At 53.2% G+C, this 286,750-nt stretch overlaps 1 protein-coding gene across 10 annotated transcripts; it reads right to left on the bottom strand.

The window, feature by feature from the left end:
* Positions 1–78,609: 78,609 nt before the first annotated feature.
* TNS1 (tensin 1) lies at positions 78,610–258,307 on the bottom strand. Of its 10 annotated transcripts, XM_059168079.1 has the most exons (35): positions 258,193–258,307; positions 247,197–247,234; positions 189,110–189,151; positions 176,140–176,181; positions 175,075–175,125; positions 169,051–169,100; positions 166,634–166,805; positions 164,434–164,484; positions 163,190–163,312; positions 162,699–162,763; positions 161,641–161,724; positions 158,092–158,204; positions 157,447–157,507; positions 157,138–157,213; positions 156,438–156,567; positions 154,907–154,972; positions 153,433–153,549; positions 121,960–123,567; positions 115,794–115,877; positions 111,183–111,379; positions 110,134–110,209; positions 106,524–106,616; positions 105,919–105,942; positions 105,439–105,477; positions 98,582–98,780; positions 94,593–95,659; positions 91,485–91,571; positions 90,661–90,792; positions 90,201–90,293; positions 89,458–89,535; positions 87,572–87,643; positions 87,151–87,319; positions 86,057–86,125; positions 85,559–85,591; positions 78,610–83,361 (listed from the first exon to the last, which is right to left on the bottom strand). In XM_059168079.1, the coding sequence occupies exons 7-35, from the start codon at positions 166,799–166,801 to the stop codon at positions 83,217–83,219; spliced, it is 5,319 nt and encodes a 1,772-aa protein (XP_059024062.1). In that variant the 5' UTR covers positions 166,802–166,805; positions 169,051–169,100; positions 175,075–175,125; positions 176,140–176,181; positions 189,110–189,151; positions 247,197–247,234; positions 258,193–258,307; the 3' UTR covers positions 78,610–83,216. The 10 variants fall into 10 exon arrangements, with proteins under 10 accessions (XP_059024062.1, XP_059024061.1, XP_059024060.1 ...); XM_059168078.1 differs by lacking the exon at positions 105,439–105,477 and having other exon boundaries at positions 258,193–258,292; XM_059168077.1 differs by lacking the exon at positions 105,919–105,942 and having other exon boundaries at positions 258,193–258,292.
* Between the last annotated feature and the right edge of the window lie 28,443 nt (positions 258,308–286,750).

Here is a 286,750-nt window from a genome sequence, read left to right as displayed (position 1 = left end):
AATCAAAAACGGCCAGTCATGCAAAGACCAGGGAAGTGAGATCTTGAGGCAGGAGAAAGCTGGGTATATTCTAGGAATGTCAGAAGATTGAGATGGCAACAGAGAAGAAAAAGAACATATTCTTCATGCTATTAACCCCACTATTAAACCCCACTATTAAAGCCCAGAGGCTCAGACTGCAGCCACTTTATCGCCTGTGAGATGAGTCACACAAAGAGGTGGTTTAGTTCCCTCCAGTGGGAAAGGCCCTCAGTAATAGAGGAGCCCCATACAGCATTGCCTTTTCTACAAAACATTTCAAAGTCCTAAGGCCCTGGCTTACAAGCTCAAATTCCAATGCAGTGAAGTGAAACTTGTCTTATTTAAAATGTTCCATATGCTAAAATCAATTAATAACTAGTAAAGAAAGAGGAATGAGATTGTTAGTGGTCCCTTTTTTCCTTGATGGGGAAAGAAGAGGATGGGCAGAAGATAAGACTTCTGGTGTCCTTCCAACCATCACATCAGGATTATCTCTTTGAGAAGTTGGGCTCTGAAGGTATCACTGGGATGAGCAGACCTCTTTCTAAGGATTAAGAGTAGGGACTTCCCTTATGGGCATGACATTTCCCAGCCACACCCACTTTATTCCAAGGTTGCTAATGCACACTAGATCTGGAATGTGACCTGACATCTTCTCCTGGGCTGGTTCCACCCTTTCCATGCCCCAGAACAATATCCATGATAGACTGAGTAACTGTGGATAATAACAAGGACACTGGAGCCAAGAACTATTTACATATCCTTCTGGACAACCTGTTCTCTTAACCCACTATCAGAATCAGAGCTCCCTCCCTACATTCGTCTGCTCCTTCAGCCCTCGGAGAGGGTACACATTCCTAGCTTAGGCAATGCATTCTTGCTGTCCTGACACATACTACCAGAGTAGGCCAGGCAGGTCATTGAGAGAGCCAAGCTACCCACCCAACACTTGACTTTGGCCAAGGGCATCAAGCCAGGCCATGGTATCATAGCCGCTAAGGTCCCTTGATAAGCCACATTAACTCAACTCTTAAAATTGTTCATGGTATTGTTGATGGAGTTCACGAAGATTACATCAGACTGTATCCCTCCAAAGCCCAGATTGAATGGTGTCTGGTGGTTAATTAGGACAAGTCTGGTGGTTAACTCTTCCCTCACTATGGAGGCAGCTGCTAGATCCAGATCTGGGGTGGGTTTCAGTAGGGACAATATTTTTTATTGTAGGATGCACCATAACATAATGGAAACTTCTGGGTATGCATAGATGTCTACAAAAGCTCTTAGATCCAAATCCATCACTATGAAACCACCACTGACTTTGGATTATTTTGGACAAATGTTCAATATCAATGCCTTCCATGAATAGGTTTCATTCATTCATTCATTCATAAATTGTATTTAGCAGTTCCTGCATGTCATTAGCTGTGCTAGATATGTGGGTAATGAGATAAATAGGACATGTTCCCATCTTTCAGGGATCTCCATAAACTGTGATATATTTATTTACTTTTATTTATAGAATAATAAATACATTTATTTCTCTTGAGAAGGTAGCTGAAATACCTCTACATGAAACTTCCAAAGCTACAAAAACTACCAAAAACGTCATCATGAACTATAATGAGCACCCCATCTACAGGGACAGTGATGCTGCTGCCTGCCAGCCACCCACCACACATGGGTATCTGAATCCTTCCAGCTGCCTTAGAGACCTGGGTCATTACTTTCTTTGGGCCAATAATTCTGATGTTCCTACAGCTCTGTCCCAGCCTCTGTCCCAGTTTCTGTCTCTGAGGCTGTATTAGTCATGCTAATGCTTTTTTCTTTTCCACAAGGCCTCATGTGTCATAGACGATTAATAGTTAACAAACAGAATGAAATAGAGCTGCAATCTCTACAGCAAAGAAGGCATTCCCCTTTTTTGGTGATTACTAATGTAACATTAATATTAATAATGACATTTGAATGCTTGCTTAGTCCCAGGAAAGTTCTAAATGTTTTCTGTAATTATATCATTGAATCCTAACAGTGTTACCAAGAGGTAAACACTATCGTTCCCCTATTTTCAACGTGACTTTGTAGAAGCAACACCAGAGGCTAAGATTGACTTATGTACTTGATTCTCTGAAAGGATTTCCAGAGGTTCCAGCTGAGATCTGCTGACCTGGTTCAGGCTTCTCACTTGATGAAGCCCATTCATTCAGGCTTTATCACTGCCAGTCAGTGGCTACAGTGCTCTTCCAAGTGGTGGTCACAAACCCACAGGTTCCAAATTATGAGGTTATTTAGTCATTCAAGGAATACCTATTCTAAATTTCCATGTGATGAGAATTCAGTGATAAAACAAACACAGTCTCTGTCTTCAGGAGGCTTTCAATCTGGGAAAGTAGATAAAAGATAGAAAAGCAAGAGCAGGCCTTGAACTGACTGGACTTCCTGGCACCAGCCTAGAAACCAGTCTGAACCTGGCCCTTCAGCTCCCCTACTTCGAGCTCCCACAACTGGACTCTTGTGCTCCAGGCCCTTAGTATGGCTCACACCTTGGAACTGTGCCTTCCTATGTCTCAGAACCCTACCCTATGATCAACCTCACTCCACCAGCACCCATGTCATCAGCATCATGGGCAAGACAATGCCAAAAATCTACTTTATGCCTCTTAATGGAACTAAAGACAGAGAGAAAGCATCCAAAGAAAGTCGTTGGACAGACTGCCTCATGACTTCAGGAATTGGAAATCAGAAGACATCCATAGCTACTGAGATGAGCACTTCACTTGTATTGTGGCAGGAGAAGTCACTTGACCAGCATCTTTTTCTTCATTATGACGTGTCTGTGAACTACAGCCTGGACTCCACCATCTTCTTCATTGACATCATTGTGGCCCATGAACCTGATGGCCTCCTGGTCATTGTTACTGCCACCTTGCTAATGACAGAAAAGTGGATGGCCAAGAAGAACTTCCCAGTGAAGAACCTGGATGAGGTGGAGACCCTCATTCCACTTCTATCATTTGCTCTAACAAAACTGACACTGAGACTCACAATGGGCCCCACATGCAGTTTGACACTCAGATCTACATGGCTGACACACATGAAGAAGAGACAAACCAACTCTCTGGCTGAAGCTCTGGAATCTGGGCCTCCTTATTTAAGATAATAACACTGGATAAGCAAGTTGGGTTCAGCAAGGATAGGAAAATATTCCCATCATCAAGAAAGTTTTGCTTGGAGATGCCTCAGAAATTGCCCTTGGACGTTCTCAGAGGTCACTGTGGGGTGCTTGGGTAGAAATTAGGAAATAAAACTGCAAAAAGCCTGTAATCTCTTTTGATTCTACCAACAAATTTCAGCTCCTCATATATGAGAGTGATGGCTCCAGTGATAAATGCCCCCCTGCGATGGTGAAACCTTCTCTCTACGAAGGCCTCAGAGAGCATAGCATCATCACTATCAATGTCCTAGATTCACCCCTGGACAAAGGCACAGCTGAGGTCTTCCTCACAGTGTATACGGAGCTAGATGGCCTAGGAGAGACACATCTTTGTCTTCTACCTCCTCTACCTTCCAGCAAACAAGTTATCAGAAACCTACTCAGTTGACAGATACCATGATCTTTCCCACCTCCAACTTCTGCTTTGTACACTCTTGTCAACAAAAAATACATCCCCTTCAGTCTGTGCACTGTGCCTGATGCACTCAGTGAATGCCAAAGTGCTGGTATCAAGATCATTATAACTACAGGTAACTGTCCTTCATAGCCAAAACACTCCCAAGGGTGTGTAGGTACCATTTCAGCCAACAGTAGGATGGTAGAAGATATCAAAAAATGCCCATTGCTCATGGGGAGCAAGTTAGCGAATAGGCTGCTAAGGCCACTGTAGTGGCCAGTATGGAACCAAAGGACATAAATCATGAGCACCTGTATGAGTTCTTAACCAACCACTTTGGGGATCATCTTTGCAAACACTGACCATTGTGTTAGGCTTTGAGAGATCAGACACAGTTGTTGCCATGACCAATGAGGTGGTGAATGATTTTCCAGTCTAAAGAAGGCAGATATTGGGATTGTCATGGAGGTGGCAGGTTCTGATGCTGCCAAAAAATAGGTCACACCATCTTACTGAATGACAATGACATCTCCTCCCCTAGTCACAGAGTGGAGGAAGGCTGCCTAATCTTTGATAATCTGAAGATCATTGCTTTTACCCTGGCCTAGAACACTGCTGAACTTTGCCCCCATTTTTAATTTAACTTTAATTAATCAACATAAAGTGTATTATCAGTTTGGGAAGTAGAATTCAGTGATTCATCAGTTACATATAACACCCAGTGCTCATTACATCAAGTGCCCTTTTTAATGCCCATCATCCAGTGACCCCAACCCCCTGCCCTCCAGCAACCCTGTTTCCTATAGTTAAGTCTCTTATAGTTTGTCTCCATCTCTGATTTCATCTGCCCTTTTTAATTTATATTACTGTTGAGTTTTCCCTGCCCACCAGCATCATTACTATCTTGTCCATCAATTTGGACAAAGACATAATTCCCTCATCACTTTATCTTACGAAAAAGCTGAAAATGATATTATGAACCAGAAGCCTCACCATAGGCAAATGGAGGGGCTGGTGAACAAGCCAGCTGCCATATACTGCTGCCCACACACTGGCCTCATGCAAGGCTCTGGAGCTTTGGTAGTTCATGTCACTATGTATGCAGGGGGAGATTTAGACCCAGTACTCTCATTAACTCTGGGACAATGAGAAAGGACAGCATGAATGACTGGGAAGACAACTATGCACAAGAATGGGAGAGGTATCAGAGAAAATACCTGGCATGAACAGGCTACACAGCTGCTCTCATTGGCATTATTAAGGTCCAGCACAGAGTACATCTGATCATGAAGAAGATCCAGAGTAATTTCATCTTCTAGAAAGATCTTTCCAGAAATAAAGCCATCAAGGCAGGGATTGCTTCCTGATTTGTCATAGCATTATTCCTTTCCTATGGCCTTAAAAGTACTACAGTTCTGAATTTCACTGTGTTCCTGGCACAGGGTTGGTCTGAGGATAGGCCACTTGCCATTCTTCTTCGGATGTATAATCACGTTTGAAAACTTTTCATCAGACTTTACTGTGGAAGCTGTTAGGATAATATATCACTAAGACATCCTTTTCCCCATGTCTCCCAATTTCACACTGGTGATCTCTTCAGATCTCTTGTGCTATGATCACAGCATCAAAATCCACACTAGAGAACAACAAAAATTACATGAAAGACATTCGATGGATGTTTTGTACTTTACAGCTGAGATCTGACTGTTCATGCATGACTTTCATCTCTACCACTATCTCCTGTTATCAAACATGATAATGTCAAGGTGATGCTGTAGGGAACAAAAACACATTTTCATGTACACAGGTTTCCATGGTAATAAATAGTCTTGTATAACCCAGATGTGAGCTGGGCTTTCCCTGCTCTTAAGCTCTAAATAGGATTCCCCAAATCTCCATTCTGCAAACTGTTGAAGATCCAATGCCCTCCCCAATATCTCTGTGAATTTCTGAGGAAACTTTCTTCAAAAATTCAGCTCCAGGTTTGCAGGAAATGGAGGTGGAGGCAGGGTCACATCATAAGAACATGGGCTTCCACATTCATTACTCTCAGATATTGCCAGCATGCTTTCCCTGCACGTCACCCTTCACCCCCACCCCTCGCTGTCTCACTAGACCATTTTTGTATTATCTACTCCCATTCACCTCCTCTCCTGCCTCCCAGATTGCCCTTGACCCCTACCACTAGAACACCAATTTGGCTTCCCCCGACTCATACTCTAAAACTGAGCTCCAAGTGTACTTTGCATATCCTAACTCAAGGGGCTCAACTGAACAAAAAGGTCTTTCAGTTACCAGGAAGCCATTATGGTTTGAAAGAGTAAAATCTATTTCTTGTAAAACATTTGCAAAGCACTTTCCAGCACTGACATTTTGCCAATCCTGTTTCACAATTTTGACTTGCGTTTATTCATGTAGAACACATATTATATTGACAGGCGCGGAGACAACTCATTTTAAAGTAAAAGACATTTTCTAAAACAAATAAAGATAGAAAATATTAAGTGACATAAGAAAGAAAGAAAGAACGAAAGAACGAGACTATCAGTAACTGACCTCTCACATCCCTTCTTAATTCCAATTTTCCATGATTCTGGGTCATGTACCGTGATGCCCAGTTAAAGGAATAAAAGAGGCTTCAAGGAGCAGGTGCATCTGGGCCAGACCTAAAGAAGATATAGTGTCAAGATAAGGGATCCAATGTTTAGAGAAAAAAATTAACTGATTCCATTTTCCTTTGAATGAATCAGAAGTCTTTACCCAAAAAATCAATATTGGGACTTTGACATTTCTGGGACATTCTCATTTATCTCTTAGGTTTTATTACTTGTAAAATGAGGAGATACCACTGCCTCTATTTCCATATTTATTTCCTTTAAGGAACATTTCTTGGGCGCCTTCTATGTTTTGGGCTGTGCACCAGGCACTGAAAATACAAAGATGCAGCCCCCAGAGGAAGGAATTCAAGTCAAATGGGAGAACGGAAAGACAACAAATGTAACTCAGGTTCAGACCTTCCACCCCCGCAATCCTGACAGTCTCTAGTTTCTTTCACTCAAATTTAGGCACAATACCCAGGGTCCCGCCCCCAAGTTCATTCCCACCTGCCATTTTGATGACTTTAATAATTTGCAATAAACCTTCAAAGGGAATCAGGATCACTTCCTTCCCTTCACTCCCACAGTCTCTCCCATCCCCTGGCTTCCCCCTTCCCCCTTTTTCCTTTATTCTATCCTCACCCCCCTCTCAACAACAATACAAATTTTCTTCCTTGCCCTACGCATGTGGTTCCAAAGTCATCTTTTGCTACTTGAACACAGCCTTGGGTGTCACCCTCCACCCATAGTGACTCAAAATATTTCTTCCAAAAAATACAGGCCCCTTCAAAGGGGGTCTCCATCTATGCTCAGAAAACATAGCCATGCTCAGACTAGGGTGGGTCTTGTCCAGTACAAGGCAGAAGAGGCAGCCTGTGTGGGAAAAACTAAAGCGAATTCTGGTTGATAAAACATTATTTCTAATTCTCAGGAAGACCTTTCCAGAAATGTAGGGAGTTGACCCACATACTCGCCAATGTTTGGGTTATGTTTCAACCTTGCTTGAACACTATGAATGCACACAGTGCCAACTCCCATGTGCTTTGAGGAGGGCTGGGTACATTACGCTTCTCTGGTTTTGTTTTTGGGTCCTTTCCCCATGTGTCTGCAGTGTTTCTTCCATTAAAACCAGGACTTTTCCTCCCTCTGAGCTTCCACACAAACTCTGGCCCAAGCCAATACTCCCAAGGGATGCTAAATCCACTTTTGGAGTCAAAAAATAGGGATAATTTATTCAAAAAAACATGCCAATAACTCTACAAAGAACTTTTACAGGTGGTATCATTTTGCTCCAGATTTCCAGACAGGAAGGAGTTATTTTGCTCATTAATGCATAGCAATGACAGGTTGTTCTCCGGACATTTCTGTGATGGAAAGAAAGGCAAGTCTAGAGCATGAAATAGGGCCCGAGAGCCCCTGCAGCCTGGTGTGGGAATTTCTGCTTATTCACCTCTGAGTTCCCTCTTTTATCTAGGTCCTTCTTATGTGCAGAAATCACATCTCAAATCAGGATTCCAGATGCAGTCTCCCAGCAGACATGATGTTCTTATTAAGGCAGCTTGGAGAGAAGATTTCAGAAAGACATGATCACTGTCCTCAAATAGTTAAAGGCATGTCACATAGAAGAGGCATTATATTTACCCAGCTTGGTGACAGAGAGGAATGGAGATAGTAGAAGCCACTAGAAGGCAAACACATCTTCATTATGGAAAAGGGGGCTTTAGACCAACATAGAATTGAGCTATTTCAAACATCTGAAGTTACAAACTCCCCCAGATTCCCCAATACCCAATTTATTTGTAGCACTGACTAGCATGTGGTGTGAGGATGTCCTGGGGAAATAACTTGAACTTAAACCATGGCCAAACTGGGGTTTCAGACATAGAAAGGGACATGGTGAATTTGGGGTGCGTGAGCAAAACTTGATAAGAGAAGCCAGACTTCAAAGGGAGAAACAAAGCAGAATCTGCAAGGAGGAGGCAGAAAAACATCAAAGTGTGGGGTCTGAACTTCAGGAGTGATAGTGGGGACTTTGGGAAGAGTCAGACGGCAGCCTTGCTTTAATCGTGCCAGCCCCAGGCACCATGGTGACATGTGCATCAAGATAACCATGGTATCTAAGGACTCAAGCAATTTTTCAGAGGGAACCACAAAGTAGACAACCAAGACAAAGAAACCATTTCTGTCTTGGCAAAGAAAAAACTCTTAGGTAGCTTGGAACAGTAAGGTATCAGTCAGTAGCCTGGGGAAAAGTCCGGAAAGGCCTTACCACAGGCTACAGACCAAGTGCAGCCTCAGAGACAGAAACTGGGACAGAGGCTGGGACAGAGCTGTAGGAACATCAGAATTATTGGCCCAGAGAGAGTAATGGCCCAGGTCTCCAAGGCAGCTAGAAGGATTCAGACACCCATGTAAGGCAGCTCGTGTAGACTGCCAGAGACAGGATGGTTCTTCTCATGACTGTCATTACACAAGGACCAAAACTTTGCAGCTACATAGATGGAGAACATCCAACTATTGAATTTTATGTCTGCATTATTTTTTTTTAATTCAATTTACTTAACATATAGTGTATTATTAGTTTCAGGGGTAGAATTTAGTGATTCATCGGGGCATATAACACCCAGTGCTCATTACATCAAGTGCCCTCCTTACTTCCCATCACACAGTTACCCCATTCCCCCACCCACCTCCCCTCCAGCAACTCTCAGTTTGTTTCTTATAGTTAAGGGTATCTTACGGTTTGCCTCCCTCTCTGTTTTCATCTTGTTTTATTTTTCCTTCCCTTCACCTATGTTCTTCTGTTTTGTTTCTTAAATTCCATATATGAGTGAAATCATATGGTATTTGTCTTTCTCTGATTGACTTGTTTTGCTTAGCATAATACCCTCTAGTTCTATCCACATTATTGCAAATGGCAAGAGTTCATTCTTTTTGATGGCCAAGTAATATTCCCCTATGTATATACACACCACATCTTCTTTATCCATTCATCTGTCAATGAACATCTGGGATTTCTCATCTTCTTTTATATTTCTATAAGGTCAGAGTTATATATATAATTTGCTTAAAGTAAAATCTACCCTTTTAAGTGTATAATTTAATAAATTTTCACAAGTGCATACAATGTAAAATCATTCCCACAATCAAGATACAGAACATTTCCATCACCCCAAAATGTGCCCTCATGACTTTTTGTAGTCAATACCTTTTTATAGTCATACGCCAGCTTCTAGCAACCATCAACCTGTTTTGTTCTTTCATTTGGTTTTGTTTTTAATATATACAACTGACCCTTGACCAATGAGAGGGTTAAGGACCCTGACTCCCACACAGTCAAAAATCCATATATAACTTTGCCCAAAACTTAGCTACTAGTAGCCTGCTGTTGACTGGGAACCTTAGCAATAACATAAATGTTTGATTAACACAAATTTTTTATGTTTATGTACTACATACTGCATTCTTACAATAAAGGAATTTAGGGAAAAGAAAATGGTATTAGGAAAAGGGCTGATATCCAAGATCTATAAAGAAATCCTCAAACTCAACACTCAAAAATGGATAATCATGTCAAAAAATGGGCAGAAGATATGAAAAGACACTTCTCCAATGAAGACAAACAAATGACTAACAGACACATGAAAAAAATATTCATCACCATTAGCCATCAGGGAGATTCAAATTAAAACCAAACAAACTGAGGGTTGCTGGGGGGAGGGGGGTTGGGAGAAGGGGGGTGGGGTTATGGACATTGGGGAGGGTATGTGCTTTGGTGAGTGCTGTGAAGTGTGTAAACCTGGCAATTCACAGACCTGTACCCCTGGGAATAAAAATATATGTTTATAAAAAATAAAAAATATTTTTAAAAAAACCACATTGAGGTACCACCTTATACCAGTTAGAATGGCCAAAATTAACAAAACAAGAAACAAGTGTTGGAGAGGAGTGGAGAAGGGGGAACCCTCTTACACTGTTGGTGGAAATGCAAGTTGGTGCAGCCACTTTGGAAAACAGTGTGGAGATTCTTCAAGAAATTAAAAATAGAGCTACCCTATGACCTTGCAATTGCACTACTGGGTATTTAACCCAAAGATACAGATGTAGTGAAAAGAAGAGCCATCTCTGCCCCAGTGTTCATAGCAGCAATGGCCACAATCATCAAACAATGTAAAGAGCCAAGATGTCCTTCAACAGATGAATGGATAAAGAAGATATAGTCCATATATACAATGGAATATTATAACCTTCATCAGAAAGGATGAATACCCAACTTTTGTATAAACAGGGACAGGACTGGAGGAGATTATGCTGAGTGAAATAAGTCAAGCAGAGAGAGCCAATTATCATATGGTTTCACTTACTTGTGGAGCATAAGGAATAACATGGAGGACACTAGGAGAAGGAGAGGAAAAGTGAATTGGGGGAAATTGGAGGGGAAGACAAACAAAGAGAGACTATGGACTCCAAGAAACAAGCTGAGGGTTTGGGAAGGGAGGGGAGTGGGGAGATAGATGAACTGGGTGGTGGGTATTAAGGAGGGCATGTATTGCATGGAGCACAGGGTGTGATATGTAAACAATGAATCTTGAAACACTGAAAAAATAAAATTAAATTTAAAAAAAAAAAGAAAATCATTAGATTTCTAGAGGTGCCTAGGTGGCTCAATCAGTTAAGCAACCCACTCCTAATTTTGGCTCAGGTCATGATCTCAGGGTCATGGGATGAGGCCTGTATGGCCCCATCCTGGGTGTGGAGCCTCCTTAAGATTCTCTCTCTCTCCCCCTCCCTCTCTCTCTTAAGAAGTTCCTCTTATATGACATTCTGGAAGAAGCAACAAATAATATATTTGAGTGGATCCATGTAACTGAAGATTTTTTCCCCCCAGTAAATGCAGAGAAGAGAAGAGAAGAGAAGAGAAGAGGATTATGGGGTGCCTAGGTGGCTCCATTGGTTAAGCATCTGCCTTTAGCTCATAATCCCAGGGTCTTGGGATGGAGTCCCACATCAGGCTCCCTGCTTACTGGCAAGACTGCTTCTCCTTTTTCTTCTGTTGCTCCCTCTGCTTGTGCTCTCTTGCTCTCTCTCTCTCTGTCAAATAAATAATAAAATAAAAGATTTTTTAAAAAGAAAAATAAAATCGTAAGAAAAAAAATATTGACACTAACACACTGCATTTACTGGGGGGAAAAAATCTTCAGTTACATGGATCCACTCAAATATATTATTTGTTGCTTCTTCCAGAATGTCATATAAGAGGAACTGTAAACTTACACAGCCTTATGAGTCTGGTTTCTGTAGATAAGGCATTGAAATTGATCCATGGTCCATGATGTTGCACATTTCAGCCCTGGGTCCTGGTTTCCTAGTAGTAGAGCTCCAGGTACAGGTACACCATGGTTTATCATCTACCAGTTGACAGACTGTTGGTGATGTTTCAGTTGTTTCTAGTTTTTGATGACTACAAATGAAGCATTTGCATCCAGCTTTTAGTGTGGACATATGTTGTCATTGGGTAAATAGCTAAGAGTGAATCGCTGGACCCAACACTAACTATATGTTTAACTTCTTAAGAAACCATCAAACTATTTTCCAAAATTGCTGGACACTTTGGCATCCCCACTGTCTCTAACTCTTATTGGGCAGGACCTTATTTAAACTCATCAAATCTCAGGCTGAAAATACTGATATTCTATGTCTGCTGGTTCAATATCTAGGAAGTCAGACATGTCCTGAAGAAGTGGAAGAAACAGAATTTGCAGTTTCTGGGAAAGGGACTTTTGTGACAATGTGGGTATCCTGCAGGGGCTAGGTAACCACTTGTCATGGATGCAGAGGAGGGCTAGATGACCTCACCTTCCAGCACCCTCCCCACTCTGCTTTCTGTGAGACCATGAAATGACTGTCACCCTGGCAAGCATTCTCAGACACCACGCACCATTTCTTACCACTTGGCTCACAGGCAAACATGCATTTTGATGTTTGACATCTTTATCAGTTTGACTGATGTATTTCCCTGAGTTGATATCTTTTATGCAATCAATTGGATCTCTTGGCAGTTTTTGCAAAAGAGGTAATAAATTAATGGACCATCCACCTTCTGTTTCGGGTTCATCTGCTGACCTGTTTGAGACTGTAGATACCTCATTCAGCTTCTGTATGCTTTAGCTTCCCCATCTCTGCCTGACAGCACCTAGTGCTGAGAATTCTGTGGAGCACACTGAGAATAGGAATGGCTGAGAAATGGTGTTAGTATTTATGACTAGAAATACTGCTTTTACTCCGTCCTCTTTACTGTGAGTTTTGGAGTCCAACAAGCCTGAATCTGGATCCTGACTGTGTGACAAGCTGTGTGATCCTGAGCCAGTCGCTTAACCTCTTTGAGTCTTGGTAAAATGAACATATTCTTCAGATGATTAGTTAATGTAGGCAAAGCACCTTGCATATTATCTGGTAGAGTCACCTTCTGGGAAACATGATTCTCGTATTTACTGTCACTGAATCTACTCTCTCGATCACCATTACCTAAGGGCACTGTGGTCATCTCAAGTTAATGTAGTGGGAAACCTGGGGCCAGGACATAGTACTAGCTACAGAGTGGAATGTGGAGATGGCAGGAAGGGCTGGATGGGTAGTGACTGAGGTGACTCAGAAGTGACCCATCTGCAAGCACTGAGGAGCTGCCTCCTTGTGGTAAAGCTCCCCTGTTTCTGGGTTTGGAACCATTTTCTATCACTGTCTATGAGCTCTTGGCTTGTGATATCTTTCTGTTTAATGGCTTGCATTTCTGTGTCTCCCAAGGCTCTTGACTCCTCCCAGCCATACTGGGCCTACAGGAGCAGAATTACCCCCAAATTACTTGAAAGGACCGCAGGACCACAAGTATTCAGCAGAAGGGTGGCCAAACAGCTCTGAAATGTTTTTCTTCTATAACCAAGGTAGTGGGTGGATCTTAATGGACCCTGACAATCAGTCTTGGCCAGAGAAATCAGAAACTTTTAATACCTGTGAACTTTGTTTTTAAAGGGATTTCCCTAAACCAGGCCATTGTCATCTCCAAGAACATGGGAATAATGAAGGGAATATGTCCTTCACCTTGAGAAATGTCTGTAAACACTTCTCAAAACCAACTCAGCTGACTTCTCACCTCCCATCTCCACCCAGGTTCCTCCTGTGTATGTCACCCCTCATCCCAACCAACCTACCTCTCTTAGGTTGGGGATGCAAATTAATCCCTTCCCTCTCCCAGCCATGTAGTAAACCAGGACAATGGGTTCCAGCCAAGAACTGTGCAATGAAGGAGCCAAGAGCTGGGTGGGCAGTGGTCACCCCTCTTCCCCAGTCCTGACCTATCCTGGATCTAGGGGAGGATGGGAGAGCGGGAGTCTGCACAGAGCACCACGGGGAGAGAACACTTGACTTGGAGGGAGAGCGCACCATGTAGATCCCGAAATTTCTGAGTCATGCAAATTTGGGCAAGTGACAACTTCTCCTAGACTCCCTGTTCAGATTCTGAGCCTATAAAATGGGGGTGACAACACTGCTCTTGCAAGATTATTTTTGGGGATTTGAGATTACACATATACAGCATCTGGCACATAGTAGGCACTTATTAAACCATAGATACTCTTGCTATTGTTGTCTTTCTTCTTAAGACAATTATTTCGAAATTCTAGTACCGATTCTCAGCAGGTCCTCCGATGTATGAATGGGAAGGAGGGGAAGGAGCAGGTTCATGAGCATAGGCTCTCCCGTCTCCGTTACTTGTGGCCTGAATAGGGGCATAAACAGGTTCTTTGTTTTTCATCAACTCAAGCCTTGGAGGGAAATCTTAGAGTGATGGAGGAGCTGAAAATGAAATCGTTCAAATGTCACTTTTCAGCTACTTAGCTTTAGAAACATCTTCTGAAAGGGGGAGTTAATTTAGATGGCTGCCTTTTTTTAAATCATTATCAATTTGGGGTTCTAGACATCATTTCTCTGGGCTCTCCAAATGCTCCCTCACCCTCCCACGCCCACACCAAACCATGGAAAATCCAGAGTTGGCCTTGGACAGCGTGTTCTGCCTCCTCGCAGGTGATACCTATTTTGGGGACAAACAGAGGGGTCTGGTTTCCAAGGCTGTGGAACTGGAAGCCAATCCACTTGCTAAAAAGATTGGAAACCGCGTCTCAGCAGCTTACAGCTAAGCATGAAGGCCTCAGCCCCCAGGGAAGCTCTCACATTACAAAACTTGACAGAAACCACTTGGAGAGACAAGACCCAGGTCACTTTGTTCCTGCTGCAGGAATCTGGGTGGGAGACAGAATTGTGACCGGATCCTGGCCCCAAATGCCATCCCAGCCATGCAAGCTAGCTCAGCAAAATAAATTGCTTCTCCCAAGTCAGCCACCTCAGCCTTTCCGATCTCCCCACTCTGTCTTTATGTCCACTTATTACGCAACAGTGTGGGACCAGGACTGCTGGAGGGGCAAGATCTATTCTCACCAACCCGGAAACCCCACACCAGCATTCCTGTTTTCAGTATGATACCTCTGCCTGCTCTGGAGAATATGCTTAACCAAGCCAGAAACCAAAAATGCCCCATCCTAGGCCTTGAGATTTCACCCGCCAAAAACATGTCTTTCTAAACTGTCCAGGAGATTCCAGATCTCAGAACAGAAGTATCTCACGGCTCCTGTCTCTACATGCTGACTCATTTCTCATGGACAAGTTAAACCCCTTTTGGGATACAGAACTAAGCTACAGGTGCCCCAAACCCTGTTCCAAAAGCCCTCCAGGAGGGGGGTGCTCAGACAGAGCCAGAAGAAGTGGAGGCGGGTGGCAGGGCTGGGAAGGCGCCAGAGGACGGGAAATGAGCTTCTGCCCCACGGTCAGTTTCCAAGAGCGGTTCCTTCCAGCCAGACTGATTGGGACGCATACAGCTGTCTCCCTGGTGGGGTTTCAGTGTGTTTCCTCTCCAAAACTGCAGCTGGAAAGGACAGTTGTGCACAAATGAAAACAGGACTACAAATCCCTTTTCAGCTTCCTTTCAACACAAACGAAGTAAAAATGCGGTCAGTGAAAAATAGGAGAGAATAACATCCTGGTGAATTAGTACTTCAGCATAAGATTAATTGGAAAAATTGCTTAAGAACTAATTGTTTCTGTTTTGCATCTCTAGAATCCTGGGAAGCTAATCTAGTCTAAAGAGGAGGAAAGATAGGGACTTCGAGATTCTGATGGAAGTGTCAGCTGACCTCTATTTATGTCTGTGTTCATTGTCTCAATTCCATTTAAATTATTGTGATTTCTTTATTAAAGAAGCAATCTCAGTTTGTTGGAGCAAAAAATCAAAATTCAGTTAACTAGAAAAGCTTTTTTAAGTCCCCCTTCATTTCTTTCCCATCCCATATGATGTACATAAGTGCCAGATTTTTTCTATGCTCTTATTAAGGTTTTGTTTTTATAAAAGTGGAAACACACATATTTTGTAATTCTTTATCCTCTCAATTTTATCAATATGTAACCTCTAACCCAGGTTACCATTCTTTTTAATGTATTTATTTGTGAGAGAGAGAGTGAGTGAGTGAAAGAGAAAGCACAAGCCGGGAGGAGAGGCAGAGGGAGAGGCAGGAGAAGCAGACTCCCCACCGAACAGGGACCCAGATGTGGAGCTCAATCCCAGGACCCTAGGACAGGACCTGAGCCGAAGGCAGATGCTTAACAAACTGAGACACACAGGTGCCCCAGGTCACCATTTTAAATAGCTCTGTATCATAGCCTCATATTCCATAGTCTACTCAACAAATCCTTATTATTGAATATTTACAATCTTTCCAATTTTTTGTTAATAAACGTTATAATTAAACCCCCCATCTTGCATATATAGCTATATGAATTTGCCTGGTTGTTTAATATATTCCTAGATGTTACATTACCATGTAATATTTTGTTTATTTTTGATACATATGCCAAATTGTCTTCCAGCACGGTTGAATCCAGTTATATTCGCATTGAGTCATGAGTCATGAGTGCTCACCCCCTCCACACACACACTGTCACTATTATGAGTATTGTCATTCTTTTCTTTATTTCTTAGCCATGTCCAAGTTTACTTGATAACTGCTTTCATTTGCTTTGATGAGCATATCATGAATATTTTGTCTTTTCTTTTGATTACATTTGTGAGATCAGATCAACCTGGTCATTGTCTATTAATAGGGGGAAAAAGAGAGAGAGAGAGAAAGAGTACGGAGGAGACAAAGGAAAGTCCAATCAGGTAAAAGAGCAAGAACTGGATGTAACATGGAAAGACTAAAAATCTTCCCAGGAAGGAGGCAGTGGAAGGGACTTGATGCAGACAATTTCCTGGGTCTTTGCCAGTTGGCACCAGTTGGCACCTGAGACAGAGAACTCTCTCGGTGCCATTCAAAATGGTAGGACACCTTGTGCCACCGTTTAGTTTCTTCACAACCATTTTTAAGTTGATTCAAGTGAGTGTGTATCCAACTCACAGATAGTGCACATTTGAGCAGAGTTGCATTTGCTTGGTCTTCTGCAGAAGACCACTGCACAACAAAAAAGTGAGGCATTCTCAGAGGAATGGAACTGGCTGGGTTGCCTCCCAGTATGGACTCCCCAAGCCATTCTGTTCATTAGCAACCCTGTCAACAGCACCACTACCAACCCCTAACCCCAAAATACCAGAGACTCGTTGGAACACAAGTGAGAGAAATGATGACATTTTCCAAGTGCTTCTCCTATGCTTATGACTTCCTTTCCTTTATGTTCCACACACATCATCTCTTTAATTCTCTCAATTTGAGGTACATGTCATGGTTTTTCCCTCTCTCTGTGGAGGTGGAAAGGACAAGTTGAAGCACAAACCATGGCAACAAAGCCAGAACTTGAGTCCAGATGCTCTAATTTCCAGCTTAGGCCCTTTCCACTCCCATGGCCTGGTAGGGCTTGCAGGAACGCTCCCCACTTCTAGTTCAGTTTGAGGGGAGCCTCAGATGAGAGCCCAAAGATAGCCAAACCTCTTGTTGTTGCACCAGATAAGAAAGGAAACAGTAGTCAGGCAACAATGCCCAAAGTCCCTTTCAAGTTCTGGACACAGGGCAAGGTATCACTCTTCATAGAGGAGTGGACTCCAGTGCCTTCAGGACTGAGAGGTGTTAAGAAATCAACCCCTTTTAGACAAGCTACATGTAAATGAATGACACCTATTCTGTTTCTCCCTGGAAAAGCTCCTACCAGACCCATGTGGCTTAGTCTGAGCTGCTTAGAAATCACAGGGATCACGCAGGGACACAGGATATGAATGCAAGACACCAATCATGTGTCTTCCTCCTCTCCGTGGCAGCTTTCCTCCAGGAGGCGGAGAAGATCATGGCCACCAGATGTTGCTGAGGGAACAAAAGTTGGCGCCTGGGCTTTGCCAGAAGCCTACCCCCCCATCCTGCCACAACCATGGGGCTCCCTCCAACGATCATCATGGGGCTTACATCGGAGAAGCTTCTCCAGCCTTTCCAAATGCTCATCTGCCTGGGCACCAGGGCTCAGACGAGGCACCACAGGGAGACCAGATCATCTGGTGTTAAGTATTTGTCAAGACCAAGTTGAGTCTGGTAGGCTGGTTTGAGGGTTGCTGTCAGGAACATCAAAGCAATGAAAATATTAAACAAATAAGCTACTTTAAGATATCCTCCAAGGTTGGGGGACCTCTTATAAGCAAAGGCTGGTAGAATTCTGTCATCCCTCCCCCTGTCACCAACCCCCATACTTTGCTGGATTCTCTGCAGAGAATCCAAAACTTTTCACCTAAATTAGATCTTCTACTGATGGAGCTTCAAAGCACTCCATCTCCTGGTCTCTCCCGGCCTCTCCCACCTTCTTCAATGTCTTTTAAAGGACCCTAAATCTACCCCTTTGGACCCCCTCTAAAGACAAATGCCATACAACTCCATTCTCCAGCTTTCCAGTCCTTTCTCAGACCATCCCACGTAGCAGAGTCCTCCAGCGTCCTATTTCCTAAGATGCTTGAATCATACCAAATCCCTGACTCCAGGGAAGCTTCTTTTGTCCCACACACCCACACTAGTGGCCATCATCACCTTGCACTCAGGCTTGCATTCCAGGGCAGGCGTTGACCACAAATGCCCCAAAGCACATCTGCTAATCCACACATTCACACGTCACATTGCAGGAACGCAATTACCTTGTGACTGAAATCAACCTCAGAAAACTTGCTTTCCATGCCTTCAGTGCATTCTCTCTTCCTCGCTCGCCGGACTGCCTCATTCCAGCAGACACCGAGAGCTTCTGGTTGTTAAGAACTCATAGGTCCCCCTCAGATCCCCAAAACAACTAGATGAGTTAGATAGCATGATCCTCATTTTACAGGGGGAGGGACCAGGGTTCAGAAAGATGGAGTGATTTGCTCAGATTCACACAACTGGCTGGAGCCTGTCTACTGAGATTCGAACTCCGATCCATTGAAAGGACAACGCATGCTCTAACAACAGCCTGCCACATGAGAGACCTCCGCCAGGTCACACTGTTGTTTAGTGGGGCTAGAAAAATAGAACTAAGAGGAAGATCGAGGCTTAAGGAAGGGAGTAGCAGGGATAAGCAAAGAAGGTAGCCTGTTGTCAAGGCAAATAAGTGAACTTTTATAGGCATTTGACTATGGCAGTTTTTAAGCAGAAAAGCAAAAGTAGGCAGAGGAAGAAAAAGTATGTAAATAGAAGAAAAATCTCTGAAAATCATTATGTCTAGGCTCCTGCCTCCAGAAAAGACTTCCCTTAAGCCACACAGACCAGGTGGAATCATTTCTCAGGAATATAAGATCTCTATGCCTATATGGTATGAAATCTCAAGCAAATGTAACCTGAGCCTTCCCCAGAAAGCCCCCCTCCCATGCCACGCCCTGTCTTCAGCTGCCCCGGGACAACCAGGCTGCTGCAATGGCTTGGGGTTCAGCCGTGGTTTGAAGCACCAGCTCAACACTCCCGCTTGATTCTCAGCCTTGATACGGTTCATGAGAAAGCCCAGACTTCCCCGTATCAGGCCCGAAGGGCAGGATGAATTCTGCAAGACCTCCCACCCAAACCAGCATCAGAACTAAGATCCCATGCCTGTGTTGCCTGGGCTGTCCCCAGCAGGGGCACAATGGGATCTCTGGGCACAGATTTTCATGGTGACTCCCAGGAACCAAGACCCTTATGGATGGGAAGCCAGACTCCCAGTCCCATTGGCCAACCCAGCACTCTCTTCCCTCATTGGGTTCAACAAGACACCACCATCACGAGTCAGGAGAACAGGGTTCTTATTCCAGGTTAATGACCAACCAGCTGTGGAGCCTTGACAAGTCTCTGACCTCTGACAGGATCAGACCCGTCATCTCAAGACTCTCAAAAGACTGAGCTTCCAACCCATCATAGAGAAGATTTGATCCAATGCCCTCATTTCCCTGGTGGGCAAGACAAACCTTGAGGCTGGAAGTGACTTTGCCAAGACAGTGGAGTTGACCAGAGTCACACAAGACTTTAGGAGAGGAGCAGAGGCACTTTCACACCTCTCACTTGGAAGACAAATACCCCCACAAAAAAGGGGATGGCCCCTGGGAGGTGGAGGGTGGAGGACTGAATTTCAGGGATCCTATAGAAGAATAGAATGAGCACTGGACCAGTGGTTAGAAGACCCATGTCCCCACTTGCCTCTGTCTCTTACCAGGTGAGCCACCTTGCCCTGTCCCTCCACCTCTTCTTGGCACTCAGTTCTCATTTATAAAATGAAGCCCCCTATGCACGGCTCATACCTGCTATGAGAGGTAGATGAGACGTGTGTCTCGAAAACCATAAAGGTCTATATGGGCACAAGTGACTTCTGCTTGTCTACACAGCCACCTTTAGGATTTGGGTTTTGGACCAGGAAACAGACAGAGACAAGGGTGAGCTATGCTGTCTGAGCAGATCTACGGCCAGGGGCTCTCTCAGCAAAGGGGTCCCAGAGCACAAGCCTAAATCCATGTCATTAGAGTAGGACTCAGGTTGTGTGTGTCTAAGCAGCTTTGGTTGGAAAAGATTAGGAGGCCAGTAGAGCGAGAAGAAAATTTGATGAGACAGCAGAATCCTGCCCACAGTACCACACTGCCCTCTTCAGGTCAGCAAGGAGAAGGCACCCCGCGGGGCCTGGTCTGGCAAAGTTAGAACACCCAGGGTCATTGGATCCATTCCTCTGCCTGAGAGCAGAGCAATCAATCCCTCTGCAAGCTGAAACGGGGTTGGGGGACAGTCCTCACTCCCAGAAAATCTGTTCTGCCTAGCCCAAATCTTCCTCCTGTCTTGACGCTCCCCACTCTCCAACCTGCCTTCTGAAGAGCCTGCAGGCAGCCTTAGCATCTCTCTCGCTCAAGTTGGGACTTCGATGGTTCTGGAAACAGAGTAGCAGCCCCAGCTTCCACCCCACTCACTGTATCCTCTTTGCCCCAGAACAGGGTGGTTTCTCCATATTCTGGGCATCTTCCTGTCCTTGGGGAAAACCCCCTGAGCCGAGGGAATCGTGACTTGCCTAAATAAAGGGACAAGCCAAGGCCCTGCAGTTTTTGAGAACGAACCAGAAATTCTGTGACTCAAAGAACCTCCGGCACAGAAACCACAACTGCTCCTCGATTTGGAAGGTGGCATCCGGAGCCCATAGCCTGCCCCCTGGGCCCATGAGAATGTCCTTCTTCAGTGGCCCTGGCTGGGCCAGACCTTCCCCCACCCCCACCCCATTTGCTGTCCTTTCTCAGCTGGTATAGTTCAGAGCCCAGCCCTCTGCAGCTGGCTGACCAGCCTCCAGGCGTGGGCTCGGGCCATGCTCCTGTGTGCCCCTGTGCAGACCCGGGCAGCCGCTGCAGCCGGCCCCGCCATGTGACAGCAGTGATTCACACCCGCAGACGCCCAAACCAGCTTCTCCATTCTTCCTCTCCAGGATATCACAAAAGGCACAGTCTCGGCTGTTCAGGCTGGAAAGCCTTCAGGACAGAGCTGCATTGTTCCCAGGGTCAGGAGGGGCTAGAGGCTGAAGGGAATTAAGAAGACAGGGAGCCCAGGCACAGGGTGGCTTTCTAGGCAGCAAGCATATCCCTTGTGCAGGCCAAGCCCACTTCCTGTCCTGGCTCAGATTCTGGGGCTCGAGTTTACATCTCCTCCTTTAGAGCTGATATCAGGTTGGATCGTGGGTTTTTCTTATTTTCCACTCTCTGCACATGTGCATTTCTTCAAAAAATACACATGTATTGTTTCTTTGGTCCTTTAGGAGAGTGGTAGAGGCACTTTCACAACTCTCACTTAGAAGACAAATACCCTCACAAAAAAGGGGACATCTTTTTTTTTTTTTTTTTTTGAGACAATACCATAAACGTGGGGCCTGGCAACCTTTGCCTTTGGGGCATGCTTTATCTTTTCTCTTCTGCTCCCTATCTCTAACTAAACAGGGTCCCAGCAGGTGGATCAGGTCTTTCAAGGATCTGGGAAATTATTAGTCCAGTCCTTCTGATTCTCAGATTAAGAAAATCTTCAATTCTGGGTGGTTAAAAATAAGTTCCTAATAAATAAATATTTGGAACTGAAAGGGCTTCTGGAGGCTACAGGGTCCCATTCTGATCACTGGGGAGGTGGACCTTCCTCTAGCCCGTGGCAGGCTAGTCGGTCCGCCCCACCTCTAAGCAGCTCCAACTCATCAGGAAGTGTTTTTGAATATCAAGCCAAAAAATCTGCCTTCCCTGCCCCACCCCCGTGGTAGACTGGAAAATGGACCACCATTCATTCCACTCCTCCTCATTCCCACACTGTTTGCATGTGACTTTACAGGACAGATCTATGACTTGCTTTGACCAACAGAAGGCAACCAAGGTAGTATCATGCCATTTTGGAGTCTAGGCTTCAAGCGTCTTGCATCTTTTCACGCTCTTGGAACCCCGTCACTGCCATGAGAACAAGATCAGGGTCGCCTGGATGAGGACGAACAAAAACAGACACAAAAGCTGAGTCATACCAGCTTGAACGCCCCAAGAGCAGCCAGGCCTCAGCCGGTCTGCCAGCCGACCACAGATGCACCAGTGAGCCCCGGCTGAGGTCCGCCCAACTGGCCCCGATCGGCAGAACTGCCCTTCTGAGCCCAGCCCAAATTGCATGCCCTCTGAATTATGAGCTGAAGAAATGTTTGTTTTCTAAGTCACTAAGATTTGGGATGCTTTGCTATGCGGAAAATGTAAGCTGATGTACCCCTAATAACCCTCCGGAACCATACCAAAAAATTCTGATTCCTTGTCTGGGGCGGAGGGGTGGTAGACAGGGCTTTAAAGATTGAAATAGCTGATTCTCATTGACTCTACACTCCAAAATGGCTTTGGGGGGCGGTGCCACCCTCCAAACCCTGCCTTAGAGGGAAAGCACAGCCCAGGCATCTTCCCCCTCCCCCACCCCCAACGCCAGCCCCTGGAGCTGCAACAGAGTCTCCTTTACCCTCCATATCTGCATCCATCAGTAGCGTCCTGTCCACTCAGGAACCCCAAAAGCCCCAGTGCTCAAATATTCTAGTCTTTCTTGTATATTCTATGATCAATTAAGAAAAAACTGAAAGATTGAGGCAAAGAAGGCGCTAAAAGTTCAATGAAAATACTTAAGTCAATTAGGCTTCTTGAAGCCACTTCTGACCCAAATCTAAACTGCCAAAAGCCCTCCAAACCCATGTCCTTGGTAGGTTTCCAGTGGAGCCCTGGCTCCATGGGCCGCAATAGTGGGGAGGTGGTCAGAGGCTGCTGGCTTCCAGAATTTGCCACGTGGAGCCAACAACAAATGCACTGAATTTGGTCTTGGGGTCTAATAGGGAAGGTCACCATCCCCACCACAGGAGACAGATCCAGCCAACGGCAGCCCCCATTCTTAACCAGACACAGAGGGAAGTGGCATTGTGGGAAACAGCGGCCATCTGTGGATCCTCTGGCTGAAAACTTCGCTGCAAAGTTGGCCAGTTCCAAACGAGCCCTTGCAGCTTGGCTTCCTGTTTTCCATTTGCACTCCCCATGTGTCACGGCACAATTATTCTGGGAGACGTTCTCAAAATGGACGTGGTCTCCAATTTTCTTTCCCTAATAACAGTGCGGGAAATAGGGGTGAGGGAAGCAGAGAAAGAGAGAGAGAAACCCCAAACCTCAGAAAAGGATGAAAACACTCCTAAACTCTATTTTGAAAATGAGAAAGTCACAGTACACAGCCCTCTACTCATTCAATCCAGTCCCCTGCTCTGGCCAGGCTACGAGTGAGGACACAAAGATTTGGGGAAGTGAGGCAGGTGAACCCTACTTTCATGGCACATGAAATGAATCAGTCCCGGAGGCGGAGAGAGGTACAGCACAGGGAACAAAGTCAATGCTATTGTAATGACCTTGTGGGGTGACTGTGCTTACCACAGGGAGCATGGAGTGACATATAAAATTGTTGATCCACTATGTTGGATACCTGAACTTAACAGAACATTGTGTATTAATTACACTTCAATTTAAAAAAAAAAAATTTTTTTTTGAAATATCCTTCCCTGAGATCCTAAATCTCATCAGCGTAGCATCGATGACAACAGCAGCAAGTAGCTGGTGGCAAGCTCCTAGGAAGATGGCGGCCACCAGCAGTTGTTCTTCAGCCTCCGAAAGGACACGGAAAGTGGCTCAGAGCAGAACAAAGAAACGGCAGCTCTCTTGCAACTCTCTGCTCTCTTCCGTCAGACAAATGCACCAGTTCCCAAATCCATTCTTCCTCATGGCTGTGAAAACAGTCTGAAGTCTAGAGCATGCATATTTTAAAAGTCTTGGAGCGGACTTGCTTGTGGATTTTAGATTAAAAGGTTAGAATATGTGAGTGTGAATGTGTCTGTGTGCCTCAGTTTACCTGTTTTTTATCCATGTGCATACACATACACACTTGTTTTTGTGAGAGCTGCTGCCCATGAGTGAGGGTTTACATAAATAACGCTGAAAGTCAGTGCAGATGTCTGTGTAAGCCCATGCATTTGTGCACTTGTTGGCCGATACGTGCATGAAATTGTGCATGTGTGTGTACGTGTGCAAGCGTGTGTGTTCTCCGCACATACTTCACCCCAACATGTCTTCAGGACTGAGTTTGAGGTGCCTGTACCTGCCAGTGGACGCCGGCGTCTGAGAGGTGTGTCTGTATGTGCACGTGTCCTTCGCACACGTGAGGCCCCATGCCCGCCCCATCTCCTCCTTCCTTCCCATGAGCCTGCAACAACTTTTGTTCACCTCCCTTTGGGATCTGCCAGCTAATGGCAGGGGTCCCTCTCCTGGGAAACAACACTCCTCCCCTGCTCATTTGTGTCTCATCAGAGGGCTCCAGGCTCCAGCCCTTAAATGGCAGCCCACGATTGCAACGGACGACTTTCTTAATTGCCCGTGATGCTTGCGGGCACAGTGCAAACACCGCAGTAGCTACTAGGCAGCGTGAGCTCAAGAAGGCTGCATTTTGCGCCTGTGTGAATTGAGTGTTCCTGGGAGCTGAGAGGCCAAAGCGGGTTGGAGCCACCGAGAGGCTGTTATTATGGCCTGGCACAGGCCCACTGGAAGCTTCTTGGGACCCTGAGGCGATTTCACCACACTCTCCATCGGCAACACCCCTAGAATTTCCAAACCAGGACACCACCCCTGCCCTGGCTGCCTCCTCCCCCATCCCCTAGTCCCGCTTTCTCTTTCTCTTTCTCTGTCTTGTTCTTTCTCCCACTTTCCTTCTCTGTGTCTCTCCTCTACCCCTTTTCTCAGTTTGTCCCTCTCTCTTCTCCCCTTCTGTCCTCTCTCTTGGCCTCTCCACCCATCCTTAGCTCACAACAGCACACTTAAAGCTGGAGAGTGGCCTGAGAATCAGGCCCCCAACGGCCTGGCTCCCGCTCCCAGTCTCTCCCCCCAGGTCCTCATCCAGCCCATTCCTTCCAAGCTATGGGTGCCCAGGGGGGATTTGTTCTTTATATTTATCTCCAGGGCTTTGGAGAGACCAGGGTGGCCTCTCGCCCCTAGCAAAGGGGCGGTCTTGTTTCCCTATTTCCATCTGTTCACCCCCTCCTAGGTGCCTGAGATAGCCGTGCCCAGCTCCTTGATTTTGGCTTCAGTGGCTTTCACTCACATGAGGGGAAGTGAGGATCCAGAAACAGGGAGAGGACACAGAGAACCCCAGCAGGACAGAGGTAAGGTAGGGCCACATTGCCTGAACCCCAGGCTCTTGGGTCCATAACTTAAGGCACAAAACTTCTCCCTAGGCACAGGTTGAAGAGAGATTTGAAGAATTTTGAAGCAATGACAGCAGACCACCTGATTTCCTCCTGAAATCTGGGAGAAGAGGTTTGGGGAAGAGCGGGAAGATTCTGTTTTATAAAGGGCTCAAAGTACCCCCAACCAAACAGTTCTTCAGAACATTTTGCTTGGTTCCATAAATGTTTATAACTCAGTGAATGAATGAATGAATGAACAGACTACTAGATTCTCCTCCCCAGGGATGCCAGGAGATTTCAATAATGCTAAATCTAGATCTCTCCTCCAAGCACAGATGTGCAAGGCAACATCAGCAAGGCTTTCCAACAAAAGGAGACAGCAACCCTTGGGTCAGTACCCTCCCGTGGCTGCACTCCAGATTCCTTGGCTATGAAATGAGCCTCCTGTGAGAGTCTCAACTGATCTTCCCACCAATAAGGTTGGGGACGAGGAAGCTGAAGCATCTGGAGAAAGGAGTTGCAGATTCTTTCATGGTTTTGACGCCATGCGCCCAGCAACCTCTCTGGTCCCCATCCCACCAGGATCCCTGGAGACCCACCTTGTGGCCCTTACACAGACTCCTCAGCACCACTGGAAGGACATAGAACCAGAAATGTGGATGCTAGCCATATTACCCTCCCCATTTTGCCCACCTTGCCAGGTATAGGGCACAAATCGCACTAAATGGTGAGGAAGTATGAGAGTTTGGGTCCCCTACTCTAGTCGAGATGTAACTCTCACTTTCTCATCCCTTGGCGGGATTAAACTAAAGTCTCCTCCATGTGTCTTTGCCTGAAAGAGTTTGTTTGACCCCCTCCCCTCCGCTGTCCTGCACGTCCCACCCCCTCTCAAGGTTCTCCCAGAAGTCCTTCATTAACAAATCACCTATACACTAATCCTCAGCTCTGGTCTGCTTCTGGAAAGCTGATCTTAGACAACAGGTACTCCAACAAAAATGCTTTCAGTTGGGGTGTGTAGGCAAGAAAAGCCATAGAAATTTCCCGTCCATCTAAAGAGAATGGCCACTTTCCAGATGTTTGTTCCTAGAGGGAATGGAAGCCATGCAGCAACATACCCTGATTTTTTTTTTTTTTTAATTCTTAAAGGAATTCATGGTTTTCATGAGATCTCTTGATTTTTAAGTGTGAGAAACATCTGAGAGCATGTTTAAAGCCCTGCTCACAAACAAAACAAATACACAGACTGTATTCAACATTCTGGCAACCAGATGCCGATATGTGATCTTCTGGTTCAAAGACTCCAGTTAGGAAATGATTGAGAATGACTTCTCTATTCAACTAAGATGGTATCCAACCCCAAATCACCATGCACTCAAAAAAGCAGGAAAATAGGACCCATAATGAAAAGATCAACCATTCTGTGAAAACCAACCTGGAATTGACACGTGGTAGAATTTACAGCCAAGGAAATTGAAACAGTTATAAGAGCTGTGTCCTACATACCCAAAAAGTTTAGCAGAAATATGCAGCATATCTTAAAAGACGCAAATCAAACTTCTAAAAATGAAAACTAAAATGTCTAAGATGAAAAATACATGTGTTAGAATGAATGGGAAATCAGGCTTTGCAGAAGGAAAGATTAGTAAAGTTGAAGGCATAGCAATAGGAACTATCCAGGACACAGAGAGAGAAAAGATAATTTGGGGGAGGGGGGGAGGAACCCAGAGCATCAGGGATCTAGGGGATGACTTTGAGCTGCCTAATACATGTATAATTGGAGTAATTGAATGAGGAGACAGAGAAGACAGAAGAAATATTTAAGAAATACTGACAAAAAATTCTCCCAGTTTAATGAAAACCATATATCAACAAAGGAATGAATGCCAGGCAAGAGAAATATGAAGAAAATCACACCGTATAATTAAATTGCTCAAAACCAGTGATAAGTAAAGAGATCCTCTTAAAAGTAGTCAGAGGAAAAAGATAGATTACAAGGGAACAAAGATCAATATCTGAGTAGATGTCTCATCCCAAACAGTTCATCTGAGAAGGGCACTAGAACCACATCTTTAAAGGAGGGAAAGAAGAAACTGGAATTCTACACCCAGTGAAAATCTTTCTTTTAAAAAGGTGAAATAAAGATGTTTTCAAACATGAGAAACTGGAATAATCCATCAGCAGCAGACTCAGACTAAAAGAAATGTTAAAGTCCATCAGATAGGAGGAAAATGAAGCCAGATGGAAAATGAATCTCATAAGGGAATGAAAAGCACCAGAAATAGTACTTTGCAGCATATTAAAAAAAAAAAAAAAAAAAAAACTGAGGGTACCTGGGTTGCTCAGTCAGTTACATGTCTACTTTGGCTCAGGTCATGATCCCAGGGTCCTGGGATTGAGACCCGAGTCAGACTCCCTGCTCAGTGGAGAATCTGCTTGTTGATTCTCTCTTTCCTTCTCCCTCTGCCCCTCCCTTCCCACTCATGCTCTCTCTCTCTCTCTCTCTCTCCCTCTCTCTCTCCTTCTCCCTCCCTCTCAAATAAATAAATAAAATGTTTTTCAAAAATAAAAAAATAAAATAAATTAACTCAAAACAAATCAGAGACCTAAATGTAAAACTGTAAAATCATGTATAGAGAGAATATCAAGGAAAAGTTTTATGATTTCGTAAATACAGTACCAAAAGTACAGGTGATAAAAGAACAAATTGTTTAACTGGTCTTTGTCAAAATTAAAAACATCTGCTCTTCAAAACGAGAATGAAAAGGTCAGCCACACACTAAATATTTATGAGTCATAAGGCTGATAAAAAGGATTTCAATACAGATTTATGTAGAGAACTCTCAAAACTCAATAATAAGAAAATGAGCAACCAGTAAATAAGACAACCAAAAGACTTGAATAATGGACACTTCCCCAGGAGAAGAGACACAGGCGACAAATAAGCACATGAAAAAGAAGGTCAGCATCCTTACTCACTAGGGGAGTGCAAATTAAAACCCTAAGCACATACCACTTGTGAAGCTAATTAAACAAGGAGGCCATTAGACTGAGGTGGCTCTAATGCTCTGGTGTCTATATAAACAAATCAAACTTACAGGAGGCCTGTAAATGCCTCCAGGTTACAAAATCAAAAACCCCAAGGACAGCCAATCACCAACAGCCAACTAGCCTTTCAGTCAATTGATTGGTCAATCAATAATCTCCCTACTTTGCTTCTGCATTTTCTCTATAAAATCTCTCCCTGAGCTCCTCCTGCTCCCGGAGCCCTCCTAACCACTTCCAGCTTGGTGCTACCCAGGCTCAAATCAGTGTTTGCTCAGATAAACTCTTAAAGTTTGTAATGTGCCCCAGTGTATTTTTTTAACACCCTAAACAACTATTAGAATGGCTAACATTTTTATATAATTTTTTATTATGTTATGTTAGTCACCATACAGTCCATCATTAGTTTTTGATGCAATGTTCCATGATTCAGTTTGCATATAACACCAGTGCTCCATGCAATATGTGCCCTCCTTGATACCCATTACTGGGCTAAACCATTCCCCATCCCCCTCCCCTCTAAAACCTTCAGTTTGATTCTTGGAGTCTATAATCTCTCATGCTTCATCTACCCCTCTGATTTCCCCCCCCCCTTCATTTTTCCTTTCCTTCTCCTAAAGTCCTCCATGCTATTCCTTATGTTCCACAAATAAGTGAAACCATACAATAATTGTCTTTCTCTGTTTGACTCATTTCACTCAGCATAATCTCCTCCAGTCCTATCCATGTTGATGCAAAAGTTGGGTATTCATCCTTTCTGATGGCTGAGTAATATTCCATTGTATATATGGACCACATCTTTATCCATTCTATTGAAGGGCATCTCAGCTCTTTCCACAGTTTGGCTATTGTGGACATGCTGCCATGAACACTGGGGTGCATACAGCCTTTTTTTTCACTACATCTGTATCTTTGGGGTAAATACCCAGTAGTGCAATTGCTGGGTCATAGAGCAGCTCTATTTTTAATCTATTGAGGAACCCACACACTGCTTTTACAAGGTGGCTGCACCAGCTTGCATTCCCACCAACAGTGTAAGAGGGTTCCCTTTTCTCCACAAACTCTGCAACATTTGTTTTTTCTTGTCTTGTCAATTTTTGCCAGAAAGGCTAAATTTAAGAGATTGACTCTATCAAGTGTTGGTGAGGAGGTGGAGGAACTGGAACTTCCCTAAACTGCCAGTAGGATTTTAAAATAGGACAAGCACTTTGGAAAGCAGTTTGGCAATTTCTTAAAAAATTAAATACACACCTACTGTATGACCTACTCTACCGTATGACTTACCCTAGAGAAATAAAAGCATATGTTCATACAAAGACCTGTACATGGATTTTCATAGCAGCTTTATTTGAAACAGCCAGAAACTTGAAACAACCCTTCAACAAGTGAATGAATAAACCATGGTATGTCTATACAGTGGTCCATTACACCACAGTTACAAGGAGTGAACTACTGCTATGCACTAGGACACAGAGGAATCCCAAAATAAGTACACCGGTGAAAGAGTACAGACAAGATGATCTGATCTAAAACAGATTTTCCATTTGTAGAAAATTCTAGGAAATTCAAACCAACCTGTGGAGACATGAATCAAATCAGTGATCTTATGGGGAGAGAAGCAAAATACGACCCTGAAGGGCCACAAAGAAACTTTGGGGGATTATGGACATGTTCATAACTTGATTGTGGTGGTGGTTTCACAGGCATATACATACGTTGACACTTGCCAGATTGTACGTCTTGAATACATGTGGTTCTGGTGTGTCCATTGTACTTCCATAAATCTGTTTTTAAGAACAGGGTCTAGCAGTTAATGAGTGCCCAATAAATAGTTGTTAAATTAAAAAGAAAATTAATGGTTACAAAGAGGAAATGTCCCCGACCTGGGCATCTTGGTGGGGGCCAGGGGCAGGGGGCTCCACTGCCCATAGGATTTGGGACACTTGGCCCCCCATAGAGGTCCAGCCCCATGGTGGTCCCAGGGTCCATTCATTCCCTCTCCACGTGCCTCCACAGGGGTTGAGTTGACAATACATTTACTCCAAGGTCATGTTGTTAATATCCATGGGGAAATGAGAATGGATACAAATCTCCACCAGGGACCAGAGCTGCCTCAGATCTTTATTTTACATAATCCATATAAAAGTTTGCCTTTTATCCAGGCAGAATACCTGACTTAAGCTAAAATAAAAGAGTTTACCCTCTACCCTAGAACCATAAATGCAGTATAGGCCAAAAGATCCATGAGCAGGCCATTTGTTTGTAACTACTCTGCACCATGGTCTTCCTGGTGTTTACTAAAAACCTAATAAAGATTTTTCAATATGTTTCTATGAAACTGCCTTTTACTCTGGATAGGAATTCTCAAATGACCACCGAAGGGTCTAATTTATGACCCCTGAGCCCACAGCTACCTCATTTATGTTCATTTATATTTAAAACAGTTCTTACTCATTGACATGTGTTTCTTATCTCACAAGGATTTTCATAGCGCCCCGTGGGAGTCAGGGGAGCAGACACATGATCCCCTCCTCACAGATGAGAAACCCCAGGCATGAATGTGAAGAGATGTGCTCCATATGACACAGCAGTGAAGCCACGGCTCACAGGCCACATGACTACCCACGCGGTCTCCGCCGACGTGGGGAGAAGGAAGCACTGTCGCCAGTCAGGGCCTCTCAGAGACCGTGACCTTCCCCAGCTCTCTGGGGTCAGAAGGAGCTGTGCTGTGAGGTCATCCATGGGAGCCCCACTGCCCTAGTGTCCCAAGTCCTATCTGCCACAAAGACTCACCCTCCTGCCTTTACTCATTCATCAGCTGGGAAAGGATATGAATCTGATTACTGAAGGGGCTGGAGGAATCCATGGGACTGGAAGCCAAAGCGGATGCCTTTTGTCCAACTCAGCTCTGTCCCTAGAGCCAGCAGGCAGTTTAAATAGATCTCAGACAGCAACTGTGCTGGGAACCCAAGGTCAGAGAAGAACACATAGCTCCTACATTCCACCACCACGAGACCCACTGCATGGGGCCAGGATCTCAGATGCAGAAAGTAGGATGGGTAGGGCTTCTCCAAGGAGAAAAGCAGGAGAATGCAGAGCTGGTCTTGCAGCATAAGCCCGGGGAACCTCTGGTCCAGCCTGACATTCCTGTTTGACCACAAGCCCCAGAGGTCCATTAAAAGTTCAAAGGACAGCACATGAGGTTCCCGACCCCTTATCTCCAAATGGCTTTACAATCAACCAGCCATACAGCTGCAGGGATCTGCCACTGGAGATGGGGAAGCAACTCAAGATGCTGGTAGAGAAGATCACCAACCAGTAGGTCAGAGAAACCTACTTTCAGACCCAACTCTCCAATTTCTTAGCTGTGCGACCTCAGGCAGGTTACTTCGCCTCTCTGAGCCTCAAATTCCTCAGAGAACAGGCATGATGGAAGTGCCTACCTCATTGGGTTGCCATGAGGATGAAATGGATTAATGCACAGAAAGAGTTTAGTGAAACGCAGGGTACACAGGAAGTGTTATTGTTATAATTCTGCTTGGAGACAGAGGAAAGGAAGGGGACACTGTGGCCTACTCGAGGTTTGCTGGATGGGTCCCTGTGGACGAGGGGGGTAAAACAGGGCAAAGGGAGCCAAGACAGAGCACACAGATGCTAAAAGTGGGCACAGGAGGCTACCAGATCCTCCACATCCTTCTGTCATCTAATTATTGTTCTCACTTGGCAGATGACAAAATGAGACTCAGGGGGCTGCATGGTAAGACACCCCCAGCCAGCAGCTCCAGTTCCACCATGAGCCCCGATTCTGTGGTCTGTCCTTCACTCTTTATCGAGACTGGGTCCCTTCCCATCTCGAGAGCCACTGGGGACAGGATGTACCTTTCAGCAAGCCTCTTCCAGCACCATGCAGAGAACAGCTGACCTGCTTGGCATCGTCCTGCCTCCCCGCTGTGGCTGCACCATTATCCTCTGATGCCTGTCACCCTCCCCGAGCAGAGCCCCCCAAACCCAGCCCAGCAGCCCACCTGCCCTGCATTAGAAGCTCAGGACACAGACCTTCCGGCCTTCCTCCCACTTACTGTGTCACAAGCCAGGCCCAGGCAGCTCGGTGCTAAATCAGTACTTGGGGCGGGGAGTGTGGAAAGGTGCACGGGAATAAATCACTCGGGCCCTACTCAGGGGGAGATCACGCACCAACCAAGTCACAAGGTTGGCTGCAACAAGTGTCTTAGAGGCAGAGGCACAGATAAAAGGCGCTGGGAGTTCTAAGAAGGGAAGAGAGCCTTCCAGCTAGAGGGCAGGGAGCAGGCATTTGACCCAGGTGGCATTTCTGTGCCCCAGACAGCCAAATCCGTGGGGATTTAGCTCCTGACTTTCCCTGATGAAATGTGGGAACAGGTGATGGAGGCAGCTGGTAGCACTTCTCTGGAGACCTTGAAGGGGAGCCAGAGCCGAAATATGTCCTCAGCATTGGACTTCCCATGCCTACACAAACACACACACACACACACACACACACACACACACACACACACACACACCTGAGAGCTCCCCAAAAGAGCCTGGCTGGATTTGAATGCAGAAGGGGTCTCACTCAGGGCCCACGGGGGGACTTCAGAGCCCAAGTGACTAGGAGAGAGCTCTGAGATCTCACCCCTCTGCCCTCAACTTGCTGCGAGTCCTTTGGCTCTGGGGGACCCCTCATGGACCTCACTGGGGAACCCCTCATGGACCACAGCCATTCAACAAGCAGGAACGGTGTCCCTCTACTCCCAGCCCTGGCATTAAGTACTGGGAACTCATTCAAAAGGTAGGAAGGATTGGGATACACAGGACTAGATGGGAAGCTCACACCTCACCTGTCCCGAACACCTCTAGGCTTCTCTGATCCTCTTTCTTTCTTGACTTCATTCTTTTATCCATTTACTTAACAAATGTTTGTTGAGCCCAAGTTCTCCGAGAGGCCCATGGTCTCTCCCTCCTTTCAAAGTTTGCTTTCTTAGGAAGAGTGCATCTCGAATTCAGGCAGGGTCACCCTCTGTCACAGAAACATGACATGGTTGTTAAGGACTTCCAACGCTTCCTATCATTCCCATCCCAAACTGCATCAGAACCTCAGCCGTAAATCTGGGACGCAAGCACAAGTCATGGTGCCTCCAAGTCCAGCTCTTGTGTGTGCAACCGATGCACATGTGTGGGGTCTCTGAACTCAGAAGCACCCCATGGTGGCTTTGCGACTCTGCTGTCACCGTCTTGAAGTTCTTAGTATTTTTATGTTTGGGTTCTATAGGTGAAGCCCAGTGGGACACGGACATGCTTGTGAGCAGAGCGGAGACGAGCATCAGCTTGCCCACCATCTGCAGTCAGCATTTGCAATTCCTGTGAGCAGAGTTCCAATGGGCTCGTGGTGCGTGGCAGTTCCACACGACTCAAAGCAAGTACAAGATAAGTGTGTCATGCTTGTGGTCAAAGCCACGTGGGAGCTGACCATCTCAAGAAGCTACATTGCCCATTCAAACCAAAGGTGGTTTGAACTCAGAAAGAAGGAAAGAACTTCTAGGAAACACGCACAACCATGGGAAGGGGAAAAGAGAGCAATGCATGGATCTTATCCCTTTCGGGTCTTTGATTCCCAGTCAGGAAGGTAGAAAGAGCTACAGAATGTGCACTCATCAAGAGACAAATTGAAACTGTAGAGCTGGGATGCCTGGGTGGCTCCGTCGGGTAAGTGTCTGCCTGCCAGCTCAGGTCAGGGTCCCAGGGTCCTGGGATTGAGTCCTGCGGTGGGCTCCCTGAATCTGCTTCTCCCTCTGCCCCCACGCTGCTTGTGCTCTCTCTCAAATAAATAAATAAAATCTTTTTTTAAAAAGGGGAGGGGGGTTGTTCATTAGAACTGTAACTTAAAAAAAAAAAAGTGGAGTTTGTTTTGTGAGAGTTCCCACTTCTCATATGTGAACTATGATATGTGATTATGTCATCCCAGTGGTCCTGCTAGTTAAATGCTCCTCTATTTTTTTCATCTAAAACTGGCATTGCATAAAATAACAATAAAATTCATGCCTACCGCTTGATTTCTAAATTTCCACTTACTTAGAACTACATTTAACAGCAAATTAAAAACACCTTGACAGACCAGGCAGGAAAAGAAAAAAGTTTCATGTTTTAGGAGCTCTAAAGGCACTTTTCCCCTTGCTGTTGGAACAAGGGGCCCATGTTCTCATCTTGCACTGGGGTCTGCGAATTCTGCAGCCAGCCCTGTGGATACCTGCTCATATGCATAGCAGATGAATATTGGAGAACAGTCGACTGGGTCACGGGGAAATCCGGGGTCCGAAGCCGCAGTGTGCCCGGCTGGCCCTCACAGCTCATGGCAGCTCTCGAGCATCGGCAAGCATCTCCCTCGAGTCTGCAGTCAAGACATCGAATCATAACTTGAAATCTGCCACGGCGGGAGTATTTACACCCCAGAAGGGATCTCACACTACAGATCAGGCCTTTCTTCCAGACAGCTACTGTTAAACAGAGACTCGCTCTCTCCTCGGGACACCAAAAACCAGGCGGGTGTGATTATTCAAGGTCCCATTGTTCCCAATCAGAGACCTGTCGGATTTGGTTTCCAAGGTCTTAATGTGGAAAAGGGTGGTCCCCGAGAGGCTATTGAAAACCAAAGGCCAGCAGCCCAGCAGATCCCCGTGCCGGCGATGATCAGGCTCTCCCTAGATAATGCAGGGGTTAACTGCAGGGAGTGTGTCCTCCCCGTGTTGTCCTGTCACCAGGCAGGAAGCGTAACCTTTGCTTACAAATGCTCACTCCAGAACATGCCTCCCAGCCCATAATTGCTTTCAGAACATGCTGTTTCCAGTTAGGGAAACCTGAGCTTCCTTCCAAATGGCACCGGGCATGACCTGAAATTGCATGTTTGCCTTCCGAAATGGATGCCCCCAGTCAAGCCGTGGCCCTGGAGTCCCCAAAGCCTGGGATGCAGGAGGCTCTGGCCGGAGCTCACTGAAGCATGGACAGCCATGGCACCTGGTGAAGCCCAGCCGGACGTCAGGCTCCCGCAGCTTCCGCCACAATGCAGAAGCTGGCACTGGTCCCTTCTCTACCGGTGCCAGGACCCACCCAGGGCCCAGCGCTGCGGCTTGAGCCACCATGGGTTCCTCAGTACCCCCAGACTGCCTAAAGTCTCCATTCATTAATGCACAGCACATTTGCCAATTACCCACCTCGTGGCAGGCACTGAAGACACAAGCCTGAATGAAGCGTTTAGCAAAACAGATGTGGAGGCAAGACCTTATCATTTAAAGGAGACTCTGATGTGCTCCTGGAGAGAAGAAGGAAAAAGAAAGTGATTATGTCTGGCCTGGCAGGGAAGGACGGGGTCTAGGGTGTGTGATGGAGGCCATGATTCTCCATCTTGACACTAAAGAATGAGTAGACTGGAACACTTTATGGTTTCCAAGTACTTGTGCAAGCATCAGTTGACTTGAGTCTAAGAACCATGATATCATAGAGTAAGAAAAACAGCGTTAGCTCCACTTTCAAGAGGTGGATTAGGGTCAAGGTGATTTGACCATGATCATGTAATTAGAAAAGGAAGAAAACAGCTGAATATCAAAGAGATGAGAGAAGAAGTAAGACCTTAGCATCTTCCATCCAACAGGAGGAGAAGCTTATCTTAGAAACTGAAGTGGGAGAGGGCTGGTTCTTGTTTCCCCAGATCCTGATACAAGGGTGTCCTCCATCTTCTTCCTACTGGGAGATACTCTCTCTGACCTCTGTGTCCCTCTGGTTTCTCTCTTCTCCACAAATGCTCACCCAACATCTGGCCACCTGCAGCCCCTGATTCCTGAGCCCCTTAACTCCAGTTGCCCCCCTCTGCCCCACCTGGTCTCCTGACCCACCCACCCCCCACTCACCATCACCAGTGTGTGCTGGCCAGTGAGGTGTGTGGAGCTTGCTCCTGGAAAGAGAATCTGGAGGCTCCTGGGCATAATCCCTGCAGCTTCATTGGCTCCAGCCATAAGTATGCCCCATCCCTCCAGCTGCAAAGAACCACGTGGAGAACCTGGGAAATACTGGAGTCCTGGACCCCACCTCTGATGGCTCTGGTTTAGTGTCTGTAGTAGGGCTGGGAAGTATGACTTCTGAAGTTCCCAAGTGAAAAATGAAAAGCAGACACAGGTGCTTTTTCTTCTATCTGTACAGTTTAATCTCAGCAATACTTGGAAATACATGGATATTCATGGTAGTATTTTGCGTTTTCATTAACATCAAAGGGGGGGGGGTGAAAAACTTTAAAGCTCTCCAAATAATCTGACGTACCCAGATTTGGGATGAGTCTTCAAGGCCCTTGGGAGTCATTTCACTGGCCACCTCTGGTCTTCAAGAAGTGCCTTTTAGTCTAGTCTCTGAAAGCATGGCCCACTTCCCATCCAGGTCACTGGGGAGGCAGTAGTGATGGCCTCCCTTCCACCTGTCCCCATGGTCTCACCTCCCTCCCTGACAGATGGCCCTCCCAACTGCCTCCCTCTTTGTTGACTCCAACAAAGAGATATTTTCCCTTTGTATTGGAAGAGGACAGGCCCTTGCAGAGTTGAAGGCATAGGGGTGACGATAAATTTTTTGGATGGAAAAAATAGAGCTTTGAAGTGAACTTACAGTGATACAGGAGTGAGTTGGGGGGCAGAGATGCATAGGACAAGGGGGTCAGGGATTCTCCTGACACAGCCACACTGAGAAGAGACAAGAGGCATTCGTGTGCTTGGGCTGAGGCTACAAATCTAAAATCAAGGAGTTGGCTTGGTTGGTCCCTTCTGAGAGCTGTGAGGGAAGAATCTGGCTTACAGATGGTCATCCTCACGTCATCTTTCCTCCTCTGTGCTCCAATTTTTATAAAGACACCAATGATATTGGCTTAGGACCTACCCTAATGACCTCACCCTAAGTTCCTCACCTCTGAAAAGACCCTGTCTCCACATGAGGTCATACTCTGAGGTTCCAGGGGCAAAGACTTCAGCATATTAATTTGGGGGAGACACAAGTCAACCCATGAAAGTGACCTAAAATTTCATCTGTTTTCACACCATGCGATGCCCCAGCCCCTCCGCCTGTTTCACAGAAAGGCAAACCGAGGCGAGGCGCAGCAAGCCGCCCATCCACCAGAACTGCCATGACTCGTTGGAAGGAGCCAGAAGTTGACCCAGCAACAGGACTCCCAGCCCAGAGCGGTCACCACAGGTTCCTGTGAAGCCAGAAGGCAGAGGTCTCAGAACTGGAATCTAAGTCCATCCAATACCGTGTGGTTTGCTCAGAGAGCCTTTTATTTACTTTAAAATATAGACATATAGAGAGCTGCGTGCCCTCCAACACATGTGAAACAACCTCTATTCAGATGATCTACAAAACCCCAAATTGTTCCTATTAGGTTCCCAGGAGCCTCTCAGTGAGCGCAGCTGGACCTCAAACCCCACTGCGTGGACAAGCACTAGCTAGTCATTCCGGTCACTGTGGAGTCTGAAAATCCCTCACATGACCCCATCCCTGCCCAGCGCCCCCACCCCTCACCACATCATCAGAGTTCACTAAGTCCGTCCTTAGTTCAGATTAAAAAAAGAATGTTTTTCCCTTTTTTCTAACGTCCTCAATGTCATCGTGTGGATGACAAGGGGAAATGGTGTCCCAGGCCTCCCAAGGGTGATCTGACAATTCGGGGGAAGGGATATAGACTGGACCCTGGCGAGAACTTCCCGATACCCACGGCCCAGCTCAGACAGCTCTGGTCAGCCTCCAAGCCAGAGCTCAGTGGACCCTGACTGTGGCCCTCCGTACTGGGAGATTATTCTGAGGCTGGATCCAGTTCTCTCTGCGGCTCAGCTGAGTCCCTAAATCATGGGCTCAGCCTCCCGTGGGTTCCACATGTGAGTGTAAAGGCATTCAAACGTGTACAGGGAGAACCAATCCGTTTTTCCAAGGAAGCATGACCTCTCAGGGATGCTCCCCGCCAATTGCTATCATGCCCAGTCCATTGTGAGGAGCTTCTGGGGGATGGCACAGGGTTTGACCAGCACACAAGGATGTTCTGGGGTTCACAGAGTCAGACAGTAGAATAAACTGACTCTTGGACCACAGTGTGTCCATCATGTATCTGCCTGTTTTCTCCCCAGTCTCGGGTCCATGCAGCACTGCAGAGAACCACACAACCCAGGCTCCCTTTCCTCTGACGTGGGGACACGACGGGAGGCTAAGAGCAGAAAGACCACACTCTTTCTGCCCTCTCTTTCTGCTTTGAGCAGCATCTCAAGCAGTGGCCGCTCCCCTACCCCCACAGGCTGCCTGTGGTCTCAGCCTCCGCCAGGTGGTCCCCATCCTGGACACCAATAACACCACCCCCCTTATCCCTCCAGCCCCAAAGGAGTTTGGATCTTCCTGATATGATGAATTCCTATTTGCCGTCTCAGCCCTGCCATCTCTGTATTCGACTCTCTGCACAGAAAATATTCCACGTGGCTTCTGTTTTCTGTCTGGACCCTGACTAATACTGCGAATGACAGAGATCCAGTTAAAACCTGGCAGGAAAAAGGAAGGACGCATTGCCTCGCAGAAGACGACTGCGGGCAGGACAGGGAAGCAGCTGGGTGTGAGGAGCAGCCGGACCCGGAATTCTCTGCTTGCTTGTGTCTACTTCTCTCGGCAGGCCAGTTTCCTTCCCCCAGACAGGTGTCCTCCACGCTCTTAGGCAGTGGCCCCCCCACAGCTCCCGGACACACGTGCAGGTCCAACGCCAGGAGGAAATAACTGTTGTTCCTTCAGTTCTGATTAAAAAGCCAGCAGGTGAAGACGAGCTGCAGACACGTGCCCACCTCCCTGGCCGGACGCCGGGAGCTGGCAGGCAGAGTCCACTAGAATCACGTGAAGGGGGCCCCCCTTCAGTTATCAGGCTTGTTAGGGGGCTCAGTCCCAAGGCAGAGAGAGCAGGGGAAAGGGTGGTTTGGCAGGAGGAAAGGGCAGCAAATGCAAGCAGAGCCTCATTGCCTGTCGCGGCTTCCAGAAAGGCCGCGGCCCTGACGTTCCTGTGGGCAGTCACTGCTCCTGACCCCATCTCATCAGGCAGAGGAAGGGAGAAGAACTGATCTGTTGGACCCCTCCCCTCTGCCGTCTATCCTAGGTCAAATTGTCCATACGAGGCATTAACGCTCCCCCCGCCCATACTTCTCGGTTATGGCAACACTTGGCATCTTGAAGGAACCCCCTCTCCATCAGAAACCAGGATGGGGGCAGGGGGCAGGAATGAGGGCCTCTGTGCACCAGGTCAGGTCAGGCCCACCATGGCGGGGGCAACGCAAGCCATGCTGTGGCCCAGATTCATCCTGGGGGAGGACAGCCCTGGCAGGAGCCATCGCCATGGCAACAACAGATGCATCTCCCTAAGCAAGGGGTGAGGACCCAGGAGAGAGAAAAGGCCGCGCATGTCAGAGATGATGCAGACATTGCTGTGATGGGAGTGAGGGGACCAGGGCCCGGAAGAAGGAATCACTGTCCCAAAAGGAAGGGGTCCTATGGGGACAGAACCGGAGCTTCAGGACTGGGCGCCGCCAAGTTGAACAAGAGGTTGAGCTGACAAAGGCTATCCCTGTGGCTTACACAGCAGGGGCACACAAAGACATGCGGGGAACAGCAAGAGACACTCAGAGTCAGGCTTTCTGGAACTCTGCTGTGTTCTCTCGCATCTCCTTTCCCTTTTCTGGGCACCCGCTCGTACCGGATACCATTTCGGGGGCTACTACATGGTCTGTGCTCACACTCACATGCCCTGACTGCAAGCACTCCTCACAGCCTCTACGCTGGCCAGCCCCGGTCCTCCCCACCCCGGGGCTCCCAGGCTCGGCTCCTAATGAGTTGGCCTGCTTCTCCAGCCTTCCTTTGCTTCAGGCTCTTCCACACGCAGCAGCAAGACGGCCCTTATAAACCCCAAATCAGATCTGATTTCTTCTTTCCCCTTCTTCAAGCCCCTCAAGGCTTCCTTCCCCTCACACTTTGGACAAAAGCCATACTCGTCTGTTCTTAGAAGCTCTGGCATCTAGACCTCTAGCTTCCTACCCTCCGCTCTCCCCTCACATACCAGTCTCAGCCATACCGGCCGTTTTGCTGTTCCTGGACCTCAGCCTACGTGCTCTTACCACAGGGCCTTTGTTTTTGCTGTTTCTCTCCATGAACCCCAATTCCCCTGGATATCAGCATGGCCCATGCCCTCCCTTCTTTCAGGTCTCCGCACTGAGTCACACTCTCAGAAAGTCCCCCAGTCCATCACCCAAGCCACAATAGCACTTCCATTTCACATCCTACCCCCTTCAATTGTTTTCTATTCCTCATGTATTTACCATGCACTGACATCCCTCTGTGTGTGTGTGTGTGTGTGTGTGTGTGTGTGTGTCCCTCTTCTCCTTCTCCATTGGAATGCATGCCCCATGCACTTAGGGGCTGGTTCCCTGACACAGCTAAAACAATGCCTGGCATGAGAGATGCTCAATAAATATTTGCCTAATGAGCAGATTAGTCTGGTTCAGGATAGATGGACCTCCTGTGGCAAAATGATGCTCAAGAGGTGTGAGAACATGTGATCGTCACGAATGCCTTGGGCTGCATTCTGCAGCCACAATGGTCTGGGAAGCCGCAGAGGCCCGCAGCAGCTGGGACTGACCCCACCTGCTCTCTCCAGAGCAGGGCAAGGAGGATGGCAGGCCAGGATCAGAGGCCAGGCTACCTGTGGTAGGGGGCAGGTCAAGGTGGGCGCCAGGGGGAACACGGTGCCATCCCTCAGGGCCCATGCTTACAACAGTCTACTGTCTGTTCAAAAACATTTGTCTTGGAATGTCAGGGGAAAGGGGAGACGGGCTCAGCTCCCCCTGCAGTACAGCCTAGGAAATGGAGTCTCAGAGAAAGCAAATGACTTTTTCCAACCTGACACAATAAGTGGGTAGCCAAGCCCACTGTGGCATACACTCTTGGCCTCTCCATGGTGTGAAGGATTTGGTCCTAGGAACATACCTTCCTTCAGACAAAGACCCTGAGAAACCTTCCCACCACTCGTGGCTAAGGGGAAATTCAGCCCTTAAAGAAGTTCGTTGATGTGACAATCACTGGGTGTTGCATTCAACTAATGAATCATTGAACATTATATCGAGAATAATGATGTACTATATCTTGGGTAACTAAATTTAAATTTAAAAAAAAAGAAAAAAGAAAGATGCTTCATTGTATTTAAAGTTAAAGCAGTAGAGTGATTTGTCAGGAGACAGAGGATTTTCTTACTCATTTAAAAAAAAAAAATAGGTTTTGCAAACATCATGAGGGTTGGGAAGACACTTACATGATTCCCACTGCTTTCTGAGTGCCAACCAGGGGCTGTGCACCTGGCCGGCTCTCATTAATCAGGGCTGACCTAACCGGGTAAGGAGAAGGGAGAGTTATTCCTCTGGAGGAAAGGGGCCTGGCAACAAGGTTGGTATTATCTCCATTTTGAGTCCTTCTTTTGTATCCATATGGGGGGAAGACGCCTGTCCATACAGGAGGCAGTTGAGATTGGTCATGGCAGTGTTAGGATGAGAAACCAAGGAATGTCCCTGATTCAAATAATTCAGTCATGGATTAAAACAGGACAACGTACACTACTCACCACTCACAAGGCCTTTCTTGATTTAGAGAGTAAGACAAGCTGCTGTGAAGCCTGGGAGTTATTCATACCCTTGTAGAGCTGGACTGAAGTGGGCACACCACAAGAAATGCCCCCACAAAGGCTTTAATTATGAAATTGCCGACATTTTCCCGCTGCCAATCGTATGAGGGAGAACGCTACCTTCTTGCTCCTAACGGTTGGCCTCTTTGCAAACTTGCTTCTTAAGACTTCATTTGACTAAAAAATGGTTTCAATAAAGAGATCTGCTCGCTCCCTGATCCCCACCTGCGGGCATCAGGTCTGTGTGATGAGAGGCCACCACTGCCCCAGGTCCCAAGAGCAGCCCACTTCTCTGAGGACATGAACACATTTCTGACAAGTGGAGTCAGCAAATCCAAATACACAGTCAGACAGTGAATGTCCCAGCAGAAGCTGAAGACTGCACCACCCCCAGAGCCAGGCCTCATGGACCCCGCTCAAAGGCCCTAACCGGCTCTTCCTCTGGCCTCGATGCCCTCCACAGGGCAAGGACTTGGGGGGCAAAGGGAATATGCCAGCCCAAAGCTCAGCTCTCCTTTGCACATCAGGCTGTGGGCACCTGCGTGGGCCGCTGCCCGGGGGTCCTCCTACCAAGACCAGACCAACCCCCTCTCCTGGCACACACATACCTGGCTTGAGGGGTGACCCAGCTGGGCTGCAGGGTGTGCTGTCACCACCTGCATGCACACAGGATCTCCAGGTTCAGGGGACAGACGGGGGAAGGGAGAGCCGACGGGTGGGGATGGTAGGTAGGGACCAAGGACAGTTCTCCCTGCTGTGATTTACTGCCATCTTCCAGGTTGTTAAAAAGGAGTTTTGGGTCAAGGAAGGAGGAAAGAACACACAATCTGGAGCTGTTTATAACTGTTGAAAACTTAGCCATATACTAGATGGACCTCCCTCCCACCCTGGAACCCAGTGATCGTAGGGCTGGGTCTGGATGGGAAGTCACTTCTCCCCATCAAGGCCTCGGGGGCCGCTGCTCAGGGATACTAAGCCTGCCAAGGGGCTTGTGGGGGCTGGGGTTGGATTCCCCAAATCCCAGAGCAGCAACCCCTTTTCCACAGGATTCACCCCAGCAGGGGCTTCCCCGAATTCGAGCTTCCAGCATTTCTCTGTCAGAAGGAAGAAGAGCTTCCTAGGGATACCGTGAGTTGCCGACATCACTGAGCTTACTGTAGCTGTTCCCAAAGGTGGGGGAAGGGGGGTGGAGAGGAGACTAGATCAAAGAACTTGTGTGGGGAGAAGGGAGGATATCTATAGGGACTGAAGGAAGGCCCAGAGAGGTTACTTTCTTTAGGAGCGTGATTCTCTGCAAGGCTTGCAAGACTTTCGAGAGATAGGGAAAGAAGCAGAGATGGTCCTGGTTTTCCTGAACCTTGGGGCCAGTGCCTGAAGGCATGGGGTTTAGCTCCATGTCAGGTGGCAGCAGAGGCAGCTGGGTCCAGGGGAGTCCTCAGAGCCCTAGAGACAGACAAGGAGGCATGGCCATCCTGTCACGGACAGCACACACGGCCGGTTTGGAGGACCCCTCGAAAATGCCTTTATTTTAGCTTCTTTAAAAATTGTAAAGCAAAAATCAGTAGAGAAAAATGAATATGGGACACCTGGGTGGCTCAGTCAGTGTCTGCCTTTGACCCAGGTCATGATCCCAGAATCCTGAGATTGAGTCCCGCCTACATCGGGCTCCTTACTCAGCAGAAAGCCTCTTCTCCCTCTCCCTCTGTCTGCAGCTCCCTCTGCATGTTCTTGTTCTCTCTATCAAATAAATAAATAAAATCTTTAAAAAAAAGAAGAAGAAGAAGAAGAAGAAGAAGAAGAAGAAGTAGAAGAAGGAATATGTAATCATGAATTTAGCCTGACTTGTGTTTGTCTTTATACCAGTGCTGTCATATGACGTTGAACAGTTTTCTAGAGATGAAGGGGCCCACAAGGGCGAGGTGCCTCAGACCCATAGAAATCAGACTGGGTCCGCCAACAGCAAGAGGTCCTGATGGGGCTGCAGTCCCTTGGGGAGACACGGCCCCAGTCCTCAGACTGTCAGCGTCAGTCAGCTCCGCCGAAACTGGGAGTGGAGCAGCGGAGGATGGAAGGTGGGGATAGAAAGTACTTGGCAGCGGGCAGACCCCAGCGGGCAACGCCAATTACTGGGAATTATTGGCGATGGCCAAGTCCACTGGATCCCAGAGATGGCTGCCTCAGCTGCTTACGACCCTAGGCTCGCAAGGACAAATCTAGGTGCCAATCCCTACTTTACATCTCACCAAAGGTGTGACTGTGGGCGAGAACCTGCGTTTCTCAAGCTGTCGAATGCAAATTATGCATTTGCTCAGAGAGGAACGCAAAGCCCCACACATGGTTGCTGCTCCTGGATGCTGACGTTTTCCCGGTAAGATAAGGGCAGGTGCCCGCAGGGTAACTGAGAGGTTACCCAAAATATCTCTCCACCAGCACCCCCTTTCTCATATCTTCAAATCGGCCATTCAAAGTCGTCTCGTTTGTGAACATGTAGACAATCTCTAGGGCCAAGTAAGAGAGTGGGCTTAGAGGGAAGAACAAGCAATGACGGAGTGGGGCAGGCATGGCACCCACAAGGCGGGAAAAGCACAGCATGAGGTGTATTAAATCAACACATTGTACGCCTTAAACTAACACATTGTTGCATGTCCACTGTATCTCAATGTTTTAAAAGTGCTTTTAAAAGCGCTTGTGTTTTAAAAACACAAGTAAGGGTTGCTGGAATAATCTAGACAGATTCCCAGCCCAGGACAGGAGCAGAAAGAGAAGGAAAGAGCCGAGAGCCCGCTCAGGGAGACAATGTGTGAAAGTGTCCCCTCCAGCAAGCTGGGGGGCCGTAATCCTGCGCGCTCCTCCTGATAGCTGAGTTCCTGTCCCTATTTGCCCTACGGAGGGCATTTCATCCACCACCCCCACCTCCAGGCAAGACTCCTAAGAAACCCCAGGGATACCAGGAGACCTTAGTCTTGCTGTTACAGTCTCTGGGGAACAGGGACTTTGCAACCCCTTCTTCTCTGCCTGAACATTTTAGACAAATTACAGATATGTCCCAGAAATGCTGTCAGAGCCACATAACTTTCTGGGACTCTGAAAATCCCACATTGGCCTCTGTCCCCCTAGTTCTTTCCAGCCACTCCCCAATCATCTGATTCGTACCGCAGCATTCCCACCTACAGAAGAACCTCTTAGCAGGAAATTAACTGACAGACCACTTTTCAAACCTTTTTTTTTTAAAAGGCTGATTTTTTTTTTTTTTTTTACCTTTTTACATTAGGGTAAAAAAAGAAAAGAAAAAATCAGCTGTGTCCAGACCAACAACCTGTCTTTCTTTAAAAAAACAAACAAACAAAAAATTACTTTCTTGGACTAAAATCAACCCAATGTTTTGTTTTTAATTTCCCAAACCAAACAACATGTGCGGATCTAGGATCTAAGTTTCATATCCTTCTCTCCACCAGCTCATCCCTGACGCAGAACACAAGGAAAACCAAACAAACAGGAGGGAAGGGTGGGCAGAAGAAGGCTCATTCCTTCCGGGCCATCTGCCTGATTTCCATCAGGCCAAGTCTGAGATTTCTGTGGTCCATCCATGGTTGGTTAGGATTTGGAGAATGACAAAGCTACACGGGCATCTGCAGAAGCTAAAAACTTCTGATGGTTGCCCCAAATCATTTCAAAGAAAAATCCCACCATGAGGTTAAAGCAGCCATGAGCTAGCATCATGGCTGTGTGCAAAGAACCTTCATGCAAAAAAATCCCAGCCTTAGAAATCAGCAAATCGGTTTGAAAAGTTAAAGCACCTAGACCAGCAGATAGGCAGGGCAAGACCCTCATCTAGGGGTGCAATCAATGGGTCCAGGTCCCCTGCCCTGAACTGTTTCCTTTACATTCCTTTCTTCCATCACCCCAGCTGAGATCCCGAGCATCCAAGGAGAAAGTTCCAGGTCTTGCTGTGCAAGCATTTGAATGATCAGAAATGAACAGAACCGGTCTGGCTCTCCCACCCACCGTCTCCCACCCCACGATGGCTAAATGAACTCAGCTGAAAATTTCCAAAAGTATTCCACTTTGGGGCCAAGCCCAGAGATGGAAACTTTTAGCCTGGGAAGGGAATTTAGCAGGAAGCAGAGCAAGTGAAAACAGAAGGGCTGAACAAGGAGGTAATGAGAAGGGCATCTCTGTCTCTGTGCAGGCAGCCCATGGAGCCGGGCACCATGCTTGGTCCACCCTGCGACTGTCTCCCGAATGGGGCATCCAGCCACTGAGTTACCGTCGTGGGAATGGGGCACTGGCAGGCAGGCACTGGCCTCCTTTCCCTAGGGCCTGTATAAGGAGGAGTCTCTAGTCTTTGTCCTCTGTACCTGGACAACTCACCAGAGCTAGCCCTGTGAGCTCTGAGCTGGGCTTGATCTGGGGGCTGACCACTCCTGACCAAGTGTAGAGGTCACTGGAGGCTGCACGAGAGGGTGGCTGTGGGGTCTACGTGGCCTCTCGCTGGCCCCAGAGGAGTCTCTCAAATGACCAAAAAGTCTTGAAGGCAAGAAGCCCCTATCTAATGGGGAAGATGGAGATAGGAGGGCAATCTATCATTCCTAGGGCCCCCGAACTTCCCATTCCCATCCCTAAGTAGGTTTAGGCATCTCCCCACCACAAAAACCCTTCTCTGAAGGTGAGAGCCCAACACCACCTACCTGGTCGAGTTTAAAGCAAGAAAGTAAGTGAAGCTCTGGGCCAGGTCCTGTCACTCAGAACTTTACCACTGACCTTTTGAATGAAAGCCCCTCAAAGGTATGGCACCACCTGGCTCTGCACCCCTAGTGTCCGGCACATTACCAGGCATACAGTGGTGCCTCATTAATACTAGATGAATATGCAGTCACACACACACTCCAAGTGGAGAGCTAGGGGAATCTGGAGGGACACACACATACACACACACACACACACACACACACACACATACACACACACATCACCAGACGCCAGGCTCCTGGTTCCCCAAAGGCGTAGGAGACACTGCATCTCTGTGAAAAAGAGGCTGCACCCTACAAAAGCCATACAGCCCGGGGAACTGAGGGATCCCCCAGAGGCTGGCCAGGGGAGCAGGTTAAAGCAAGAAGGCAGGCCAGTGAAGAATTCACAGTCACGGCCAGTTCCAGAAGCCAGGCTGGAGTCAGGAGCCCCCCCCCCCTTCCAGGCACACTCTGATTTGCATCACATGGACAAGCTTAGAAATACCCCAGTGGGAGAGTCCTCCCTCTCCTGGGATCACTGCAGACATACAACCCATTCTGTGGTCAGGAAGCGGCAGCATGAGCACAAGGCTTGTTGGCATCTGTATGGCTGGCAGACACAAGTATGATCTCCATTTTACATATAAGGAAACTGAGGCACCCAAGTTCAGTCACTTACTCAAGTTCACAGAGCTACTGAGTAGCAGTTTGGATTGAAGCCTACCCCACCCCTTTGGCCCCAGAGTTTAGGCCCCTCAATACCGCACTCTCCTCCCTTAAGAGGAAGAGAGCTTAGTTTGACTCCAATTAGATGGATTCCATTGGGTGTCGTTGCTTTAGCCCAGGAGGGCATCCTGGAGCAGGCAGGCTCTGAGAAATCCTGAGAAAGCAGAGGCAGGGGCACTAAGGAACTCGGGAAGGAACGGGGTTCCCAGAGCACGACTTATGGAGACAATAGCAAAATGGGGATCAGGCAGCCTATGACCACCTTTGGGGTGAGAGGTAACAAACACTTGGACATCTGCCAAATATCACCTAAAAGCTTGCCCTGGTGCCTGGAATTGTCCCTCTTAAAAACAAAAAGAAAAAGAAATTGGCATTCCTTTAGTGGCATCCTGGGGTCTTAGAAGAGAGGTTGGCCATTCCAGTCCACAGATCTTCAAAGGGGTCAGCTGCCCTGACAAGACCCCCAGAGGCCACACACTCTGGCCCCGATCTTCCTGTCCTGTGTCATATGCTCCATCTCTCCCACTGGCCACCCAGATAATCCCCTGTGCCTCCACCTCATGCTCCCCAGCCTTACTCGTCTCTCCCATCAGCCTAAGCCTGCAAAGCCCAGCTCACGTGTCGCCATCCTGCTTCAGGCAGACTTTCTTTCTTTCTTTCTTTCTTTCTTTCTTTTAAATTTAATTTCTTTTCAGTGTAACAGAATTCATTGTGTATGCACCACACCCAGTGCTCCGTGAAGTTCGTGCCCTCCATCATACCCACCACCAGGCTCCCCCAACCTCCCACTCCCCGCCCCTTCAAAACCCTCAGATTGGGGGCGCCTGGGTTAGGCCTGGCTCAGTGGCTTAAGCCTCTGCCTTTGGCTCTGGTCATGATCTCAGGGTCCTGGGATCAAGCCCCACATCAGGGTCTCTGCTCAGCAGGGACCTTGCTTCCCCACCCTTCTCTCTCTGTCTCTGCCTGCTGCTCTGCCTACTTGTGATCTCTGTCTGTCAAATAGGAATCCATCAAAATCCTTGAGGAGAACACAGGCAGCAACCTCTTCGACCTCAACCGCAGCAACATCTTCCTAGGAACATCGACAAAGGCAAGGGAAGCAAGGGCAAAAATGAACTATTGGGATTTCATCAAGATCAAAAGCTTTTGCACAGCAAAGGAAACAGTTAACAAAATCAAAAGACAACTGAGAGAATGGGAGAAGATATTTGCAAACGACATATCAGATAAAGGACTAGTATCCAAAATCTATAAAGAACTTAGCAAACTCAACACCCAAAGAACAAATAATCCAATCAAGAAATGGGCAGAGGACATGAACAGACATTTCTGCAAAGAAGACATCCAGATGGCCAACAGACACATGAAAAAGTGCTCCATATCACTCGGCATCAGGGAAATACAAATCAAAACCACAATGAGATATCGCCTCACACCAGTCAGAATGGCTAAAATCAACAAGTCAGGAAATGACAGATGCTGGCGAAGATGCGGAGAAAGGGGAACGCTCCTACACTGTTGGTGGGAATGCAAGCTGGTGCAGCCACTCTGGAAAACAGCATGGAGGTTCCTCAAAATGTTGAAAATAGAACTGCCCTATGACCCAGCAATTGTACTACTGGGTATTTACCCTAAAGATACAAAAGTAGTGATCCAAAGGGGCACATGCATCTGAATGTTTATAGCAGCAATGTCCACAATAGCCAAACTATGGAAAGAACCTAGATGTCCATCAACAGATGAATGGATCAAGAAGATGTGGTATATATACACAATGGAATACTATGCAGCCATCAAAAGAAATGAAATCTTGCCATTTGCGACAACATGGATGGAACTAGAGTGTATCATGCTTAGCGAAATAAGTCAAGCAGAGAAAGACAACTATCATATGATCTCCCTGATATGAGGAAGTGGTGATGCAACATCGGGGCTTAAGTGGGTAGGAGAAGAATCAATGAAACAAGATGGGATTGGTAGGGAGACAAACCATAAGTGACTCTTAATCTTACAAAACAAACTGAGGGTTGCTGGGGGGAGGGAGGTTGGGAGAAGGGGGGGTGGGGTTATGGACATTGGGGAGGATATGTGCTTTGGTGAGTGCTGATTCACAGACCTGTACCCCTGGGGATAAAAATACATGTTTATAAAAAATAAAAAATTTTTTAAAAATCTTAAAAATAAATAAAAATAAATAAATAAAAACACCACGACTATAAATGTGAAGAAAAGGGACAGAATTTAAGTTTTAACAACAACAACAAAAAAAACCCTCAGATTGTTTTTCAGAGTCCACAGTCTCTCATGGTTTGTCTCCCTCTCCAATTTCCCTCAACTGCCCCCCAGAACTCAGCTCTCAGGCTAGAACAACTCCCTAAAGGGATGCACTCTGGTCACTATGTATCCATCCCCTGCCCCAAAGCCCCTCCAGGAGGACTCATCCACCTCCGTGCCCCCCACAGAGTGGGAGCACCCCTGTGTGGCCCCTCTCAGAAGGTCCCAACAGGCAAATCTATTATTATCAGTGATGTATGCATTTTTATTTCTGACTTTTTGACTGTGGTAGAATATACAAAACATAAAACTGACCATTTTAACAGTGTGTAAGCGAACCGTGGGCATCAAGTACCTTCACTCTGTCATGCCACCATGACCACGATGCATCTCCAGAACATTCTCATCATCCCAAATTAAAACTCTCTACACATTAAACAACAAACCCCACACCCTAGCCCCCAAGCTCCCAATAACCACCATTCTACTTTCTGTCTATGGATTTGACTACTCCAGGGACCTCCTAGAAATGGGACCACACACTAAGTCCGGTTATGCCTGGCTCACCTCTCTAGCCAAATGTCTTCAAGGTTCCTCTGTATTGTAGCCTGTGTCAAAATTTCACTCTTTTTCAGGCTGAATAATTTTCTGTTCTTATGGAATATTACATGAATATTGTTCCATGTAATACTTATAAATATTACATATCAAAGATACCATTTCACCTCTCCACTGACAACCCATGTTTTGCTCCCACTTCTGGATATGGTGAGCATGGGTGTGCACACAGAAGGGTGACTTTGGATGTGGATGAGAAAGGGCTCTGGGTCAGGGAGCCCAGCCTGGGAGAGGAGCCCTGAACCTGGGGGGCTGGGGAGAAGCCACACCTGGAAGCCTCCCTTTGTCGGCCAGGAGGAAGGGGCTGGGAGCACAGCACGGGTCGGACAGAGACAAGGGAGAAAACATGCCCTGCCCACTCCTGCTGGGTCTGTGCTCACTGCCCAACACACACCCTCTCCCCAACCCTCAGGGGAGCCTCCGACACAAGTACTGGCAACTCCCCCATTTACAGGACAGAAACCCATGGCACAGAGAGGGGTGAAGTGCTCTGCCCTCATCACCAGCACACAGGAGGCAGAGCCAGGATTAGAACCTGGAAATTCTGGCTTTGGGTCTGTGCTGGAGATCCAGACAGAAACCTCTCCCTACCTTGATAGGCCTCAACATCTCCCCCGGAGAGGAAGAGGAGCTGGAGTCCAGACATCTGGGAGAATCTGATGGGAAGATGTCTAGCCCACCGGGGCAGAGGCCTTGGACTTCAGAAGATGAAGGTTCCAAGAGGGGGCCCAAGGCGGGGGGTGGGGGGGTTAGTCTAGAGGAACAAGGATGTAATCCTGAGGCCAACAGGACTCCTGGATAGGGAGCCCTCTTGGCAGCCTAGGCTTCCGTAGGCCCCACTTGCCTTGGGAACCACAAAGCCAAAATGTAAAGGAATCTATTTTCTAAGGAAAACACATACTTATACATTCTGAGTAATTTCCCGTGGAACTAGGGAAAAACAAACACGACACCCCAAATGGTTTTTTGCTTACAAATGGTTTCAAGTAAAGAGAAGTGGCAGAAGAAAATACAGGGTCAGGGGAAACTCTGTGCTGGCTCCAAACCTCAGAAACAGCCTGGAGGCTTGAGGGGCTGGAGGGGTGAGGAGGGATGAGGAGGGATAGGGAGGGGCGGGAAGGGATAGAGAGGGACGGGGTGGTGAGAAGAGATGAAAAGAGATGAGGAGGGATGGGGAGGGATGAAGAGGGCTGAGGAGGGTTGGGGAGGGTGGGGGAGGGGATGAGAAGGGCTGGGGAAGGATGAGGAAGGATGAAGAAGACTGGAAGTGATGAGGAGGGCTGGGGAGTGATGGGGAGGGTTGAGGAGGGCTGAGGAGGGATAAGGAGAAATGGGGAGGCTGGGGGCGTCGAGAAAGAGACAGGGAAGGGTGAGTAGGGGTCGAGAGTGTTGAGGAGGAATGGGGAGTGATGGGAAGGGGTGGGGAGGGCTGGGGGTGCTGGGGTGCTGGGGAGGGCTGAAGAAGACTGGGAATGATGGGGAGGGGTGAAGAGGGCTGGGGAGAGATGGGGAGGAAGAGAGAAGAATAAGAAGGGAGGAGGAGGTGTGGAGAGGGCTGGGAAGGACTGGGGATGGGTGAGGAGGGATGAGGGGGGATGGGGAAGGACAAGAAGGGCTGGGAAAGGCTGAGGAGGGTTGGAGAAGGCTGGAGAGAAATGGGGAGCAATGAGGAGTGGTGGAAAGGGATGAGGAAGGATGGGGGTGGGGAGAGATGAGGACAGCCAGACACGGGGCTGAGGCGCCCAGACCCAGAGGCCTGCTGGCTCCTCTTCTAGGAGCTCCTCATCCACCCTGGGAGGACTCAAGTGTTGCATGTCCCACATGGAAGGGGATTCGGCAGCTAGAGGGGAGATCATGGAGCCACAGAGCACAAGTTCAGACTAGGTTCAAGAGCCCAGTGCAGTGGGTACCAATAGTGGTGCAGCAAGGTAAAGGAGAAAGCTATGTCACATGGCCATAGACTGGATGGTCTGGGAAAAACAGGCTAGAGTAGGCCTGGGGGCCAAGGAAGGACAGCTACGTGGGAGGCTTCAGAGGACAAGCATCACTCCAAGAAAGCTATGAAGAAGGACACGAATAGGGAGAGGACAGTGTAATGGTGGACAAGCATTTTGTTTTCCCAGGCCTAAGGGTACAATGCCAAGGGCAGAGACCCATCCGTCCTCTGCTCTCGGCCAGCTCTCTCCCCCAGGACCCACCAGAAGGTGCTGGAGACAGTGGGCTCCACGGCAAGAAAACCTGATGGAAACCCAGACCTCCTTCCGAGGCTACCCGCCCTTGACCAAGTCACTTTGCCAGCCTGAGCCTCAGCTTCCTCGTCTATAAAACCAGAAATTGCCTCGGGTTAGCCATTTGTGATATTTTAGAGTCAAATCCTGGCTTCCTCCCAAAATGAACCTTACCCTAAACCCCAACCAGAAACAGAAAAGGCAGGACCATGAATCAGACCAGAGGCCTAGCAGGGCTAGGTCTTCCATCCGTCCACATAGTCCCCTCCACCAAACCAGAAACAACACAGAACATGATTTGAAACTCTCTTCACCCTTCTCCACAGAGCCCAGAAAGGATACAACTTCTCATGGCTCAATCTGGGTCTCCTCTTCCTTCTTATGTTTTCCTAAATGTCTCAACCACCATCAAAATGCTGTCAACTTCCAAATTTTAACTTCAAGTCACAACAATGGCTACCCAACATCTACTCCTGGCCCTCTGTATTAGTTGTCTATTTCTGTTTTATCTCACACAGTTTCTGCTAGAAGGTTCTGGCTCACAGTCTCTCATGAAGCAGAAGGCAAGAGGTCGGCTGGGGCTTCTGTCCTCTGAAGCCTTGAGTGGAGCTGGGGGATCTATTTCCAATATGGCGCACCCAAACAACTGTTGGCTAGAGGCCAGGGAGAATAACAAGATGGAAGCTCCAACGCTTGTTATGACCTAGTCTTGGAAGTCAGAGAACATCACAGTATTCTGTTTATTGTAAACAGGTTACTAAATCTGGCCCAGATTTAGTTGAGGGTGTTCCGGTGGCTTGCTCAGTGGGCACCTGTTGCTCTAATAGGCACCAGGGGGGTGGGATCAGGTTTGGGGAAGGAGGAGTTCACACAAGTCTGGTTTGGGATGGTGTAGTGGTTTTAAATAGGTCCACAAATCCTCTGATAGTCCTTTCTTCAAGTGTTGGAGCTGGATGCCCCTTAGAACACACTCCTCAGTCTGTGTTACTTAACCAAGTCTTTTCTTCCCCTTGACACTAAGCTCCATGCAGGAAGGACCACACCTGCCTTTCCTTGCCACTGTTTAAAAGACTCCTGAGCCAGTGCCCTGCACAGGGTCAGTTTTCAGTGTTTGTAGAATCAGCACCTGAAATGTTCTCTCAGGTACTTGTGGCCAAGATTCTAAGATGCAGCAACTAGCTGACAAAAAAGGTCTGCCCTCCACAGCTTCCTCCATCCTTCCTCACCCACCCAGAAGGGGCTGACTCGTCAAGTCACCCCCTGAGCGGGACCACCCCTCACATCCTGCAGCCTGTGTAAGTGTAAACAGAAACTGGACCCCTTTGTGGGAACACTGGGGAGGGGGCCTGCCTGCCTTGCTCTGGGGCTGGCTGGGGCTCTCCTGTCCTCTAAGGAAGTGATAGATGGATTTCACCCATGGCTTCCCCATGCCTGGGAAAGGCACACATTTGCCCGTCTTGCTCAGGGCCGAAGATCCTGGTGGTCCAAATCCCTGGCCCTCTCTTCAATTACTTTCGCTGAAATTGGGGTCAACCTTCAATATTCTCACTGATTTCTCCCCCAGTTATAGGCCTCAATTTGTTCCCTACAGTGGGATGACCCAAATATTCCCTAAGATACCCCTCACAAGCATTTCTAGGACCCCTGAGTAGATTTGGAAGAGACTTTCAGCTCTTTCCCTAAAATATAATGTTCTTTCACATATATCCCTGCCCTCAAGTTACTTAGTCATTCAACAACCCTTCCATTTATTTTCTTTTTTTGAGAACCTAATCAGTACTTGCCTCTATTTGTCTAATGAACAAAACAGACAGCAACACCTGCCTTCCGGAGTTTGTGTTCTAGTGAAAGCCCCGCAGAGACAAAGCCAAAGTCCAGAGATTTCCTCTGCCTGAGTCAACCTCTCTAGTGCCGCCATCTTGAATAGCAGAGCATCTTGAGGATTACTGTCTCCTTTCAAGTTCAGTTCATGTTTCAGCTGTAGCTCTCCATGGCTTCCCTTCCAGAAAGGGGCAACTGTGCCCTCTTGGGCTTCTCTAATATCTCCAACATTTTTCCTTCCTCCTTTCCTTCCCCTCCCCTTTCCCTCGATCAGATTCACTAGTCAGCACTTTTAACCCAGAGGAACATCTGTCTATCCCCTCTTCAGTAACTCACCCCCTTTTGTTTTGTTTCATCAGCATGGCTAGGCTTCGCCGCCCTCCATAAGGATTTTCTCCTCCCTAGAGGCTGCTTCTGGAGTCCACAATGACAGGGAAGCTGAGCATTTCCCAGTCGCTTGCCAGCCCTCAGCCGAGCTTGGCCTGGGGCCTGGGCAAGCATCTCAGGAGACGAAAATCAACTTTCCTGGACCCAGCTCCTGGTTTTCCAGTGAGAGCCCACAGTCCCCACAAGCTGCTGGCATACCCTCTGGAAGGACATATGGGATGGTAAACAGGACTGTGTATGTCCCCACAGCCTGCAGGCTCCACAGGGCAAAGCCTGGCCCTTTCCATAGGAGTAAATCTACACACAGGCTTTATCTCTGGTTCCCATGTGAACATTGTATGTGCCTAGCCCCAGACTGAGGTATGGCCTTTGGGACCCCTGAATCCCAGCGCAGGTGAAGGACTCCTGACCACTCCAAGTTTGTGACAAGGTCTGGGAACTACAGTGTCACATATGATGATGCCATGCTCCATGAGCTCTACCCTCTCCAGCAGTGAACCATTCCGTAAGTCCTGACCCTCAGGATCATAGGGCCCTGGCATGGACAAGAAGATGCTACACGTTCCCCTGCTTTCCCTCTCATGCACACAAAAAGAGAGCCATCCACACTCATGGACCAGGCAGATGCCAACTTCCAGATGAGTGAACAGGCTCAGCAGAGTCTGGACTCTCTCAGGCCCCTGCATGATGTCCGAGGCCCTGCAGATCTAGTTTTGGCCCATCATCAGCATCTTTCCACCCTCTGCCAAGGCTGAGACTCCATTTGGGTAGAGAGAATAGGCTGGGCAGAGAAGGGAGACTCTCCCAGGCAGTCACAAGGATGGCCTGCAAATGAGCAAGTTAGAACAGGACAAACAAGGGCTACAGAAATCTGCATGGACCTCTGATGCTGGGGTGGCCAACCTGACCCCTCAGAACGGAGGTTGGGGGAGGGTGGCATCTTTTCTCACCAAGTGTCTCCTGCCCCATTTAGAAGAGTTTCCAACAAGGGAACATGGGCAAACTGAGGGTGACCCAGAAATGGAAGCTCAGGAGAAAACAGTGGCTTTAGGAGACCACTTGCATTGAGAGGAGAAAGTCGGGGCAGGGGTAAGACAGAGAGGTTACATTGACCTTGGGAACCCAGTAAGACTCTGAGTTGAAGCCGTCAGGGCAGAAGTCACAAGGAAATGATGACAGTTAGAGCGTGGGAGATGTTTCCCAAGGAGGGAGAGTGGGATTCAAGAGTCGCGGATAAGCAGACATCATCTTCCCTGGAGATCAGTGCGAAAGAGGATACCATCCAGATGGAGTATGGCAACTCCAGCTTCCAGACCCCAGATAGGGGCAGGGATGGTATGTGATTCTGAAAGTCCAATTTTCCCGGAGCAGAGAAAGTCCCACAGTGAAAATGCCAGAAAGGGGTGAAGACTGGCTCAGGAGAAGAGGGGGTCCAACCGGCCTCTTTGCTTTCACCCATATAGCCTAGGTCTTGAGCCTTGACAACCCCCAACCCCCAGAAGATATGTCCGATGGCACCTCCCAGAATAGGAGCCATTACAGAAAGAGCAGAGGAAGGGGGAAGGATCTGGAAACATGGCTCTGAATGACCTCCATCGTCCATAACAGGGAGGGGCGGAACAAGATCACATTCTTCTGGCCTCCCCATGCGTATTTCAACCAGGATGCTTTACTTTCCTCGTTTTATTTCTTCTAGTGGGGTTCCATTTGCACTTCCATTTGAAGAAAAGGTAGCCCAGCTAATGAGAATCTCTAGACCCAACATTGGCCAAGGACCCTTCCAGCTCTGCTGTGTGCCGTCTCCCCTCTGCTGCCCTCTCCCAAGCATGCTCAGGTCCTGGGAGTAAAAGCTGATGAGCCCAGCTCCTCCAGGGTCAGAGCTGGCTAGCCCTCCCCTGATATCCTCATTCACCATCTTTGAGTGTGGGTGCCACTCCCGCATGTCAACAGCAGAGTCATTCCCGTAGGGAAGTATGCTGCCAGCCTGGCAGGTCTTTCGAGACACCCTGGAGAGACATTAGCCACTGAGGCTCCTGGGAACACAACGGGAAGCCCTTGGCACAATCCTGGAGCGGAGTTTAGCCTGCTCTCCTCTGATCACGAGCCCCAGCTGGTCCCCAGTCACTTTTCTTTGGACTGTCAAAGTGAAAGACTTGGGTTATCAACGTTTCCCAGACCGTGAGCACAGATACTCTAATCCCACTAGATACTCCATGGAAGGAGGTTTCTCTGGGCAAATAATTCTTGGAAATGCTACCACAATACCAGCTTTTTTGGATCTCCCTGTCCCCCTGGGCATACAGACTAAACTTCGAAGATGCTCGGGGAGGAGGGGTGATGTTTAGCTTCAGGTGACGTTTGGTACGGCTTCCCTGCCTGGGTTATGTTCTGAAAGCTATATCTCAAACACTTTGAAAAGGGCACCCCCATAGCCCCCACTTATAAAGGAGGAAACAGAGGCACGGGTTTTTGGGTACTGAATGGCAGTGCTGGGATTTATTTAGATCAGACAGTCTGGCTCTGGAGTGGGGACTCCTAGCCTTCACTCCACAGCACTCAAGCAAGCTCCTGGGGTGGGGTGGGGGGGTAGCGGACTGTAAAGGGGGACCCATGGGACCGGCGCATTGCCTCGGGGGTCAGCTCTCTGTTCCCCAGACCAGAGGGATGGGGCCATCAGGTAGACGTGAGCATTCTAGACCCCACCTTCCGGGGTTCCCATCTGCCTGCTCCTAAGCTGTGGGTCCTGATAGCAGGTGGTCTGGGCTGCAGCCAGGGTGGGGGAGCAGGGTGTCAGAGGCTGGAGGGGCAGGCACATGAGTGTTTGGGGGGAAAACATTTCGTGAGGAGAATGAGCAACGTGGACACCTGTCCCTCCTCTAATTCTGGCCCCCTTCTCTCTTTTCTAAGTCTCAGATCGCAGAAGCCCACCCCCTAGGCAGGTGGCAGAGACGCTCCAGGCTCCAGCTCCAGCTTCTTCCCCACCCCAAGCTGGTGACCTGTTTCCTCTGTGAGGATTCCTCCCTCCCTAGGCAAGGCCCCTGGCACCCTCCAGTTGTGGATCAAAACACACATGCACAGGAGGTCACCTTCCTCTTCCCTCCCAGAGCACTATGTTCAGTTAAGACACTCGTCTCCCCAGTAATGGTGGCGCTCCCCCTTTTTGAATCCCTCTCCGTCCCTCAGTGTCTCTATCTCTCAGTGTCTCTGTCTCTCCATCCCTCCTTCAAATTCAGTGGGGTCTTCTCATGGTGAGCCAAGTCTCTAACTGGTCTCAGAGGTCCTCCTGTCCTGTCCTCATTGCTCAAGCTGTATTCCAGGATGCTAACAGGCATTTTGTGACAAGTGTCCCAGGTCCAAGCCCAACATTTGGGAGGCTGTGGACCGAGGTGAGCAGAGCAGAGCCATGCAGTGATTGTGCTCATGGACTGGGCAGACAGATGGGGATGGCTGCCCAGCATGGGGATCCTGATGTCCCCGTTCTGTACCCCTGTGGGGTTAGTCTTGTCAAATGCAAATGGTGGCCAGGCACCTACCTTGTAATTTTGTCCTGTTTGTCACGCACAGTAAGTTGCAGAGGAAGTCACTTGGCCCAGAGCACTTATTAGCTCTTATTGTCCTTTTGATCTGAGCCAAGGGCAGGCCTCCAGGCCCCCCAAAAAAACAACAGTACCATCAGCAGACAGTCCCTCCTTTGTGGTCTGGCCCAAAGACAGTGAGGAGCGGTGAACTCTGAGCAGGTGAGAGAGGAGTGCCACCCCATCACCAGGCCAAGGGGACACACTCCAGGACAGAGCCTTCGCCAGCCCAGTTTACAGATGAGGAAATTGAGGGAAAGAACCAAGGCTTCTCGTTAGCTGTGCTCTGTGCCCCAAGCCCAGTTGAGGCTTCAGCAAGACAGCACTGAGTTTAGCAGAAATCCCCCAGGACATCGGGGGTGGGGGACTGGGCAAGGAGGCAGGAGACATTGGGAGACATGCCCTCCACCAACCCGACCCCCAATGGATCTCTGCCCGGGTACCAGGCCTCCTCACTGACCAGGCCTGCGACTTCCCCCGCTCTGGGTTTTTCTCAATTCTGCCTCTCCCCTCTTCCTCCCCCTGGAAAGCCCTCTTAGGCAGGCCTCTCCCAAGCCTCTGTTCACAAAATTATAAGCTTCCTTTGTCCCCAGCCTCTTCTGGTTATAATACTCGCGGGCTCGCCTGAGCTTTCAGGGGCATGGAAAATGTGACTTCACTCCTCAAGGATTTTCTGCTTTAACAAAATGGCATTGGGGAAAGAAAAAGAAAAAGAATGCCTCTGTCCATCCTTGACAGAAGAGGCACCAGGGCTTCTGCCACCCAGTCCAGAGCTAGGAGCAGAAGCCCCAGAGGGTCCGGCAGAGACGGACAGGGGACCCCTCCTGTCCCCACAGGCTGGGAGGGCTGTGAGGGGAGCAGAGAGGGAAAGGCTCTCTGGAGAGACATGTAGAAGGCAGGAAATGCACACATCCTTCCTTGCCATGCCCTGATCTGACTAATCGATGATTTCTGCACTTAGGGATTTGTTCCGCCAGTCCACTTCCTTGCTCCAGATGCTTGGAGTGAGGGGCTCTGGGCTCCGGCCACCCAGGTTAGAGTCCTGGCTCTGCCCCTTGCTAGCTCCTTTACTTTCGGTAATGGACTTCACCTGTCCTCACCTCAGTATTCCCATCTGAAAAGTGGAGACAATACAGCCCATTACCTGCACTAATGAGAGAATATGCCCAAAGGGCTCAGAAACAAGCCCAGCAGATTGCAAGCACTCCGTGACCCGTGCCTCTGCTCTCATCATTCACCCCTGCACCTTTCCCAAGAAGACCAGCTTGCCGATGTTGGACCTCGGGGAATGATCTCCAGGCACCTGCTGCCTGCAGACTCCAGCCTGGCCTCTCGCCGCGGAGCCCACGCGGTGGGCAAAGCGGAGGCATTGAGAGGTAGGCTGGCCGCTAAGGATAAGAACCCAGGGAGCATTTACTGTGTACTCTTCCTCGGCGAGCTCACCTCTTAAAGAACTCAAGTCCCCAGGAAATCAAATACGTTAAAATAAAAGGCCAGAAATAATAGTGATACTCGTGTTGATGTTACTGTTCCCACTTTACAGATGAGATCCAGAGACACAGCCGTCAAATGATCCAGGAATGGTGACCCCGCCGCCTTAGCTCTTTCCTCTTCATTTTTCTCTGCTGCATTAAGGGGCACTTGAGTGGAAAATCCCAGCGCTTCTGGAAACTGGTGGTGGGGACAGCACCCTGCAAATGCGTAGAGAAGCACCGTCCAGGGGCACGAGCACCTTTGCACAGGCCTTACAAACTCTGGTTATTTTGAAAGAAAACTTTTGTTGCAATGAAAATTGAGATTTTCTTTTTTAAAAAAAGCAATTAAAGCATGGCTTTTGGTAGCAGAAAATAAAACCTCTCCATTTCTCTCCACTTAGCCCCCACCTCCACCCAGTGGCCTGGAATTTTCCATTCTTTTAAGGAAACAGAAATGTCTAGAGCTGACCCAGCGGTGCTGAGGGACAAAGGAACACAGACTGTCAAAATGGAAAGACCCCTCATTAGACAGATGAGAAAATTGATGACAAGAACGACCCGCCCAGGGTCAGGCACTTAAGCACATACTTGGGCACACGCGCGTATGTAGACACGCGGGCCGTGCACACTCGGGCTCTGGCGCCGCACAACGCAAACGTGCCCTCCCGCACGTACACAGGCGAGCCGAAGCGCCCTCTTCTTGAGCCCACCCCTCACCCTCCCGGGAACGCGCTCTGCTCACCTGTGGGTAAAGACTGCCCCCTGGTGGTCACCGGAGTCATTACAACCTGCGGGCCGGCATCTTGAGCTCTTACTAGGTCCTCCTTCCGAAGTAAACCCAAGACTGCTCTGGGAACTTGATTTTCACCAGTGTGGTCAGGAGTCTTAGGACCAGGGAAGGAGTGAAGCAGAGACTTGGTGTTTCATGTCAGGTGTCCGGGAGGCCGACGCTGAGGTGGAGATGGGCAAGCAGGAAGTTTATGGGGGAGCCTTCTAGAGACCAACACGCATGCTGGAGAAGGGCACAAGCAGGGCCCAGCTTTGGCAGTCCCCCGAAGGCCTCCGCTGACCCTACAGGGGCTCTGACGTTGGGACAGCCCTTCATCCAGACTCAACAGATTTAGCAAATAAAAAAATAGAGCATGCTCAGTTAAACTGGAATTTCAGATAAAGGGTGAACAATTTGTTAATAGATGCAAGATGAAGGTGTCTGGGCGAGAGGGATGCGAGTTGCGGGCGGGAGGAAAATGCATGTGTTACCCAGAGAGACGGGACAAACAGGGAATGGACTGCGGATAATGGGAGCCGTGTTTCTCCCTATTGGGGTTGGGACTAGGAAATCTAGCAAGGGAGGAGGCAGGGAAAGTAGATATGTTGGTGCGAACTCAGCTGCCAATTGAAGGTGATGTAAGAATAAATACAAATATAAACGTGTGGCTATAGATAAAATGTCTGAATATAGACCTGTGTACATAGGCGCATACATAGTTCGAATGTTATTGACTATTTCCATATGGAAAAGGCTGGAAAACAGACAGCTGCATTTCCCAGGTTCCCATACACCTGGAATTTTAAATATGATTGGTACTCTGTCAATCAGATAGATGCACTCGGGTTTTTGAAAGCAGGGGTGGGGCTGTTACTGCTGTGCAGCTTTCTGTGCACAGGATTAACACAAAGGGGAGGGGGTCCAGCGACAAACTTCAGGAGTACCGAGGGAGTGCTGGATGCAGCTAATCCGCGACTGATGGGTTCAGAGCAGCTCCCGGTGGTTCTAGAGCCAGTGGTGGCTTCCCCCATCTAGACAGTTTTCTCCCCTTAGAAACAGGAGCTGGCTAGTGTGGTTCTGGAGATGAGTGTGGCCCCCTGAGTGTGGGCATCACAGAACCCTGGCGGTGGTTGGGGAGCGGTTCTTGAAATTTTAACCCAAAGTCTGTTTTTTCCTCCTCTCCATATATGCTGAAATTCGTTTAGAAAATTCCCTCCCACTCAAGCTTATCTAGAGTGGCTTTTGTCCTGTGCAGAACCCTGACCATACAGCTGTGTTCATGTCAACCCTGACGTTGACTTTCAGCTTTAGAGTCAGCCTATGAAGGAGAACCCAGAAATGGACCCTCAATTCTATGGTCAACTCATCTTCAACAAAGCAGAAGAGAATATTCAATGGAAAAAACGGAAAATTGGACTGCCACATACAGAAGAATGAAACTGGACCATTTTCTTACACCATACCCAAAAATGGAAGAAAGACCTAAATGTGAGACAAGAATCCATCAAAATCTTAGAGGAGAACACACACAGGCAACAACCTCTGTGATCTCAGCCACAGCAACTTCTGGTTAGACACATCTTCAAAGGCAAGGGAAACAAAGACAAAAATGATCTGTTGGGACTTCATTCGGATAAAAATCTTTTGCACCACAAAGGAAATGGTCAACAAAACCAAAAGGCAACAGATAGAATGGGAGAGGATATTTGCAAATGTCTTGTCTGATAAAGGGCTGGTATCCAAAATCTATAAAGAATTTGTCAAACTCAACACCCGAGGAACAAATAATCCAATCAAGAAATGGGCAGAAGACATGTCTTCAAAGAAGACATACAAATGGCCAACAGATACATGAAAAAATGCTCAACATCTCTTGGCATCAGGGAAATACAGACCAAAACACAGTGAGATACCAGCTCATACCAATCAGAATGGCTAAAATTAACAAGTCAGAAGCGACAGGTGTTGGGGAGGATGTGGAGGAAGGAGAACCCTCCTACACTGTTGGTGGGAATGCAAGCTGGTGCAGCCACTCTGGAAAAGAGTATGAAGTTTCCTCAAGAAGTTGAAAATAGAGCTACCTTACAACCCAGCAATTGCACTACTGGGTATTTACTCCAAAGATACAAATGTAGTGATCCGAAGGGCTACCTGCACCCCAATGTTTATAGCAGCCACAAATAGCAGTATTGGTGGAATGCTTTTCCACAAAGCCAGACTGTGGAAAGACCCCAGATGTCCATCAACAGATGAATGGATAGAGAAGATGGTGTGTGTGTGTGTGTGTGTGCGCGCGCGCGCGCGCGCGCGGGCGCGCGTGTGTGATGGAATACTATGCAGCCATCAAAAGTGATACCCTGCCATTTGCAACAATGTGGGTGGAACTAGAGGATATGCTAAGTAAAATAAGCCAGTCAGAGAAAGACAATTATCATATGACTTCACTCATATGTGGAATTTAAGAAACAACAGAGGAGCATAGGGGAAGGAAGGGAAAAAGAAAACAAGACCAAATCAGAGATGGAGACAAACCATGAGAGACTCTTAACCATAGGAAACAAATAGCGCTGCTGGAGGGGAGGTGGGTTGGGGGGATGGGGTCACTGGGTGATGGGCATTAAGGAGGGCACGTGATGTGATGAGCACTGAGTGTTATATGCAACTGATGAATCACTGACCTCTACATCTGAAACTAATAACATACTATATGTTAATTAATTGAATGTAAATAAAATAATTGAATGTAAATAAAATAAAATTAAAGTTTTTTAAAATTAAATAAATAAATAAGAATCAGCCTCTGAAGTAATCACTGAAGAAAATAGAAAGACTACAAACTTGGGGATACACAAAGGACAAAGACTGCTACTTATTAGCCAAAATTAACTATTTCCTCTTCTTTCTGGGCAGCTAAGCAGAATACATCTCCCAAAATCCCTTGCAAAAAAAAAAAAAAAAAAAGTGTACCTCAGTCTGAGCTGCAGCGAATGGGGTGTGAGGGACGTGACATGTGCCTGGCCCAGAGACATGGCCCGCTTCCTCTTGTCCGAGCTCATTATTCTTTCCTGCTGGCTGACAAACAGATTATCACCTTGGACACCCCCATGATTCGTGATTGAATTCTTCAAGCTTCCATCAGCCTAAATCAACGAATGAACTGCCAACCTAGTCACCGACCAGTGCTGCACTGGGAGCCGGAAGTAAACTTCCACTGTGTTCAAGACGTATTTGTCTCCTCATCTAGTTGTAAACAAACTCATATAGTCAGTAAAAGCACATGTGAAAAAAAATAAATGTGCGAGGGGAAGCAATTGGTGAGGGAAATGGACCCAAATATCCTCAACTTACAAAATGAGGGAGTCAAGATGTATTTTTATAATTTATGTAACAAGAAATAAAGACGCATCTTCTAGAAAGTTCCAAAATAGACAAAAGATGGACTACAGGTAGTGATATTGGTAAGAGGTGGAAGGCAAAGGGAGGGGATTATATGAGTTAGCTGTCAGTGTATCCTTGCAGAAAATGACTGCATAATCTCTGAAACAATCATCAAGAAACAGGAGCATATTATAGAAGAGGGAACCACAAACAAACCTTCATTTTTTTATTATGTTCAGTTAGCCACTGTATAGTACATCATTAGTTTTTGAGGTAGTGTTCTATGATTCATTAGTTGCGTATAACACCCAGTGCTCATCACAAGAAGTACGTCTTTAGTACCCATGACCCTGTTACCCCATACCCCTGCCCCCTCCCCTCTGAAACCCTCAGTTTGTTTCCCAGGGTCCATAGTCTCTCATGATTCGTCTCCCTCTCTGATTTCTCCCCCTTCAGATTTCCCTCCCTTCCCCTATGGTCTATTCCTTATGTTCCACATATAAGTGAAACCATATGATAGTTGTCTTTCTCTGCTTGCCATACTTTACTTAACATAATCCCCTCCAGTTCTATCCATGCTGATGTAAATGATAGGTATTCATCCTTGCCGATGGCTGAGTAATATTCCATTGTATATATGGACCATATCTTCTTTATCCATTCCTCTGCTGAAGGGCATCAGAAACGTGAAGTTCCCTCTGGATAATGGGCCTGAGATAAGGAAGAGTGGGGCAGGGCTCACAGGTCAGCTTCACAGGTGTATGGACCCTACCATTGGGCTCGTTCTCATGTTCTGCTATCAAGGTCATGAATTCTTGATGGTTTGCCTTTGAACTCGAGTTTCATAACTCAAGCCCAGTAACCTAGGGAGAATACCCATGAGCAGAGAAGATGCAGCAATAAGCTTATCCATGAGTCTTTACTGCCCAGACACACACAGCCATTGGCAACACCCAGCGAGCCCAGAATCCAGTGGCTGTGTTCTGCGCTGGAATTCAGCAGGATTCAGAGTGAGTACGAGGCGAGCATGACGTATGTATGACTGGGTAAGCTGGGGGCCTGACAGCCCTGGGAGGCCACGCCTTCCTTTTGAACCAGAACTTGCTTTGAACCCAGACAAATGGAAACCTTGTTCTAAGAAACACACACAACCGAGGAACTGATCGCATTCTTCCTCATTCGTGTTACTCCCCCGTATGAGCCAACCATTCATGTGGGAAATGATGCTACAGAAGGAGAGAGGCGAGCCCATCGAAAGCATTCTTCATGTCTGCTACTGTGTTTTCTATTTCGAGCCTTTCCATTTGATTTTTTCTATAGTTCCCACCTCACTTTTGAAATCACCATCTGTTCATCTAAGCAACAAGCTGGAAGGATCTCAAAAACGTATTGCTTAAGTGAAAGTAGCCAAACTCAAAAGGCCACTTACTTTAAGATTCCATTTACATAGCCTCGAAGAGGCAAAACTCTAACAACAGGAAATAGATCCGTGGTTGCCATGTCCTGGGGGTGACAGAAGGGATTGATCTGAAGAGGAGCAAGGACCTTTGGAGGCTGGTGTGGTGGTGTTGGAAATACTATGTATTTTTATTACAAAAAGGTGGAGGTTAATGAAAATTCATAGACCTGTCAATCTACAATAGTGAATTTTGTTATATACAAATTATATATCAATAAACCTTACTTTTTCTTAAAAAATACAATGAATTTCCTGCCATCACACTCATTCCAGGAGAGCTAACTTCTAAGAAGGTGTCCATATAAAGTGTCGGTGGGGATGGAAAGCAATGGGGCAGTCTCTAGCTCTATTGGTAGGAGTATAGATTCCTATGAGAACTTTGGAAAATTCTTTAATAATATCCACTGAAGTTGAATATATGCATACCCCATGACCCTGTCCTTCTATTACTAGGTTTATGCCCAAAAGAGATTCATAAGAATGAACCCCAGATATTTAACCCAAAGATACAAATGTAGTGATCCCAAGGGGCAACTGCACCCCAATGGCTGAAGAAACGATGTCCACAATAGCCAAACTATGGAAAGACCCCAATGTCCATTGACAGATGAGTAGATAAAGAAGATGTGGTTTGTATATCCAATGGAATACTACTCGGCCGTCAAAAGGAATGAACTCTTGCCATTTGCAGCAACGTGGATGGAACTAGAAGGTATTGTGCTAAGCTAAATAAGTCAATCATAGAAAGACAAATACTGTATGATTTCACTCATGTGTGGAATTTAAGAAACAAAACAGAGGATCACAGGGGAAGAAAGGGAAAAAAAAAAAAAAAACAAGATGAAATCAGGGAGGGAGATAGACCATAAGACACTCTTAGCTGGACATGGGGAGATGGAGAGGAGAAGGGAGTTGAGGGAAATTGGAAGGGGAGGTGAACCATGAGAGACTATGGACTCTGAAAAACAACCTGAGGGTTTTGAAGGGGTGGGGGGTGGGAGGTTGGGGGAGCCAGGGGTGGGTATTAAGGAGGGCACGAATTGCATGGAGCACTGGGTGTGGTGCATAAACAATGAATATTGTTACGCTGAAAAGAAATTTTTAAAAAAGAGAGACTCTTAGTTATAAGGAACAAACTGAGGGTTATGGAGGGGAGGGGTGTAGGGGGATGGGGTATCTGGGTGATGGGCATTAAGGAGGGCACGTCATGTAATGAGCTCTGGGTGTTATATAAGACTGATGAATCACTGACCACTACCTCTGAAACTAATAATACATTATATGTTAATTAATACAATTTAAATTTTAAAAATAATTTCTAAAAAAAAAGAATGAACCCCAAGGGAGAAGTACAAAAACGCTCACAGAGCTTTACTTGTAGTAGCCAAAGATGGAAACAGCACCATGTGATTGATAATTAATTGTGCTCAACATTTATATACGCGTGTGTTTTGCACACTTTTTTTAATGCATTTTGTGGGGTTTTATACTTTATAAAAACATACTCCATAGCAAAGTGGACACGGCCTTCCATACCCGGCCCCACCCACCTCCACAGCCTAATCTCACCATTTTCAGGCAACGCCTGCCCCAGACATACTCATGCACCAAGTGCTCATGCCCCATATAAATACACCACAGCCTCTCTGCCTCCATGCATTCGCTCACTCTGTTCCCACTGCCTGGATATTCTTCCATGTGTCTGATTTTGACACTTTTCATCTGCATGGAAATCGCCAACTTATATTCCAAACCCAAGCCAGATATTACCTCTTCCCAGGAGCCATCTTTGAACTTGCACTTCATACAACCTCTCCCCACGAGGCTGAACTGGGCACCTGTCCTGTAATTTCTCCTAACACCCTATGCTTTAGGTCTGGGTTTATCAAGCCCCACACTGTGGACATTTGGGTTGAATAATTTGTGTTCTCAGGGTCTGTCCTGAGTATTTTAGGTTGTTTTTTGTTTTGTTTTGTTTGTTTGTTTGTTTGTTTAGCATCCCTGGCCTCTGCCCACTAGACCCCAGGAGGATTCCACCCTCTGCTATGACTGATGTCACCTGGATGGGCAAGACCACCACTGGCTGAGAACCTAGGGATTCAGAGAAGCAGTCAATAACGTCCTCTCTCCACACCTGAATTCAGAAACAACTGACTGACCTGAAGTGGGGAAGAGAAAGGTCAAAACATTAGTGACAGAGCTGATGGGACAAGGCGACTTTAGAGCAGGGGCCACACTAACTTGCTTCTGTGTCACTCATAAAGTGAGACCCTCCCATACCAGGGATGAGCAGCTCGGGACAACCCCAGGGCTCCCGCAAAGGCCAGGCCCCCAGCCACGTGGCAGAGGAGACTGGAATGCAACCATTCTAGGAGCAGGCTGCCTCTGAGGGGGCAGAGAGAAGTGCAGGGAGCTCCATCTCTCCTCCCAAACTCCCCAACCCAAGAAGGCTGAGGAGAGAGGCCAAGACATTAGGCAGAAACCCCTCCGGAGAAGAAGAGGTTATGCCCCTAATATTGTGTCCCTCCACCCTGGACATGGCTGCGTGCCGCTCAGCTGGCCTCTCCATGGGTCCCGCAGGGATGGTGGAGGGCATGGTCCAGCCTGCTCCTCTCTGGGCCCCCGGTGCCCTGCACAGGGTCCGGCTGGCCCGGAGAGCTCAGTACAGTCCTTCCCACAGCTGCTGCTCTGAGGTGCCTGGAGCCCTTAGAGCCCCACGTTCCTCCGGAGAAAACCACTCACAACAATGAAACATGAAAGCCGCCACCGTCTGACACGCACCCTGCTCCTGGATATCTCCCACAAAGGGAGCCCCAGGCCCAGGAGGAACTCAAAATGTGTTTCAACTGTGATGAACTGTGGGCTGGCTGGGGGCTGCCCTTCCTCGGGTCGTCTAGCCTTGTTGTTGTAGAACCATGGCATGGCCATAAGGGGGCGACATCCCCTTTCCTAAGCCTCTACAGTCCCGGTTCCCAAAACCAATGCTTTCCCCAGGTCCAAGGAGGTTGGAATGAGGCAGCTTGCCCATTTCCCTCTTCTAAAGGAGGAAGGGAATTCTGGGCCATGTAATTGGCCTCGTGGCCACAGCTGGATGTCCAGTAGACTCAGACTCTAACCATGATGTCCTTGGACAGGAGCTGTCTCTCTGTGGCTTTTCTTTCCCTCCTCCCCTACATTCCCGGAGGTTCTCTCCCATTAAGCCCTGGAACATCCCCAGCCCCACTAGAGGCAGGGAAGGTGACCCCTCTAGTGTGGTCTCGGGGATCTCCCAGCTCTGGCCTCATGTCAACCCTCTGTCTTCTCACCACCACCACCACCCCCAGCACCCTTGTCCACAGTGTCACTGCTGTCCTTTCTGCCACCCATGGTCAGGCCCTGGAGTCTCCCCAGAAGCATCCCACAGACAACATCTGCCTTCTCGGTCTCCTGAGGACCATCCTAGGTCTTTCAGTCCCTGAACCTTTGGACCAGCCAGGCTTCATGAGGCCAAGTGACCTATGGAAAGTCCCTTCCCCTCTCTGAGCTCAGCTATCCTGCTCACAAAGGGCACAGTGAGATGAGCGTTAACCAGATCTCATGAGCCCCCAGTCTTCCTCTCCCTAAGGCCCATCCCTGGCTGTCTTCTTCCCTCCCTCCTGTCTGGCTCTTCTCTGGTCTCACAAGGACTTCCGACTTCTTGGGACGCTGCCCTCAGGAGGCTCCGGCCTCTACTCCACCTGTACTTTCCTAGCCGAGTCTTTGGGAGCAGACAGATGTGAGTTTGAATCATTAGATGGGCTCTTATGAATTGTTACTTCTCTGAGCCTTGCTTTGTTCATCTGTGGAATGGGGGTGATAATGACCACCTTGTTGAGTTCATGGAACATAAGATCCTATGTCTCTCACACATCGCAGGCAGTCAGTAGATGTGACGGCCCTCCCAGAATTCCAAGCTGGACACCCTGCATGAAGGATTCCTTTGTCATGACTGCCCTCTGTTACAGACAAGGAAACTGAGGCATAGAGAGGTCAAATGCTTGGCCTGGAGTCAGGGACTAGGAAACCGCCAAGCACACTGGAGGGATGGCCCACCACGCACTCTGCTGCCATGTTCCACGTGCAGACAGCTGGAAACGTCTCACCTTTGTTTTTCAGCTGGGGTATCAGAACATCAGTCCTGTTTCTACAGAGGCGCCCCTGTCACTCCTTTCGGCGGGGGGAGAGGGCCTGTTCATTTATTTATTTTCATTTTTGGTCACATTCGGCTTCTCTTTCATAAAGACCTGGGGCCGTCTGGTGAGCTTAGTGGCCTGGGAGTCTTCGAGAGGAACGTGGAAGTTCACGCTCACTCTCACGGGCGTCACTGACCTTGAAGAGGAGGGAGGGAGGTAAATGACCACATGACCACATCCAGGGACTTCAGATGCTTGCCTTCCTGGTTCCTAGACCCCAGGCCCTGTGAACGGGAAGCTGCTGGAAGGCCGGACCCTGCAGAAATGAGCTCCCATGGGGGCAGAGGCACAGCGGCGAGCAGAACAGAATCTGCAGAGCATCCGGTCACCCCAAGGGGCAAGTGGGACCAGCTGCGTTGCGTGCCTTGAGAGACCCTCACCTGCCCCCCCGCGAGAGGAGGGACAAAAGCAGGCTGGCTGCTGGGGAATGGGCAGATGGGGCTTGTGGAACCGGGGGATTAGAACACGGGGCTGGGTTGTGCAGGGCTGCAAGAAGGCACCTAGACCCATCGACTGGCCCAGAGGCCCAAGTTAGAGACGCGGACACGCAGTTTTGAGAGGGGAATTCTCTTGGCCAGCCCCAGTGTACCCAAATCTCTTGGCTGCTAGTCCAGTGCCCCTCCACGGAGCCATCCCCTGGTCAGGGCCTCAGTGACTCCTGATGCCGCCAGCTGCCTGCAGGGTCTCTGGCCCTGTCCCCAAGCAGGTCATGGAGGGGCTCTAAAACAGCTCCAGTCAGCCAGGAAGGAGGATTGGTGATGGAAACAGAGGCTTCCAGGTCTCTGTCCCTTTCACTCCCCCGGAGCTTTTAATAAACACCTGCCTTGAAGTGCCCAACGACTGGCTTCCAGCTCTAAGTAAACGGGCCTCTCAGGACCTTGGAAGTTGGATCTACCCGGGGTGCACGGACACCTCTTCCAGGAGTGCCTGCAGTTCCCCCTGTTGGCCACTGGGGGGGAGCCTTGGGCCTGGGACGGCACTGGGAAGCTGGCCAGCTGTGGTGCGGCCCTAAGGCTGGAGGAGAAAAGCTTAGATACCAGAATAGCAGCCCCGTCTGGACTTCCAAAGCCCTCCCACAGCACACCCTCAACCCATGCCTAGTTCCCTCCTGTTCCCTGAGGTCCCTGGTCCATCCCATCCTAAAGGACCACAGCCAGGAGCTGCAGCTTGTCTATGAGTGACCATAGGGAAGGTGGCCTAGGGGACAGAGATGGAGCAATGAGATGCAAAGTGAGGGGACAGGACCCAGGGAAGAAAACAGGAGAAAAAGCAGCTAGGAAGGGGTAGGGAAGGCGAGAAAGGCAGGAGGGGGGGGAGGGCCCCCTCGGGAGGAAACCTTGAGCTGAACGTCTTCCCTGGGCCTCCTCCGTGGGGCTGGCCCTGCAGGGCCCAGACACCCCCTCTGCATCTGCCTGGAGCCCGGTCTGCCCTCCGCAACACCAATCCAGGGCTTAGGTTATCAGCACCCCAGGGAGCAGGACATCCGGGAGGAAGGGCTGGGAGAGAGCTGTAATGTCACACCAGGCACACACAAAGGCGGCCAGCTGTCACCTGATTTTCACCTCCCTTATCTCCCCTACTTGGGGTAGAGTCTGGCAGTTCTAGTGATCTGAAGGAGCTTCATTCAGAAAAGGCCTCTCCCTCCCCAGCTCACACCTGCTGATACCACAGCAGAGCAGTGAGGCATCAGACGGCTCCTTCAGCAGGGCTAACCCCAGGGGGCTTCCAATTTCCAGGGCAAGTCACCCCCTTTCCGAGTCCAGGCCCTGAACGCAGGCTGAGCACCTGAGAGCAGAGAGCAACGCTGGAGAAGAGACATGAATCGCGGTGGGGAGAGGTCAGGGTTCTTGAAAGAGCTGTCCACACTGCCTGTCTCTCGCTACCTCCTGTTCGCTCACAGAGTCACCGATTCTAGAAATACCATGAGCTGTTTGGAGCCAGACACTGTGCTAAGTCACTTCCTCAACCCCATGCTCTGCTGTCTGTCCCCAGAGGAGGAAGCCAGGATGACCTCTTCGTGCTCACTTCAGTGACCTTCTCCCAGGGCTTTTGACGTAATCTTGGGCGGGGGTTGGGGGGGCAGCTGGATTGTCTGTCGATTGTCCATTTCTTCCACAAAACTCTTACCCCTTGCCTATGGAGACACAAGCTCTTCCTCCCCTTCTAGAGCTCCAGTCTTCTTCACAGGGCCATCTTCCTCTACCTCCTCCCTACAACCTCACGTGCCCTGGTCCCATTCACAACCCTCCCCATCCCTATAATGCCTTTAGAACAGGATGAATCTCTACCCACAGGCGCACAACAATCCTTCCGTGATTCAGCTCAATTTCTCGGTCACCCAGCCCTCTGGACAGACATAGTGAGGAATTTCAGCAGCCGGGGACCTGAGCCTTAGGGAGCATTGCAGCATCCTCTGGGAGGCATGGCCCTGGGTAGGCCGCTCTCTGCAGTTTCTGGACCACACCCCAAAACAAGGACCCCTGGTCCTTGTCCTCTGTACTGAGACCCAGGACCATCCTTCCCCTGTGTCCTGTCACCTCTCAGGAGGTAAAGTTGAGATGCTTCTACAGCCATCTGCCACCCCAGAGCCCACCTGGAGTTGGATCCTGGCCTCTGGGCCACCCTGCAGCATCCTGGGGAGGAAGCGGTCAAGGTACCCCAACGCACAGACATGGCTGCTGGGGGGCACCCCCAGAGGCGAGGTCCTTCCCCTGAAAGAGGGTGACCGCTGACCTGCGCGACTATGCCACGTGATATCACTGACTCCAGGATCCTGACCCCTCACTCCTAAATGCCCAGTGACTCTTTCCACCGGAAGTCCCACAGCACTCCAGAGTCTTCAACTTCTGCTCAACACATGCACCTCCAGAGTCTTCAACTTCTGCTCAAACCCATGCCTCTCAACTCGGCGTGCTGTCGCCAGGCCCAGTCCTTCTCCACAGGCCTTCCATCACCTCTGCGTTGGGTCAGGGATGAAGCTCTTCCATGTCTGCCTGCTGAGCATGGTCTGAGTGAGGCCACAGAAGGAAGCACGGCGCGGACACTCCCCTCAGAGTGTCCCCACAGAGGGGTTCTCCCTCCCACAGCTGCAAGTGCATGAGTCAAAAACTAACAGTGACTCCCAGCACCCACTCTCCTCTTCTTGCTTTAGTAAGAAGTCCCCAGACGTATGGCCAGGCTCTTGTCCACACAGCATAAAAATAACATTTCCCAGTAGCTAGTTGAGGCCATGTGGTAGTTTGAGTCCTTGCCTTCTGAGCAGAAACAATATATACAATGGAAGCAGTGTATTGTGTCCTTAAAGAGATAGGCATGATCTTTTCTTCCCACCTTTCCTTTCCACCACCTGGAATGCAGTTGCAATGGCTGGAGCATCAGCCTTTCTGGCCACATATTGAGGATGGCCGAGCGACAAAACTAAGTTCCTAAGCAACTTCATACGCAGAGCTCTGATAGAAGCTAGAGCCTTTACTTGAGAGAGAAAGAAACTAGGTACCTATCACATTTATCTCGAGCACTTTCCAGCTATGAGATCTCGAGCAAACTACTGAATCTTCCAAGCTTTAGTTTCCCTAGCTGTATTACCTATTTCCTGGGGTCGTTTTATAAATAAATGAGGTAACATCAGAACATCGTCTAACGTATAGCTGGGCTGAGCTGCAAGAGAGATTGAAACAGAGAGCCCAGGCATCTTGGCCAAATACTAATCTAACCCCACCACTCCCCTGATACGCACTTTTCAAGAAGTCTTAAGGACTTAATAGTCTGAGGGGGTCTGAGGTCAAATAAGCAGATAATAAACACAGCTCACATTTATCAAGCACTTACTATTTGCCAAGTGCTGCTCAAAATGTCCGTACAGGCAGAGATTCTCAATTGCTACAACAACCTGAGTCAGAGACAACCATTACCTTCCTACACTGATAGCAAGGTCGAACAACTCAGGGTGTTCGGGGTGCTCAGGGTCATACAGCTAATAAGAATGGAGTAGCATTTGAACCCAGAGCCCACAGTCTGTGCGTTTAACCACTTTTCTCTCTGGCCTGCAATTGAGTGTGAAATTAACACTATAATACACACTGCCCAGGGGAGGCACCCAAGGTTCAAGCATGCTATGCCCCTCCTGCCCCTGGACCTTAGCACGTGCTGTTCCCTCCACCCGAAATACCCTTTCTCTCCTTTCTGCCCAATCAACTCCTGTTCCCTCTGTGGACCCTAACATTTGGATAGAGTCACATCCTCGAGGACACCTCTGCTCTCCCCAGACCATCAAAATCTGCTTAGAAACTCTTTCCACACCGTGCACCTGTCCTCCAGGGCACTTATCATATTGTAATTACATACTAGCTGCTTCTTTATGTTGTCCCCACTCCCCCTCCCCGCTGTCATGAAACCCAGAATGCTGCAAGAGAAACAAACACACCAGTAGTGCTCAGGGCCCAGTACAATGCCTGCACCTAGTAGGTATTCGAGGGCTAGTACAATGCCTGCACCTAGCAAGTACTTAGGCCTAGTATAATGCCTGCACCTAGTAGGTGCTCAGGGCCTAGTACAATGCCTGCACCTAGTAGGTACTCAGGGCCTAGCACAATGCCTGCACCTAGTAGGTACTCAGGGCCTAGTACAATGCCTGCACCTAGCAAGTACTCAGGCCTAGTATAATGCCTGCACCTAGTAGGTACTCAGGGCCCAGTATAATGCCTGCACCTAGTAGGTACTCAGGGCCTAGTACAGTGCCTGTACCTAGTAGGTACTCAGGGCTAGCACAATGCACCTAGTAGGTACTCAGTACATCTCAGGCTTATTCACGGGCTAATCGATTTATCCCAAGGGAACCCCAAGGTCTCCACCAGCTCTAGGGGGTGTCTTTTCTCCGTCTCTCCCTGGTGGTCTCCTGCCCTCCTCCAGGACCCCTGGCCCACACAGGCTCTGTTCCTGAAGTCCCCAACCAGTCTCAGTCCCATGAGGAAGGGGTGGTGGTTTGGCAGGTCAGGTCCGCTCATGCAGGATAAGAGCCAGGGTAGGGAGACAGAGTCTGTGACCCTGTGTACCACCCCCGACCCCTGGTTTCCCAGGACCAACCCAGGAGTCAGGGAATGGGAAGGGGCTGAGAAGAGGGGTCCGGAACCTAGACATCCTGTCTTGATGGCCAGAGATGATCTTTAAACCCCCAGAAAAGCTGGAGCCACAGAGGCGGCAGTACCACCCCCGCCCCGAGCCTGTGGTCAGGAGTCAGGAGCCAGCTAGATCAATATCATTAGGGAGGCGTTCAGCCATGAGTCTGTTCTGCTGCCAAGTCCCCCCAGAGGCCTGAGAGATGATGGGGAGGAGGCAAGAGGCACAAGAGGAGGAGCGAGGCTGCATATTCCTTAAGGCCCCAGAGCCCAGCTGTAGACGGAGTGGGGGGGTGTCCTACCTGCACACACCCCCCACCCGGGGTTGGCATTCTCCCATTTTACAGATGAAGAAACTAGGGCCCAGAAAGGACAATGCTCTCCTGAGGCCCTGGCAAAGCCAGAGCCAAATCAGCTGTGCCTGGTTCAGAGGCCAGCTCTCCCAAGGCAGGTCAGAGCGGACGAGGCTCATCTCTGGTCCAAGGGCCTGGCTGCATGGGCACTCCCGGCTCTGGCTGGAAGAGGGGCCTTTCCTAGGTTGTGCCTGCAGCCACACCTGGGATGGATGCAGTCATCACTCCTGCATCTGCAAGGTCAGGGGCTCACTGGTCCCAGGGCACACTTTGCAGTAGCTCCCCTCCACTCTGTGCTCTCTGCGGCACTCCCCTAGGAGGTGTGAAGCCCAGAGAGTGTGGGCTCCCTTGTCTGTAAGAGGCCACAAGACATCCTCTTGGCCTCCCCACGCCTCTGTGTCTCCAAGCTGAGCTGTCCCAGTCCTTGGGCTCCTCGTGGCTGCAGCCCACTGGCCCTTTTCCACCCACTCCTGCTTGCCCATGTCCTGTGTCCACTCTGCACCAGGCCCCTGGCCTGACCTGCAGAACCCAAGGGGCATGGGGCTGCTCTCTCTCTCCTCTGACTGCACCGCTCTGCTGATTAGCACAGCCAGAGGTCAGCTCTCTGCGGGAGTAGCCCTGTCCCATTGCCGGCTTGTAACCCTGGGACTGAGTCTCCACGCCAGACTGCTGGCAGCAAGAAGGTAGCAAAAGAGATGCCTACATGGGGACTCAGTACATCCCAGTGGGCTAGGTCTCGTGTGTGTGTGTGTGTGTGTGTGTGTGTGTGTGTGTGTGTGTGTCTGCACGCACACAGGTGCATTTGTAGTATTCCTGCTGCCATTGTTTAGAAGCAGCTGTCGCCTTCCCATACTTTGGCTTGCTTAGAAATTGCTGAGACTAATCATTAGTCATTTTTGCCAGGGAATGAGGAAAATCCAAGTCTTTAAAAGAGGAAGGCAGAATTTAACCCCCAGGAGGGGGGTAAATCCAGCCCCGCTGGAACTGGATTTCCCAGATCCTACACTTCTACTCACATCTCGAGGGCCTGGGCATGGCCGCAGGGGACAAAGACAGCTTCTCTTTCCTCAAAGAGCTCTGGCTCAGGAGGGTTGGGGCTAGGAACCCCTCTAGATGCAGGAGGAGGGACATCGGGCTCAGCCCCTAGAGGGGACAAGGGAGGCACATGGGGAAGGAGGCCATGGGGACGCCCAAGCCCATCCAGAGGGGATTTCGTCCTCCCCTGCCCCTCCTCCAGACTGTTCACCAGTGCGCGTGCTTCTGTGGACACATGCCCCTGCTGTGGAGGATTCCATTTGCACAACGGTCTTCCACACTGGTTCCGGCCAGAGTCCCCGTCGGAGGGGTAGAAGATTCCAGTGCCCCCGCAGGATTTCAGACTCACTCAGAACCTCAGGGGGTGACCCACCCAGGCTTCAGCACTTGTCAGCCAAGTTTGAGACCAAGTGAGAGACAACTCCTCTTTGGCCCCCAACCCCAACCCTCTGCCCCGCCTGCCCTCCTGCTGCTGTTCCTGCCTCTTCCAAGGGCAGCCTCTCCAAACACTGCCCACAGTCCAAACGCCTGCCCACAACAGAGCCTGCTCAGCGCCAGGCCCCGCCCCAGCCTAGCTCCCGCCCCGCCTAGGTCCGCCGACACTCCCTGGTCCGCCAGCTGGTAGGGCCTACGACTCCTCGTGTCCAGTGGAGGCCCAGACAAGAGCCGTCACGGTCCTCATCGTTCAGGCAGGGCGGAGGCGAGCCCTGAAGGGCATTTGAGTCCCACCGGGCCGCTCAGGCTTCAGCACACATGCAAGTCTCCTGGGGGTCTCCTGAGGGTCTGGTCTGCAGGCCTCTGCCTTTCCTATAAGCTCTGGGCAATGCCAACGTTGATAGCGCAGGGTCCTCACTCACATAGGAAATGGAGGGTCTTCTGTGTAATAAGGTGTGTCGGGACTCAAGTCCCTGCCTCAGAGCCCTCCAGCAGCAGCCCGCTCTCTCCCTCCTCCTCCTCTTCCCGGCACCCTGGGAGCACAGATGCACCCCCCACCCGTCACCTCCCTGGTGGGACCCCTCAAAGCCAGGCCTCAGAGCCCAGCCACAGGTCCCAGCCTGCCATCTCCTCAGTCTCTCTCATCCACTAGCCCAGGCCCAGCTCGAGGTAGCTACATCCATCCACACCTGGGTGGCACTGGAGGGTGATCTCCTGCTCACACACCTGGAGTCCCGATCCACTCTGTGGGAAGCTGGCCAGCCTGCCCAGTTCCCAGGCCCCCCATGTGGCCAGTTCCCCCCGTTGGTTCTTCTGCCTGCCTCTCACTCATCAGAGTCTGTCCTTCCCTCGTAAACAAAATCCTAAGGGCCAAGGAAGGGGTGTGAGCTAGGAAACGCATGGGCTTTCAGGGTTCACAGCCTGCTTGGCTGATTACCAGCCTTAGGATTTCGAGCAATCTCCCCACGTCTTTGAAGCTCTGTTTCTTTCAAAGATGGCCTTCCTCCTCCCAGGAGCACATGTGTGACAAAACACACAGACACACTCGGCATGGCCTCCAGAACTTAGCGGGATTGTTCAATGCCAGCTGTCACCAGTGTGACAAGTTCCAGTTCCACCTGTTAGAAGCTAGGTGACTTCTCACAGACTCAGTTTCCTTCTTTGTCGCCTCAACGTAACAACACCCTCTTTCGCCGTGGTCCAGAAGGCTCCAGAGGCTGTCCAGAGAACCAGCTCTGCATACACTGGTTGTTTCCGAGCTGGTCCTATGACCCAAACAAGGCCCATCAGAGTTAAAGAGCACTTGCCCTAGCATTTAATATTTGCACAAAATACTGGGGAAAAGAGCTCCCTGCGGGGGCTGCCGCACTGGTTGGATATGAGCTGGGAGCGCCTCGTGGCCCAACGCTGAGGCACAACCTGCCTGAATGGGAACCCAGCCCAGAGCTGAGGGATGGAGACCAATTCTGGCTCCACCGTTGGAGCTGTCGGGTCCCGCTGGGCCTCGAGAGCCAATAGAGTGCTTTTTTTTTTTTTTTTTTTTCTTAAACCAGCTTGAGTTTCGCTCCTCGCTAAAAGAGTCCAGATGAAACTTTCATGGCAATGAGAACGGAGACCTGGACGGCGGGAAAGCCACTGGGAGAATGATGGGGGAGCCGTGTGCGAGAGGCACCCCCTGAAGCCCACCGCACATCCGGAGCCTGGAGGGGGCACCTTTGTGCTCACCGCTGAGCCCTGGGCAGACCCCTTCCCAAAGAACACAGCTAGAGAAAGACACAGATTTTTCTTTCGCTTTATCATGAATAAAGCCATACAATGGGCGCAAGGAGACAAAGCAGCTGTACAGGAGCGGGCGGGCAAGGGCTTCGATACATTCATATCCAGGGAAGTAGAGCAGATTGGGGTTTACACAGGTGGCAGAGGCTATAGGCACGATGATACAAAATAGAAAGGATATTTCCATCTATATAAATACACAGCCAGGGGGTCGGGAGGAGGCTGGGTTCTTCTGTCTCTCCTGCAGGGGCCGGGGAGGCCGGGAGGCGGAGGCAAAGAATCTCTTACATTTGTTCTGGACGGCATGACAGAGGGAGGAGAGAAAATGGGGGAACACGGCGTGTGAACACCGATGTGCTCACTCTCACACACAAACCAAACACGGCCACCCAGGAGAGTCTCCACCTGTTTAACACTGATCAGAAACCGAACTTGGGACATCTGTCGGCAAAGACCCCACTGCCAGGAAGAGGCCAGGTGTGGGACGTACATGGAAGTCCTCCAACAGTCTGGACATCGGAGGACAGAGAAGTCAGGAAGGAGCCCATCTGCCAGAGCCCCACCCAGGGGAGCGAGTCGTCCCCAATAACAATACTGCGGTTCCTCCCATCAGGGGCCCTCCTGATTCTTTTCACGGCTGGGTGATATTGAACTGGATGTCCTATTGCCCACCCACTCCCTTTGACGGTAACCCCACGTTTCCTAAAGAGATCAGCAAAGTATGCACCGTATACCCCTCACGCATATGCACGCGCGCACGCGCCCACACCTACATCTAGCCTTACACTGGCCAGGAGCTCCAGTCTCCAGGTCCTGGGGCCTGGACCTGGATGAGGCATGGATCTTGGCCTCTGCCTCCAACTTCTCCAAGGACCCTGAGCATGGGGAGATGTAGGGGCTGGAGGGAGCCCCCGGACAGGGCATGGACCTACTTGACCTTCCCAGGGCCTGAAGTTGAGAAGCTCCAAAGAAGCGCGGTAGACCCGGGAGGGCGGGTTGGCGGACAAATGTCCAGGGCATAGATGTTCTGCTTCTAGACGCCTCCACACACCTTGTGTGGCAGGAGGAGCCTGCCCGACCTGGACTGGGGCACATCGGAGTATCCTCCCACTCCTCCTGAGAGCCCCCTTTATAAGGATCACACTTGTCCAGCTGGCTGTGGCTTCTTCTGGCCACCAGGCCCCACTGTTCCTGTCCTGCCAGTCTCTGATACACAGAGGGATTCCTCAAAACCCAAGGGAGAAGGGGTCCACGAGTTTTCAGAGCTGCTAGGAGAGATTCCGATGAAGAGGGCGATCAGAAGGCCCATCCTAAACCTCGGACACAGTGTACATGGCCCTCAAGCAGCTGACTAGGTAAGGAAGCCAGGACACCAAGACTGCTGGGCAGGGGCATTTCAGGAACCACTGGAGGTGGACCCAACAGCTCCCTTCCTTCCTCTCCCCCTCTGGGGTCACCTCTCCATTGTTCCCGTGCTCTGCCCTCTCCTCCTGGTCTACCGGCATGAACTCCCCTGTACCTCGTTGACTGTCTCTCACCGAATCAGACAGATGTCACTTCCCTGCCCTCTTCCCTCCAGACACCGCTCAGGCCAGCCCCAGGCCCCAGGCCGACCTCAGACGCCTGGCTGGAGCACAGGGGGGGCCATGAGCCTGCCTGGCGTCTGCACCCCGCCCTGTAACCTGACCCTGCCTCTCCCGTTCCTCCTTGCCAACCTCCCCCGGACCCTGGCCCTGCCAGCCTGTTTTCAAGACCAGACAGCACTCTCCTGGCTGACAGACAGATTCAACAGTAACAGCAAAAAGGGGTGCGGGGGAGGGAGGAGAGAAAAGGTTAGACATTTACACAATAATAACAATAATGATTAAAAGTGCTTTCTCTTAAAGGAAATCTTTGGCAAGAATATACTGCGGTGCTGTGTGTGTGTGTGTATGTGTGTGTGTGTGTGTGCCCGTGCGCACGCAGGGGTGCACAGACCTAACCTGTGAGACATGAGAGGGCCACAGTGTCCTCCCAACCAGTGTCTGACCCCAAAGTGGGGCCACTTGGAGACTGGGGTACCCTTCCCCAGCATTCTTCTGGAAACCCACTCCTTCCAGAGGGATGCGAGGGAGTGAGTGAGGAGTGAGCTGCTCAGCTTCCCAGGATGCCCTGGTCCCTCCCAGGGTCACACTGGGCTCAGGCCTGAGCGAGGCAGGCTGGCCGTGCCTGGGAGGCAGGGGCTGCCGGTGGGCGGTAGGAAAGCGTGTGTGAAGGCCCAGGGCTGGCTGCTGAAGGGTCTGCCGCTCCGCCAGGCCCCGAGTGAGGAGAGGCCATCCAGACCAGGAGGGGCAAGCGCCCAGGGCCACGTCCAGCGGGAGATGTAAGATATTTACAGAGGAAGTGGGGAGGAAATATCTCCCATCTGGGGAGAGAGTTGGGGTGGGTGGGAAGGAGGAGGGGAGGATTTCTGGGTATCTGGCTTGAATGCCTCAGAAGGAAGAGCGCTTTGGAGGAACCTTGGTCACCAAGTACAAGGCTGCAACCTTTAGGAAGCGGGGGCCTGCTCCCCACCGTCAGACACTCTCCTTTCCAACTCCCTGAAAACAGAACGTCCACACAGATACAGCTTCTTGGAGGAGAAAAAATGCAAAAGACACACACGTCCCCATCCACCACACACACCCTTGTCCCGGCAGTCCCACAGGGAGGAGGGCAGCCCCCCCGCCCTCTCTGGGAGCTGACTGTTGTGCCCCGGGCTTGCCAGAAAATAAGGGGACCAAGGGAATGGGGCAGGTGCCACCACTGAGCCCCTGCTTCCTCCAAGAATAAAGGGCCCCTACATTTCAGACTTCACTTAGACATGAAAAAGGGATGGGAATTGGTTTATGCCCCGGGAGGCAATAAAGCAATATGGGAAAACAATAAATACTTCTCGTCAATTTACCTATTCTTTTTTTTTAACCTTTTCTTATATTTTATTAGCTTACAGATTCTGTCAGTATGTCCCACATATATATTATATATATTTATATATCAGTACAATGCCTCTCTCTAAGGGACCCCATAGGCTTAAGAAGCCCCCCAAGAATGGAGTCCTGGTGAATTTTCCATTCCAGCTTAGAGTCCTTGGGTGGTGGTATGAGGGGTCCCCAACTGCCCAGTTGGCCTCTTGGCCCTCTGACCTCAATGCATCCCTTGGCCCCTCTGTTCCGTGGGCAGCTTGGTTCTGCCAGGGAAACCAAGGCAGGAGGGGGGACAGCAAGGCTTTGGCATGGGAGGCAGGCCATGTGGGATGCACAGACAGCAGCAACAAGAAATCTGCTAAGGACATCCCAGGCAGTCCGGTAGAAATCAGGCCCCAAAACACTCACAGAGGGAGCCACGAGCCCTTCGGGGGCCTTTCCTGGGGATTGCTGGGCAGGGCTTCTGAAAGCAAGTTCCCCAGGACAAGCTCCAACTTGAGGACCCTGAAGGACAGGGCAGGGCAGGGCAGGGCAGGAAGGCTCAATCCCCCACACCCAGAAGGGCAACAAGCAGATAAGGAAATGAGGAAAGGCTGGTCTGGGGCACAAAACCCAAGAACGGGCTGAGGGCTCAGGGCAGTGGGAGCTACCTGCCCAGGCTGCTGAGGGACCACACATGTCCAATCTGTCCAATCCGCTGAGCTCCGAGGCCGAGGCCGCCCCTCCTGGTGGCTCTCTTCCCCAAAACTACGCACATGTGTGTCTGCACCTCCCTCCAAAACCAATATTCTGGCCTCCCCTGCCCCGCCGGGGTCTTTGTTGAGAAGCGGCTGACAACACCCAGGGCCGCGAGAGCGCAGGTAAAGGGACCCACAGTCTGTGACCCAGAATCCTGGGGAACGGGGCTTATGTCCCCTCGGGCTGCCCTGTCACCCCCTGCTGTCACCTTTTCTGGACAGGAGGCACATGTGTATGCAAACACACGGGCACAGACAAGGCTAGGTGATACGACCCTGGCTAAGAGGCACGTGGAAGTCAGTGTGTGAGGACAAGGGTGTGGTCCCACGACACACCCTCTACACACACCCGCACACTGCATGGCGGAGGCACAGTCCCGAGACCCTGCAGTACCCCAGGACTCAGAAACTTTCAAAGACAAAAGTTCGGCCACTTGATGTTCCGTGCTGGCTCTATTTGGTTCACCCATCTACCCCAGAGGCGGCCAGAAAAGGATGCTCTCAATCTGATTTCTCCTTGCCAAGCAGTAGGGTTAGGGAGACAGAGCTTTTCCATCTACTCCCAAATGACAGATCCCCAAGGAGCTGGTCGGTCTCCTCTGAGGAGCCCCATCCTCTCAGAGGGGTGGGGGGAGTCAGGTGGACCTGGTGGGCAGTGGAGGCTTTGGGGGCTCCACAGTATCCATCTACCCAGGGGAATCCGAGTTATTCTCCTCCATCTTTTTCTTTCTCTCTCTCTCTCTCTCTTTCTCTCTCCCCCTTCCCCTCTGCAATTCACTTCCCCCTCCCCACGTTGCACTTTCTTCTCTCCTTCTCCAAAATTGGCCCAAAGTCCTCCTTCTGGATTCAAGGGTGGTCAGGATTCATGGGTCCCCTCCCCACATGCCCCATCCCCACTGCCCTGGCCCTGGGCGAGGGGTGGCGTTCATCTCTTCTGGCCGGCATTCAGCATGACCTTGGAGACGAAGTTGACGATGGCAGAGGCGGGCTGGTTGGGGTCAAGCTCAGCGAAGAGGTGGCAGGCGTTGTCGGTGGTGCTGCCCTGCTTCCGGGCCACGAAGCCGAAGAGCCTGTGGGGGGTGGCAGGAGCAGGAGAGGGGGTGACAGGCGTGAGGGGAGGGGTTGGGGGGTGGGGGACGCCCGAGACCTGGGAGAGCTGCCGGTGTGAGCAGGCCCACCCTCAGCTCGAAGCCCTTCCCCGGTCTTCCTACCTCCCCCTGCCCACAGGGACGGGAGAGAATCCTCCCTCTGGTCCAGCCCCAGAAAGCCAGGTCCCAGGGATGAGAGTGTCCCTGGTTTCGGGGTAGGCAGTCACTCCCCTTTGAGGAGCAATGAGGGAGGAGGAGCTGGAAGCAAATGAGGAGACTGGACAGCAAGAGGTGGGGAGACCAAAAATAAAACGGGGACATTCCTAGGCAGGCCTCTCGCGGCACTTCCCAGCCCCACCCGGCCCAGCCTGTTCTCGCACACAACACAGAAGCACGTGAAGGAAACACGGACAGCCCATCACAGTGCTTGGCCTCCTCAGACACAAGGAGAGGATCAGGAAGACAAAGGGATAAGGGGTTGCCACCCCCCTCACACTCACTCACACACACACACACACACACACACACACACACACACTTCTCCTCGGCTCGAAAGAATGGGAGGGGATGGGGGACCCCACACCTGTTCCTCCCCACCCCCACTCCCTGCACCAGAGTGACCTGGCATTCTCTCTGCAAAACAGAGTTAAAAATATGAGCAGAGAACAGAATGTGAGCCCGAGTCCCCTCCCCGTCGGCACATTGCTAATTAGAGCGAGATGGGGAAATCGGACAGCTGGAGATTCCGATGGAAACCCCTCTCCCCAGGACTGGACCACAACAGCTAAAATTAGCAAAGTTGGGTCCTGCCTGCCACCACCCGCACGCATAAACACACACACACACACACACACACACACACGCTCGCACACACGCACACACACACCGACATAGGACTTCCTACAGCTTTGCTGTCCCCACCTTTGTTTCAGGAGCCTGGAGCAGCTAGGGCCCGAAGTCCGGGATAATGACCTGCCCAAGTGCAGGGGATGCCCGGGTCCATGTCCCAAGCGCCAGCACCTCCCTTCCAGGCTGCTCAGGCTCCTTGGTGCCCAGGAGGGCAGTAAGGGCGGAGGGAGGGAGTGGCTCCGAGCCACCACAGGACCTCGAGCCAAGCCTGGCCGCCTGGTTCTGCCAGGGTGGAGAGCCAGCCAACCTCACCAGCCTAAACATGGCCCGCCTGCCCTCCCTGCTGTTTATTTCAGCTCCCCCAGCCAGTTCAATGACTGCCAGGTCCTTTCTCTGCTGGGGGGAATGGATCCAGGCAGGAAACCTCAGCCCCAGGGCAGGGAGGAGCACTTGCAGGAACCTGAGAACACACCTCCCGAAATCTGGGGCCTCAGGCGCCTGGCACACCTACCCCCCCACCCAGTGCTGTCCCCTGACTGAGCCAGGCTCTCCTGGGCCTCTGCCCTGCAGAGCAAGGTCACGTCAGCAGGAAGCTCAGCACAAACCCAGCTCCAGAATGAGGAGAACAACTTCCGGGCTTGGGAGCAGCCCACTTCTGTCCCCCACCCATCATCTCCCCATCACAGGGCCCGGTGGTGACCAAGGATGAACTCCTTCAGACACAGAGCTTGGGCCTGCTTGCTTGGGTCAGGGACTTGGGAGACCCTAACGGTCCTGGGAACTCAGAGAAGCCTAAAGCAGGTGTGAGGCATGCTTTGAGATGGCTGGACACCTGGGTCCTCCTTTCAGCTGGGCCGCCCATTCTTTACATGGCCTCGGGCACGGCGAGGTCCCCTCCATCCCACACAGCCCCTCTGAATGCTCCCAAGGGCGTTCATGGAGCTTTCCACTGTCGAGCAAGATTCCCTGCAGACTACAGGATTCACAGAGGCTCACCCAAAGAGTGAGAATGGGAATCAAGGAAGCCAGGATTTGGGCAGAAAGACCATTCAAACCACCCCCTGCCCCGTGGCCACAGCCTCCAATATGTTTCCAGCTCCCTGTCCACTTTCCCAGCTCCCTGACAGTCTGGTCCTAGGAGAGGCAAGGTGACAAGACTAGCCCCAGCCTCAAGAAAGGAGAAGGCAAAAGTCCTCGCTGCTTGGCCAAGCTTTTCTCCCAAGTGACTGACCCCGGCACAAAGGCCTCTGTTACCCTTCACCTACCCCTGGCCCCAGATTCTAGGCCTCCCCCTGAAGCAGCCCGCTGGGGCAGGGGAGAAGACACTTACTTAGCGGGGACACCTCCCTCTGTTTTCATCCACCTGTGGAAAGAAACACACCATCGCATAAAACACTACACCTTTTCACCCCCTAGAACCCAGCCCCTCACATGACCAGGCCTCCTGGGGGAAGGCAAGGGAGACCCCATTCCAGGTGGATGGAGGCCTCCAAAAATCAAGCAGGGGGAGGCACTGAGGGTGAAGAGAACACCGCAGCCTGTCTCCCAAGGAGCTCTCTGGTGTGCAGAGGAGCAGCAGATTCAAGGTCAAGGATATGGCAGAGGGCATGGAAGCAAGCATCTGAGTCCCTGGGAGGGTCTCCAAATGTGTGCTGGGAAAAACTCAGATAGCTACTCAACACAATTACTCACAGTCTCACAGACACAGGCAGACCTTCAAGTTGAACCAAGAATATTCACCCACAGCCACACGTGCACACACTTGCACACACGGAGACTCCAGTGTTCTAAAAGTGTGCAGAAGGGAAGGTGTCTGCAAAAGACTTACTTTCTCTCCTGAGGATCCAGGTCACAGAAGGTGACAGTGTTGAGTGGGTAGTGTCGCCTGAAGAAGAGCCTGAGGTACAGATACCAGGTAAACAGAGAATGAACGTGGAAGTGACCACTCTCTTCCAACCTCCCCTTGCAGGTCAGGCCACCACGTGTAGCTGTCACGGACTGACCTCCACCTTATATACAAGATGGCCTGGGCCACTCATAGAAGCGATGCCCAGGGACAAACAGATGTGTCACTGAAACATGTCCCAAGTGCTAGTAAGTGGGAAAAGAAGGAAGAAATTGGTATTGAAGAAGGAGAAAAATGAGCAGACCCTGGAGGAGGAAGGAAAGAAGTAGGAGGGAGAGTCTGAGAGGAAAGCTTCTGCTCTAGAAAACAGCCACTTTTGTCAGTTGTATTTATGGCTGTGTGCTCAATCCAGGCACAATTGTAGTAGGAAAGATGCAAGGAAGGAAGGATGGATGGATGGAAGGATGGATGGATGGATGGACGGACAAGGAAGAATGGATGGATGGATGGAAGGTAGGTGGGTGGATGGATGGATGGAAGGAAGGAAGGATGGATGGATGGATGGAAGGTAGGTGGGTGGATGGATGGATGGAAGGAAGGAAGGATGGATGGATGGATGGAAGGTAGGTGGGTGGATGGATGGATGGACAGAAGGAAGGATGGATGGACAGACAGAAGGAAGAATGGATGGACGGATGGATGGAACGGTGGGTGGGTGGATGGATGGATGGACAGAAGGAAGGAAGGATGGATGCATGTATGGATAGAGATAGAAATGGATGGTGGGATAAATGGGTGGGAGAGGATAAATGGAGGATGAATGGATGCAGGAATAAGCAAATCAACTGGTGAGTGGATGAGTAACCGGACGGATGGGTGCGTGGGTGGTGGATGGGTGCGTGGGTGGGTAGAAGAGTGGACAGGTAGGTGGATGGATGGATGCATGGATGGGTAGGCGGATAGGTGGGTGGGCGAACAGGTGAGTACAAGGAACAAAGGGTAAGCGGGTGGTTAAGTAGATGGATAGATGGTCACCGGGAGAGAGCCCGACATGGAAGCAAGTAGAAGAGGCTTACTTTCTCTGGTTGTCAGTCAGTGTGATTCCCTGGGCAGAAACTTTGAAGTGAACAATGGTGGCAGCTGGTGTGGGGTCAGCAGCCAGCGTCTCAGAAGTGGCTTTGGAGATGGCCTGTGGCCCAGTGAGCGACTCCATGTCCACGGAGTTGACGAAGAGCACATTGCAGGCTGGAATAAGCCCGCCCAGAGAGGAGTCAGTGGGGCCACAATGGGGTGGCAGGGGTGGGGGGGTGGTGGATGACACACCACGTCAGCTCTTTGGGGAGAAGGAGTGGATGAATTCTAGGCCAGCCCCCCAGCCAGGCATCTGCACAGACATGTGGACTGCCTGGCGGTACTCGGGTCTGCAGGGAGGGACAGGGCAGGCCAGAGGAGAGAGGAGGAGCCCGCGCGGGGACCCAGGCTGGGGCGGCCACTCACCTGCCCCTTGCTTCAGCAGATCAGTGGTGGAGTTGGCAGAGCCCGAGCTAGCTTTTGACTCATCTGTGGGGTCTGAAACAAAAGTTTAATTCAGCTGGTAATTAAAACTCGAGAGCTGGAAAGCAGCACACGTCTGGTTGAGCCTCAGGCAAGCTCTGCAAATACTTTGTGCAACGGATACCACTTTTCATAACAGGCCCTGGCAGGTGGCACGTGCGTATCCAGTCGGAACATTCCAACAGTGACGGCAAGTGTGCCGCACACGGGGGGAGCGCTCTAGAGTCCAACAGTGTGGGGTTCAGACTCTCGCCCCAGCATCTGCCAAGGAGCTATAACGCGGAGATGCAATTGTACCCATTTTGCTGGGTTTTTGAGATGTTCCACGCACAGGGGGAGCCCAGTGCTTGGCATAAAGCAGGTCTTTGAGTGGCAATGGATGTCGCTCTTGTCATTGCCCGTGGGTATGTCTTTGTGTAGCTCCATGAGGGCCCTAAGCCATCAAGCCCTTAATGCGACAAAACTATAATTTCAATATTAATAAGAACTGAGTATTGTCGGTTCTTATTGACACGCCAGACTCTGGTGTGCAGGCTTACGAAAACCCAGATGGCCAAGCCCCACCCCCGAGTTCCTGAGTAGGTGGGGCCTGAGAGTATTTGCATCCAAGTTCCCAGGATGGCCAACCCCGTGGGTCTGGGAACCATACTTTGCAAAGCGCTGTTTTCTACAATGTAAATATCAAACAGCTTTATAATTGCTCCACTACTTTCATAAGTTTCATAGAACCATAATTTAGTTGGTGTCCAAAATGTGGAGTTAATAATGCTACTTAAGTTGTATTTGAACCTTTAAACCAATAATGTTGGTCAATTATCATTAATAATTCAATGAATTGAGTTGGATACATTGAAAATATCAAATAATACTGGGGGTTGTGTGTGTGGGCATAACCGCAGGAGCTCCAAGAGAAACTGGAAGAAATTCCCAGAGACACTCCTGAATATTCTAGTTTTGAACAGAGGATGGGGAGAAGGGACCCAGTCTCTAGTTCCTAGACCTCGAGGTCAAGGCCAAGCACAATCCCCCACGCTTGGCCCTTGTATGTGGGGCCGGGTGGCAGAACCCCATCCAGTGTCTGTCCTGGATGTCTGTCTGCCCTCCTCCAAAGCTGAAACACTTCTCTGACAAGGGCTAAACTCTCCTTCGCTGGGCCCATGGTCCCACTCAGATTCTCACCTATAAATTCTGAGGCTCTCGGGTTCCATTTATACTTCCCACAACCAACAAGCCTTGCTCTTCCCATCAGTTCCGCAACCCCTCAGTCAGAGGACACCCTCACAGCCAAGCAGACCGGAAACTCCAAGGACATCTTGGCCCCGTTTCCTTCCCACGCCAGGCAGAGCCTGGCCACCTCTTCCTCTGAGTGCACTCCCTCCTCTTCACTCATGCCAACCTCCAACCCCCGGGGAACGTCCCCCACCACATAAATCCTCCTTCCCCTCCCCCTTCCCTCAGCCCCATCCACCAGTGCCCATCTCAGCCTCTATACATGGTCCTCCCCATGACTGTTTCCTAGTTCAAGTGCCTCCCCTGGGCATATTCTGAAGATTCGTGAAAGAATTCCTTAAAGCCACCAGAGAATTTTCCAGAACAATCTGGCAAGTCAATTATGTGTGTTCCTGGAGTTAAGTTTTTTTAAGAGCTTTTCCTTCTTTTGTATTGGGTGGGGGTGGGGGGAAGGAGAGAAGTTTTGAATTTCCCCAGACTGGCAAAATGACCCATGTCCTCCAACCCTGGCCTGTGTTCTGGAGCAGCTGGCAGAGCGGACACAAGAAGGAGGCCAGCTCGGAGATGTACTTGGAGAGCAAGGAGTCTCACGTTCCTACCTCGGTTTGGAATGACCAGCTTACAGGGCAGAGCCAGTGGGATGATGGAATGCTGGTAGACGAGGGCAGAGAGAGACCCTGTGGGAGGAGACAGCACGTCAGGACCGGTGTCCCTGGGAGCGGGCCAGGGCGCTGAGGAGCCGAGACACCCCACCCCATTATCCATAATCTCTGGCTTCTTTATCACCTCTCCCTCAGCCCAACAATGAAGCTGAAAACCCACTCCCTTCTTGTTAGCAAGATCTAAGGGAGAAGGTTCCAGAGGTTCCCTCTAGCTGCCACAAAGGTCCTTTCCAGAAAATTCCTCCCAACATCTCTCTTCAGTCCTTCCGGCTGCTGGGGCCCCTCTCAGGGCAGTGCAGCAGAGATAGCAGAGAATCGTGGGATGAAATCCCAGCTCAGTCACTTATCAGCTCTGTGTTCCTTGGGTAAGTCTGGCTTCTGTGAACCTCATGTGGGAAATGGGGCCATAACACTTCCCAGGCAGAACTGTGAGGAGACCAGAGGTAATAAAAGGTTCCCAGACAGTGACTTTCACATTGTAGGGGGCTGTCTGTGGTTGTTAATTCAAATTCCAATGATCAAGCTTTTCAGGCAGTGGGACAAATACGAAAAGGCCTGTGGCTAAGCGAAGCAGCCACGGTACAGAGGACGAGGGCCACTGGTCCCTGTACCCATGACAAGGGGGACCAGGGACCACCTGCGACTCTGCGGGCAGGCTGTGGAAGTGGGGGACAGCTTACCAAAGTTTGGCTCATTGGGGCACCCCTTGAGCTTGACTCCTCTGGGGCCGGTCTCGATCAGGAAATGTCTCACCAGCTCGTGGGTCATGTCCCCTGGGATGAGAAGAGAGGAGGATAGAGCACGTTTCGTGGCACCCTCCCTCCGCCTGCCAGTGGCACTCCATCACTTCTCCCCACTGCGGCTCTGGGAGGGGAGCAAGGCTGGGATGAGCAGTACGGCCGGAACCCCAGAATGGAGAGACCACCACTCAGGCAAATACAACCACAGGGTCCCCATAATCCTGCTTCCCTGTGCTCTGACCCCAGCCATCACCAGGCCCAGGACTTGCCCTCCTGAAGAGTCTGACTCAGCAGGGACCAGGCCCCTGCTGCTCTTGGGGTCCTCAGGCACCTCAGTCTCTGAGGACACAGCATTGACGACCATGTTGTCCAGAAGCCCTGTTCGAGGAGGGGGAGCTACCTTTTTTATTCTGCTGCATGATGGTCGGAGGGGGAGAAGACACCTTCATGGCCAGCCCATAGGCCCCTCGGAAGGAGTGGCTGTCGCGGATGATGAAGGCCCCTGGCTCCTGGTCCTTGAGGAGTGCGATGGCTGGGAGGAGAGGAGAGAAGTGGGGGGGGGGGGGGGGGGACAGAGATGGCCGTGATCTTAGCTTCGTTCTTTAGAACCGAAGGTTCAGATGGGTCCTCCTCTGCTACAGGAGACAAGTGTCTTCTATGAAAAGCCAGGTAGTAGATATTCCGGGCTCAGCAGGCAGTGCAGCCCCTGCTGTAAGCACAGGGCCACCACGGCCGCCTGACAGCAGCCACACACAATACAGAAGCCAGTCGACACGGTGCGTTCCCCTCAACTACAGTTAAACCAACAGGCAACAGTTCGCTTCGAACCTGTCGCCAACACCTGCCTGCCTGGGGCACCTGAAGTGGGCCTCATCCCCAGCCCCACTATCCCAAGTTTGCTCTTTCTGTAAAACGTGCACAAATCTTCCACTTTGTGTAGACACGGGGCTGAGATCTGCTATTACATTAGCTGGCCTTTTACTTTACTTGGAAAACCCAGACTTCGCTGATTTTAAGGATCCTTCATGGGTCTACAAACCCTGCTTCTGCACCACCCCCACGCTTCACCGTGGGGAGGTGCCTCTTACTGTCTGACCTGTGACTGCCACGTGTGACAAAAAGGAGGAAGTCTGCTTGTGTTCCGTGCCCAAGGAAGACACGGTGGGCGGCAGGTAGCAGTGACCTCCGATGGACCACAGGACCCTCGTGCCACCTGGGACTCACCCTGCTCTCTGGAGATCTCAGGCTTGTACCAATACTTGGAAGTGTCCTGAACAAACTTCACTTTAGCCCGTGTCTCAGGGCTGTTGTCTACAAGAGGAAGAGAGAGAAACAGCATTAGGGGTTGAACTGTAGCCCCTAAGAAGGTCTGTTGGAGCTCTAAGTCTGGGCACCTGTGAATATGACCTTATTTGGAAATAGGGTCTCTGCAGATGTCATTAAGATAAGGTGAGGTCATGCTGGGTGAAAGGGGCCCCAATGCCATAGGACTTATGTCCTTATCAGAAGAGGGGAAGACACAGAGACACGTGGGGAGGGTCATGGAGACGGAGGCAAAGACCAAAGGGTGTATCTATAAGCCAAGGGACACCGAGGATTGCCAGCCACCATGAGAAGCTAAGAGGAGTCCTGGTGCAGAATCTCCCTCGAGCCTCCAGAAGGAACCAAACCTTCAAAAACCTTGACTTTGGACTTCTAGCCTCCAGCCCGGGGAAGGATTAAATTGTCGTCTCAAGTGACCACGTGTGTGGTACTTGGTCACGGTGGTCACAGAAAACTAGCACAGGAAGGCGGTGTCCTCACTGCTGGAGGGGACCCTGAGCAGCCTGCCCATCCTTCCCCTCTCCAGCCAACTGTCACGCATCATGAAGCTGCTCTCCTGTCCAAGAGCCTGGCACTGCATTCTCCCCGAGCTGAGGAAAGGCCTCCTCCACTCCATTCCCTCCTTTCTCCAGAAGATTTAGACTAAACCCTTCCTGCAGCTTCTCTCCCACAGGCTAAGGCACCCCACCTTTTGGCCTCTCTCTCCACAAGATGGACTTCCCAATTGTGTCATAACCATCACAAAGATGAGGGAAGAAAGAGACATTCCCATCGCTTCTTCCCCAGCACCCCTCACGCCCTATATGGAGAGCCCGTGTTCTGCATCACAAACAAATTCAGCCCTGCCCTGGAACAGAGGAGGATCTGCCCTGGAACAGAGGAGGGGGTGGCCTAGAGGCTATCTACTATGCATCATATACCTACCCCACTTTTCTGGCAAATGACCCTCACTCAGACCCTCCACAGACCAGAGACGCTTTATGGAGCATTTAGATTCTGTAAGATGCTCAGAGAGCATCGAGTCTGACCACTTAACTTTACAAATGAGAGAAGTGAGGATCAGAGAGGGAGAGGGACCTGCCCAGATCACACAGCTGGTTCTTGGAAAGGCTCCTGTAAGTCCTTCCCAGGAAAGGAAACACAGCCGCCAATGCGTGGTCCTCACTCTCCAAGTTCCTCCTTCATGTTTTGGCACCAAAGAAATAAACGGGGGGCTGGAGGAAGAGGGAGAAAGGAAGATTCCAATTGCATATGTGTTTTTGCTCTCCTTTCTTGGAAGAGAAGCTGGGACAGAGGGAGCCTGGGCTGATGATGCTGGGAAGCTGATGGTGAGGACCGAGCCACGAGTTAGACTGTGTGTCCAACGCTCAGTTCATTTCGACTTGTCAGTTACACTGTGCTCGACCCCTGGGACCAGCCTCCGGAGGACAGCAAGGGGGTAGGACAGCTCCCTTTCCTGGCAGCTGTGCGTGGAGGGGGGGGGGGGTGCTCTGGGCTAGGCATCTGGGCCACAAGGGCTGCCTGCTGCCTCTCTCTCTCTGCTCAGAAGGCCCAGGCCCCCACTGCTGCTGGGGCCTAATGAGCTGTCAGAGGCGGCTGGAGCCCCATGTGCCTTCCTGTGTTGACTCCAATGGCTATTTTAAGCAGGGAAGATGGTGGGAAACAGGAAATGTCCTAACTACTAGAAGTTTTCCATCCTCCAAGAAGAGGGGCTGGGAACCAGATGTCCCTGGTGGGCAGCAGGAAGCAGGGGTGTGTAAGGTCCTTGTAGGTGTCCCGAGTTGGCAGGCTCAGGGCAGGACCCAGGAGAGTCACACTGAGCATCAAGGCAGCTGGGCCCCACCCTGGGCTGCCGGAAACTGTCTAAATCATCCTCGAATGCCCCAGAAGCCCGGGGCCACTCTGCAACAGTCATGTTCCAAGACTGGCTGAGAGCTGCAGATCAGCTGAGGCCTCGACCTTTGTGTTTTAATAATGAGCCCTCTCCACAGAGGAGAAAAATGCCTAGTTCTCATGATGAGTGAAGAATTCAGTGTGTGAACACACATGGGCTTCTGCAAAGCCGGGCCGGTAGGAAACAGACTCAAGCAAAAGTGCCCAACCTCTGGCCTCGGCCCACAGGGCAGCTAGCTTCTTGATCCGTTATTAGTGACATGCACACAGGGGGATCAAAAGGTGGGGACAGAGTGCCGTGAGTGGCCAAACGTAGGAGGTCCACGTTGGGAAGGCAGATTTTCAAGGGAAGGCTAAATCACAAGTATGGAAACATGATCATTCAACTCCAATCACGCTTTAAGGGCACAAACTTTAGGGTATGTGGGCCCAGATCAGAAATCATTTGTCAAGTGTGTAACCCTGGATGAATGACTGAGCCTCCCTAAGCCTCGGTTTGCTTCTACATAAAATGGGGGTTGTAAGGGGGGGCACCTGGATGGCTCAGTGGGTTAAGCATCTGCCTTCGGCTCAGGTCATGATCTCAGGGTCATGAGATTGGGACCCGCATTGGGCTGTGATCAGCAGGAAGCCTGCTTCTCCCTCTCCCTCTGTCCCTTCCCTGCTTGTATTCTCTCTCTCTTAAACAAATAGTAAAAAATTTATAAAATAAAATTTAAAAATAAAATAAAATAAAACAAGGGCAAGAATACCTACTGTGCCATGCAGCCGTGAAGACTAAGGAGCCCATGAGTGGCTCAGAGCCTGGCACACAGCACGTGCTCAACAGGTGGCAGAAGCCAGGTTGGGGGAAAGGATCATCATTCACAGTAAGGTCACCATTATTACTCTCCTCCTCATCATCCTCGTGGGCACCCACATCCTCATCACGGAATCCACACCCAGCACACTTACTCTGAGGACACCTCCAACTCCCACTGTACAGACAAGGAGACTGAGCCCCAGAAATCAGTGATCTGCTCAAGGTCATATACCCAAAAGACAGAGGTGGAGACAGATACCTGAACCGGCAGACGACCCGTCACAGTCGAGGCAGGGGCGGCAGGAGGGGCTCACCTGGCATGGAGTACTTGGAGAAGTCGGGCAGCGTGTGGGAGAAAGAGACAGTACTGCCCCCGCTGGGACTGGACATGCCGCTGGCCACAGGTGAGGAGGACACCTTCCCGTTGACGGTGGCATAGTTGGGGAGGCTGCCCGCACGGTCTCCCACAGACATCCTCCGCTTCTCCGGCAAGGCTGGTGTGGGGCTCCCTTGACGGAAGGCTGCTGAATCCGGCGACGGGGAGGTGGCAGGGCTGCTCAGGCCCGGATAGTAGGCAGGGGACACGGGGAAGGAGGGTGTGGAGGGCGCCTGGTAGCCAGAGGCACTGCTCTGCCGGGACAGTGTGGGTCTTGGGTCCTCGGGAGTGGAGTGACCACCATAGGCGACGTGCCGGTCCAGGCTAGGGCTGCCGGGAACCACAGATCCAGACCCTCCCATGTGCCGGCCCATGCTGGGGCTTCCCGGGCTGGCTATCATGTTGCCATGGAGACCAGGAGCCAGGCTGCTTTGGTGGGCCCCGGGGTGCCGGCCCAGACTGGGGCTTCCCGGAGTTGTGGCCACACCACCATGGAGGCCAGGAACCTGCTGGGCCCCAGGATGCCGGCCCAGGCTGGGGCTTCCCGGAGTGGTTGCTGCACTACCCTGGGGGCTGGAGACGGTGCTGCCATGCAAACCAGTTCCTGCTGGACCCATCACCTGGCGGTGGCTCAGACTGGGGCTACCAGGGGCAGCCAGGCTGGGGTTGATGGCCCGGCGGCCAAAGCCAGGACTGGGGGGGGTGTTGGTGCCCACTGTCCTGTGGCTTGCTTGAGGGCTCCCAGGCACCGTGTGGACGCCGGCCACAGTGAACTGAGACCGCGCCTGGCCTTCCGGGGAGCCAAACTGCTGAAGGGAGTAGTCGGGGCCGCCGTAGCTGCTGCCCGCAGGCGGGAGAGGAGAAGAGCTCTGGTAGTTTCTCTGAGCCGAAGGGCTGGGCTGGCCCAGGCTGCCGGGACGAAAGCCTGAATCCAGCAGAGTCTGGGTGGGTGTCCGGGGGCCCTGGTCACTGCTTTCCCCGGACGGGAAACTCCCCACCGAAGTGCTAGAGAGAGAGGAGGCCGAGTGAGATGTCAAGGTGAAAGACAAGCTCTCCGTGAGCACGCAGCCCACCCTCCCACCACCAGCAACAATAAGAGTTCCACTGGCATGTGTGCCAAAACATCATGACTTTTGCACATCACCCCATGGAAGCAGCAGCAGAAGAGACGGAGGCTCAGAGAGGTGAAGCACTGAGCTCATGATCACACAGTAAAAAACCAGGCTTCCGGCTCAACTGCATCTGATTTCAAAGCCCGTGTTTCCCCCACTGCTCCTGTTGGCTCCTAAATAGCAAGTCAAAATGAGGGGGTCTCCCTAGGGACACTGAAGATAGCTCTCTTCATGTCACCTCCAATAGCACCAAAACTGAACACCAGGGAGGGGTCGACCCATCTCGCTCCTGTTCCTGCTGGGAGCATCCCCACCTGGACTCACTTTTCCCAGAAAACTATGATCGTCTTTGGACACAGAGAGCGCTGGAATCGGGCTTTCATTCCTGGTTAGCTCCAAAAGGCAAAGACAACAAGTCTCCCAGAAGGAGATTTCAGCTTATTGTAAGGTCTGCTTTCCAGCTGTTGGATCTGGCCCCTAATTCAACAAGCTGCCTTGCATGGTAATGAGACTCCTATGGTTAGCAGTATTTAAGCAGAAGCTGACCTGCTTCTTGACCTGAATGTTGTGGGGGGGGGGGGGGTCTTCTCTATTGGGAGGTTAGATTAGATGAGCTCAAAGGTTGCTCCCCATTCTAAGATTTCAATAAAATTCATTTCAGAGGGGGCTGGCCCTGGGGGAATGGCCACAATCATAGATTCTCCTCTGAAGTTTTGTGCAACTATCTGTACAGCAGGGCAATGCAGCGGCCACCAGCTGGGAAACCTAGGTTCTGAAAAACCTGGTTAACTTTTCTCACATGGCAAAAAAGGGGGCTGAGTTAGATAACCCTGATTCCTTCCAGACCCAAATTCCTACCCCTTGATGATATGGTAGGAGAGGCAAAGGTTGACAGGGACCCTGTCTGAGCTGTGGCTGCAGGGTGGTAGCAGGCGAGGTCTGCAGCAGGAGCCCCTGGACAGGGGCCAGGGGTGGGGGGGCAGTCCTTACACAAGACGATGGGTCGAAGTCTGGAGCTACAGACTGGAAGGAGTCTTGAGGCCAGGATGGATAAGCTCAGGTCCCCGGGGGGGACCTGGGGTGGTGGGTCAGGCAAGAGCCAAGGGCAAGAAGCAGGTCACGGGCCAGGCCAAGAAAAAGTCTACCTCGAATCCCAGAAGGAGCTAGAGTGGAATGCCATTCCTGGGACGGAATAACACGGACTCTGAGGAACGGAAGGATGTGTCAAGCTGAGAGGGGCGGGGTAAGAGCCAGTGACATGGAGTTCTGGAAGACTAACCCCACGGCAGAACCGCCAGCTTCCTGAGCCCTGAAAAGAGCCAACTCTACAGCAGGAGGAATCTGAGTGAGAACCAGTGAAGACATCCTAATATCAGGGCGCCCTGAACAGGAGCCATGGTGGCTGGCCAGGTTAGGAAAATCCCCTTAAAGGAAGAATTCACCTTCTGCCCAGAAGCAGACTTGCCAAAGAAATGGAGCCGTCTGCCCTGGGCAGAGGTTGGAGAGGGGGCGAGATGGACCAGGGTGCTTGCTCGGCTTGAGGTTCTCAATTCTCAGAACACAGGAGAACACAGCCTCTGCACCCCCCGGGCCACTCCCACCCTAACCTGGAGGGGCACGCTGCACCGGGCCAAGGGAGGGCGTAGGGCACACAGCAAACTCAGCACTGGGCCTGGCCTGTGATAACAGGAGGGGATGGCTGGAGAGTTTCTGGGCCCCATGGAAGGCCAAGGCAGGAAAGGGGGTGGACACGCAGAGGGATGCCTAGCAGTCTCCCCTCCTGGAGGAGAGCTCTGGTCGGGGCAGGCGAGCCCAGTCAGCAGCCCCAGGCCTGGCACCCTATGGCAGGGCTGATCTTGAGCTCCCTCTCCCATGTCAGATCCCGTTCTCCCTGTCACAAAGCCTCCAGCCCCCTCCCCCTGCAGTCCACACATGGGGGCCTCCCTCTTCACAGCCCTTCCCGGCCTGATTCCAGGCTCTCCTCTCTGTCTGACCCACTGAGAATGCCAGCTGTCCAGCCACCTTCCCACCTGCAAGTGCATGCCCTCAGCCCCACGCATCAATACATCCACACCCCAGCCCTCTGCCCTGGCTGCGCTGTTCCTTCTAGAATGCCCGTTCCCTCCTCCTCCTCCACCTTTCCACAACTGCTCATCCTTCTGGCCTCACCACCAATACCTCCAGCCCCCCAGAAACCCTCTCTGCATCCCTAGCCAGAAATAGCGGCCCCTCGCTGGGAGCTCCAAACCCTTATATGTCTGCTCTGGGCACATCTATCACCCTGGGACAGGCAGGCACAGAGACGCAGGCCCAGGCGAGAGGAGAGACGGGGGCTCTAGAACCAGACGCCTTTGGTCCGAATCCTATTTCTGCTACTGTGTAGCTGCAGGACCTTGAGCAAGCTAGGTGGCTTCCCTATTGCCTCAGTTTCCTCTTCTAAAAAATGGGATCATAAGAGTACTTACTGCTCAGGATTGCTGAGAGGACTAAATAAAATAACCAGATAAAGCATTTAGCAAAGTGCCTGGCACACCAGAAGCACTTGCTACAGAGTGATTGCTGTTGGCTAGGTTTTGAACTTGTGGGAAGGACTGGTTCCCCACGATGGCCCTCACTCCTTCCAGCACAGTTCCGGACAGTGGGATCAGATTCAGTCTGGGAATTATAGTTCATCCACGCTCATGCTCCCCGGGGGCTTTGGCACCCAAGGTGCTCTCTTGATGCACCCCTGCTTCCAAGGTACAGCTATCTGGATATGATTTCTGCCCAACCATGCTCTAGGCAGATCCAGGCCTGGGTCCTCCTCCCTGCTTACCTGTCAGCGCTGAGGATGGGGCTGCTGGTGGAGAGGGGGCTGGGGGAGACAAAGGAGCCTCCCAGGGTCCCGTTCCTCAGGGGCGTCTCATGGCCATAGGCCTGGGCAGCTGGGGCGCTAAAGCTCTTGGGCTCGGGGTCCTGAGCTCGGGGTCCAGCCACTGCTGTCCTCACCACCGACTCCACATAGCTCCGGGGCTCTGGAAGGGGGCAGAAGAGAGACTGAGATCCACGGGGGCAGAGTGCAGACCCCTCCCAACCTGCCAGGGAATTCTCCAGCCTGTGGGGACAGCCCCCAAAAAGACAGCCAAGCATGCAAAGGGCACTTCTGGGGTTCTATCAGCCGGCCCATGCCTACCCAACTTCTCGGTATCGTGGAGACGCTGTAAGAGCCCCCACAGAACCCCACAGAAGCTTCCCAGAAATGGACTCCAACTTTGCCTCTGAACACAGTTATCATGGAATCTTCCCTCCTATAGTTAAGCGCCCCTTTAGCTGCTTCCTCCCTCCTAGGTGCCCCCTGGCATGGCTGGAGTCTGCTCCGGCCCAGCCTTGCCCATGTTCAGAACAGTGCCAGGCTTCCCGTGGGCTCCACCCACGCCCAGAATCCAGAAACAGGCTTGCTGGCCTAGCAACAGGCCTATGCCGGGGAGACACGCCCAGTCCCTTCCACGCCAAGACACACCCACCCACCGTGCCTGACACACTTAGCATTCCTCTAGAGACTGACATCATTATCCCTGCCTGGTGTTTAGAAGAGCCTAAGATCTGGGGAGTTGGGGGACAGGGGCCAGAATGGGCATTCTACAGGTGAGGACACGGAGGCCTGGGGCATGTGACATCTGGAGGCAGACCGGGAGATCTGATTCACAGCCGGGATCTGCCTGACCCTCCTCCCAGATCTGTGGAGCCAGGCCTGAAAGGCACTCAGGGTGACACAGTGAGAAGCAGCAGGACACTCCTGGCTTCTCCTGGGACATGATCAGGGATAGAAGATGTTCCCATCACCTCCAAATCCGGCCCTGCCCTGTCTCTCCCAAGTAGGACGTGATCGGAGCACAGCTCATGCACTGACCCCAATCAGGGCATCTGCTGAAACCAGCCCGAGAAAGAGAAGAAGCAGAGGGTTTGTGCTGCCCTGGGCAGGGCACGTGGGGGCAGGGAGAGACGTCAGCAAAGGGACAAACAAGCATGGCGTGAGGCAGAGCCAGCCAGCTCCGTGCCCGAAACTGGTGTCCATATAGGCGGAACTCAGCCTCGCAAGAGGCCTCCTCCAAAGTCTCCTCAACCATCCGGGGGCCACCCACCCCCCTCCCAGGAGCCTCAGACCGCTTTCCCTCCAAAGGCCTGGATTCTGTGCTGCCTGCATCTGAGGGTTGGAGCCTGGAGGCACTGCAGAGACCCTCTGGCCAGGTGCAGGCACACATTTTGTTTTGTAAAAGATTCCACAGTAAATATTTCAGGCCATTTAGAAAACGGTCACTGGAGCAGCTAGCTAGTCAAGTCTGCTTTTTCAGCAATCACTCGTAAACAAAAAAGCGGGGCCGTGTTACAATAAAACTTTCTTTACAAAAACAGGCAGGAAAAAAAAAAAGGCAGGAGGCCAGAGTTGGCCACAGTTGGCTAACCCCTGACCTCACCCCTCTTCTCGGCCCAGAGAGGTAGAGAGATCTGCCTCAGAACACACAGCAAATCAGTGGCCACCGTCTCCTGACCCTCAACGCCGGCTCCTGGTGGCCTAGAAAGGGCCCCAGCATCCTGGGGATGCCGAGAACTGGCAGCCACCCAGTCTGCCAGCATGTCGGCCTCGACTATTAATAATGATAAAAATAGCAAACAATTACACGAGGAAAGTAGGAGAACGTCAGTAATTGGAGAATGTAAGCAGCTCACCCCATCACACAGCACCAAGGGGCAGAGTTGGCCCAGGAAAGCAGGCAATCTGGCCCAGAGCCTGCCCCCTCACCCACAGCACATACGCCAGCCAGCTAAACATTAGGGAGCCAGATTCGTCTTGGGGGACCAGCTGCATCCTTGCCATGCAACAAGGACCCCATAGAAACATTAGTGGAGACACGATGCCAGGGCCGACTGTCCCCTCCCACACCTCACCCTTCTGGGTCACTTCCTGAATACTCCTCCTACCCTTCCAGGCTCCAGGCTTCACCCCCGTGCCTGCAACACTTGCCACCCCACTCCCACAGGGAGATAGTAAGGGCTCCATCTGCTCCCCGGCCACCCCAGGCCAATTGCTGATCTCTATTCGCTGTGCCCCACACACCCCCGGGGCACACAGCGAGCCCCCGATAGGCGTCTACCCTACAAGCTAGCAGATGCCTGACTTTCACCCTCCAGCTCCCCCCACCCCCATGCAGAGATGCATCAGAACTAGGACCCAAGAGGCACATGTTCACTTTTCTCATCCCCTGGAATTCGTGCTGACCCCAGAAGTTCAAGCTACAGCCCCCGTGAGTGATTCCTGAAGTCTGTGTCCTTCTACCTGTTGATGGCCCCCCTTCCACTGGCCAGCCCGTTCTGCGCCCCTGGAGGCCGCTACTGACCGCATCACCCAGACCCTCAGGTCCCAGGGTCCCAGAAGGCTTTGGCCTTCAGCCTGTGAAAGAGACTGGCAGGAGATGGGAGACAGAGTAAGGAGCAAAGGTCAAGGTGCCAGCGCCTGCCTCCCTCTACCCAAGACCACAGCTCCGGTCAGGGTTCCTCTCCGCCAGCTCTCTGCTTTCCCTGAGGTCTGGTGTGGGAATGGCTCCCTCTTCCTGCTCGAGATCACCCGGGGGTGTTCACCATCCATCACTGCTTTACCCAGACCTTTTAAATAGTCCATGAACCTCTCTGTTGTCCCATAGAATGAGCCATCCATTTCCTACCACGACCTGGGCCCATACACTGGGTAAACAATACACATTAGCCTATACCCCACCTGTAAAAACAAACAAACAACAACAACAAAAAAATACTACATATATCCCTTCCACCAGCAGAAAAACAGATAAAACAGACCTCACCACCCTGTCGCCTCGTCAGAACAGAGCCACAGCAGGGACCCGTGGACACTGATTCCAATCCCACCTGCTCGCCAGTACCCAAGGCTATGTCTCCACTCACCGCTCCTGGCCTGAACGTGACAGCCTGAGCTCCAGGCCGGGGGCCTGCACATAGTTGGCACAGGGTGGCGGTGGGATGGCGGATCAGAAATTCTGGGCTGTCAGGAAGCCCAGCGTGGTCACATTCGTGAGGCATCCGTGTCATCGTCCCTTCCCTACGGCCACCGGATTGTAAACCACAGAAGCCAGACGAGAGTTCTGCCTGAACTCAGGGAACAGGATCGCTTCCCCAGGGAGAAGCAGCATCTGCCTTCCTTCCACAAGGCAGGAAACAGTCCTCAGGCTCAGAGGCCAACCAGCCCCAGGGCTCCACTCCCAGGCTTGCAGGATTTCAGCGACCCAGCCCACCCGGCCCTGTCCTCACCTGTTCCCCACCCTTCCCCGGTCCTGACACACCACCATCCTCGTCTCTGCTCGGCTAGTCCGCTACCATCTGTCACCCCTTCCTGGCCTGCCAGGCCCACCCGGGGGACAGAAAGGAACCAAGTCCTCTGTTTCTCATGAGCCCAGAGCAGGACGGACCTTCGGGAAGTTACTTCCTTTCTGGAGTCCATCTCCAGAACTGTTCAAGACCAATCTTTAGGGCCAAAAACAGTTTCCCCAGTTTCAGACTCAGTTATATTGAAAACACCTCCTTTTTCTGCTTATTCTTTGGCTTTTTCTCTCTTCCCAACCACAGGATCCCCCTTCTTTCAACTCCTGGAGGGGGTGACCCGAGCCAGGCTGCTGAAACTTGCTGGGACTCAGTTTCCTCATCTGTACAAGGGGAATGAGACTACTCACCTGCGCAGCCAGGATCAAGTAACAGGGATGGGGAAGCTCCCTCTCGTTCTTTCCTGCTTCACCCCACACCAGCATTTCTAAGCAGCCCTCCCGGCGCCTGCCTCTGTCCTGGCCACACTCGCTCCTGTGTCCCTCCACCCTTCTCTCCCACCCCCTCCTGCTACTTTCCTCCTCTCGGCCAGTCCTGGGGCAGCTGCACCCAAAGGAGATGGGAAGAGTAGGAGAGGTAGGGCCTAAGGGTGCTTCACATGGAACATTCCAGAACTCAGACTTACTCTAAGTGGCTGTTGGCTGCTGAGAGCAGAAGGAAGCAGAAGAGTGACTTGGCCCCACCAGGCCCAGGGCGCGGTCAGCTCTTCACCCCTACCCCGAGGTGCATTTCCTGCCACTGCACACCCACCCCCAAGGATCTAGTCACCTGGTCATCCGTACAGAATCTAACCAAAAGAAGCTTCCACACCTTCTTTCCCTGTTTCATCTGGGAAGATATTCTTGATGCTGACCTCATGTCTTTACTGCTGCAGGCTTTCTTCCTCTCCTTCCTTCATGGAGGAGAGTGCCCAGTCCCCAGGCCCACTGTTTAGAGGTTGTGCCCAGCACAGTCACATGGAAAAGGGGGCAGCCTCCACAGATCTGGCATTCGCTCTCAGCCGTGCCCCTGACTGACCGTGTTAGGCCTTAGACAAGACATTTAACAGCCCTAAACATCATCTCCTCATTGGTAAAATGGGGTTCCTACCACTTTCTTTTGGATGCATCTGTGATTGCTAAACAAGATGATGTGACGATGGTCCTACATGGTCCTACTCCTGCCTGCTGAACCTCATCCGGACCACATTCCCCCTTGCTCCATCCGCTAGCTCCCTCTTACTCTCAGCCTCACTGATTATATTATTCCTGGGGGGAAAAATGCAATCCTCTCCAACCCCAGGGCCTTCGTACATGCTTTTCCTCCAAATGGAATGCTCTTCTCACCTGCCAGTTTCACCAAGTTAAAGTCACTCACCCTCACATCTTACTTCTTCAGCCAAAGTCAGGTTCTTGGCTAGAAAGTCTCCTAAACTATATCCCTTCCCTTTGGAGCACTCTCTCAATATGTAATTCCAAGTAATTTAATTCTGGCTTCTGCTCCTGCCTATGCTCCATGAGATGAGGAATCACAGTCCTGCTTATCACTACATTCCTGGAGCCAGGCCCAGGGCACAGGTAGGCACATAAAATACTGAATAAATGAATCAGTGAATGAGACAATGAATGCATGACAAACATTAAGTACAGTGCCTTGACCAGAGCAGATTCCCTTAAAGTCTGCTCTTCCTCTGGCTAGGTAATCCTGCCTCTGATCATTTTTCCTCACAGGCATCTTTTTCTGAATTTCTCATCAAAGTCTCAGCAGGGAAATCAAGCCACACTTCAGAGGGTCAGCAAAGAATGTGCTTTAGTCTGACCCGGGAGGTGGTACATGAGTCAGGAAAAATGGAACAGGCTGCCCACAGCCTTGCTGCCTGCCCCTCTCCTGCCCCACCCCCCAGGCCGCAACAGCAATTCCAACCCCACGCTGGAATCCCAGGGCACGGTGCCTGGAAGCAGGAGGAGGGCCTTGAAATAGCCCCTGGATGAGGAGGAGACAGAGAAGAGTAGGTCCAGTCTGGGTCCTGCTGTCTCCTCACTGTGGCCTGGGGCAGAAGCCCCAGACTCCCAACCCCACAACACAGGCCTCAGCCCCCCATCCGTGAAAATGATGGGTGTAGCTGAGGAGATCTGCAAGAACCTTCCCCTCTAAACTCTGTGGCTCCAGGACACAGGGAAGAGGGCCGGAGGCCTCGGGGCCCTGAAGGCTGAGAGGCATCTGTGAGGCAAAATGGGCAGGTCTCAGTTCATAACTGCTAATACTCACTTCTCTGAAGCATCGTCCCCAAGGGGAAAACACAGCATCCAGGGCCTGTCAGCTCCTGGGATAATCTCCCCTCAGACCCTCCCACTAAGAGTGTTTGTGGGAAAAGAAAGAAAGAGAGAGAGAGAGAAAGGCTGATAGAACCTTTAAGGAAACCAGGCTGCAGAGAACCAGGACCCAGGTGGGAGGTCAAAACATCTAACACGTCAGAGCTGGAAGGGACCTCAGCCTCCCCGCCCCGATCCAAGGCCCCCTGGTGAAGGAGAGGAGGACACAGATGCCCAGAGCCACACACAGAAGGCCTAGGCTGGCACCCTCTTCATTTCACCTCATGCTCTGACTTGTCATTTGAATTCTGTCCCTAATAAGTTAAAGGCCTCCAACCCAATCAAGTCCCCTCTCTGCTTACGTCCCATTCCCTGCTTCACGTACAACACAGAATTCATCTAAATCGAGGGTTAAGCTGAGCCACAAGCATGCGAACTCCAGGAAACTATCAAAATTATGTGCATGGGTGTCCCGACTCACTCATGTGGGAGTGGACCCATCGCTGTTCTGAGAACCCCAGAGGCATCCAAGCTCCCAGAAGGACAGACTTCCTACCATCTGTGTTGATAAGCCCCAAGCACGGGCTTCAAGAAGCCTACTCTCGGCTAAGACTGCTGAGAAGGCCTGCTTTGAGTGACACATATGGAGTGCCCCCAGGCAGCAGAAGAACGTGCATCCCTTTGCCCATTGAGGGGGCTGGCAGCACCCCCAGGCAAGCTAGCGGGGGTGCGGCTGAGGTGGGGGTCAACACCAGATGGCACCGCCCTGGTGCCTGGAGCTGGCTATGCCTGAACCCCAGCCCAGCTTGCCTGTCAGAACTCAGGCAACATCCAGGGTGAGTGACAGCTCATCAAGGGGTGGGGGTGGGGGGGACAATAGGCTATGTGCCCAGTCATCTGAGACCTGTCAGGAAAGAGAGCTACCCCCGAGCCAGCCCGGGCAAGCTACTCAAGAACGGCCATTCCCAGACCCAGAGAGCAGGAAGCGGCCACACAGCAAAGCCACACTTACCTTTGGGAAGCTCGGTCACCACCTTCCCCTCATCCTCCTCTGAGGGAAGATGAGAGGAGAGGTAGGAGGAAGGAGAGGCAGGAAAGAGAGGCAGGTGAGGAGGAGAGGAAAAGCAGAAAGGAGAGAGAGAGATCGATTAACAGAGATTATTTCCTGAAAGACAATCCGCTGAGAAAAAAGAGGCAGGAAAGCAGGGGTGAGACCGGGGCAGAGGAGCCCAGGGTAAGAGGTGAGGTCCACCCTGACACGGCCCTGCGGGCTCAGGACACATAGCTCAGGACACATACGGCCCCCACTCCCAGCCCGTATGCCTGGGGCTTGCATCTCAAGCAGAAGTGTGCTGGCTGGTGAGAGGAAGTCCCAGGCCCCTTGTGCTCCCCGGTGACTCAGTGTCTGCGGCCATGCAGACACCTCCCAAGGGGGAGGCTGTGCCGGCCGTGTGTCCATGTGGGTCACACATGCGTGTCATTGCCCTCCTACCTGGCTGGATCAGTCTTCTGGCGACTAAGGAAGAAAAGCAACGTTGGCCCCAAGAGCCCCAGCCCAGCCCTAAAACCAGAGACGACCTTCTGGTCTCAGCCTGTTCAAAATGGCCACTCAGGGACCAGCGCCCTCTACTCTCCCCTTGCCCACAGGGAGGAGGGGAGCTGGGGGATGTGGTGAGGAAGTGGGAGGTGGGAACTGGGGTGTGTGTGTGTGTGTGTGTGTGTGTGTGTGTGTGTGTACGGGGGGATAGAGCCAGGCTTCTGGCAGGGAGCTAACCAACTCCAAGGAAACTGAGGCCAAGCGTCCAAATCCCCAAGTCAGAGCCCCTTTGGAGCGGCACTGACCCTACCTGTCCATGGGCATGAGGTTGCAGAGGGACCTATCCCCCTCAACCCCTGCAGAGAGCCCCCGTCCTCAGGACTGACCGCACTGTGGGCACAAAGCCAGGCTTTCTTGTTTCCAGAGGGTCCTGAGGACCCATCATCTCTGGGCATTTTTTGATGAGATCCCGAGGCTCGGCCCCAGACCACAGGGGTCCTCCAACCCCTACTCCTCCCTCTGGCCTCCCGACCGCCTCCCTTCCAGCTGGAGTCACTCACCACCTGTAGGGTGCAACAGGATGTCCGCTGGGTTGTGGGGTTTCAGGCCGAGAGCAGACAGGGGTGTCTTAGCCAGACCTGGAGGGGAGCGCACTGTGCCAAGAAGAAGAGAGGAGACACGGGGAGTGAGCCTGGTGATGAGGGAGGAGTGGGGAGAGGAAAAGGGGGGGCAGGAGCGGGGACCCCCTTGAGTGAGGACATGTCGGTGAGGGGTGGGCGGCAGGAAGGAGGGCAGAGGAGCCGGCCCCAGTCCCAGGGGTTCCTCCCTTGCTCCCACGGCCCTTTCCTATTTCCGTGTTTCTCCACAGCTCCACCGGTAGAGTGAAAAAGTCAGCAAATGCCCCTCAAGCCGGCCCTGGCCCTCGACCTTGAGCAAATAACTTTTATCCTGGGGCCACCAGGGGCATCACTGCGGTCCCCTTACATCGCCATAGCTCACAACATACACACGGCTTTCCTTGGCTATCTCTGACTTCCTCCGGATTATATTCTCTCTTCCCTCATCCTTTCGCTCCCCCAACACACATACAAGTCCTTCCACACTGTGCACTTGGGTGGGCTTAGAGAACAAAAGGAAATGGGAAAACAAGAAGGCACATCCTGTAAAGGACGGAGGGAGTAAGGGATCACGGGGGGAGCCATGCCAACCCTCAGACCCCTGGGCAGCCCTCGGCTGGAGGTCTTTGACCCCCAGCCGACCATGCCACTTGTAAACCCCAGGAAGAGAGAATTTCTCAGTGTGGGGCTCTCTGTACCCCCAAAACCTCGGTGTTCCTCTGGCAAGAGCACCAACTCCCTGCGCAAACCCCAGGGCCCTTCCAAGCTGCCTGGCTGGGCTAGAGGTGTCATGGAACACGCAAGGTCAGAAAGGGCCGTCAGCCTTGTCCCACCAGCCAAGGACGTGCTGAATGGCACTCCGAGCTGAATGGTAGGGTGGTTGGTATGCCCAGTCACACGATTTCTCGGGGGCAGCTGCCATGTCTCCTATCACGGCTGCTGGGAGCATGCAGAGGCCACCGGCCCTGAGGACAGGCAGCCACACAGGTTAGCCAGAGCCCAAGCCTGCCTGCCACACACTAATGGCCCCAACAAATGAGCTATAGCCCTCGGGTGCCTGGTCCCCACACGGCAGCCCCAGGACCCTCCTGGACCCCTCCTCCTTTCCCCAAAAGACAGAGAGACCCACTGGAAACAAAAAGCTACAGTCTCTCACTATAAGCAACATACATAGCTTCTCTGTGCACATGTGGGTGTATACACAGGTACACACAGAAATAGTGAGAAATCACAGGGCCCTGGATGGGGCAGACTGTGTCCGCACACCGTCCTCAGATGTCCAGTGGACATAACACAGCAGAGGGGACAAATGTGTACAAATGCAAACATCCCAGTAAAAAGGTAAGGCTAAGCTTGCATGTCTCTATCCCTCCCTCTCCTTACACACAAACACACACACACACACCACACAAAGATTCAATTTCTGCCCCCCTGCCCATTACTAAAAATGGCGTCTTGCAATAGACCTTATTAATGTTTGTCAAATGAATGAATAAATCTGAATGTAATTAACCATGGAGGAATGAGCCCAGCCTCAGAGACCACAGTCCCTTGAACACCCATGGAGCATCTCCAGCCCACAGGCCAGCATGTGTTGGTAAAGGAGGTGCTGCAGAGGCACAGGGCGACCACTGAGACAAGACAAAGAGGACGTGAGGCAGGGGGAGGTTTCTCTTGGTTCCACCTCCAGCTCCTCCAGCTCCCTAGTCGCTCGTGCCCCCGTCCCCTGGCATCGGGCTCTTCTGCTGAAACAGACGAGTGGGCGGCCCCGAAGCCAGGCAAGGTTTTTGCTTCCCGAGAGAGGAATTCCTTGCATTTCTCCGCCCCTGTCCTCTCTCCCAACCCTGTGCACTGATGAAACCTCTGACTTATTCTCCCCGCTAGGGCAGCAGGGCCGGCCAGGGCAGCGAGTGAAGAACGGGAACAGACACATATGACAAAACCTAAGCCTGACTCTACCCGGATGGCTTCCATCCCACATGGGGTGATGCCCAAGATCCTGGCTGACTGGACCAACAGTGAATCCGAGCATGCGGGAGGGTGGCGGGTTAAGACCACCCTCAGGAGGGAGAGCGATTCCAGGGAGTCACAAAAGGCCACGGAGTTGCCTCTTGGGTAGTCCACCCTGGGCGCACACTGTCTGAGATGGCAGGCAGGATGGTGACGGCTCTACAGCCAATCAGAATTGAGATCCGCTCCAGGTGTAACACATACCAGGTCTCAAACACTTGGTAGGAAACACGAATGCGATGTATCTCTTTATATTGATTCCATGTTGAAATTATAATATAATAGATCTTTCGAATTCCGTAAAACATCTTAAAAGTAATTTCACCAGCCTCTTTTCACATTAAAAAATTTTTTTAAAGATAGAGCACTGGGCGTTAGAGGCGACTGATGAATCATTGAACATGACATCTGAAATTAATGATGAGGTACGATGTGTTGGCTGATTGAATTTCAATAAAAATTTTTAAAAGTTTGTAAGATATCTCATTAATATTTTTATCTTGATCTATCTGTTGAAATGATAATGTTTTAGACGGTTGGGGTTAAACAAAAAAATATTACGGTTTACTTCTCCAGTTTTCTATGATGTTTTTCAATGCGGCCACTAGAAAATGCTCCATCGCAAATGTGACTTGGGCTGGATCTCCACTGGGCCACGCTACCCTGGGGAGGGTCATGGCTTCCACTCCCAGCTTTGGCTTCCTGCGTGCCCCAGACAGCAGCCCATACAAGCCCTCGGGAGAATATACATACTGCCAGCTCTGGTCTCCGTCCTCACCCTCCACCATCCCTGGTCTCTCCTTCCTTGGTTGCCCCAGGCCTGCCACGGGGACCCTGAGTCCTTCTCAGGCACGTTCCATCGCTGTCATTCCACGGCTACCCCACTTCCAACTTCTCCATCTCGTCTACCATAAGGTACACAACCCCAGCCCTGCACACATCCAGATCTTCTCTTTGGATGGAAAGGCCTCTGTCCATCAGGGCTTTGCCTCTCCCATGAGTCCATCACGGGCTAGAGACTGAATATTCCTGCCCGGACACTGAGGATAGATGATCTGGGGACTCCTTTCTTCCCCTGATGAAAACTTAGTAGGCTGCGTGAAATGGAAGAGGTGCCCGGATGTAGATAAAAATGGGGCTCAAGAGCCAGGAGATCAAGGGGTACAGAAGATCAGAGATACACAGCAGGTCACCGAGAGTCACTTTAATATGGGAGGGTGGAGTTTTGCACACAAGATGCAAAACCTCTCAATGATTAGGAAAATTCTAGACTTTGGGAGGCCAGAGACCCCGCAGAAGGTCAGTAGGATCCCGATGTGGGGGGTGGCTACTGCACCCCCACATGTGTGTGTGTGGACAGTGGAAGGAAGAGGTGTCAGACAGGGATGCTGAACTGAAACGAGCCATCTAGACCCAGAGCGACAGATCTCAGCCCTGCCCTCCGTCAGCATCTCCCCACAAACCCAAGGTGCTTACTCAGGCCGGGGCTGAGAGAGAGCCTTGTGGGGACGCAGGGAAGACAGGCTTAGTGAGGAGCTCTTACCCCCACTGGACGGTGGGCTGGTCGGGGAGGTTCCCTCCATCTCCTCAAAGGCCTCCTTGTAGCTGTGCAGATGGGGCTGCGGGAGAAGAAGAGGGGAGGTGGAAGAGGAGGCCCACTGGTGGCTGTGACTCTGAAGAGCACGGTTTACCAGGTAACAAGCCCACAAGCCCATGTCCCCTTGCCAGCCTTACCACCCACGCCTCCTCGAAGAACCACAATGTTTAAAGGGAGATCCTGGCCATTCATGGCCCACCCCCCAACCCCAACTCCTTTGTCACTGAGAGAACCAGAAGTTCTATTTGCAAAGCCATGATCCAGCACGGGTGGAAATCAGGAACACTTGCCTTGGAAATATTCCGCAACAGGGCCAAAGAGAATGGGGCTGGGGGTGGGGGACTCGGGTCCTGCCAGAAGGCAGCAGAGAAAAGATGTCCAAAAGCCATTTTTAGCCAGAATGACTCGCTAGCCTGGATTTTATGGGACATGGGTCACTCATATCAGAATCTTCCAGCATGGATGTTTAAAACGCCTATTCGTAGGCCCTGCCCTAGATCTAATATGCTGGGATCTCTGGAGGTGGACTTGGGAATTAACATTTTTCTCAAGCTCCCTGGTGGTCTTTGAAGTGTGAGAGCTACTGCCTCCCATGACAGACTGCCTCCCATGACAGACAGACATTTTGGCATTGAAATTAGATCTCCCAAGGAAACCCCACACCTAGAAAGAATTCAAAACCACTCTTGTCAGTCTATAGGGCCTGGCTGGGAGCTTAGAGACTGTGGTCATCTGTGTCGTACCCTTACCATCCTACTAAACAGCACTTTAGGAATCAAGGAGGGAACTTTGATCTCAATGTTAATCTAAAAAAGAGGGAGCATATAAGCTATTTAGGGAGGAAATGCCAGATTCCATGTGCCAGAGAAGAGACAGGGGTGAGGACTGAGTTTCCTGATAGGGCAGGGCCACACAGGTGACACTGTGACTCCTAGACCATTGAGGCGGGGTCCACTACTCTCTCTCTGGCCACAGGATGCAGCCCAAGGACTCACCTCTTTGGGTCGCCCTCCAGGATTGAGGGCGATGGTGAGAGCCAGCTCAGGGGAGACGCACTGGACAGGGGAACGAACCCCAGGGCTACGGGGGGACGCGGGTTCTGGAGACTGGTTCTCATACTGTCCATCGCTGGCTGCCCGCCTCCGGAGAGGGGCGGGAGGCTCTGCAGGCTGCTTCTCCCGAGCCTGCACCCCTGGGAGGAATGCGGGGCAGAGAGGGCAATGAGCATTGTAGACGAGAAAGGATCGATCAGGCCCAGTTCCCCAGAGGAGGAGGTGTGTCTCAGCCAGGGTCCACACTGGAGCTGGGCCTGTCTCACCTCCGGACTCCCCACTGCCTCCCTCTGCCCACACCCCAGGCTTCCTCTGCAGGGTGGGGGATCCACTGAGGTGGGGCTGGCCTTCCCCAGGATTCTCCGCCCTGCACAGGATTGGGGCCCAAAGCACAAAGGGCTGATACGAGAAACAGATGTCAATGCCTTTCAAACCCTGGAGGCCGAGGGCCAGGGCTTCCAGGCAAGTGAGGGAAGGTGGGGAGAGGAGAGACCGTCTCCAAGGTGACTGCATCAACCAACAAGCAACATCGGGCCCGCGGGGAAGAACTTGGGAGAGAGCAAATCATGCATCATCTCGCAGATGGCGCTCCCAAGAAGAAACAAAGAAATGACTAAGCCTTGTCATGAAGTCCCCAGCCCCAGCTGGACCCTAGAATATTGCTGGCCTTCTCTGGGGTTCCCCAGCCTTCCTCCCGTGCACCTCTGACAACCTTTACCAACCGCCTTTATGTTGGCCTCTCGTCTACATTACCCTCGTTGCGCCCCAAAGATGGTCCAGCTTCCCGCCCCGCCCCTTCCCTCCCCTTGGAGCATCAGGCCAAGGGCCTGAAGTCATGCGCTCCATCTGCCTTTCTGCATTCCCTTCCATTCCCCAGGCTGTTAGCCTCGCCCGCCTTCCTTCTTACTCTGTCTCCCCGCAGCTGGGCTGAGCCTCTCTGAGCTGGCTCCAGAATCCTAGAAAACGTACTCCCCATGGCCCAGAAGCCAAGATAGGCTTCTTGTCTTCGGGACTTTGTGTGAGGACATCCGCAGCTCTGCCTTCACCACACCCCCTGCAGGGGTAGGTTAAGCGAGGGGAAGTTCTGGGCTGCATCAGAAGGCACGTGGGACCCTGGCTGTGCCAGCCTTGTGGCCGACACATCGGGACGCCCTGTCCCGTGGCACTCTGTGCACACACACACACCTGCATGCACGCACACACACACCACTGGTGTCCCCAGGATGTGCCTGTGAGGCCCGCTCCAGACTGAATCACCTGCCCTCCATGGTGGGGTCTGCGTGTCCCCTGCTCCGGCTCCTGGCACAGCCGCTAAGGCTGCCATGAAAATCCCAGGCTGGGAAGCCTTCTGACCTGTCATGAACAGCAGGCTGCCGACGCCAGACTAGGGGAGGACACACACTCACTCACGCACACACATACGCACACACAGTCCCTCGGAGACACGCACTCATCCGATCACATAGCCGGGGGCCCCATCCGGATGGCAGCAGGACTGGTGTAGCGTCTATAAGGCAGACGGACCCAGGGGAGCATGGGGGGAGGTTTCAAGCCTCCTCTTGGGACTCTCTACAACTCAGGGCAGCCTGCCTGCTATCTCAACCAAGAGAAAAGAGCCATGGAAGGGACAGTGAACCAGATTCACAAACCGCTTGACTTAAAGCAAATAAGCCCTCCTCTTAAAATGCCCTGATTTTCCAAATAGAAAAATGGGAGGTCACCCAGTCCTAACAACGGTCTGTTAGGACCAGGATAGGACCATCAAGCCAGATTAAAGATGCAGCAGGCTCTCCCAGGGCTGGGCAGCTCCTGAGACCCCAGGCCGCAGCCACCCCAGGGTCCCAGCCATCAGAGAAGGGGCTGCCCTGAGCACCATGCCACGTTTGCAGGGGCTTCCTGCCTGCACCCCACTTTTCCCACCTCCGCCGAGTCCCTGCCTCCTGGGCAGCCTGGTCCAGAGCTGCCGCGTGTTTCATTCCTGGCAAAAACATTAGAAAGAAACAGACATAACCATTGATTTTCTAATAATAATTGTGACAAAGGAGGCCCATTTGGGAAAGGCTCTAGGGGTTTGGAGCTAAGTTCAGCTCCAAGGTTAAAAGAAATGCATTAGGGCTGGTTTCAGTTCCGGCTCACCCAGCCCAGCAGCCTCTTTCTGGCAGATCCCTGTGCCTTTGCAAGGGGTGGCTGGGTTCCCTGGTTGGGGATCTGATGTCTGCCCTTGAAAAGTGGGTCTGTTTCCATTCGAGGCCCTAAATCTCCCCGAGGGACAGAGAAAACGCTCTCCAGTTTGCCCAGAAGCACCCTCCAGTCAGGTGCTGAGCTGAGAAGGGGCCAGACTGCCCGAGATGGGCTTCTCAACAGCAGAGGAAGCGAGATCCTGGTATAGTCAGCTATCTGAGAACGACCACACCTCCTCAAGTCCTGTGGCGGGGGGAGAGATAGACAGGGTGACCCCCAAAGAGCTGGACTCTGCAGAAGGGAAAGACCCCACATTCCACTCCCACGGAAATGGCCGCTCCCCCTGCAGCGTGCCCCATGGCACCCGTGGCCAGTCAGAGCCTCTCACATTCTCTGAACACAGTATCTCACTGTTGTTCCCTTTGGCAGGCCCAGATATGCCCCAGAGCGCTGGAGAGCCATGTCCCCTCTCTCTTGTTCTTCTCTACAGGAGGGGAGACAGGGCATGGCAGCGGGGAGGGAAGAGAGTCCTATTGTTCCTCAGCCAAGCTGGGACGGCTGGACACAAGCTAACAGCCAGTGTCACAGAGACAACACCCCTCCCTCATGTCCCAGAGACTGACCGATGCTAAAAATAGGTTTAGTCCCTGCCACACACCTCCACACCACCACCCTCAACCCCAGGACTTTCTCGGTCACTTGGCCTGGTTCCCTGTCTCTGTCGAGGCCTCTGTGTCCATGTGCTCCACTCCCTACACGCATGCGTGCGCGCGCGCGCACACACACACACACTCTGACCTCTGGGGGCTGCAGCCCTAGCACACACCCAAACACCCACTTTGGCAAAGCACAGGTGCCCCGAGTCCCATAGACAAACGCCTGGAGTCAGGTTTCATCACACGCCGCCCCTATCCCCCCCCCCCCCCGGCCCCCAGACTGGTCACGGCCACCCCCGCAGACCCAGCTCTTCTTTCCAGCCTTCCAATTTCCAAAAGCCTGGATTCCTCAGCTCCAGGCGACGGGGCTGGGTGTCCAACAGCATGCCTGGAGCTCCGAAAGCCAGGGTCTCCGGGAGGCCACCTGCCGGGCCAGGGCACCAGAAAGCCACACGGCGGCGATCACACTAGCAGCCCCAGGGCAAGCCAAGCCAGCTCCCCTCGGGACAGGCCCACTGTCCCAGATCTGCCCCCAACGCCCAGGTCCGACTGAACACTGCGCTCCCCACCACTGGGCCGAGAAGGGGTGAAGGGAGGGGAGAGGAGGCGGACAGGGGGCATTCTGCTAGAGCCATCTCTCCATTTTCCATGGACTGGGAAGAGGAGGGTCTAGGCAAACACCAGATACTGCCCTTAGAGGAGTCAAAAATCCCCACTACCCCTACACCTTTTCCTGGAAGTGCTCAAGGCCATGACCTGGGGGGAACCTAAGCACGGCCTATCTCTCCCCTAGGCCTCCAGGCTTGGAGGGGCAGGGAATATGATGGGGCAACTCCCTCCCAGAGCTAACAGCCTATGGGCAGATGCTAGTGGGCATCACCCTCCATGCGGGCATATTGAGGCACGTCAAGCCATCATGCAAAATACACATGGTAGGCTATGATGACTCCCTTTTCCATGGTAGGAAATGGAGCTCTGAGTAACTACGAGACTTGCCCAGGGTCACAGAGGTGGTCACTGGCAGAGCCCGGACCACACCCAGGGCTTCTGACTCTTGGACATGGGTCCTGGGATCAGAGATTCGGGATGAGGTCAGAGGGGGAGCCGTGTCCCCAGAGGACCATGCTCAAGAGTAGACAGAACAGCAGGTGCCAGGGCGCCACTCTTTGTCGTGAGCCTGGTGACCCATGCAAAGCACAGCCTGGCTCCTGCTGAGACCCTGGCCCAGCAGCCTGGGTGATCCGGCCAGGGTGGCCAGAGGGCTGGGTTGTCCCCGCCCTCACCGAGCACACTTACTACAAAGGCATGTGTGTCCGTGGGGAGCCTGAAAGTTCATCTAGTCACCCCAGACCCTGTTCCTAGCAAGTAAGGCCAAAGCCAAAAGCATCAGGCCTGTGTCCATGCAGAAGTGGGAGCACTCGCTCATGCAGAAAGGAGGGGGAGAGAGTCTTGAGAGAGGCAGGAGGGAGAAGTAGGCTGTGGCGGGGGTGGGGGGGTGTAAGGAAGCGGGGGCAGGGGGGGGGGGCAAAGAGAATGGGAAGAGACGGAGAGAAGAGGACAGAAGGAGGAGGAAGAAAGGTAAGGGGGATGGGAAAAATGACCCAGGATGAGAGCGGGCAAAGGTTAGAAGAAGTCCATGAGAAAGAAGGGAAGAGAAGCTGAGAGCTACAGTGAGGGCCAGAGACTGGTAAGGGGGAAGGGGTGGAGGGGAACCAACCGGAGAGGGAGGAAGATCGGAGCCGGTGGAGAGGAGGCAGCTGGAAGCCGGTGTGTCCCATGCCCTGCAGCTTGGCGTTGTATGCTGCCCACCCCGACCCCAGGGAGCCGGCAGGGAGGGAGGCAAGCGGAAAGAGAAGGCAGGGGGGGGGGGCAGGGAGGGGATGACACCAGGCAAGGGAGGCACCACGCCCACGGCACAGAGGACAGATGGACACAGAACACACGGAGAACGCAAGGGACAAGGCATTAAACAAGACGAAACAAAACAGAAACAAAGAGAAAATCAAGATTAGTTGGTGTTCTGAGTCTGGGATCTGGCCACACGCTTGGAGGGAGGTGGGAGGGTGTGAGACAAGAAGAGAGGGTGAATCCGGGGTCTTGCTTCCCCAGTGGGCAGGTGGACCTCCTGCTGTCCCTCAGGATGCCACATCTCTCACTTTTCTAACCCCAGCAAGGGGCAAGCAGGTGCTGGCCCGGGACCAGGCGAGCAATCCTATTGTCCCACAACTCACCTGTCCTCACAGTCAGCACGGCCCCATCCTGGGACCTCTGTCCTCTCGTGGTCACCTGCCTCCTCTGGACCCAGCGGTGACCCTACCAGCCTGAGCCCAAGGGCCACAGTCCCTAGCATCCTAGCATCCCCCTGCCCTTCATCCTTCCCTCACCCCCACCTCTGTAACCCTCTTCCCTGGAGTCCCTTCCACTTCTACTCCTGCCCAAGGCTGCTGGGCACCACCAGAAAGTCCTTAAAATGAGCCCGTCTTAATGCACTATGAAGACCTGCTACACCCTCCTTTTATCCGCATTCACTGACTCCCTGTTCCCACGGGGGCTGCACAGGAAACCCTGCTCCCTCCCCAACACACCGCCTCACAAGCTAATCTACACCAGCTTCTTGGCCACTTCCCTCTCATGCCTCCAACTGCCAAATGCAAGAGGCTCTGGGACTCAGCCCTGGGACCTCTGCTGCACGTGTGTTCCCCCCAGGTGCAACCACACGTGTCACACTTCACATGACACCATACACTGGCAACCTTACGTCCCGGTATCACGATGCCCACATTTCTAAGTTCCAACCTCTCCCCGTGGCAGCTTCGAGGGTATCTCCCAACTATCATGGCCAAAATCACACTGCTGACGTTCCCTCCAAGTCTGCTCTTCCCACATCCTTACCCATCTCAGCAAGGAGCAACTCCATCCTTAAGTTGCTCGGGTCCAAAACCCTAGAGCTGTCCTTGACTTTTCTCATTCATTTCCCACGTCTAGCCTTGATGGCTCCACCTCCCAGACTGTCTACAGCCTAAGCACTTCTCACCATCTCCACAGCAGCTGCCTCACTGTCTACCTCCCTTCCATCCTGGCCACACCGATCCTTTTAGAACAAGTCAGATGACATCACTGCTGTGCACACAGCACACAGAGTAAAAGCCCAAGCTCTTAGAATCACCTATAAGGCCCCCTACAAGCTGGCCTCCAGGCCCATTACCTCTTCGACTTCAAGCCCTACTCTACACCTCACATCAGGTACACCTCAACCTCAGGGCCTTTGCATTTGCTGTTCCATCTGTACATCCCCTCACTGCCAGGGCAGCCTTCCCTGATCCTATGTCAAGTGCAACCACCTACCTACTCTCAACTCCTGGCACTTTCCTGCTTCGTTTTATCTCTGTGCCACTTACTACCATCTGACAGATTATATATGTATTCGCTTATGTGTTTATTGTCCACCTCCCTCATGAAGGCAAGGGTTTTTACCTCTTTTGTTTACCACCATCTTTCCAGACCCTAGACTAACACAGACAAGGAATGCACGCCGAATGAATGACTGAATGGACCTGGATGTAATCTCCTCTTTCCATGATGAAATGTAAAAGTTGGGTTCTCAATTCGAGGTCCCAAAGCTTGACACATATATTTCCCTATATCTGTATTCATCCTTCACTCTTACTCCACAAGAAGGTATCTCACCTCCTCATTGAGCCTTAATCATCCCCCTGGGCTCCTAGGCCTATATCCCCTCGTCCTTCCTTATTGGTCTTATTCTAGCAACTTCTTTCTTTCTCTTCCATCTTTTTCTTCTTTCTATTCCCTCCATATTCAACTTCTGCTTCTCCTCTAAAATCATTCTCATGGCTTCTATATTTAGAGGGGGGGGAAAAATAGGCTCTTCATATCAGCCTGCATTCTTCAGCTACCATCCTCTTTGCTTTTATCATACAACCACTCAAAAGAACAGTGGTCATCCTGGCTGCACTGCCTCTCTGCACTCACCCCTCAATCCTGCCATCTGCTTTCTACCACTACTGCTCTACTGAAAATATGTCTTTGAAAATCCCTGGGGCCACCTAACTGGAAAGCCCAGTGAATTCAGTCCTCCTCCTCATGATCTCTCCAGTGACACTGTGAACCCCCCACCCCCGCTCCTAGAAATCCTTTTCTGTCTTGACTTCTGTGGTGACCCACTGTCCCTGTCTTCTCTCACTGTCCTGAACGTTTCTTCTCAGCCCCCTTCCCCTCCATTCCTCTCATAGCCATTTCATCCTAAGTTCTTTTCTCTCCATGCCCTCTGACATAGAGAGTTCATTCATGGCCAGTGCTTTAACCCATGTCTTTTGAGGATGACTCCAAATTCTATAGTTTTTTTCTATTTTTTCAGGCTCCAATTCCAGATGTTTAGCTGCTTACCATACATGTCTATGTACAGGCTCTACTGTCACCTCAAACTCAAAATAAGGAACACTGATGTCTTCATCTTATATGAAATCTGTTCCTCCTAACTCCTGGCTTATTAATGGAACTAGCATTCTGTTCCTATTCATGGAGCCTCAGAATCCTCTTTGATGTCTTCCTCTCCTTCACCCCTACACCCAATCAGTTTGTAAGTACATTGGCTCTACTCTTATAGTATCCTTGGCACCCATCTCTTCTTTTTCATCTCCATGGTCAGCACCCTAATACAATTGCCTGACCCAGTCTACTTAATAAACAATGACATCTCCCAACTCAGAGTTTCTCCTATTTTGCATTCTTCCTGCCCAGATCCACCAGATACATCTTCCTAAATTACAGCTCTGATCATGGCATACTCCCAACTAAAACATGGCCACAGCTTCCTACATTGCCACTAGATAAGATTCAAGCTCTTTAGTCTGGTATTTTAAGACCAACCAGAGGCAGGTCCCAGGCTACCTTCCTTGACTCTCTCTCACTGCCAATATGCTCTCAATCTACTATATTCGTCAAACACTTATGCTTTCCTGTATTCTTCAAGAACCCTGTCTCTCCCATGACCCCATCCACTTCCAAACTCCTATTCTTCTCCCAAGGCTCTTATTTAAAATTCATACTCAAAATGCTCCTCAATCTCTTCCACTGATACTGATCTTTCCTTTTTCTTCACTCCTTGCAGAACTTTCTCCATATCTCACTATTGGGAATGACTTCATTTTAAAGTTCAAGTTTTTTCTCCCCTTACTAAACTCTAGACTCCTTAAAGATAAGATGCACATCTGATCACCAACATGCATAGAAATCTCTACCTCTAGAGACATCTGAGATCAGTCCAGTCACAGACTCAGGATCATAAGATAACATGGACTCAACGACTCTGGCTCCTATTTCTTTTTCTTGTCTTATTGCACTGGCTAAGATAGCCAATACAATGTTAAGTGATAGTGGTGATAACAGGCATACTTATTTTGTCCCTGGTGTACCAGGAATGCTTCTAATGTTTCACAAGAAAGTGTGACATACGCTACAGATTCCTGGTACCTACTGTTTATCAAGTTAAGAAAACTACCCCTATATTCTCTGAGATCCAAGCTGAAATAAGAGATAAGGAGTCATTGGATCAAAATGGAATGAGCCAGGGATCTAGTATTGAGGTATGGAGGAGGTACTGAGCCAAAGAAGAAAAGGCAGACCTGCAGGAGAAAAGCCAGGAGAAACCAGATCCAGTTCATGGCCATTAAGGGGTTCTCCTTCAGATCTGAGCTTCCTGGGTTACATGCTGAAGCTTATGTTCAAGCTTCTTGCAGAAGAACATAGAAGCAGCAGGAAGAAGTGGTACTGGCCTGTTGCCTGACTCCCAGGTTGTTGTACACAATGATCCTGCCTTTGCACCTCTGCTTACACAAGTACTGCAGACACTCTGCAGGGTTACTGAGGAATTTGTGCAAACAGGACCTGCTGACCTAAGAAATACTTTCATGACAGAGCACGGACCAAAGAGGCCCCTTTATAGCCCTGGGGACCAAATATATCTGTCCCCTCTCTACATCTAATCCTTTCTCCTGACTGATTCACTCACAATTGGGGGAGAAGATGATAGCAGGATTGGGGACAGAGACATTGTACCAACATCTTTCCCTCCCTATGACTCCTTGGCAGCCAAAGCCTGAGCAACTAAGGATATGGAAGTTGACAGTCAAGACTTCAGAAGTTGGTAGGAGAGGAAAGACTGAGGGGAGATACACATTAAGATGGGCATCCTTCTGGAGCTATTAAGATACGGCTTCCTTTACAGCAAGCTCCAGGAGAGCTATACAGAAGGATTTTCTGGTAGGGAGAGCAAATTCACTCTGCTTCCTCAGAGAATCTGTCCATCATTAGGTTAGAGTGTTACTATTCCCCAGGCTACCTCAACTCTATAAAGTAGTAAGAGGTCCCCATTCCTCTCCCTTGAATAAAACCTCTGACAAAGAAGCCAAGGGTCCTTCTCTCAGGAGCTCAGAGGTGGGAAAAAGCAGAAGATGGCAGCCCCATGTGGACCACACCACAAAGCCTTTCACCTCTAGAATTAGAGAGCTACTCATCCTGTGTTTTGACATTCAGTTAAAAGCAATGATGTGCTTCTGGACCAGCTCTCCAGGCGAGGTGAAACCCTGATGGCCAATTTCCATGCCATAAATATTTTCATCAGAGCCAATCTGAAGTTACTGAGAGTGGAACTAGGGACCATGCTCTGCTCCAAAGTATAGCAGAACATCCCTGCCCCCACACCAGGTCCTGGACCCAGCCCAATAGCCAGCCAGCCTGCCCTTAGCTGCTTCCCCAAAGCCAAAGTCCAACCTCAGGGAGGGGTCTCCCTCTCACCCTGCAGCTGATATGATGACTCAGCTTCCCTACATTTAGGGGAAGGGGTGGAGGGCAGAGTCAGCTGCCCAGGCCCCTCTTCTCCTGTCCACTGAGGGGCTTGGCAAAAAGTCCCCTAGCCCCCATCTCTAGCCCACCTCTGCCTGGCCTGACCTCCACAGTTAAACAAACCCACAGGATTTCCCACTGAGTGTGGCTGCCCCCATGGAATGGTCATGGCCTTAGGCCAGCAAGAAAGTAGAGAGCCCTTCCCACCCCTCCCAGCGTGGCCCTGCAACACTCTGCCATTTCTTGTCTAGATCTCCCCAGTAAGCTCTCTGGTTGCCCCATCCCCTCTCCTACCTCCAGAAATGAAGCCCATTCTCCAGTAGGAAATGGAGCTATGTTTCTCAGCACCTGCTGCTCATACACAGACATCCAAAAGCAAGCACTAACAGGAAAGTTGAACAAGGGGAACCTTGGCCTCCCCACCAAAATGAGACATACCTGGAGGGGACCCACCAGAGGATGAGCACTCAGATAGAGCCCTGGCCTTAAGGACACCCTCCTTTCTCTGTTATGCCTCTGGGAGGGCCCAAGGGGGAAACTGAGTCTATAGAAGCCTCCCTCCCTCCAGGCTTCTCCATACCTTCCCCCAGGAACTGAAGCCTGAGGACAGCAGGCAGTTGCAGAGAGCTTCTTCTCTCTGCCTAGAAAATATGCACTCCAGCCCCAAAGTTACCACTTCTAAATTTTCCCTGATTGCTCCAGTTGGTAAGCCTTGCTTTCCCTCCAGCTCCAGGGCTTTGGTCCCCACCCCTGTCATAGTACAGCTTACGATCCTGTGTACCTGTCCCTTTACTATAAGACACTGATCTTTGAATCTCATGCCTGCCTTGGAGCCTAATGGACGAGGAATGCCGGGAGGGATGGCTAGCACGTGACAGCCTCTTCCCCAGTCAAAGCAGCACCTGCCATGGGGTGAAGGCTACTCTTGTACCTCCCCCAGCAAGATTATCCAAGACCAAAGAGGGTGGGCATGGAGGGAGTAGGAAAGGAGTCCCGGGGCTGGTGGTCCCCACGGCTCTTACCTGCTACCCGGTGGGCTACCAGCCCCTCCAGGTTCAGTGGCTCCTCGTCTGGAGTGCGGGATGGGTCTGAAGTTGCCTCCTTTGGTGGGAACTGGGGCTGAGCGGGGAGGCCAGAGAGAGAGGCTGGGGGCTGCTGAGGCCCTGGAGGGCTCTGGGTGGTTGGAAGGAAGGTGGACGAGGAGGAGGAGGCTGGGCTTTTCGGACGGAAGCTCTGGCTGGACCCAGCAGGACATGGTTGATAATCGTAAGGTGAGTATGGCCTGCCAGAAGGGAAGGACTCCAGGGCCAGGGAGGACCGTGGGGCCGGCTCAGGGGTTCCCAAGGAATGCCCACTGGGGATGTAGCCAGACCTGGACTGGGTCAGGGGATGGGGCTGGCAGGGGGAGCCAGCGAGAGGCTGGGAGGATAGTGGGGAAACCCCTGGCCAGGCCCCCGGCACGCTCTGGGACTTGTGCAGGGGGGCGGCTGCCGCGGCGGGCTCCAAATCCAGCATCAGCATGTTCAGTGCTTCGATGGACTGCTCGATCTCCTGCTGGGAGGCTGCCCTTGGGAACTCAGGGAGGCCGGGGGTGGGGGTCTCTGCCAGTGGCTGAGGGCTGGGCCTGCTGTGCCCGAGACTCTCCAGGTGGGCTCTCTCCTGCTGGCGAGGAGGGGGACGAGGCTGCTGCTGCTGTTGCTGCTGCTGCTGTTGCTGCTGCTGCTGCTGCTGCTGCCAGGAATTCAGACCCCTCTGCACAGCCTCCCGGCTGCTGCCACTGCGGGCCGGAGCTGGGGGCAGCTGGGGCTCGCTCTCCGGAAAGGACTGGGAGCGGAACATACCGCTGGGGTCAAGGCCATAGTGGGAGGTGGTTACTGGCTGTGGCCAGGCTGGGTGGGGCCCCTCCCGCTGGTAGCCAGCTAAACCCTCCTGTGCCGAGTAGGAGGGCCGCACAGGGGCAGGGTGGCTGACATGGGCAGGCGCCACCCGGCTGGCGGACTCATAGGGGTAGCCCCCGCCATTGACCATCGGTTCCGCTGGGTAAGACTTGTCCAGACCGTTGGTCAGTGAGGACAGGGCCTCTGGGTAGCCCCCCTCACTGGTGTTGGTGACCCCGTCCAGGGAGGACAGTGTGCCCATGCTGCCCACGCTGTGCCCGTCCTGGTTGGGCAACTCATCATCCAGGATGTCTGTCTCCCGCTCGGATGCCAAGGCCCCGCCGTTGACATGAACCTGGGCTGGGACGATGTGGCGGCCGGCGGCGGGTGCAGCCGGGCCCCCCGCGGGGCGGGACCGGAGATGCTGCGTGTGGTACATGGGCGCTGGCTTCTCTCTCTCGACGCCGAAGCCACTGAGCAGGCGGTCCAGCTCGCGCTTCTCCTCAGGACTCAGGGCAGCGGGGGCGCTGGTGGGGCCGGGGGCCGGCTCATCGGTCTTGTCTGTCTTGGTGGAGGCTGTGGAGTTGCCTGAGTCGCTGCTCACGGAGAGGGTGTGCTCCACGTGGTTGGGGGTAGCCGACAGGGCAGGGCGCACGGCGTTGACGGCCCCAGTGCTGCCATGCAGGGAGTCCTTCTTCTTCACCTTGGCGTACAGGCTCCCATCCAGAGGCCCCTGAGTGTGTCCCACCACTTCTGCAAGACAGCCGGAGGACAAACGACAGGTGTCAGTGAAAGGCTGGCACACCCTCTCATCTCCCCAAGGGAGGGAGGGAGGAGCTGCCGTTCCCCGAGTCCTAAAATCTCCTTGCACCACTCAAGACAGAGCTGAGGTCAGGGATGTGAGGGACAAGGACAAAAGGACCCCTACCCAGGCTGTGGGGCCCTAACACACAGTTCCAGGGCTGTGAAGCCAAAGTGGGCGGGGAGGGGGAGCCTGGGAGCAAGGGGCCCCAGTCCAAAGCATGGCCGTGGCATTTCACCAGCCTCCCAAGGACCCGAAAGTACTGGGTCAAGATGGGGTTCTGCAAAGCCAGCAGTCCCCGCATCAGAGGCGATGTGCCTTCACTCAGAGTGCTGGGCTCCTGGGATTCTGGAAAGAGGATCCAGAGAGCAAGAGGGCAGGGGAAGCATTTTAGGGATCCAGAACACAAAAGGAGATGTTCTCCTCAAGGAGGGGTGTCCCCTGTGTCATTCTGTCTGGCGACCCCATGAGCAATACTTTCTCTGAAAGGAAATAGTGAGTGCTGGGTGGCTCAGGGCCAGAGGGCTGACTCAGGAACGAAGAACGTCCCCACCCAGAGGGACTCAGTGATTTCACACCCTGTACAGTCAGCAGCCCAGCTTCCAGCCCCGACACACACACACACACACACACACACACACACACCCCTCCCCTCCCTTCACTCCAAGGCAGGCCCTCAGTTGGCAAGAAAAGAAAGCCCCGAGTCCTAATAGGGCAAAGTCCAGCCAGACACCAAGAGTCACACGCACACACCATCCACACACAGGAAAACCAGACACAAAGACGTCCCGAGACACACACGCCAGCTGGTAATCACCCAAGTCAAACACCCACAATTCACCCAAACTGAACCCCTGGTGCACTCTCGGGGTACGCTCGATAGGTGTCCCTGAGGCACTTTACACAAACTTCATTTCCAGTCCCACAAGTCAGGGAGTATCATGCCTCCTTCAGGAACAGGAGAAAGTGAGAGTCACAGAAGTGAAGCCATTTATCTACAGACATACGGTATCTGGTAAAGTTCTGATTTAAAATCAGAACTCATTTAAGATTTAATTAAAACAAAACTAAATTAAAGGCAAAACTAATTTAAAATCAGAACTTCAAAAATCATCCCATTTTTATTATTTCACACCATCCGTCATATAACACACACGCAGAGTAAATGAAACACATAAAAGGCAGCAATACCCCAAAATAAATACTTAAATCTAAAGCCACAATCATTTCAGAAAATACAAGCGCCTACCATGCCCAAGGATCAGCCCTCAGGCCAGAAGTGGCAGCCTCTAAAAATAAACACTCGTACAGAAGCCCACAGCCAAAAACAAGGGATCAGACAACCACAAAACAGGAACATCGTGATCAACAGACACACACACAAACCACAGGCCGACCAAATGACGTCACCGGGAGCAAGCGCAGCGGTGCCCAATGAGGCACAGCGTCCACGCACATGCTGGATGCTCTCTGCCCATTAACCTAACTCTCCAGACCCATCTCTCTGTCCCCTGTTTTCCCCGGGGCTTTGGGACCTTGGCCAGCAGCAGGTCCCAAGGGACACTGGGCCAGAGAGTGGCCACAGCCCCAGACTTCAGGGGATGGGGCTTGTTGGGATCGGGAATGGTCTGAATCTGGCCCTTATGCTGGGGCCCCTAAGGGCTGCTGAGATCAACTGGCCTGTCCTCACCTCTGAAGGTGTCAAAGCTACTGAAGGAGAGAGGCTGCCTGCATGCTGGGTTCTTCCAAAGAGCTGGGCTCCTGCCACACAAAGAAAGAGACCCCAGCTAACGGCTTCCATGGGGGGAAGCGTGAAGACAAGAGCTCTGCTCCACTCAGATTTCTGGGGGTGGTTCCCAGGAAGGGGGGGCCCCTTAGACCAGTCAGTGGTAGGCCGAAGAGCTGTCCTTCCTTCCCACTGTGCCTGGAAAGTGGCTGGCCCCAGAAAAGGAGGCTCACACTGCGAAGCCAGCAAGCTCCTCCAGCCGCGGCAACCCCTAACCTCCCAAGTTCATGCTCCTGTGGTCTGGGAAGTGGAGGCAACAACAGCAAAGCAAAGGATAGAGTGTCCAGCTCCCCATTTACACTTGGGGGGAATGAGAACCACTGGGTACAAACCAGGGTAAACCAAAAACTATTGTTTCCTTCAGGGAGAAAGGAGACCCATTCCCGCATCTCACTTGGGTTCATAAAAGAAGAGCTTTTGGCAAGAGAGCTATGAAAGCATCCCCTGAGGGAGACAGGGAGGAAGAATTCACACTGACTACCAGTACCTGATATCTTGCCCCTTTGGGCCCCTTCATTGATTGCAACAACATCAATATTAAACCTATTCTGCCGTGTAATTAACCCCCACACGGACCACTCTTTGCAGCAACATCGGAAATAGTAACTGCCAGGCCACTGAGGCTGAGTTAGAAAATCGAAGAAGTGCAGATTGTTTAACTAAATCTTTTCCACACGATATGAATGGAAATGTCTATTGCTGTCCTCCAAGAAGGAGCCGGCTGCTCCTGACCACCGAGCGCCTGCCCCACACTCCAGGCTGTCCTACACCTTCACTGGTCTCCGTCTCCCCATCAAGAGGAGGCTGTGAGGACAGCCAGGCCCGTCCCGGGTCTGTCTAGCCCCCAGGAAGGCTCCGCTGAAAGCCCAGTGTGTTGGCGTGATCCCGGCATGGCAGGTAGCCCTGTTCCCCCCGTCAAGAGATGAGCGCCGCCCCCCTCAGCCCCCCACACCGGTACACACATGCTCGTCCTTCCCTTCTGCCCGCCACTGCGGCCACATTAAGTGCTACTTAGCAGGACCACAAGAAGCCGGAACACAATGTTGGTTTCACTCTGTTAAGGCAGGAAGAGCAAGAGAGAGAGGCAGGCAGAACAAGGAAAGAAAGAGCCAGAGGAGATGGTAGGGGAAGATGGCTTTGGGGCTCTCAAGCTGGGGGGTCACGAGATCCGACTCAGTCCCAACAGCCTCTGGGGGCACAGCCAGCTCAGGCAAATCCTCTCAGGTGAGAAGGCATTGGACACCCAGTGTGGCAGGGAGCGGGGACAGAGGAGGAACCTGCCAGACCAGGGCCATCGGTAGCGGCACAGGTCACCACGGAGGAGAAGGACAGACAGCTGGGTAACACAGGTTGCAGGCAGCCCAGAGTGGGGAGCTCCCAGCCCTGCAGGTCGGCCAGCCTTGTGGGCCATCTCCCTGGCTGCTTCTCTAGGGAAGCCGAGACGCCCACAGTCCCTTTAAGGCCCCATTTGCTTTGTCTGAATATGTCTCCTGGCTCCCCCGGCAGCTGCCCAAGCCCCAGCCCCACCCTCGACATCGAGCTTGATTGCACCAAGGGGCCCTTCTTCCACGGCGGCCGTAATCCAGATGTGCGAGTCATACTTTTGGAAAGCTCTGAGGAAAATCCCCAGCTGACTTGGACATGGACCTACTCCTAGGCTCCCTCCAGCAAGCCACAGAGGTGTGTGTGGTGCTAGAAGCCCAGTACAGGCCAGGAGGCAGGGAAAGAGAGACATGTACTGCCTGCATGCTGCAAAGTGAACGGAAGGACTATGGGAGGCAAAGGTGACCCGGGTTTAGGACAGTTGTTTTCCAACTTGGAGGTTCATAAGAATCTGCTCCAGAGATTCCTGAAAATGGAGATGCTGGGGTCCCGCCCCCAAAGACTCACTCATAGGCCTGGGGCGAGGCCAAAAAAGCAGTATTTTAACTCTCCCAAGGCTCTGGGGCTCACACAAGTGGACGATATCTTGAGAAACGCTGACCCCAAAAGTCAGCCCTTTGGATCTGAAAAGAAGGATCCCCACTTCTCTTACTAACGTCTAGCGGAGAAAGTCTGCTTATTTGGTGGTCAGGAGAGATGGCCCAACCATGGAAAATAAAAGGCTCGAACCTCGTCGGCTCTAAGAAAGAAGGTTCCTCTGGTGGTCAGCAAGCAGCAACCCCACCTCGTCCGACCAGCAGGCTGGTTTTGAATAGTGAGTGACTTACTAAGTTTTCAGGCTGGGGCCCTTCAGGATAAAAATCCCTTTGGGTCCATGTCCAGCTGAATAGCAATACATTAAAATATACTACCCAGAGCAGAGTGACCAACCAATGCGGAGAAAAATCAAAGCATGCCAGTAGGAAGAGGCAACATGCCCACCCTGGATACCGGTAGTTTGGAGGTAGACCTGGGCCCGGCACACCCAAAGGGAATCTCAGATCCTTCAACAGGGAGTGGAGCATCAAAGGCCATGAGCAAACGTCTAGGAAGTAGGTGGCCTTTGACAAGGGCTGAGGCTTGGCCAAGAAGAAGCAAGGTCTGGACATGTGAACTGGAAATTTCATCACAGACTCTCCCTCAGCCATGGAGGGAGCCAGGTGGGGCTACTGAGGGGCAGCATGTGGGAGCCAGAGGATGGGGCTGGGTACCAGGGAGGCCCCAGGGATGTGGTTCTGGAGAAAAGCCAGAGAGGAGAAGCGCCCCTTCAACCCCACCGTTACTCAGAAGGACGGTGCCAGATACAACCGTTACTCAGAAGGACGGTCCCCATCTTAATGTCAAGTCGCTTGCCTCTGCCACTTAACCACACAGAGCCTGGCTTCCAAGCCTGGGGGGTGAAGATTCAGATGCTTACCTGCAGGTTTGCTGAGTGACAGGACTCAGGAGCTAAGTACCTGAAACTAGGCATGGCACATCCTGGCATGCTATGTTCTCCTCTTTCCCTCCTGTTTCGCATGTTTTAACAGCTCCTATCACCCACCCAGTAAAGCCCACACCACCCCTCCACTGCTGGACAAGCCATACCTCCTATCATCTGGCCCCCCATTTGCCTTTTGAAGCCTCCCCTTCGCTGTCCCCAATACCCCCAACACCCTTCACTCCTCTTACTATTCCTATGCTTTTCCTACTCTGGGCTTCCCATCTGTTGTTCCCTCTCCTAAAAAATCCTTCTTCGTATTTCCCCCCACAACTCTCAAACTCCCTGGAAAACCCCTTTCTCCTCCTTCAGGTTCAGCCTGAACTTCTTTGGGAAGCAGACTAACCCTTTCCACAGCCCTCCAGACTGAGCTTAACCTCTTCTGAGTTTCTGTCGCCCTGGGCAGACAACTCCTGGAACGCAAATCACCCGGAGGCTGGTCATGACTGCCATCCGTATTTGTCCTCCCGCTAAGTGGGGGCTCCTTGAGAAAGAGCCTTTGTCCCCCCCCCCCCGCCCGCCACCCTGCCAGTGCCTGGTTCCCAGACGGTACCCTTCACAATATGGTCTATGCCAACAGTGCCTCTTAGAGCTTAATGCCTAACCCACACGGCTTACAGCACCGTTCTGCAGAACGCAGGGCCTGGCACACATCGCATGTTTCATAAATGCTTCTTGAATCACATTAAATAGTCCAAGAATTTATATATAGTCCTGTCGGCCCCTGAGGTACTCTTCTTCCACTACCATCCAGAGACGTGACAAATCAGAGGTTCAAGGTGGACCCAAGCTTCTCCCGAAGGAAAAAGACAAGCCCTGCAGCCAAAACATCATGAGAGAGAGGCATCTACACAGCTGGTGGCCCAGGTAAGGCACAGCGGAGGTCCTGAACCAGAGCCCACCCCAGGGAGTCCCTCAGACAACTTGGAGCCATACTCCAGGCGGGCGGATGTTAACTTCCATAGCTAAGGACACTTTGGGATATCTGATGAAAGTCCTGACTAATTGCCCTCAAAATGCGTAAACACAAATTGTGCACATAATTGCTGGGGTCCTCAAAGACCACCTATGGATCTTCAATGTCGACGAATGAATCTACAGGTGCTGCCTCTTGGACTCCTTCTCTGTTGCCTGGGATTCCATGCAGAATGCCAGGCTGCCTCTGAGAGGAATAGAAGAACACACAAAAAAGGACGATCTTCCGGCTGGAGGAGCGCAGGTGGGGCCCAGCCCAGAGGAGCCCACTGAGTCGCAGCCCGCCCTAGGGAGGGGAGTGTGAGGCGGAGATGAGGATGGACAGCTCAGACATGATCTGGGGTCCTCTTGACACGCCATGGCAACAGCGGCGGGGATCTCCTGTAACCCCGTCTGTGACAGTCTTGGCCCCAACCCATGCCAACCTGCCATCCCACAGCAGCCGGAGACTAAAGCAGTCCTTTGTTCCTCCCAGCTGCAGAGAGATCTGGAACATCTCCAAATGGGAATGGGCTCCATTGGGGATTCTGAAGGTCAGCAGAATTCGAGGTGAAGGGAAGTCCCCAAGTCTCTGAAGGGAAAGCACACAGCCTCTGGGATGGAGAGCAGGCAACAGGTGCAGCCCAGGAGACCTAATAAGGTTCACACTGGGAGGTGCCCACTCATGGGCATGGGGCCTCAGGCCCTGTGGGCAGAGACAGATGAGGCCAGGCATAGCCAACAGACACCTGTCTATCTTCCTGCTTGAGAGCACTCAGAGGGAACCCCCTGCCTTCTCAGAGTCCACGTGACCACTCTAGAGTCCCCCACAAACTTGCCTCTGTCGACTTGGGGGTGGGGCGGAGGAGCACAGGAAAGAGAGAAGGTCCAATGGCCAAATGGGGCCCTGGTCTAAATGTCAGCCGGAGGGCCCCAGGACGGAGAAAGCCAGCATGCAAACAGAAATGGGAACTAGAGCCCCTCCCACGGGCTGCTCCTGTCTCCCGCTGCTCCAGGAAGTCAGCCAAGCCAAGACGGCTTTCTAAATCCATGGAGATTTCAGCTGAAGGGTCTCAGGGGATCAGTTAATCCACTGCCCACCCCTCATATTACAGAAGGACAGTGCCACTCAGCAGGCCCAGGGGATCCCCACACCAAGGTCACCCAGCACGGACAAGTTCAGTGCTTTCTCCTAATGGCCTTCAAGGTGAAGATGGCTGGAGTCTGGGGAGGGCGGGGCGAGAGGGAAGGCCTCCAACCATGGCCATAGAGCAAAGAACGGCCCAATATAATCCATGGGGCTTCATCAAGGGCTGATGACGGATGTGTCCCCAGGCCTTCCTCAGGAAGGACCCACAGTGCTTTCACAGATACCATCTGATTTGAATTCCTCCAGAGAGAGGGAGCAGGGACAGAAAACTCAATTCTGACCTTTATTTCAGACCCAAGGGACCAGGACCTGGAGTGACCTGCCCAGGTCACAGGACGACCCACGCCCTGTGGGGCAAATGTGAACTTGCAAGACCAGCCTCCTGACTCCGGCCTGGCCTTCAGCTCCCACGCCAGACACTATAAGCAGGGCCTGGCACTCCCACTCCGCGCCCGCAGCCTATCCGGGCACCAGATATCACAGGCGCTCGGGACAGTAAAAATAGTGCCTGAGTCCACAACAACCAAAGTCCTTCTCTGCCAGGCCAGGGTGCCCGCCCGGACACTCGGGGATCCCTGGCCAGGAGGATGATCGAGCCACTCTAAGCCCTGCCAAAGTTAGGGCAAAGTCAGGAATGGGAGCCCGCGGGTGGCCCGCAGAGGAATGGTCAGCACCGGGGGGACCACAAAGGTCAGACCACAGAACGGGAGGGGGGGTGTCCTGGACACACATTCCACTAGGGGTGTCTCAGGGGCTCGCCAGGCTGCCACCACATTTCCTTCACCCACCACCCCATCTTCATCCTCCATGAGTCATTACTCCCAAAGACTGAGGCCAGCTCAGACACACTGCCTCCCACAGACTCAGCCACCCCCCCAGACCTGAGGTAGCAGCTCTTCCCTGTCCCAGGGCAGCGGAACCAGGAGGGAGGTAGCCAGGTCCACCCCCACCCACCTCCAAAGGCGCTGGCATGGGCCACGACCCCATGCAACCCCCACACACTTCCCAGGTCCAGGTCCACCGCAGATCCCGGTGCATAAGCCCAGCAGCCTCACAGCCCCAGGTCCAGTGGAGAGCCACCCAAGGACCCACACAAATGCCTAGCAGACACTCACCCTCTGGACAGAGAGGCAGAAAGGGGAGGAGGAACTGCTGCTCTGATTTGATCTCTGCTCCTTGTGCCTCAAGTTTCAAATAATTCCTCCATGGCTGCAGCCCCAAGGCTGGCTGTGTCCTGCTCAGGCTCCTGCAGACTGTCAGGGGTGGGAGGAGCCCGTGCCGCCTGCCTGCCCGGTCTGCACGCACCACCCCTCCCTCTGCTCACTCCCTCCCTCGCTCTCCCCCTCTTGGCCAGCTCAGCCCGCCTCCCTCTGGCTTGTAGGAAGCCAGTGGGATAAAACTCTGTCTGTAATTTCAGCCAGCTGGGTCCCCAGGGTTTCACTTATCATCCTGTAGCTATGCAGCTCTTGAATGACATCACAGTGGCTTCCCAAGCCCTCCACACGGAGTGAGGAGCCCCGGCCAGCCCAGCAACTGCCCCGGCACAGCCCGGCCCAGCCTGCCCCCGTCCCAAACCCATCACAGCCCCTGGTGCCCAGGGCAGTGGGAAGAAAGAAGAAAGGGCCGGGGAGCGGAGCAGTCGGGATGCTCGCCGGAGAGAGGGAAGGGCCAGGGTTCCTACGAGGGTACTGAGATTTATTTCCTCAAATTTTTCCACATTTTTTTTCCATTCTCAGCAAATGAAAGGCAGAACAGATGACAACAATTTTCCAGCTGCTGAACAATAAGGTGGAAATCTTTTTTTCCCCTCCCTCTCCCCCTCCTTCCCCCACACCCCCACCACGGGGTAGAGTCTCGGAGCCAGGACACTTCCTTGGCTCAAAAAAGGGCAAGAAAAAAGAAAACCCACAAGCCCCTGTACTTCCCAGAGGTGACAAGAGGCCTGAGGAAAGGTACCGAGCTGTCACCCAGGCAGTTCTGGGGGGGAAGCAGGAGCCTCAAAGTTACATTCTCAGGGCAAAGCTTTGGATTCTGGCCCAGCAACCTTGACAATTCTTGAGGCCTGACTCTGGGAAGGCCAAATGGGACTCTGGCCCAGGACATCAATCTACCAGGCCCCCTAAGATGCCTCCAACTGACCAGCCATCAGTACTCAGTTTGTTCCAATCTATAAAGACCAGGAATGGCAGAGAGGATAACTTCTCAGAGTGTCAGTGACCTCCACCTTCATCCCCAAGCACCCAGACCTGAAGCAGGTGCGTCTGCCAAAGCCATGAGAGCTGCCCCAAGTCCCCACCATGATCTGGCATGCCCTAAGAAGTGCCAGAAGTCTCTGGGAGCAGGACACCAGACCGTAACTCTTAGGCGCGTGATGTTAGTACCTTATTTTCACGTCATATGAATGTCCCACGCCAACTCCCAGAGTGGGTGAGACATGGCCTGGCATCTGCAGCCAGCCCCAGGGGCACTTCAGGGCCTGCTGTCTCCTCAAGGACCTCAGTTAGTTTGCAACCCCAAAGTGCTTCTGCAGCAACCCAACCCCAGTGCCCAGACCCTCCACAGCCAGGCCTGGGCACTGCAGGTTCAGCAAGGAGAAGCATGCCAGGTCCAGATCCTCGGCTCCTCCCTCTCCTGAGCTGACACCTCAACCCCGGCCCCTTCCCTGGCACCCACTCTCTCACTGCTCTTTTCTGAGAGTAAAGAAGAAAATAAGAGGAAGAACAAGTATGGCACTGAATGTCCTGTCTTAACCACATCTTTAGGGACGAGATGGGCAAGCACCCCCCACCCCCACCCAGTATCACAGACCTCACAGGAGTCATTAAGAAGGGGGAAAGGAGGGGCACCTGGATGGCTCAGTGGGTTAAAGCCTCTGCCCTCGGCTCAGGTCATGATCCCAGAGTCCTGGGATCGAGCCCTGCATCGGGCTCTCTGCTCAGCAGGGAGCCTGTTTCCCCCTCTCTCTCTGCCTGCCTTTCTGCCTACTTATGATCGCTGTCAAATAAATAAATAAAATCTTAAAAAAAAAAAAAGAATAGGGAGGGGAGAAATGGATTTCCAGAACTGGGGACAGGAGGACTTCCGATCTTCCCAGCGCCAGGATGTTGGGAGATCACAATCCAGACAAACTCCTACGATTTTCCTCCTACCTCTTCAAAGCCTCCCGGAACTAACCCACGAACCCCAGTTCACCCAGTTCCCACCGAACCTCTTGTTTATCTGTACCTGCGAATCCCAACAACATTGTTTTTATAAAATTTTGTCATTTAAAAGAAAATTAAAAATACAATAAAATTTCGTGATTTTTAAAATAAACTTCAGTTCAAGTCGTTCTAAGCATCCGTATATCCATATATACCAACCAGGGTAAAGTCTATACTTTTTTTCCCACTATGCATTAAAATAAATGCACCTAAAATCCTTTTACATGTAACTGTCAACCTGGCCAACATACTTTGGAAACACCACCACACCGCTGTCCTTGGAAGCAACAACCGCAACAACCCCGTCCTATGGCGTTCTGCTCCTGTCCTGGGATTGGCTGCACCAGAAGCCAATTGAGAGACTCTTACAAAAACCCTGACCTCCCTGGCCCCACCCAAGACCTTCAGAAGCAGAACTGTGAGAGGTGGAGCCTGGGAAATCTGAATCATAAAACACTCCCCAGCTGAGAACGCAAGGCACCCAGGTTTGGGGGAAACTGATGCTAGATGTGCTTAACTATTTTCAGTTATGGGGAATCTTACTATTGCCCCAAAATACCCATTTCATCTTTCGATGCTGTAACAAGTAGATTTCAGCACCCTATTTTTTTTTTTCCACTAACTGGCTGTATGGTGCCCCATGGGATGGCTCAGACAAGCCAAATTTCTGCCACATGAGAGCTCTTTAGATACTAAACGTGGTGTGCACGTCCCTCCCAAGTCTCTTCTGGACCCAACCTGGAGTCCTTGAGCCCACCACACCATACCCTCCCTTTGCTTCTCTTTCTTACCTGAGCCCTTACTTCCAGCAGATTTTATCCCTCTGAAGCAAGGGACCCACAAACAACAAATTTGGCTCTTGGACTGGTAAGGAGCCCCATAAGCCTATCACCTCCACTTTCTGGACACCATACCTTTAATAATGAGGCCTAATGTTTATACCCAGCCCTACTTGCTCACATCACTTTAGCACCTGTCAGGGACACAGTGGCTAAGAACACAGGCTTAGGCTGTCAAGTAGACACCGCTTTGAATCCAGACACTACCACTTACTAGCTTAGTGCAACCCTGGGCCAATTCCTTAATTTTTCTGAGCTTTAGTTTCTTTATCTGCAAAATGGGTACATTAATATTTTTATCTCAGACGGTACTGCAAAGACTGATAAAACGCAGATAAAGCATGGAAAGATGCTCTAAATGAGGCAGCCACATATATACAACTATGCCCACGACCTCTGTTTCCCCCTCCTTGTTCCCGAGCCCAGCTCGACCCTGAGCTGCACGTTGGTGACCCTGTCACCCTGGGATACAGATGCTTCAACTTCTGGGCGTATCATTTGCCTCACCCTTTCCCTTTTCGAAAATCACAGCATCAGATGAAACAGCCCAGACTCTGAGAACATGATGCTTCTCACCTAATAAATACCAAGACTTTCCAGCTTGGTCACTGCTAAGAGCAGGCCAGATAAATGCCACCGCCTCTCCCACCTCCAGGGATGGCTTCCGCCTAGGACCATAGCGGGGGTAGGGGCACGGGGGTCCTGTACACAAGTAGGAAAGTACTGGGCACGGGGTGTGGTAGATCTGGTTTGAAAAAGGATATATGCAATTTAACCACTTTCTATTTGAGAAGAAGAAAAAAAATTTTTTCTCAAATACCTAGGGCGAAAATCTTTCTACATGGGAGATGCGTGAGGCTAAGCGTGAGAGGTGAAAATATTGTTCACTCTTCCCAGGTGGCTGGATAGGCCCTGTCCCCTGGGATAGCCCTGGGCAGGGCAGTTTCATGAAATGTAAGATCTAGAGCAGGGATATAACCTGGTGACCTTCTGGAGCCCCTCAGGCTCAGTAGTACTGGAGCCCCAGATTTGCCACACAAGGCCCAGCTGTGGACTGCTGGCCCAGGCTGATCCCTATAGTCTCAGCATGATCAACCCAGAGGACATCCGGAGTTCATCAAGCCCCCACCACACACACCCCAATGTGGCCAAGACTCAGGGTGGAGAAGTTTCCAAGCCCTGCGTATTGGGTCAGGACTGGAATAGAGACTAACCACCCAGGAGCAAAATGGCGGAGTGTTTTGGTTTTCAAGCAGCGGACCCTGGAACAGAAAGAGGAAGCGGGATAAGACAAAAGGGCTTGGCTTTCTCACCCTACACACAGGAGAGCTAAGAACCCAGAGGCAAAGGGCTGAGGGAACAGGAAGGCCAGCGGTCCTCCCCCAAGGTGATGTGTCCCCCCAGAGAACGAGGAACGATGTCTGGAAATATTTGGGGCTGTCTCATCTAGAAGAAATGCTATCGGCATCTGGTGGGTGGAGATGTTTCTAAACATCGTACAACACAGAGGGCGGGGCCTGGCAACAAGCAACGACCCAGTCTGAGTTCAAGTGTGCCACCTGAGGTGTCGTGAGCCAGCCTGAGGGCAGAGGGAGTCTGGGGCGGGAGAGACAGAGCTTGGCACTGTGACTCAGGAGTCCCAGTTTCCGGTCTCCGCTGCGCCACTAACGAACCACTTGACCTTGGGTAAGTCATTTCCTTTTCCTGGTCCTCGGTCTCCAAAACGGTAGGGATGGCGAGAGAAGAACAAGACGAGCTCTGAACTCTAAAATAGCTGGTTCTACGCAGAACCACCGGAGGAGAAAAGCAAGGGTGTGCCGGGTGTTAAGGTGTTGAGTGAATGTCAGGTGGGCAAAGGGGAGCACGTGGAGACGCCGCTCCCCGGCAGGGTGGGATGCTGTGTGTGGGACCTCCTTGGGACCTCCTCCCACCTTCCAGCCCACGGGAGAGGGGAGGCAGGGCTCACCAGAAGCTTGGGGAGATGAAGAAAGGGCAGGTTCTGGGCACCCCTCCCATGGCCTGGGCCTTCCAGGGTCTCCAATTGTCCCCCAACCCAGGGCCCAGCTCAGAAGAGCATTCCCCAAGAAGGGGGCAAGGGCCAGTGTGCCAGAGGATCGCTCAGGAAGGGGACTGTCAACTTCCAGGCAAATTTCCGGGTGGGACAAAGGTCGGGGGCATACCCACACACCTCCTCCTATCTCTCCCCACTCACCGCCTCCAGAGGCTCGGCTGCCAACTGGAAAAGGATGGAGGGAAATGGAGAGAGGACTGTGGAGCTTGACCCAGGAAGGGCCCAGGAAGAACGGGAGCCTGTCCCAGAATGGGGACAGCAGGTTCTATACTGTGGGTCTGCCCTTCGACGAACCCTCTCACGTTTGCTTCCACAAGTGCCTTTCAAGGGCAATACCATCATGCCCATCTTCCTGATAAAGAGACTAAGTCCTGGACATCGCAGCTTGCTTCAGAGCACACGGCCAGTCTGACTCGGACGTTCAGGCTCTTTCTGCTTCCCAGAGAGGAAGAAGGGAGGAGCACGAGGGGCAAAGGGTCAGAGCCGGAGCTGGTGGAATCCAGCAGGATTCTGCTGGCTCAGAACTCGCCCAAAACAGGTGGTCCCCTGGGGCCGCTGTTCCCATCTAGGTGGTCCCCGAGGGCTTTTATGCACATATCCTAATGATGCTTCCAGGGCTCCAAGCATGTCTGGCAACTTGTAGGGAGCTGCTATAGGGCTGGTTCAAAACTCATGCAAAGGAACCCATCTCTGCACTTAGGGGTCGATCCCCATTCCTGACCCCAAACAGGCCCATTAGGTACCACACATAACTACCAGTTATTGGACTGGCCATGCAGTTTGATAACTGGAGTCTCCATCAAACACCGCACACTGTGGGGTGTACAGGGGGGTAGAGGTCCGTGTGGGTCTATGAATGGGTGGTGGGTGTCTGTCAAGTGGGGGATCTTTGGGGTTCTCTGCACAGGTGGTGAGTATAGGCAGAGGGGTCCATGTGGTTCTATACCTGAATGGGTATGGGTATGAATGGCAAATCTGATGGAGTCTCTGCTTCCTTTCCCAAATGGGCCCATCCATGTGCGTCAGTATAAGGAGGCTCACATGGGCATCTCCATGGGGGTCTGCTAAGCAACACACATGAGCTCACGCACCTGACCCAGCATGGGCCAGAAGCTGGCCATCCCCGCTGCAGAGGGACCAGCTAGAAGTGACCCTCCTGACCCACAGAAGCTACAGAACCAGGGGGTACAGGCCCAGACAGGACCCAGAAGCCATGGCACTGCCCCCAGGCTTCTTTCTCTCCTTGTGTCACATGAAGAGCGCCTGCCTGGTTCTGGAAGGTTTGCAAGCAATGCTCAGACAGAGGGAGTGGGGGCAGGGAGGCAGGAAGGGAGAAGAAAAGATCTGAGCAGCTTTGAGCTTTCATATCAAAATCTGATCTCACTGCCCCTAGAGAAGCAGGAGGACAAACATCAAAGAACACTTTGCTGCTCGACAATTTTTAAAGCTATCAGAGCAGCCCAAGGCAGTCTCTGACAAGCATCAGGGCATTGACAAGCCATAAGGATGTGAAGGGTTGGTTGGTCCAGGATAAGCAAGGAAGTCAGAGCTCCTGAAGCCCACCCACTACAGCTCCTGAGCTGCTTCCCAGAAGAGGGAGTCCCACTGTGGCCTGTATAAAGCCCCCCAAGGTCAGACGGGCCCTGGCCCTGGAGGGTAGGGGAGAGACCCCAGCAGGGCTACCACCGGAGGCAGGAGGACCCACATGCCTGCCAGAGAGCCCTGCGCTAGCAAGTAAGGCTTGAGCACAGAAAGGGAGGGGCAGGAGAAAAGGGCGCTTGGGGCAAGACTCCAGAGTCCCCTTTGCACACAGAACCTTGCTGGGGCTTTGTCGGAACGCTCTAGAATTTGCCTTGTTCCCCCACGTCCATGCACCGTGGTCACTCATCCCTTTTAGACAGATGTGTGGGGTGGAAGGAGCCTCAAAAAAAAAAAAAATCCAGTCCTGCCACCAGTTCTCGTTTCTCATGACCCTCCAAGGCAAGACAGTTCTCCAGGATGTCGGATCTCTCCATCCGGTCTGCTGCAGCCAAATCCCACTCAGTCAGTCTTCATATCCCTAACTGGCCACCACACAATGAACAGACCTAGAAAAAGGCTGTCTGGTAGCAACAGCAGTTGCCTGGGAGTCAGGGGGCAGAGTACTAAGGAGTGCTCTTAAATGGGCCTCAGTGTACTCCTCTGTGCAAAGGGAGAGCACAACCAGGTGACCCCTGAACTCCTGGTCAACACCAGATGCTCAAAGATCCACCTCCAAGAAGAGGCTCAGCCAGGCACGGAGCCTGGTTCTCCTCTCCTGCTTACTCCAGCCTGGGGGGCTCCAGGCTCCAGGCTCCAGGCTCATCTGAGGTTCTTCCTGCGGCAGCCCCAGGGCCCCCCGGGGGCTAGAACAGAAATAGTGCCTTACAGGAAATCTGGAAGTATACGCCAGGCTGCAGAGCTCATGAGGACCATGCTAGGCAGTAAAGAGGTTGATTTATTTTCATCAGTGAAATGCCGAAACCCAATCCCCAGAGCAAGCTGACCCAGCAGACGGCAGCAGCGGGGAGCGCCCCACCAGGGAGCAGAATTAGCTGGATTGCAGCCTGCCAGGTCTCACCGCAGGGGCTGATGAGGGGAGGGACAAGGGGGGGGCAGCTTAGACCTGTGGCTCCAGGTCCCTCAGGAGGGCCTCCTCCGAGCCTGCTGCTGGCAGGCGGGGGTCTCCGGGATGCAGGTGCAGCAGCCGGCAGAGTTGGGCAGGCAAACTTTCCATTTTAACTCTTGTTTTCAGGAGCCCCAAACCCCAGGCTGTGAGGTCCACATGCCTACTTGTGGGGGGCAGGGGGCAGGGGCCAGAGCTCTTCAGACCCCTGCCCCTGCGAAGCCATGATGAGAAATGAATGGTGGGCATCAGAATCCCAGCTCTATACCTAAATGGCTGTGCAAACACTTGCAGGTTACTTAACCTCTCTGTGCCTGTTTCCTCACCTGTGAAATAGGAACAAGACTACTCAGCTCACAGTAGGATCCTGAGGAGTAAAGGGAATAATGGGCACCTCACAGTGTCCCACATACGGGGGGTACATATAGAAGGCAGAGGGGGCTTTTCCTCCTAGTCCCTAACCAAGTCGCTGGTGGGGAGTGTCAATCACTAGAACCCTTACAGAGGCCACTTTGACACTATCAGAATGATATACACATATATTCTTCACCCCATAATCACATTTCTACAAATTCCACTTCCACAGATAGAGTTGCACAAGCAAAAATGGTGACGTACAAGGTTATTCTCTGCAGCATATTTGAAAATGATGAAAGACTAGAAATAAATGTCCACATTACTTAAATACAGTGAAATAAAATACCAGTTAAATAAAACATAGAACACCCGTGCACTGATGCATCTGAAGGGGGTAAAACGGCTCTTTATAAGCTATTATGGAAGGATACCTATGCCGCACCCTTAGATGAAAAAGTTCAAGATATGAGCCAAATCCTCGCAATGGCTACCAGACCCCGCAGTGACCTGGTCCCATTACCTCTGACCTCACTGCTTACAGCCTTCACTGCAGTGACACTGGACCCCTCGTGCTTCCCAAGCCTATGTTTTGGGAAAGCTGCTGCCTCAGGACCTTTGCACTTGCTGCCCTTCTGCTGCTGTAATGCTCTTCCTCAGATATTTTCTTGGCTGACTCTCTCACCTCCTTCAAGTCTTTGTTCAGATATCTCCTCCTCAGTGAGGGCTCGGCTGATCAGCGTTTTTAAAATTTTCAACTTACCCTCAACTCCCCCCAATCACACTTACTCCACTCTATTTTCTCCCAGAGTATTCATCGCCTTCCAGCAAGCTCTGTCGTTTACTCATAATGTCTTTAAAAAACTTTTTCAGGGGCACCTGGGTGGCTCAGTGGGTTAAGCTTCTGCCTTCGGCTCAGGTCATGATCCCAGAGTCCTGGGATCGAGTCCCACATCGGGCTCTCTGCTTGGGAGGGAGCCTGCTTCCTCCTCTCTCTCTCTCTCTCTCTCTCTCTCTCTCTCTCTGCCTACTTGTGATCTCTCTGTCAAATAAATAAGTAAAATATTTAAAAAATAATAATAATAAATAAAAATAAATAAAAAAACTTTTTCATTGCCTCTCTTCTCCCACTAGAATAGAATCAGACAAGGGCAAGGATCTTTGTTCACTCACTCATTGCTGTATCCTCAGTACCTAGAATAGTGACTGACACATTGTAGGCCTTTGGTGACTATTTGTTGACCAAGTAAATGTTACTAAGGCTAGTCCATGTACCAAAGAAAAAATGCGATTTTTTTTCTTTTTTCCTTCTTTGTCAGTGGAGCGGATTCAAGGTTACCCTTACCATCATGTTATTCTCACGCTCCTGTACTCTGTTTTCTCCAAAAAGAAGAGAAAGAAGAAACATTACGGCTGTGCCAGCAGTCACCATAACCCATAGCCTGGACATTGTGGAGGACTGGTACCGGGGTGGGGGGCAGGGTCCATGGAGGGGAAGACCCTGGAAAGACCCTGGGAGCTAGGGCCAGCTCTACCCCCAGCTATCATTGTGGCCTCCACAAGTCCCCCAACCCCAGAGCAGAGGGAGAAGCTCCCCCATGGGAATGTGGCCAGTGTTTGGAGGGAAAAGGTTTGGACACCTGCTCCATGTGGTAGGAAGAACCCTGGACATGCAGTCAGAGGCCAAGGTTCAAAGTCCAGTTCCATAACCATGATCATCCAAAAATGAACTGACTTGCACTCTGGGAAACATTTTATAAAGTAGCCCCCAAGGTCAGGTCATGGTATCAGTAACAACAAACATGAACTGCTGACTTAGTGTGCATAGACGCAGACACAGGCACCTGTAGGTGACCTCATGTAATTCTCAGCCCCAGAACGACAGGTGCCATCCTTGTCCTTACTTACAGGTGAGAACACTGAGGCTCAGAAAGTTCAACAAAAGGCAAGAGGGACTCACCCACTGCGGGATTCTGTGTTTTTTGTGTGTGTGATTTTGTCCTGTCTTTTCTCTGACTCTCCTGGTTCGCCCCCCCCCCCCGGACCCCAGTATAAGCCCCCCCCCCCCGCCCCGCCCCGGGCACTCCCCTCACCCTCACCTCTACCCCCTCCAGTATCCCACCTGCCCACCCCAGGACGACAGAAGTGGTGAGAGTGAGGTCAGTCTGAATCCACCGCTCCTCTTTCCCTCCGCTAGCTAGGCTTGGAGCAAGGTTGTTTTTCCATTTCTAGATTGGAAAACAATTCTGCTTTCCATGCCACACCCCCTCCCAGACTCGGTACAAACGCAGCCCCTCTGCAGAGTGCCACCATCCCCAGAAGATGCTTCTCTCCTGAGAAGCCGTGGCCCCTGGCCACGGGGCACAGTGGCTGGTGCCACAACCCCTCCTGCCCTTATCGGCAGGCACGACTTTCTACAGCGTCTCCAGCACTAGGAGCCAGTGCAGGGCCCACCACCTAGGAGGCGATCGGTAAGGATTTGGGGGGAAGAAAGGACACAGCAAAGGAAGGGAGAGAAGGAAGAAGGGAAAGAGGCCCAAAGGGATGATGGGTGAAAAGCAGCCACCTTTGGGGAAAAAACAAGATCTGATTAGTGGAAGCATCCGTGTCTTTCCTTGCACGTGGTTAGAGTCAGTATCTTGGGGTCTTGTGGGCTCTAGCTACTTTACACTTGTCTACAGGTCCAGCGGGAGGGGGAGAGGGGCGGAGAGTGTCCTCCTCCTGCCCTGCCTAGAGCTCGATATCTGAGCCCGGCAGGAGGGCCGACATGCAGTCCAGGCCACTGGCCAGGAGCTCTGGTCTGCTCTGAGTGCAGCTCCGGCCTTCCAACCTCCACCTGATGGCAGAGATTACAGAGGACCAAAGGCACATTCACTCTGGTGGGTATTGGTTTACTGAATGTTCCATGGGCAGACACTACTCTCCCAGCCTGCCAGCTGCCTTGCAGAGAGCCAGCGCAGCATCTGAGGGCATTGGACAAGCCCCGCCTCACCCCGCTAAGCAGGTGGCTGGCAGATGCTGGGTCAGTGGTGCCATCTTCTCTGCCCACAAGGTCAGGCCGACCTTGCATATGGACTCCCCCCACTTGGGGTATGAGAAGGCACCAGATCCTCCTTAGGAAGCCATTTCCTCCCTGCCTCTGTTACTATGTCTGTGCAGGCCATCCCACACAGAGACCCATCTCCCTTGCTTCTTGGCATCTCTGCCCAAGGATGCCAAGAGGACAAGGATCCAACCTCCCCACCACAGTTGATCCACTCTCTCAAAGCCAGGAAGTTCTACCAGATGGATAACTCAAACCCTTCCTGCTGCAGACTAAACCCTGGGTCCAAAGGACAAGACAGAACAGTGACAGATTTCTGCAGCAGCTGTGAATTTCTTCCTTTCTGCCCATCCCTGTCGCCCCAGCCCCTGAAGTCACATGCCAGAAGGGCTGCCCTCTCCAGGTTAGAATTTCCCAACAAGAATCATTCTGGCACCGAACACCAGCTTCTTGGTCAGATGATCACCCCTTAAAGCCCTTTGCTCAGAGGTGGCAAAGGCATCACTGTGGGCACCCGAGAACCTCCTCGTGAGTTATTTGGGACCACCTGTGACCTTGCACGCCTCTCTTCCTGCTTCTACTCATGTCTCACCCGAAAGGTCAGAAGGCAGGAAGGCCAAAACCTATGAAAGTATGTCAGGGGCAAATATACACCACAGGCCACACGTGTCCTTCCAGAGTGGACACAGGGGCTGTGTTCCCCTGCTGCCCAGCTGCCTCACTCCCAACACAAAGGGGTCACTTTCTGGAGGAGGCACTACCCTCCCTCCTCCTGCCTGGCCTCAGGGAGATGAAGACACATGGGGACATGGGGGGGCTGAGCCCCTGCCACCCAGGGGTCCGAGACGTGGCCTCCCTCTCCGTGTCATAGGTAGCTTCTCTAGGCCAGCTGAAGCACCGGCTCTAGGGCTGGAAGGAGATCAGACCCAGCAGCCGAAAGCATTTCGGGCTGTAGATAAATTATCTTTTCGATCTAGATCATTAAACGATAGGAAGCCAAATCAATCCCTGACTCTGGGCCCAGGGCCCCCATGCTGGAATCCTGCCTCCATCATCTACACGGGACACTATCTTGGATAGAGCCCCTCAATCTCTCTCAACCTCTCTCCTGGCTCAGGCCCAAAGTCTGGAGGATGAGAGGCAGGTGAGGGGACAGACAAAGGGGCTGTCTTGGCCAACTGCGTCCCAGGCTTGGCTGAGGCCAAGAGCACGCAGGCCGGCCGGGGGCCCTCTCAGATGCTGTTCGAGAGGGCCACCTGTTGGGCTGAACCGACTTCTCTGCTACTACCTGTTTTGTCGTCTATAAGGTGGGACCCCGCATTGCTACCCAATGTTAACCTGGAAGTATCGGAATCTCAGCTGTGATAGAGGCCTCAGGAAGACGAACGCCCCATGCCCGGATGGAAGGCAGGTAATCGGCACACAAGCAATGCAGAGAAACACCGCCGGCATCACGAGTGGGAAGACACGACACCCCACAGAACGGGAGAAAACACCCGCAAATCACTTACTGATGAGGGACCTGTTTTCAGAATAAAGAACTTACAACTCAATAGCAAACAGACAAAAAAAAAAAAAAATTTTTTTTTGTTTTTTTAGTATACAAAGGTTGTGAATAGAAATTTCTCTAAAAATGGATCTCTAGTGCTCAGTTACCACATGAAAAGATGCTCAATATCACGAATCCTGAGGGAAATGCAAACCCAGACCACAGTGAGATCCTCACTGCGCCTCACACCCGCCGGGATGACTTGGGTCCCGAAGGCAGGAGGCCAGGAGGACACGGATATACGGGAATCCTCAAGGGAAGGGACACGGTGCGGCCACCTCAGGAAACAGTCCGGCAGGTCCTCAAATGAGTAAACATATCGCGACCCTATGGCCCAGTAATTCCACCCTTAGATTATCTACCCAAGAGAAACCAAAACCTGGAGTCCACGCGAACACCAGTCCACAAACGTCCACCGCAGCTTTCTTTAAAATATCTAAAAAGTGGACACACAAAAAACGTTCGTTGACTGAGGTACGTAGGCCCAAAATGTGGTGTGGCCGGCAATGGGGGATTACTCAGCAATCTCAAAGCCCAGCACTGACCCACGCTCCAGCAGGGAGGCGCCCTGAAAGGACCATGCCTAGTGACAGAAGCCTTGTGCGGGATAATTCCATTTACAGGAAATCTGCAGGACATTCCAATCTGTCAGGACGGAAGGGAGACGAGGCTGGGGGTGGGGCCAAGAAATGAGCGGGGAGATGGCTGCTGATGTGGGAGGGGGAGGGGATGCCCATGGCAGGGGTGGGGGGACCGAGGGGAGGGGATGCCCATGGCAGGGGGCGGCTGCCGATGGTGCAGGAGCGCAAAGGTTCCACAGTTATAGGTTATGGTGATGGTTGTACAACCCCAAATTTAGTAAAACCCACTGAATCGTGCACTTTAAAACAGGTATAGTGCCAGTATTAAGATATATCAATGAATACAATTTTATTATGTGATATTGGGAATATGTGGTATCAGCTGTTACTATTATTTTTTTTTTTTAAGAGAGAGCAGGCCGAAAACTGTTCTGCGGCTCTAAACTACGTCACACATATCCACGTCAAGGAGGAAAAGGATCAGGAAGGGGGAGAGGCCAAGAGGAATTTTACAGAGTCTTGTTTTGCTGCTGGAGGCTTTTCCCATGATCCCAGGGAGCCTTGCGGAGCACAGAGCAGGGGGTAGGCAGAGCCTGGCTCAGGCCCAAAGTCTGGAGGGTGAGAGGCAGGTGAGGGGACAAACAAAAGGGCTGCCTTGGCCAACTGCATCCCAGGCTTGGCTGAGGCCAAGAGCACGCAGGCCGGCCGGGGGCCCTCTCAGATGCTGTCTGAGAGGGCCACCTGTTGGGCTGAACCGACTTCAGCAGGAGGTGGCTGCAAGGAGCAAGGGACACGTGGGCCCAGAAGGGTTGTGACAGTCTGCCTGAGCAGCAGTCCCCCGCCTGAAGGAAACACGGAAGGAGTAACTTATGGAGAGCTCAAGGAGGGCCCCCAAAACACCCACAACAGTGCTGCAGGAGAGACATAGTCAGCATCTTTGACACTTCCAGAATCTTCCATTGGCAAAGAGCTCAGAAGTGGTCATCCACATCCACATCCACACACAGAGTGTGCCCAGTGGGCAGGAATCCCCTCCTGATTCCCACCCTCATTCCCTCAAGTCAGGAAAACCTAGTGAGCTGCCTCCCCCCCCCCCCGCCACATATACACACACCACCAGTGCCCAGCAGGAGCTGAAAAGGGGGGGAAAGAATGGGCTGACTGAAGTGCCAAGTCCACTGGCACTGGGCGCACTGTCAATGGACCAGAGGGTGGCCCCAACAGGCATGGGACTTGCCCTGGTATCAGGCAGGTGCAGGGACAGCACAGGACAGATTTAAGGTCAGTGGTAGACAGAGAAAGGGTCTAGATACCACCACCCTACAAGTTCTGCCTAGCAGTCACGAGACAGTAGAGCCTCCTGGTGAGGTGTAACCAGGAGAACGTGGAGTTGAGGGTGCTGGGCTCCAGGCAGGGACTAAGGCTCCCTATCATCTAATCACTGGCACTGGCCTCATTATCATCTTTAGGGCTTTAGCTGAATCCCCCCTTTGGAATCCATCCTCCTCAGTCCACTGATAAGGAAACTGAGAACCAGAGAGGAGAAGTAAATTTTCCAAGGTCACCCAGCAAGGTGATGTCAGAGGCAAATCTCCTGACTCCCAAGAGTGGGTATCCGGAAAAGGGGCAGCTATAGATGGCTCCCAGAGAGAAGAGGGGCCAGAAGGATGTGGACTCCTTCTGAAAAAGAAAGGGCTCATATACATTCAAATAACCTCTCTCCTTCTCTCCTCTAGCACTTCAGTAATAATGATGATGATCACAATGACGATGACGATGATGGACACAAATTACCATGAGCATCGTACATACTGGGCACTCTGGATTTCACCTTCCACGTGCATTACCTCTTTGAATTTTAACATCAATCCCATGAGAAAAGTACTGCTATTTGTACCCATTTTATAGATAGAACAGTTGGGTCTCAGAGAGGCAAAGTGTCTTGACTAAGGAACATGGTTATCAACAACAGGGCTCGGCACCAGATCTTCTGACTCTGGATCCCACAGACTTCATCCCTGCCATAGATCTTAATCTGTTCCACATTACTTCTACTTTCTGTCTTCCAGGCACCATTTCTCTGCTCTCTTTGAAGCGTGACTTGCTTTGGCCAGTGAAATGTCACCAGAAGGAATGTGTGTCATGTCCAGGCAGAAACAGTGCACACATCACAGCATCCGCTCCCCGCAGCGGCAGCAGTGGTGGAAACAGCTATGGGTCGAAGCCACCGCCAGCCCGTCAGAGTAAATACGATGATTGCAGACCCCTTGCCGACCCCACTGGACAGGCAGCATGGGCAAGAAATAAATATATATTTTTGTTTGTTTGTTTTTGTTTTTGTTTGGAGTAAGAATTTGGGGCTGTTTGTTACCCAGCAAACCAAGCCTCTCCTGACGCCTACAACTACCACTGAGCACACCGTACCCCACCGCCGCCCACCGCCGCCCACCGCCGCTGCAAGCTCAAAAGATGGGAAGGTCTGAGAGGGAAAATCAGTCGGTCCGTCTTAACGCCTCCCAACTCACAGAAAGAAACAATGATTAAGCTCAAAGAAACAGAAAGAACCATTCCCCCAGTCTCCTCATGTTATAGGAAATAAGGGTGCTCTAAAGAAAAGGAGTTACCAAGGGCACCCAGAACACACATCTCCAAGCCAATGTCTGTCTGGGCCTGTCTGTCTCTCTCTGCACGTCTCTTGGCTGTTTCTCCTTCTCACTCTCTGACTGTTTGCTGTGTCTCTCCCCTTCCCTCTTTCTTCTCTCTCAAAAAAAATAAAATAAGAATCAGACAATTCTTGGACAAGCCCAGCTCAGGAGCAGTCACCGCAGACCAGGGGCCCCTGGCTGCCATCATGAAGGCTTTTCCCCAGCTCAGACAACAGACCTTGAGGAGGCGCTGGGTGTCTCACAGAACTAGAAGCTCGCCCCTGAGGAAGGGAAAGCCTCTCCTCACAGATCCTCCAAGGGCTGAGAAGCTTGGGCACAAAACCACACCCCCTTGTCACCAGTCCCTGGCTCTTGGGGGCCTTCCCACAGGGAAACAAAAGAGGGCCTGATGGGCACCACACTTAAGAAACCCAGAAAGGGATGGTTCCTGGTCACCCTTGCCATCTGTAGCCAGGCCCGGAGGCTTGTCCTGGTCTCCATTTTTTCTTTTTGGCCCTAAGCTGTCCACTGCTGTGCCCAGCACGCACCCCTCTTCCCCAATACCCATTTAAGTTATGAGAGACCTCGAACAACTCAGTGTCTGAGGAGATGAGGGGACAGGAGAAGTGAATGGGGGGTGGGGGCAGTGAGCAACTCACGCCTGGCCCAGCCTCTGGGCTGCTCGGAGGTGGAAGGCAGCCCACAGCTCTTGGTATGGAACTCGCTTCCGAGAAGGCTCACCCTGGAACACTCTGGAGGAATTTGGAGGCTGCTCTGTGCAGCATAGGCAAAAAACATAGCCCCGCTCCCACCCACAGGGAGCTGGGATCTGGGCACGGGGCTTCAGAACTCGGGCCAAACAGCTAATGGGGCTCCTGGAGGCTGTGAAATGTGGTGTCAGCCAGAGCGCTGAGCTGGCAGGCTCAGACCAAACCAGAGAAAGACAGAGACAGCCTGCAAGGAGGCTGGTGGGGGGCCAGATCGCTTGTCCCCCCATCCGCCCTGGACCTTCTCTTCCCCCCCACCCCACGCCTCCCCACTCAGGACCAAGGCTCCAGGCATCCGACTACAGGCAACCCAGAAAACTCCTTTCTCAGTGTCATGGGCTGACGTGTTCCCCCAACCCAAGTTCCCCCCCACCAAGCCCTCAGAAGGGGGCTATATTTGGAAATAGGGCCTCTAAAGAGGTAATTAAGTTAAAACACAGTCACATGAGCGGGCACTGTCCTTATAAAGGGATCAGGACACACACACACACACACACACACACACACAGGGAGGACCAAGTGAAGACACGGGGAGAAGACCCCCATTTACAAGTGCCAAAGGGACCATTGCTGCTGACACTTTGCTCCCAGATTTCCGACTTCCAGAACTGGGGGAAAATACATGTCTGCTCTTGGAGCCCACAGCAGATTTTGTCGTGATGGCTCAAGCAGCCTCAGACACCAGCCTGCGGGGTTCCCAGGACAGCACTCCTCCCGAAGAAGTAAGGAGTTCTGGAGAGGGCAGGTGCTCCCCTGCTCCCCAGCCACAGGTCCCAAGGCCCAGGCCCTCCTCTAGTCAGAAGGTTCTTGATATTGAGCTTCCATCTTTTATCACTTCCCCTTCCTTCTGGCCTGAGTATAGGGAGCCGTACGTGTCCCCGAGCATCCATGGTCCCAGCAGCCTTGGTCCACCACACACAGGCAATACTCCCTTTTCCCTCTATTTCTGGTTTAGTTTCTGGACTCGTCCGACATGAAACAGCCTGCCCCATGTGGCGGTGAGCTCTCTGCCATCCAAAGGTGTGAGACCTCAGAAAAGCATCCACAAGGATCACCCAAATTAGGGGGTTTGGGGCGCTAAATACGCTGAGCTCCAAAAGAGGTGGGGAGAGGCCAGAGTCAGAGCCCTGGATGCAATAGCAACCCCATGCCCTATGTCATGACCTCCTCCCCCCAGCACGACCACCTTCTTCACACATTGGTTTGGCCACTGGCACAGTGGGGTCAGTATGACAAGGGAGGAGCTGAGGTCATGCATAGTGGGGCTCCATGCAGGAGGGTTTCCTCTCCCTCTGGCAGGTCCCCGGACTCTCGAGCCTCAGGACCCTCGCTGTGACAGTAGGGCGTCAGACAGGCTCCGTGACCAGCCCAGACCACCCCAGAGAACAGAAGTCCTGTGGACTTTCTTCCCTCACTTTGCTGCTGAGACTGATCAGGGATATCCTGGGGGAGTGGGAACTTGATCTGGGAATGGGGGGCTGAGGGAGACGGGTGCGGTCATCAAGGAAGGGGTTAAACACACAGTAGCACAGACAGCGAAGTCAGGGGTTTCCTGCAGGAGCAGGAGGAACAGGGGGTAGAGGGCTGATGGCGCTCGCTGCAGGGAGGGGGCGAGGAGCAGCCAGGCCAGAGATCATCTCTCTCTGTTCCCCAGTGCCTGGCTCAGCGCCCCCAGCCTTCCCCTCGGAATCACCAGGCAGCCTCCAGAGGGACTGGCCTGGCCTTTCCCATCCCCTCCCTTACCGGGCCTGAAATAGAGGCGTGCCATTTCCAGAAATGGCCTCACCTCACCTCAGACACCCGCCCTATTTTGAGAGGCCATCCCCTCACCAGGGCATCTCAGTATAAGCATCCCCACACCCTCCTGGGGTGGGGGGGGGGGGGAGTGGGGGGGCATGTCGGGACATCAAGGGATGCACCTCAGCTGTTCCCTGCACTGAAGCCCAGCTAAGCACCTGCCACAGGGCCAGCCTGGTGGTCTCCGGGCTGCTGCGCCCGAGGTATTACGACGTCCAACCCCTCCCCCACCCTGAGACTTGAGACAGGGCTCCTCTGGTCCATCCCGTGGTGGGAGGTGGGCACAGAAGGGGCAGATTCATCCAAGATCAGTGGCACCCGGGTATGTCATGGGAGCCGGTACCCAGAATACAGGCATCTGCGGTTACTGAAATCGTGTGGGGGTTAGCACTGGTATTCCACACCCAGATTTGCTCTTTCCTGGCGAGGCGACTTTACACAGTTTACTGAACCCTATTGTGCCTCAGTTTCCCTACCCAGGCATGGTAACAATGCCCACCTCACAGGTGAAACAGTGACTCGCAAGGGATTGGCACTGTGGCTGGCGCGGAGCAAAGCCAGAGCAGCCTCCCAAGGCCAACGGGCCTCCCCCTTAGCTTTGTCTGCAAACGTCTGAGATGCTGGCCACGGTCACTACCGACAGGTCAGAGACTTCTGAGGAGCCACGACAGCTGCCGCCACAGCTCCTACCCCCGCAGAAGGTGCTCAAAATGATCTGTCAACTGAATCTCCCGTTCACAGCAGAGCAAACCGAGGCCCTGAGAGGACGGTATCTTGTCAGAGGATCTGAACCCGGGCGGTTTGACTCCAGAGGCCACATTCTGGACCCCAACACTAAACCGCCTTCCATGAAAATTGCTGCATTAAGCCAAGGACACCCCACGTCTGCAGAAGAGGAAATTAAGACCACAGGAAGGCTAAGTCAGGCCTTCAGTGGTAGGGGGCAGAATCCAGGACCTGAACCACACCCAGGCCAGCACGCCCTCTCCACCACTCTACTACAGCATCTCAGGCTTCGCCTACCTTTGCCCGTCTGTGACATCCTCAGGGAGCAGAGAGACCCCCCACCCCCGCCAGAGCCCATTCCCCTAGCCCTAGGGCCACTCCAGGGAGCTCCCTGGCACCTTGAGGCTCCAGCTGGAGTCATCTCTCTGGCACCCCAGAGTCTTGGAGGTTAGGCACCCTTCCCCTAACTAGTACCTAGGAAAACTGAGGCATAGGACTTGCCCACAACTAAGGAGAGAAGCCCAGACCTCCTATTTCCCTCTCCAGACCGAGAAAATTCGCCAGAAAAAAGAGCTTTTCTCTCTGAGCCCCAGAACCTAGAACCTTCCAGAAGTGCCTCCAGCCAGGAAGAAAAGCAGGACTGGAATAATGGTCACTGCTCCCACCCCACAGCTGGCTTTCCTGTCCCTGTGGGGGAATGCGGCCTAGCAGCGGACAGGCAGGCTCGGTCCCGGGGACCACCCCAACCACGGAGCTCCCAGCCCAGGCCAACCACAGCTGGGCCAGGCCAGGTCACGGAAGAGGACAGTAGAGCCTCCGTCTGCTTCCCCTGCCTGCCCTTCCCACCCTTCAGGCACGGGTCCAGCTTCTCAGCCTCCAGACAGCAGCCCCTCTGTCCCTGCAGGATGAGCTGACCTTTCACTGGCCAGAAAGTCCCACGGGTTCCATCCCCCTGCCTGAGGGAGCGGATGAGGAGAGAGGAGGGAGGCAAGGGGCAGAGAAGAGCCCAGGGCTCACCCAGCCGCTCCTTCCTCCCCCGTCTTGCCTGTCATGGCTGCGCTCTCCCTCTGCCCTGCCGTCTGCCCCTTGCCTTTGCTCAGGGCAGCGGGCCTGCCCCAGCCTCTCTTTTCCCCTTAACTATCTTACCTTTTGCTTGCCTGGCACTTTATGGTTTACAGAATGTTTTGACATTTACCATTGTACGGAATCCACAGAAGGGAGAGACGATGGGGACACACCGAAAATACCTTGAAATTGCCAAGTGCTCTTGTTAAAAATGCAAACATCCCCAGGATGATGAACAATTAGGCTGGCAGCCACTGGTGGCTCAGAACTAATTCATTTCATCCTCTGCCTTCTCCCCCAGGCACTCAGCACAGCAGAGGGAGGGCCGGGATGACAGGGGGAGGAGCGCTGGGGGAGGTGCCTCCGCAGAGTGGGGTATCTGAGCCCCTGGAGGACAGGGAGGAAGATGGGGAGGGCGGGGTCTAAGGTAGACTTGAGGACAAGCCATTCACTTTGCAGTGCTGCCTGCCTGTAAACAGCATGCTCTCATCTAGGCCTAAATTCTAGCCCAACCACAGCCCACGGCCCACTCACTTAGAAATCCATCACTCATTCTGGTAGCTCAAAGGTCAGAGAATCTTTTTTCAAGAAAAGGCCTAGAAGACTTGCAGAGTAGAGTCAACAAACCCAAAACCCTGGAGAAGAAGGTGGAAGGAGGCGGGGAGGTGGAGAAGATCGGGAGCAGGGGGCAGCCAGTAGGCCTGGCTGTCCCTAACCCAGCTCTGCCCCAGGGCCCAGAGTCCCCAGGATGGCACACCCCCACCCACCCTAGGACCAGCTGCAGCCCGGAGCCTGGGAGCTGGAGTCCTTGAAAGGACATATCCTGGGCCATGGGGTTAAATCAGAAGACCCTTCCTTCAAGGGGGCGTCTCAGTTATCCCCAGCTGAAACCCAGGGGATGGGCCAAGAGTCCAAGGTTCCTTCCAGCTCCCGCATGCTGCAGTCCCAGGACCAAATCAGAAAAGCGAGTCTATGCCAAACCCCAGCCAGGCGTCTCCAGGGCTCCTGGGCCCCAGGCACGCTCACTTTTGGAGCCCCGCCCCTCCACCCACATTCAAATGAACCACACAAACATATACAACCCACAACTAACCGTCAAAGACTGAACTGAGTCGCTGCTGCCCACTTGACATAATGCTAGGTTTTGTAGCTAAATTAAACACGCATTAATTTCGACTGCGGCTTACTTTTCAGATTTTGAAGCCTATCGGTTTCCAGCTTTCAAACATTTTTGTTGGCTATTGATGAAAGCTTGCAGGCCCTACATGCTGGGTCCAATTCCTAGTGCTCCGACCCAGGGGGAGTCAGACCGCAAGCCTGGAGACATCTAAGAGCAGGTTTCAAAGACATCTAACAAAGTGCTGCATTTGCTGCACAAGAATTCTATCGAGCTCCACTCAAGGCCACCTCCTCCAAGGAGTCCTCCCAGGCCACTCCAGGGCCATGCCAGCTCTTGAGAATCCCTCCCCTGCCAGTGTCAGAGTCCAGGCCATTTGTTCTTTAGTGGTTGTTCACCTGCATTCTTCAGCTCTGTCTTCATTGTTTCACACATTCCTGTTTTGTCTTATCTGTTTTGACTTATCGGCCCCCACGGGACTGGGAGCTCTCGGAGATGCCCTGGACCTCACCTCTGCCTCCCGTCTGAACCTGGTACAGAGCCACGGCCCACCAGCGGCACCAAGACCACAGGAGCAGGACAGTGCCGCGGGGAGGGGAGCTGGAAGTCTGGGTGCCACCTACCCTCCATGCCGTCCTCTCGATGCCCATCAAAGTTGTCATAGGAATCCCAGCGGATGAGGGGGTCAGAGGTGTTATAGTCCACGGACACACTCGGCCCATTCTCCAGGTGTTCCATGCCTGAAGGAAGGGGGAAGGAGTGCAGTGAAGAGAAAGGAAAAAAAAAAAAAAAAAAAAAAAAAGGATCAGCAGCTGGAAAAACAGAGGCAGCCAGCAGCTCTCCCAGGGCTGCTCCCTGAGGGGCTTCTCCTATTCCTGACCACGGTGGGGTGCGGCCAGTGGCACAAAGTGGGCAGAGAACCCAGGGCTCTGGCTCCTTGCATTCTTCTTTTGTTTTATTTTGTTTTAGGATAGAGGGCAGAGCAGAGGGAGAAGGAGAGAGAGACCCCCAAGCAGGCTCCACGCCCAGCACAGAGCCCAACACGAGACTCGATCCCACGACCCTGGGATCATAACCTGAGCTAAAATCAAGAGTCAGACACTCAACTGACTGAGCCACCTAAGCACCCCTGGTTCCTTGCATTCCTGAAAAGGCTCATACCCGGTTATAGAGGTAAATCAAGACAGGACACTGAGGAATGAAGACCCACCCCGAGAAGAAAGCTGGGGGGCCCTCTGGCTAGGTGTCTGCCTCTTCCTTTGTGTGTCCCAGAGGCCCTTGTGGCAGTGCCAGGAGACCAGAAAGGCTACCCCTGGAGTCAGGGGGAGTGTAGAAGAGGTTGGTGATGAGCGGCATGGGGTCAGGACAGCAGGGAAGCCATGGCCATGACACTGAGAGGATACAAGGTCATCTGAGCCATCCCCCTGCCTCCCACTTAAGGTGTTCCCGGCTCCAGGCAGAAATCTGAGGGGAAAAGCAGTCTCTCCTATGTACTCATAGAAAGATGAAGACCACATGAGCCACAAGCCTCGCCTCCTGGGGCAAGTCCCTTTCCTGACCTGGCAGGCCTTCCTTGAATCTTCCCAGAGTCCCTCCGCCTGTAGCCTAACTTCATCTCGTCTCATTCTGTTCTCAAATAGGATAGAGAACAACTGGTCTCCACATACAACAAGTTTAAAGGCTTCACCACTATTATTAAACCAGGCTTCTCATCTTCAGGTTGAATCACTTCAGTTTTCATAAATACTACTCATGCAGCTAGTACCCCTGAATGTGCCTTCAGCCCCTCCTTCCATCTGCCACAGCCCTCAGTCTCGGAATATAATGGGATGGTGACCTAATGGGACCAGAACAGTATACGCAGCCCAGCCCCTCTTGGTTGGCTCTTTGATTTTTATTATCCAAAGATTAAGTCACTGGTTCATGTTTAGCTGGGGGTCCACTATGATACCCAGATCCTTTACTGTTGGCCTGCCTCCCATTCACAGGCAACTTGATAATTGTAGAGCACATGAGTGGGAGAACTGTGGAAGTAGGGAGAGGACAGATTAGGATAGAGACAACGGGGTAGAAAAATGAACTCTAAGAAGCTTATACCTTGAATTTTCTCTGGTCCATAAGAAAATACAAATTCTACTTTGCCATATTCTGGAAATCGATCATCTGAAAAGGGGGAAGGAAAAACAAAAATGAGCAATTAATTCCCAAAAAGGACTCCAACTTTAATCTTTCTAGAGAGATTAAATAATATGCACATATATGGTTAATAATACTATAATACTATATACACATATATATAAAAAATATATAGATAAATAGATAATGAAATAGGCCTCTTGCCCACCTTTGGCCCCAGTCTTACTTGCCTGAGATAACCATTCCCATTTCTATTTCTTGTTCTACAAACTGTTACCTTAAGACTCTAAATAACCACTATTTTTATGCCACCATTTCCTGATACACCAATTTCAAGTAATCTCCCTTGATTTACCACTAGGAAGATAATGAACTTGGCGCATTATTTCACTCCCATCTCCCTTATTAATTCTAATAGTAGTGGGAGTAGTATTTATTCTGATTGCCTTCGAAACTTTAAATACTACAGCTAAGCCTCTATTTCTTGAGCTATTGTCCATGGTGTCCGCTGACTCCCTTGTGTAAGAGGAGAAAGTTTGTGCCCCCACTTTCCCTGCCTCTACAGACTCCACCTTGATGTTGTCTGCTGTCCCTTTATGTTTCCCTGTTAAGACTGATAACGCTAACATTCCACTCTGTAATTATGATGGCATCTTCTGTTTCTGCCCTCCCGGCTCCTGTACAGAGGAAACTCATCACAGAAGCATTCTTCTACTGCAAGAACCAGACTACATTGTATGTGTGTGTGGGTTGGGGGCGGGGGGTCAGGCTCCTCTCAGTTCCCTTCCCCCACCCTCCAAGCCCCAGCTCTATTCTCTGCTCTTGGCCTAAGTGCAGTCTGGACAAAGATTCTACCATCCACCACTTGTGGGAAGAGAAATTCCAGGAGGGATGGTGACCACCTGTCATCCCTGTGCATGTCTCTATCACTGTATGCACCACTTCATAGTACCCCACTTGTGTGTCTCTTTCTCCCATGGAACTGCGAGCTCCCTGAGGGTAGGGCCTGACTTCTTTCTCTTTGTAATCCCAGGGTCTAGCACATGCCTGGCACATATAGACCCCCAGGTATTTCTTGGAGGATGGATGGATGGATTTGGATGGATAGGTGGATTGATGAGTGGGTGGGCAGATGGACAGATTTAGATGGGTAGGCGGATAGATGGACAGACGAATGGGTGAGTGGATGGATTTAGAAGAGTGGATGGATGGATTTGGAGTGGATGGGTGGATGCATTTGGATGAGTGGATAGATGGATGGGTGAGTGGATGAGTTAATGGGTGAATGGATATGGATATTGTCCCAAGTTTCAATGTGATACAGACAAAACCTTAAATAGATAAAGAAGTAAAGGAAGACACCTCCCTAACCACCTCTCCCTCCCTCGGGAAATGGTTCCCTCTTCACTGCTGCCGTAGTTCCTCCATTATCACTCTTCTACCTTATGGCATTATTCCCTGCTGGGTCTATGTCTCTATTCAGTGAGCTCACCTTTGAAGGCATCATCAAGGTCTTCCTTCCCAAAGACAACCCCCAGGTCATGGATGGCACAGGTGTGGAACTGCACACGGAAGATGACATCGCGGGCTGGGCTCCGGAACTTCTTGTGGTAGCACTTCAGCTGGCGGGAAGGAGAGCAGAGCCCATCAGGGGCCCGAGGAGGGGAAATCAGATCTCAGGGAGCTCCTTATTAGCTCCATGACTAAGACCCCAGGGCTCCCCCAAGCCTAATGAGGGAGAGGTCACCAATACCATATAGAATCTTAAAGCTATCTGGGGAAACTTCCAGAAAACAGAATGTTGGAGGCCAATCTTGTCCTTTGGGGACAACACTGTCCTCCCAAGAAGTTCCTGCACACAGAATGGAAAAAGAAGGAGCGAATTTAAATTGCAGAAGGAAAGACTAAAGTTAGAGTTGAGGAAGTCCTGTCACCACAGGAAGCAAGAAGGTAACAGCTCACACAGAGAGATATTTCCCTGGAGATATTCTAGAACAAGAGATAAGCACAGGAGAAGGGATATTCAGCTCTGAGGCAGGGGAAGGCCTTGCAGGAGCCCTGAGGACCTATGGCCCCACCTATGGCTGGTGTGACAAGAGTGACAATCCTGTTAGGAGGGGAGCAGGAAGATGGAAGAAAGGAGAAACAATAAACAGGGAGGAGGGAGCTTGAGACAGAGGGGCAGCGCTCACCAAGATGTCTCCCTTCAAGAGCAGCCCAGGCTCGATGGTGATGCAGATGCTGGTCTGGCTGTCTCCTTGGACATTACTGGGGGAGAGGGGAGCGGAGAGAAAGAGAGCTGCTGAGGGGGGCAGGCCTTGCGTTTATTCCCTGCTCCCCCTGCCAGAGGGCTCCTGGGAAGGCTTGCTGCCTCTGTCTCTCTGCCAGATGAGATCCTCCCAGAAGTCCTGGCCCCATCTCCCCACACTCTTGTCCCTGGGCCTGGGCCTCAGGCGCTGGCCTCGAGCATCCTCGGCCTCTCATTCCCGCGGAATACCTACTAGATGCCAGATGTGTAGACAGGCTGCATGGCCTGGTAGATCCGGAGAAAGGGCCGACACCCTGTAAGGGAGGGTGGTGTTAGCGGGCATGGTGTGGGGGCAGGGGGAGTTGGGGAAAGAAGGAAAGGCTGGGGAGAGCAGAAGTAGGAAGGAGAAATGAAAAGAGAAAGGAGGAGGGGGCGCCTGGGTGGCTCAGTGGGTTAATGCCTCTGCCTTCAGCTCGGGTCATGATCCCAGGGTCCTGGGATCGAGCCCCGCATTGGGCTCTCTGCTCAGCGGGGAGCCTGCTTCCTCCCCTCTCTCTCTCTCTGCCTGCTTCTCTGTCTACTTGTGATCTCTGTCTGTCAAATAAATGAACAAAATCTTTAAAAAAAAAAGAGAGAGAGAGAAAGGAGGAAGAAATACTAGCTTTTCATCTGGGAGGCATTTCTGAGTTTAGAAAAACCATGGCCGCATCCAACTTCCCACACCGGCCGGCACCGCCAGAGTCAATCCCATGAAGCGACCCGGAGCTCTGAGAAGGCTCAGGAGATGGTGCGGTCCAGACTCCCACCCAAGCCCACATTTTTATGCCTTAAGGCTGCCTCTTGAGAAAAGAAGGTGGGAGCCGGGAGGGGAGGGAAGCCAGAGGGCTCGGGCAAGTACCTCCTTTAGACTCAAAGTTGGGGATGCCGTGCATGATCACGTGGTGCAGAAACAAGGGCTTGTTGTTCATTTTGATGGAGCCAGAGAGCAGGCCACTGAAGTAGTGCACGTACCTGGGGGCAGGGAGAGAGAGGCAGCGTCCGCCTGGAGCCTTGTCCTAGAGCAGGGCCATCCTCGTCTCTCTTCTGGCCCTGCCCAGCCCACCCACCCCCCACTCTCCTAGGTCACCTGGAAGCTGGGGTCTGCGCCCCAGCACAGTCCTTCCTAGCTGCCTGGAGTCCCAGGTAGGGAGGACAGGCAGGAACTGCTCAACTAGGAGCTGCATCAAACCCATAGGACTGCTGGGGGGGGGTTCTCTGGCGCCCCCTGGTGGTCACCATGAGCATCTCGTTCCAGCTTCACTCCCAGCCCAAAAACCTCCTGCTGGACCAAAATTCCTCCCACACATCCCTGACATCCCTCACATCATTAAGCTGCACACGGCGGGCTGACCAACCATCAGACATCTCTAATACTCTCACACAAAGCTTAAACCAAACTTACATTTACACCCAATGCCCCTGTTCTGCCCTGACAGACCCACCAGCCACATGACAGTCCAGCAAACAGTAAGAGCTTAATAATTACAGTCCCTATTTTACATCGCACTGAAGTGTATGAAATCTCCCTCTATATATGGTATTGAAAGACATTTAACTTCCACTAAGCATTCCTATCTATCCCTAGAGTCAAGACTCCCCAATACTTTCTGGATCTTACTGGAAGAATGCAAGAATTAACGCATCTCTATTCCTTCTAGAAGAGAGGGGAAATGGGGTCCAGAAAGAGTTGCTGACCCTTAGCAAGAACACACAAAATTGGGGTGGGCAGGGAGAGAGGAAAAACCGTCTGAATTTCAGTGCACCTGCCAGAAAGAAAGGTCGGTCCTTCTGCTGGGGCTTGGTTGAGGCGTCCTCCTTGTCTGAATGGCCAGAGGACGTGAGCTGGGTCAGCCAGACCAATCAGAACTAATCCTAAGACTCCGCGAGGGGCAAGGGGGCTCTCTGAGGCTGGTGGAACCAGAACCCCCATGACCATGACAACGGCCCCCTCCTGTCTCTCGGCTCCTTGACCCACCAGGCCTACAGGCCTCTGTCCCTGGGCCTGGGTGGGGCCGCCTCGCACTCCCCAAGCCAGATAATCTGATGGGCACCATCAGTTCCTATTCAGCCCCTGCCCAGCCCCCAGCCCCGTTACTCAAACCGGAAATCTGGAATGGCGGTTCCTATCAGATCTCCAGCCCGTGCCAACAGGATGTGTCTGTGTGCTGGGGACAATGAGTCTGGGGTGGGGTGACAATGAATGGGGGAGTTGCAGGCAAAGCCCCTCCCCCCTCCTCTCCTCCAACTGATCCATTCCCTATAAATGACACTACCCAGAAGGCGGGAAAGTGGCAACAAATACGCACTGAAGCCAACAGCCGCACTTTCACACGGGCCCAGACAGAACTGCCCGCCCATAAGCAGATGCGCTTGCAGATACAAGCTGCCAGGCAGACAGATAATGTAGATGCCCCCGCCCCCCGCCACGTGCAGTGTGAGCGGGTGCGGCATACTGTGGACTCGCCAGACACTCCTACTGCTGAGAGGGGACACAGAGCCCAGTCCCCAGGCTTTCAACTACAGGGACATGGCTGCTCCACCCACTTCCTCCAAGCTACATGGTACCGTTGCTCCTTCATGGCAAGACTCGTGACCAAGGCCACCAGTCTTATGTGGCAAGTGGGTACTTGAACGACAGCATCTTTCCTCCCTGGGAAAGACTCTCTTCGATCCACAGCAGCTACGTCTGGCAGCCCAGCCAGAATTTTCTGCATGTGGACATCCGGTTTCTGATGGCTGATCCGGAGACCGGGTCTGGGGACTCACTTCTGCTTGGACTCCCCGCTACAATGTCAGACACAGTCACTGGCAGAGCCAGCAGCCTTCTAACAAGGCAAGCAAGGTGGGGTGATGGGGGATAAGACGGGGAACCCCAGCAGGGAGAGGCCAGGGGCTCCTGCTGGCCCCGTCAGCATTCAGAGGGGCTAGAAAAGCCAGGGGGATGCTTTGGCCCCAGGCCAGCCTGCTTGCTCTTCCCTCTTGCGTTGTTACAGCAGACCTGCCCCCGGATGCTTCCTTCCTCCCCTCAGAACTCGCCCACCCCACGCGTCACTTTCTCCCCAAGTTCAACCCCTGTGCCCACCGCATCGCTCTCAAAGCCATCATGTTCTGTTTGGGTTTTCCCCCCCCTTCCAAGTACTTCTCACGACCTGAAAGTATATTGATGGCTCGTGTCCTGCTGAAACAGCCAGCACAGCTGCAGCGCATGGAGCAGTGTGGCCCATCATGGACACGGATGGGTGGCGGGCCCCCCTCTCTGGCTACACAGTGGCTGGACCCCATTCCCCATCTCCAGTTCTCCCCTCTGGGCCTGGGCTTCTGCCTCGCCCTCACCAGCAGCCTCCCCACAGCCCACTAGCCCTGACTCTACCTGTGCTCACCTGTGGACCAGCCACCATCATTACACGGCGCGTTATCCACAGAGCAGAATCCAGCCCTCAGGACTGGGGGTGGCATGAGACCAGGGGGAACCCGGCCTGGCCTGACTTACAGGCCCCTGAGTACCTCCCAGCTCTGCGCCTACTCGCTACGGATCCTGGCCATGTTGAGTCCCCTCCCTAGGCTCAGGCTTCTCATCTGTAAAATAGGGATATGCCCTGGATGGTCAAACGGTAGCTCATCATTACTCAGGTTTGGCCTCAAAGCCACCAGCTCTGACCGGTGTTCCTTGATCCCCTTCACTAAATAGCCCCAACCTCCTCCATCAGGTCTAACCCACTCCTCTTCCTCTCCTAGCACCAGCCATTACTGAAATGGTCCTGTCGGTCTACCTACAGTGCGAGGTCCATCCTTCCCAATGGGATATCAGTTCACTGAGGGCAAAGCACTTTGTCCTGTTCAACTAGATGTCTCCAGCACTTAGAAAGCAGCAGAGAACCTAAACCTTGTCTGGTGGATGAATGAACCATCTCTGCCTTACTTTCTGCCTAGGCTGCCACGGACTCCAACGAGACCACGTGCTTGAGAGGCCCTGGGTAAATTTTTAAAGCTCTTCCAGCAGAAGATGACCTTTATGGTAAGAATCTCTGACCTCTCCAGGGCAGGTGGCTAGGACGTCTGCCTCCTGTAGGCTCATCGAAGCCCGGAAGCAAGAATAGCACCGCCTTCTTATACAAGCTGCCTTCTGGCACCCAGACCAATGTGTCCCCCATCAATGGCCCCATTGCTCTCCAGCACTGGCCTCAGGAGTCAATGGCCATGCCCACCTGTGGGTGCACACAGCTGCCCCTGGGCTCACCCGTGTCCCTGAGCTCACACCACTCCAGGATAGCACCTGAATATACACATTCGGTACACGACCCCCCGCCCCCGAGGCATGGTTATTCCAACCCCAGCCTGGATAGCAAGCTCACACACACACACACACACACACACACGTAGGCACTGGCTGTGAACCCTGGAGACCAACCTTCTCTGGGATGGCTGGCCAATGGGCACAATCTTATCCTCATAGAACCGCTTCATGGCAAACCGGTCCAGGGCCTGATCAGCGCTGCGGGGAGAGACAGGTGCTCAGAGGAGCCAACTCCTATGGCCGACAGCCCCTTGCCTCCCCAACCCTGCTCTCCCAGACCTATAGAGCCCTCCAGCCACCCTATACTGAGCAGCATTCAGGAAAAGGGTGCCCCAGCATCTCTCCATCCTGTATGCTGCAGGCCTCAGCATGCGGGCTTTGGAGCCAGACAGCCTGGGTTCCCATAGCAAGTCTGCCACTCACTCCTCAGCCCTGTGTCCTGAATCAGGTTATTTAACCTTTCTGAACCTGACTGCCTTTCCTGTCAAATGCGAGTGACCAGTGTCTTCTTGAAGCTTGTTATGGCAATTAAGTGAAATAACATCGACAAAGAACTCGATACACAGGGGCACACAGTGGGTACACAGGAAACGTTCACCATGAAGGGAACATTAGAATGGGTTGAGTTTCTTAAAGTCACAAAACTACCATCTAAGCCTCCATAGAACATTTTATCTATCTGCAAAGAAATCATTAAAAAAAAAAAAAAAAGACAGATGATGTAGCCCCTCTGTTCCTAACTCCCCAAGGACATCCCATCCTAAACCCCAAAGTCCTTATTGAGGCCCACAAGGATAAGATCACTTCTAGATGGTTCTGCCAGACCCAGATCTGAGCCAGCATTTCTTTCTGACTCCCTCACCAGCTCACTTGGGAAAACAGAAGGCCTTTTGCCAAGGAAAAGTGGCCCTGACATGGTGGTGGGATGGGGTGTCCAGAGATGGGCCTGCCTCCCAAAGCTGCTCCCACCAGTGCTCCCAGTAGAGGGAGGAACTTTCCCTTCTCCCGCCCCCCCAGTACGCACAGCCACCTGCCTCAGAGCTGTAGACTTCGTTCTGTGGGCTCCTCCACCCCATCCCCAGCACCTGTGAACTCCAAGGAAAGGAGAGGCCAAGGAAGGATGGGCAGAGGGGGTTCCCACTGACAATATGCAAAGAACGGGGGGCTCTTACCTGGCAGAAATGTTGCTGTAGTGCATGTAAGCCGCAATAACAACGCCTATCCTGCCTCGGTTTCCCTAAAAGAACCCCAAACACAAAGTCTTTATTTGTAAGTCAGCCCTCCTGCCCTGAGCCCATCCAGAAGCCTGGAGAAAAGGGGGGCAGTGGCTGGAGAGAGGGGTGTGGTTCTAAGGGAGAAGTGGATGGAGGAGGGAAATGCAGGTCAAGCTGAGTCTCAAAGAGAAGAAATACAGCCGGTCATCTACTACCCTTGAGGGCCCCACAAGCTCATTTCTTGGGGGTGCCCCCTGGGACAGAAGCTACTATCTCCTAGAAAGGAGAAAACACACAGACTTGCACGCTCACACAGTCCAATGATACAGTCAGGCACACACACTCATCCAAGGCCACATCCACGCATGTGCACATGTATGACCACATAGGCACATGTGTACACATGCACACACATGCACACGCACACCCGGCGTACCCCCTACTCTGACCTTATTGTGTAGAACAACGACGTTGTGAGGGTCTGCGTTGAGCCAAGTGTCCATGGCCTTGCAGACACTGCAGATCTTCTCCAGGGCAGGGGTGTGAAGGTCAGGCCAGCCAAATTCCAGTACCTACAGTCCAAGCCATGAGTGAGAAGGGATGGAAGTCCCAAAGAGTGGACCAGAGCTAAGGGGAGGGGGCACATACCCCATACCCAGGGGCCACAACAGCAGCCACCCACCTTGCTTCCTGCCCTGCCCATCAGCCGAGAGGGCAGGCGAGGGTGCGGATGCAGGGGACACCCACCCAGGACCAGAGACCCAGGGCCCGAGTCTCAGCTCTCACATTGCCTCGCACTAGGGCCTCTGGCAAATCATGGCCTCTGTCCTGGCCTCAGTTTCCCCATATGTGTTGTAAAGCCAATGACTGCAAGATCCCTTCCATGTGATTCTGACTCCAAAATGTGCTGGGGCCCCCCAGTACTTCCCCCAAACTCTCCTCCCACAGACAACCCCAAGGTCTGGCTCAGGGACAAAGAGGAAAAGTCAAGGGCCCCCAGCCGGTGACACCTCTTTTCCAGGACCGGACACACAAACCATGGGTTTTCCAGGCCAGCCAAGAGAAGCCTGAAGGGGACAGAGGGCAGAACTGAACAGCAGCCTTCAGGCTCCTCGAAACTTTTAACTCACACGTCATTAAACGGAGAGAGAATTCTTGCTCAGAAGAGCCAAGAGAGCACATCTCATCTAGCCTGTCCACTATCAGAGGTGCAAACTGAGGCCCAGAGAACTGTCACCTGCCCAGGATCACAAAGTAAATGGGCGCCAGAATCCGGGAGCCCAAGCACATCTGTGCAAAGCCCTGCGCTCAGCCTGCTGAGCCAGTAAGTGAAAATGGGCCGAAGGCAATTCCCAGCCAGTTTAAATGCAAAATGCATTTCAATATGGCTAGAAATTCCATAGCTCCAGCCTCACCCCAGAAATACTCTGTGCACCCCAGGGGGCCAGAGCTGGGTAGGAAATCGCTGCATCCAGCTTGGCTCTCAGCAATTTGTATTACAAACACAACAAACAGTCTTTTCCTTGTTCGAAAGAGAAGATGACACAGACTCGGAATAGGAATAGGATCGGCAGAAGGGTCTCAGCACTTCCCCCCAGATTCTAAAGCGGGAACCACAGGGAGACAGAGCCCGTCTATTCTCCTTCTCTTCCAGGCAATGGGAAGCCCCCACCCCGGATCGGCATCAGCTCACCTTGGCGTGGAGCTTTGTGATGTCCGGCCTCCGCTCAGAGAGGTTGAAAAGCTGGGAGGAAAAGGAAGAGATTGTGAGATAGTGTCCGCTGTCTTCTGTCTCTCTGTCTCTTTCTCTCCTCCCCCCGCATGCTGCCCTCAGTGAAAATCCTACCCGTGCAAGAGCTTGCAATGGCGTCCCATCAGACACACACACACACACACACAAACACACACACACACACACACACACACACACACACACGCTGATCGACAAGAGCTCTACAGGTTCTCAGGGTAAAGAGGGGGAGAGGGAAGTATATAGACACAGCCACTCCCCTCAGGGAGCAGACAGACACCCAGAACTGAAGACAAGAAGAGGACCGACGCAGCCTGTCTCGGGTCCCACATGCCCCCTGCAAGGTGAGTGTCTTCATACCCCGAACGGGAGTCCGGGAGGGTTAACTGACAAGTATTTGGCCATCTCTGGTTTCCACTTCCCACGTCAATGTCAGAACCTCATCACCCAAAAATGCAACAGTTGTGCAGCGGGACACCCTCCCTCAGAGGGGGAAAATCGCCCCGAGTGGGCCCTCTCTGACCCTCAACACCCCTCTCCCCGCAGATGCCCTCCAACACCTCACCATGTCCCACAGGATTCCCCCCAGTCCCTGGAATTCCCTTTTCCACCTCCAAAGGAGGGGCACAGAATTGCCGTCTTCCTGGGGAGAAAAAAGGACCCACAGCCTGCTGTGGGTAAGACAAAGGGAGGGCAGCACAGCACAGAGACCCACAGGATCCTGGACTCCTGACTGGGAACAATCTCAGAGGGCTACCAGGCCATTCTTGGACCCCACAAGGGCTCACACTTTAGCACATTAACCAGAGGTCCCACTCCAGTGTCCCCAGTCGGCCAGCTCACGATGAGGCCTTTACATCTAGCAGAGGGCTTAATCCTCTCAACCACCACAAAAGGTGGGTGGTGTAATTAGACCCATTTTACAGATGCACAAACTAAGGTTTTGTGAGGCAAAGTGCATCAGAGCAGAGCCTACATTCAAACCCAGGACTCTTCCAATGTCTGAATCAGAGTCCTCAACAATGCCCACCACGGCTAACGGACAGACCTCTGTGGGTTCAGCAGCATCCCACAAAGATTCATATCCACCTGAAACTTCACAATGTGACCTTATTAGGAAATAGAGCCTTTACTGATGTAAGTACTTAAGGATCTCAAGATGAGGTCATCCTGGATTTAGGGCAGGCCCGGGATCCGATGCCTGGTGTCCTTATAAGATGAGATGAGGAGGCACAGAGAGAGCCAGGAAAGAAGGCAGGTCGTGTGTGGACAGAGGCAGAGTGATGGGAGTGATAGAGCTACCAGTCAAGGTCACCGAGGATTGCTGGGAAGCACCAGAGCCCAGGAAGGGGCGTGGCCCTCCCAACATCTTTATGTGGACTTCTAGCTTCCAGAACTGTGAAAAAATTAATCCTATCATTTATAGACCAGCCAGCTATGGTCATGTGTAATGTGTCAGCCCTAGAAACGAATATGGCCTCCCACTGCCTGCCTCGGCTCACATCGCATTGAGCCTGCCCCGTCCCATCTGTGGGTCCAGCCCAACCCCACAGGTGCTTCCCTGTAAAGTGGAACCGAGCCCTCCTCTGGGCCTGATCCCTCAAGCCAGCCCTCTGACATCAGAGAACACCACTGGCCCCCTCATCCACGTCCATGCGGCACTCCTCCTGGGCCAGGCCCTGCCCCAGTGCCAGCCACATGAGGTCCCACAAGATGCCCGTGCCACAACTCTGCCCTCAGACCTCAGCTCTGTCACTTTCCAATGCTGTCACCTGAGGCAGACCCCCCTACCCCCACTGCGCTCCAGCTAAACCTGATTTCTAGAGCTAGCTCGAGGTTAAATATGTGGACAGCAGTTAGAACAGGGCCCGCCTCAGAGGGAATGCTCGATAACATGAACTCAGTGCACACACACACATGCACAGACACACACAGAGGCGTGCATGCACACAGGACTCGGGTCCAGGTGCCACATTCCAGCTGTGACACACGCCTCCCAGCAAAGTGAGGCCGGAGAGTGAGTGGAGATTCAGGCCACAAGCAAGGCACATAAATCACGGGAAGGAGAGGGAGTTGGCCCTGGGGACACCTGAAGCAAGGGGGTGGCGAGCAGAAGGGACGGGGGCACTGGGCCCCTCCTTACCAGGTAGCTGCCGCCATGCTTGGACTTGAGCATCTGGGCCACCTCTCGGAGGTTGCTCCGGAAGTTCTCCTCGTTGGCCGTGCTGGGGAAGGAGACGGCGATGATCCTCTCGGTGACGTACACTAGGTCCAGCTCACAGCTGTCCTCCATGGCCTGGCTCACGCTCATGTTTCTAGAGAGACAGGGGGCAGAAGGGGGTCCAGTCCAGGTCGGGACCCGGCTCCGCAGGGCAAGGTTAAGGTAGCTGTAGTCCCTGCACACCACGTGGGGCCCCCAATCCCATCCCAGGAGACTTTGATCTCCCCTGACCCAGAGCCAAGCCTGGGGCCTCCCCTGGCCAGGCCCGTGCAGTCAGCAAGGCCAGCCTGGGAGCCTGGGTGCACCCGGCCGGGGGCTGGCAGGATCTCGGGCCTTTTCTGTCATGACAATAGTCCTAAATGCCCATACACCCTGGCGGCGCTGCCTTCAACCTGTGAACCCAGAGGTCAGGGCCAGGACAGGAGGTAGCCAAAAGTACAGCTCAGCCTCCCAACACACCGTGGCCACCTAGTCTGGCAGCCATCTCTCGAAGCATCCCGGGACAGATCTTGAAGAGGAAGGAGAGCCTGAGCTGGGTGCTCTCTAGCATCCCAGGGCTGAGTAGCAGGCTGCCCTCCCCTTGCTCCCGAGCTATACAGAGGGTGGGGAGTCTTCTTGGGGGAAAGAGCAGCTCAGGTGACATTCTCACCTGGGCTCCAGGTAAGCCAGACCACAGTGCCCATTCCAGCCCTCCCCAGAGGCAGGCCAGTTCCCGCCCTTTGTTCCTCAGCTGTCCCTCACGTCTGGCAGCTCCCACCACCTGCCTAGGCTATTTCTTGGCAGTGGCCTCTGTGATCTTGAAGGACCCAGGGAGCAGAGGGCACTGAGTCTTTGCTGCTGCCATGGCAGGGGGTCCCCAGAGACCCCAGCACCATCTGAGCTCTTCAAAGAAGTGGGAAGCCCCGGGCTGGGCTCTGGGTGAGGGGAGGTAGGGCTTCATGCCTTCACAGCTCACGAAGCTTCTCTTCCAGTACGAGGGCCCAGGAAGGGGCAATGGGTCTCTGCACACTGAAATTCCATCCCGAGGCATACCTGAGGCTTCTGGGGGCACCTCGCACCTTCCCACCCCCACACTTTTCTACCCTATCCCCAACCCCCTACTGTCTCACTTGCCCTCTCAATCCAATGTGGGCCACACTCATATTTCCTTTTGGGAATCTTCCACTACGGCAGTGTAAAGGAAAGACTGGGGGAGCATCGAAGAAATGCCAGCAGGATATTTCAAGGAACAAGACAGCACTGGCAGAATCCAGATGTCCATCAGGATCAACTCTGAGTCCAAGCGTGTATCGAGGGCTTGGAGCTAGGGGAGCCAAGGGTGATGTATGACTTCTCCATGGTAGCAAGGAGAGGAGCCAAGTGGCAGAGGTGCCAGTGGGCTGTGGCAAGGAGCCCAGTTTGAATTTGACCTCTGAGCCCCCACCATCCTTTGTCCCTAAGATAAGGTTCTCACTGCAGCCTTGGGGGGGGGGGGGGGAGGGGGGGGGATATGTCTAAGGCAGAACAGCACCACCGCCTGGACAATTCCAGCATCGCACCCTGCACCCACCCACCCCAAGGTGGTTCTCGGGGCAAGGGAAGAAGGGGATCCTCTAAAAGGCCCCCCTGTCTGTGGGCCGCCATGCCACAACCGGCTGAGGGCTTTAGCTACACATCAGCCCTCTCTGGCTGGGGCTCCATTTCTCCAGGGCCAGATTCTCAGTCATCTCGGGAGCTTCAGGAGTGGAGAGGAGGCAGAAAGGGAAAAGCCTGAGCCAGAAAACCACAGAACCCGGACACAAGGAAAAGAGATTCTGGATCAGCAAGACCCCGAGTCTTCATGCATCCCCTCCCCCAGCCCCTGCCAGCCAGCCAGCCAGCCAGAGAACTTTCCTTTTAGAAATAGCCCTCCAACACCAAAAACCCCTGCCCACAAAAAGGACCTAGACCTAGCACAGGCCTTGACGCCTGCCAGTCCCAAAGGCACACCCAGGTCTTGCCTCTTGGTAGCTGCGTGACCTTTAACAAGTCACCTCACCTCCCTGAGACTCAGTTTCTTCATCTGCGGAAGGGAAACAAAACACTTACCTTGCAAGATTGTTGCAAGGACTAGATGAGATCGTGCAGGGACCATAAAGAATCCAGCTCAAGGCCTGGCTTCAAGCTAAAACTCAAAACGTGAGCATTTCCAAATGGGCAGCTACTGGCATCCTCTCCCTGTGGCTGGCATGTCTCCCACACCCCCTACCTGTGGCTTTATGACTTCGGTCACAGAAACCCAAAGGCATGACTTGCTGGAAACACCCACAGTGACCTCACTGCGGCACCCCCACCCCTGGCCCCCCACAGGCCAGGCATACCTGATGGGCTGAGGATGGGGCTGGACGCTCAGGGTGACTCTGGCAGAGCCCTGGGACAGAGAAAAGAGAAGTGGCATTACAGAGGGGCCCGGCAGAGGGCCGGCCACGGGAGCAGTCAGGGCTATGGACAAACACAGATTCCCTTCTCCTCTCTGCCAACATTCCAGCCCAGGCACCCTAACACCCAGGCAACACAGCGACCCAGAGCCAAAAGCCATCAGCGCCATTTCCTCGGGGGTGTGCACGCAAGCCCTCAGAGGGCTCAGCTTCCCCCTCCCTGGGAAAGGAAGAAATCCCAAACGCTGAGCACAGTCTGGGCTGGTGCCATCTGCACGGAGTCCACACTCACAAAAAAACAGTCACTAAGGGTGCCTGGGTGGCTCAGTGGGTTAAGCCGCTGCCTTCGGCTCAGGTCATGATCTCAGGGTCCTGGGATCGAGTCCGGCATCGGGCTCTCTGCTCAGCAGGGAGCCTGCTTCCTCCTCTCTCTCTCTCTGCCTGCCTCTCTGCCTACTTGTGATCTCCGTCTGTCAAATAAATAAATAAAATCTTTAAAAAAAAAAAAACAGTCACTAAGCAGATGGAAACACGGTTCGTCTTAAGTCCCTGGACAGCGTCATAGCAAGTCCGGGGGGAAAAGATGGACCACAAGCCTCAAAGAAGGAACATCTGGTCCAGCAGCCCTCCGCCTTTGTTGGCGACCACCATCCCCCCACATTCCTCCCCCCAAGGTGCTGCCGCTGGTGTGGGGTCCAGAGTAGCTGGAGGAGGTGTGTACCAGCCGAGGCCAGTGTGAGGCAGCAAATCACACTTTAAGGACCCGCTGCCCATTGTCTGTCACCTCCTCAGCTGCTCCCATCCCCAAGGTGGTTCCCTGGCACAAAATTAGGCAAACGGACCCACACTGGGGTCCCAAACAACCCAGGACAACCCAATGGTGCAGGGAGGAAAGCTCAGGGCTGGGGCCCCGCAGCACCCCGCCGGGCCATCTTGTGCTGCTTGACGCTCTAAGCTTCCAGAATGTCCCACAGAAAATGAGGCAGTCCTTACCGAGCAGTTTGACGATGAAAAGGACGTAGGCATATGGGTTACTTATGCAGTGTTACTGTTCTTACATCTGACCCAATTAAAGGGTTAGAGATACAACCATTATTCACCTCTACAGAAAATCAAGGCCTGCATCGCCTCTGCCGCAAGCTGCCGCCCACCCCAATAGCCACCTCACCTGATGCCCAAAGGCCAGTTTCTAGCTCCCAGGCCCGGCCAGAGCCCTCAGAGCCCACTGGCATCTTCCAAACCTCCCCGTGCCTCCCAGCCTCTCCCAACCTCCAAGCTGCAACCACCTCTTGAAGGAACAGGACCACAGTCTGCCGGGAAGAGGGGAAACTGAAGCAGCGACTCACCATCCCGCCCCAAGTCCCAGGGAAGTCGACAACTGGCAGGATTCGCCCTCAGTCTCTGGGTTTGACGGCGGGGGCCCGGAGCAGAGAAGCGCCTTCCAGCCTCTGCCAGGGCCGTGCGGCACCTACCAGGCAGGGGTGCATGGTAGGCTCGAAGGCCTGCCTCCCAGCTGGGCCCAAAATCAGGGCAGCCCCGCAAATGGGAGGGCTCTCCATCCAGCCCCCAGAGAAGGCTGCAACCAGAGCCCCCTCTGTGTGGGCTACAGCTGGCCCACCACTGCTCAGCCTCTGTGACAGCAGCGGGAGGAACAGAGAGCCAAATGGAACTGTCGGCGTGGGAAGTTTCTATCTCCACAACCCCCTGGCCCTGACGACTTGGGTTTACATGAGTCAGGCATGGGGGCGCGAGTAGAGGGTGGTAAGGAGGGATCGTGTTTGGTTTTCAAGCCCCAAACCGGGCTGTTACAAGACGACCTACCCAGAGGAACATAAGAGACCCGACACTCCATCCGTCTTGATCTCACTGGTCCCTGATTAGGAGTCGCTGAACCTCCCCAGGCCCCAGGCCCTGCTCCAGGCCCCAGGGATTCCTGCTATAAATAGCCCCTCACGTCTCATCTGCTGCCGACCCACAGCTATGCTTGGGGGACTCAAACACTGGAAGCCACAGCAGTACCTGAGGCTCAAGGTGTGACTTGGGCCACAGGTCCCTACCCACGGAGCTGTGGGGAGACAATGCGATATTGAGACTGGCTTGGCATGGGGACTGGGGAGCCAAGGGGTGCCAGGAGCCTCCCGGGACCCGGGGTGAAAAGGAAGAATGGGGCAGGAGAGCTGGATCCCGTTTCTCCACCCCCCCTCCCAACGTTACAACACTCCACATTCCTCAGCTTCCCCACCCCAAAAAAGTCAGGAAAGATAAATAAAAACTTGGCCCCAACAGAGTCTGGCCATGCCGCCTCCAGAGGTGATAAGACAAAGTCCAAGCCGCTGTGCTCCCCCAGGCTGGCCAGGGCAGGAGAGGCAGGGGAGGGATCTGCCATGGGCCATGACCCCACCAGATGACAGGGATGGGAACAGCTGGATGGTCATCCCCTGTTGAATCACTGGGCTGTCCTCTCACTGACGGGGCTTCCTGTTTTCCGCAGAGTTTGGGGACATGTGACGCTTGCTGGCAGAAAGCAGACAGAGACGGGTGACAAGTCTGAGTCCAGTGGACATGGAGACTCACACGCCATTGCGGGGCTAGGGGGTGCAAGCCAGCACGGCCTAATGCTCCAAAACGCACATGTGACCTCACACAGGTAGCCAGAGACAGGCCCCCCACTGCTGCATACCTCCCCATGCAGGCTCTTTCTGGCAGGCTGGGAGTGAGCGGGACACACAAGTCATCTCTGCTACCCATCACAGTGCTTGAGCCCTCCTCCTGAGAGCCCTCACTGGGTGCCACCCACTATGTGCCCGGCAACATACGAGGCACATACGGGGACCAGGTGAAGTCCCTGACCTCAGAGAACTTCTATTCCATGAAGGAAGACACTCTTATGAACCAACCCATCTGTAAAATGGGTACAGCCCAGCGCTCATGGGATTTCACGAGATCTACCTGTTCCACCTAAAGCTTCCAAGGAAAACTACCAGACGGCTTTACAAAGAGTCCTACAAAGATTTTATTTTAAAAAGAAAAGTAAATTCTCTGTCCTCGGGTAATCTCATTCTTCTCCTGTCTGGGGCTGTCCTAACCCTTTGGCCCCCCAGGCGTCCACTTCCTCCCGGCCCCTCCCAAGACCGAGATCAATAAGACAACTTCAATTCAACTCCCTAGGCACCAAGAACTCTCTCCCTGTAAAGACCCAGATCATGGTCGCTGTCTCAGGGAGAGAACAGCATGAAAGGAAACTCCACCCCATCCCCCCCTACCCCTGCCAAAATAGTGGTCTTGCTTTTCTTACTCTCGGGAAGTTCCTCCTGGTGTCTCACCCCCACCCCTCCTCCTGCAGATCCAACCAACTCTTTTTGCCTCGGTCCTCTTTGCCGACCACCACTCAGACACTCCTGAGCAGCTCAAGGTCTGCGGCCCTAGGTTCCAATCCTGCCTTCTCCACTGTACAGCAAGGAGCGGGAACCTCAGGACTTGGGTGGGGTCGGTTTAGAGCAAAATCAACTGTGTGGGAAGAGTCCTGCCTGCCTTTGAGGTCCACAGACCAAACACAACAGCTCGGGACCAAAAGAAAAGGCGTTTCCTGAGCCCCAGTCCCTAGGGGGCCCAGTTGGGAGGAGGGTCTTTATGAAACACCAGGGGCCACGTCAGGCAGCCAGAAACTGGTGCCCAATCTATGTCAGGGGCCCATCCCCATTCCTACCTTTCCTCTGGGGGCTATGGCCACCCCCTCCACCCCCGCCAGCCCCTCCAGCCACACCCCTTCCTCTCTCCTTCCTGCCCACCAGCCTGGATTTTTCCAAAACAAAGTGCGACACAGCACACTGTCCACAAACCTCTCTAACACACCAGCCCTGCTAGAGGAAAACAGCCATTCCCGCCTGTGAGTCCTGGGCCATGGGCCAGAGCCAGGAAAACAGCTCAACAAACAGGCACACAAGCATGCCAGGAGGCCCAGGGTTGCAACGGCTCAGCCTCTGAAACCGGTCTCCTCACACGGGCCAGACTGCAGGGGGGCCCTAGGCTGGGCGGGTGTGGACTAATGACCCCAGGAGCACCCAACCTGGGACAGGTGTCTGGGAACTTCAAAAGTGAGGTCTTGCCTCCTCTGCAGTACACAGGCCATTCTAGAATCTGCTCCCTTCACTAGACTGGCTAAACTAAGATTCATGTTGTCCCCCACCCCACATCCAGACAGGACACAACCCTTACCTACCGTGGCACACCCAGACACACACACACCCTCATCCCAAATCAACAAAATTTTCTTCTAAAATAACGTCCTGTCCCAAATAAAGGGCCACTTCTTTCTTCCCCAGGAGCAAGGTCATACCCACCATGGCGTCAAAAAGTCCTTCATGATGTCTAACTTCCCTCTCTCTTGCTATAGCTTTCCCCGACCAGCTACGTCTGGCCCAGGCTGGAGTTGTGGGAAACAGCAGCATTAGGACTTGGCTTTTAAATGTGCTCAGACTACTGTAAAAGGTTTGGTTCACACAGCGTCCCCGGGTCAAGGGTTCGGAGCGCCGGTAACACCAGATCCAAGCAGAAGACCCAGAAAGGGATGCAGAAGGCCCTCACCAAGTCACTGAGCCCTTTCAAGTCTCTATTTTCCCATCTAACAACTAAGACCAGAGCATGTGCCATTGGGGGGGGGGGGGGGGGCAGGAGGGATAAATAAATATATAAATAAAAACCCAGTCTACCTCCTGGCCCTTAGTCAAAAGAATAGTAATAAGAATGGCTAATATTTATTGAGCACATATTATATGTTCTATGTGCATTAAGTTTGTTCATCCTCAGTAGCAGGTACACACAAAAATTAATTTCTGACCCACACCCCAGCCCCAGAAATATCACAGACTTGGACCAGAGTCCCTCCCGACACTTGCACTCTGAGCCCAGGGGACCCATGCATACCTTGAACAGAGCTTTCCCCACTAATTTAGGAGGCATGCTCCCACTCCGGACAGGCTATGCAGCTGGGGAACGCCTTGGCCTCGCAGGGCGGGCCCCAGGGCAATGCGACAGTGGCAGGCTCCCCACAGAAGTGTGGCTGCCTACAGGAGCTGTCTCCTGCGGCCCCAGCACCTCCCTCCGGGGCCCTCCCCACCATGGGTCAGGCAGCTGTCAGATGATAGGGCCTCATGCCATCAACAGCTCCCCCCGTGCCAACCGCCAAAACCACTCCCTGTTCCTCTGCAGAGCAGGGCGGGCAAGGATGGAGAGGCCAACAGAGGGGCAAACTGTCAGAGGAGGGTGGGGAAGAAAGAGCAAGGCCCAGCGCTGGGGGGTGTCTCCCCCAGGGATGTGAGGACAAGCCCAGACACAAGCATTGCTCAAAGTAGGGTCCTGAAAGAGCCCCTTCTGCCCTTCCCTGGGGTCTTTCCATTGTAGGAATCTGCCCCTTGACCTCTACCAAAAATGCATGGCAAGAGGAGCCCAGAGGGCTCAGCTGGCTTGGCCCACCTTCCAGGCTGCTCCTGAATCGAAGGCATTGAAATCACACAGAAGACTCTGACATTTTCAAAGGCTCCGTTCTCCCAAGAAGCCAAGCCTGCAAGACCCCAAGGTCTGATGACCCTGAGAGCCCACAAGTCCTTCTGCACCTTGGCCCTTAGTCCTTTTGCCCATTTCCCTTGGTCTTACCTTGGTGACTGCTCACCACCACGCCAGGCCTCCAAGAGTTCTCCCTCTCTGCCTTCCCCACCACCCACCCGGCAGCACAGAGGTCTGGCAAAGCGGTGGGCAAATGAGCTCCAGAGCCAGCCAAGCTGGAAACCAAAGCCAGACGGAGGCCCAGTGCAGAAGTACATGGGGCCTGTTCACCATCCCAGCCCCTCCTCCCCTGCTCGGCCACGGAGCTGAGTGACTCCAGCCCGCCCTTCTGGAAAGGAGGCAAGGGATGTTCCACCCAATGGGACAGGTACGGGACCTTCTCCCCTTCCCCATCCCCACACTTACGTCTTCCTCAAGACTTTTCCGTGTGTTTCCACCCCGGAAAGCTCCTTCTCCCTGGAGACAGAGAAAAGGCAATCAGAGCAAGGAGTCAAGGAAAGTATTCAAAAGGCACCGTGGTTTCTGACCTCCTGGGTCTGGCAGGGGTGGGAGGGTGAGGGGGCTGGCAGAAGGGCCTCGGAGGAACTTAGCTGTTTCTTTAGCATTTTTTTAAAAAATTTTATTTATTTGACAGAGAGAGACACAGCAAGAGAGGGAACTCAAGCGGGGGCAGTGGGAGAGGGAGAAGCAGGCTTCCTACTGAGCAGGGAGCCTGATGTGGGGCTCAATCCCAGGACCCTGGGATCATGACCTAAGCGGAAAGCAGACACTTAAGAACTGAGTCACCCAGGTGCCCCTGTTTAGCATTTCTTTGTCCACTAAAAGCCCCTCAGAGCTAACCAACCCTCTTCCCTGTGTCTCCTGACCACTTTCCCGGGAGATCTTCCTGTTCCCATTCTGCACGTGAGAACACTGAGGCACACACAAGCCCAGGACTTGCCAACAGTCGCACAATTAGAAGCTTGGCAGAGGCAGGATCTGAACGCAAGCCCTCTGACCGGAAGCCCACTACTGAGCCCGGGCCAAGGCCAGGAGATGTCCCTTGGCTGCCAGCCTCAGCTTCTCCACTGCAGGACCCGCCCACTCTCTTCCCTTCCTCCGCCACGCAGCCTGGAGGAAACGGGGAAACTGCCTGTCTTTCTGCTAAGTCAGAAAGATCTGTTTGGAAACATCTGCCCGGCTTTCTTGCACTCTGCATATTTGATAAAGAAACCCACATTAAACCACGGGCCTCTCCCACCTGCCTACTTCCCTAGCAATCCATTTCCGAACACACGAGTGAGGTCACATGCCTGGCTCCCAACGTGACCCACATCCTCATCACTCTCCCCCAAGTTCCTCAAATCGACTTCAAAAGGGTATCCCCAGACATCTGTGTTCACCTTCCCCCCATATCGCCCTTCTGCCTTTGGGCCTCCCCACGGTGGCCCAGGGTGTTCCCCGCCACCCAGCCCACCTGCTGTCACTCACCGTGTCGGCTACATTCTTCGGGGCACTCTCAGTGTTGATGGGCTGTGAACACAGGGAGAAACCAGTGTGAGGCCTCAGGGTGAAGAGCCACGGATTGGCTCTCTCCCCAGGGCTGGTGGCCGCATGGGCAGAATGCCTCCTGAAGCCGGCCCCATGGCATCAGCCCAAGGCTCAGACTTAACCTGGCTCACCCCAAGCTTGGGAGGCAGTTGGGAAAATGAAAAACAATCTTACTGGTACTAGAACCACCCAGCTCGGCAAACCTCACCAAGGCCTCTGACTCAGTGCTGACCCCTCAAAAAGGAACCCAGAGCAGGTAAAAGTCTCACCTGTACCTCTGGGCCAGACACCTTCACCCACACCGGCTCATTTATTCACGACAAGAACCCAGGGGGGTAGGTCCCACGAGCTCCCCTGAGCCCCACTTCACAGAAGAGGAGGTTAAAGGAGTGGTAAAGTCATCGACTACTCCTGATGACAATAGGATTTATACCCCATCCTGGGACTTCAGGCTCTTGGTGTGAAATCACCACAGCCCAGGACAAGGCCTGCCAGAGTCTTAACTTCTGTGGGCTTCCAAGGCCCCCCACCATAAGCCCTGGCCACGCGCAGACCCCAGTGCCCCAGAGCTTGGCCCCATCCAGACCTGTCCCCTAGATCCCCTTGCTTATTCGCCATCCGGCCCTCTGCTTGTGGGACGGCTCCCCTGCCCATGCTCTTTTCCGACGAGCTGTCGTCCCCCCACAAGGCCATTCCTGGACACCCAGCAAGAAGGACTTCCTCCCACCTTGGGACTCCAGTAAGCCCGCCCTTTGGGCGACGTATCTGGTCCTTAGGGTACAAATACTCTCATCGCGGCAATACGTCTCGTTCCCCAATACGGTTTGGTAAGTCTTATCCCACCTGCCTAAACAGATTCAAAGCAGCACTGTAGGAAGTTCCACGGTCATGTCCAGGGACTGGGGTGGATGTGTAGAGGCCACCAATAACCCCTGTGGACTGAGCCTGTCCCACGAGCCAGTGCCACCCCTTCCCAGCCAGGACCAACAGACGTGCTTTCTACTAATGGCATCCTGAGAAGCGGCCTCCTTGGACTCTCCCGTAACGGGAGAGAAACTTCCCCACTCCAGGTCCACTTCGTGCCTCCAGTCTCTGGGGCTCCATTACCAACCCAGTGAAGTGGTTCCAGGGTCCCCTGAGTCACACAGAAGGACAAGAGCTTGACCGTGAAGGTGAGGAAGCAAAGCCTTTGCCAAGATGAACAGGGACCAGCTCAGGAGCTGGTGACTCCGAATAGAAATGCCCACCCTAACCCCATTCCTGGTGAGCCCCTCACCCCTGAAGAAGACAGGGTAATGGACAGAAGGGCCTCTGAAAGGCTTTGCCATCAGGAAGGACAGCAGGGCCAAGATGGGCATGGAGGAAAAGAGCCAGTGGAGGTCAAGGTAGCAGTACTCTTTCAGGAAACAGCCTGGACTCCTTTCCCCCTAAAGCCTGGAGGATGGAGAGCTGAGGTCAAAACTGCTTTCCAAGGCAGCTTAGATAGTGGAGGAAGACAAAACCCGCGAACAGAGCAGGAGATGGGAAGGCAAGTCAGTGGGGCCCTCCCAACCCCCAGGTCAGCCCACCTGGAGCCTGAGGATGGCTCCGGAGAGGAAAAGATGCCACATTCCACCCTCTTGGAAGACCCCAGTCCTCCCCCAAGCCCCTCCTAGCCCCCATTCCCGAGCCACAGGCCACCGGGCAGGGACCTCTGACCCTAGGCTCGTGTCTTCTCTGGGCGGCTCTGGCCTCCAGGTGAGGAGGAGAACCAGGAGAGCAGATCCCAGGGGCCTTCTACATGCAGATTCTACACCGTAGGACTGTGATTTGAATCCAGATCTCTCAACCCCAAACCCCTCTCTCTTCACCAGCCTGCCTAGATGGGGGCGATCAGAAAGGACAGAAGTGGGGTGGGAAGGAGAAAGCAGAGACAAAGCACTGCCCCAGGCCCACGACAGGCCCTGAAGAGCCTCTCATCCTGCTCTGGGTGAAGCCTCCTAAGAGGCCCGGACTCTGGGCAGAACAGAACGTGAGCCAGCAGCCCCGAACAGCCCTCAGAATCACCTGGAGGGCTGTGGACACACAGGGGACGGGCCCTGCCAGGAGGGTCTAACCGAGTGGGACCTAAGAACGTGCCTTTCTCAAAGGTTTCCGGACCTGGGAATGACACTTAGAAAACCACGGGTCTAAGCGAACAGCGTTAGCGGTAACGTCCGGGGCCGAGTCCTAACTCACTCTGATTCCTGTCCTGTGTGACCCCAGGCAGGTCACTTTGTCCTCGGGGCCCCTCACCAGGCCTGCAGGGTGCTGTTTTGTGAGCACCAAATGGGACGGAACACATGAAGCACTTAGAGCGGGGCCTGTCCTTAGGAAGCTCTCGTTAATGTCAGCTGTCATTTCTCACCCACACCCTGCTACACGCTCCAGAGGCCCAGGCCGCCCCACCTTGACCCTCCTGCTCTGTCCGCCCCTCCCCAGTCTAGCACGACGCAAACCTGGGAGACGGGAGCCAATATTAGAAAACACAGGCCTCAGCCCAGCTGGAGAAACTTCCCTCCCAGCCAGCAGCCTTTGAACAGCAGCTCCCCTGCCCTCACCCCTTCCCTAGGCCAGCCCACAGATGCCTGCAACTTACTGGTCAAGGTGCTCCCTGGAAAGGCAAACATTTCCAAAAGCCCATCCAGAGTGACACGCGCCGTGTTTTCCCCGCAGTGCTTGCAGACAGGGCCCAGCGTGCTGGCCGAGCTCCCCACCCCTCTCCTCCCGCCCAGTCCTCCCAGGATGGAAGCCCTCCCTGCTTCCCTGCTTCCCAGCCACCGCCAGCTCTGGGGCTACTGGGAATGAAAAGGGCAAGAGGCAGGTTGCATGAGGGCAGGCTCTCCCCCGACGCTGCCCCCACCTTGCCCCAGGCCCCCGGCGATGCTGTAGGGAAGCTTCTAGAACACCCGAGCTGTGGGTCCAAAGCCAGAGCCAACGGTCAGAGAGCCCCACTCGGCCTGGGCTGTTACCCACCTTGGACACAACCACGCAAACATGTCCTTTGTCCCCGTGGCACGGTTTATTTTTCTCCTTAGAACTCCTCACTCTCTGGCACACGATGTATTTTGCTTCTTGATCTCACTTAGGGTCTTCCTTCCCTGCTAGCACGTAAGTGCCCACAGCCTCCAGAGCCTAGAACTCAGCCTCGCACACTGCAGGCACTCAGCAAATACCAGCTGAGTGAGCCGACCAGGAGAGCCCCTCACTCTCTTCCCCAACCCCCTGACCTCGCTCACCGCTGACCACGCAGCACCCCCGGCCCTTCTGGAGCAAAGGTCTCTAAGTTCCATCTTTGCTTGGATCTGGGCCAGGACACAGCCCATCCTTGCATACCACTCCTCAGAACACCGGCTCTGGGAAGAGCCATCTCCTCCCTCCCTGTTTCACAGATGCAGAAACTGAGGTACAGAGAGGCACGACGCCCCACCTCTCACAGTGGGGTCTGTGGCCAGACTGGGGTTGGCACCCAGGTAAAGGAGAGCCCCCTGCTGAGCTCACCTTCTGCCCCTCGCCTCCGTGCCTCGTCTGCTGGCCCGGTTAGCGGAATGCCTCCCTGCGGGCACTCCTCTTCCCTCCCCCTTAGGCTCGGCTGCAGAAGGATATGGCCCATGGAACCCAGACAGAGACAGCACCCCCACATCTAGACCAGGACACCTAAGCCCAGGACAAAGTCTTTGGCTTTTTTTTTTTAAGATTTTATGTACTTATTTGTGAGACAGCAAGAGGGAGAAAGCCAAGGAGCAGGCAGAGGGAGAGGGAGAAGCAGACTCCCCGCAGAGCAGGGAGCCAGAGACAAGGCTCGATCCCAGGACCCTGAGACCATGACCTGAGCTGAAGGCAGACTCTTACTCAACTGAGCCACCCAGGCATCCCGACAAAACCTCATTCTTCAGGACCCCAGGCCTTCCAAAGCGGAGGGCAGCCAACGCACAGCCCCACCAGGGGTCTTCCAGAATACTCTTGGCCCCCAGGCAGGACAACTCCAAGCAGGAGGCAGGGTTTGGACCTGGTGTCCCTTGATGGCCACACCTTGTGCTTCCCAGTTCACTCTGCTCTAGGGTCTCAAAACCAGGGACTGGGGTGAGGAGCTTCGGGCAGGAAAGTTCAGGAGGCGTTCACTCTCAGTTTGCTGGACGTGCATCCACACAACGCTGACAGCCAGGCCCCCTCAAGTGTCCCACCCTGCGTGCCTCCCCTGCCTGGCCTCTTCCTGCCCAGCTTTGGGGGTGGGGGGGTACCTTTTCATAACAGCAATGTGCTAACAATCACAGTTCCCAAAGTGCTAATGATCTGGGTACAATACCAAGTTCTTTACTTCCACGATCATAGGTCCTCGGAACCGCCCAGGGGAGGTAAGCATGACCCCACTTTGCAGTTGAGATGAAAGGCCCAAGAGGTTCAGTAACTTGCCCAACATTGCACAGCTGGTCTTTGACCTGGCCTCGCTCCATACTGGGTTCATTCTCCTCTCCCTGACGAAGACCCTCACTCACTAAAAGTTCCTCTCGGTCAACAGCCCTCCCACCGGGAGCAAGCTCTCTGTGACTTGGAGTGGAACCTTCTCGGGTCCTCGGGAGGAAGAGACTCCTTCAGTCCACTGCCATAGGAAGAGGAGGAAGTGGACGGCAGTAGGAGACACTGAGATCAGACATCAGCGAGAACTTCCTGAATGTGAGGGGTTGTGAACCACAGGGCGGATAAGGGAAACTGCACATCCTTTGCTTAAGTTTTTTTTTTGTTTTTTTCCAAAAAAAGACATGCACGCCCCCTCCATGCATGCATACCCATCCCTAACCGTGTGGGCTCAAGGGGCTGGGTGGCTGGGAAGATGCCCAGAGGTTCGTGCATATGACACGTTGGTGGCCTTCAGGGAGGGTGGGCTGGGAAAAAATGTATCTGTGGGCTGCTGCTGTGGAGGACGGAAAAGGCAAGGGCCATGGCGGGGGGAGGGGTAGATACCCAAGCCCAGGCTAGGGGGAGGGGTCTGGCGCAGAATGCAGACTCAGCCTCCGGAGGAACATTCTGTCCAGAAATTCCTCACACCCTCCTCCCTTCCACCCCTCCCGTCCTCCCCAATCTTGCCCCCTGGGAGGCCTGGAATCCAGGCAGTTTTTCAGGCCAAAAAAGACCCCATGACATCACATCTCCTGCCAAGGCAACCCACTGTGAGCTCACAGGCGGCGCTGCCCGTCAGGACGGGAAGGGAGCCAGTGGGAGCCAGCAGGTAGGGCTGCGGGGGGCGGGAGCGTCCTCAGCCTGGGGACCCACAGCAGGTTATCTGAGGCTCACTTGCTCCACAAATAGAACCCTAAGCAGATGAAGGGAGGGACTGGAAGCAAAAGGGAAGAGCAGGGATGCACCATTTACTGGGCACTTAGAGGGGGCATGGCAAGGCTGGCACCTGACAGACCCCCCCAGTCCGCCCAGCGGGAGCGGGACCACAAGGGTAAAACATCCCAACATCCCGCAGCAGCTGGGGCCTCTCATGGAGCTCTTCGAACCCCTTTGAGCAGATGCAGAAACCAAGTGTCCAGGTCTGCACCTCCAAGCCTGTGTCTGCCCCCTGCTTACCACCCACCCCCTGCCCCGTATTAATTACCACCATCCTGGGAAAGGGGGGAGCTCCTGGGGGTGGGCCTCGACACTGAGGGCGGGAGGCTGGAGAGAGGGTGCGGAACTGGTAGGGCTAGGCCCTGCCAGGCTGGGAAGGAGGCCGATGGCCTGGTTCCCCATGAAGTCCCTTCAGGGGCTCCATCCTCTCTTGGGCAGGCCTAGGCCACCAGAGAAAAAGAACAGGCAGGGTGTGATGGAATGAAATGTGATGCCTGATTTTCCCTGCCCCCCACCCAGGGAGGGGCCTGGGCAAGCCCACTCCTGTCCTCAGGCCGGCCCCAGCTCACCCGGAGGGACCAGGCCCAGGGTTCCTGGCAGAGAGAGGGCAACAGCAGGGGCGGCATGCGCTCACTCCGCCAGGTCACGGGGGAGTACTCCTCCACCCCTCCTTCCCCGCATCGGATGCTGTTTTCCCCTCAGCCAGGGCCCTGGGGGTCCAGGCGTCCCCAGGCCCTTCCTCTGTGCCCCTCTGGCCACCATTGGCCATGCTCTCTCTCTACTCCAGCTGAGCGCCTGTGCCCAGCACTCCTCCCACAGCCCCTCCCCACCGAGCCACACCCCACAGCTGGCAGCAGACTCTCAGATCCCGCTCTGGGTCGCTTCCCCACTCAAGGACCCATCCTGGCCCTACTGCTTGGCTCATCAAGTTCAAGTTCCCCTGCCTGGCTTGCGGACTCCTCCCTTATCGGGCCCTTCCCCACACATGCCATGTTTGCTGTTTCCATTCCTGCACTCATCCCAGCCAGGGCCACCAACCAAAATGACACAGAACTCCCTGGTCCCCACTAGCCCCCCAGCAAGGGCAGACGGGCCAAAAATATTTACCCTGGATTTGCCCCGGCTCCCAACAGGCTCAGTAACTCATACCAGGGCCCTGCCCCCTCTCTGTTTCAGCTCTCCCTCCTCCTCCCCTCCTCTCTTCCATTTGCTCAAACCTTAAACTAGACCTGGAACAAGAGACAGACTTCCTCAACTACCACAGCACAGACTGATTGCTTCCTTCCCAGGCCCCCAAGGCCACCTTTGGTCAGAAGCCCCCATACAGGCACTAATTGTTTTCCATCTGACACTCCTCTCTTTCTCCCCCACTGAACAAGGCTCTCAAAGGCTTCTCTTCACCTGACTTGGGTCTCTCCTAATGGAGATCCCCGGATGGTGGTCAGCACATTCATGGATGCCTTGACCTCCAGGAACCATGTCCTTTCACAGCCCGGTCTATGGGCGGGACTTCCACCAGTCCCCCCAAAGAGAAGGAACTCGCCAGGAACACTCGCCTTATACCGAGTACGTGTCGGTGAGTATGGGTTCCAGCAACAGACAGCGACTCCCCACCCCACGACAGGAGAAAGCTCTTCTTTACATCTAAGTCTCCTCCTCTTTGTAAGAACCTCCACTTACCAGGTTCTACTCCAGGGAGCAACAGCAAATCTCCCCTTGCCCACTTTCTCACTCCCATTCTGCATCTGCTCCCTATTTCCCCTCTCCAAACCGCATAGCCCTGTTGCACAAATGCAGATCTTCAGCTTCCCTCGCCACTCTGAGAATCTTCTTTGGAACGTAATGCCCAGTTTTCTCTCTCCTTTGAAAACCAAGACTCTATCGGGCTCATCTCTCCTAACATTGCTCCGTTTTCTAGAATCCTCCCAAGATGGCCTCTCGTGACATTTGTGGCGAGAAGATGAAATATCATCAGAGCCTAGAGTTCAAACCAAGAAGATGAAATATCATCAGAGCCTAGAGTTCAATGACTGCTAGTCATTCTCCTTAATGGAGGGCAAGATGGCATCGTCGAGGCTGAGGGCTCTGCCCACTTGTCCAGAACATCACATCCTCCTCCTCGTCCGTGAAGCACCGTGGTGCCTTCTTGCCTCACATCTGGCACTTGAGAACCTTGGGAAAGTCATCTCAAAATCTGAAGACCACCACCTTACACCCAGGAGGATGGCTGCTCGCAAGAAAATAGCATTATTCACAACACCTAAAACCCAGAAGTAGCTCAAATGTCCACTCACAGATGAACAGGTAAGTAAATTGTGGCACAGACAGACAACGGAATATTATTCAGCCTTGGAAAGGAAGGACATTCTGATACACATCACAACACAGGAAGGCTTGAGGACATCAGTGCTAAGTGAAATAAGCCCTTCACAAAAGGACACATATGAGTTCACTCACTTGAGGTACTTAAGTGGCCAAATTCATAGAGATACAAAGAGAATGGTGGTAAGCAGGGATTAGGGAAAGGGAGGGCAGAGTTCTTGCTAAATGAGTAGACTTGTCTCTCTCCGCCTGCCTCTCTGCCTACTTGTGATAAATAAAATCTTAAAAAAAAAAAAAAAGATATTAAATGGGTAGACTTTTGTTGAGCAAGATGACAAGAGTTCTGGAGATGGATGGGTAACATTTGCACAAGGGCAGGAACGAACTTAATACCATGACTATACACTTGAAAACAGTTAAGGTAATTAATTCTATGTTCTAGTATTTACCACAATAAAAAAAAATCTAAAGTCAAAAGAATTTTTCAGAGCCTCCTTTTCACCTGAAACAGAGCAGGACTAGAGCAAATGGTGTGTAAAGTCCTCTCATTCCTATGGCTCTACGCCAACCCCAACCCCACCCGCCTCCTAGAAGCCGCACTGTGGCAGAAAGGAACTTTGCAGCCCCAGCATTGACACAGCAGTAGGCACAAGGCAGCTGCTCAGGAAATGTTTGTGGGCAGGACAGACGGACAGAAAGATGAAGAGACAGACGTTCCTCTAAATCCCAGGCCCTGAGCTAGCTAGGTGCACTTGTGGTTGGCGCTGTTACAAAATCCCAATCCGTGAAACTGATATGACATTGTGTATCAACTCTACTTTAAACAAATGGAGGGAGAGAGGGAAGGAGAAAGGAAAGGAAAGGAAAAGAAATCTCAGAAAAGTCCACCTGGCTGTCATCAGTATTTATATCAGCAGCAAGCATCCAGGAGGTTCTGGGGAGAAAGCAGAACCAGGAATCTAAAAGCCTCTTCCTGACCCAGCACCCCATTACCCAACCCCCCAACTCCCGTGGGACCATGAACAGGTGACCTCGTCTTTCTGAGCCCCACATTGTTCCTCGGCCTACCCAGGTAGCTCTGACAACATGCCCTGACTTCCACAGAATCCACCGTGGGGTCCCCGTGGCCTGATGTCCCGGGAAGGGCTTTGAGAACCACAGGTGTCGTGCAAGTGAATGACGTCTGCCATGATTGATGGTCAAGCAGGCGGACGGCAGTGCTGGGCCACTGAGTCAAAATCCCACACCCCCTTCAAATAGCTCTGTGGCCCCCTCAGTTCCTCATCTGTAACACTGGGATAATCCCACAGCATCTCTCTTGTTGTGTTGTCATGAAGAATAAATGAGTTTATTTTTGCAAAGCTTTCAGAACAATGTCTGGCAGAAAGTTCCATATAGGGTGACCATCTCACCATTGCTCTGATGGCTATTACGGGAGAATCCAGCCTGGCATTCCCACTGTCCCATTCATCTCTTCCCTCCTGTCCCAACAGACTCCCCACCCCACCTTCAATTCATTCTGAGCACCTGCTAAGGGGCTGCTCTGGGTGAGGTGAGGCATTGCACTCCCATCTGTCCCCAGCGCACGTCTCCTGGGTGCCAGGCTCTGTGTGCAGGAGGGCCCACCATCCGGCCAACCTTGGCGGCCACTCCACTTGGCTATCACCCTCGGGAAATTCCTTTTGACTCTTTATTTTTCAGAAGTGGAGAAAAGCTGCTTCAGCAATTTCCAAGGACCAGGAGTGTCCGTGCCAAACAAGCCCTCTCACCTCTCCATCCTGCCCCCACCAGGGGACCCCACAGGAGGGAGGTGACCCTAGGACCCTCTACCCAAGGCCTTGGGCAACATCTGTTGAGTAAGATGAAAACACGGGTTGAAGATTAAGCCACTTTGCCCCGGCTGGCCTGGCACAGGCTGGAGAATGTATCCAGCAGACCCACAGCAGGCAGAAATCCTGTGCCCAGGACAAGGGCTCCTGATCTGAGTGGGGGTAAGATCGAAGCGAGACAGGTAAGATGGCCAGAGGGAGATCTGTGCCCTCTCTGAGACCTGGAGAAACCACAGCAGACACACACGCTGCGAGGCACGAGGGAAGGGGGCAGGGAGACCACAGACCAGCTCTGCCAGGGCTGCAGGGGAGGCAGCAAATGGAAAAGGAAGGAAAAATACAACCCGCCCTTTCCTCCCTCTTGTGAACCTGCTCAAAGCACTTGCCTAGCCTGCCTTGAGGAAACAGGTGCTGAGTGCTCTCTGGGGGAAGCCAAACTTTCTCCCGGTTTCCCCTGGGCCACTTTCCCACTCCCTGGGACGACAGCAGAGCGTCCTTCTGGAGCCCAGCACCCTTCCCCAGGAACAGAGAGACCCCTGCCCACGGGCAAGCCAGGGAACAGCAGCCCTACTTGCTGAGCCCCTACCCGCACAGGGCATCCAGCTGAAGCCTTTCTTCCAGCCACTCGGTGAATGCGCGCTGAGTCGGTGAACACCTACTACGTGGCGAGTGGTGGGGATACAGCAGTGAACTTGATAGATATGAATCCCTTGTCCACACAGGCTGCTGTGCTGGGAGGAGGGGAGCCCTAGAAGTGAGATGCACCATGTCCCCAGTGGTGAGACGGTGGAGGGACTAGGAAAGCAGGCACGGGAGACGGAGTTGCTGGGGAGAAGGGACATCTCCCACATGTGTGAACACCTGAGGGAGGGAAAGAGCCTCGAGGGGGACTCGGGGGTAGAGCCTCCCAGCCAGAAGGCACACGAGGGACAACAGTCCGGGAGCAGGATCGTGCCTGCTGTGTTCAAGAGCAAGAAAACCAGGTATCTAACGCAGAGTGAGGGAAGGAGAGAGTTTCTAGAAGGAGATGTCAGAGAGGAAAGCCATCCTGCAGGGTTGTACATGCCAATGCAAGATGCTGGACTTTTACCCCAAATCAGGTGGGCAGCTCCTGGAGGGCCCTGAATACAGATTAATTAAATACACTCACGGGGCTCCTGGGTGGCTCAGTAGGGTAAGCGTCTGCCTTCGGCTCAGATCATGATCCCAGAGTCCTGGGACTGAGCCCCGCATTAGGCTCCCTGCTCGGCGGGGGGCCTTTTTCTCCCTCTCCAGAGCCGCTGCCTCCCTACTTGTTGTGTGCTTTCATGTGCACACTCTCTCAAATAAATAAAATCCTTTTAAAAAAAAAAATTCACTCATTTGCTCCTTTTATTCTCCCTAAAAACCCTACAGGGCAGCGGCTATTACCAACTCCCAATCTGTAGAGGGGAAACTGAGGTCCAGAGAGGTTAAGCATTGTGTCCAAGGTCACAGAGCGGAGACTGAGAAGCCAGGATCCAAAGGGAAGGAGTCTAACCCCCTCACACTCTTGACCATGCCGGGGCGGGGTGCAGGGTGGGGGGAGCCTCAGGGAGCACAATCTGTTACGTCAACCACTCCATCACCACGTGGCCGACCCAGCCTCCTGGAATGTTAGAGCCCCCCTCCTCACAGGTGGGACAGGACACAGGGATGGGAAGAACCTTCTGGTATCTAACTGCAATCCTTCTGGCCCGAATGCCAACCTCTTCCCTTTTGTTCCAACCCCTGACCCTTCCTCACATAAACAAGCTCTGAGTGGCCAGGAATCTGGCTTCTGCCTGCAGATCCCTAAGCCCCAGACCCCCCAGCTACCCTGAACCAGCCAAGGACATTCTGTTCTCAGGGGCGAGGTGGCAGTTGAGTGGAAATGATGAGACTTATACTCTCTGCTTCCTCCATTCCCTCCCCATCCACCCGCTACGGTGACCCTCTACAACCCCAGAGCGACTTCTTGCTGGTGGTTGCAAACCAGGCCTTGCACTGGCCTCCCCCTACCCCCCTACCCCCTGCTGTTGTCAGATGACCTGTGACCAGGCTCTGTGCGAAGAACACTCCACATCTGGAGAGGCATGGCTGGGCAGAGCTGAGGCCCAGAAGGGTCTGAGCCCCATGAGACCGGGGAGGCAGGGCCTCCGAGAGGAAGAGAAATAGCTTGGCGGGGCCCGGCCAGGGCTGCAGAGAACAGGCACCCGGCCATGGGCCCAAGGCGGCCAGGGCTGCAGAGGACACGGACGCGGCCATGGGCCCGAAGCGTCTGAGCGTCCGAGACCCGAGCGTAGAGTCCCCCTACAAACCTTACTTCACCCCATCCATGACCCTCCATGGAGGGGACACTTCCAGCACCAAGAAGGCCTTGGGAGCATCAGGAGCAAGCACTCCCCTTGACAGGAAGGGAAGCTGGGGTCCAGAAAGAGGATGGGCTCGACCATTGTCACTGAGTAAGTGGGTGTCCGAGGGAAAGGAGGGACCAGGGGTCCTGACAGTGTCCAGGCTGAGTGGACGCACAGACGCCTGAAAGTGCCAGGACACCCTGGTCCCCTCCCCAATGGCCACCCACACTGGTGTCACCAGAGGCTCCTCTGTATCAATAAACAGGATTGTATCCATAGGGGCCCTCTGTCCTGTGTGCCCCCACACACACACGCAAACACACATACATGCAGAGCCCTCTGCTCCAGCCTTCAGGGCCCTGCCCACCTCCAGCACCGGGCTGGGGAGGAGGGGCGCTGGGGACGCCTGAGAGCAACGGGAGGAGAAGCTCCCAGTGTTCCAGATCAGCCCAGCTGGGGTCCGTCTGGAACGAGCCCCTCTCCCCACAGCCCACAACTCATAGGAGACCCGTCCCTGTCCACACTCTTCTGGAAGACTGACAGGGGAGGCTGGGCTGGGAGACACGGAGACAGAACAGAAAAGCAGAGTCAGCCAAGGAGCTTGGAGGCGGATTGGGCCACCTGAATGCGAGCCACTGCCCAGGCGGGGGAGCTCTGTGGGTCAGGTCATCCACTCTCCTCCCTCCGGCTGAAGGGTACCTAACCCGAGACCCGGCAGGTAGAAGAAGGTGCCGTCCCCTGGTCCCAGAAGCCCCAGAACAACAGGCACCTGGCCTGGCCCAGAGGCATGCGAGATGCCCTTTTATGGGTTTTTCCAAGGACTTTGGTCTCAAATGGAACTAAGAGGGCCTGCATCTCGTCAGAAGGGACCTCATGACTCATTTCCTCCCAGTCCAGCTTCGGTCTGGGGAAGTGTCCCCCTCCTCCTCCTTACCTAATGGCCCAGAACCCTCTGGGGCCAGCAGCATGCTTAGGCCTAAAGGCAGCTGTAACAGAGGAGCTGAAGAAAGAGGGGAGAGAGCCCAGCAGGGTAGGGAAGGGACTGTCACTCACCACCAGTTCACGGCTGGATGGAGGGATGCAGGGGGCAGCCACCTGTGGGAGGAACAGAGAAAGGGCAAGGTTAGTATCTTTCATCCACACAGAAAACCAGGGCCTCCTGAGGCCATTCCACGGCCCCACCTCCATGCCAGACACCCCTTCCCTCAGCTTAACACACTGACCATCTCCGGCTTGAGAGGTCACTAGAAGATGCTGCGGCCATGTGGTAGATCCCTCAGGCAATCACACTGGGGAGAGAGGGAGTGGCAGAAGGCAAAAATGAAATGTACATCATGATTTTTTTTTTCAAGATTTTATTTATTTATTTCAGCAAGAGCGAGCGTGTGTGTGCACGTTCAGGGTGGGGAGGGGCAGGAGAGGGAGAGATTCTCAAGCAGACTCCACGCTAAGTGCAGAGCCCGATGTGGGACTCGATCTCACAACCCCGAGATCATGACCTGTGCTGAAACCAAGAGTCGGAAGCTTAAAATGACAGAGCCTTCCAAACGCCCCGTATATCATACAATTTTTAAATTCTGTAGAAAAATAGGCAGAACACTGGAGGTCAGTGCACCAGGATTTTTAGTAGCAGTGGGTTCAGGTCATAAGAAGAAGGTTTTTTTTTTTTTCTTTGTTCTATGTTCTAAATGTTCTACAATATACTAAGGTTTGTTTTATATTTTTAAAAAACATGTTTAAGAGCTTTAAGAAAGGAGGTTCTCCCCAATGCCAAGGCATCTCACCCAAAGCTGCAGACAGAGTCTGGGGTCCCCACAGCTTGAGGGAAGCAGGTTGGTGAAAGGCCCTGCCAGTTCTTCTGAAGAAAGCCTTGAGGGGTGAGAGCACCCTTTATGGGCGAGATTTTATTCTTAACACCATCTTCATCTTCCTCTCAGATGGAGGGTGGGGACCGGCACGTGGGCCTCCAGACAGACGGAGGGGAGAGGGAGGGCTGCATTGCCCCCTCCCCTGAGATAACACCTCCATCCTGGCCAGGCAGCCAAACCACTACCCTGACAATTAGCAGGGCCCTTTATCAGAGACTCAGTGTGTTCTTTTTTTCCAGCTGGGACACGTTTTTCTTGGAGCTCATACCTTAATCTTGGCTCCAATTCCCAACCCAAGGGGCCCACAGAGGGGACTGGGGGGAGGCTCTCCCTCAGGCATAAGTGGGTCTGGGCACAAGCCCCTGATTGCCAAAGACGGGGCTGCTGCCTCTTCAAACAGTGGGCAACCCCAGCTCCGGCCACCAGCCCAGCGGAGCAGCGATGGTGATAGCCTCCAGGCTCGGCTAGAGCTGGCTCCCCACAAGAAGCCACCCTTAGCCGGGCCCCCCTCCGCCTGATGCAGCTCCATCCTCCATCCAGCCCGAGGGATCCCCAGGCTTGACACACCAGCCCAGAGGGGGCAAGGCTCATGTGACAGTGTGCCCTGAGCTCTAGAAGAGGCGGAGAAGCTGGGAGTTCAGCATCCCTGGGTTCTCGACCCAGTCCAGCTACAGGCTTCCTGCCCAACTCATTCTCCAGCAAAGAAGCCTGAGCTGAGTCTCCATGTCTATCGCCCTGTGCTCACCGTTACCCCGAGACTGAGAGACTCACATGTGGGGCCAAAGGAAAGGAACAATTGCTACGCTCATTAGATACGGACTGTAGGAGCGACAGGCATTATTATCAATGCTTGACCCATATTAACTCATTTGATCTTTTCAAACATCCAATAAGGTAGGTACTAGTCCATCTTTGGCTAAGGATACACAAGAGGTTACACAACTCGCCCAAGGTCACAGAGCTGATAAGCGGTGAAGATTTATTCTGAGTCCCAAAATGAAATATGAAGGGAAACTCTTCCCCTGTGTTCAAGAGAAAGAAGAAACAGGGGGCCAAATGCTCTCCCAAGTTCAGGGTTCTTGATACACACAAGCATGGAGCCATCAGTGAGTGTTTTAGAAGTTTCTGGGGGAGACAGAGTCCAGGACGGGGTGGAGGATCCCAGGAGAACAGACTGGGAAGGAAGGAAAGGTCCCAGAGGTGGCTGTGGCTGGCGGGCCAGACAAGGTCTCAGCCATGGGGGACACAACTGCCCCCCCCCCGGCACCTGTGGGGCAGGAGTTCTGCATCCAACCATGGCCTCTTCCCGTGCCCTACTGCCCCTAACCCCATTCACAGGTTGTAGGTTTCAACCTCATGGGGCCAGGTTCCCAGTGTCTCCTCTCCCACCACTCTGTCATGTAGGGGTCCCTCGGGCACTGGGTGGGAGCCAGTGCAGAGCACTCTGCTCTGCTCCTTCCTCCGGAGCTGGAGCTGGAGCTGGAGCTGGCGCTGGCGCTGGGGCTCGGGTGAGGCTGGGAACCTGCAGGAGGGACGCTACGGGCTCCGGCCTCAGCCTCCAGACCTGAGCAAGTCCTGTCCATAGCCATTGTCTCCCACGCCGTTACATGAGGGGTTTCTAGTCTCCCTTCTGGGTCTGGGGACTTAGGGAGTCAGGGGAGGTTACAGATCCATTTAAAGTGGGGATGGAACGGACAGTGTCCTCTGAAACAGGGGGAGGGCCTCTCTCCCAGAACCACCTTAAGGCAGTGGTGGAAAGAAGGAGGGTCCAGGTGTCCCGACCCCAGATCCCTTTCCTGTTTCCCCTGAGGCAGCACCACCCCTAAGGACTGAGCTCTGCAGCAAAGCGGTGGACCCCCAGCTGGAAGGCCTGATGTCCGGGTGCCCCTCGTGGTCTTCTGCCCCCCAGCATCTCCTCCACCCGCCACCCACAGCTGTGCATTCCAGGCCAGCCGGCCAGCCAGCCCACTAACTTTGTTGTGTGTTTCAATGTTTCTTGTCTCTCTCTCTCTCTCTCTTTTTTTTTTTTTTTTTTTTGTAAGCAGAGAAATGTTTCCTTAAAAGGCTCTCTCCTTCCCTCCGGCACCCTGGCCCCTGGCCACCCTCTCAGGAGCCTGGAATGTGCCAGGGAGAGCCAGGGCCCCCTGCCACTCTGTGGCCTGTGCCCTCCGGCCCCACACCCCTGGTGTCAGCGGTGACCACGCCCTCTGCCCTGTAGGGACCTGAGCTAGGAATCCTCTCTCTGCAGAGGGGGCAGACTCTGGGACATCCACAGGAGCTCGGGGTCCCAGCCATGTCATAGTCTCGCTTCCCAGCCACTGGCAGGGATTCCTGGGCTTTGGCCCAGGAGGTCAGCCTTAGGTAAGCCTCCTCCCCCAGTACAGCTCCAAAAACCCGGCTACACACTGGAGGCTGAGCAGGCCTGATGCTCAGTCTGTCCACTCAGAAAAACGTACCAATAAAACTAGCAACAGCCACAGTTACGTACATCACACTTACTATAGGCCCGTCTGCATGAACTCCCTCATTCTGCTCCTACAACAACTTTCAACATCCCATTTTACGGACCAGGAGCTTGAGACGTGGACAAGTCAAGAAGCTAGCCGATAGGGAAGACGGGCTGTGAACCCAGCAGGGAGGCTCCAGGCAGAGATGCGCTCCTGCGCTCTGGGGCACGTGGTGCTTCCATACACACTAATGTCCGGACAGCTGTGTCCAACAACAGCAACAGCCCCTGGAACGTGGCTTTCTGTCTGCTCCTAGCCTAAGCTCTCAAAATGTTTGGGGTAGAGACTCCTTCTCCGCATTTCACAGATGAAGAAAGTAAGGCATAGAAAAGGTAACAATTCATCCAAGGCCACCGCAGAGGCGCAGTCTGGCTCGGATCCTGCAAGGTAGAGAGCTGGGGGCACTGCTGGGCGTGACTTGCCAGGCCCAGACCACAGCTAATGCCTGGCATTCTTCAGTCCCCTACCCACTAATACCTTCTGAATTTCGAAGGTCCCTGGATGCGATTCCAACAACAGGACACACCCGTGGAGACACCCCCGGGGTCAAACGCACCAGACAGCAGCCCTCCAGGCCAGGGCTCCCTGTGTGATCTGGGCTCTGCCCTCCTCTCCACCAGTACTCTGTGTCCATCCCCCTTGCCCAGGACCTAAAGCCACACATCGGAGTGACTCTTCTCAGTCCTTCAAGCACACCTAGCTGTGGGCCTCCTCGGGACCTCTGCATATGCTGTTGCCTCCACCTGGAACACTCTCAGCCCAGCCATCTGCATTAGCTGTGTCCTTCCCAGACTTCTGGCTTTGGGTTCAATGCCGCCACTGCCAAGAGGTCCTCCCTGCTTCCCTTAAGTCACACGCATGCACACACCCACACACAGACACTGTTTCTCCAGCCCTCTTATCTCTATCTTCACAGCCCTAATTGCAATTTGCAATTAAACAGGTGTCAATTTCCTTGTCTGTAACCTGGTTCCCCTGTGAGAGAACAAGTGTCCTGAGGGCAGAGAATACATCTCATTCATCGCACTGGACCCAACACATACTGGCTGCACACAAAGCACTTGCAGAAGGATGTAGGACACTCAGGCCCCAGGAAGGAAGACACCTGCAGCCACCAGTGGCCAAAGTCACCACCATCACTGAGCACATCCTATGCGCCAAGTGCTGGGGCCAGTCCTGCCACATGCTTGTCCCTCTGCGCCCTTCCAATCCTGCAGAGTCAGCAACATTGTTCCCATTCTACAGATGAGAAAAATAGAGGCTCGACGAGATTGTGCCACTCGTCCCAGGTCAGTCAGCTGGGAAAGGGCTCACTGCAGGTGAAATCTTGGTCTGGGAGCTCCAGTCACTGTTCTTGGCAGAGCAAGAGAAAACCCAGGCATGTACCTGTCACGGCCCTCCCGTCACCTCACTAGCACGCAAGCAGCAGGACCTGGTCCCCAACTAGGTGACACTCCATCCCTGGGGCCTCAAGCTGTTGGCCCTGGTTACATAAAACCCTGGGCTCCTAAACTTGCCCAGCCCTCCTGAGAAGCTCCCCACATCCGCCTGGCCCTGGGGCCAGAGAGGACCACCTTGCCCCAGCCAAAACTGAGAACCACTCAAGCCTCTAACTCTAGCTTCATAAGATCAGAGCAGAAGGTTTTTTGGTTTTTGTTTTGTTTTGTTTTATTTTGTTTCCCCTATCTCTATCTAGTCCTCTCTAATCTTATTGTAGTAAGATGCACACAACATAAAATTTACCATTTTACCTATTTCTAAGAGAACGTTTCAACAGCAGGTAAGTGCATATTCACGCTGCTGTACAAGCATCACTCCTCCCCACTTCCAGAACCTCGTCACCTTCCCAAACAAGAAATCCCACATCCTTTAAATAAGAGCCCCATCCCCCTTCCCTTCCAGCCCCTGGGGATCTCTCAGCTCCTGTGTTTCTGAATTTATGTGTTCTAGGAGCCTCACATAAGAGGAATCACACAGCACTTTGAATCTGGCTGATCTCACTTCATGTCCTGGGCTGAGTTCCATCCCCCCAAATTCACACGTTGCAGTCCTAATTCCCAGGACCTCGGAACGTGACTGCATGGAGCGAAAGAGGTGATGAAGCTACAACAAGGCCATCAGCAGGACCTAATCCGGCCCGACCCAGTGTCCTTATTGGAAGAGATTAGGACCCACAGAGAGTCACCAGGGGAACGTGCAAAAGGCAAGGGCCATGAGTGGACGCAAGGATGGGCCTCAGAGGGAATCAAAAGTGCCCACACCTGGACCTCAGAGCTCCCGCCTCCAGAACTGGCTGAGGAGGAGTTTGCTATGCGAGCCATCTAATGTCCAACATGTTGTTAAAGCAGCCCCAGCAATTGTCACACCCGGCATCCATCCTCATGATTCATTCAGGTCACTGCAGGCATCAGAGGTGCCCTCCTTTTCAGGGCTGCATACTAGTCCACTGGGCAAGCACCGCACACTGTATTTACACACCTGTCCTCGACGGACATGCAGGCTGTTCCCGCGGACACCGCCTCCACGCCCTTGCCCCCACAACTCCAGGCCCCCATCTCAGTCGACACACAAAGGTACACAGGAAGGAAGGAGCAGAGCACCTATGTGTGTCACTGACCTGGGTGCTTTACATACATTTTATATAGTCTTCATGACAGGTCTTTGTGGTACGTGGGTTCAGAGAAGTCAAGTAACGGCCCAAAGTCAAACAGCTCAGAGTAGGAGGAATGGCAGACGCAGAAGAAGGCAGAAAAAGATGCTCACTGTGTACCAGGCACTCTGTGTTATCCCTTCTACTGCCTGGGACCTTCTGGAGGAGAGACGAGTGCCCTCATCTCACAGGATCTCAAGCCATCTTCTCAGCAATCCTGTGAGATCCAAGATGGCATGGCCACTAATTGACACAGACCAGGGTCTGCCTGATTCCAATGCCACCTGGCCCCACGCGCCACACTCTCTCCACAGCCAGATGGGGGCACCCGGGGCTGTGAGAGCAGAAGGCACTCAGGGGTCCCAGGTGGGGTCCACAGAGGAGGGGACACTTACGCCAGGCCTTCAGGACATATTGCTTCTGTCTACTGGGCATCTCACCTAGGACCATTCCAAGAGCCCCGAGGGTGGTAAGGCCTGGTCCAGAGCCCAGGGCTCACCGAGCATGTGGATGGGATTTTAAAAGGTAAAGATGAGGAAAGGGCATTTTGGGTGGAAATGGTCACATGAACAAGGCAGGGAGGAAAAAGCCACTACAAGTCCCCTTTGGTGGGACATGGGATGGGGGAAGGGGAAGGGGAAGGACACATGAAGAGGACAAAGGGAAGGAGGACTGGCTGCAAACTCTCTTTCCGGGCTGGACCACAGGCAACTCGGAGGGCCCAGCCGAGAAGTTAAGACTTTCAGACGCTGGTACTGGGGAGCCACCAAAGGTGCCTGAGGAGGATAGGGAGCAGAGAGAAGTAAAGAGTGAAGCTTAAGGCAGACAGAAGATATGTAATGATACTAATAATAATGGGGGGGGGAAGAAGGGGAGCCCAAAGCCCACAGATAAGGGGCCACTGGGCACCCTAAAACCCAGAGGTCATCATCTCCACCCTATCAAAACACACATTTGGACAGACCCCGACCTCCAGCCTTGCCCTCTCTTCCCCCAGCCACAGCACGGGAGGACAGCACTGCCCCGACTTCTTCCCTCCCTGCCCTGCGAGGAGAAGCAAGTGGACCCACCCCACAAGGCTTCTGCTTACCCTCTGGGCCCCACCTGGGAAACCCGTGACCAGCATGTTGCCACCTCTGAGCCCTCGTCCCTGAGGCGACACCACAGAGGTCAAGAAGAACAGAGACCACAATCCCCAGAGGATCTAGACTCCATGCCACATCACTGAGGAAAGAACCAGAAGACCCCATAGCCCGTGGACAGCCCGGCACCTCAGGTTTCATGGGACGAGTCTGCCGAGCTCCAGAAGGAAGACCATAGCTGGGCCCCATGAGCCGGGCCAGGCAGGCGGGCAGGCCCATCAAGTGGACAGAAGGATGGCTTAGAAGCCCGGTGGGATACCAGTGTGCCCTGAGTGTCCACAGCAGGCAGCTACAGAATGCCTCAGCCGGGGTCGGGGTAGCAAGGACAAGACCAGGGCTGAGAAAGGCAGAGCCCCAACCTGGTTCAGGGCCTCAAGACACCGGCCTCCCTTTCCAAGGCCCAGGCCCTGGGCCAGGGGCTACTAAGGAGAAGATGGCTACCACCCTGGTTCCATTTCCTCCCAGGCCTATGCCCCCCCCTCCAGGCCGCCTGTCCTCACCAGAGCGTGCTCCCAGCCTGCCCGGCTCTTTCCTTCCCTTATATAGAGTTCTGCTCATGATCAGGAAAGGAAGCGCATCCAGTTCCTGGAGGCAAGAAGGGGCCTGTTCCTAGGGACACCTCGAGCTGAGGGGGGCAGGGCATGTTCCAGCCGAGAGTCCCCTCCAGAGGCAGGGACCAGGCCTTTTCCCAAACCCAGCACAGATGCCAACTCCAACAAGAAACAGAGGAGAGTCCCAGTGAGGCAACTCTGGGCAATGCCCCCGGGACTCCTGCCCACACTGTCTGCATAAACCCTCCTGGGCCACAGGCCTCTTGAACTGATGGCCCGGTCAACCTGTTCTCCACGCTCCGGCAGTAGCCCCTTCTCCCTGGTCCTCCCTCTTGTCTCAGGACCTTCTCCTCAGGCCCCACGCACCAGCCACCCAGCCCACTGCCAGCCTCTAGGTCTGGTAACACGTTCAAGAAAGGGACCTCCAGAGAGAGACGTTTCTCTGCAGCCAAACTCCAGCCATACTCGCACGCAGCAGCCGAACCTGCACTGCCCAACCCTCCGCAAGGCGGGGAGCTGGAAGGGCTCCTCCTGTGCCCGGCCAAGAGGAGCACCCCCAGGAAAGGGGGCATGCAGTGGACCTAGTGGGACACAGGCTCTGTTCCCCCGCAGAGCCCTCTCGAAGGATGGCATGAGTTGGCCCAGGCTGGAGGCCCAGCTAGTGGCAGGGCATTTTCTCTGGTAAGGGGAAGCTGTGCCTCCCCTTAAACCCAAGCCGAGACACCAGACACTCACAGGAGTGACTGCGGGAGGCCTGACTGTAGTGACTCCAGGAGGCCTGAGCTTGCAACCAGGCCAGTCTTCTTCTGATGAAACCCCCACGATCAGGAGAAACAGAGAAATTGAGTTCAGGGAAACCTCTAGTGTTTGCCAGGCCCTGGGAGCACAAGAGAGGAAGCCAGCGGTCCCAGAGGGGCTGGGCAATGGCCCACAGGTGAGGTGGGTCACGTGGGGCCGCAGGAAAGCACCAGCAGGGGTAAGAAGGCACAGCTGGGCCCTGGGCTTAACACTGGTCAGCATCCTGGGCCACAGCCCTACTGCCCCCCAACAACCAAATGCCTCCACCTCACTCCCCTACCGCTGGCCACCCAAGGTTCTGAAGCCAGAAACCTGACCGCCTGCCCTAACTCCTCCTTCCCCTCCCTCCCAGGTGGGAGGACTGTTCTTCTGCCCCAATACCTCTTCGGCTGCCCGGGCCCGCCACACTGAGATGACTACAAGAACCTACAAGAACCTCCTCACTCAGGTCTCTGCCTCAGGTCCTACCCCTCTAACCTATCCTCCACTCAGCAGCCAGGGAACTCTTTCTAAAATGCACATCTAGTCCTGTCACTCCCCTGCTGAAAGTCCTTCCCAGCTCCATGGGATGGAGTCCAAATGCCCTAATATGGTCCTTGCGGCCCTGCGGGACCTGGCCGGGTCTCCCTGTTTCAGGCCCCATTCCCCACCTCTCGGCCTCAAAGCCCTTGCTCCAGCCAGGGACACCTCCTTTCAGGTCCAATTCCGTTCCACGTACTGCACTCTGAGCCCATTTCCCAGATGAGGCTCAGAGAGGTCACACACTTGGCCCAAGGTCGCAAGCCTCAGCCGTGCTCAGCCCCATGCCACCCAGACCTTTCCGAGGCCCAGCAAGGCTTTCCCGCAGGGCATGGCTTCTGTGGCGGGTGGGGCAGGAGAACAGAGAGGAGACCTGCCAGCGAGGCCCGAGGCCCGCAGGGCAAAATGGAAGAAGAGGGTCAAAGGGGGCGCTTTGTGCAAGGCGTGGAAGGCTGAACTGACACCCATGGCCAGCGGCTTAGGACAAGCCCAATGCCTGCAGGGCCAGTAAGAGAGGGCGCAGGCGAGGCACGGGGTTGGAGGCCAAACATCCAGGCCAAAATAGTCAGCGGCTGCCGAAGTGAGACCAGCGCTGAGCCAGGGCCGGGTGCAGAAAAGAGAGGCTAGTGGGGGATGGAAGAAGCTGGAGAAGCCAGACACCACCAAGGGGCCAGCCTGGAGGCCTCGGAGCAAGCAGCGTCCGTGCTATACAAGTGGAAGTGTCCACGCGCAGTTAGAAATGGAGATTTCAGAACTGCCTTCTCCTGAGACCCAAAGCCCGGGAAAAACCCCAGCCCTTCTTCCCCGCCTGGAGAGGGGCCATTTGTTCCGAAGCAGGGGGTGGTGTGACAGGGCCTGCAGCACAGAAAACACAGCTTCTAGGAAGTTCCTCGAAGAATCTGGTCAAGGAAAGGGCTGTGGTCTGTGGTCAACGTTTCGGTGGAACTGGGGGGTTGGGGGGGCAGTGGGGGACAGGCATGGGAAGCAAGACCCTGCATTCACCCAACAGCACTAAATTAGTCCCCTCCCTCAGTGCCAGGTTCCCAGCAAGGGAGACAGAGATGAATAAGAATGGCCTGGCCCCGGAGGGGAACTTGGGGCCCACATGTAAACCGGGAATTATAAAAGAACCCAGTAACTGCTATAATGAAGGTATGAAGAGGGCTATTATCTCACTGGGATTCAAATCCATCTGTTTTTCCAGAAATTACGCCCAGAGGGAGACTGCCCACCCAACCCCCCCTCTCTCCCCACTGAGGGTTTCTGTCCCTAGAGGAGAACTTGAAGGGGCAAAGTCTTTGACCCTAAACTGTGCCAGAAGAGTAAGGCAGGAAGGACGCATGGGAAAAAGAGCTAAGAGCAAGGGGGAAGCCCAAGGAGTCAAGAGGTCTCAGAACTGCAGCAAGGCGCACCAGCAGTCTTGTAACGTGGCAAAGGAGGCTGAGGGAGGGCTGGGGTGGGGAGCAGCTGGGACTCAGCCAGGCCACCAAATAGAGAATTCTGAGGCTGGGGGCCACTCTCAAACCCACGCCAACACAAGAGGGTCCCTCTGCCTTCTTAAACCAGACCAGAGTCAGCTCACGGGCCAGGTCCAGGGCCTGCCGGCCTCTCTCTCTCCCTTCCACCTCTGCAAAGGACAGGGCTTTCCACCCTGTTTCCTAATCTTAAAGGTGCTACAGGTTGCCGAGGGTACCACCCACTGGATAACAGCTTTTGAGTGGGAAAAATGATACCCCAAATGGGCATTTCAATTGCAAGATGCATGCTAATTTCAGCAATACTCAAATGTAAAAAAAAAAAAAGAGAGTCCTTCAGGCTCCCCAAACTGCCCTATGCTGCTGACAATCAGGAAGTCTCTCCCAGCATCTACCTACTTCCTTTTTTAAAATTTGAAGGACGCCCAAAGAAAGAACAAAGTGAAAAGGAAACCCAAGTCCATGCTACCAGGAGAAAATTCTGTATATTCTCAAAGGCCATCTGTGGACCCCTGGACCCCTGCAGGTCATTCTGTCCCATCGCCTGAGAGCAGACAGCTTTGACTCTAAGCCAAAACCAGGAGCTGGGAGCAGTTCTGTTCTGCAAAATCACACCTAACACCTTCTCTCTGTGGATCCCTCCTTCCAAATTCCTCAACACATCGAGAGGCTGTGAATTTCCAACCAAAGGGCAAGAGCTGGGACCCAAGCAGCAATGGGCTGGGAGCCAGGTGTGGCTTCCAAGTTCATGTTGCCACAGACCGCCACTTTCCACTACTTCCCGAGGCAGTCTCCTCGTCTGGAAAATGGAGAGAAGGAGACCTATGTTGTAGGGTGCAACTAAATAACATTGACTGAATTGACACAATTAAAAACTCCCAGAACCCAGCCCATGCTTAGCACATGGGAATCCCCTCCATTTGGCGGCCACCAACATGGTGCCCCCATGTCTTCATGTCCAGGGTCATAAGCTGCACGGCATGGGCCACGCGCAGGGGTCCCGTTCTAAAGGCTGCATGTATCTCAGCTCATCAAATCATCATATCTGGGGCACCTGGGTGGCTCAGTCATTTGGGTATCCAACTCTTGGTTTGGGCTCAGGTCATGATCTCGGGGTCCTGGGATCAAGCCCTGTGTTGGGCTCTGCACTCAAAGTCTGCTGGAGACTCTCTCCCTCTGCTTCTCCCCCTGCTCGTGTTCGCTCTTTCTCTCTCAAATAAAAATCCTTAAAAAGGAAAATGTTAAAAGAAAAAAGTCATCACTTCAGCCCTGGGAGGTAGGCTCTGTTCTTAAGCCCACTTGGCGGAAGAAGAATGGAGGAACTATAACAGGTGAGAAGAGGTAGTTGATTGACAAGGTCCCATCCACTGAGCCATCAGACCTTGGGACCCTATAATACAATGGAAAAGATTCCCATAAATATTAAAAAAAAAATCCTCCTCAGCTTCACTGGCCCCAGCTTCAGTGATCTGAAAAGGCACTCACACAGGAAAGTCCTGGGCCCCAGACGGCAGCTCCAGGAGGAGTTAGCAGGTCAGTTGTGCACAATTAACCCAGAGCAGGGACTGGTGTTCTGGAACCCCATCTGGTCTGATGGGTCACACCAGGAGCCCCGGAAGCCAGAGTCCCAAGGGCAGGGCGGCCCAGCCCCATATTGCTCCTTTAAATCCATCTGCGGTGAGGCACAGGAAGCCCCCCTCTCTCTCGCAATTAGCCGGCAGCAGAGACTTGAAGCGAAGCCAGCACTGAAGGCCAGCGGAGGCCTGGCTGTCACCGGCATTGTTCGGCTAGATCTGACGCATATCCACCTCCCCGCAATGTTTCCTTGTTCTCCGGGGAAACCTCGGAGATGCACGCCTCTGAAACCAGGTCTGCAGGGAAGGGGTTGCTGAAGGGAGGGGCAGCGGAAGACCCAACTCTAGCTGGCTCAGAAAGCATAGGCAGATTTTAAACAGATGGGGGAAAGGGCTCACATGCGCCACAGACCCGGGGACCCAGAGACACTGCTGAGGTGCAGACGCACAGTTCACACACCCCAAGGCACACACACAGCGCAGACACAGCCCACAGAACCCCTGCCAGCTCCAGATGCAAAGTCACTCCCCAGGGTTGCCAGCCCCACCCTGAGTAGAGCCTGCACTGACTGCTGCCCAGAAGCCTCACCCCCACACCCAGGGGAGGGGGGACGCGGGGGACACGGTCCCGGAGCACAGCTGATCTCAGGAAGCTAGGGCAGGGAATGATCTGTGGGTGCAGACTGGAGGAGGGGAGAGCGGGAAGCAGCAGAGGGGGGGCGGGGGCGGGGGGTCGAGTGTGAATGCTCACCCAGATCTCAAGGTGTACCCAGGAGCCAGCCTATCCACCTAGCAGGGCCAGCAGCAAATTCCCCTTGCTCTCTGCCCCCTCCTCGCAACCCGCCCACCCTCCTGGAAAAGCGGGTGAGGGCCAAGGCTCACTGATGGAAGCTGGGGAAGAGATGTCAGAAAGAGGAGGGCTAGTGTACCAGCTGTGAGGCAGAGCTGATAGGAGAACAACTATCCTGGAAAACGTGGAATACAGGCTTGGGAGCAGAAGTTTTAGGGGTGGAGGTGGGGAGGAGTCGCAAAACAGAGTTTAGGGCTTGATGTACCACCGAATTCTCAGACCCTCTTGAACATACTGGGTATTACAGACCGAGTCCTCTCAACGGCACATACAACAGCCAAATCTCCCTTCTCCATGTGGGTCAAGAAGCTCCGGGAGAGGAAGTTAAGTTGCCCAAGGTCACACAGCAAGGAGCAATGGAGCCAGGACTCAAACCCGGGATAGCCAGACCGCAAAATCTATACCCCTTCGGGCGCACCAAGTCACCCGCGTGCTTCGCCGACAAGATGGAGCAGCTGTGCGGCCTGGAGGGCGTGGCGGGATGGCAGGGAGGAAGGGCTAAGGCAGAGGGGCGCAGAGAGGCGAAGGGGGTATGGGGGTGGGCATGCCGGCCTGGACCCCCAGCATCTAAGGCACTCAGGCTGTCGTGAATCAGTGGCTGGGCCTCCGGGGAGCATTTCCGGAGCCCCAGACAGCTGGGCAGCCTCGGAGCCACCTGCCCAGCGCAGACACTGGACCATTACTCACAAGTGCTGGTTACTCACTCTTCTCGGCACCCTGCCCCCTAGCACATCACTCACTCCCACTCTGCCCCCTGAGAGTGGCCAAGAGGAGCCAGCAGATCGGGCCGATTCCCACCCTCACTCTGCTAGCCTCGATCCTGCCAGCGCAGCCCCACCTGAGTCACTGGGACGGATCCCCACAGACTCTGGCCCACTCACCCCGGACAGCTGTTACCCTCCACTCTGTTCCAGGAAACAGAGCTGCCCAGAGGACTGCTCACTGGGCAAAGAACCTTCCAATCCCAGGGTTGGAAGGGACCTTCCCAGCATCTTAGCTGGCTTCCCAGCAGATGCCTGAAGACCTTCCAGGACCCCCACATCCACGTTAGATGGCTCCTCCATCAGCCCCAAGAACAAGAGCCTCTCTGTTCAGAAAGATCCGCAGCCTTGCAGAATTTCAGCACTGGTTAGAGAAATGGAGGGCCCTCCTAAGGCCAACCTCTCATCTTACAAATGAAGAAACCGAATCCCAGAGAGGGGACATGATTTGCCCAAGGTCGCACAGTGCCAAAGAGGGACTGGAAGCTGGCCGTCTGGCTCCCCTGCCACCAGTCCCTCCACTCACGGCAAGTCCTTTCAGCCCACAGGGAGTCCGTTGGGCCGGCCCTTGCAGCCTACCCCAGCAGCCCACCCTCACGCCCTCCTGTTGCAAAGCAGCTGCACATAGGGGAGCTGAATTTGGCCTGGGGAGAGCTGGACCACTGGACTCGGGAGAGCTGAAGCCCAGATGAGAGGAGAAGGAAAGAGCTGCCGTAAATCTGTGCTTCGTGGGGAGCAATCACTTTCTAACAGTGACGGAGCATCAGGAACATCTACCCGGCAGACGGGAGATAGACCACAGGCCTTCAGGAGGCCATGGAGCTAGAAGGCCAGGCCCTCTGGCAGGACAAGATGGGAGGAATTCCTGGGGTCCCAGCTGGGGACTTGGGAGAGTCCTGGCCTCCTCTCTGCTCACCTCTCCTCCCCCTGCCCCTTGCCCCGGCTCACCCCTGCTCTCCCAGGGCTCCAGCCTGGAATCTAGGCTGGCCGCGGCCTCGGCTCCCACGCCCAGCTCAGCCCAGCTGGCCACATCAGACACAACCCCATGTGTGGGGTTGGAGGCAGCTCACGGTGGACGAGGAGCCTTCGAAGCCTCTCAAGGAGTCTTGTCTCTCCTAGACTTTCCCACCCACTTGGGGCACTCATCCCTGAGAGGCCCCTGCCTGCCTCCCTCCTTCTGCACCACAAACAACAATAGTAGTAAGAGTAACCAAGGGTCACAGAGAATGGCCCTGTGTGCTGGCCATGGCTCTATTTATTTCCCACTTTCGACAGATGAGTAAACTAAAATACTGACAGGTTGGGGTCAAGACCAAAACCCAGATGGCGTGGCCACGGCCTCTGATCTTGACACCCCCTGCCCCTGCCCCGGCCTCTGGCCCCATCGTGCCCCGTAAGAGGACCTCGCTCCAAGTTCAAGCTCCCAAAACCCCTGCTTCCTCATCCTCGTACCGCCACAGACCTCCTGCAGCCACGTCGGCCTCAGTGACCCTTCAGCAGTCCTCAGGCTCTGGACAGGCAGCCCCTGCGCAGACACCAGGCCACATACGGTCAGGCCAGGCACCCTTGGCCTCCGAGCAGGCAGGCTCCTCCACCCTGACTTGGGGACACTCCTGTCTGTTTGTTCATTCGTTCGTTCAACAAAGAGTGAGGGCCCGCCGTGCACCAGGCAGATGGTGGAAGACGCCCCCAAAAGGAGCGTCCCGATTCCTTACAGACACGAGCTGCCTGCGTTCTGCCCTCACTCCTGCCCGCTGCGATCCATCCATGCCTGTCTTGTGTGGGAAGCCTTGCCAGCAACGGCTCTCTTTTGGCCTGAAAGATCTCCCAGGAAGGAGATCCCAGGGCCTCCTCAGCCACCTGATCCAGGAGAGGAGGGCAGCCCGTGGGAAGGACCCGGGAGAGATGCAGCAAAGTGGGAGAGGCTTTCCCAACTTGGGGCTGAGAAATTCACACAGCAGACTCCGAGGGCAATGGCTCATGGGCTGTGCCCAGATCTCCCTGGCCACTACAGCCTTCACAGCAGCCGAAATCATCATCCTAAATAACAGTCTCATCACATTTTCCCCACATGAAAGCCCTCTGCTGCTCCCTCGTTCACCTGACCCAGAAATCCCTCCATGGCGGGGCCCCAGGCAACACCGGCAGGCTCGCCCAAAGCCAGCCTTTCTCACACACACACTTCCGGTGGGTCTAGTCTGTGCCAGGCCCTGAGCGGGGCACTTCACAGAGACGATCTCATTTCCTCCCAGTCATAGCTCTATGAGGCTGGATATCAGCCCCATTTGACAGATGCAGACATTGAGGTTCAGCCCAAGGTCACCCAGCTAGCAAACAGCGGAGCCAGGAGGGACAGCCCGTTCTGTTTGACTCTAACACAGGGCTGGGGCCATTATTTCATCCATCGTAACATGTGTGCACCACTGTGCCTTCAGGCATGCCGTCCCCCTGTGCCTGAAGAAGTCTTTGTCCCTTTTGCTCCCCGTGGAACTCCTCCTCAAACTTCAAAACCCACCTCCAGGATTGCTTCTTCTCCAAAGTTCTGCTAACCCCACCAGCTCGTGTACACTGCTTCCTTCTTCAGTTCCCCTCTGCATTTGGTAGAAACCTTCCATCTACTCCTCTTCGTCTCCTTCTAGACGGTGTCCCCCTGGTCTTTCCAGCCCCATACCCCCGGCACCTTACCTGGCAAAGGGTTGGTGCCCCAGAAAGTCTTGGAAGTGAATAATCAGGGCCCTCATGTACCAGGCCAGACTCAGCCACCATCACAGGGCCACCACTGTGGGTCCCCAGGCACGGCCTCCACCCAAGAAGCCCCACCCCCAGTCACAGGCAGGGCCCCCCATCACCACCTAACACCCTGCTCGTGTCCCTCGGTGGGAGCTTCTCCCTGTGCCCAGCTGCCTGCCCCTCTCTACCCAACCAGCTAGGCTGTTTCTGGGAGTCTCAGCTGGTGATTAGGGCCCTAATCAGCAGGACTTCCTGCCAGCAATTGCCAGAGGTGGGGGCAGGGCAGGAGGGAAGCAAGGTCAATCCAAGGTGAAGTTCTCGCAGCCTGGGACCAGGAAGATTCAGTCAGGGAGATGGAATCACAGATTCTTCCAGCCCCTGCACCCCCCAGCCTTTCACTGACAGGTGAGGACATCAGGCCGGGCAAAGGAAGGGACTCTGATTCCAGAGTGTAGGAACACAGCAAGAGCACTGCTCTCCCCCATGCTCTGGGCCTTTCTTATGCTCCCTTTGAGACCTCTGTCCGCCCCTCGACCCTGACCCCAGCACCAAGCCCAGGGCCAACCCCAAAGACTGCTCCCCAGAAAAGGTTGTTGTAGACCAGTGAATTGCTCAGGTCTGGTCAAGGTCAAGAGCCAAAGGCAAGCCCCTCCTCTAGATGAGCAATGGCCTAGAAATGGAGCAGAGGTGAGCAGGGGCTGGGGAGGGGAAGCAAGAAAGGGCTGGGCTGAGCTCAGAAACCCTCCCCAGCTGTCATCATCATCAACCCAAACCCATTCTTTCTCCAAAAAAAGCTTAATGCCTTCTGCAGCTGCAACTGGGCGGGTCAGGGGTCCGGAAATAGAGCTCACCCCCGACCTGGAGCGACCCCAGCCTCCCTGGGTGGGAACCAGGGGCTAGGTGGAAAGGCCGTTGGGGGCTGACCCCTGCTAATGAGGGACGTCAGAGGCACCAGAAGTGGAGGACCCCAGAAAGGACAGAGGTCTGGGATGAGGCAGGAGTGTGGCCAGGACCCGCCCCTACCACGGGTTCATCGCTCAGAGCCTTGTGGCATGCAGGAAGGGTTGGCCATGGTTCTCCCCCACCTCCCACCAACAAGGGACTGAACTTAAAGTTGCAGCAAGAGGGATGCAGGTTAGACTTCAGAGATACCCAGAGCTATTTAGAGATCCCACTTTAAAATACAGACACCACCCCTATGGGTATAGCCCAGGATCAAGAGTAGCCTGCCTGGAGGCGGGGCCAGCCACGTCTTTGCCAGGCGTGGGAGTCTCTGATTCAGTGACTCTCTTCAAGGAATGGGATAGGATCCAAGGAAGGGAGCTTGGACGGGTTTATAATAATGCATCTTGTTTACACTGATGGCCGCTTTCTCAGAGTCCTTCATAAACACAGCTCTGCATGGGCTCCCCTGGGCAGACAAGGCCTTGGGAGGTCCCCTTAGCTCCCTGCCTTTCCCCATTCACAGAAGGGGGAAGGAGAGAGACATATGTGGGGGTGTGGGGAGAGTCTCCTCTCTGGGCTCTGATGTTGGGTCTCCTAGAGGGAAATTGATGCCACTGTCTCCACCCTCTGGTCCCATAATCCTCCCGTCTTAGGGATGCAACCACCACAAGAGAGAGAAAGGAGTCCACGCAGAATTGGGCTCCGGGAGAAACACCAGTACCACTGCCATGACCCGTAAAATAACTACAATTACTAACATTCATCAATCCCTGACTATGTGCCAGGCGCTGCTCAAAGTGTTTCAAATAAACTAACTCATTCTATACTCACAACCATGCCCCAAAACAGGTGCAAAACTCTGCTTTCCAGATGAGGAAACCGAAGCTCAGAGAGGTTCCGCTGCTTGCCAAAGCCACACAGCTAATAAACAGGGTCGGCCTGAGTTAAGCCCCAGCAGTCTGGCCTTCAGAGTTACGTTTTCTGCCTCGCTCTAGACCTCTTGGCCAACACAGCCCTGTTTCCAGGCCCAATCTAAATCCCTCACTCCTCCGCCCCTCCTCAGGCGGTCAGTTAGCGCTGAGCACCCTTGGACAGGCACACGGCATGGACCACCAGGGAGGCAAAAGGCACGGGCTTGCCCTCAAGGAGCTTGGAATCCAGTTAGAAGATCTCAGCAAGTTTGCAAGGAAAACTGAGGGGTCCCATATTCTCTGTTGGAGAAGGCCTAGGAGGCCAGTTTCTGGGGAAACTGGACCTCAAACTGGGACTCCCCTTCACCATGGTGGCAGGACAGAACTCTAGTCTGTCACCTCACTCCTTGCTCATTGGCTCATTGGGACCACACCCTCCCAGCCCGCTCCCTCCTGCTTCCCAGAACACTCAGGCCTGAGCTACAAGCCTCCAGCCCTAAAAAGGCAGGGACTACAGAGCCAAGACTAGCCCTGGAGGAGGCAGCACCAGGGACTGGCTCGGGCCCCCCAACCCCCCACCACCCCACCCCATCAAGCTCCAACTCTGCAGAGACCGACCATCTCTCTGAGGGAAACCAAGGTGTGAACAAGTAGGAAAGATGGCCAAGGTCACCAACCTGAGTGGAGGCAAGCAAGGGACCCAGCTGTGCCTCCTGCCACCTCTGTCTTGGGAAAGTGCTGAAGGCAATCTGAGCACAGGAAGGACAGGAGGGCCAAGTGTGACCTTGCATAATGGAGCAGAGCACCCAGGGAGGTGGGCACGGCCCGCAAGGCTGGCAGCCCAGCCACCTGGCTACTCCCGTTCCAGCTCGCTGGTACCCACACCTCTGCGTGCCTAATGGCTTTGAAAGCTAAGAGCCAGGGCTATGGGAATACAGCTCTGGAGACAATGGTCCCTCCAGTATCCCAAAACCTCTCCCTCCCTCCCCCGGCATCGTGCCCACTGGCTGTTTTTCAGAGTCCAGTAACGGAGAGGGCTTTCCTCTGCTCCCCTCCAGTATACATCCCTCAGACAAACCTCAGCTCCCCTTTCTGGGCAGAGACTCGTGGCCCCAGAAATAAGCCAAGAAGCCAGAACCGCCCGCTGCTGAGAGCTTTTGCCATCCATGCCAGCTCTAACCCTGACTCGTCCAGACTCAAGGGCACACTCAGCATCTCATCTTCCCGCTCCTCTAGGGTCCCTGTTGGACCAGAGGAGAGCGTGTCCTCCTAAAGGAGCCTCATCTAGTCCCGACCGGAGACACAGGACTCCAGTTCGACACAGAGAAGGACTTCATCCTCAGATGAAGACAGGACTGAGAGGAGGCAGGAGGATAACCAGGGCAACTCAGGCCCTACTCCTTCACTCTCCCCACCAAGGAGAAAAGGAGTCCCAGGGACCGAGGGGAGATGCAGGCTGGGACAGAAAGGACCGAGCCCAGGCGGGTCCTGAGTCCAGCCTAGAAGCCCACATTTGACATCATGAAAAGCCCCAGCCTCCCAGGGTGTGGAGTTCAGAAACCTCGAACCTCAACCCCACCCTGCCTTTCCGCCCACTGCCTGGTGCCCACCCCAGAGGGAAACAGGTCTGGAGAGGTGGCAGGGAGGGAGGGAGCAAGGGGACCCACTCCCCCACCTCCTCCCTTGCAACCCCATCGCGACTCACACATACCACTTCAAGCTGCCGGGACAACCCTGTGTTAGGTCACGAATTTGGAAACTGAGGCTCAAGCAAGGGCCAGCCCTGGGACTTTCTGCATCTCAGAACTTGACACTGTTCCTCTGCCTACTACCTCCAGGCAGCCTGGGGAGGCCCCTTCAAAATGGTGGGGGGGGGGGTAGTGGGACTATGGTAGAAGACAACAAAATGGCAGGGGCTTGAGCTGTCAAACTTCAAGCACACCCCAGCCCCTAATCCTCCCGCACGGGCCACCAGTTAGCCCCCTTAGCAGGGAGCACGGGCTCTAACTGAAGGCGGGCAGGGGGCAAGGTCGCCCCCTCCATTCCGCACCACGTCACACAGCCCACAGATCTGTGCTGGCCCTCGTCGGGTTAACCAGCAGGGCAAGGCTCAGAGTGAGACAGGAAGAATCGGAAGAAACTCAGAATCTTTGCAGGAAGCAGCTGGGGCAGACCTGGTAGGAGAGTGTGCAGTGGGTGCGAGCAGAGAGCACCAGGCTCTCTGTTCCCCAAACACCGGCAGGGAGGAGGAGGCAGTGCCCACACCCCAGGCTGGAGGCCACCGCCTTCCTGCTTCCCCGTTCTGGCTGTCAGAGAATTCCTGACTCCAAGAATCCCAGGACCTCAGCATCCCAAGAGACCATCAGGGTCATCTCTCCTAACCGCATCCCAGCTCAGGAATCCTTCCATGCTGTTTTCCAGCCTCTGTCTGAACTCCCCCCTGGACGGGAAGCTCACTACCTTACAGGGACCCCATTCTCCTGGGCTGGCCAGCCAGGCTAGTTAAGAACCCCTCTGTTAAACCTGAGCCAAGCTTCCCTTACCCAACAAAAATCCATTCTCCCTTTTCGCTTCCTGTTCCAACCTCAGTATAAACATGTCACTGAGAAGTCCCAAACTCCAGGTCTTCTGCTATAACCCGTCAGAGATGAGAAGATGGTCACCCAACAGCAAGGTCGGCTCTGAACTCACCCACACCGCAGCCAGCACCCGCCACCCACCCAGCTACCAGCTCCAGGGTGTATACGATCCTGGAGGCAGCCACCCCGTCAGAGACTCTAAGCTGGGGCTCTGAGCAAGGTGAGGTATGGAGAGCACTGGGAGAGTGATAGGGAAGGAGAGGCAGGTGTCTGGAAGCAGAGGGTCCCATGCTGCCTCCTCCACCACCTGAAAATTCTCATTTCCAGATCAAAGACCTGGCTCCCAGCTCGGAGGGTGGGGTGGAGGGGTCCTACAGACTGGCGGAGACCTTCACCACCCTGGGATCCCAGCACTGTTCCATGGAGAGCTCTTCCTGCCAGCTCCCCACCACAGCCCTGGGCCAGGGGTCGGACAGGGGGGCACTCAGCTGTAGCAAGCTCTGAGATCCTGGGGGAGAGCGAGGGTGGGGAAGACAGGAGCAGCGGCCAACTGGCAGGACTAGAAGCAACTTAAGGCCAAGTCTGAGCCACAATGGTCCCCACCCCACCCGGCAGCTCCAGGAAGGGGCCCAGCAGAGACTCAAGGAAAGAGAGTGCTCCCCACGCCCTCCTGACCCCCCTGCTTTCCCTCTGCCACATGGAAGAAGTTCTGCAACTTCCAGAAGAGAAACCCCTGGTTTCCAGGTCCTCCTCTGAGCCTCATCCCACAGTGGCTTGTCTAGCCCTCCCCTACCCAGCTCCCATCCTGTCCGCTAACCCCATCCCACCGCGCAGCAGGCTTCTCCTGGTCTCCCCTAGGTCCCCCTCCCCACCCGGCTTTCTCTTCTACGATAGTGGCCTCAGCCTAAGAGCATCTGGTCCTGAATTGGGGAGGGGGGTGTGCCAGATACTGAGGTTAGGTTGGCAGAGCCTCTCCCGCTTGGGAAGGGGTGGCAGGCAGGGCACCAGAGGGTCAGAGGAGGAGATGGGGGGGTGGGAGGAGAGGAAAGGGGGGTAGAAGGCAGCTGTGTGTGTCTGTTCATTAACTACCTGGATTAGCCATTTCTGCCCGGAGGGGTGAGGAGGGGCTAAGAGCTCCTGGCTGGGGGAGGGCAGCAGCGGGCACGCATGCCAGGCTGGGCCCGCATGCCCAGGGACCCAAGCCGAGGGCAGTGCAGCAGGGAAACCCTTCCAGGCCTGCCTAACCCTCCCGTGCAGCTGTGGCCCACCCTCTGGGAGATGAGAGGTGGGAGCCAGGAGAGCCCCAAGGAGGAGTACAGGGCCCAGCAGCAGCTCCAGTGGGAGGCAGGGAAAAAATGCCCAGGCTCACGTCTCTCATAGCCCTCTCTGAGGCAGCCCCAGGAAGGCCAGTGGGTAGGGGAAGAGACTAATACTTCAAGCCTCCCCCTCTTTTGCCCTGCTGACCTCAGTCTCGAGCAGCCCCTGACACCCACAACTTCCCCAGCAAACCAAACTCCTGCGGATGGGCTCAGAGCAGGGACAACCACACCCCAGACATCCTTGCCAGAACCAGACCCCGAAGGCAGGGAACTGACAGGTTGGCCTCCAGGGTATAGACCAGCCCCAGGGCATGTGACCGGGTGGGCTGACCTCCCCCTCCCCTAATTTATAGGATCAGGGGTCCTGACAGCATCAGTAGGACAGGCCAACATGCGTGTGTGTGTGCGTGCGCGCACACGCGCGCACACACACACACACACATACACGCCACACTCACCTTTCCAACAGAAGGGCCACCGGGTGGGGTGGGTGTCAGGTCTCACGGGACAGAGCAGTGGGCAATGACGGGGCAGCAGCTGTGGCAGGCCAGAAGCTGGTTGCCGAGAGGAGGGCGTGAGTGAGCCTTGTGTTTAGGCAGGAGCGGGCAGGGGAGCGGAGCTGGTCCCAGGGCCACTGCTGGGAGCAACTGAGCCTGGGCGCTGCTGGCCTGGCTCCCTCCCCCGGCGAGGCGGGCGGGCAGGGCAAGCGCACCGCCTTCTTCCCCTCCTTCCCGGAGCCGGCCAGCAGCCTGCCCGCCGCCGCCTCCTTTAACCCCTGAAGCGCTTGGCTCCCGGCTCCCAGCTCCCGGCTACCCGCTTCCAGCTCCATGGCTGGGCAGCAGGCACATGACTGGGGCCCTGGGGCCCAGAAGTTCGGACTCCCCTCCTTCAGCCACCAGCCCAGCAGTTTCCCCCGGACCTGTAGGGAGGCATCAAAGGGCCTGGGGACACAGGTGGGGAAAGGGGACAGGTGGCCAAGAAGTCTGGGACACCAGGGAAAAACACAGCTGCAGAGAAATGGCCACAGTGCTGCCGGCTGGAAAAGGATATTTGGTCAGATGGTAATGACAATGATAATCACAAGAGGAGCAACTCCCAGTTTCTGTAGCGTACCCTGCTCTCTGCCAATCCCCACTCATTTGGTGGCAGGAGATCCAGAATCTCACTTTTGAACCCATTTTTCTGAAACACTCCCTGCTTTCTTCTCTCGGCTGAGTTCAAGCTTTTGTGACTGTATTTTTATTTTTTTTTTTTTAAGATTTTTATTTATTTATTTGACAGAGATTACAAGTAGACAGAGAGGCAGGCGGGTTGGGGGGGAGTAGGCTTCCTGCTGAGCAGAAAACCCTGTGACTGTATTCTTAAAAGTGATGTGAAGTGGGGGCTCCTTGGAGGCTCAGTTGGTTAAGCGTCTGCCTTGGGCTCAGATCATGATCCCAGGGTCCTGGGATCGAGCCCCAAACTCTTTTCTCCATCCAGCTAGTTCTCTAGAGCGCATGCGCTCTCTCTCTCTCTCTCTCTCTCTCTCTCTCCCTCTCATTCTCACTATCTCCATTGCTATCTCTCTTGAATAAAAAAATATTTTTTTAAAAAAAGTGATGTGAACTCTAGTTAAAGAGACACATGCTTCAGCTCTCTTTGAAACGCATCAAACAATACCATGGACTGATGGATGGAGAGAGAAACAGAAATGTGATAAAGCAAATACACCAAAGAATTCATCACAGACTCTAGGGAGTTTGCCATAATCTTTTCAGCTTTTCTATACGCGCGAATATCAGCGGAAACAAGATCTGAAAGTCTGAAGCACCATAGAAATAAGAGTGAGGAAGGGAAAAGCCATTTGCTGAACACCTGTCGCACTCCAGACTCTGAAAGAATATTCTCTCTCACTTCATCTACGAATCTCCTTCATCCCAGCTGAAGAAAGCCATCTTGGAGTGGTTAGGTGACTTGTCCAAGACCACACAGGACGGTGCTGAGTGGAAACTCAGCCTTGGACAAGCTCGCTCCAGAGCCAAGCTCCCCACCACTCAGTCCTCCAGAAGCAGAAAGGCCCTTCTCTTCCCCATCTAGGCCGCCTTTGTGGGAGGTCCTGGGCCAGCAACCTGCCTCTCAGAGCCTCAGTTCCCCTGCTGTCTGAAGAGTTTGAATCCAAAGTTCCTCAGGATATCTTCCAGTTCGAACACTCTGACTTCACTAATTCAGCCAAACCCTTCCCCAGGCTTCAGTTCTTCAAAGAGTAAAGTGACAGGGAAGGCCAGAGAAGGGACAAACGGCCTCAGGAAAGATCTGGGGGCATCTGGGGCCACCAATGGTCAAAGCTTCGGATGGCTTTCTCCCTCCCCACCCCACCTCCCTGGTTTTGGTGATAGTGAGATCCTTCAGGATTCAGGGAAGGGGGCACCTTCCTGTGGACCCTGTGTGGGCAGGGTAGAGACAGAGCCTAATTGTGCCCTCCCTATCCCGGCCTTCAGGACAAGATGACTTCACCCCTTCCTAGGTGGAGAGTCTGGGTTCCCAGGGCCCCAGATGCCAGCATCTCAGAACCTACCAGCCTTGCAGGTGGCCTTGGTGTGTGAGAGTGATGGTGCCGGCAGGGACAGAGATGGAAGAGACGTGCCCCGCTGAATGTCTGTGTCTCTGAGCCTGACAACTACCCAGCCCAGCTCCCTGCCCAGCCCTCCCTGGCCCCAGTTCTGGGGCAAAGGTGAATCCTGAGAGCCTTGTCCTACTAACCCCTGCACCCCTGCAGACCAAGGGTGGCCCGGGGGCTTGGGACAGTCCTGGTCAGGTGAGGAAAGTGAGAGATTCCGCCTAAGAATGTTGACTCTAGATTCCCCCGGCCTCAGGGCCCCATGGGCCAGTCCCAATTGGGACTCGCCTAGAGGTGGATGAGGAGTCAGCCATGAAAGTGGCAGCCCCTCCCTGAGTCTTGGGCCACAGAGTAGCCCCCCAGCCTCATGTGCAGGACTGCACACTGGCTCCAGGGCCATCCTCCCCATCTCCTCATTCCAAGCCACACCCCCTGTCACCCTGATCAATACGAAACTGTCCCGGGCCCTCCACTGCCTACCAGATCCAGTCCCAGCTCTGCAGAAGGATGCCCTGTGACATAGCCCCAACTCTGAGCTTTTTGAAGGCACAATTCCCTCTCTTCTCTATCATTCATCAGGCCTCAACTCAAAAGCCACATCCTCCCTGGGTCCTTCTGCATCTGCACCATTTGGTAGGTACTGTCCCTTTCTCTGGACCCTCAAGGCCCTTGCTCAAACATTGACACCAGGACACTCACTTGTTAGGAGCACTTCTAGATCCCCCAGTGAGATCTAGATCCCAAGATTTATGCATCATTCCCTTCCGCTATCCTAGCGCACCCAATGCCCAGCACAAGGTGGGCACACAGACTCTCAACGAATGCAGGTTGAATAACTGAATAGTGAAGAGATGGATGGATGGATGGATGGATGGATGGATGGATGGATGGGTGGACATATGGATGGACGGATGATGGATGGACAGATGATGGATGGATGGATGGATGATGGACGGATGGATGGACAGACGGATGAATGATGGATGACTGGTTACAAACAGAAGGAAAGAGCACTTTTAAATGCCTGATTCTGCCCAAGACTGTATCAAGACGATAAAAGACAACTTTTATCTTCAAGGCTGTATAAAAAACTGACCATCAGAAAAACTGACCACGTTAAGACATGAGGTTCATGTACCTGATTTCCCAGGCACACACCCTCCACAGGAGATTGGGGAGTGGGGTGGGTGTCTAAGAGATGCTGTCCTCAGCTCCTTGCAAGGAGCCACTGGAAGGGACGCGCTCCAACTTCCACCCCAACACTACCCCCTCTCTCCCAGCCCTCCTGCTCCAGCACCAATCCAGCAAGTCTCTAGAAACCACACAGACAGGAAATCAAGGAGCTAGAGGATTTCAAAGCAAAAGAGTAGCCTTCCCCTTGATTTCCAAGAGCTGTCCCATAGCCGATCATCCCCCGGAACCCCTCCCTGACACCCCGGGGTTTCCCCAGTGTCAGTCCCAGCCTCTCACATGCCTGCACACACGCACGTGCACACACACACACATGCTCACATCCAGAGTGAGAGCTGCTTTCTACAGAAAGCTGCTTAGCCCCCTTTCCCTCCCCTCCTCACCGCCCTCCTCCAAAGGAGGCAAGGGATTCCCAGGGTTTCCCATCTCCCATTCCACCCTCCCCTCCCCGCCTCCTAAGCCAGCCCATGCCCCTCTCCCTCCTCCCGCCCTCCCTCCCTCCCACCCCTAGTGCAGAACTGCACATCTGGTTCCAGTTGTGGTTGGTCCGTTCAGGGGTAGGCCTGGGGGTTTCTCATAAAACTGAATAATACCAGTGTTGGAGCCTGTGGAGCTGGGGGAAGGGAGAGCAGGAGGCTGAAGGGGCGGGAGGGAGAGAAGCGGGCAGCAAGGAGGCAGAGAAAGACACAGAGCCCAGAAAGGAGCAGGGCCGCGCCTGGCATCTAGCAAAGATTCAATGGGTGCTTGTTGAGGGGCGATAGAAGCCAGAGAGACAGAGGGCAGGAAAGCCAGGAGGAGAGAGAGCAGGACAAAGAGAGGGTCAGAAACAGAGACCTAGAAGGAGGAAAGAGACGAAGCTGGGGGTGGTGGGACAGCGCCACTGGGCCACAGAGCAGCCATTGAGAAGAACAGAGAAAATGAATCGTGTCTGTCGGGGCCAGGTGCTGAGTTAGGCACTTCCAGTGGAACAGGAGGGGATGTGACAGAAAGGAGGACAAAGGGACACACAGAGACACAAAAGAAAGGGCAAAGATAAAGTCAAGGGAAAGACTGACTGCCTAAGAATGTCGACTCTGGATTCCCCCGGCCTCAGGGCCCCATGGGCCAGCACAGAGCAGTTCCCGGGTTTTCTCTTATTCTGTTTGCATCAGGATTTGAAAGCCCAGCCTGCACCAAACCTTTCCCATGTGTTTTTCCATTAAAAACCCAAGAGATGTCTCTAATTCTTATCCCAGTCTTAGAGACCGGCTCAGAGCAATTAAGAAATTTACCTAAAACCACAGGGCAGCTGATAACACAGTATCTGAACCCAGGTCTTGCCACTCAAGGCTGTTTCGCCAACCGACACAACTGAGAATTCCGGGTCCCTGGCACTCCCTCTGGAGGCCATTGCGTCATGTAACCCCCACTCTTGTGGGGCCGGATCCCTGGGTCCTTCTCACCCTGAGCAGGGCAGAGAGTAGACCACCACCATCCAGCAGGCAAGGACTGGCTTCCCAATCTTCCTAGGAGGTGCTGGAGCTATCCTGTCTAGCGCCCTTGGCCCCCACCCTCGTCCTCCCTCTCCATGGCAGGGAAGGCAGTGCCACAGGCCCAGGTCCCAAGGGGAGAGGCCCTGGGCCTCAGGATCCTGCTTGGCCCACACCACAGCTGACTGGGAGCCAGGCCCTGGGTAACACCCTAGGCATTTGGTCAATGTCTATGCCTTGGGTTCCCCTCTCCCCCTTCAGACAACCGTCTCCCTACCAACACCCCAGCTAGAGAGGAGTTGGGTTTTCTCCCAGGATCCTTCATCTCAGGGCTACCTCCTGGGAACCACCCACCCCCCAACTCAGCTGGCCCTCCCTCTCCCCCAGAGCTGGCTTCAAAAGCCACACCCTCACCCTGCTGCCCCAAAGAGCCCCTCTCCCTTCCTTCCTGATGCTGGGTTCCACAGCCCAGGTCTCTTTTCTATTTGTCATCCTCAAGACTCAGGCCAGGGACACCTGGGTGGCTCAGTCAGTTAAGCCACTGTCTTCGGCTCAGGTCATGATCCCAGGGCCCTGGGATCGAGTCCCACATCGGGCTCCTTGCTCAGCAGGGAGCCTCCTTCTCTCTCTGACTCTGCCTGCCTCTCTGCCTGCTTGGGCTTGCTCGCATGCGCGCTCTCTCTTCTCTCTCTCTCTCTCTCTGACAAATAAATAAATAAAATCTTAAAAAAAAAAACTCAGGCAAGAAAGACTGAGGCAACAGCAAGGGGCACCCCCTCCTCACCCCTGTCCACCCCATTTGCATCTAATTTGCATGCATTCCCAGCATCTTGCCAAGTGCAGAGCCTCAGCCCAGTGCCACACTCTCCCCCCCACCCCAGGGAGGGAGGCACACTCTGCCTTGTGCATTCGGATTTCCTACTCTCAGGTTTGTGCCCAGGGTCTGAGAGCAAAGGATCAATAAGGCAGGAGAAGCCTGAAAGAAATGGTCTGCCAAAAACTTGTGCCTAAGACACATGCTGGCAGCCCCTCCCTCCTGAGCCTGCCTCAGTTTCCAGCCAGGAAAGGCCCTTGGATCTAGCCCCAAGGCCTCAGACTGGGAGTCAGGGTCTTGAGTTCCAGCCCTGTCCAGCCACCGATGCCCTGGTGACCAGATGACACTCTTGGTCCCTCTTGGCTTCCATCCCCTCATCTGACAACCTCTAAGATCCCTTGGAAGATTCCCAGAACACATTTTTAGGCAGACATTGGTCCTTGGCAGAAAGTCCCTGCTGTGCCAGTTCATTGCCCACAAATCCCTGTCTCCCCTGAGAAACCCGATTTTAAAGCTGTAAGAGCTCTGGGCTTTAATCGCCTCTGGGACAGAACTGCTCTCAAGCCTACACCAGCAATGATCACCGGCTTCATCCCAGATACTTCTTTTCATAGAACCCACAGCTCTCCCTCGCACAGCACACCCACCACCCTAACCACACTATTACAAGGCCCCTAGCCTGGACAGGATAGTCAGGGATCCCCCACACCTGAAGTTATCTGGATTTCAGGAAGGTGTTGGCAGGAGCTGTGATGAAATGCTTGGAGACGAGATAGAGAGCTGAGCAGATTCCTAACCAGCAAGGCAAGGGGTGTTGATTAATAGATCAATGTCAACTTCCTGACTTGCCAAAGGGCTCTGTCCTCTGCCCTGGCTTGTCCAACATACTTATCAGTAACTTAGATGAAGACTTAGAACAGAGGCTTACCAAGTACACAAAGGTAAAAACTCAAAAAAGGAAGAGCTAAGGCGCTCTTGAACCAAAATGCAAAACTGACTTTATAAACAGGCCAGAATTAGTAAGGGAACGTTTCTCTTGGGGTCAAGTCCTAAACTAAGGTTCCAAAAGTCATAAAAACCCTGAATTAATAATAGTTCGTGCAATAACAAAAACAAAATAGTTCATGAAAGGAAAGGCCTAAGATTTAATGAAAACAGAAATTCAGTTCAGTTCTCAGTAGGCTATGGCTGCCACCAACAGGCACGTGGTCTTTGGGTTGCATTAAGAGAGGTATAGAATATAGACCAAGGGAGATGAAAGTTCTACTCTCCTCCATGACTCTCAGACACCACCAGAAGTGTCAGGTATTATTGAATCAAAGTACAAGAAAGGTTAAAGAAATTGGGCCAATTTTTCTTTCAAATCATTAAAAAAAAAAAAAGAGGACACAACACACATCGTCAAGTATTTGAAAAATGTCTTGGAGAAAGTGAGCCAGGACAAACTCTATTGCCCACATCCACCTCCTTTGCCTTTCTGCCCCTTCATCTATGAATTCCCTGAAGCCCGGGATCATTTCCCATTCATTTCTGAATGTCCAAAGGGCAGAATCAGTCAGGGGCTGAGCAGCTGCGAAGGACAAAACAGCATCCTGACCAGGCCTGTGGGCACTGATTAGTAGGGAGCGTGCTGGCCCCGGCACTAGAGCTGAGCTTCCGCCAAGCTGGCTGCTGAAGCCAGAGGAGGCCAGGAGCCGGGCTGGTGGCTGAACGTCTGGCTGGCACACACTGTCCCAGGCCGGCTCTCATGCTGGCCAGCCGGCCTCCCACCCCCCAAGACTTACCCCTCACCACCCCAAATGGGCAGCCTAGCCCGACGTGGGGAGCTGCCCCGTGGCCCAGGTCCTGCCATCACGGGATTGGTCCTGTCTCCCATCACCTGCATGGCTTTCCAGCTCATTTTATGTGCATGGACTTTCTCTCCCTCACCCCCTAACCGACCCTCCTCTCATCATCCCTCCTCCTTAACATTGATCCTCATGCCTCCAGGGCTCTTAGGGCTGCTTCTTACTCTCTGCTCCCTGGCTGTAGGCTGCTAACAATGGCAGTCCTTGCCCTGCTCCCACCCCCTCCCCCATTTTTTCTTATTTATGTTGTGCTTTCAGGGCTGGAGAGCTGGAGACTCTCTCCTGAGGACTTAGCCTTGCCCCCCACCAGATAATGATCTCTCCGCTCCATTTTGAAATGCTCCACTTTGAAATGCGGTGCTGTCCCTCTAGGAGTTTGAGAGCCAGGAAAACCAGGCCCTATCCTTCTGAGGCCCAGGGCTAGAGGGGAAAGTGTCTAGGCTTTGGTGCTGCATGGACCATCTCTGAAGCCTGTCTCCCCCCCACCCCTGTCCCCGAAGACTGTGTGACCTCAGGCAAGTTACTAACCCCTCTGAGATGAGCGCAGAGTCTGACCCAGAGTGGCTCTCCCTATACCCAAGCTCCTGCCACCCTCTCCTCCTTCAGAGATGCCATCACCATCCGGACCCTGGAGTCGGGATTCATCTCTCCTTCCTGTGTGTCTCTTAGGACCTGTTTCATAAATACATTTACTAAGAGTTTTCCATGTGCCAGACACTATTCCTAGAGCTTTGCGGTTAATAACTTCGATCGTCCTAACAACCCTATGGGTATTGACCACCGTTAACCCCATTTTCTAGGTAAGGAATGACGCTCAGAGACATCAACTGTGATTGCCACTGCTCTCCTCCCTGAAGCCGCGTGTGAGGGGGCCTCGGGCCCGTCACCTTCCTGTGTCTGACAGATGCTCGCTCGCAGCCTCTCCTCTCCCACACCAGGCCCTCGGAGTTTACCCCACGCCCTGCTGAGGCTGGAAGGTTCCATTGAGAGGCAGCCTGCTTCCTGTGCCTCTAGTTTCTGCTGCAGAGCGCAAGTCCCTTCAAAGCTTTATTCAGAAATCTCTCTCTCTCTCTCTCTCTCTCTCTGTGTGTCTCACACACACACACACACACACACACACACACACACACACAACAGCTCACAATCTCCCCCAAGTCCTCACTTCACAGGATAGACATTCCCAGCTCTGCTGCGGTTTCTGGCTCTTTCCACCCTCCAGGTGCTTGCCTATTTCCCCGCCTCTGACCCCATCCCGGCTGGCCTTCCTCTGTGCCTCCGTTCGCCCGTTCATTCAACAAACACTCCTGAGTGCCTGCGGGGAGGGGGGCCCAGGGCCAGCACTGAGGGCAGATCCAGGGGAAAGCCAAGACGGGGCACCTTCCCTCAGGAGTCCTTGGTCTAGAGGAGGGGACACCACCCAAAAGAAGCCTCAACACTTCACACCAACAGTGCTGAGCCGTGCGAGGGGAAGAGGAGAAAGCCCAAGGGAGGGGTGGCATGGATCCTGACAGCTCGTGTACACCGGACATGCTCCAGATCACGATATAAAGCCCCCACATGCCTCATTAGCCTGTTCCCTCCTCACCATGGCCCTGGGAGATGTCCTTCTAACCCCACTTTGAACAGTGGGGGAAGCTCAGACACAAGTGGCCAAGTCACTTGCCCAAAACCAGTGAGACAACAGCTAAGCAGCGGTGGCCACAGCAACAGGCCTGAGCCCCAACTCTGCTCTCAAGCACCCGGCCCCCTTATCACCAAGAGGTTAGGACTCAGTTCCCAAACACCAACACCCCCCACACACGCGCAGCAGCAGCGGGCCATGCAGAAGGTAGCAGGCCTGCCCTGGTGGGACCCGGACCCCTCACTGTGCTTTTCACCCATCTACCCCTCAAGCAGCATCAGCTTCACCAAGATGGTAGTCACCCCAACCCTGGACTCCCCGCTTATTCTCACCTTGCTGTCACCTTCAGACAGCTGACCTTTTCACTCTGGTTGGCTTCAGGATGGCTGGGGACAGCTCCTCCCACCAGGGCTTGCTTGAAACATGGCTCCTAGTGTCACCAAGGGGACCAGGGAAGGGTCGAGAAGGGCTCCAAACTCTGGGACACAATCATCCCAGGCTCTCCCCAGGGCCACCCAAGTGAGGCTCACAGCTATGGTAAGAATTTAGAGTTGACGCATCCAACCCTCACATTGTAGTTAGATGCAAAGTGAAGCCCAGAAAGGCTAAGTAGGGAGTCCCAAAGTCACCATGGAGAGGAACTCAATGGCGTCAACCCAAGAACCATGTGGCCGGTGCAGGCCCCTATATCACAGCAGCCTCCAGGAGAGCCAGTCCTGGCCTTGACAGAGAGGGATCCAGTTAATCCTGAGGAAGACAAGAGAGGCCCGGATCCCTGGGCTGGTGAGGGGCCCACAGGACCAGCTAAAGGATTCTTGGGCTCCAGGTGCAGCCCAGGTCTACTCTCCCCCAATGACCAGAACGGAGGCTGGGGCAGGAAGAGTAAGCAGGGCAAGGGACATCAGCTGGAGCCCCTCCCTCTGGGGGCTCCTCCCCGGGGACCCCATGGGTGACTGTTTTCCTAGGAACATTGTGTTCAAGCTGTGAGTCTTGGCCCAAGCACCCTACCCTGGCAGATCTCCAGCTGCCTGTTTAATAATGTACAGCCGATCGGCCAGAAACAGCAGGTTCCAAAAAAAATTTTTTTTATGGTTGTTTTTGTTGTTGATTTTTTTTCTTTTCCTTCCAGGTTAGTTGGTGATGGTTATGAGGAACAAGTGTCCCCTGGCTGGGGTCCAAGGCAACCACCGCCTGCCCAGGCTAAGGGATCCTGGCAGATCCCACCTGCCTCTGCCCACCCCTCCCACCGTGCCCAGGCGCCAAAGTGCCCACACCCGCCTCCGCGGTCCTGCTGACACCCTGGGCCTGCTTCCCAGGGGCGGGCAGCTGTCCGGGCACCTGGGAGGTCCAGAGAGGCCCAGTAGGGCCGAGGGAGAGGATGTGGGATGTGCTGGCGGGGGCAGAGGAAGGGCAGGTGGGGGCTCAGCACTAAATGGGCCCAGCGCTTCCTAGGAATTCCGCCCCGTCTGGCTGCAGTCAGGAACGGAAGGTGGAGCCGGGGTTAGCCCAACCAGGTGCGAGGACCTAAGTCCAGAGCCAGACGGCCAGCTCTCCTGGGAAGGACTGGGAGAAGGGGTGAGGATTTGGGGCCCTGCCCTCCTTCGGGCGACTCATCTCCATCTGAGAGAGAATCTGCAGCAGAATCAAGGGAGCTGGAAAACAGAAGCCTCACGGGAGGGGAGTTAGGACAGAGAATGGAACTTTCAGTCCTGTAAGAACAGATCCAGTATTGCAAAGATTGCTCCTGAGCTACGTGCAGCGCCAGGCCCAGGTGAAAAGGCCGGCCAGATGCCCCTTGCCTATCCGGCCTGGCACCCCAGAAATGGGAGTGAGGCAGGGCAGAGGGTGGGAAGAGGTGCCAGGAGCCAGGGACTGGGTCCTCACAGCTCCGCAGAGCTCCCTGATGACCCCAGGGCCAGTCTGTGTCCTCTCTGGGCCTCCATCTTACTGCTATGCCAGGATGAGCTGGGGGTCCCAACACAGAGGGACTGCCAAGCCCAGATGCAAGGCAGATGGAGGAGTCCAGGATCGTGATGAAGAGGGAGATGCATTAGCACCTATCAAACTCTCAGGATGGTCCAGGCCCTGTATGTTTCCCTCTGTCATTAATTCTGCTGGGCAGGTGCTATTACTCCGACCCCTAAACAGAGGCAGACACCGAGGCTTGGAGCGGGGGAGGACCCATTTACCCACAGAGGGAAGGTGGGCGTGACAGAGGCTCAATGTGCACACCAGCCGGCTGGCCTTGGAGATTCTGACCAAGGGGAGCAGCCCAGCCCCCAAGCACCAAGCACCCCAGCAACCCCTCCTCTCCGCTCTGCACATCCAACTGCCACCCCCCAGCCTCTGTGTTGCCCTGGTGGGTTCCGCAGCCCCCCTTCTGTCCTTTCCCTCCCTCCAGCTCATTAGGCCCCCTTGGGGCTTCCTGCTTCCCCCAGGGCAGAGGCATATGCAGCCACACAGCCCTGCACACTCACACACTCATACACACACACACTCACACATGTATGCACAGGGATCCATGCACTACACACAAGCATGTGTGCTTACACACACACACACACACACACAAGCACACCTGTGAGCCCCAGCCACGGGTGGCCTGGCATAGACCCCTGCAGACTGTCTGGGCAGGCCGAACTGGACAGACGGCTGCCATGCCCCCAGGGTGGTTATCCCAAAGGCGAGAAGGCCGGTGGCTAAGAATACTGCGGCGCATTCCAGGCCTGAGATAAGCGGCCCCAAGCATCCTCGGCACGTTCTGGCCTCGCTGTCTCACCCCCGTGGATTCCACCCACCCGCAGCCCCATCCCGGAAGGGCCCCAGCAGCCGGCGCCGCCAGTGCACACACCTTGGCTGAGGGCTGGCCGCCCTCCCCTCGCCAGGGACCCCAGGCACATGGCAGGTCTCGGTCTCCCCAATGAAGACACGCACGCAGGGAAGGAGGGGACATATGTGTCCATCCTGAGATGTGGGCTAACCTACAGGGCCAGCAAGCACACCCCCCCACACACACCCCTTGCTCGTTACACACCAGCCAGAACCTCATCACATCTGCGTTCACCCCCGCTCCGCAACATCACCGTATCCTGCAGGGGAAGGGACCGAGGTCGACAGAGACCCCACTGCTAAGAAGGAAGAGACCCTGAAATTGAACCAAGGTCTTTCAGCTCCTAAGACAGGGCTCTTCCCAGGACCTCAACCCATCCCCCTTCCCAGCTGACTCTAAAATTACATCTTTCCAGGGCCACCATGCAGATCAGCGACATCCTTGAGGAAAAGACTCGTGTTCCTTACAGGCTTAGGAGGGGACTCTCAGTCACACACACACACGCAGGCAATACCTCCACAGAAGGGTCAGGTGTTCTGGGGCACCTGCAGCTGCCTTGAGGAGTCAGGATTTTCCTAGGGGCAAGGGACAGAAGACTATGAGCTCCCAAATCCCCAAGTCCCCGAGGGTTTGGGAAGAAACGGAGTGAAGACAGAGAAAGGGGCTCCCCCACTTATGGAGCCAAAAGGGAAAGTCCTTTGGATTTTAGGGCCAGAGGATCAGGACAAAGGGCCGGGCCTTGGTGAACAAGGCAGGATCCTGAGGGTGACAGGAACATATGGAGTCCTCAGGGGCCCAGAAGGGACACAGAGAGGACAGACAGGAAAGAGAAAGAACAAAGCTAAGGAACCTGAGGTCCCTAAAGGAAAAAGGCAACAGGGAAAAATAAGAGATGCGGTTACGAAAGTTCTGGTGTACCTTGGTGATCCCGGGCAGCCCACACTTCTGTCTTTTTCTCACCTCATAGCCCAACCCTGTTCCAGGGCAGCAGTTCTAAAGTCTGTGTGCGTGGAAACACACACACACACACACAAACACACACACCCTTACATCTCAAGTGTCTCTCTGGGTAACCCAGTTAATGAGGTCAAGAGCTGTTCTGGACACTTCTCATACGAGAACAGTGGGGCCCAGAGAGGGGCTGTGGCTTCCCGAAGGTGCCAGGTTTCCTTTTTGCTGGGTTGGGGGAGCCAAGAAGAGGACCCTAGAATCAGGAGTCAGCCCTGCTAAGGAACAGAGCTGAGGCCAGAGGCCTCAGAAGCAAAGGGAGACCGGAAGGAAGCTGGCCCCGGGGACTCTGGGGCGTGACTTTCCCAGCCCCAAGGAGATGGGATCAGGGAGGATCAGAGCAGCATCCAAGCTTGGCACCAGCTGACCTTGGCTGGCGATGAAGGCAGAGGGCACAAGGGCGAAGGAGGTAGGGTCACAGTAGGGAGTGAGGCTGAAAGAGGGGGTGTGTCCCCATGAAGACTTGGCCACCCCCAGCCACTGGCTTGGTAAGGCAGCTGTGCTTCCCAGAGCTGTGTGACCCCACAGCCGGCGTTCCCTGCTGAGCACCCCATCCCTCCCACTCTGAGCAAGCCAGGCAGCCTTACATGGACATCTCAGGGACACAGGCGTGTGAGCTCCCCCCCCCAGCTTCACCCTGGGGTGCTGCGCTTTCTCCACCGTCTCTCCTTCCAGAGCCCCCCTCTTTCCTGGGGACAGGGCAGCAGACCTGCAGGCCAAGGCCAAAGAGGGGAAGCTGAGATGGGGGGGGGGGGATATTGGGCTGTGGATTTCACACCAGCTGGGTAGAGACCCCAGCTGGAAGCTTGTAGAGAAACCTGGAATGGAGAAGCCAGGGCTACAAACTGAGGAATGAGGACCCATCGGAAAAGGGATCACAGATGCTCTGCTGATTGGTGAAGGGGCAGAGCCAAGAATATATGTAGACACATGATTATTCCAGAAACAGGCAAGAGCAGGGTTTGCACATTCATTTGCCTGATGCAAGCAAACCAACCGAAAAACAAGACATTTTTGAGATAATCAGGGAAAATTGAACATGCACTAGGTTTTAGCTGCTCCTAGGAAATTGTTATTAATTATGTTGACTATAATAATGATATTATGGTAATGTTAAAATTAAAAGTCCTTATCTGTTAATGATACACAGTGAAGTATTTACAGTGGAATGATATAATGTCTGGGATTTGCTTTAAAAACACTCCAGCAAAAAAAAAAGGGGGGGGGGGGCGGGGGAGGGGGCAGATGAGACGAAAACAAGGAGAGTTCACAGTTGTGGAGCACGGGTGCAAAGGAGTGCATCATGCAGATGTTTTAAATCTCCCACAATAACGAACTGACAAACACACGCACACACGCACGCACGTACACACGCACAGCATGGGAAGGGGACTCATCTGATCCGTGTTCCCCAAAGTGTGGTATTCAGATGATTTTAGCTGGAAACGTGGCTCAACAATTTTCTTTTAATATTTTTGCATATTGAAAGAAATTAAAAATATGCAATTGTAGAGTAAGCCTACACTTTTTTTTTTTTTTTAGAGTTTATTTATTTAATTGGGAGAGAAAGAAAATGAGAGGGAGAGGGAAAGAGAATCTGAAGCAGGCTCCCCACTGAGCACAGCACAACCCAGGTCTCCATCCCACGACCCTGAGATCATCACCTAAGCTGAAACCAAGAGTCAAGTACTTAACTGACAAGAGCCACCCAGATGCCCCAGAGTAAGCCTAAACATTCTATCACTTAAATGAGCAAAAGGTTATAAAAGCCAAGTCTTTTTTTTTTTTTTTTTTAAATGCCATAATAGTGTAGGCTGGTGAGAATGGAAACCTTCGAATGGCAAAGGAAATGCACCTGAGCACAGCTGGGAAAGCACCAAGCCCACCCAAACTCCCCATCGCCAGGGAAGCCACACAGAGTCCCGCGGCGGAGTCACTCCTCCCTCGCCGACATCCTGGACAAGCAGGTGTGCCAGCATGCCCGAGACACCACCGCAGAGGCTGCACCAGGTGATGCCCGTGAGCCGCTGGAGTGCAGGGACCGAAGTGGGGAACAGTGGCTGCTGTCTACCAAGGGCAACCCCCTGGCTCTGTACTTGCACCATCTCCCGTCCCTGATCCCCACACAGCCCTCCAAGGTAGACAACATCATACCCATTTCACAGATGGGGAAAGTGTGACTCAGAGAAGAGGGGACTTTCTCAGGGTTCCAAGGCCAGTGTATGGCAGAGTCAGGATTTGAGCTCCCATCTCTCTGACACCCAGGCTTGAAGCTGAACCAAGAAGGCAGCCAGGTAACCAGGCCAGCCGGAGCCTAAGGTCCAGCACGGATCTATAGTGTTAAAAGAGTTGGGAAGGAAGACAAAAAGAACAGGCGCTATGGGAGGGAAAGAAGGGACAGGCGGGCCTGTAGGCCCCGGGATACACCATCGGCTTGAGTGTCCACAGAGTTGCTACCCAAAAGTGGCAGACAGGAAAGGGACTGCAGCAAGCTGAAGGAAGGTCAGACAGCTGGGGGCACTGGAAGGTAGAGATGGAAGTCTGGGAGCCTTGGTCAACGTTTCAAAACGCACTTCTGAGCTTCGGGCTGGAATTACACCAACTCAGCACGGGAACATAGGTCATTCCGTGCCTCCTGGAAGTCAGTACCCAAAATGTGTTTGACTAACAAAAATGGAGAAATGCATGTAATTTCTCCAAATGTGAGGTTCAGGGGGGAAATAGAAATAAAAGAATCCTTTCATGGTGCACCAGAACCTGGACCACACCCGAGGACAAAGGGGTTAAGGTGGTGCCCTTGGCAAGTCTATCTGCCTCCCCAAGGTTCGAACTTGGCAAAGCTAGAAAACAGGGAAAGGAATGCTTGAGGGACACAAAGTTTCTATAAAGCCCTGGGCACCCAGAAGATCCCCATCCATCTTTCTGGGCAGCAGAGATGCCCCAGGGGTGCCCAGACTGCTAAGCAAGTCTCGCTCCATTCTTGTATCTGCTCTCGGGGCTGGAGCCCGGAGCCTGGCTTGGAGGAGCTGCCTAATGCTAGCTGTAGAGAGGGGGTCGCGTGTTATCTGCAACACAGGGGTCTGGCTCCATTCATTCGCTGAGTGAGGCTGGGCAAGCAGCTTGATCTCTGTCCTGTTCCTCCGGCCTTCCACCTTCCCCTGCCCGTCCAGCCACGACTGAAATAATAATAGCAATAATGAGTTCCTCGTGAGGCTGTTTGGAGAATTCACTGACATGATCCATGTAATGTGCTTAGTGCGGAACCTGGCGTCTAATTGCTTGATCATTGATAACCACGGCGATTATTATCCTTAACTATCCTGTCTGAGAGCCACAGTGGGGCCCTTTGGCCCTCAAGGCCTCAAGGAGCCTGGACCAGAGGAAGCCTTAGGGTGGGCAGCAGCCCACAGGACAAAGGAGGCTGAGAGGGGAGAGCAGCCCAACCCCATCCTCTCCAGGAATGCGGCTGGCGGCTGGGAGGGCGGGGGGCGAGGGGAGATGCCTCGACGCTGAGGTCAGGCCCTATTAGGAGCTGGCAGAGTGTTTATCATCCTCACGTGTGGGGGGAGAGGGGGGTGGTGGAGATCGGAGAGGGGGAGGAGGAGAAGCAGCTGCTGGAAGGAGCGGGAGGACTCCCGAGCGGGAGAAAACTATGCCTTTGCTGGTGTCCTGGGAGACCCCCGACCCTGGGCCCCTCCGCTAACTCACTCCGCGAGTGGGGGGCAGGAGGAGAGCCGGGTGCACACAGAGGTGGCCCCCACTCACTGCCTCAGCTAGGAACAGGACACCCACCTCACCGCGGGCCCCATTCCCAAAGATCCTCACAACAACCCAGCAAGCTAGACCTCATCATCCTCATCGGACAGTCAAGGAAACTAAGGCTGGGGCTGGTCAGGCTCACTGCCCAAAGACGCTCACTGACACCAGTCCCCAACTCTTAGGTCTCCTCCATACCCCCATGAGAGGCCTCTCATGGGAGTGGCTGCCTGGGAGGGGGGCAGGGGAGTGTCAGTGTGAGAAAGGCTATGGTCTTAAGGAGGCTTGGTTGGCCTGCACTGGTTTTCCAGGTCAGTGCAAGGCTGGCTGAGATGCACCGTCCTACAGACACACTGGCTGCCAGGTCAGGACAGCTCAGCCCTCCCCTGGCCAAATACAACCACCTCTATTCCTGACATTCCAATCAAGGGGCCCCAGCTGCTCCTTCGGTCCCCTGGTGCCCCTTTTCTGGCTCCCCACCCCCAGAAGACAGCCCCTCCGGAATGAACCCAACTCACTCCAACTACCATTTCAACCTGTCTCTTCCTAGACTGTCCTCCACCAAGACCAGGAATTTTTTCTGGGTCCCCTCAGTGATTGGGGTCATACCCACTCCTCTAGTGGAGCTAGAACCACCCTGGGCCTCAGTTTTCCCTTATGGAAAGAAGGAGGGCAAGTAACCCAAAGCCCTAACAGGGTATTTCTTCCTCTCTCTCTCACTCCCTCTCTCTCTCACAACACACACACACACACACACACACACACACACCCCTCATAGCCACAACTCCTGCCTGTGCTCTGTGACTAGCCCACTTTGATGACTCCGATTACTGTCTCCCATAGTGATCAGTCACCAGACAGACTATGGCTGCCAATGTCTCCTCTCCCAGAAGGGAAGGTACCTCGTGTGTCCCCAGAAGACTGGCCACACGTCCCAGAAGGCAGCAGAAGCCAAGCCTTGTGGAGGGCATGTTCCCACTAAGGCTTCTGAGGAGATATTCAAAAGCCTTCCTCTGATCCCCCCCGAGTCCTCTGAGAACAAAAATGACTCTTGCATTTTACAGAGGAAAGGAGGGATCTACTCAAATCTCACAGAGGGCAAGAGTCAAAGATCAAATTAACAGACTAACAGGCCCAGACCAGAAGCGCAGACTTCCATCCCAGATCAGCCTGGTGGGGCCCCCGTATTCTCTATCCCTCTACCTACCCTGACAAATGAGAAGCTAAGTGACTATCGTGCTTCCTGCAGAATGGGTGGATGTGATGTCCGTCTGCGTCAACTTGTCTCAGCCACAGTACCCAGTGATTTAACCAAACAAAATCCGGACGTTGTCTGAGGACATCTACATCTACAATCATTTGAACTTGAGTAAAGGAAATCGCTCTCCAACATGAGGACAGGCCTCCTCCTAACAACTGAAGGTGCAAAGAGCAAAAACTAAGGCTTCCCGGAGAAGAAATTCTGCCTCCAGGCAGCAACACCAGCTTCTATCTGATTGGCTAGACCACCGGCCTGCCCTAGAGATCCCACACCAGCCAGTCCCCGCTGCCGCGTGAGCCACTGCCTTCAAATAAAGTCTCATAATATACACACGGGCATAGCTCAGAGACGATGCACAAGTTCAATTCTAGACTACCATTCTAGAGCCAACTGCCCCAGTAAAGCCCGTCAGATGACTTTTTTGGTTTCCCAGTGCATATCAAAGGTAAAAGTTATGTTTACACTAGACTATAATCTAATAAGTGTGCAAAGGCATTATGTCTAAAACTTTACACAATTTAAAAAATACTTAATGGCTAAAAAAAGCTAATCATCACTGGAGCTTTCAGCAAGTCACCTTTCCGCCCTGTGCAGGGTCTTGCCTCCGTGCTGATGGCAGCTGACCTATCCGAGCGGGGGCTGCCAAAGGCTGGCGAGGCCGTGGCAACTTCGCAAAATAAGACAATAACCTTAGCCACGGCATGGACTCCTCCTTTCATAGACCATTCCTCTGACACTGTCTGAGAGCATCTACCCACAGCATGACTTCTTTTATCACTGGAGCCAATCCTCTCAAACCTGCCTCTGCTTTGTCCACTAAGTGTGTGCACGATTCTGAATCCTCTATGGCCTTTCCAACATCCCCACGGCATCTTCACCGGGAACAGACACCCTCTCGAGAAACCGCTTTGTTTGTTCGTCCACAAGAAGCAACTCCCCGCCCACTCAAGTTTGATCACGAGCTGGCAGCCAGGCCCGCACATCTTCAGGCTCCTTGGCGAACTCTAGTTCTCCTGCCATTTCCACCACGTCTGCAGCTACTTTTCCCCACTGAAGTTTTAAACCTCCAGTAGGTGGGGGGGGGGGGGGGGGATGAAAAAGGCAATCCCGGCAAAGCACACTATAAAGAGATATGTCTGTGTGTACCTCCTACTGGTCGCTTCTGGGAAGAACCCTGGATGCAAATAAGATGTCAAAAAACGTGACTTCTACCAACGTAAACTCCCAATGGCCGTGGCAGGGTCAATTCGACCAAATGATGATGATGATGATAATAATAATAATAATAATAGCATTGGGTTACAACTTTTTTTTTAAAAAGTGAATATCCAGGTACCATACTGACATAAATAAATAACTGAATAAAACAATAAGGGCTCATAGACAGTGGGCTGAATAGGGACAGTACAATGTGAAAGAACAGTCGAATTCTATCTATCCATGTAGAAGGAGTGATGCAAACATAGACTCAAATAAACTTAAACTAAGAGACAGTCTAACAAATATCTGACACGTATTCTTCAAAAGTGCCCAAGTCATGAGAGACAGAGAGGGACTGCCGAACTGTCCCGGCTGGGTGGAGGCAAAGCCGGCAGACTGCTAAATGCAATATGGGATTCTGACGTGGGTCTGGGATCCGGAAAGGGGCGGTGCTGGAAAAACCCAGCGAACTCTGCTAAGATCTGTGGATTAGTAACAGCATCCCATCAGTGTTAATTTCCTGGTTTCGATCATTACACAACAGATCTGTAAAGCTGTCAACATTTGGGGAAGCTGAATGAAGGGCATATGGGAACTCTGAACTATTTTGGCAAACCTTCCGTGAGTTTAAAATCATTTCCAAAAAAAAAAAATTTTTTAAGTGAGTTCTAAAGAAGACACAGATTAAGGGTCAGAATGAGAGCCGGAGGGCAGTTAAAGAATTAGGTCTTTGGGAGGAAAGAGGGATTCGATGTGGGAAGTCCCCAGATGCCTCCACGAATCAGAGGAGGGATGCTCAGATGAGAGAAGGAAGAAGGCAGGCTGCTCAGGGTGCATACAGCACAGCACACAGATCTGGCCTCTGGATAAGGAGACACAGAGTATATGGGCCTCCCAGCTCTGGGACCCTCACCTAGAGAGAGCCAGACCTGGCTAACGACCATGACACCACCACCACCACCATAGATGTCACGGGTCACAGGCCACTAAGCACCAGGAGCTGAAAGCACGCTCCATATTGACTAATTTCACCTCATTATAATCCTGCAGGAAGGTCTTTATGACCTCAGTTTATAGATGAGGAAACTGAGAATCTGCGGTAAATGACCCCAAGTCACTCCACTATAAACAAGGGAAGCAGGGAATAAATCCAGCTCAGACTCCCAAGCTCCCAAACCTCAAAAACAAAAGAGACCTTGACTACCCCCAGTCCATCTTTCCTCTGCACAGCACAAGATGGCTGCTAAGAGCTTACCATCTCACCAGACATCCTGGTCTGGGGGGACCATACTCATTGTCTTCCCTGAAGATTAAAGCTGGCTTGGTCATACAGAATTCCCTCCACCCAACCCGGCAGCCTCTGTCTGGGACCCCACTCCCAAGGCAGTGACAATGACACAAAGTGCTAGGATTCATGACGGCTCTGAGCACTGTCTATGCATTCACTCATTTAACCCTTATGTGACAAGGCAGGGACAGATCAGAAGCCCATCACAAAGAGCGTGTTGAAGAAGAAAACTCAGAAATGGATCTACCGTGTACAGGTCAGACTCTCTCCTCGAGGCTCTCTGTAAGTCTGGATTCTATTTCTGGGCCCCAATCCCACCACCTTCCCGGCTGGGTGAGCAGGAGGCTCAACCATCCCAGCCCGTCTCCTCCTCTGGGTCCTAGGGGATTACCGTAATGCCTACCTTTTCGTGTTATTGTGAGGATTAGATGAAATGGCTCCTGTCCATGCCAGGATAGGGGATCTTTGTAAGCCAGGCACTCGTGGTGGAATTCAAGCCAGTGTGCTCTTCCTAGCGCAGGAGAGGGCATTGGAGCCTTTCTGCTGTTCCTCCAATCACGTATGACCCACGAGTGACCTTCCTCCCCGGCTTCCTTCAGCAGAACCCACTTTGAACCCAGACACCTCTGGACACCCTAGCTTGGGTGCCCAGGCCCAGCAGGTGGAAGCCGGCCAGGGGGTTAATCTGTGACTCACTCCGAGCTTTCTTCTGCCTCAGGACATACATACCCCTCTCTTCCTAATGACCCCCCACGAACATCCCAGCCTGCTTGCCAGCTACAGGGTACAAATGACCAAGTCACTCACCAGCCAGAGGCCAGAACCCTCAGAGAAGAGGGGGTAGGGCCTCAGAGGTCCTCAGAGGCAGGGCAAAGCAGGGCACAGGAAAAGGGGGCCAGGAGGTGACCCCAGGCAGAGGAACCAATGTGGGGGAGGGGGAGGGAGTGTGGGCCATTGTCATTGTGGCGGAGCTGGCCAGACCTGCAAGCTGGTAGATTTCTGGGGCACTTGGCTGTCTGTTATCTTTGGGTCTCAGAATAACAGAATAAAATATGAGTTTCCATGTATTGAGAAAGAGCCTATCTCATGCCAGGATCTTACCAAATCCATTTTCTCTAATCCTCACATCAACCTTGCAAGGTTGGCTGATATCAATGTCACCAGTTCTATATAGATGAGGAAGGCAGATTTCGGAGGTTGAGAGACTTGTCTGATATGACACAGCTCACATAAATGGCAGAGTCAAGATCTACCTGACCCCAAGGCCAGAGGAGCTCCAACTCCCCAGCGTACCCTCTTGGGACAGGCAGGCTCTGGAAACTGCTCGAGGGCAGTGGCCCAGGAGGCTCAGAAGTTTAAGACAGTCTTGGCCGCTAGGGAGAGCCATGCAGGAAAGAATACTGGGTTCTGGGAAGGCAGCTCAGGACCCCAGGAGGGAGGGGCTCACCGTGCCCCAGGAGGGGGGAGCCCACTTCTCCCTTACCCTCTCTGCCTAGCCGGCTCCAGCAGAAACTGTAAACCCTCACGCTAAAAGCTGGAAGCAGTGGAGGAGACTGGTATGGACCAGGGATCTAGGAGTCACCCTGTTCCCTCCCGCAGCACGGACAAGCTTCCCCATCTGCGCCACACCACGGACCCCAGGCCTCATCAGATCTCTCACACTTTCAGTGGGAAACTGCTGGCCTCTGTTCCCTCCCACATATTTTACCACACGTCCTGTCTCAACAGGACCCCAGGGTTTCCCTCTCCCTTCCCCCTCTCTGGCTCCAAGTCTCCAACTCCCATTCGCCCCCTCTCCCTGCTCTGGGCTCGCACCCTCCCCCTTTCAAAGTCCTCTGTTCCCTCAGAGGCAGCAATCCCCTATGGGATGTTTACACAGCCCCAGAGTCAGAAACACTGCAAACTATGAGACCTTTGGGGAGTCACATTCCAGGAAAATGAGAAGCTCAGTGTCACTTTCTTTCCCCCCCGCCGCCCCCCCCAAGCCCTCCCCGCCTCGCCCCCTCCCCGCCAGGGTGTGTATGTGTGTGCGTGCGCAGCGTACTCACTGCGAGGACACATGCCCCAAGCTCACTTATTAACTCCTGAAGGTCCTGCATGCTATTACCTCAGAGAGAACTTTAGGAAGATGGGGCAGGGGTGAGCAGGGAAATAAAAATGTACAACTTCTTGCAAATTTTTATAACACAACAAGGAAACAACTTCCCATCCAAGACCTACGTTATCCTTGACCCATAACCCAGGGGGGAAGTGGAAGCCAGGAGAACACAGAGCCCGGAGGAACCAGTGGCTTCCTGGGGAACGTAAACCCGGGAAAGCTGAGGAGTATCCAGGGCAAACACGGGTTACTTGGGTGCTGTCAGGGAACCCCACCATCAGAATCTTTGGGGACATTACGTAGTACTACGTATCCCTGGACCTGAGTCCAGGCTCACTGAACCAAAGCCGAGGGTGGCAGGAACATGCTTAACGGGCTCACCAGGTGATGTGGGACCCACTGACAGGTGATGTGAGGAAAGAGCGACCCATGGCTCCTCCCCCTTAGTAATCGGAAAACGGGCCTCCACAGCAGGTGGTAGAGGCCAAAAGCAGAATGGGGTGGGCCCCGCTGCAGGGAACAGTCATCAGGCTTGGGAGCCCCAGCTTCCCAGAGTTTGACCTCGGTGTTCTCATTCAACAGCGCATCCAACAACATATGCTTTAGGTGTGTCTTCTCAAGGACGAAAGGAGTCAAGTGTGACATAGCCGCCACGCAGAGGACACTCAAGAAACAGTGGCCACAGAGTGATTGAAATGAAGAATCCCGTAAAACTAAGAGGAAAAAAGTAGGGTCCTTGAAAAAGCCAACAAAGTTGACAAGCATTTAGATAGCCCGACCAAGAACAAAAGAGAGAAGACCCAAAGTACTAGAATCAGAAATGGAACAGATGTTCCTGCCGACCTCATGGAAATAAAAAGAATCGTGAAGGAAGACTACAATCATATGCCAATAAATTAGATAGCCAAGAGGAAATGGACAAATTCCTAAAAAGACACAAATGTCCTGAGGCGCCTGTGTAGCTCAGTCGGTTAAGCGTCTGATTCTTTATTTTTTTTTAAAGATTTTATTTATTTATTTGACAGACAGAGATCACAAGTAGGCAGAGAGGCGGGCAGAAAGAGAGAGGCGGAAGCAGGCTCTCTGCAGCCCGATGCGGGGCTCGATCCCAGGACCCTGGGATCATGACCTGAGCCGAAGGCAGAGGCTTTAACCCACTGAGCCACCCAGGCGCCCAAGCGTCTGATTCTTAATCTCAGTTCAGGTCATGATCTTGGGGTCATGAGATGGAGACCCACATTGGCTCCACGCTCAGCATGGAGTCTGCTTCGGATTCTCTCTCCCTCTCCCTTTGCTCTTCCCTCTCTCTCTCTTTCATATATAAATAAATAAAATCATATTTAGAAAAGATACAAACTTCCAAAACTGATTGAAGAGGAAACAGAAAACCCGAAGAGACCCCTAACAAGTAAAGAGATTGATCTCACAATCAAAAAACTGCCCACAAAAAAAAAAAAAAAAGAAGAAGCAGCAGCCCAGACTCAAACTGTTTCACATGTGAATTCTACCAAACATTTAAAGAAGAATCAATATTAATTCTTCCCAAACTCTTCCAAAAGTTGGAAAAGGGGCAAACACTCTCCAACTCATTCTGTGAGGCCAGTATTACCTTGATGCCAAAATCAGACAAAGACGTTATAAGAGAAAGAAAACTAAAAACCAGTATCTGTTATGAACAAAGACACAAAAACCTTCAACTACACACTAAAAAATAAAGCCAGCTACATTTAATAATAATTACACACCATGACCAAATGGGATTTGCCCCAGGAATGCAGGGCTGTTTTCACACCTAAAAATCAACTAGAGTAATCCTATTCCATAATTAAATTCCTTAATACAATCCATATCAAAGGAATAGAAAAAACAAAACCACTGATCACCCCAATAGATGCAGAAAAAGATTTTGACAAAATCCAGTAATATCTCCTGATTTATAAAAAAAAAAAAAAATACTCAATGAACTAAAAATAGAAGGAAATGCCCCTAACAAAGAGTATCACAAAAAAAAAAAAAAAAAAACACAGCCAACATCATGCCTAACGGTGAATAAAGCCAAGAATGAGATTAAGATTTCTGCTCTTGCTACTTCTGATCAACACGGTATGGGAGGTTCTAGCCAGCAAACTGGAGGGATGAAGGGTATAAGAAATCAAAAACATCCAGGATAGGGGCACCTGGGTGGCTCAGTGGGTTAAAGCCTCTGCCTTTGGCTCAGGTCATGGTCCCAGGGTCCTGGGATCGAGCCCCACATCGGGCTCTATGCTCAGCGGGGAGCCTGTTTCCTCCTCTCTCTCTGCCTGCCTCTCTGCCTACTTGTGATATCTGTCTGTCAAATAAATAAATAAAATCTTTAAAAAATAATAATAATCCAGGATGGAAAGGAAGGAGTGAAACCACCTCTATCCACAGATTACATGACCTAATATATTGAAAATCCTAAATAATTCACTTAAAAACTTTTAGAACTCCCCCGAAGCAAATAATGCATCATATTTTTTTAATTTTTTTATTAACATATAATGTATTATTAGCCCCAGGGGTACAGGTCTGTGAATCGCCAGGTTTACACACTTCACAGCGCTCACCATAGCACATACCTTCCCCAATGTCCATAACCCAACCACCCTTTCCCTAGCCCTCTCCCCCCAGCAACCCTCAGTTAATGCATCATATGTTAATAAAAATAAATAAATAAAATAAAAAATAAAAACTATTAGAACTAATGAATTCATCAGGTTGCAGGATAAATCTCCAATGTTCAAAAATCTGTATTTCTACACACTATGCATGTATTTCTATACAGCCATCTGAAAATGAAATTAAGAAAACAATTCCCTTTAAAGAAATTCCATTTCTTCCATTGAAAAGAATAAAATACTTGGGAATACATTTTACAAAACATACTCTGAAAACTACAAAACCGTGTTGAAAGAAATTAAAGAAGTTCTAAATAAATGGAAAGACATCCCACGCTCCTGGCTCGGAAGACTCAATAGCGTTAAAATAGTAATACTCCCCGGATGGATAGATTAAATTCAATGCAATCCCTATTAGAATCCCAGCAGGTTGCTTTGCAGAAATTGATAGGCTGATCCTAAAACTCAGGGACCCAGAACAGCCCAAGCAATCTTCAAAAAGAAGACTCACACTTCCCAATTTTAATACTTACTACAAAGCAACAGTAATCAGAATAGTGTGCTACTAGCATAAGGATAGCCATATGTATCAATGAAATAGAATCAAATCCAGAAATAAACCCACACACCCAAAGTCAATTGATTTTTTGACAGGGTTGCCAAGATCATTCAGTGGGGAAAGAACAGCCTTTTCAACAAATGGTTTTGGGACGACTGGTTAGCCACATACAAAGGAATGCAGTTGGGCGCTTACCTCATACCCTATATAAAAATTAACTCGGGGTGTCTGGGTGGCTCAGTGGGTTAAGTGTCTGCCTTTGGCTCGTGTCATGATCTCAGAGTCCTAGGATCAAGCCTCACATCTGGCTCCCTGAGCAGCAAGGAGCCTGCTTCTCCATCTCCCTCACCACCCCTGTCTACCCCCACACAACTTTTAGCTCACGCACTCACCCATGATCTCTCTCTCTCTCTCTAATAAATAAATAAAATATTTTTTTTAAAATAACTCACAATGGATGAAAGACCTAACTGCAAGAGCCAACACTATTAAACTTTTCGATGAAAACTTAGGGTCAAATCTCCATGACCTTGGATTTGGCAATGAATTTTATATATATAAAATGACTTTTGCTTTTGGTGTCATACCTAAGAATTCATTGCCAAATCCAAGGTCATGAAGATTATATATATTTGCATATATATATATATATATATATATATATATATAAACACACTGTATCAAAATTTTGCACTTTTGTGCTACAAAGTGAAAGGAACAACCCACAGAATAGGAAAAAAAATACCTCAAATCAAATCTGATAAGGGACCTGTATCATGAACATAAAAACAAAACTTACAACTCAATAATAGAGACAACCCAATTTTTTAAGTGGGCAAAGAATCTGAATAGACATTTCTCCAAAGATACACTAATGACTAATAAACGCATGAGAAGATGCTCAGCATCACTAGTCATCAGGGAAATCAAAGCAAAACCACGATGAGAGGTCACTTCCTATCCACTAGGATGGCTAGAATCAAAAAGTCAGATAAGCTGCGACGAGGAAGGGGAGAAATGATAACCTTCCCCCATTGCTGGTGAGGATGTAAGATGGTGCAGCTATGTCATGGGCTGGACTGTGTCCCTCTAAAAAGATATGTTGAGGTCCCAATCCCCAGCATCTGAGAGCATGACCTTATGCAGAAGTAGGTTCTTTACAGAGATAATCAAGTTAGAGTGAGCTTCTTGTTGTGAGCCCTAATCCAACATGCCTGGTTACTGGAGACGAAATGAGAAGACAGAAGTACCACTGATTGCCAGCAAACCCCCAGGCACTAGGGAGAGGCAAGAAAGGATCTCCTCTACACCTATTAGAGGAGCATGGCCCTGCCAACACCTTGATTTTGGACTTCCAGCCCCCAGAAATGTAAGACCATAAATTCCTGTTGTTTAAAGTCACGAGTTTGTAATACTTTGTTACAGCAGACGTAGAAAACTAATAGAAGCTACTTCCAAAAACAATCTAGCAGTTCCTCCAAAAGTTAAGCAGAATTACCCTACAACCCTGCAATTCCACTCCTAGGCACATAGAACTGGCCCTTGAACAAGGGGGTTAGGGGCACCAACAGACTGAGCAGTGAAAATCCCCATTTAACTTTTGACTCCCCCAAAACTTAACTACTAATAACCTACTGTTGACTGAGAAACCTCACCAATAACATCAAGTCAGTTAACACATTTTTTTCATTGAAATTGACACATATATTCCATACTATAGTCTTACAATAAAGTAAGCTAGAGGAAAGAAAATGTTAACAAAAACCTCATAAGGAAGAGAAAATACATTTACCATCCTATAAAAATCTGTGTATAAAGTGGACCTGTGCAGTTCATACCTGTGTTTTTCGAGGCATCCAGGAGAAATGAAAATATACAGTCACAGAAAGACTTGGACATGAATATTCATGACAGCGTTATTCATGATAATCGAAGATGGAAACAACCCAAATGTACACCCATTGATGCACAGGTAAACAAAATGTGGTAGACTCTCGTGATAGAATATTATTCAGCTACGAAAAGGATGTGTCTTTAAAACATTACGCTAAGCGAAAGAAGCCAATCACAAAAGCCATACATTTCTATTATTCTATTCATATGAAATCTCTAGAACAGGGAAATATGTTGGGACGGAAAGTAAATCACTGGTTGCCCAGAACTGGGGCAGAGGTGGGGGGAAAGAATGGAAGGACTGAGTAGCAATAGCTATCAAGTACAGGTTTCTTTTCAAGGGGACGAAAAGATTCTGACACAGATGGTCAGTGCCAGACCAAGAGAGAAATGATGGAGACGGGTCTTCGGAAACTGTAGACCAGTGGTTCTCAAATTTGGCTTCCAAGGGGACTTACCTGGCAAGGTTTTCATTAAATCAACTTTATCAAGAGAGAAAAAATACAATAAATGCAACCCTTTTAAGGATATAGTCCAAGGAGTTGGACAGATGTATACATCTGCATAACTATCACCACCATCAAGATAAAGAACATTTCTATCACCCAAAAAATTTCCCACACACGCTCTGGCAAGCTTCCCACCACCCCCAGTTCCAGAAAACTACTAATCAACTTTTTTGCCATCATGGCTTCCGACTTTCAAGAACTTCAGAAAAATGGAATCACCTAGCATGCGCTTCTGTGTCTGGCTTCCTTCCCTCAGCAGTATCATCAACATTCACTCACAGTGCCATGTGCAACAACTGTTCATTGCTTTTCGTCGCTTGGTCATTTTCCACTAGCCCACAATATCACATGTTTCTCCACTCATTTGTTGTTGAATATTTGTTTTTTTCCAGTTTGGGGTTATTGTGCATAAAGCTGCTATGAATATTCATGTATTTTGTGGGCATGTTTCCATTTCTCTCTGGTAAATACCTCGGAATGGCTTTGCTGGGTCAGGCAGCAAGTGTGTGTGTAACTTCATAAGGAATGGTCAAACTGCTTTCTGGAATGGTCGTACCATTTTACATTCCCAGTGCTGGTTGCCACTTTAAAAATTCCCAAAGCCTGATCTTGCCCCAAAGCAACTAAATTCGACTCTTACAGCCCTAGGTGACTCTCCTGTATAGATAAAGTCTTTGGGACCACTGCTATAATCTCAGGAGCCCTGGGGCAAGCAAACAAGCAAAAGACACATCATATTTGCCTGCACCATTTCCTCGTGCCTTCTTGATAATGGACAGAAAAGAAGAAACACATAAGCCAGTATCTTGTCAAGTCCACACTTTGCCCTGTGTTGGTCACTCAGATTTTCCCCACCTTCCAGGAGTTAGAAGGCAGGAAGAATACAAAATAATAAATATTGGCAACTTTTTCACCACTTGATCTAGAACGTGGCATATAGTTGGGTCATCACTCTCAGTGCTCCCGAGAGCCCTACGAGATAGGTCCTACTCTCATCCCCGTCCTAGGAGGGAACTGGAGCACAGAGAGGTTAAGGAACTTGCCCAAGGTCACACAACCAATTAGGGATGCACTCAGGATTTAAACGCAATACTCTGCCTTCAAGGCTAAAGAACAACGGATGGGTCCTGGGGCTGTGAGCCTCCCCCAGTCCAGCTATAACCCGGAGCAGGAGAGTACCCCAAGCCTCCAGCACAACCACGAAGGAAACATAAGCAGGTGTGTTTATGAGAGAGCGGGAAAGGTGGTGTGTCGTAAGACTGAAAGGCGGGAATTCATTATAGGATTTCCTTTCCTTTCAAGCTTCAAGGATGAGATTTAAACACTCTGGTACAGGAGAGGAGACCAAGTCATTGCTGGTGCTTGGGACAGGGAAGAGCCAGGGTCTGGGAAGCAGGAAGGAGAAAGAGAAAGAGAAACAGGAGGTGAGTAGAAGCCGCCTGGAGGCTGAGGCGGGGACAGTTTGCCTGCCCAGCAGTCGCCTGGTACCTTCCTTTCATTCACATCTGACCTGGAATGAGCATTCTGCTGGACGGAGCAACATTTTTCACCTGGGATGAAAATTTTAAACAAGGGCAAATCAAGAGCAAGAAAAACATTTCTCAAAAACATATTAGGGCTTAGGGAAACGGTGTGGGCTACGTGGGTACCCCTCAGATCATCTTTGCAACTTTTCCGTAAATCTAAGACAACTCTACATTTACAAGTTCCCTTTAAAATAATAGGTAAACAGATGAGAGTTAGCTAGTTTGATAAAATGCACCTGGAGGGGCGCCTGGGTGGCTCAGTGGGTTAAGCCGTTGCCTTCGGCTCAGGTCATGATCTCAGGGTCCTGGGATCGAGTCCCACATCGGGCTCTCTGCTCAGCAGGGAGCCTGCTCCCTCCTCTCTCTCTGCCTGCCTCTCTGCCTGCTTGTGATCTCTGTCTGTCAAATAAATAAATAAAATCTTTAAAAAAAATAAAAAATAAAAAAAAAAATAAAATGCACCTGGAGGTTGTGGAATCCTAGAGCAGGGGAGCGAGAAGAAACACAAAACGGACGAAAATCTGCCGTGTATATATACACACTGTGCGTATGCTGGAATAAACGTGGAAGACAAATCCTGGACCATCCATTTTAACCCTCAACAGGAGCGAAGCAACTGGGGACAGATAAAGACCCCATGAGACAGATGGATGGGGACTAAGGAGGCTCGGATCTGCCTCCTTCAAGGGATTCGCAGTCGGGAACTGGAGGGTGGCATTTCCATCCACTGGGGTGACTCTCCAGTGCCCAAACCAGCCCTCTCTCTGTCTGTTTCACTCTCTTCCCTTCTCACTTGCTCCCTACCCATGGATTAGGGCAGTGCCAGAATCGCATAGAAAGCCTCTGGCCCTTAGCCAAGTCGGCTACCCTCTCCAGGCCCCAGTCTTGGATCTATAAAATGGGGCTGCCATGAGCCCAGCCCACCTCACAGAACCGAGAAAGTGAATGAAGATGTTTGTGTATTACAAATTTCTGTGTCGACAGAGATGATTAAAAGTTCCTAGTCACGTCTGTTCAAAATAGCCCCGTCGGTGGCGCCGTCGGTTGAGCATCTGATGCTTAGTTTCAGCCCAGCTCATGATCTCAGGGTCGTGGGATCGAGCCCCATGTCAGGCTCTACACTCAACATGGAGTCTGCTTAAGACTCCCTCTCCCTTTCCTTCAGCCCCTCCCCCCTCCATGCTCTTTCTCTCTCTCTAAAACAAATAAATCATTTTTTTAAAAAAAGAGTAAATGTACTGTATGATTCAATTTATAAGAAGTTCAAAAAGAGGCAAAACTAATCTGCGATGGCAGAAGTAAAACTAGAAATTTCCTTTAGGGGATACTGTCTTGGAGGGGTGCAAAAGGGCACTTCCGGGAGCTGGAAATGTTCTAGATACTGATCTAGTTCATATACAGGTACCAACTTACTGACGTGTGTACTTGACGGTACGTGAGTTATACTCCCGCTAGAAAATGTAAATGACTAAACGTATATGGAGCGTGAATCTCCGTCAGAAGGTCAGAGGGCTATTTGGAAGGATATTACGAAATGATTTTGCTGCTCCTTCTCTCCCGCTCTCAAGCCCTCCCTCATCCCCACTCCTCTGCCTCTCTCTAAATAGGAACCTCTTGTTCCTCAACATTCCTTTATTCCACTCCTTTACTCCTTCATCGGACCCCTACTATGAGTCAGGAACTATTCTGGAAGCTGAGGGTACAGGCTAGCTCTCAGCCCTCCTTTGCGCAATTAAACAGGTACTTCATATCTACTCAGGGGCCCCTGCTCAGCAGCAGGGAGCATTTCTCTCAAGCAGGTCCCAGTGGCAAGAACTGGGCACTGAATACCTGAGATCCCTTCCAGTCTTCACCTGTGGTTCAAGAAAGGAGAAAGGCGCCTACTGTGTGCTGGTGTGCATTTATTTCTCTACAACACAGGTCACAGAGCTGGAAGGCAGCAGGGATAGAGGGACAGGTTTGATTCCTACCTCTCTGCCCTTCCCAACACTGCCAAGGACCACCCTCCCAGGAGCCAGGTCAACCTGGCCCTCTCTCTGAGCATCCGTGAAGTCGGCCTCCAAGGTGGCCCCTCCATTGATTCCTGCCTCCAAGTAATCATGTCTTTACATAGGTCCCTCCCATAGTCAATGACGATGACCTAGACAACAAACAGGATTCTGTAAACATAACTGTATTTGTCTTCCAAGGAGAGGACAAAAAGACATTGTGGCCAGCACGTTGCTCTCTCTTGAACCACCCACTTTAAGGAAGCCAGCCACCATGTTGTAAGGACACTCAAGCAGCCCCATGGAGAGCGCCATGGGGCAAGAAACTAGGACCTCCTGCTAACAGTCCACGTCAACTTGATAGCCACATGAATGAACCACTTGGAAGCAGCTCCTCCAGCACCAGTCAGGCCTTCAGATGACCACAGTCCCAGCTGATGTCTTGACTGTCGCCCCACGAGACATCCCCAGCCAGAACCAGCCAGCCAAGTCACTCCCAAATTTCTCACCCATGGAAACTGCATGGGATACTAAATGCTTGTGGCTGCTTTCCACTACTAACTTTGGGGGGAGATTGTTACATCCTATTGCTGTGTAAATAATACAGCCCCTCTCAGATCAGATCGTGGTTCATGTTGCAAGAACAGTCCGGAAGGTGGCATGTTAAGGCATCCAGAACTACCCACTCTCCAGAGGGGTGACCAGTGCAGGCTGAGTTTGAGAGGACAGGAGAGAACACACATATGCAAGAAATCCCCAGCATGTGGGAAAAGAGCTGTGAAATAAGAAATCAAGCAAAGCAGAAAACTTGGCACCTTCTTCCCTAGAAATTTCTCACACACTCCATCTATCTCGGTAAATGGAACCACGTGCACCCAGTGACTCTAGCCAAAAACCTGGGAGTCATCCCTGGACCCATTCTCTCTCACACACCCAACATCTCATTCATCAGCCAAGTTCTGGGCTCTACCTCAGAATGTATCCCAGATCTGGCCCCTTTTCACTGCCTTTCCGACAAGCACCATGGACTAAGCCACCAGCCTCCCCGACCTGGACTATGTCAGCAACCTGCTGGCCCATCTCCCTAGCCTACCCTGTGCCTGCTCAAGTCCAGAGCAGCCTTCTCAAAACAGAGATCCGATCATGTCCTATGTGCTCCAAATGCTCCAGGGCTCACTATTCTCCAGTGACGTGACCTTCTTTCAAGCATTTGATAAGCTCATCTCACCTCGGGGCCTTTGCACTTGCTCTTCCAACTTCCAGGTCACCAAGGAACATCAACATTTGAGTCTCACCTCATGTGATCCTTCCTCTGAAAAGTCTTCCTGGGTCACATTAGCCTAATCACTCTCTAACACACTGCTTTAGTTCATTTCCTTCATAGCATGTTTATCCTACTTACTGTCTGTCTCCCCCAGGAGAATGTCAATCCCATGAGGGCAAATGCCTTATCTGTCTTATATACCCAGAACACTGCCTGGCCCTTGGAAAGAGCTCAGCAAGCATTTGTGTAATGAGCCCTGTCTAGAGGTAAGGGGATAGATGAGATGACCTCCAAGTTGATCTGGTTATAAAATCCAGAGGACAGAGCTCTGCTGTGTGCGCTGGGGCTCCCACCGCCCTTCCCAGCAGGAGGAAAAGGCAGGGCAGTAGTAAGATCTGTGGTTTTAGGGGAAAGACTTGCCAGCTGGGTGGAGTGCACGCCACCAGTGCATCCCATTTCCTATAGAGGAAAATCCTCTAAAAGGCTCTTTCTGTCTGTCTGGCCATGCCCTGCCAGTCCACCTCTACCCTCTGGGCTGTCCTCCAGGGCTAGGCAGAGCAGAATTTTGCTACAACCGACAGCCTGGGAGATTCTGAGTCCCCAGCATTTCCAAGAATTGCCAGGCAGGTTATGCCCCCAGAAATCATTTCTGGCACCCCTCTGGCATCTCAGCCTCCATTCAGCCAGACTCAGACCCTTCACTGCCAGTGTGTTCATTCCCTCATCCTGTCTAAAGGCATCTGCTGCGGCAAGAGACAGAAAGCCAAGGGGGAGGGGCAGAGAAAGATTAAGGAACATCAGCAAGATGGGATCTTTAGAAGGAAGCACCAAGGCCCAGGGACAAAGATGGTGAGGAGTTACACCAGGATACCTTGGGAAAGTCATTCACCCTTTGGGTGCCTCAGTTTCCTTATTCATAAAACAATGGGATCTTTCAGCCTGTTTTACGCCATGATAGATTAAAAGAATAAAGTCAGATAATGCACTGAAGTGCCTTCTAAAGCCCAAAGCGCTGTACAAACATTCATTGTTATTAAGAGAAGCAGGTGCAGAAGGGAAGAGAGAAAGGGAGTAGACAGGGGAGGAGCGAGAAGGCACAGCCTCTGGGGTTAAAGGGTGGAGAAGCTCTGCTCTGGATGAACAGAACAGGGAGGCAGATGGAGGGAGAAGCAGAAACTCACTGCCCGCCCCCACCACAGGAGACAAGGCTGTGAGAACCAGAAAAGCAGAAGACGATGGGAGGGACAGCTCTCCAGGTGTGCCCATTGTGAGCCAGGCCCTTTGCACTTCTGCTAGGAGGACACTCCTACCTGGAGTTTACCGATGGGGAGACGGCCCCAGCAAAACCAAGGATTTTGCTTGAGCAAGGTCACCAGGGAGGAAGATCTGTCGCAGATCTGTCCGCTCCATGAGCACCCTTCTCTAAAATAATCCTTGGCGCTTGGAGTGACCGGTTGATGATAATGACCAGTTACTCCATTCTGGAGCACCTACCTTACGTCAGGCACTGTCCTGGGCACTTTCACACCCATTATCCCATTTCATCCTCATAATAACCTCTTCTTATTCCCATCCCCTCGAGGATGAAACAGGCTCACAGAGGTTGCATGACTGGCCCAAGGTCATTCGGCAAATAAAGAAGCAAAGGATGAGATGAACCAGATACTGAGTCTCCACTGCCCCCTGCATGCTTTTGAAACTTCCTCCCTCCTCCTTCCATTCACTGAACTCCTTCCAGAAAGATCTGGGATGAACAGCAAAGGTGGACTGCAAGGGCAGGGGAAGATGAGCCATCATGGCGGGCGGCGCAGACGGACAGGTAAGGCCCGGCATTTCCACCTCCAGAAAGCTGGCCCATGTGACAGAACAGCCGCCCTCCCAGATAAGCCATCACAACGCAGCACTCTAAGAAGCCCGCTCCTGACCCATCACCCCTCTGTCCAGGCCTGAGAGGATGCAGCAGGGCTCCAAGCCAGCCAGGCCAACCCTCTGGCCTTCTTGCCTCCGTTTCCTTCTCTCACCTAGGCCAGCCTTGAAACACCAATGGGGAAACTGAGGACCAAAGTGCCACCTGGCCAATAATAAGAGTGAGATGATCTTGAGAGAGGTTCTGTGCCCAGGGAAAGCCTGACCTCCGACCTCATCCCCACTTCCCCACCTATCCCGTTTCCCCGCCACTGGCCTCCTTTGGCTGTGGCCCCCATCCCAAGTTTTTCCAGACTGCCTGAATTGGGCCAACCAGGGCTCTGTGCCGCCTACGGGATAAATGAAATGCATCCCCCTCCTCCTTCATTCCCTGAACCAGCGCCCCCTCCCCCAACTAAGGGAAATACTTTCAAAAGTCCCCTCCCTGGGAGCTTGGTCCCTGCCAGGCACCTTCAGGAGCTGCTCAGACCCCGCACAGCGGCCCCCCACCCCTGGGCCTCGCCTTCACCTTGACCCGAGCCCGCTCCCGGCCCTAAGCTTTGCATAAACAAAGAGCAGGGCAGGGGGACGACCCGGGCACCGCCCCCGGCCCGCCGGCGCCCCCTGCTCCCATCCCGGACCGGAGCCAGTCCCGTCCCCGAGCCCCCCCGCCGAGCCTGCCGGCCCGCGGCCGCTTACCTTGGCCTGGCATTTCCGATGACAGGAGAAGCTGCAGACTGCGAGAGGGCGAGACACAGAAAGAAAGTTTAGCCGCGAGGTATGAAATGGAAACTCGGGCGAAATCTCCTCCCACCCCCGCCCGCACTCCGCTCTCGGGAGGGAAGGAGGGAAGGAGGGAAGGAGGAACGGAGGGAGGAGGGGGCGGAGGGGGGCGGCTGCCGCAGCTCCCCGGGGCCTGCGGGGCGGGAACGCCCGGGACTGCGGACCCGCGGGCCGCGGAGGCACCGAGCCCCCATTGCCAGAGCCCCCGGGGCGGGGGGGCGGGTGCGGGGAGGTGGGAGGGGCAGGGGGAGGGGCGGGGGGGGTACCTACTCCCCTGCTGGATCTGTGCCAGGGGCAGAGGTGGCCGGGACCCAGGCCCAGTGGCAGCCGGGACCCAGGCCCAGTGGCAGCCGCGCCAAGGAATAGGGCTTGGGATGGGGTGGGGGTTCTCCCATTACATACACACCAGGCAGGCAGGCAGCCGGCAGCCCAGGAACCGGGATCGTTGACTCTCCCCCAGAGAGAGACGCACACACCCAATTTACGGTCCAGGAGAACCTGGGTGCACACACACATGCACACTCACACTCACCAATAACCACTATCCCCGTGCACCCGGCCAGACATCTACACATACACATATATATACACACATAGCCTCACACACACTCGCACTCATACTCATGCCCCAGGGAAACCTCTGACTCAGGGGCACCAGCACACACACTTTCACAGGACACCCCCAGCATACAGCGCGACACAGGCATTGGACACGGACACACGTATAGATGAGCCTTACGCAGGCTCACAAACTCCTTGTGCATCATTTGAAACACACACACACACACACACACACACACACACAGCAGACTTAACTCTGCCCTCCCACCACCAGAAGCTGGAATCAAATTTCCTATGGGGTTCCCTCAGTCTGGAATGTCCCAGCCCTGCCTGCCCCACCCCCAGGGCCCTCCCTGGGGTTTGGTGGTTCCCCTCCCACCAGGTCTCACTGATGGGGTGAGGGGTCTCCTGAGCTGAGCTTCTGCACTGACTTGACCTTGTTAGCTGCTGAGATGGGGCGGGGGGGGGGGGGTGGTGGTGGTAGGAGTCAGGGAGGCTGGGGAGAGCAGCCCCAACCCCAAATCTTTGACAAGCACAGCCCTGGGCCACAGCCCGCTGCCATGGCCTCTTGGATCTACAGCTCGTCCAACCCCTCTCTGGCTTTGAGCCAACCTGATTCTCAGCAGAATGCAAAAGGGGGAGACTGAGGCATAGATTAAGGCCCAGAGCTGCCAAAAGAGGGCTGTCCATACTAAGGCTTCTGATTGGTCTGTAGGAGTGGAAGTCTAGGATGTGACCTTGGCCACTGGCCCTGCCTGGGACCTTGTTCTCCCAGAACCTAGTCCTGGCCCCAACTCAGGCCTGTGACTCAGCTGTTGCTGAGCAAGCCTTTCCAAACCCCACCAGCCACCCAGGCCAGCTTGGGAACTTCTGCACCCCTGACCACACCAGGACATACCCACCCCTGGCCACCCAAATCAAATCATGCCCATCTGTCTAGCCTTTCTGCTTCTCTCTTGCCTTACCCCACCCCACCCCTACTACCCCAGGATGGCAATTCCCCTCCAGACACCCCAGCCCCACCCCCATGCCTTCTCTCCTGGCCTTGGAATGTGGAATTGAGAAAGCCTCAGGCCATGTGGCTTGGGCTGGCCCTTCCAGCCAGGCAGGCGCCCCACTAGGCCACTACCTCCAAACAGAAGGACCTTTCCCCTTCCTCTGCTGATCAAATCCCAACCCTCCTGGAATAAGTCCTGGGCCCCTCCTCTGTTCCCTACCTCCTCACAGCTATCACCACACAGAGCACATTTCCCCCACCGCCTCGGTCCCTATAACTGTGGGCTCCTTCAGAGGAAGGACCTGTCTCTCTCTCTTTCTCTCACTACACAATACCCGGTACATAGTAGAAGCTTAATAAATGATTAAGGAGTTGGACCTGACTGAAGATCTCCCCTGGAGTTTATGTGTTCCCCCATTTAATCATTCCCACCCCACTCTCAGTTTTCCCTTGAGCCATACCCTGCCTGCCCCCAACATTTCATGATCCATCACAAAAGCATTTCCTAAGTGTCCACTCTGGGCCTACTGACCCCAGTCAAGATACCAATAGCACAATGACCTCTGGGACTCCAACTTCAAGTATCTGACAGTTGATAGAATGCGCCAAACCCTTTCCTACCTCAGGGCCTTTGCACTTGCTGTTCTGGCTGCCTGGACCATTCTTTTTCACCCCAGCTGTCTGTCCGTTGCTCACCAAGCCAAATCCTTCTTCTCCTTCTAGAATCCACTGAAAGCCATCCATCTCCTCCAAGAGCCTTTTCCTAACCACCAAATGACATTAGGCACCTCCAATATTCTTTCTCGGCAAGACCCTGATAATTTCCTTCTTAATACAGTTCACAGTCTGAAGTCAACATGGGTAACTACTGCTCGCTTATGAATAAGTCTGCCTCCCTACACTAGACCTATGAGGGCAGGGAGCATGCCTGTCTCATTCACACCAAATCCCCAGTAGCTAGAACACTTTCTGATCCAGCCCCTGGGATGCACAGCTGAATGCAGCATCTTTGTGGAAATGGCAAGAAGGTGCCCTTTCTCCAGGCAGACCCAACTCTGTACCTGGGTGCATGGTCTGGAGAGCAAAGCGTGGCTGCTTCCAGCGCTCTCTTGGGTAGGTGCCCTTGGCAGTGAACAGCCTGCTTGACCGTCCGGGGCAGCCCCGCCTGTTGCACAGTGGGCAGACACTCAACAAATGCCCTTGGGTGGAGGACAGATGGAGAGATCATTGGGCAACTGCAGTACAGTGAGCCGAGGGCTCCGTGAGTGCTGGAATGCAGAGGGTGCCCTTGAGAGCTCTCCAGTGGGGAGCAAAGGAAGACCTTCCCCAGGCCCCAGCCCGGAACACAAAAGCTCCTCAAACTCCACTCAAGTGGCAGGTTCCCAGCAGCTCTGCCGGTGGATTTGTACACCTTAGGAGCACCCATGCCCACCCCCAGAGAGGCCCTCTTGGACTAAGCGCCCTCCAGGAATGGTGCCCCCTAGTCTGGCCACCCTTCTCCGGTCTCCCCCAGGGGGCAGTATTTCCTACTCTAACTGGCAGTTCCCCTGCTGTCACATGGAATTTGGGCATGCCACTTTCTGCTGGCTTCCCACTTTCCAGATCCATGGCACGTTCAAATGTGCTCCAGGAAGGGAAACTGCGGCAGCCAGTGTTTTCTGCCTCCTGGAGGCACGCCTTCCTGTCATCCTCTCCCACAGTGAACAGCGCTGGCTTATGTACCCCGCTGAATATTGTAGAAACACTGGCATGTGACTCCTGCGGCTCTGTCATCAAAGGCATGGTGTCTTCAGCCCTGGTGTCTCCAATCACTGTCTCTGGGGGAAGCCAGGTACCACCCAGGATGCGTGAGGACCCCCAAGCGATGCTATAGAGAGGCCCACATGATGAACAGCTCGGGTCCCCCACCACCAGTCAGTGTCAACTCGGCAGGCGCGTGACTAAACCACCTTGCAAGCAGACCCTCCGGTCCCCGTCAGGCCCTCCGATGACTATGACCCCAGCTGACATCCTGACTACATTTGCGAGAGGTCCAGACCAACCCATGAAGCCACACATGAAACCCTGACCTTCAGAAACCATGTGAGATCATAATTTCATATCTGTGGCAAATTGCTAAGTTTGGGGACAAATTTGTTGTGTGGCTCCAGATAACCAACACAAAGACCACAGCCCAGGACCCCTCAGAAAGCAAGAGGCTAAAGGCTGATGCTGGACACTGAGGCCAGAAGGCATCTCCCCAGTCCTTCCTTGCACACCAGGAACAGGCATGTTCATCTCTGAAATTCTTTCTTCCCTTCCCTTCCCCCTACCAAGAATTAGTCATCATATCCCAGAAAGTAACTCCAAAGAGACTGTCCAATCTCCCTACCTCCTGCTAGTTCAGACCAATTAATCTTCCCTGGGTCCTGTCTCTCCTCCAGCCTTCCCCGCCCCCCTTTAATCCACAGAGCCACAGGCCATTCTCAAGTGCAAACTGACCACATTGCACTCCTGCTTAGAACGGTCTTGTCCAGCCCCTCAGCACACTTATAACGCCCTTGCCGCCTCTTCCAGCCACTGCCCCAAAAGAGATCTGCCATCCTGAACTCCCCCAAAGGACACTGAATCTAGTATGTCTGAAATGGGGAACTCATATACATCCTCCAAGACCCGTTTCAAAAATGTCCCTCCCTGAATAATCAGGCACTCAAAGATGATCCCTCCCTCCTCTCTGCTCCCAGTGAGGTCCTGTTCAACCTGGCAGTTTTGTGTCCTGCCCCTCCTCCAAGCACAAGGTCTGACATACAGATGGGGCTCAACAAATGTGATGTAAATTTAAAAACTGGAAGAATTCTTCCCAGCCTAAACCACTGGGACCGATGCTGATGTTCTGGGGCAATGGAAGAGCCACCGGAGAGGGTGAATGAGCCCCACTTTTCCGCTCCAGCCCCTGCTGGGAGAGGGCCAGTGTGGACCATGGCCAGTGCTTTCTGAGTGTCTCAGGACACACACCACCCATGATCCAGCCTGGTCCAGCTCTCCATGTACCCGCTTTCCTATCTGGCTGCATGGAGACTGGCTCTCAGCCCAGATGTTGGTCATGCTCTGTGACCTGGGACCAGTAAGCCACTCTGAATCTCTATGTTCTCCTTATCTGTAAAATGGGGGCAATAGGAGCATCTTTCCCAGGGTTGTTGTGAGAATTGACGGACTTCGTGTGTGTGGCTGGCCCCGAGGATGCTCTGTGGAAGGTTGTAGCTGGTATCAGCATTGGAGAGCCCCTGTCTCCTAATCAGGACACCGGGTTCTAGTCCTGAGGACCATCTTACAGCTGTGTGACCCGAAGCAAGTACCTCCCACTCTCTGGTCCCCACCACACCCTGCTGACTCACACTCGTTAGTTAGCCTACATTAGCCCTGAAAGTCCCCAAGCTGCTGAGCCCTAGAACAGAGGATCCTCAAGCCATCTCCCCGCTGCGAGAGCCTGGGGCAACCCACTGGTCTCTCCACCAGTCACCACTTGTCTCTTCCTCCCTCCGACAATGGAATCGTGAGCAAGCCTGGGTTCCGACCCCGAACTCATCCCAGACTCTATGAAACACCGAGCCTGCGGTGGACAGGGAGGCCCACTCTGCAAAGTACCCCTCCTCACTGTGGGGAAACTAGGGCAAGAAAACGCGGCCTTCCCATCCTGCTGGGCTTCGCGCTTGAGTCCTCCCCAGACACACATCCCAGGACCCACCCAACCTTGGTCCCCTGGCTCCCGCAGAAGGCTGGCCTCATAAGCCAATGACTCCACAAGATGAAGCCCCCTGGGGAGGGATCCTGTCAAACCAAAGCTTGGTAGAGCCCCAGGAGCCTCATCTCTGCCCATGGGTGTCAGTATGCCCCCCCATCCCCGCCCAGCAGGGCCCAGCCAGTGGCAGGGCTGAGAACCTCAGAGTGTGGAGGGGTCCACAGGTTACCTGCTGGGATGGAAAACCGCACCCCCCCCCCAACCCCATTCTGAGCCGGCTCCTGCCTCGCAGGGCTGCTGGGACTCTGTCCTGAGGTGGCTTCCTGCCCTCCCGGGAACACAGGAAGCCAACATTGTTGGGATCTAAATGGCCTTTTCCTCCCAGCCTCAGCTCGGAAAATGAGCACATAGCCTCGGTGTGCACCTGACCCCAGCAGGAACTGCCCACACCCCCAGTGGGCCTCAACTCTTTTCTCCAGCTGGCAGAGAGACTGGCCCAACCACCCACCTGCGCGCACAGCCTCACGGCCTTTCCCTGCCCCACTTATCTCCACAGCCTGGCCTGGAGGTGTGTGACGGTTTCTATGATGTGTCAGCTCAGGTAGGCTATCTATCATACCGAGATAGTTGTTCAGCATGATCCTAGATGTTTCTGGGTAGGGGCTTTTATGGATAAGATTAACATTTAAATCAGCAGACGTTGAGTAAAGCACGTTAACCTCCATGATGTGGATGGGCCTCATCCAATTAGTCGAAGGCCTGAATAAAACAAAGACTGATTTCCCCAAGCAAGAAGGGACTCTGCCAGCTAACTGGTTTTGAATCTGAACTGCAACTCTTCCCTGGGTGTCTAGCCTGACCACAGATTTTGGATTTGCCAAGTCCCCATAATTGCATGAGCCAATTCCTTAAAATAGATTATCTATCTATCCATCCATCCATACATCCTGTTGGTTCTGTTTCTCTGGGGTACCCCAAGTAATACAAGGTATCTCAGGGCATGGCCAGGGGTGTGGGTGCCGTGTGGCTCTGAAGTTCAAGCAAGAAGAAACCTTCTTGATGTTCCCATCCAGTGGTTTTCAAACTTTTATGCAGATGGAATCTTACGGGGAACCTCAGTGATCTTGGTCAACATTGACTAACTGCTTGATCTGAGCTCTTTATGTGTACATATTATCTCATTTAATTCCCGAAGTAACCTGAGGAGGGAGGTGTGTTATGTGTCTCATTTGAAAGGAGAGGTGACTGAGGCTCATACGGGTGACACGGGCTGCTCGAGTTCTTACTGGTAAGGGGCAGAGCTGGGATACGAATCCAGGACGTTTGGGCTAAGCGCAAGACCACCATCCATTCTGCCTCCCAATATGTCTAACCTCTAAAACCAGAGCAGTTCTGATTAAAGTGTACAGGAGTTCCAGAACCCCAGCCCTTCAAGCCTTCCCCCTTAGGTTTCCCCATTTCCTACCTTCTCAGACCCCTAAATAGTCTCCAGAAAAACCTTACAGGTCTGTTGGATGAGTTTAGAGCCTCTGATCTAGTCCAATCCGTCCTTTAGAGAAATGGGAAAGCTAGGCCCAGAGAGGTTAAGTTTCTCACCCAAGCTCACACAGCCGGGCCATGGCAAGCCAGGACTAGAACCCATGGGTCTTCCCACCCTACCAGGCTGCCTCTAATGACCCCAAAGAGGTCCTCAGGCAGAGGGTAGAAGCTGGAGTCCCCAGTGAATTAACAAGAGGACAAAGAGCTCCCTGCAACAAGGTTTCCCCACATCCAGCCGGTAAGGGCTTCTGGGTAGGTTTGTCCCATTGCCTAATAATTTGCCTAATTATCTTTCCCAAGTGCATCCCCCTTGGGGGAAACAGCAGACGACTTCCCCGATCTTCCAGGTCAATCAGAGGCATTGAGAAGAGAAGTAATCTAAGCCTTGCCCCCCCAATCCAGGCCTAGATGGCAGCCCTTGGGCTCTTAAGCTGGCATTGTGGTCTCTTCCCTTGGGCTTCAGCCTAGCAGAAGGCCAGAGCCCTTTGGCAAGGCTGTAGCCTCCCTAGAGCACTGCCACAAGCATCTGTGAGAAACCTGTTGTTTGAACAGAGGAACTCCTACACATCCGTCAAGACCCAGCCTACATCTGCCTTACCTGATGAACCCTGGTAGGAAAATCTCTGCTAAGTCAGAGAGGACCTTTCACACACACCTCTCTGTCAGTTTTGCTGCCATTTTCTGTGATTGTCGGGTGGCCTGACTGCCTCTCAGGTCAGGGGCTGGGTCTTGGCTCCAGTACCTGGCTCCGCATCAGGCCCAGAGGGGGCGCAGTTCACCATCAGCAGATGGACACACGTGTGTTTGCAGCAGGTAAAGCGACCACCTCCACTGGGACAGTTAGCAGGCCTTCACAGACTCCAACCAGGGAGATTTCCAGATCTCCCCTTCCCCCATATGGCCCTCAGTGCCGTTCTTGTCCAGCCCCCTCTCTCTAGCTGAGGAAACTGAGTCCTGAGCGGTGACATAACTCACCTGAGGTCACGCAGCCTGTGAGTGGCAGGGCCACAAATAGAGCCCAGACCCCTAACAGAGGCCCGGGCCTCCTCTCCTGCCATTGTCTCATCCGTCCGTCTCCCCCAACACGGACACTTAGTCCCTAACGCCAGCATTCATGTTACAGCCACACACAGAACCTCCGTGTTCCTCACAGTCACCACCTGCCCAGGGACCCGGGACAGGGTTTATTATTAACCCCACAGCACACAGGAGGAAACGGGCTCAGCGAAGAAGAAGACTGGCAGCCGTCTCACAGTGACCTCTTGGCCTGTTTATCAGTCACACTTATGCCTGAATGTCCTGCCACCTTAGTTCAGGCAGACAAGCGCCCCAGTTTCTCTAGATCTAGGAAATTGTCCTCACTGCCCCTGCCTGCAGGACATCCCTCAGTGCCACATGCCCCGTGGAGAATGAATTGACAGCCTTGATGTTCCAGACACTCTGCCCCTCATCACCCCCAGCCACGAATCCAGAGGGTAACCATTCTGTAACCCCAGACTTGAAGCCCCAGAAAAGGAACCAGAGCACAGCAAACCCTGGGCTTGGCAAACAAAACATGACCTGGATTTTAGTCCACAATCACCCCCTTCACCAGGGAGCAACAATGCATATCTTGTGGCCCTGGATGGATGGATGGATGGATGGATAAGAGCATCTATCCAGCTTGTGCCACCTCCCGGTTTCAAAGCACAGAGAGTCGGCTCATTGCTGCGTCGCCCACCAGTTAGTACAGGGACCCCAACACTGACCTCAGGCCAGGTGACACTGACGGTCTTGCTGAAAAGCCACACCGTAGCCTGTAGAGCTGGGAGTCTTCAATCCTCCCTTGCTGGGCCCCAGACCCCAGCCCTTCCATGGCCCAGTGCTGACACCTGGTGGTGCCTTTGGACTTTAGTCCTGGCTTGCTTTCCACTTCTCAGTAACTCATTCAGAGCTGCCAAACCAGCCCAGCAGCCCACTGGCCATCTGCCCTCCACTCTGGTTCATACCAGCAGGGCCAGGCTCCCAACCAGGTAAAACCCACGTCTCACCTCGGGAGCCTTCCAGTCCCACGGGTCACATCCCCTCTTCAACCCAGGCCCTCAAGCCAGGACCACAGACCACAGACCCAGGGGAACCCAGGACCACAGACCATCACAGAAAATTCAGCCACAGAAGTGTGCCCAAGGTCACAGTGAGTGCCGGACTTCCTTCTTCCCCACCCCTGTGCTGCCTCCTATCAGAGAAGTGCCAGCGGTCGCTGGGGTGAAGGGAAGGCACGCTGGGGGAGGAAGGAAGGATCTGGGGGGGACGCTCAGGGGTGAACTTCAGCAGGTTCAGGGGGCGGGGTCACGTGGGGCAGTGACGCTAGGAAAATGCAAAGCCCCGCCTCCAGCAATTCTGGCCTGACTCCTCCCACCTCCCCACGCTGACCCACCACCCGTCCTAGTGGGACCTCTGGGGAGGAGGGTGACACTATGCGGCGAATTTGGGTACTGCAGAAGGCCTTGTTGGCCGCTTAAATCCCATCTGGGTATCCCAGCTCTTCAGCGAAGGACCATTAACCTCTAACCCTTTGCCGAGAGCGGGACGTGCCTAGAATGTCCTGCACATGTACATTCGCACACACTCGCACGCTCCTATCCACCCACTCCCCACTCCATTGTGCCGCTGAAACTCCTTGTCTAGGAAGACTTCCCACCCCCAGGGAGCGCACCCCGACAGCCCCACTCAGACCCAGCCAGCTGTGTGCCTTGGCAAGAGTCTTAGGGACTGATCCCCAGCTTCTTCCTCTGTAAATCGAGGGTGACACAGGCACCACCCCTGCCCCACGCTGTGAGCACCACAGGAGAGCCTTGTGAGCGCTGTGATACAAAAGGCTTTGACAATTACTCTGCTTCCCAGCCCCACGCAGACTTGGGGGTGGGGAGGAGGACGTGGAGGGGAAAGTCCAGGTGGAGCCACGCGAGTCAAGGCCCAGGGCGGGAACAAGATTGGCCCCTTCGGCATGTTTGACACACTTGGTTTATGCAAGAGCCGAGCAGGGTGCAGCTGGGCTGAGTGTGGACTTGGGGGACAGGAGTAGACGGGTCAGAGAGCTGGCAAGGGGTGGATGCCGGCGGGCCTCACAGTGAAGGAAGGGGACAGGGCTCTGGCTTGGGGGCCGGGGAGGCTCCCAAGGCTGAACCCGGGGACAGACAGAACTAGGTCTGCATAGAGTCCGGCTGGGAGAGGGTGAGGAGCGGTGGGTTGGAGAGGATGGGTCAGGAGGCAAAGGGGCTGCAGTCAGCCCTCCGGGTGAGAGGTGTGACAGCCGGAATTGGCAGCAGAGAAGCTCAAACTAAATTGGGAGGCCCTGCCAATGGAGAAGGGGAGGAAGGCATCTGGCAGGGCAACTGGATGAGTGATGACATCAGGCACCGCGATCAGGCGCAGGGGCCTCCCATTGATTTTACACTGATTTTACGGTGCGATCTGGGACAAGACAATGATTTCTCTGACAAGAGTGGCAGCCAGACCCCAGGCTGGGTCAGAAGCCCATGAGAACAGTGACTGAAAAAGCCCAGCAGCCACCAACCCCACCCCGGTCTGAGCTGGGGCCTCTTAAACTCTTAAACTCACCCCTAAATTTGGTGCCCTTCCCAGTGCCAGGCATACGCCACCCACACACCTTCCACACACCCCATCCCCGTGCCAAATCACGGGACCTCCACGGGTCATCCACGTGCTCGCCGCACAACACCCACACATCCCCACGCCCCACGTGCGTGCCAGCTACACGACACCCACAGGCTGGCCGCACCCCACTCACACCCCCTCCACACGCCGTCCACACGCTCACTACGTGCCAACCACACACCACACACCACTGGGCGTATACCTGCCACAGGCCCCAGCATCCACGCATAGGCCATATGCCATCTCCATGCCACCCATCACTGCCACGTACCACAAACGCCCACAAGCTCGTCATCTGGTGTGCTCAGATGCTCAGATGCTCAGCAACCACCCCCCACGCCCCCCTGGCCAGGACCCCAAGGACATCCGCCCAGGTCCCAGGCCACCTCATTCCCCCAACGACCCACTTCCCGTCCCCCGTAGCCTGCCCAGCTGCTCACCTTTGCAAGTGCAACCCTCGCGGGTGATGACCTGACGGCAGATGCCACAGGGTTTCACCTTCTTGAAGGTCTTCACCTTGAAGTGGTGAGTCTTGGGGGCCTCCAGATCCTCTGGCTGTGGGGGGAGAGGCACAGTGATCAGGCCTGGGCACAAGGCCGGGAAAGGAGCCGGGGGAACTCGGGGATAAGTGGGCCAGGACTGGGGAAAACAAGAGGTGAGAGAGCCCCTTCAGGGGTGACAGGCCTGAGCCTATTTCTGGGAGGAGATGCCCCAGGAAAGAGAGCTGAACAGGACCCAAACCCAAACACTGAGGTGGGCGGCATACGGGGACACTGATTTCACATGACTTACTCAATACAATTTCACACACGTACGCCATGTCACCACACTCCAGAAGACTCTCTCATAGCCGTCCCAGTCAATAGCCCCCTTAGGTAAATACTATTGTGACTTTTTTAAAAAGATCTTATTTATGTATTTATTTGTGTGTGAGAGCGGGAGGAGAGCAGAGAGGGGGAATGGGGAGAATCCCAAGTAGACTCTGAGATCATGATCCGGGTCAAAATCAAAAGTTAGATGCGGGGCTCCTGGGTGGCTCAGTGGTTTAATCATCTGCTCTTGGCTCAGGTTATGGTCTGGGATCAAGCCCCACCACCGGGCTCCCTGCTCGGTGGAGAGTCAGCTTCTCCCTTTGTGCACGTGGTCTCTCTCTCTCTCTCAAATAAATAAAATCTCTTAACAACAAAAAACAAAACAAAACAAAAAAAAAAAAAAGAGCCAGCTATTTAACCAACAGAGCCACCCAGGCACCCTGATACTATTGTGATTTCTATGGGCAAACACTCGTCTTGCCGGAGTTTGAAACTTCACTGCGTCGTGAACTTCATTCCTGTGTCTGGCGTCTGGAGCTCGGGGTTCATCTGTGGGATTCAGCCACATGGCTCACTGCTGTGTGGTAGCCCACGTGTGAGAGTTGCTGCTTCCTTTACCCATTCTACTGGCGATGGTCCTTAGCCTCTTTACCCACGGAATGCCACGACCCCCCTCCCTGCTCTCTCTTACCCTCCTGCTACCACCTGCGGCCCCAGCCCAGAAGCCTCTGCCGTCTTTATTTTTATTTGCAGTTCTTTGCATTATGAAAATATTGGTCTGGGGGCACGTGGGTGGCTCAGTGGGTTAAAGCCTCTGCCTTCAGCTCAGGTCATGATCCCGGGGTTCTGGGATCGAGCCCCACATCGGGCTCTCTGCTCAGCAGGGAGCCTGCTTCCCCCTCTCTCTCTGCCTGCCTCTCGGCCTACTTGTGATCTGTGTCTGTCAAATGAATAAATAAAATCTTAAAAAAAGAATAAAAGAAAGAGAAAGAAAATATTGCTCTGTTAATTCTTCTTTTTTTTTTTTTTTGAAGATTTTATTTATTCATTTGACAGACAGATCACAAGTAGGCCGAGAGAGAGGAGGAAGCAGGCTCCCTGCTGAGCAGAGAGCCCAATGCGATGCAGAGCTCAATCCCAGGACCTCAAGATCATGACCTGAGCTGAAGGCAGAGGCTTTAACCCACTGAGCCACACAGGCGTTCTGGTTAAATCTCCTTTTTAAAACTAGCCCAACCACACACATGAGATGAGAGGTGGGCAGGTGGTCCGAGACTTCTCTGGGTCTGACCGGCTGTAAGCCCCTGCTGCAGTCACTGCCCACCGCTACCAAGGCCTCAGTTTCCTACTCTAGACAGCGCAAGGTTGGACCCCACACCCTCAAGCCCCAATAGTCTGTCTTTTGTAACCAGGTACAGGAACGCACTCTAAACCGCAAAGCCCTGCACCACCGGGGCTTAGACCCCCTACCTCCTTCTGCGGCCCTCAGCCCAGGCATGGGCTGGGGGAGCTTCCCGTTCAGGAAGACATCCCTGCTCACAGCACCATGCCTCTTCAGGGGACCCCACCGTGGTGTCCAACCGGATTCATTTCCCAGCTTCAGCAGCAGGGGCCAGCAGAGCACAGACCTTGGCAGCTCCATCGCTCTCTCCCTCTCCGGGGCCCAGAGCGTCCTGACTCCCATCTACACGCATAGCCACACACAGAGACACAGCTGATGACAGACCCTGCAGTTCCCGGGGAGGGAGTGTTCTTCTCTGCCAAGTCTCCCTCCCCATACCCTGTGCCATTGCCTCTGGGCTGGGGCTGGAGGGGGCGACTTGTGTGTTCAGAGGAGGGAGGGAGGCAGCCTCCCGCAAACCCAGTATGTCCAGAATCCTCTTGGAAGACACTGACTGCAGTGGGGAGTCCCAGGGAAGAGAGAAGCTGAGCCACGAGCGAAAAACCGACAGAATGAGAGAGACAGAAAGCCAGAGAAACAAAGAGGCAATGAGATAGAAAGGGAGACAGACAGACAGACAGAAAGAATCAGAGAGACACAGATAAGGAGAGAGAGGAACAGAGAAGGATGTAGAAAAGCAACAGAAAGTCAAAGAGGAAGGAAAGAAGACCCAGATAAGGCAGAGGCAAAGAAAGGCAGAGACGAACCAGCACACACAGAGAATAAGAGAAATTAGACAGAAACACACGGAGACTATAAAGGGAACCGGAGAATCAAAGAAGCAGACAGACAAAAGGACACAGGCGCCAGCTTGAATGGGCCCCCAAAGGCTTTTAAACCTGGGCAGATTTGAGCATCACAATATGGAATGGTAATAGTGCTTAAATGAGTCCAGGCCCATATGGGAAATAAGTGAAAAAGCTCAAAGTTGATGAGAAACAGAAGATTTACATATCTCAAAGACCCTCACCACACCACGGCTCTAAATTACAAAGGGGTAAAAAGTAACTTTGCCTGGCAGACTCCTCGTCAATCAAGGGATCAAAGCGAACATGACCAGTAACGGGGTGAATGGAAATCGTGCCCCGCAGAGGGGAAGCTTGGAGAACAGGACCCTACGTCTGCCATGTCCCTGCCTAAGGGACAAGTGGAATGTAATCATGAGGAAACATCAGACCGACCCAAATCGAGGCACAGTCTACCAATTAAATGGCTTGTGATCATCTGAAGTGACAAGGTCACAGAAGTCAAGGCAAGTCTGAGATTTCCAGACTGATGAGAAAGACCGCTGGAGTCTGAGGAGATACGGCGGTCAAAGGCAGGGGCTGGCTGGCACTGGGTTCTTCCCCCAGCCCGTAAAGGACATCAGCAACTCGCCCGCAAACAGCTCAGGAAAACAAGTTCTTTGCACTATATTTGCAACGTTTCTGAAGTTGGAGATGGGCTCAAAATTCAAAGAGAAGACAAGCAGACAGAGATGACAGACAGGGAGGCAGCCCCAGCAGAGACAAAGCCCAGGACAGACAGAGGTAGAGGGAGCGGTGGGCGGTGGAGTTGGGAGCCTGGCACTGCCCCCTGGTGGCTAAACCAGGCAACAGAGCCTGGGACCTGCAGGTCTGGAATGTTGGGTCCTAGGAGCTATACTTCCACCTTCCGCAGAGGGTGGGGGCAGGGTGGCAGCAGGGGCAGGGCTGGGCACTGTCCTGCACTAGACCTCACTCAGTGTCCCCCAGCCCATCGGGAGACACAGGTGAGCCCCCACCATTCTGAAGTCTCACCTCCCCTGTTTGCCCGGCTTGGCCCTGCCTGGCAGCCTTCCAAATAATCTCGGTCTTAGACATTCCAGGGAGGGGGCTGGGCCTAAAGTCAACGGCAGCAGCCCAGCCCTGGGCTGGGGGGAGGTGCAGGAAAGGGACTTGGGGTTCCGTTTAAGGCCTGTGTAAGGAGGCAGGCAGGAAGCCCTATAGCCCAATCTTCTCAGGCCTACTCCAGCCACCCCCCAAGCCTGCCTCTCCCAATCCGTGGAGTCAAGCGGAACTCCCCATTCCAGCTGAGCCCCTGGACCTCTCTGTCTATACCCCAAATCCAGCTCTTCGCCCCCAAAGCCCACGGAAGGAGGCCTTCTCCCCAAAGTATAGATGAACAGTGGAATCCCCCAAAAGAGGCTCCTGGCAGCCCAATGAACAGATGGGAAGCAGGCAGAAACTTCCAGGCTGACAAGCAAACGCCCAGACTTCTCCCCTGGGACCTCCTGCCCAAACTCATAAATGTTGAGTTTACAAACTCTCCACACACGGGCGTGGAGAACAGGAACAGGGTCTCAGAAGCATTCTCCACCCTCACTCATCTAAGCAGCCTGTAGGCCAAGGCCAAGCCCACTCCTGCCCCTCCCCCCACCTCATTCTGGCTCTCTTGCTGAAGGAACTCTGGGATGGGAGTCTAAAGGAGGACTTCAGTGGCCTTCTCTGGGCCTCACAGACCCCAAAGGAAAATGATGGGTTTGGACAAGATAGTCTGGGTATAGAAAGAGCAGGGGAAACATTAGGCCACTTTGACACAAGGAGCTGAAGGAATTGGGGTGGGACATGCTCATGGTTACAGAGAGGGGAGCCTCCTGGGATTTTAGCCCTCCACGAGAGGCTGGGGAGTGAGATGGGAGGGAGGAGGCCACCTCCAGGCAACTGGCCCCAGGCTGTGACCTCCTCGGGCAACATTAGCTTGTCCAGCTATAAGACAGGGTGTCTGGCAAAGTCATCGAAAGAGTCACTTACAGAGCTTAAGGTACCAGTCTGCTGGAGGAGAAAGTCTAGGGTGGGTGAGTCTTAGATCTTCCAGTATCTGAAGGGACTGTCCTTGTAAGCGGACACCAGACATGATCTATGAAGTATTCAAGGCAAAGCAAAACTCAGGGCGCAGGAGCCACGAGGATGTGTGGTTCGATGCAAGGGGGTACAAGAGCATCCCAACGACCAACCTGAGGTTAAAATCCTAGCGAAGAAGAAACTGGGGTGTCTGATACCCACATGGCCCTCACCCAGGGTTACTCTGCAGACGCGGGTAGAGGACGGGAACGAGCCCACAAAGGCAAAGCTCTGCTCAGGGGTAGCCACTGGTTATGTTTTCCTGACAAGTGGCAGCCAGCCTCCCAAAGCACTCCCCGACCCGTCTTAGCTGGATTAGCTCCTAGAGGACCTGGGGGATCCTGGCGGGCAAAGGAGGCACAGCCATGGCAGGACCTGCCTCCCTCAAGAGCCAAAGCCCAGAGAAGGGAAGGGGTCCTAGCCAGGAACTCATTCCTCCCCACCCTCCAAGCCCAGAGCCGGAGTCTGTGATAAGCACCCCCACCCAGCATCCAAGGGCTTTCCGGGGCCTCAGGGGGATCCTGTCCTTCCCACCCTCCATTCAGCCAAGCCAGACTGCCAGACAGTTCCATCCAGAGGGGCGTGGCACATCTGGCTAGAACAGCTTTGGCGGGAGTCCTGGGCCCTGGGGTGGGAAAGGCTGTTTGTCGGTTCCTCCCTGCCCTATGGGGGCAGAGTGTGGTGGGGGTGGTGAGTGAAAGGGGACTCACAGCCCTAGAGGTCCTTCAGCTCAGGCCTCCGGCCACCTCCGCAAGAAGCTCCCCCAGCCCTACCCCCACTAGGAGCCCCCAGATGATGTGGCCAGAGGGCAGACGTCTGCAGGCCAGTGAGCCTGGGGGAAGAAAGTCACCAAAAAGCAGGCGCTTGGTCGGTGCTATCCCCGCCTTCTGGCCATCCACCCCTCCCTGCCTTGTCTTCTTGGGTGGGGACACAAGGACGTGATTGGCATCAGCTGTCAATTCTGTGGGGAAGACTCGGACCCCCCAAGAAGCCGCAGGCTGGCATCTGGGAGACCCCAGTCACTTCAAGTGCAAGCTACCTCCAGATCTACCTCCCCTCACATACACACCAAAGTTCCTTAAACCGCCCCCCCCCCCACCACCACTACCACCACCAATCTGCTAGCCAGCTAAGGGCCTGCCGGTGTTCTTGGTCGCCCGGGTGGAAAACTCTGAGTCACCCCCAACTCCTCCCAGCCCTCCACCCTCCAATCCAACTAGCTGCCAGACTCTGAATTTTGCTTCCCGAACACTCTCAGCCTTCTTGTGCTTTTTGATTCCGGGGTGTCTGCCCTGTGGAAGGCCGGGTCACTTTGTCCACAGCCACTGCCACAGTCTCCTGGGCCGCCGACCCCGAGGCCCTCCTCCCCACACAGCATCTATGCAGCCTCCAAAGAGCACAGCTCTGTGGGATCACCGACACCCCCACTTACCCGAAGTCCTTCCATGGCTACACAGGTACTCAAGACGAAATGTGCCCTCCCTCAAGCCCGCAGGGGAAGCAGCCTCCGTCCATACCCAGCCCCCGCAACCCTGGCATCTCAAACCCCACACCCTGCTCCCCAGCTCCCCACCCTGTGTCCACCTCTGAGTCTCTGCCCTGCTGTTCCCCCTTCCCAGAATGTTCATCCTCCCTCTCAGCCTGCCAAGCCTCTCTAGGTCCTTGGGGGTCCACCCTCAAGCCCCATGCCCCCAGGGAGATCCTCCCAGATCCTCTACCCCTGTGCTACACTGCACACGGGATTCAGAGTCTCCACCCCTGCCTTCTTTCTCATTTTGAAGGGTTTGAAAGCGCTGGAAAGGATGAGCATGCATATTCCGATCACCGTGATTCACCGTTTGCTCATGTTGTGCCTCTCCTGCCTGCGTGGTTTCTCCCGCCTCAGCCCCTACAGCAAGCCCGCCGTGAGGGTCACATGCAGGAAACCCCCTGTCAAGGGGGTACTGTTCTCAAAGATTCTGTTCATATTCGAATTCCCGCTTTTGCCCCATTAGCGTCCGTCACAGCTGGGTCTTTGGTTTGGGTCTGCTCTGGGACTCAGCATCCATCAGGACCCTGCACCATGTCTCCTTGCTGGGTTTCCTTCAGCTTTCATCTAGACCGCTACGCCACCTTTTGATTTCCCTTTTGTGAGGACTCCGGGCTGTTTTGCAGGAGGTCCCTCCTTTTGGATGTGTCTGCTTACTTCCACGGGGAATCCGGGGAATCCGTTCAAGCTGAGCAACTCCCCACCCCCACCTCACCCTCAGGCACCCCCTCCTCTCCTGGTCCCACTTTGCTGGTGCCCCATTGGAGCCCTCTATGCACCTGACTGTCCCCGCTCCTCCCCTGTTAGCCAGGTGGCCCCATGCAAGTGGATTAACCCCGTCTGCCTCACTTTACTAATAAGTAAAATGGGCTGATGATAGTTGCCTCCCACAGGTTGTTCTGAGACAATGCCTGGCACCTGGTAAGCAAACCCCGAGGCGTGGGTTATGTTTCACGTCATCTGTCACTCATGTGTGCACTAGGGAGCCCGTGTCTGCCGGAACTTCTGTTCCATGTCTCCGTGACCTGGAAGAATGCGATCCCTAAACGACTTCTGAAGGAGCGAACTGAATGGATTTGCTGCCTGGCCTCAGTTACCCCGTGTGTAATCATACAACACGCCCACCGGCCTGCCCTCAGGGAAAGGACACGGGTCACCCGCCTCACCAGCCACAGATGCCAGGCTGAGATGAAAGCTCTTTGACTCTCAGCAGCCCTGCTTCTCCACGGAGGGAGGAGGGCAGGAGGCCCTCACTGACTGAGCTCCTCCCCTGTGACAGAGGGGCACACGGAGGCTTGGGAGCCCAGCACTCAGCACCAGAGTCAGTCTCCGGAGCTGGATCACCTCTCCCCTGTTTGCCTCACGGCCTTGCTCAGCAACCTCACAAACACCATCCCCACATGCCTGAGCAGCCAGTCCCGGGTCCTTTCTTGTGCCCTAAAGTGAGTGGTCTCCTGGGGTAGGTGGCAGGGCTCAGACATGCGATGGGCCGATCCCCAGGCATGCGCTGGTGCTACAGCAAGAGGCTGCCACAGGTTCCCTCACCGACCCCTCATGTGACGAGGAGCCTGAGGAGCCTGCTCTGGACACACGGGAAGGGCAAGGTGGAACAGAGGTTCAAATCCAAGCCTCTCAGAGGCAGGGTCCCAAGTCCCTAGCACCGCACTCCCATGTCTCTGACAATGGGCCAGAAGCCCCAACAGTTCTGTCCTCAGTGTCCCTCTGCCCAAATACCTCCTGGCAGTTTCCCCAGTCCCGTCCACCCACAGTTATCCTTACCTGCTGCACCTGGACTTCTAAGCTCTCAGCTTCACCCCTACATTGAAGTTCACCTTCCGCAATACCTCCCCCTCCTCCAGTCCAGGTGAGGTCCCCCTTACCTACCCCGCAGCTTCCCTCTTGGCAACACCCACCTTATTGTAATCTTTAGTCCAAGATCTGAAGCTTCTTGAAGAAAGTAGGCACCCATAACCACCCGTACGATGGACAGACCGGCGGTGGGGGTGCCCACGCGGCCCAGTGACTGGATGGTTTCTCTGTTGCACACAACGCTTTCCCGACACCGGCTGCTACCCCCAACCCCCACACCCCCAACCCAGAGCGCCAGCCCCTACCCTTCCCTGTCTAGGAACACTGAACCCAGAAGCCATGTGGGCCTTGGGCGGGCTCCTTCCCCTTTGTGGGTACCCTTCACCGTGGCTGGAAACTGGAACTGTCGTCCCAGCCCTTCAGGATGTATAGAATCATACTGAGCTTCAAACGAAACTGTTGAAGTCAAGGAACTGTACACAAGGAAGGCACAGAGAGGCAAAGTAGCTCACCTGGGCACCCAGCTAACACGTGGTATCCAGGCAGGCTGGCCCCAGAGGCCATGCTCAGACCTTCGTGCCCGCTGCCAGCAGGAGAAGGCCCTGACTGTTCTCCGCCTTCTCATCCTTCTCCTGATTCTCCTGGCCCCACTCACACGCAGCCCACCCACCCTGCCCAGGAGGATTCCCAGAATGGAAAGCCCTTGATGGGGGACCAGGAGAACCCCGCTCTCCTTCTGCTCTAGCTTGCCAAGGGCTCTGAACACAGGCCAACAGACAGTAAGAGCTAACATTTCTTGAGCCCTGACTGTGTGAAAGCCGCTATTCTAAATGTAGGCACCCATTCACTCATTTAAAACCCAACGACCCTCTAGACAGGTGGGGAAACCAAGGCACACGAACATGAAGCTACTTGCCTAAGGTCTTGCAGCTAGCAAGTAGCGGGCTGGGATCAAAGCCAGCCCACTGCCCTTCCTCTGACCACTGCAGAGAAACAGTGAGGTACTTTTCCCTGACTTCATGCCTCAGACGTCATTCTGGAAAGCTTTGCAAAAGGACGGTTTTCTTTCAGACCCCAGTCAGTCTCATGTAGCCCAGCCTAGGTTCCAAGTCCCACTTATCAGGAGGCCCAGAAGGCGGGGGACGGGGGGGGGCACGGTCCTCAGAGGTGGACAACACTCCAGAAACAGCGGGTTCAGAACCAAGAGTTCAAACTGGGGGTCTCTGTGGCAGAAAACACACACCGAGAATCCGTGGGCTCATGAGGATTCTCGATCCTTCTGAACCAAACCGCGCACTTAGCTCTGGGAAGAACACCAGCTCCAGAAAAGAGAACGCTCATTGTCTGCAGCTGGAAAGGGCCTCTGAGAATACTTTCTCCGCATCTGTGAGGTCCAGAAAAGTCGAGTGACCAGCCAGAGGCCACGGGGCTTGCTCAAGGCAGGGGCTTGCCCTCCCCCGACCACCCGGGGCCCTCTGTGGACTCCTTCAGCCCCAGCACCTCAATACACACCTTCCCAGTTCCAGAGAGGAGAGCAAGCCCTTCTGGAAGGGTCAAGACCTGCAGCTCCAACTCCATCAGCACAAGCCCAAAAAGCCTCAGTGAATGGGCATGTAATTATTTTCTAAATAAACCCTCCCTGAATATGTAATAACAGGAGCATCTGATGAGAAAATCAAGTTATGCATAACATGTAGCCTCGCTCCTCCACTAATAAATGATTTTTATTCCTTGAGCTCATGAAAACCGTGCACCACAGATACACTGCTGCCCAGAGAAAGCACCTGTCCTCATCTCCGTCCGCATAGACAAGCATGCACATACATGAGGGCACAAGACCTATCTCTTTCATTCCATGCCTCAGTTTACCTCCCTGAGGCGGAAGACCCAGCTAGTTGTTGGCCTCAGGATAGCTGGGCGGTCCCAGGGTGGTCACAAGCCTCAGAGGTGGGGCCCCATCGCACCACAGCCCTCCCAGGGAGATCTTCTCACACAGCAGACAGGGGCTCAGAGCATCCCACGAGGCAGGTAGGAGGTTTTGGAGTGGGGGGAGGATGAGCATCTACTGAGCACCTACTGTGTGCCTGGACACTCGATCTTTCGACATACATTATCTCTGTGCTCATCCCAGTCATGCAAGGTGTGCTTTATTATTCCCACTTCACAGACCAGGAAACGGAGTCTCACAAAGGAAACTGTTTTACCCAAGGCCCATCTGGTAAATACTGGAACTAAGATTTTAAGCTAGCCTCATCTGGTGTCAGAGTCTGCACACTTCCTGCCACCAGCTGCCCCTTGGCGAGGTCTCCAGGGCCTCTGTGCTCCCTCTCCTCACCGGGCCATCTACCCCTCCATTGCCTGCCACAAACATACACCCAAGTCCCACCAGGAAGAGAGGAAGGTTGCTGGTAGAGCTGTGGGGGGCGGGAGGGGAGCCACTGTGAGGGAAGGGGCGCCAAGAGTTCTGACACGGCCAGAACTGTGCCTTGTCAACCCCACACTTCCCCAGACTCCAGCCCCCCGGCAATGGCCATCCCCTCTGCCCAGCCCACTCTCACTGGCTCTCCCTGTTCCCACAGACGAGCACCCACTGGGCTGGCCCACTGGGCTGGCCCACAGGGCCGGGAAGGGCAGAGCTGGGAAGGGACCAGGAGAGAGGGCAGGAAAAGGGCTCAGAGGCCCCAAAGTGGCAGTATCCACTCCTGCCTTTGGTCACCATCACCTTCTCCCAGCTCTCAGAAAGTGCAGGAAGGTCCACAGGGCACTGCTGCCTACCTCTCAGCAACTGCCCTTCACTACCCTCATTTCACCCGCGGGGAAACTGAGGCCTGCCCAGGTGAAGTACTTCTCCCATGACCTCTGAGCAGAAGTGGCCCTTCCTCCATCCACAGCAGCCTGTCACCCCTGGAAACCTAACAGCCATGTGGGCCACTGCAGGGCTCCCCTGCTCCCCACCTCAATCCTCAGCCCTGTAGGCAGGCCTTCCAGAGCTGGTCCTAGGAGCTGGAAGGGCCTAGAGTGATGAACTTGGCCAAGGCTCCCATTCTACAGATGTTAACACCAGCCCAGAAAAATCACTGGTGTAGCCTCTGTGCAGGGCGTTCCAGGCTCTCTCCATCGACTGTTCTAACCCACCCCTGCACCCGAGCTCCACCCAAACCCCCCTATTCCAGCCCCCTCTCCACCCTTCCCCTCTCTGCCCCAAGGACACCTGGCTGCCCCCATCTGATCTCCCACAGCTGTCCCCAGCCTGGGCATGCCTGGGGACTGGCCGGAACAGGGAAAGGGGCAGGAAAGGCCACATCTGGATCCTGGGCCCAAAGCCCCCTCCCTCTGCAACCAGCCATCAGTCTCATGGAGACCCACATGAACCTCAGCCAGGGATGACTTCCTCGCCCTCCTGACCCCGTGCATGCCTTCACCCCTCTGAGGAGGGGGGGGGGGGTGTCTCCTGCCCCTCCCCCCACCCCTCCCATGGCAGTCAGGACTCTCTCAGCCCCCCTCCCTCCCAGGAGACTTTTAACCTCATCATGTGGACCTCCAACCCCTGTCTGCCCACCATCGGGCACCCTCACCCCAACACACACCTCCCTAAGTAGGGAGAAGTGGGGGACACAACAAGGCAGAGGCAGGAGGGGAGAGAGGCAGGAGGGTCTTGGTAAAGATGGGAGGCCTAGAAAGGAAGCGGCAGCAGCGGGTAGAAGCTGACAGTGAGTCTAGAAGGGATAAAAGTGATGGGATCCGAGCAGAACTCTCCACAGCCAGGCTTCCTCAGGCTTCATTCGTTAGGTCAGTGTCTCCCATTCCCTAGGCCCCCAGCGTGGCCACCTCCTCTGGCCTGGGCTGAGCCTCCCCACCCCCGAGGGCGTAGAGTGTTTTCCCCACAGTGTGGCAGGGTGGGGGGGGCGGCCAAGGAGAGGTTCCAAAAAGAAACAAACTTCTGGATGGCTTCCTTCTACGACAGCTCCCGGACTCAAGAGAGGGGCTGAGGGGGTATGTCCTAACCAGTGGAACCAGGGCCGAGATCTCTGCTGATGGGGAAGGACCCCGGCTGAGGGCCCGCTCTAGTCTGTCTGTCCTTCTGTCAGTCCGCAAGAGGCAGAGAGGCCCTCCACCTTCACTACCAACACTCCCCCACGCTGGCTCTCAGCCTCAGCCTAAGATGGAAGGTGTGTGGGTGGGGGGGGACCCACGACCTCCCAACTGGAACAGCCGGACCTACCCAGAGCATGCAGGACAGACAGATCCACGTCATCTTCGGCGGGTGCCGTCCCTCGGGCCCAGCCTGGAGCCCGCTCACGGCCCCCCTGAGCTCACCGCCCCCGCGGAGCAGGCAGAAGGCAGCTCTGAGACGGAGTCTGCCGCTACTCCAGCCAGCATCTGCTGGGCCTCTCACCCTGCCTGCTCCAGCTCACCCTCCCTCCTTGCCTCCTCCCCCCACTCCACCCCCTAGTCGCAGCCTCCTGTCTCCTCCCTCCTCCCAGGCTCTGCTGCTGGTGGCTTGGGGGTCAGAAGCCCTGCTTTGTAGGGGGGCGGAGGGGGGCGGTGAAGGAGACAAGACAAGGCAAAGGGACAGCTACTGGAGACAGCTCCCCCCCAGGCCATCACCATCCTGTCCACCCTGCGCCCCCACCCCCACCTCCACACACACAACAGGCCCTATGAGCCACCAGGGCTCCTGCCTTCTGATCTGAGGCTGGCGGTCCTCACTGCAGAGCCCCCCTCCCTGTCCCCAGACCCCTGATGAACAGACAGACACAATCTGTACATCCTGGGGTTCCCCGGCCCCATCCCATCTCTTGAGAACAGATGCAGGCCCTCCTGCCCTCCAGACCTAAAGTCTGAAGTCCCAGTTCCCCTGCCCTGGGAACACACATTTATTTGCACACACTCAGCAACAGGCCCTAACGCAAGAAAAACCAGGCCCAAGACTGTGGGAGAATGGCCCTACCCCCAGGCTGTGGATTTCATTCCAATTTTTTTCCTACTTTTTTTTTCCCCCCTTCTTTCTTTCTTTTCTCCAAACATCTGTCCCAGCCCTTCCTGCCCTTCCTAAAGGGAGCCCCGCTCCGGGCTCCTGCAAGAGTCTGTTTTTCTTGACTGTAGCCTGGGCCAACATTTGGTTTGCATTTCCCCACTTCCTCCCCCACCCACCCTGCTCCCCCTCCCTGGGCCCAGTTTTCACCTCCCACCATTTCGCCTGCTTCTCCCCCACGGGGTTCCCCTTCCCCTCCAGCCCTCCCCTCCCCTCACTCCCACCTTAGCTCAGGGGTGAGAGTTTGGGGTCCAGAGAGGGGTAAAAAGTAGGGTACGGAATAGAAATGTATTCCCGGGGAGCACTGCAAGGGAATGCAGCAAAATCGGCTCCAGCCCCTGTTGTCTTGATCCCCCCCACCCCCACCCCACCTTCCCCCCAAAGACTTTCCTCTTTGAGCTCTGGCCAAGGCTGGACCAAGTGAGGGTGGGTGGGGCTGGTGAATCACCCATTCTGCTTTTTCCCTCTCCTTCCAGGGGATGGAAAGAGGGCTCAGCCCCACTCCCTTCTGCAGACACATACACCAGGACACACAGTCCAACTCACATAAACACGCAGAGCACCGAGGACAGGGCCCCACCCAGACTAGGCACTCTGAGACCACTTTTCTAGATTGAGTCACCTGGCAAGGAAGTCCCCTCGATTGGCTCCCCTGCACATACACGAGTGTGTCATGCGTGTCCCTGGCATGCACAAAGCCTTCTGTATCCCCTGACTCTCTCCCCCACTTCACCCAAACACATGCCCTTGCCACCCTCTGTCAACACCATGGCACAGCCCAAGGGTTCAGTCCCTACAACTGGCCTCTCCCCTCAGCCAGACCTGTCCAGCCAGGTGTGTGGGCTCCCAGTCCAACTGAGACATTTACCTGCCTAACTCCAGAAAGAGAGGGATCCCTTCACACTTCATCCAGGGGAAGGCTACCATGTGCAGAAATGCAGGTTGTGCACTGCACAAGGGACTGACACTCTATCTTTTGGGGATTCTGAGAAGTCAGGGGAGGACACCGAAGCAAGGTGTCTGATTCTGGTCCTTGCTAGAGCAGATGCCTGAGTTCAGAGTCTTTGTTCTTGACAAGGAGACAGAGTGAGGAATCAGGGAAGGAACCCCTTCTCCAAGTCTCTCCAGGTCCTTCTGCAGAACTACAGAGCTGCAAGTGAGCTCCCTACCAGGCCTGCTGGGGCTCACTGATGGTTTGGCCGACACTGAGCGCACCAGATTTCCACGCATAGCTGGTCCTGTGACCACCGCTGGGGGCGTCCTCAGACAGACACCCCCAAGAACCTTCCCACCCTCCACAGACTGGAGCCAAGGGCAAGCAAGAAGGACCAGCTTTCAGGAGGCCCTTCAGAGCCCAGCCACCAGCCCTTCCAGCCTTCCCACAGCTCAGAGGGCCCAGCCAGCTACATCCTGACATGCCAGCACCCTGGTCCACCCGTACCCCCTGCCTGCTCCCACCACCCTTTGCTGCTGGCATCGCTAGACACACCTCCCGGCAGCTATCTCAGAAGTTCTGAGAAATCACCTTGCAGCTTCCCAGAAATGCCGGAAAACAAGCCTGAAGACCAAGTCACAGTGACACCAGCTTGTCGGGTCTCCCACAAAGCCCAAAGCAGCCCCGCAGACCTCAAGCCAGCTCTTCCCCAATCCCCTTGGGCTGCAGAGGACCCTCATGCTGGGGGTCCCCCTGGAAGGACCCTCTCCCAGAATATCCCCATCCCTCTTTTCCAAGCCTGCAGGGGTCTCTCTTGGATCTGAACCTCTTGCCGTAAGGAAGTCGTTCCTGCTACCTAACCACCCTGTTGAATGTTACACTCTGTCACCTGAGGCATCTCTAACTCCATAATGACCCCATTTCTGGTTTATCACCCACTCTTCATCCTTCACAGCCTGGTGTCCCCTCCCCACACACACACACAAGGGGAGCGTTCCTTGGCCAAGGACATGCCCTGTGTCTTATGTCCCCAAAGCCTGGCATACTGCAGGTACCAGACGCGGCTGAAGAATGAATGAGTCGCTCTATCAGTCAGTGGGTCCTAAGCTATTTTCCTCCCATTAGCATCTACTGTCTGCTTCCTAAACCTTGCTTCTCTCCCCCTCTGACCCCCTTGGACGGGCCTCGGGCAGTCCTGCCTGTGCATGTTTGCACACAACTGTGACACCCACCCAGCTTCAGCACCGTCTCTTCCTGCCACCCCCTGGCTTCTGGGCTCTCTCAGGCCAAGGACTCACAGGGGGGCCAGATAATACTGCTCAGCCTGGGATTCTCCACCTTGGGCTTGGACCAGGGTCTTGTCTGCAGCAGACCTCAGGGACATGCCAGTGGGTTGGCCGGATTTTCTGGGCTGGGATCCCAGAAGCCTCAGAACCCGCCTCCACCCTGTGCCCTGACAACCCCACTGCCTCCCCACTGTCGTTGCCAGGTTTGAGTTCCACTCTGCTCCGCCATCTGCACGCAGAACCCTACCTGCTAGATGCCCTCCAGATCCAGACCCAGCAGCCAGCAGTAGCCGCTCTGCAGGCTCTGGGGCTGTCGTGTGGTCACAGGGGGACTGAGCTGGCACAGAGGGATGGATGAGCGAGGGCGGGAATGAAGCTCAGGGTCTTTGTGACACCCCTGACCCCCCCCCCCCTGTTTCCTCACCTGCGGAACGACCAAGCTGATGGCCTCCGGGCCCCTGCCAGGTCCACTTTTTGTGATGGCCCCAAGTTCCCAGGCTGAGGCCCCAGGTCCCTCCAGTCCACTCTTCCTATCCCTCGACACTCATCCATCAGAAAGTTCTTCCTGTCATCCAGCCCATCTCCTGCGGTGGTAAAGAGCCTTGTCTCTGTCACCACTAGCACAGAAGCTGAAGGTCAAGAACATGGGAGGTGGAAAGAGTCTCAGGCTCAGCCAGCAGTCACAGTCAGGGCGATGAGGAAGGTGACGGTCAGAGCCTTCAGGGGCCCGACACAAGTTAAATGGGAGGAGTGGGCAAGGAAGGGGTCTCTGGGGATCTCAAGAGGGCAGCCCCAGCTAAAGAGGACATGTACTCCTCAGTGACAGCAGCCACTGTGGCATCAGGGACATCTGACAAAAGACCACCAGATCCTTTAATCTGTCAAAAGGTCCCAAATCTAAATTATCATATAAAATCTTTCATACAAGATATGCACAAAAAAACCCAAATTTTGAAATGTTGGCTTAAAAAAAAATTCTGCTTGCCGAATTATAACATGTCCACTGGGAGAGTCTGGCCTTTGGGGTGCAGCTTATCTGACCCAGCCCCCTCATCAAACAGACAGCAACACAGCAGAGGAGGGAGGTCACAGAACTGGTCGGGAACACAGTCCCAGTCTCATGGTTCCCAGGCCCTGCACATCTCCCCAGTGGCCTGCCATGCAGCCCCTGTGAGCCCAGAGTCATGCTTCCAGCTTCCTGCCAAACCTGCCGCCCACTGCCCTCCACGCAGGGGCTGCTCACACCACAGCTTTCCTCCCAGTCGGTCCCAGATGCCTCCTGTCAAATAGGTGGGGGCACTGCTGGCTCTGGGGTTCCTCTCCAACGCCCGGCTACAGAGTCTGACAGCCAGGGACACGCAGGACGTCGACACCCAGCACTCAGCCACTCTATACCCTTTGGTTCCTTAGACAGTACTGCTCTACCCCTTGCCTCAGGAAAGATCAATCCTAATTATTCAGGCACTTCATTGTAGCGTCCGGTGAAGGCTCCGACCAGCTCTCATTTTACAGATGCAGAAGCTGAGGTACAGAGAGGTTCGGCAAGCCGCTCAGAGTCACACAGCTAGGGTGGGTGACTGACTCAACATTCTCGTGGGGGACTGAGAATGTTTCTGCTGCTCCTATCACCACAATATAGCCCCCCAGGGACGAGGCGTTGGGGTCCGCTGGGGCGGTGATGTGTTAGCTCTCCTCCCACTGCTGATCCAAGGGCTGACGCTGCAGCTCCGCAGCTGGGGTCCATTACCCAGGCCCAGGTCTGGCTTGGGTGGAAGGTGTCAGGGGAAGAAAGAGGGAAGCCGGGGACAGGGTTTGGGGCTTCTTCATGGCTCCCGAAGAGCCAACAAGAAGAGAAAAGCCGCAGACTGACAACCTCTAGGGCCTAAAGTCTGGGTGAGCACGGGGTCTGGCCTGCGCTGCCAGAGAGCCTCCTTTCCAGTAAGCTAGGCCTCCTCGCCCTGCTTCCCAGCCCCATACACACTCGGCTTTTGAGTTCTACGGTGCTAGAATCCTAGCATGCCTCCACGTACCACTGCACAGGGTGCCAGGGGTCAGTGGGGGCTGAAGTCCCACCTACACTCCATTCGCCAAGCTGGGCCTGGGACAGACACATCAGCCCGTAGCCTGAGGCATCCATCCCAAAGCTTACCGAGGCACCCGCTGGGCTGGGGAGATCTTGCCCCTTGCCCCCATGCCCACCACCCCTCTAGTAAGAGCTGGAAGTCATCCCCTTGCATTCCAAAAATCAGGTTGCTCCCTGAAACAGAAGGTGAGGTTCCAACTGGGCCCTGCCTGGGCCTCATGTTCCCTAGCAGTCACAGGAAGGAGCATCACTCACATCCCCTTCCCCTAACCTCTCCTCCATCAGCGCCCTAGGTGGGGACAGAGTCTGGGCCCAATCCCAACAATTTTTAATAAAATAATTCCCAGGGCTCTAGTGGGTCATCTTGATCTTTCCCCCCAGCTCTAATTTCCGCATGACTTTGGCCCTCAGAGGCTGACGGGAGGCGAGGGGGCAGCTGCTCATCCCCCCCACCCCCAGTGCCCCGCTCGGATCCTGGCCCAGGAGGAGTTTGGGTCACCCTCCAAATGAGGACTGAGTTTGCACCCTCTGCAAATGAGGACTGGGGGGATTGCTAAGCGCCCCGGGGTCCAACTGACCTGGTCCTGGCTGGCCATTTCCCGTTGTAGGCTGCCTTTTCCCAAATGGGAAAACCCGACTCCGCAGCATGTGAACTCAGAGCCCGCTGGACCGTGGATGGGGCTCCGGCCCCGTGCTCCACAGCTGCAGCGCCTGCCTCCCAGCCAATCACTGGGGACAGTGCATTTTGCTAGAAGATTTCAAAGCACACTTTGGGTGACTGGGGTGGAAGCCTGCTGGCACCTTTCCCCACTGCGGAGTGACAGAGAGGGAAACTGAGGCCCAGGGGCAGCACCTGGGAGGTGGAGCTGAACGTTCAATCCCATACGATGGAGAGAGTGGATACCAGGAGAAATCCCTCCATCCCCACATACCCCAGTCCCAGCCTGTCTGGAGGTCTACAAGGAAGGAGACCTGTGCTGGAAAGGCACAGTAATCATCAAGATAACATCCCTAATTTTTATTGAACACCTACTATGGAATAGGTACTTTGGTAAACATCTCAAATGTATTGCCTCGTTTAATCCTCACAACAACCCAGTGGGGTAGACAGTTTCATTATCTCCATTTGACACGTGTGAAAATGAAGATACAGCCAGATTCAGCGACTTGCCCAAGGTCCACAGCTAGTAAATGCAAGAGCCAGAATCCAAAGCCAGGCAGACAGGCTCTGGATCCAGCACTCTGAATCAGAAAACTGTACTGAGCCCCTCTCCCCCAGTGTGACAGTGACCCTCCGGGTTCCCCAAAGAAATGCACAACGGATAAAACCAGTTCCCTGTTCAGGAACCCTAGTCCCCAAAATCCTTCCCCTCACTGGAGGGGAAGCATCTAAGGGCTAATGGTCATGGTCTTGGGGTTGTGTCTGCCCCTCCAGGGGAGAATTTAAGGTTACCCACAGATTTTCCAGTTCCCTACTCTGCGGGCTAGCTATGACCCCACCTCCACCCTCTCCCCAACCTCCCCCCTTAAACACACACACACACACATACACACAAGCAAACACACCCTGAAGGCACCATCAAGGAACTTCTCTGGGGCATCCCTGTGAAAGACAGAGAGACATCCCCCAGGACACGCCCACCCACAGACCCATAGCACTGTGGTCTGGTCCCCAAGACCCCTCCACACTCCTCCCCAGCTACTGCCTCCTGCCCTCGTCCTCTCCCTGCCCAGTTCCCTGGTTCCTCCACCCTCTGGGAAATTCCTCCTGAGACCACCAGCCCCTTCAGCCCCCACTTCCATCTCACTGCGCTATTCCCCAGCCTCAACTCTGGGTCCTCTTAGTCCAGGAATTCGTCCTCCCTTCCCACAGAAACTTGGGATGCTGAAAACGCTTAGAAGCACTCCTCTGTGCCCAGATCCCCATAGACTTCAGACTTCAGTACTATCCTTCCGACTTCTGACCCAAACTCCAGATGCGCGGGGGAGGGGCAGCCACTCCTCCCTCATGCATCCGCGGGAGTCCCCAGACTCTGATGAAAGCCAGGCTGACGAGGGTCAAGACGGCGTGTCCCTGATGGTAGGAGGGCCACACATCGGCCGCAGAGGAGACCACGGACTGGGGAGTGCCGGGGGGAGGGGGGCGCGGGTTGGGGCGGACAGGTCCCAGGAGAGGCGGAGGGCTTTTACCTGGCTGCGGAGGCAGAAGCGCAGGGGCAGCAGGCAGGTGAAGAAGTACTTGCCCCATCGGATCACGCAGGAGAAGCACCAGCTCAGCCGAGTCATGGTGACCCCAGGGTGGGCGCCTCTGGCGGGCGCAAGGGTCTGGGGCGAGGACTGGCCGCTCCGGGCGCTTGAGTTGGAGTGGGAAGAGGAGGAAGGCGAGAGCCCGGCCCCGGGGGGGTGTCCGGGAGCCCCAGCCCCGCTGGAGCAGCCCGAGTGTCCGGCCCCCTACTAGCCGGAGGAGCCGCCCCGACGGGGCTCCATCTCCCGGAAAGCCCCTATGGGAGGCGCGGGCCGCTGCTGAGCTCTTCCCCTCTCCGGGACTTGGTCCTGCGGTTCCCTCTCTCTTCCCCGCGGCAGGCGGCTTGACAGCCTGACCCGCCTGCTTCCCGGGCGGGCTGGGGGGCGGGCACGAGCACCCCGGCAACTTGGGCGGCCGGCGGGGCGGTGCAGGAGAGGCGGGTCCGGACCGGGCCGAGGCGGTGCCAGGCGCCAGGAGTCCACCTGCGAGCAGGGTGCGGCGGCGCTGGGAGCCTGGGCGGCGGCAGCATTGCGCTCCAAGCTGCAGTGAGTGTGTGAGCGAGCGTGCGTGCGTGGATTCCCTCCAGACCTCTCTCCAATCCCATATTGCTCCCCAGAGCATAATGTGATTAACTTCCAGGGACGCCACCGGCTTCCAGGACCGGCAGAACATCCATGAGCTGGGGCGTGCACATGGGGGACGCTAAGCACAGCCTAAGCCAGCTGTCCCCACTCACCACCACCCTCTGATCCTGGCCACTCTCAGCCTCCTCTGCCTGAGCTCTCTCCAGCCAAGTCAGAGAGTGAGTGTGCTCTGAGCATCCAGAACCCACCCAGACTGGAAGAGACCCTGCCTCCGGGGCTGAACCAGCTCGCTTGGATGAGAGCGGAGCTATGGCTGAACCTTCTGCTCAGGGTTCAGGCGCACCACTGGGGGTCTTTACTTTCTGTCCTGCCCCATGCCTGCTCCCGGAGCAGGGGACCCTTCTCGGCCCCTGCCGTGCTCAGATGTGAGCTGAGGACAGCTCCTCTTGGAATCTTGTCTGAGGTGACCATCCTGTGCCCCTGGAACTAGGGAGAGGGAAAAAAGGAGAAGTGAGAAGGAGGTGCAAGACGCAGGAGGGAAGGAAAGAGATACAGCCACAGAGACACAAGAGCGGAGACAGACAGACCAGAGGGCCAGAAAACAGAGAGGTGGACCGGCAGCCATGAGCTTTGTTCCTAGCCCACTACTGCAGAGAAAAAGGGAGGGCAGCCAGCCAGCCAGCCAAGCCCGGAAAGAAAAAGGCCAGGGGGTGCGGCATGCTAGCAGAGCCCTATAAGGGCCTCCACAGCAACAAGCCACCAGAGCAGGGAGCTAGGGACCCCTCCCGCAGGGCCCACGGCCTGCACTGCCCAGCCAGGCTTCCTTGGGACCATCTGGGGCCTTTTTCTTGGCAATGCCTTCTCCCTGCCCCCTTCCCCGCACCCCTGTCCCAAGCTCTCCCCTACTCCAGCAGACTTCTCAGACCCCTGCCCCCTCCCCACTTCAGATCCCCCCCAGGAGACAGGCAGTGGGCGGGAAGTGCTTCAGGGGGGACGGGTAGAAACACAGTGAAAGAGAAGGAAGAGGTCCCCTCCGGTACTGTGGCTAGAGAGGGGGTAAGACAGACAGGAGGGTTCTCAGTCCCTCACAATCCCCCAAGCAAGGGGCCCAACATCACCCTCCCCCCAACAGACATGCACAGGGGCCTTCCTCCTCCCTGGGAGTCAGGCAATCTCCACAACCTCCCTCCCCAACAAGGCACCAGAGGAAATGGATAAGACTTGAGACCTGAGGAAACCGGGCTTAATCCATAGTGAGTGGAACAAAGTTTAATCGAAAGGAATCACTTGTTGAATTTTTTAAATAGGAGGAAGTCCTTCAGATAGGATTGGGTGAAGTGTGGCTCTGCTCAGCCAAAGAGAGGAGGACCAGATGACTTTTTCTTCCTAGCATCCTGAAGTCTTCCCAGCACTTAGGGCACAAAGGCACTCATCAAACACAGAAAGAAAAGGGGGAGGGGGTATAGGAATAAAGAGAAGAAAGCAGTGGCTAGACCCACTGCAAGCTTCAGGATCCACTTCAGGATCCCAGCAAGGAGATCCTGAAGAGAAAGGCTCAGAAGGACAGAGCCCCTCACTTCAGCCACTGCCCAGCAGGAGGTGTCCTTAAACTAAGGACCCTCCAGAGAGGAAAAGAAGAGTGTGCAGCTGACAAGGACATGAAGTCAGGCCCATCACTGCCTGGAGCCGGTCCCCAGCGCACCCCTCCCAGCCTCCCGCCTAGCTTCATGCCCCATGTCTCAATTCCTGAAGATCCACGTAACCGTGTCCCCAACGTGCACTGCTGTGACAACACCCAGAAATGTGCCCCCCCCCGCCCCCTAGGAGTTTGATGCTTTGTGGTAAATCACAAGTCCTCTGTTCCATGTTCACCACCAGAGGAGGTCAGAATCCTGAGAGTAACAGCTGCAGGATCCCCAGAACCACCTGAAGGTTTTCGGCAAGAACCCCTTCACTTCCTCTCCCACCAAAACTTTTGTGGGTTGGTGGGGGAAGGTGAGGAAGAGCCAAATCCCAAAAGGTGTCTCAATATCAATCCCCTTTTCCTGCAAAGTACTCAAAGCACCAGAAATTGCCTCCAGCTCCCCGTCAGGGTTTAGTACATCTTTTCTCCCTCTCCTTCTTCTTCCACGCCCCTGAGCATCAGGGACAGAGATGCAAGGCTCCACAGAATGGACCAGACATGGATGATCAGACCCAGGGGACCACATATTAGAGTCAACGGATGGAGTGAGTGAGGGGTCGGGATGAGGCTGTGGGGAAGGGGGATTGGTCCATCAGAGGACCTCACATCAGACCCCCAACCTTTACAGTGCCCACGTGGGTGCCAGGCGAGAGCCCCCCAACTCCCTACTCTCCTTTCCCACTGGAACCTTTGAAAAGCTGAGCACCATCCTCAGAGGGTTAACCAAACCTTCAATGACTGCTTCCACCTCCCGCCCCCCCCAACCAATTTGACATGGCCCTGTTCACGCCTCCATGGTCCCTGGGCCTGGCTCCCCGCACTGCCGCCCTCTGGGACCTCTTCTGTTCCTCTCTCTTCCTCTCTCCTCAGCTAGAGTCTACCCTGGCAAGCTAGGCTGTGCTGCAGGACTTGCCAGGGCTCAAGGGAGAAGGAATTTCTTCTCCTCCACAGCCCACTCTTGTTCATGGAGCCCAGAGACCCGGATGCTGACTGCAGTCCAGGGAGGAAACCCCCGGAGACCAGGTGAGATGGAGGCATAGACAGGGGGCATACACGGGGCCACTCTGGGCTTTTCTCCCCAAGTTTTCCCTGGGTCAGAGCCAGGAAGGCCCCCTTTTCCGTTGAGTGGCAGAAGGGGAAACTTCCCAGAGGCTGCCAGCAAAGGTGTCAGAGAAATAAGAGAGCAGGTCACAGCCACGAGACCCCTAGGGACAAGCCTTGGGAGGAGGGCTCACCCACTCAGGGGAGGCACAGAGCCTTCTCTGTCCCAGGCCCCCAGGGTCACGGTGCCCCCCGCTGGTTTTGTCTGCAGGGGGACAAAGGCTGCTCCTGTCTGGGGAGAATGGCTTGGGCATCTGATCAGAGGCTCCAGGTCTTCTTTTCACACCCAGAGAGAGATGCACAGAGGCCGCTCCCCAAGGACCTCCCAGCCTTTCTCCCGCATCAGATGGGGACAGCTCTGCAGGCCTGGCTTCCTCGCTACCAACTCCTTTCAGCACCTCCCAGCCACAACGAGTCCTCCCGTGGCCTCCAGGGGGCTCTGGCTGGGGTCTCACCACCCAGGCCGCTTCCACAGAACCCATCACCGTGTGGAGACAGACTTCACAGGCTGTTCCCATCATTTCGCTGCCCAACCATCTACAAGGTTCAGAACTCAAACAATTGTCCCTCCACAAAACAGTATAGGGGTCCCTGCAGGGCTGGGGTCCCATCTCATGTGGGCTCCAATGTCATCTCCTCGGAGAGCCCCATTAAGTCCTTGCACACTGTTCCAGCATCCGTCTGGGGGGCCACCAGGATCTCTTCACAGCGCTCAGCATCTCTTGTTGACAGATTCGCTCACTCCCTATCCTACCCCTTCCCCACCAGAATGCCAGCTTCCTGAAGAGCCGACCTGCCTCTCCACTGTACCCCTGGCGTGCGGTATGGTGCCTGGTGTGTGGCTGATGGACACACATTACATGGTAGATTGGTTGGTTGATTGAATGAGAAGGAAGGAAGGAAGACCACTCCTGCTTCCAAGTGCACCAGTCAGTCAGGTCCCCCAGCCCTGGATTATGGGCCAGTGCAGAATGTGGTTTTCAGGCTCTGGCGGCTCTGGCAGCCAGTACAGTGAAGTCTTGATCCAACTCCTCTCCATTCGCCCCTAGCTAGGGGCCCCATGTTCCTACTCCAAAACAGCTCCCCAATATCCAGTCCTGATTCCAGTTCAACTCCAAGGAGACCCCACATCTTCTCCTGCCCCCACCCCAACACACACTCATTTACCCATGAGGCGCGGAGAGGTAACGTGACTTGCCAGGGTCACTCAGCTAGAAAGCAGCACTGCCGGAACTGGATGCAGGGCCCCCATGCTTGGTCCATTGCTTTGCAGAGCAGAGGAGAGGAGGCAATGAAGGGGGAGGGGAGGAGGAAAGGCAGGAAAGGCTTCTCCTCTTAGAGATAGCCCAAAGAGGTGAGTCCCTCAGTTCCCTTTCTCCCTTTCTCTGACTCCAACAGGCAGGAAGTTCCTCCTGATACCTAACCTGCATTTCCCACTCTCTAATGCCAAAACTAGACTGCTTTGCCCGGGGAGGGAGAACAACTTGGTCACTCTCCTCTGTACAATGAATGCCTTCAGGCGCTGGCAGCTCATTATTCAAGCCCCCATCCCCACCCCACCCCCACCCCTCTCTATTCTGCAGGATGAGAATCCTGGGTCCTCTGGGCCCCTTTCCAAACGACTTCCATCACCACCCAGCAGCTGACATGAAAAACGGTGGAGGGGGGAGGGGTGGGGACAGACCTGGAGGGATGGTGAGGATTGATCCATTGGGAAGCCCAAGGCCTCATCTCCCTTCCAGGGAAGGCAAGAGCATCTGGGGGTGGAGAAGTAAGAACAGGGGCACTGGGGTCATCCTGGTCATCCCTCCGCCCCTGGGATGCTGGTTGCAGGGCCCCCCGTGGAAACTGCAGACCAGTAGCTGGGCAGCTGGGTCTGAGCCCAGGCTCCTGCATGAGATTAAAGCAGGGACTGTCTAATTGATTCTGATGGAACTGGGAGAGGGAGGAAGATGAATGGAGAGCGGGGAGGAGGGGCAGGGAAGAGGGGAGAAGGGAGGGGGGAAGGGAAGGGAGGTGGACCGAGAAGGGCCCAGGCTGGGAAGCCCAGTGGCATCAGAACTAGAGAACTCAATTACCATTCCCCTCCACCCCCTCCCACCGCCACCCGGCCCCCTCCCCTTCCTGGGAAACCAGCCCGCTGACTAGTCTGCCCCCAAAACTGGACAGAGAGTGGGGGATGAGTGTGGAGGACAGAGGAGAGGAGCCGGATTAAAGTCCCCCAGTCCCAGAACCAAGATGACACAGAAAGGCAAAGACAGTGGCAGTGACTGGCAGACAGCTAGAGACATCCGGAGACCAAACGAGGCAGATACAGACAGATAAGCAGATCTCCATCTGCTCCCCTCTTCGCCCAACAACCTCCCTCCCATCCCACTCCTATCACACCGCACCATCCTCCCCCCAGTCCCCTCCCTTGGGCTCCTCTCCTTGGCCCACCCCAGACAAAGGGTGAGGAAATGGGAGGGAGTCCGGGAAAAGAGATCCCAGAACTCTCGGTTTCCCCACCCGGCCCAGGGCCCTCCGCCTGTGCCCTACAGCACTCCGGGGAAGTGGGAGAAGGAAGTAGGGCCAGGAGGAGCCAGGAGCCCAGTCACTGAGACGGATCCCAGATGGACCCAAAGACTGAGCTGCAGGTAGGAGGGAAAACAGAGCCTCCAAGACAGACAAGCAGGGACAGGGAAGGCACTGGGGCTGAGACTGTCAAAGACAGGACGTGAGAGGAAGCCCGTGAGTAGAGAGAAGAGAGTAGAGAGAGAGAGAAGGACGACGCAAGCAAAGTGGGAAGGCAGGAGGCCGGCCCCAGGACAAGGAGACAGGGAGGAAGGTACCAGAAGGAATGGCTCCTCTGTGCCCCTTGCCTGGATCCCACATCCTCCCGGGACCCACAGACTTCCTTCTGCTCCCCTGACCTGAAATGTACAACAGGGCTCCCTCTTCCCGCTTCCCAAAGGGTCCCACAGCCCCTCTGTGATGCCCTCAGTCTCGACTTCTGGCATGTTCTAGTCTCATTCTGTCTGGTAGCTTCAGGGCAGAGCAGAGCAGGCCTTGACCCCAGGCAGACCAGAGAAGAGGAAGTTACTGATGCAGCCCCACGAGTGTCTGAGCCAAGTCACAAGGCCGTGGGGGGTAAGGAGTCAGGCCCAAAGACAGAAGGCAACATCCCAGACAAGGCTGGGGCACAGCCCCTCCAGGAGCCCAGCACCATCTGTGGAAGGGGTACTGCTACCTTTGCCTTTCTCCCCTCCCAGGGCCGTTGAGAGTGTGCCAGGAGAGAGCTTATGGGAAGCATCACCTCCCAAAGGAAAGGATACAGGTTCAAAGCCAGAAGAGACCAGGGTCCAAATCCCTACCCTGACACTTAACCAGCTGTATGACCTGGAAGAGATTAGTTCCCTGTTCTGAGCCCGTTTCCCCTTCTGCAAAATGGAGCCAAGGACCCTAACCTCATGTGTAATTGTCAGAATAGAATTAAATGTGAAAATGCCTGGCCCCAGACCTGAGTCATCAAGGCACCCTGGGGAGCTACTGAGCAAATATCTCAGAACCTGGAGCAGGGGGGTAAGGAGGGGGGGGGGCACCCTGGGGCAACTCTAAAAGCAAGTTCACCCACCCCCACCAGACAGACGCTCCCCACCAGAACCTTCGGCAAGAGTACCCTGTCTGGAGCACACAGTTCACACCACCATCTGGGGAATGGACACCCAAGAAAGAGGAGCCAGGAGTCCTAGCCGGATGAGCCAAAACGGCATTGTTATGCGATGTTGGAAGCAGGCCAGAGGAGAGAGAGAATGGGGGCACATGAGCCCAGAAGAAGCCGGAACTCAAGAAGAAAGAGGGATTGAGGGAAGCCTCTCAGGCAAAGAAAACAGAAGGAAAAAGCCAAACGGTGAGTTCCTGAGCTCCCCACCCACCCTGAGAATAAACACGAGGAAATGGATCTGGACTAAAGCAGGAGAGACTCAAGTTAGACAACAGGCAGAACTTCCAGTGACACACCACACCTACAGAGAGGCCCCTATTTTCACCCCATTCCTTCCCCTACTCTCTTTTAAACCTCAAGTGACGTTTGAGTCTTCAGCTTTCCATTACTCAGCCTAAAACCTCAGTATTGGGAATCCCTGTTCTCCTCAGCAGGAAAATAGGCCAGCCTTGTTTCCCTGATCGCCACATCTCCAGACTCACTCAGCCCAGCACTCTCTGTACGGATTCCCTGGCAGAAGCCATTACTCAGTCCTACCATCCATGGCCATCTCGGATGCCTGGAGTAGGGGACCACTTCCCACACAGACATCTACTCCTAACCTCTCAGGCCTCACCCGGACCACTCAGACCTGGCTCTGTCTAGATCAGTTGTCCCCTTCCTTACGTTTTCTCTCTGGGAGGCAGCGGGAAAGGTCCAGAGGCTAAGGGTGGGAGCAGGGAACACGGGGGTTGTGAAACAACTTTGGGGACAGGGGGACCCCTCACAGGGAAAGGCTGATGGAACCCCATTATTGTTCCTGAAAGCTTGGACTGGGTTGGAAAGGAAGCAAAAACAGGCCTGGAAATAGGAGCGTATACAACAGACACACACATACATAAAACATAGGCCCGACAGGACAAAGTGAGGGTCCCGGAGAGTCGGAGCCAGGCCTGGGACCCAGCAGACAAGGAGTGGGGGACCAAGGCAGGAAAGAATGAAGGGGGTAGAGCTGAATGGCCCCCCAGAAAGAGAAAAGTAGGTGCCAAAGGAACTTTCTGACCATTTTGGACCCGAAAATGACATACCAGCCTGATGCAGAATGTGCAAATGAGCTTGCCCACCGGGAATTTTTTATCTATGCTTGGCTGTCATGAGATGTCCGTGTGAGGGTGTCGTGTGGAGGTAAAGAACCAGCCCCAGCACCCCCAGCCCCTCACCTCCCTGCTGGGGGCCCGTCTCTCCCTCAACCCTTGGGCTCCAGAGAGAGGGCCTCCTGGGGCCTCTCTGGACCCCGCCTCTGACCCTTGGGTCTCTTTCTAGGCCCCCAAAGCTTCCCCTATCTCTGCCCCTCACACCCTAAACTTCCTCCTTCAGCAAGGGGCTTGTCTCCTAGCCCACAGAAGGGGGATTCTGCCTCCCACAGAGAGAAGCTTTCTGTGGATAAAAAGAGGAAAGATGGACGCAAAAGGGAAATGAATTTATCAACACTCATGGGACAGACAGGCAGCGAGGCCCACTGGGATCTCCCTAGTCAGCCCTCTGCCTCCCCGGAGAGCTCCTCCAGCCCAGGCCCACGGGGGGGGGGGGGGGGGGGTCCCTTCTGGCTTAAAGTTCTTCTGAAAGGGAGACCCCACAGCTTGCGCGGATCCTCCTGTTTCTCTGGCATCCCCGCCCCGTTGGCTGGGAAGTGCTCCCGACTTTCAAGCTGGCTTCACACACAGGAAGACAGGAGACCCTGCCCCCAGGTCTCCCGAAAGAAAGACTGTGTCTTCCAGTCCTCCTGACCAGCCACACGGCCTCTCTGTCTGCCAATTGTGGCTTTTTGGGTTTTTTCTTTTTTAAAGATTTTATGTTTAAGTAATTTCTACACCCAGCGTGGGGCTCGAACTCACAACCCTGAGATCAAGAGT

The sequence above is a fragment of the Mustela lutreola genome, chromosome 3 (assembly GCF_030435805.1).
Source record: "Mustela lutreola isolate mMusLut2 chromosome 3, mMusLut2.pri, whole genome shotgun sequence".
Lineage (NCBI taxonomy): Eukaryota > Metazoa > Chordata > Mammalia > Carnivora > Mustelidae > Mustela > Mustela lutreola.
This window is presented reverse-complemented; position numbering and strand designations above follow the sequence as displayed.

Coding starts and splice junctions, on each gene's coding strand:
- TNS1 (XM_059168084.1), bottom strand. CDS start 174,066: ATGCCTCCTAAATTAGTGGGGAAAGCTCTGTTCAAG. Junction 161,725..162,698: donor TACAGCAACATTTCTGCCAG/GTAAGAGCCCCC, acceptor CTCTCCCCGCAG/CGCTGATCAGGCCCTGGACC. Junction 83,362..85,558: donor GAGGGAGGTGTCCCCGCTAA/GTAAGTGTCTTC, acceptor CACCCCCCACAG/GCTCTTCGGCTTCGTGGCCC.